Raw genomic sequence first — 245,668 nt, 5'->3', positions numbered from 1 at the left:
GCTCATTTCCTCTTCAGATTTCTGCCACAATCTTCCTCTAAGACTGCGGGATAGGAATCTTGTGGCTCTCCAGACATTCCTGGACTATAGTTCCCATGAGCCCCAGGCAGCATGGCCAATAAGAACACAAGAAGAGGCTGCTGGATCAGGCCAAGGTCTCATCTAGTCCAGCACCCTGTTCTCACACTAGCCAGCCAGAATCCTGTGGGGAGCCTTCAAACAAGACCAGAGCACAAAAGAGCTCTCTTCTTCTGCAGTTTCCAGCTACTGGTGTTCAGAAGCATTGTGGCTGGTAGTCCTAGTGGCCACTGAAAGCCTTATCATCCATGAATTTGTCCAATCCTCTTTTAAAGCCATCCCTGCCTCCTGCGAAATCGAGTTCCATAGTTTAACAATATGCCGAATGAAGAGGTGTCTTCTTTTGTCTGCCCCAAAACTTCCAACATTCAGCTGCACTGGATGCCTGTGAGTTCTAGAATTATGAGATGGGAAGGAAAACTTATTTCACTTCCACTTTCTCCATGCCATGCAAAAAATTCTACGGGTGGGAAAAACCCCCCGCTATAAAAAAGTCAGAAATTAAAACGTTAAATTAAACAAAAGGGGGGAAAAACACTATGAGAAATGGCTTAGAATTTTTTTTTTGCTCTCTGGTGCCATCTGGTGTTGCATGTTTATAATGCATTCAAAACGCTGATTCTTGACAAATGTATCTGAGTCCTATGTTTGTATGGGCAGGGCTGAAGGCAGCTGTCATCCAATGACACGGGGGGGGGGCAAAGGTAAGCAGCCCTTACTCTAACCCAAAGGTTGAAAACCTTTTTGAGTCCACAACTCCATTGACCAACTACATTCTTTCTGTGGCACCCCTGTGGGACTCAGGAGCCCAGTTATGTCACCCCTTGCCTCCAGAGCCAGAACCCTCTCACCATTTTTTGAACACCATCCCTTGTGGAGTGTTCCCTCAGCCTCCTCTCTTCTCCCCTCTCCTTGGGAGTCCGCTGGGCAGCCACAGCTGCTGCCTCTGGTCTTTGAGCTGCCTCTCCCGTCCCAAAGAGAGGTGTCTCCTCACACTGCCCCACAGGGGCCTGGGAAGCAGAGCCATCTTTCCCATTGAGCTTAGTGGCGCTCCACCAGGTTGCCAACCTCTAAGGGGTGCCCCAGCGAGTGGGGGAGCTGCGCGGTTTTGCTGGCGGCCTCCCCTTTCCCTGCGCACCCGCCAGCTGTGCCCCGCCAACTATATGGCTGGTGGGCATGCAGTTTCCCTCCCAAGTCTCCATGGGAGGAGAGCAATCCCCACAGAGGCTTGGGAAAAGGTCAAAGGTCAACAACTCTGGGAAAGGGGTGGGGGTGCCAGAGGGATCTTTGCCCCATGGCGCCAGATATGCTTAAGATGGCCCTGCTGGGAAGCACCCCCTAGCCTGCCCCAGAGGCACTATTCACCTGGGGAGCTTGTACAGTGGTACCTTGGGTTACAGATGCTTCAGGTTACAGACTCCGCTAACCCAGAAATAGTACTTCAGGTTAAGAACTTTGCTTCAGGATGAGAACAGAAATCACGAAGCGGTGGCGCAGTGGCAGCACTTAGCTAAAGTGGTGCCTCAGGTTAAGAACAGTTTCAGGTTAAGAACGGACCTCCAGAACGAATTAAGTTCTTGACCCGAGGTACCACTGTAGCCACGGCTGCTGCAACAAACAGCTGTGCAAGCCTTAAGGAGGCAGAGGTGTGAAAGGGCATCAGAGGAGGGTCGGAAGGAAAGAAAGAGTGACAGGGGCCAATATTGCCCAGGTAACCCCATCCAGTGCTCTAACCACTACATCTCACTGCCTTTCTAGCACAGAGTCTAGGTAAGGTGCAAAAAGCTGAGAAAAACATCTTGGATCTCTGGGGTTGGCTAACTTAGCTGAAGGTGATCCAGGACTGCAGGGACTCAGGAAGGGGAAGCCTGCAGGGCCAAGAGGTCGTCGCGATTGGAAAGGGAAAAAAAGTGCTGAGGACAGCTTTGAGGAGAGCCATGGGGCGGAGGAAGTGGTGGAAAGACTTTGGAGGGGGGTTAGACGAGAGACCGTCGCGCGAGAGAGAGCTGAGAAATGGGCTGCAAGAGTTAACTCCCTTCCTCCGTTCCATCCCCAGGAGGTACCCACAGAAGATGCTCCTCTATGGGGGAAGCCGGAGGAAGGGGGCTGGGTGAGGGAGGGAAGAGGGGGCTTAACAGCCTAGCCGGGATCTCTCTGGGTTTCCCTGGCTCTGTGTGCGTGGGGGGGGGGGCTTGCTCTCTTTCCTCCCCACTCTCCTCATCCCCAGCATTGCTGCAGTAACAAAGAGCCCCTCATAAATCACCCCCCCTTCCTCGGCCCGTCCCACCAGCCTCATCTCCCTCCCTCCCATTGGCGGCCCCCCTCCCTCGTCATTTGCATGCCCGGCCCCTTTCCCAGCCACCCGGACTCCGGATTGGCCCTGCCGGGCGCGTCCCTCATCTCTGCCCAGCTGTCTGTCAGAATTCTCACCCCCTTCAGTAGCTCCCTCTCTCTCCCCTCCTCCTCCCTCCTCTCTTCCCTCCACAATACACCCCCCCCTCTCATGAGATGCAGCAAGGCTGGCGGTGGGTTGAATGCGAGAGCCAGCCTGTATCTCCCTCCATCGCTGCCTGTGTCTCGCTCTCCTCCTCCTCTGCCGCCGCCTCCTCCTCCTCCTCCGGCAGCTGCTGCAGCATCGCCCCCCAGCCGGCACCCAGGACCAGCCAGAGACATGCACTGCGCACTCCTGGTCACGCTCCTCTACAGGATGGGGATGCTGTTCCTCTATCAAGGTGCTGCATTCCGGCTGCGCGGGGTGGCGGTGGCGGGGTGTGCGTGGTGGTGCTGGTGGTGGTTTGCGGGGGCTGGGCTGGGAGAACAGGAGTGCGCGGACGGAATACCCAATGCGTACCTGTGTGCGCGCCACGGGGAGACACGGCTGTGTAGCGTGCCACGGCGGTAGCGCAGTTGCACCGATGCGCTGGGAACATCTCTGTAGCACAGTTGCGCGGTGCTCTGTCCCAGGGTCTGCAGACCAACCGAGCGCCACAGATGTGCGTGGCTGTGCGCACGATTGGGGTCTTTTTTTGGGGGGGGGGCTACATTTCGCCGAGGTACCTTGGAGTTGTCCCAAGTATAAGCGTGGGGTTCCCCACCCCCAACCGCGTTGCAAATATCCGCGCGGCCCCTTAGGGATACGTCGTTCTTGGTCGCAGATGCATGCCACGGAAACCCAGATCTCTCTCCCCCCCTCCCAATGAGGTGTCACAACAACTGCATGCGTGCTTTGTGAATGCACAATTTTGGCACCTCCTTTCCAACATCCGGCTCACTCTCTCCGCCGGACCGTTCGGTCTGCGTATCTGAATGCTTACTGTACATTTCCTGCCACGGATAGCTAACGTCGGAGATGCCGGTCGTTAATTAAGTGCGCCGCTTGCCTCTTTGCACGACTTGTTTGCCACGGGGTAGTTGTGGGCAGAGAGGGAGCAAGCCGCCTAAAGATCTGCAAAGGGTTCTGGCGGGTGGAGGGAAGAGAGGGGTTCCTGGGCGCAGGGTGCAGATCTGGAGAGAAACAGGAGGGGATTTGTGTGTTCCTAATATGTTGGAGAGATGACCATACAGGAGAGAGATGGAGAGGGATGGAGACACCCTGGTCTATGAATGAACGGCTTGTATGGATGCTAATCACCAGATGGATACATTTGTGGGGGAATAAACAAAGAGCAAAAAGGGGACTTGTGTAATGCGTGTGTGAGAGAGGGAGGGAGAGAGGGAGATGGGATTGGGGAAAGGAAGAGAGGTGATGATAGGTGATGGTGGTGCTGATGATGACCAGAATATTTATAGAGGCATAGATGAACCCAGAGGATAGATGTTGGGATGGACGCTGTAGAAGGTAAGAGAAGCACACAGAGAGACCATGCCATGGTGCTCACTTTGGGACAACGAGACTGCAACACTGTGTACATACAGCACTTACTTGGGAATGGGTCCCATTGAACTCAGGGGGACTCCTTTCCAAGTAAACATGCAGAGGATCTGTCTGCTTGGGTTTCAATGCTTGCTTCTCATCCTTGGCCTGCTGTCTCCCTTTGCCGCCCTTCCAAAGCCCACCACTCCATCACCTGGTGAGAATTTGATGCCACCGATCCTGGCCTTGTGTGTAGACCTAATCTTGTCATTGGGTGGTAGTGGTGGGGTGGACAGGCGTCATTGCCACGGCTTGACCAATGGTCCTGATCTCAGCACAGATGCCAACATTGGCATTTTGGTGTGGTTGCTGGCACTGACCGTGGGGTGGTTAGGTGAGGCGTTGTAAGTGTGGTTGCTTGGAGCTGTGGCACTGCAGGTCAGGCTAATGCCAGGCTAGTGCTTTGGAACATTGTGGATGGCTGTATCATTTAAAATGGGATTGTGAGAACCCTGGTGGGTCTGCCCAAACGTCTACCTACTCCAATGTTCTGTTTCCAGTCGTGACAGGACAGCCATCTCCCAGATTCCCCCTGCACCTGGCATGCAGAGATGCACAATTCCTGAAAGAGGAGGTCCACATTCTATCCTGGGAGCCTGTCCTGGGTCTCCGCCATCAACAAATCTATCTTTCATGAATTTGCCTAATCCATCTAAAGCTAGCGGACATCATCATCATATCCTGTGGTCGTGAATGCCATAAATTAATTATATGTTACTTCTCTCTCATCTCTCCTGAATGTACTGCCAAACAATTTAACTGAGTAGTCCTGAGCCTTCATACCTTATGAGAAAGAAAGAGGAAGGTGGGGAGGGAAGGGGAAGAACTTCCTCATCCACCTTCTCCCAATTTGCAGAGGTTGGTGTGACAGGAAACACTAGTATTAACAGTAGTAAAATCAAATCAAATCACAAGGGTCATTTGGGTGATTGTGACATCTGCATCCCCTTGTTGGCAATGAGGTTCTGGTGTGGGTATTGTTAAGCTGATGGAATTGGAAGACATCTGGTCAGCATGAACAACCCAGACCAATCCCATACCACCTTAGAGACCAGCAAATCTGTAGCTGCATGACCTTCTGTGGACCACTGCATATGCATCCAATAATGGGTTTGTTCATATTCTGGTGCTGAAGGCCTCTTCTGTTATTTATGCTACAGCAAACTAACCTGGCTACCTTTCTGTGGGCTCTGAATAGTTGGATCAGCCTTTTATGGAAAGGCCTTTTCCAGCAGTGCAACTCTCTCTCTCTCTCTCTCTCTCTCTCTCTCTCTCTCTCTCTCTCTCTTTCTTTCACAGTAGTGCCCATGCTCAAGCCATGGGTCGGGTCTGTGGACAGCAGGTGCTCTGACTCTGGCCTATTTTGAGAGCAGCGTTCTCACTGGCTGCTGGAGTGACATTCATTGCCAACCAGCCACTGTTGGTTGGTGCCACACAGTGGTGGCATCACCAGAATGAGCAGTTTCATTGGCAGAGCCTGATGAAGCTCAGAGGTTTTGATGTAAATACAAGTGGGTATCTGGGGTTTGCGCCAGTGTGGCTGGTGGGATTGGGATCTGTGTGTTGGGGGCAGGATAATGGAAGGCAGTTCAGCGGGCCCACCCAGCCCAACAGGACTACTTGCTGTGACTGCAGAGGGCACTTGAGGTTCCAGGAGCTGTTCCCCTCCTCTCCATACCCATCTACTGTACCTAAAACCCTTTACAATTTAGGGAGAGAGACCATAGCTTAATCGTAGAACAGATGCTTTGAATGGGGTAAAATTCTTCGACATTTCCACTTAAGAAGAGCAGGTAACTGGCATTGTGAAAGCCCACTTCTACCCAAGATCCTAGAGGGCTGCTGCTGGTCAGAGTGGACAATATTGGACTAGATGGGCAAATAGATAGCTGTGGTATGGGACCTGTGTTCCTATTACTTCCTATAACTGAAAATATCGGACTGAACTGTGAGCATCTCATGCAAGCAAAGTGTGGCCCTATCACTGAATTCCTGATCCATACCAAATTCTAAATCTTTTCTGCCCAGTTTCAACACCATTCTGCAATAATGTTTTCTTTAAAAAAAAACAAACCTGCAGGAAAAGGCATTTTTGTACACCTTCAAATGCAAAATATATATTTCGCACACATTCCATTCTAAAAAGATGTATGTCTGCACGTTTCTGTATAGGTTTCATTCTAAAATAAGCATCCCCCCCCCCGACTTGGAACTAAAATATGCATCTAATGCACACGCTTATGTGCATGTGAGGGGTTTTATTTTAGATGAGAACTGTCTCACAAAATGCAGAAGTGCGAAAGCCAAACAGTAACTCCACCCCAATCTGTGTATCAGACTGGGAAGTGAAAGTGTAAATCAGCCTGATTGGCTTTAAGGTGCAGTGGCTTGCGCCCCCCCCCCGCCAACACCCCCCCCCCGCCCTGCTGCCAATGGTGGGAAATGCTTCAGTTGTCCCTGCGCAGGGAGCATGTCTGCTTCTCCCACTTCGAACATTAATCTGCAGCGTGTAACGTCAGGCTCAGGACACAGAAAGTACAACTCCTTGAAATTCCTGCTTATTTGCATGCATGATTGACATCTACTCCCAGCCGATATGATTGGGATTACTTTGTTCAGAAGTATTGGCAGTGGCGTGGAAGGCTGCAGAGGTTTTTCTGTTGCAGGCAGTAGTATGGCTGGGAGTGTCAGGACGAGGTTGTCTAAGTTTGTGCTATTTGCACTGGCTGTTACTGACCTTGTGCCTACTGGCTTTACGCTGTGATTTTATAGACTCATAGAACTGTAGAGTTGGAAGAGACCCCGAGGGTCATCTAGTCCAACCCCCTGCAATGCAGGAATCTCAGCTGAAGCATCCATGACAGATGGCCATACAAGCTCTGCTTAAAAACCTTCATAGAAGGAGAGTCCACCACCTCCACTGTCGAAAAGCTCTTAATGTCAGAAAGTTCTCCCTGATGTTTAGTCAAAATCTCCTTTCTTGCAACTTGAAGCCATTGGTTTGGGCCCCAGAATAGGAGAAAACAAGCATGTTCCCTCCTCCATGTGACAGCCCTTAAGATACTTGAAGCTGGCTATCATATCTCTTGTCAGTCTCCTTTTCTGGGCCAAACATACCCAACTCCCTCAACCGTTCCTCACGAAGCTTGGTTTCCAGACCCTTGATCATCTTGATTGCCCTCCTTTGCACACATTCCAGCTTCTCAATTTCCTTTGCCATTGCAAAGGATGGAGAGGAGCAACAGGAACGCCAGTGAACAAATCTAATTCTTCTTTTTTTTGTGGGGTTGGAGGGGCTGTAACTCAGTGCCTCTGCTTTGAGTATAGAAGTTCCCTGGCTCAATCCCTGGAGCATCTTTAAGCTGTGCTGGGGAAACCAGGAAAGCTGATGCCAGTGAGTGTGCACAATACTGACCTAGATGGACCATTAGTCTGACTTGTCTAAAAGCTAACGAGCAAGACATGAAAGCTACCTGGTACTCAGAGGTAGGCTATCACTGGACCTGAAGATTCCATTCAGCTGCTGTGGCTAATAGTCTGTCAGTAGCCCAATGCTTTGTGAATTTGTTGAAAAGGTCAGGTTTGCATCTTCTCCAAAAGTTCAGGAAGTAAGAAAAAGCATATCTGTGCACACCCCTGGGCAAGACCAAAGCTCCATCAGGCCTAGCATCCTGTTTCCCACACCAACCAGTCAAATGCCTTTTGGAACTCTGTGAGGTACGTTAGGCTGAAAGATTGTGACTCACCCAAGGTCAGCAAGTGAGCATCATGGTGGAGTGGGGATTTGAACTCTAGTCTCCCAGGCCCTAGTCTTACGCTCTAACCACAACACAATTCTGGCTTGTCTCCAGCACTTGGCATGTACTATCACACACCATACATTCACATTCACATGGCTTCCTGCAAAGATTTCTGGGAACTGTACCTTCTCACACAGCTACAATTCCTAGCACCTGGAGCAAACAATGGTTCCTGGGATTCTTGGGCAAGTCACGTGCTTTAAATGTATGGTGTGTGTGTGTGCAGTCGCTAAACGTGCTAATAGATCCCAGAATCATAGAGTTGCTCAGTAAAGGGAACTGGGTGGCTTTAAAAGAGGATTGGACAAATTCATGGAAGAAATAATGCTTCTGAATACCACAGGAGGGGAGAACTTTCTTGTGTCCAGGTCCTGCTCGCAGGTTTCCCACAAGCATCTGGTTGGCCACTGTGGGAACAGGATGCTGGACTAGACGGGCCATGGGCCTGATCCAGCAGGTTCTTCTTGTGTTCTTATGAATCCAGAGCTAGACCACCCTAAACAGATGGCTGCCCAGCTTCTGCCTGAAGACCTCCAGTGAGGGAGAGCTCATCTACTGCCCTAGGTAATTGGTTCCTTTATCAAACAGATTGTACCATCAATAAGTTTCTGCTAATGTTCAGCTGCTATCTGCCCTCCTGCAACTTAAGCCAGTTTGGTCTTTTCTTGCCTGCCTCGGGAGCGCAATAGCAAACCAGCCTTGTTGGAAGGATGCTATTGTGCTGCTCCTCAGTCTTCTCTTACTCAGGCTAAACATACCTGGTAGATCTACCTTAGGTGACCAAGGAAAGGCAAAAGCAGAGGAACACAGGCTTTAAGCTTTCCAGGCAGACCTCTACCATTGCACATGCGTGTGTTTGCTTGAGGGCCCTTCCGAGCTGTTTTAGTCATCTGTCTGAATCTAAGAGAACGAGGGAGATGGAAGCACATTTATCTGACTTGCACCAGAACCAGGGGTGACCCCTAAAACCAGCTAGGAAGATAGCTTGCCATAGTTTTAAGCACCTCCATGGGTGGTGAACACAGTTGCTGGCAAACTAGCATCTGTTCAGGGTGCTCAGAATCACCTGGTGACTTATTGTAACAACTTTGTGGGGAGTTGAGGCACCTATTTTTTCCTGGAAAAAAAGCACTGCGTCAGACCATTGATCCATATAGCTCAGTGCTGTCAGCACCAACTGGAAGCAGCTCTCCATGGTTTCTCCATGAGTCTCTTCCAGTGCCGCACAGAGATGCTGAGGACTGAACCTGGGAGCTTCTGCAAGCAAAGCATGTGCTCTGCCACTGAGCCACAGCACTTCCCCACATCTACAGATCTATCCAGAGTGGCATTTTGTTTGCTGCATCTCAGCCGCCTGGCCCAAGACCATGCACTGCCTTGTTGCAAATGCACCTCTGCCCCAAGTCAAGGTGCATGCTATCCAAGGCCAACTGGGTTATTTTGGCACCTGAGGCAGAAAATAAGCATCTCTCCAGCGCTCTGGCAAGAGAAATGCAGTAACTAACAATTTGCTGCCCTTTCATGACATTCAAGATCAAACCGCCTGAGGCGGGTGCCTCATACTGCCTAATGGCGGAGCCAGCCTTCTGCATGCAAAAGAGAAGCTGGGCCAAAACAAAACCTTTCCGACTCCCATGAAGCTTGAGAAAAGTAATCACCAGTTGATCCCCTCTAAATTTATCCAACTTCCCTATGTTCACAAGGGTCTTTTTGCTCAAATCGTCATTCCGGGGAGACTGCCCTATAATTTCACACCTCTTAATATAAACTGCCTTCTGATTTCCAGTCTAAATCTGTTAATGTCCAATTTGTACCTGTCGGTTTTGATGGCACGGGCTGCCAGCTACTTGCAGAGTTTCCACAACAGTGGCACTAAACCATACTGTACTTACCGAGTGGTCAGATGCTGAAGATTGCTTTGATCCTGAGTGTTGAGTACATGGCGGTGATGCAACAACATTGGCTTTGCTATAGGCTCGATATGGTTGGCACTCTCAACTTTGTCAGTGGCAGAATAGTCGGTTGTGATTTCTCCGAGTTAGCTTTGGTGGAAGCTGCACCTGGAAAACCTGTGCCTAGCAGTGAGGTTGACCTGATTGACCTGTGTGCATGTGCTATCATGGCATCCATCAGAAAGAACCCTACTGGGTCCCAGACCAAAGGCCCATCTAGTCCAGCACCTTGATCTCACGGTGGTCAATGGGGAGATCACAAGCAGGAGCTGGCCAGCCACTGGTCGTTGCCTCCGACAGTGAAGGTAGAATATAGCTAGTAGCCATTGATAGTCTGATCTTGCTATCTAAAAGCCATTCAGGGAATGGTCCCTCTCAGTAGGTTGTGGACTCTCCTTCCTTGGAGGTTTTTAAGCCATCTGCCATGCTTTAGTTGAGATTCCTTCATTGCAGCGGGGATGATTCTATGATTCTGTGATGCTAGGTTGGGGGCTATTGCAGCAGTGAGTTCCATAGTTTCACTCTGCTCTACTTGAAGAAATGCATTCCTTTGTCCATCCTGCATATTCTAACATTCAGCTTCATTGGATGTGCCTGACTTCCAGAATTTTGAAGGGTGTGTGTGTGTGTGTCACAATTTTTAAAATATTTCCCTTTGCAAAAAAAAAAAAAAAATATCCTGCAAACTAGCTCAAGGGGGAGTGGGTAAAGATCTTGAGTTATGGAGAGTTTGTTCCTTCCCTCTCCCTTGCAGAAGCATTCAAAACTGGAGCCTCAACCTTTGGACTGAAGTGGTGCAGTCCACTCGCTGCTCCTTACCTTGGGATTCCACCATCTCATTCTGCTGCATGTGTCAGCCTTAGTCAGCACCAGGCAAAGGTGTTGTTTGCTGATTGGCTAGCCGCAGGCTCTGGTGATGTCCAAATCTTGTGCCAGGAGCAGATCATCAGCGAACAGTTACGTTCTTAGTACATCAAGGGTGGTGATCTCAGGTTCAGGGACCAAATGTATCTCTTTCAGGCTTCTTTTCCTGGCACTTGGGACATTCTCCAGGCTAGCCCTGCCTTTTCTTCCAGTATAGTGGTACCTCTGGTTAAGAACTTAATTCATTCCAGAGGTCCGTGCTTAACCTGCAACCGGTCTTTCATATAACAGGTCTTTCAAGACCTGTGTTATATGGTCCCAGCTAGGGCTGGGCAATATCTGGCTTTAAACATTGTGATATATCATCAGCTAAACATCAAGATATACAGTGGTACCTCTGGTTACGTACTTAATTCATTCCAGAGGTCCCTTCTTAACCTGAAACTGTTTTTAACCTGAAGCACCACTTTAGCTAATGGGGCCTCCCACTGTCGCCGTGCTGCCGCCGCACGATTTCTGTTCTCATCCTGAGGTAAAGTTCTTAACCTGAGGTACTACTTCCGAGTTAGCGGAGTTTGTAACCTGAAGTGTTTGTAACCCAAGGTGTTTGTAACCCGAGGTACCACTGTATTTGTGAAGCAGCCTGTGATCCTTGGATGAAGGGCAGAATAATAATAATAATAATAATAATAATAATAATAATAATAATAATAATAATAATAATAATAATAATACTTTGCTTGGCTGAAAGGTATCAAACTGTAATAACACCTGTTGCCTGAATGGAGAGAGAAACCTCTGACTTTTGCATGCATGGACTGTCACCTATTAGTCAGCCTTCAGAAAGCTGTCCAATAAGAAATGTGGCCCTTGGGTGGAAAAGAATTTTCTGCTCCTGGCTTATATAATGTTGGCTAAGTTCGCATCTACACTGTACCTTTAAAGCAGCATCATGCCACTTTAGAGAGTCATGGCTTCCCACAAAGAATCCTGGGAATTGTAGTGTGTATTAAGGGCGCTAAGGGTTGTTAGGGGAGCCCTTACAGAGCAGTGATTCCCCAGCACCCTTAGCAAACTGCAGGTCCCAGGCAGGAGTGCCAACTTGGCCCTGTGGCCATGGGTGCCCGGGGTTATGGGTGCCATGCAGCATGAATGACCCTGGTACTGACATTTGTGGGTGCCCAGCCACTTCATGGGGATTTTTTGTGGCTGCTCGGACACCTAGGTCCTCAGGGAGTTGGCATCTATGGTCCCAGGAGTCTTTGGGGGGAAGTGGTGACTGTTCAAAGTGGTCTAAAAGTGCTTTAAATGTCTGGTGTGGGTGTCAGCCCTCCTACCAGTTATTTGCAGTGGCTATAGGTACTTCCTGGGATGCGGTTGGCGCTGTGGGTTAAACCACACAGCCTAGGGCTTGCTGATCAGAAGGTCGGTGGTTTGAATCCCCACGATGGCGTGAGCTCCTGTTGCTCGGTCCCTGCTCCTGCCAACCTAGCAGTTCGAAAGCACATCAAAGTGCAAGTAGATAAATAGGTACCACTCTGGCGGGAAGGTAAACGGTGTTTCCGTGCGCTGCTCTGGTTCGGCAGAAGCGGCTTGGTCATGCTGGCCACATGACCCGGAAGCTGTATGCCAGCTCCCTTGGCCAATAAAGCGAGATGAGCGCCGCAACCCCAGTGTCGGCCTAATGGTCAGGGGTCTTTTACCTTTACCTATAGGTACTTCCTGCAGAGAATCACCAGCCACTGGTGATTTCAGTGTGTGAGGACTCTGAGCAGAAGCCGCAATGATCTACATCTTTGCCTTTTCCTAATTCATTCTGTATTTCTTGGAACAGAATCTTGAAAGTTTTCATTTTTTAAATCTGTGGACTTGTGTAAGGTGCTTATTTTCTTTTATTTCTGTATTCGGATAGCTGGCTTTGGGCCACCGCAATATCCTGCTGCAAAGAAACAGTTAAAGAAAGAAGCAGGTAGGCAGGGAGACAAACTCATGGCTGGGATAAAAAGCAGCAGACAGGTTTATACGTCCGTCGGCGCAATTTGGATCATCGAGTGGAACAAATGTTCCTCCTTGCAATTAATCGGATTTACTTCTGCAAATTTCAGTCTAATTCTGGCTGCACGAATGCCAAAATTGGTCATCCTTTGTGTGACGTTTGCCTCAAAATCCGCCAAGTAGTAGGACTTACTTCTGAGAGAGGGATCCTAGACCGCTAACTGATATAAAAAGTCAGCTAAGGGTCTCATTTCTCAGTTCCTTGGGGGAAAGGACATTGGAGGAGAAAGTAAAGAGAACATCTCTCTCCCCAGAACTACAGAGCCCTAACAAGGGTTGTGAGTGCTCCAAAATAAATTTTTAAAAATTAAACCTGCCCCGTATAATTAGTAAAATATAGCCCTGCACCCATGTATACAAACTTTACACAAAGAGAAACTGAATTCTGGGGCTTGTCTAAATTATGCAAATTGAGCAATGTTGCCTGATATCTCTTCTATTGCATAATTAATTTTGTGGTCTTTACTTAAAATGTTCCATCATTTATTCTGGTTTGACTCAATACAGGGAAGGACAGTTTGCTATTCAGGAATTCTACTCCCCTTCAATGGCCACTGAGAAACCATTTTCAGCCACCTCTCTGGCAGGTATTGCCCACACTTTTTCAAGCACAACTTGGGAGTTGTTGGGGGGGGGGTTGTGGTTTTTAAAGACAACTTGCGGTCTTAGAAATGAGAGCGAGGAGTCTCAGAAAACCCCAAATTTCTCCAGCCAGTTTTGTGCATCCCCCCCTGCACATGTTAGTTGCATGCACAAAAATCTATGTGTGGCTATCCATCCATCCTGCAGGACTTCAGCATTTAGGTCGCAATGCTAAGCGCAATTGAGAACCTAAGAACAAAAAGATGTCGTGCTGGATCAGACTAATGGCTTATCTAGTTCAGCATCCTGTTTGCACATTGGCCAGACACATGACTGAGGGCAACCCTTAAGCACAAGAACATTGCCCCCCCCCCGTGTTTTCTAGCAACTGGTATTCATTCAGAAACATCACTGCCTCCAACTGTGGAAGCGTAGCAGGAATTTGTCCTTAACCAGGGAGGAATTTCTCCTTACTAGCTTGTCGTTGGCATCCGTCTGACTCAAGAGGCAATGGAGTGTGCCTCCGGGGGTGAAGTCAAGCTGCTGGAGAATCACAGCGCCTGCCGTGGCTGCAGAGGCTGGTAACTCAGAACTGCTGCCTCCTGCATTGTTTTGCTGCGTTGTCAGCACTGAAGTGACCTCGCCGGGCAGTGTGTGTGCTGGTCCTGTCCTGCCCAGACAACAAGACCCTCTTGACCTCACCGATGGGGTCCAAAGGAAAGCAGAGCCATATGTTTGGCACCAGCTTGACTGCAGGAGTTGCTGGAAGGAGACGTACAAGACGCCATCAAACCATCTTAGGGAGTCCACTCCAGATTTGTGTAGGGTTTACTCCTTAGTCTTTTCTTCTCCGGAAGATGTCCCACAAGGCAACGGATGCAGATTTTTCCTCAGGATTTCTCCCCAAAGGCTTTCTCACAAATGACTATAGCCGCAAGGCAGCAGAGGCTTCACACCAGTTTCCCTTCTCCTAGATGGGCTACCTTCCCAGGTTGACAAGCCCCATCTGTCCCTAACTTCCCTCTATAGCAGCGGTTCTCAACCTGTGGGTCCCCAGATGTTGTTGGACTACAACTCCCATCATCCCTGAACTCTGGCCTTGCTAGCTAGGGGTGATGGCAGTTGTAGTCCAACAACATCTGAGGACCCATAGGTTGAGAACTGCTACTCTGTAGCACATGCAGTAACTGCCTTCTTGACCATTGGACTCACTATTAGTCTCATCCGCTCAGTCCACCAGAGCCTGTCTTCGCATGCAGGGGAAGTCCCTAACTCACTGAGGGTTTGAGACCCATCGGCTACCCTCACAGTAGGGCAGGACTGGGGAACCTGTGGGTCTCTAGATGTTTCTGGGCCTCATCCCTGCCCATTGGCTATGCCTGTGGCTGATGAGAGTTGGAGTCTAATAACTTTTGGAGGGACTCGCGTCCCCCACCGCTGCAGTAGGAGTTATTTCCAAGTATATATGCACAGCATTGATTAATCAGTTGGATTTTTAAAAGCCTTATGATCAAGTAAAAAGGAACCCCAAATTAAAGGGGGGCAGTTTATTTTATTTTATTTTTTGGAAAAGTAAATGTAAATACTCAATTCTACTACCTTAGGTATTTTTAAATGGGAATCAGGCAGCTTCATTGTAGATAAGGCTATCAATAACTACTAATCACGGCGACTGGGTGCAGAATCAGAGGCAGCATGCAACTGATTACTATGTCCTAGAAGACTTCATAACCTCTCCCAGATGGCATCTAATTGGCCACTATGGAAAGAGTATTCTGGACCTCAATAGTCATTTTGGATGATTGAGCAGGGCGATTCTTAAACCCATGGTTGGATTCTTCATTCGTAGTGAGGTCTACCTCCTATCTTCTGACACAGGAGGGAGTGTCTTCTCTGAGATGATGATGCATGCATGCATAATCTAAAAACAAAGAAAGAGTGCCCCTCCCCCAGTGTTGTATTCATATGCAAATGTATGCAGATTTAATCAGTTGATCAATCAACTAAAACTCACAGTTAATTGATTTAAGATTTCCTTAACAGAGAGAGGGGGGGGGGGCTTTAACAGTTAAGACTCAGGCTGTGTATATTGTTTAAAGCATGTTTAAAACACACACCCCTCCACCAAAAAGAATCCTGGGAACTGTAGTTCAGCTCTCATAGGTCCACCATTCCAGCACCCTTAAACTATTGTTCCCATTATTCTTTTTCAATGTGTGTGTGTGTGCTTTAAATGTATACTGTGTACACAGCTTTGGTAAAACAGCTCTCAGTTATTATTGAAGGCATTGATTGAAATCAGAGGCTGCCTTTCCTATTGTTGTTGGGAGCGTCCTTTATTAATAATGCAAGTGGGTGGGCACCGGCCTGGACATCATTTGCAATGCCGATGTTGATTCTCGATTATCAGCACTAATGGAGAGCAGCCCCAAAGATTCCAAAGAACTTGCACAACTAGTTTGGCACACCCAAGAGAGATTTGGAGACTTGCCACATGGCAAGGGAATCCCAAATCAATTTGCGAAATGGTACTGACGGGGAGTGGAGACTGCTTTTCAAAGGAGAGGAAAAAATCCCACTGGATGTACCCGAGCCCTCAGGCATGCCTGAAGTACATCTCTGGATCCCGGCCACAGCATTCTTGCTGGTGTTGTTATAGTTACGGCAGAAATGATTTGGTTGTGAGGGTGTTACAAAAGCTGTGTTCTGGATTTCCAAGAAACTTTCACCTTAGCTCCCAGTAAAATTCCATTACGTCCCCAAACTGCTCCGTGTTCAGGGACATGTTGACGATGCCGAACAACGAATTTCTTTGTGTGCGTCTTTTAATTGAACCATGATTAATACGCATTTGTTCCAACGTTAAGAGCCGCCTTGCTGAATCAAATCAAAGGTCTGTCCAGGCCAGTCCTTGGTTTCCACTGATGGGTCATCTCAAATTACTTTCTACTCTGAGTAGACTCATTGAAATTAATGGATCTGAGTTAGTCATGTCCATTGACTTTAGTAGGACTGCTTGGAGTAGCACTAGCATTGTATACCACCTCAAGTGACCAAACAGATTCCAATAACACTTTCTGCCTAAACAGCAGAGTTTGGAATTGGGACCAGCAGGGTGAACGTGCTGAAGGCAGAGTTTTCAGTGAATTCCCTGTGCTACCAAATCTGATGAAGTTCCTGTTTGGGCATCCTTGGTGACCTCTGGAACAGATAGCTGAAAGTCAGCAACCACAAACACCTTCCCTTTTCCTGCTGTTCTTGCATGAGTTTAGAATATTTTCCCAATCCTGGCTGGTACTATCAGTTTGCTGTTGGCATAGGGGTTACTGTCGTCAGCAACTATGGCATATGTCAAATTTGAACGGATGTAGATCACCAGGCAGTGATTGCCACATTGGTCTTCTACACCTGTGCTTCCATGGGCACCTATAGTGGCTGCCCACACTGCCCACTGTGCCCACGCTGCCAACAGTTTAAATCTGAGATGTTGTTGGACTCAAAATCCCATTATCCCCAGCCAGCATGGCCAAGGGCCAAGGGAAGATGGGAGCTGTAGTCCACATGTTCCCCATCTGTGCCACTCAGCTTCTTAGGGGTAGGTTTGTGGTTGATTATTTGCGGCTATTTATTTAGCAGTTTCATATCCTGCTTTTCAGCTGCAGGCCTCTAATGCAGCTTGCAGCATTTATGGACGTCAAATGGATACACCAAGAACCACAGACTTAAAATGAAAGCAGAACATAAACATGTTGTTCCCTGCAGGGCAATTGGTGTCCAATGGCCCCCTGGTGGGAGAGGAGACAATCCAGGTGGGAAAGAACTATGGATCTACTGCTAGCTCTAGTGAGGGCAGGAGTACTTTGAGTTGCCTTTTCCATGAGCAGAAGCATCTTCCTGGATGGTGGAGCCCCTACCATCCAGCAAGTGGTAGAGCATATGCTTTGCACTCAGAAGGTCCAAAGCTCAAACCCTGGGAGAGACCTCTGCCAAAATTCACAGAGAGCAGCTGCCAATAAGTGGAGGCAATATTGAGTTAGATGGGGTAGTAGTCTATATAAGGCAGCTTTCTATGTTCCTACGGGTCAGACCAAAGGTCTACCTCAGTGTTTCCCAAACTTGGGTCTCCAGCTTTCTTTGGACTACAACTCCCATCATCCCCAGCTAGCAGGACCAGTGGTCAGGGATGGTGGGAATTGTAGTCCAAAAGCAGCTGCAGACCCAAGCTTGGAAAACATGGGTCTATCTAATCAAGCATCCTGCTTCCACAGTGGCCAAACAAATGTCTCCAGGAAACTCACATAAGATGAGCCTGCTCGATCAGGCCAATGGCCTATCTAATCCAGCACTCTGTTCTGGCAATGGCCAACCAGAAGCCAGTGGCAAGATTCTGACAATGGAGGTGGAGCATAGTCATCATGGCTAGTAGTCATTGATAGCCTTGGTTCTATGAATGGAAGAGCAGCTCATGAAGGCAACAGTCCTTGCTCAAAGTTGCTCTTCAGCAACTAGCACCTGGTGGCACCTGGAGGTTCCACATAGCAATAATGACAAATACTCACTTTAGAACCTCCTCTTTCAAAGCCATCTAAGCTGGTGGCCATCACCACATCTTCTGACTGTACTGTCTTCCCTTCCACTTTGGGTATAGGAAGATGTTGTGTTTGGAAGATGCAGTGCTGTCCTGAAATCTGTTCTGCGGTTGCTCAAACACTTTCTTCCTCTGCAAAAGAAGCTTCCAGTTTTCTGCCTCATTCTCGGGAAATTTTGTACAATTTCAGTGGGTGTGGAGCTTAACCTCAGCATGGCAAGGACACCAAAGATGATGTGCATGTTTTTTTTTTTTCCTTTCTAGACAACATATACCCACCATTCTGCAGCCTCCCTGACTGCCTGAGCTTCCTGATCTGAAAAAGGCCCATTGGAGGAGATAGCCATGCACCCTTAGAATTGAAGGGTGGGCACCCAGGAAGGCTGCAGAGCGCAGGCCACTGGAGAGATGATTTGTAGAGTGACAGAAAGGACACTCAAAGATACCACCCAGCCATCTCATATGTAAACAGTGAGCACAACAGAAAAGTTGCACCCATGAGCATTTCACTGAAATTTTCTCTCCCAGTTGATAATTTCCAAATGCATTTCTTTTCTCATTAACCAATGGAGAATAGTTTGGGTCAAGAGCATCCAAGGGAGACCTTTTCAGCACAGCACTAAGACAGAGGAAGCCGCTTAATACCATGTGAGATTAGCCCATCCTTGCTCAGTATCGTGCAAACTGACGGCAGCGGCTCTCTGGGATTGTAGACAGGACTTCCTTCCAGCCCTGTCTGGAGATGCCAGGGACCTCCAGGGACCTCCTGCATGCAAAGCAGATGCTCTACCACTGAGGTGCAGTCCTTCTGCCCTCGTTGGAGCCAGCTGGAAGAGGAAGCAGAGGTATTTCTGCCCCTGCATCCTCCTGCCCTCTATCCAGAAGGCTTTCTGCAGGGTCACAGGAGCCAAAGAAAACCATGGGCCGGATGCTGCCTGCGGGCTGCCAGTTGGCTACCCCTCATCCAAGCCACCCCTGCCAATGTCACGGAAAGTGTGAAAACAGCGTTTCCAGGACACAGTCATTTCTTTACCAGCCCCCTTTGCCAGTACAAATGCTAAACTGGTGGCTTGAGGCTCTTGGGTTATCAGTTCTGCAGACTCAAGCGGTAAAGGTTTTCTGGGTTGGGCTGCTTCAGCCAGCGAAGGGTTGCTGTGTGTGTGTTTTGGTGCTCCTGCGTGAAAGAGAGAGGGGAAAAGTACTGCGTGCAGAAAATTAGCAGGTCAGGAAAAATGACCTGCACATAATTTTTCTCCTAAACAGTCTGCCCCCCCCCTGCATCAGGCAGATGGTTCATTCCTCATGGGGGGTGAGGGGACATGCAAATAATGCCAAGCAAACAACTGAAAACCTGACAACAACACACCTAGACGGAGCGTGACATGGCACCGTCCGGGAGAAGCTATGCCGCCTGGATCCCGCCGAATGTATAAACTGCTCTTAAACCTGTCAGGGAAGCGTAGCAAGGTGCTATTGTATCCTTGAAATGGTTCACAGCTGTACTGTGTAGCAGGAAACCTTCAAGGAACATGACAAGTCAGACAAGGGTGCAGAAACCTCTACAGGAAACATTTGGCCCTCCTCCAGCCTGCCCTGTAGCAGAAGCTCATTCACTTTCCCAGATAGACTCCTCAGGGGGCCTCCGTGTGACAAGGAACAAGCTGGATCTGCATATGAATTGCAAGGAGACAATAAAGGTCATGCCGAAAGGCCTCCCCTCCCCACGTGTGCTCCATGTCAAAAATCAAAACCCAGATTCTGTAACTGGGTAGCCCAGTTTCTGTGATCTGAAATAACCCATGCAAGCAAGCCGAGTGACAAGCCGTTCTGTGCATGCGTGAAAGTGGGAGGGAAGGTGGGGAAGTCCACCGAGATGTTTCTCAATGACCATGAGATCTAGAACCTTACTTCTTGGGTCAGATCGAAGCAGAGAGCCTCCTGAAGGTGCAAACCTGTAAAGAGCACAGCTTTGAGCCTACCCAGGTTTGAGGGTGCTCCTCACTAAACAGTGCCATGCACAAAATAAGTTAGATTCATGAGAATCATTCAAATGAAACATTTTTTGCATGCACTTTGTTCATTATGCATACTTTGTTCTGCTTGCACTGGTCACGGGAAGCCCTTGAAACCTTGACCCCTCAACAGGAAGTCTAGCTCTGCCCCGCCTAAGGTTTCCAAGATTTCATGAGATAATAATAATAATAATAATAATAATAATAATAATAATAATAATAATTTATTTATACCCAGCCCATCTGGCTGGGCTTCCCCAGCTTCCTGCAGCTTCCAACAAAATATTAAAATACCGTAGTGCATCATACATTAAAAGCTTCCCTAAACAGGTCTGCCTTCAGATGTCTTCTAAAAGTTTGGTAGTTGTTCTTCTCTTTGACATCTGGTGGGAGTGTGATCCACAGGGTGGGTGCCAGTACCAAGAAGGCCCTCTCCCTGGTTCCCTGTAACTTGACTTCTCGCAGTGAGGGAACTGCCAGAAGGCCCTCGGCGCTGGACCTCAGTGTCTGGGTAGAACGATGGGGGTGGAGACGCTCCTTCAGATATCACCGAAGTGTTCTAATTTTACTGGGACATCCTGGATTGACAGAAGCCACCCTGGCTTCTAAGCCCGATCCTGGACACCCCATTTTCGCTCCTGAGCTCTGGCCGTGACAGAGCATGGGACCAAAACATGGGCGTTTTTTGGTTCTGTGCTGTCTGTGCTGTGGTGCAAGGCAGTTGGCTCTCACCAGAGCGCAGGAACAAATAATGGAAAGAAAACGTATGTTGACCCCATGTGTCACCACTCCTCTCCTTCCTTTCGCCATGGCACTTCAGGAAGGACATCTACAGTGCAGGAGGAGGAAGAGAAAGTTGGTCTGGTCTGTGTGCTATCTCCAGACCCTGTGCAGGCTGGGCCAACCTCCTACTAGGCCACGCCAGGCATTTCCCAAGGCTGCAGAGCAGGACTTGGAAGACAGCAGACAAAGGTTGGAGAGGGGGATGGGGCGAGCGAAAGGGTTGCAGTGGTGAGTGGCTGGGCAAGGAAGGGGGCAGTGGCAGGGAGGGGGCAAGCAGGCAAGTGACTGGGTCACGGGGTCAGGGGGTGCTCTGAATTAGCCTCCCAAAATGTTGCGGGGTATGCATTTTTTGACATCTGGAAACCCGAATGTTTTTTAAAAGAAGAGAGCTGAGACATGAAGGATACCAAAGCTTAACATCTGCCCTTGAATTCCATGGTTGCCCCAAGGATAGTCAACATGGACTATCTCCAACCTGTTGGACTCCATCAGCCCCAGCCAGCTTGGCCAATTGTCAGGGATGATGGGAATTGTTGTCCAGATTTAGTGGAGTGCAACTGGTTCAGTTGCATTGCGCTCAGGGGCTCGACTTGGATGGCTTTAGAAGAAGACCCTGATGGACAGCAATTCTCATCATCCTTGCCCACTGGCTATAGTGACTAGAGCTGATGGGAATTGGAGCCCAACAATGAGAATCTAGAGGACCACCAGTTTCCTTATTCCCACCCTAAGAAGCCTCTAAGCCCCAAACAGCCAGGCAGGTCACCCAATCAGTGGTGCTGCATCCTTTGCTGGTGCCCGGGGCGTGCTTGCACGTATGCATGCACCAGGCAGGACTAGGAGCAGGGCGAAGAGGGTGAACAATACCTGCTGCACCAGCCCAGCACTCACTGTCACTGGGTTCACAGGGCTGTGCTGCACCACCTGCCTGCCCGCTCATGCAGGGGGGAACCCGGCCAGCCAACATGGCCCTTGGCAGGTGCATTCCTGGTGAGGGTGCCGGGGTCGTGATGGCAAGGCAAGGCTGGGCTGTGGGGTCCAGAGATTCCTGGCGGCAGGCAGGGCGGGTGCCTGGTTTCGTGCCCACCCAATCATGCACTCAGGGATACCTTCCCCCTGGCCGCCCATGCTATGCCTACACCTAGCAATGCTCTCACCCTCTGTGGTGCTTGATGGAAGCTCCAGAGAGCTGTCAAGGACCCAGATTTAAGGCAGGGCAGCTCTGGGAATGGGCATGAGAGGCATCTGCCTTGATCGGATGTGTTATAAAGACTGAGCAGGGCTAGCATTCAGCAGAGCGATGCGGTGTCTGCTTTGTCAAAAGGGAAGGTTGCAGTGGCAGGGTATGATTTGTACCTGTTGTCTTATAGCAGGGGAGCCGAGGCTTAGACACTGCTGCTAAACCTCATCCCCTCCACCTTCCCCCAGGGGCGGGGGAAACACCCACAGCCCAGACAAATCCGATAAGCAGCCGCTGGACACCCTTTTCTGAAGGACAAGAGAACCACCGCTCTCGCGATCTGGCAGCTCAGGGAAGGGAACCGATGTCATCATCATTTCTGCAAAGGGACGGGGAGGAAGTGACAGGTTAGGTTGCCAGCGACAGCCGCGAGGAGATCAGAGGAAAGGTCGTCCAGGAAGGATCCTTGAAGGGTGTCTTGCAGACTGTAAATGAAGCGGAGAGCCAGATGGGGAAACAAGCTGACGGGGCGGTTGAGGGTTTACCTGGCCAAGAACAGCGCAGGACAAAAGGAGCCGTGCTAAGCCTCCAAAGCCTTTGTCCGGCGCCTTCCAAGCTGCAGTCCAGGGAATTCCTTGGAAGCCTGTCTGCCTGTCTGAAAAGAGAAGATCAGTCATAACGGCTCAGCTTCCCTGGAAGGCAGAAGCGCTGCTCATGACTCCAGGTGTTTGCTAAATGTGCAAAGAGGAGGGTGATAGGCTGCGCCCTCTGGGCCCCCTCCAACCAGGGTTGGCTCTGGGTTTGCAGGGGCCTGGGGCCCCTTGTGGCCTCTTTCATTGGTGCCCCTCCCCAGTTTGATGGATGGTCCTATCCCTTTTCCTCTTGTATATCTCTCTGCAGGGGTGGACCAGTTGGTGCAGCTGGCCAAGGAGAATATAGAAAGCTGCCTTATAATGAGTCACACTATTGGTCCCTCTAAATCAGTATCATTGGGTGGCAAGGGCTCTCTCCAGGGTTTCAGACAGGGAAGATTCCCAGCCTTTTCTGGAGAACCCTTCAGAGCAGATTTGGGGAGGGCACGAGGCAAGCAAGTGGGAGGAGAGCGGGCAAGGTGCTCTTACTCAAGTGGAAGTCCTCGTGCCGCTGGGACATGGTAGCTGCAGACACCCCCACCCCCACACACCCCCACACACCTGGCTGCACAGGTGTGCTTGAAAGTGTGTAGGCAATGCCTGACAAAATCCCGGCAGCCAGAATCAGGGTTCCTTCCAGGAGACTTTAAGCCTCAAGCGTTCAAAGTGTGACTGTTTAAAAAGTAAAAGCTGAGATTCGCAGTGGGGTCGAGATTTAAGCACTTGGCAATGCTCTTTGCTTTCCTTACAGCAAACAGGCTAAATTATGCAATGCAAAGCGAACCAGTTTCATTTGAAAAATTCAGACAGGTTGCGGAATTCTGCTTTCCCAGGCACAGAAACTGGGCTACTTTGATGCATCACTCAAACTGAGAGTCTGTCTATACATTTGGAAAAATCACGTTTTAATGGGTTTCTGGGCCTGCACTATATATTGGCTGAATGTTGAAAACTGCATGATTGAACACTCTCATGCTGCAGCCATTTTCACAGTGTTGGGAGATATTGATGCAAGGAGAACATTCAAGCATGCAAACTACCTTTAGTCAGAAACAGTGCGGTCCCAGAAACAGTGTACCGCATCTGAGTGTAGAGTGGCCATATGGTGGACAATATACAACTTTAAATTCCAAAAGTCCTCCCATCAACTCTTCCTGAACCCTAAAAACATACAAGACCACATGTGTATCGACTATTTCTTGTGAATATTAACTCTGTGTGACACACAGATTAGTCAACTTTCAAATGAAAATCAGCAGAGGTTGATTTGGAACCTGCATACCCTCCAACATTTCTCCAATGAAAATAGGGACATTCTTAATAATAATAATAATAATTTATAACCCATCCATCTGACGGGGTTGCCCCAGCCACTCTGGGTGGCTTCGAACATATATAAAAACATAATGAAACAGTAAATACTTTTTAAAAAACCCTTCGCATACAGGGCTGCCTTCAGATGTCTTCTAAAGATTGTATAGTTACTTATCTCCTTGGCTTGGGGGTCGCATAACTCCATACCCTCCAACATTTCTCTGATGACAATAGGAACATCCTAAGGAAAAGCGGGACATCCCGAGATCAGATCAGAAACTGGAATGGCCTCTGTAAATCTGGGACTGTCCCTGGAAAATAGGGATACTTGGAGGCCCTGTGATACCTCTTTAACTTCTCCCAAAGAATTCTGGGAACTGTAGTTTGTAGAGATCCCTGTTCCCGTCACAGAACTACAGTTTCCCAGAGTGCTCTAGGAAAAGGGATTGATTGTTATCCCACTAGGGAATTGTAGTTGTGTGAGGGAATTAGGGGCCTCCTAACAGCTCTCACCACCCTCAACAAGCAACAGTTCCCAGAATTCTTTGGGGGAAGCCATGACATTCTGGGATCAAACCAGAAACTGGAATGGCTTCTGTAAATCTGGGACTGTCCCTGGAAAATAGGGACGCTTGGAGGGTCCGAACATGTGTGTATCACAGAGGGTCCTGGTGCAGGGAGCATGCCTTTCTTCCTGATGGCACACCCAGATCTCCCCTTGAAAGATCAGAGGTTTGCAAACATACCTAGATCCAAGATAATTTCCCTCCCAATTCTAATCCCAGTCTCCCTCGCATGCGTGCCACTGCTAGAAATGTACTTCTAAAAGACCCCTGCTATGCTCGTGAAGCTGACCCAGCCCCTCATCCTCATCTTTCCCTTTCAGTCTGCAGAATTTTCAAACAGGCATCGCCTTGCCTGTAGTCTGGAGACGGAAGCGGCAGGGTTGCATCCATGTTAGGAGTTTTCCTGGAAGGGCTGCTGCCTCCTCTGTCAGCCTTTTTATGTCTCCTTGGAGAGACTCACCTCCTGCTCCGAGTGCCACGCTGATAAAAGAAGCAGCCAATCAGCCCTAGATAACAAGAAGCGCCTGCCAAAACCGGGCCGTCAAACTTTGTGCGAGTGTCAGGGCTCTTGCGAGAGTTTGCATTTAGGTATGTTTGTTTGCAGAAAAAGGAAAAGCGAGCGAGAGAGAGAAATCTGCCTATTTATATCACACCGGAATCTTGTGGCGGAGGAATATTTTATGCGTTGGAGGAATGGAGACATAATCAGGATAAACATCAGCAGCTGGGCGCATTCCCTCTCTGCAATAAGCAATACAAATAAACAAAAGCAGCAGAGAAATTGGCAGCGGTGGTGGCTCTAGGGGTGGTGGTGGTGGGTTTTTTTTGGGGGGTGTCTTTGCACATGATGTAGTTTTCTTTAACCTAGAAGAGGTGGAGAAAGCAAAACTCCCCTTGCTTTCTGATGCTCTTGGCTCCTTCAGATAGAGGGTTGCCCTCTTCAAAGCAGGACACACAGGCAGGTGCAGGGAACCTTTGGCCCGCCATATCTTTGCTGAACTACAACTCCCATCATCCCTGGACATCGGCCATGCTTGCTGGGGCTGATGGGTACTGTAGTTCAGCAACATCTGGAGGGCCAAGGGTTCCCCACATTTGCCCTAACACTAAGCCACCATACCAGGTGAGTGGCTTGGGAGGAGGGTCTGTAGCTTAGATGCAGAGATGTTTTGGGACCTGCAGGTGTGTTTTGTGCCTTCTCCCTCTCAGTAAGGATGGACAAATTTATCCATTTCAGCTTCTTGTTTTTCCAGTTGTAAGTTGATGGCACTGCCTTTCTTCGTTAGGGTGCAAATGTCTTCCTTTCTTTTTAGTGTGTCTATCTCCAGATGTACACAGTTTGCAGGCAGATTTGTCTACTACACACATTTTTTTAAATCATCAATTCTTCCACAATAGAGTACCTGTTTGTAAGTTCTTGTCTCTCACACACAAACAAATTTCCACACAATTTCTCCTGCAACATATGCATTTCTGCACGCAGTCTTTGTACGGAGAACTGCCTTGTGAAATTCCAAAACCTGCCAATTCCAAAGGACACTTGTGTTTCGTTCCACGTAACGCTGCAGGAAGTACGAATTGGGCAGCTTCGCATTACAATCAAACCGCCCTGAATCCCTCTCATCCCTCTCTGTTCAGTGTGCAGATGGCGCCCTCTGTGGGACTGGCATCATTGATCAAGTGCTGGCTGCTTCATATATACCGTATTTTTCGCCCTATAGGACGCACTTTTTCCCCTCCAAAAATGAAGGGGAAATGTGGGTGCGTCCTATGGGGCGAATGCAGGCTTTCGCTGAAGCCTGGAGAGCGAGAGGGGTTGGTGCGCTCTCCAGGCTTCAGGAGAGCCCCAGCGCCAGCCCCACAAGGTCAGGGGACAGAGGGAGGCGGAACGCCGCCATCCCGCTGTCTCCCGAAGTGGTTTGGAGGCTGACGGCGGGGAGAAGAGCGCTTCTCCCCGCTGCCTGCCCCACCACTCCGGGGACAGCAGAGAGACGCAGCGCGTCTCCAGGCTGTCCCCAGGACCTGATCTCAAGGCGGGCAGCGGGGAGATGAGCGCTTCTCCCCGCTGCCTGCCCCACAAGCTCCAGGGACAGCTGGGAGACGCAGCGCTTCTCCCCGCTGCCTGCCCCACAAGCGCCTGGGGGGGAATAATTTTTTTCTCTTTATTTCCCCCCCAAAAAAACTTGATGCGTCCTATGGGCCGGTGCGTCCTATGGGGCGAAAAATACGGTACATGTGAGCTGGGGGGCTCCTCTTCCTTCATGCTATGGTTCCCCAGGCTACTTTCTATGGGCTGTTACACCTGTCTCCTGTTTGTTTCTTTATCCCCTGCCTCTTAGGGCAAGCCTTTGCCTTCCAGTTGCTTGCATCAGTGAGCAAGGCTTACCTGGTAACCATTACCAAGGCCATACTGTGACCTGTTGTTAAGAGGATTCCTTTGTGGTGTGGTTGATCGCTCTACAGTTCCTCCCCTTTGGCCAGAGCAGGTCAGTGGAGCCCACAGACTGGAATTTCCTGCCTGACATCTCTTAGGTTCAGAGCAGCCTGGAGGCACAAGAGAACCAGTGTGGTTTAGTGGTTAGAGTGGTGCATGCTCAAGTTATCTCCTGCTTGGATTACTGCAATGCACTCTATGTGGGGCTACCTTTGAAGGTGACTCGGAAACTGCAAATAATCCAGAATGCGGCAGCTAGACTGGTGACTGGGAGTGGCCACCAAGACCACATAACACCTGTCCTGAAAGACCTACATTGGCTCCCAGTACGTTTCCGAGCACAATTCAAAGTGTTGGCGCTGACCTTTAAAGCCCTAAACGGCCTCAGCCCAGTATACCTGAAGGAGCGTCTCCACCCCCATCATTCTGCCCGGACACTGAGGTCCAGGTCCGAAGGCCTTCTGGCAGTTCCCTCACTGCGAGAAGTGAGGTTACAGGGAACCAGGCAAAGCGCCTTCTTGGTAGTAGCACCCGCCCTGTGGAATGCCCTCCCATCAGATGTCAAGGAAATAAACATCTACCTGACTTTTAGAAGACATCTGAAAGCAGCCCTGTTAAGGGAAGTTTTTAATGTTTGATCGTGTTTTTAATATTCTGTTGGGAGCTGCCCGGAGTGGCTGGGGAAACCCAGCCAGATGGGTGGGGTATAAATAATAAATTATTATTATTATTAGATGGACTAGGACCTGGGAGACCAGGGTTCAAATCCCCATTTGGCCATGAAGCTCAGTGGCTGACCTTGGGCCAGTCATTGCCTCTCAGCCTAACCTACCTCACAGGGTTGTTGTGGGGATTAAATGAGGAGGGGGAGAACCCTGTACGCTACCTTGAGCTCCTTGGACAAAATGGTGGGGTGTAAATAGGATGTATGGGGTGTTAGGGGATAGGTAGTACCTCCAACGGGCGACATGCCGTGCTCCTTCTGGGGTAGTTTGTCTGGCTTTGGTCCCCATCCTGCACTTAGCTCTCATCTATGGCTCCTAGAAACTTAGCATGTGACAGTGGCCACACCCCAGGAAATGGCTTTGACTGGCTGGCTAAACCAGGTGAGGGTAGCCGATGGGTTTCAAACCCTCAGTGAGTTAGGGACTCCACCTATATGTGAAGACAGGCACCAGTGGATTGACTGGACAAGACCAATAGTGGGTCCAACGGTCAAGAAGGCATTTTCTGCAGATGCTGAAGAGGGAATTGAGGGGCAGATTGGACTCTTCAACCTGGGAATGTAGGCCATCAAGGAGGAGGAAAACTCTGAACCATTGCTTTGTGGGATATCTTCTGGAGAAGAAAAGACTAAGGAATAAACACTACTCAACTCCGAAGTGGAGTCCCTAAGACGGTGGCATGTTGCCTTGTACACCTGCTTCTGGCAACTCCAGCAGCCAAGCTGGTGCCAAACATACTGCTCTGCTTTCCTTTCTACCACATCAGCGAGGTCAAGTGTGGGGGTCTTGTCATCTGGGCAGCCCAGGACCTCCATGCACACTGCCCAGGCTTGTGCCCTGGAGAAGTCACTTCAGTGCTGCAAATGCAGTGGTTTGATGTCACCCGTGGAGGCGCACTCCATTGTCTCTTGAGACAGACAGATGTCAACAACAATAAATGCAACAAATAAAATTAGTAAGTCCTGATGACAGCTAGAGCATCTTTTCAGCAAGTTCGCCCCCTTTTTGCCAGGGATGGGGAACCTGTGGCCCTCCAGATGTTGTTGGACTCTTGTTAGGATGGATAATGGGTTTTGTAGTCCAAAAGTATCTGGTAGCATAACTTACAGACCAGCAGTATATGGTAGTTGAAGTCCACCAGCAGATGTTTGGTCACAGCTTTCCCATCCTTGCTTTGCTCACTCTCCAACTTCACCTTCATTGACCCAAGATTTTCTTGGACCACTTCCACATCATCTTAGCCTGCATCTCTGCTGCTGTCAGACTCTTGGGTCTCTTACAACTCCCTCGCCTCATTTGACAGTCGTTGACCTTTCCCACCATCTCTGTCTCAGCCCGTCTTGTCGTTTGCAAATCCCACAGAGAAACAACCATGTCACACTTCGCTGTTGTTGTTGTTCTGCACAACAGCAAGCGCACTGGGGACAACCTGATTGCTTGTCTCCTTCCCATCCTCCAAAGCTCTTGGGTGGTATAGCCCACCTGGGACTGTAGAGAAAAGGTAAGAGGTGACATGATGAAAGTTTGTAAAATTATGCGTGGCATGGAGACGGTGAATAGAGAAAAGGATTTGTCTGGCTTTCCTAACACTAGAACTCATGGAAGATTCAGGACCAATAAAAGAAAGTATTTCTTCATGCAGTGCATAGCTAAACTTTGGAACTCTCTGCCACAGGAGGCACTGATGGTCACCAACTTGAATGGCTTTAGGATAATCTACTGTCGCCTTCCCTGGCGATGCTCTGCTTCTGAATACCAGTTGCATGCACACTTCTTCAGATACACTGAAACAGAAGTTGCCAGACCCTTATATATAGTGAGACGGTAGGTATTACTCAGAATTGCAACTTATTACCAAACTTAAAACCATGGAGGGTCTGAATAGAGACATTGGATTCTTATCTCATTATACATGATAAAGCTATTTTTAATCATCTCACTCCTTGCTTTTTCCTGTAAGACCAATTGCAGTGGTTAACAGTCGTCAACAGGTTTACCACACCTATCAGCCAATCACCCATTCCCCCCACTCTTCTGAGTAATACCCCTCCCAACCCTCTCACTATATATAGGGGTCTGGTTTCAGTTTATCTGAAGAAGTGTGCATGTACACAAAAGCTCATATCAATAACAAACTTAAAGGTAAAGGTAAAGGGACCCCTGACCATTAGGTCCAGTTGTGACCGACTCTGGGGTTGTGGCGCTCATCTCGCTTTATTGGCTGAGGGAGCCAGCGTACAGCTTCCGGGTCATGTGGCCAGCATGACAAAGCCGCTTCTGGCGAACCAGAGCAGCGCAGGGAAACGCTGTTTACCTTCCCGCCAGAGAGGTACCTATTTATCTACTTGCACTTTGACGTGCTTTCGAACTGCTAGGTTGGCAGGAGCAGGGACCGAGCAACGGGAGCTCACCCCGTCGCAGGGATTCAAACCACCGACCTTCTGATCGGCAAGTCCTAGGCTCTGTAGTTTAACCCACAGTGCCACCCGCGTCCCTAATAACAAACTTAGTTGGTCTCTAAGGTGCTGCTGGAAGGATTTTTTCTTTTTAATGTGCTTATGTATGGCTTCATAATGTGGGTAGGGAAATCACATGCATGTCTCCCCTCCCACAACAACAGCTCATTTCAAGTGGAAAGCTATCTGGATTAGACGCTGGATAGAAATAGGATTGATACATAATTTTACCCTTCTAAGATTAGGCGGAGACTGACTCATCCCAGGCTACCCAGCCAGGGAGTTTGATGGCAGCTGAGGCAGGCTTGCAAGCAAGGAAAGATTTGGGAAAGAGGATTTGGAGCAGGGATGCTGTCCCATACACATGTGTACTTAATGTGGAGGTGTCACTTGCAGAATTCACAGACTTTCTAGGAAAAGTGAGGATGGGGAGTAAGAATTTTGTACCAAGTCCAGAAATTCCATTTGCCAGCCTTGCAGTTAAATGATTACTGCTCTTTATATTTACATGGTAGAAAACACAGGTCAAAATGCGTGTCAATTGTGGTTTGCTTCTGATGGTGCTCCAAACTATGAACTCACCGCCGTAAACTCAAGTGGTTTCCTGTTAGGGTGTTAAGCCACGATGTCCCAAACGAAGGTTTGTGCTTTCCATCTGGAGCAGGACTGGAAGCACAGTCCAAACCATGGTTTCCGATTTCCACTAACCATACTTCCACTAAGCATAGTTGGACACTTTGAATGGCAAACAATGGTTAAGGCTATGCAGGAAACAGGAAGGGGAGTGCAGAAACTGTGCTCAACTCTGCAGCTCATTGGTGATGATGCACAACATGGTTTGGAGGATGAGCTGAACTGAGCCCCTGTCTGAAATTGGAAGGAGAAGGCCTGAAAGTCCAGTGTTACCTGCAGTGTTTTGCTGTGTGTGTGTGTGTGGTTTTGTCTTCCTCTGCATGCAGAACTCTCTCCTTCTGATTCATTCTGTGATTCATACAAGAGGAGGCATAAAATGCTATTCATTTAATTAGAGCTAAAGATTTCAGGCCTCGTTTGTTCCCCAGAAGCATCAGAACATGTCACAGCTTTGGACGTTCCTCCTGCCACCTGACATTGACAGAGTGGGGGAGATGCTTGGGGGAATCAATGATGCTCAGAGCATTGGCACCAAGAAGCTCAGTGTCTCTGCTCTAAGGTCTGAGTGAAAAAGGTGGAGTTGTTATGCAGGAACCCTGGGTCCAAATCACATGTCAGAGAGGCCTTGTGGTTCAAGATATGGCCCATCCACAATGGTATGACATCAGCACTTAGAGCAATTGGATTTAGACCATGGAGAACTGGGTTTAACTACTTATTCAACTACAAAGCTTACTGAGCAATCTTGGACTGCGTTCTACCTCACAGGACTGTTGTGGGAAATAGAAGTGGGAAGAGATGCATTGAGGACTCTTCCGAGGAAATGTGGGGGATAAAAAAATCATAAAGGAGTAAATAAATGGATTTTTACATCAAGCTGAAGAGATCAGACCTGTTTGCTTCAAACAACATGGTCTGTGCAAGCAATTTAAAGCTATTTTTTTAAATAAAAAAACCCACCCAAATCAAATACAAATAGCTAACCTGTTGTTTCCCCAAGTATCCTTTCTTTCTTTCCAGGATGCTTGCCATGTTTGATGCAACGTCCAAGTCTAAAACACAGCCATTCCGTTGCATCCTCATTCCATGCCATCACAACTAACGATCATTCGATGGTTTTTATTCTAAGGAAGGTGCTGCAAAAATAGCACATCAGAACAAATCAAAGCCTTGGCCTGAGCTCTTGTCTGCATCTGAAACAGAAAAGACAGCTTCCATCAAGGCTGTGCCTCAGCTTTTCATCCCCTTGTATCCCCAATGGTGAGGTTAAGCTCAGAAACCAGGATGGCAAGCTGTCCTGTAACAGGCTTAAGGCCCACCAAGCTGAGCGTGGCCTGTTAGCTAAACAAGGCTGCCTGCTCCTGAAATCAGACATTCTGGTACGTAGGTGGGGCCTGGGGGTGGAGCCCTGTAGAGTTTGGCAGGCCTGGAAGGCAGGGCTTGTGGTTTATGGCAGGCTTGGCTTCTAATCGCGCTTCTCTGAATTTTGCATTGCAGTTCTCCGGCTGAGTAATGTATATCAAAATGCAGCCAATCAGAAGCCACGGAAGCCACACCGGGTGTTCAGCTTCCAAAGAACGTTCAAAAACTGGAACAATTACTTCCGATTTCCGTTTGTTCGGGAGCTGGAATGTTCGGTTCCCAAGGCGTTTGGGAGCCGAGGTTCCACTGGATACTAGGCAAAGTTGTTCAGCTTCTTTCATTTTTGCCTAAGTTGTTGAGTTTTTGAGCTATTCTTAAGGAAGGTTAAGGACTTTCTTGAGCTATTCTTAAGGAAAGTTAAGGATGCTATTTCCGATGGACTAATCCTGGATGTGTCTGGGAAATCCCAGACGTATTGTAGTCCTAGTACATGGTTCAGAGGAATGCTTTCCCCAATACCAGCCAACCCAGGCTCTATGATCTGTGGGAGAGGCCTTACTATCACATGCCACAGGGTCTTCTGGATGGTGGCACCCCAGTTACGGAACAATATCATTTTAAAGTTCTAGATGCCAGATTGAAACATACATATTTCTGCAGGCCTTCAGAACGCAGAGGAAATGAGTTTACCTGCATAATTTGTCACTGACTGTTATATTGTCTATACACATCATTTTAAATTGTGCTCTTAATGTTGTTTTAAGTGTTATTGATAGCTGTTAGCCACCCTGGGCTCTTCATGAGAAGGCTGAGATACAGGAGAAACAAACAAATCATGAGCCCATGAGAAAAAGCAGAATAAAATTCTGAGAATACCAGTTTTGTTGTAATTGTTTTCTCCCCCCCCCCAACTAAGTTTCTGGCCCTCAGGGTTTTGTCTGGGAAGACAGAAGGTACAGATAAAATCAAAGGCCAGACAGTTTGCAATCTAATTTACCATTTCTGAATTTCTTCTCTCTCTCTCTCTCCCTCTCTCTCTCCGTGCCCCAATGGTGCCGTGTGATCCACAATTATTTTGTTACGTTTTTAATGAATGTATGGTAATGAGACCAACGTTTTGTATGATATCAGATATTGTTGATGAACGTTGTTTATTCATCTGTTGGTGGTAATTGTTCCTCTGTTTATTTATAACAGTTCATTATAGCTATCCAAATAAGAGCTGGTAGGGGGGGGGGGAGGCAGGATAGCAACCTTCCTGCCCTTCTGATTGAACAGGTGGAAGTACCACAGGGCACTCCTTTGTGCTAAATAACACATTTCACCACCCAGTCCGTAAGAGGTTTTGGCACGCTGCGATGCCAGCCTTTTGCTTTCCATTTGAGCACGTCCGTCCAAAAAGGAGATCGGTGTGTTTCGAAAACTTGCATCGTTTTCCGTTCTGCCCTGCATTGATCACACACAGTGCCGTTTCCATTCTGTTTCCGTTCATCTTCCGTCCAAATCTATGCTATCCATCTCGTTACCCAATGTGGCGAAATTATGCAAGTTACATTGCTGTTGCTCTATTCCACCCCATTCATTTCAGCACAAAGGAAACGTAATGCAAACAGGGGGGAAGGGGACTCAATTGCATATGAGTTGCAGATCAAAAGCCACAGCCTCAACAAATGCCACTCATCTTTGCTGGAGCAATTTCCATTCAAGGCATGGGACGAGTAAGCGAACATCAGCAATTTCTGATCCCATTTCTGTCTTTGTCGGAATTCTCCAACATCCCTATTGGTAGGTAGGACGTATGACGTTTTCTGCTGGGTGTGCATGTGTGTGTCGGATCGCATAGCTCTCATTCTCCTCTTTTGATTGGCAGCAGCTTGCCAGAATCCTAGACGGGTCTTTGCCATCCCTGCTATGAGATCCCTTTAAAAAAAACACCAAAGAACCCCAGTTCTATGCCCTTATCTATGCAAAATATGAGTTCTCCCTTTCAAAAGAAGGAGAGGCTGCCTTGTATACTGAGTCAGACCACACCTGGATCTAACCCAGTCTATATAAGGCTCATCACAGTCTAAGGCAAAGGTAAATGACCCCTGGACAGTTAAGTCCCGTCAAAGGCGACTATGGGGTGTGGCGCTCATCTCGCTATTATTCTGGCCAGCAACTGTTTTCTGTGGCTGGGTTGCCACGCAGCTGTAATGATACCAATCCAAGCCACTAAATTTCTGTGTTGTCCATACTGGGGGGGTCCATACTGGGAAAAACCCCAGGTAAGCTACAGATTCTGACAGAGCCCATCCAGCATGGCCCTGTGGCCATGGACTGTAGGAGGTAGAATCCAACAGCATGTCTCTCACGCTGGTCTATCTTATTGAAAGAATGATAAGCTGTTGCCATCCTACTACCAGGCCAAGTTCAGGAACATAGGAAGCTGTCTTATACTGTCAGATCATTGGTCCATCATTTGGGACACGGGTGGCGCTGTAGTCTAAACCACTGAGCCTTTTGGGCTTGCCGATCAGAAAGTCGGGGGTTCAAATCCCCAAGACGGGGTGAGATCCCGTTGCTCTGTCCCAGCTCCTGCCAACCTAGCAGCTCAAAAGCCCACCAGTGCAAGTAGATAAACAGGTACCACTGAGGCGGGAAGGTAAATGGCGTTTCCGTGCACTCTGGTTTCCGTCACGGTGTTCCATTCCACCAGAAGTGGTTTAGTTATGCTGGCCACATGGCCTGGAAAGCTGTCTGTGGACAAACGCTGGCTCCCTTGGCCTGAAAGTGAGATGAGCGCCCAACTCCAGTCACCTTTGACTGGACTTAACTGTCCAGGGGTTCTTTACCTTTACCTTTTACCTATACCCAGGAGGTCACCATGGTCTGTGGGAGAGCTTCTCCTCCAAGCACTAAAGAGTTCAGAAGCCCACTCTGCACTAATTCAGAACAGAGCTTTCAGTGTGGCTGCCCCTATTATGTGGAACAGCATCCCTTTCAAGATTCGAGAGGCGCCCACTATCTGCACATTCCAGAAACAGTTGAAGACATTTCTCTTCCGATAGCCTTTCCCAGCTGGATGGGTGAATGGATAGATCTTTGGGTGTCTAGTTGGTATTGTCTTTAAATGTATGGTGCAGATGGGGCCCCAGCAATGGGCTTGTGTAACGAAAGAACTTCTTCAGTTGATAACTCTGCTGAATGAGAGCTCCGACTCAAAAGGAATCAAGGAATAGGGCTAAAGATGTTGGCTGTGCTTAAAATTAGTTGCAGATCAGGGTTCTCCATCCACCTCCGAGTCTGGCCACTGTTCTGTCTCTGCATCCACCTCTCCTCATCTGATAACATATCATATAATTATCAACTCCACGCTTTCATATTATGTATCCGCTCTGATATTCAGACCATACCTAGGGGGTTGAAATGGATCCAGTTCTCCAATCTCTTCCGAAAGCAATGCAAGGCCTTCAGGTCTGAGCAAGTAATCCTTTGGAGGCTGGCTTTAAAAAATAAATTTTAAAACATTTAAGTGTTTCGGTTACGCTTTCCTAATGGCTTCCCCACTGAGGTACTAAAACACAACAGGATAGAATCAAAACACACACACACCCATGCTATATTATTCATCCATCCGGTCTCTTAAAGGCAGCTTTCCACATGGGCATAGGAAAAACATGTTATCTTACCACAGCAACCCTGCAGGGTATAATCAACTACTCAAAGTAAGATTGGTCCAACAAGTACCAGTACCTCAATTAGAGTGAGCCTACAGTGGCCAACCAGAGGCCTTTACAAAGTCCCCTAAGCAAGGCAATGCCACCGTTGGCTGTCACCCATTATTTATTGCTATCATTTGACATCTGATGGTATACTGCAACTAAAGATGGAAGTTCAATTTAGCTGCCAGGGCAAATAACCTTCAATAGACCCTCCCCCATGAATTTGCTGAATTACCTTTTCAAGCCATCTAAGCTAGTAGACACCTCGTGTCTTCCTCTCGTCCATCACAAATGTAATACCAACCATTTCCCTTCTGCCTTCTGTATGCTAACCATATACTCACACATCATCCCTGTCTCCCCTGACCTCTTGTTGGTATCCCTCCTCATATGATGTATCTGTTCACCCACCTCCAGATTATCTGCCTATCTGATCCAGGACTGGGCGAATTGTTCACTACAGAGCCCCACGTTGGGATCATTTCCCGAGATGGAGTGTCGCCATTAATTTGCATATCATTAACATACTTTGCATATTTTTCTTATGAATGGAGCAGATGCCAAAGTACGGCTGGGTGAACAGGTTCCATTTGTTCTACAAGATTCCCCGTTCTGAAATGGTTGCCCTCAAGTGTGAAAAACTTGTGTCAGCCCTTGAAATGCCTTGATGTACAGACCTTGAAAGCAAAATAGTTGGGGAAAAAAGCATCTGGGCTTTCCTTCCTTCCTTCCTTCCTTCCTTCCTTCCTTCCTCCCTCCCTCCCTCCCTCCCTCCCTCCCTCCCTCCCTCCCTCCCTCCCTCCCTCCTCACTGCATACTTCACTTTTTCTGATTCATATGGGTGCTTGTGTTATCAGTTCTATATGTTACCATGAGTCGCAGAAACATTTCTTTAAAAGTTTCTTTAAAAGTACTCAAGTTTCTAAAAGAACAACAGCCCACAGGTCAGCCTTATGCTAATCCATCCTTGTATTATTTGCTTATGGCTTTGGAAATATTATTACTATTATTATTAGCTGAAGGCAGTGTATGTTGTTGTTGTTGTTAGCCACCCATCTGACTGGGTTGCGCCAGTCACTCTGGTTGGCTCCACCAAAAATATTAAAAACACAATAAAACACCAGCCATTAAAAGCTTCCTTGAACATGGCTGCCTTCAGATGTCTTCATAGTTATTCTGCCATGTTTCATCCTCCCAGCAGAGGGCCTTCTCAGTAGTGGTGCCCACCCTGTGGAACACCCTCCCATCAGATGTCAAGGAAATTAACAGCTATCTGAATTTTAGTAGACATCTGAAGGCAGCACTGTTTAGGGAGGTTTTTAATGTCTGATGTTTTATTGTATTTTTAATATTTTGTTGGAAGCCGCCCAGAGTGGCTGGTGAAACCCAGCCAGATGGGTGGGGAATAAAGAAATAAATAATCTCCCGGGTTCTCTTTTTTGCAGTCCTAAGTTCTGTTCTCTAGTCATCTAGTTCAACCCCGTTCAATGCGGGAATCTTTTACCCAACGTAAGACTCAAACCCATGACCCTGATCTTTTTTTTTTTTTAAAAAAAAGAAAGTCATCCTGAAAATTCACTAGCATTTCTGCACAGATTTCTCCCAACGTTCACATTTTCAAAGCAGTTTGGGTATGTCATTTACACCACTATCTGCATTTTTATGCACGATTCCCCACAATAGATGCATTTTTTTACCCATTGCTTGGCTGGAAAACTGCTTCAGCAATGCAAAATCCAGAGAAGTGCAAATTCCGAAGGATGGCTGTGTTTCAAATTCTCGTGTTGCTTAGGTGGGTTCGCCTCTAAAGGTGAACTGAATCAAATTTCTCCCCATCCCTACTCCTAAGTAAGCAGGTGTAAGACTGTGTTCTGCATTCCCAGGAATCCCCATCGCAGGCTGGCCCTGTAGAGGTTTCCACAGCCTTCACATTTGCTTGGGGAAAGGGGGTCTGCCAAACCAAATTTCCTTCCCCTCTAAGATAAGACTCAGAGATCAGTGATTTTCATAGTGTGTGTGTGCATGCGTATGTGTACATTTCCACCTCAGCTTTTGGACATCTTCCCTAGTCCAGCTCGCTTAAAAACCAGCCAACTTGCATTGCTATCTCTGGAAAGCGCAGACCCTTCATCTCAGCGGCCCCCAGCCTCTCTGCCTCCCTCCCTCCCCCTCGTATTGATTCTCCTGCAGTCTGTTAAGGAATCCTGACTCTGCACTAACCTACTAAGCCAGCTCCGACATCCCTGGGGCTCGTGTTAAGATGGGTTTTCTTTTTCCCCCTTTTGGTCTGTCTTGCATTTAGACAGCAGCTCATCTCTGCAACTGGGCAATCCAGCATTGTAGAAGCCTCTGTGTATCTCGGATGGAGCAATAAGCTGCCTGTTCTGGGCAGTATTGGGTTGCGTCAGGATAACCTCCTTGATAATGCCACCCCTGCATAGCATGCCCTCCAACATTCACCCCCCACACACACAACTGACCCTCCTCAACCCCCCATTTTAATGTGTCTCTCACACAGAGAGCATTTCCTATCAGAAGAAGGGTGAGTACCATCCCGACTGTACCAATGGGACACAACACACATGCCCTCCATCATCCTGAGAAAACCCCTTGGCCCTGATATTATTTTATTATTCAGGTGGCGCTGTGGTGTAAACCACTGAGCCTTGGGCTTGCTGATCGGAAGGTCGGCGGTTCGAATCCCCGCGATGGGGTGAGCTCCCGTTGTTTGGTCCCAGCTCCTGCCAGCCTAGCAGTTTGAAAGCACATCAAAGTGCAAGTAGATAAACAGGTACTGCTCTGGCGGGAAGGTAAACGGCGTTTCCGTGCGCTGCTCTGGTTTCGCCAGAAGCGGCTTAGTCATGCTGGCCACATGATCCGAAAAAACTGTCTGCGGACAAACGCTGGCTCTCTCGGCCAGCAAAGCCAGATGAGCGCTGCAACCCCAGAGTCGTTCGAGACTAGACTTAACTGTCAGGGGTCCTTTACCTTTTTAGATTTACTAAAAGAAAAGCACACACCAACAAATAACTTTTAGAAAGGGGCAGGATTAGACAGAGATGCACTTAATGTGTTCTCCCACCTCATTTTTGGGAGGCTGACATGGCAAGTGTCATCAGCAGAGACTGTGCTTCCAACTTGTCCACCATTTTGTATCGTCCATAGTGCTCCAACCCTGGCATCATTATGGGGCACTGAATGCACATGTGGCGGGGGGGATAATGATAGTCATAAAAAAAATTGTAGCGTTATTCAGGCAAAGTATTTCAGCACAGTCTTCCCTTTTCTGAAGTATGTGATAATTTATGGGGGGGGCAAGGGGGGGGGGAAATGACTACTGAGAAAAAAATGGTTTAGGTAGCCGCATCTGTAAAACTCTGTCCCCTTGCCAGTTCATCAGGCATCAGCAGTGGCATCTTCCTGGAATCAGGTCAAGTCTTTTTTTCTTTTTCTTTTAAATCTCCATGGCTTTAAACGGAGCGATCTGTGTCCTCGCTGCCTTTATCTGCTGCTTTTATCTAATCTTAGTGGATCTATTTGATTTAAATTGGTGTGGGGGGGTTTTAACAGTTGCCTGCTGCCATCTTCATTTCTAATCTGTGCATGTTCCTTGTTTTCAATTGGGCATGGGTTGTTTTTGTAAGGTGTGTGTGTGTGTGTGTGTGTGTGTGTGTGTGTGTAATAGATTGTGCTTTCTTTATATATATATTAAAAAGGATCACCTGCTTTTCTATATAAATTAACCAAGCAATGCCATTGGGGCGGGGGGAATCAAAGCAGCCATGATGCAAAAGCATAGCCATGATACATTTAAAATGCGTGTTTTGAAAAATGCACCCAAGGCAAACACTGACATAAAAAAAAACAACAGTGCCAGGGCTGCATTCCTGTGCCGATTTATTCAGAAGCTAATCCCAGCATATCTGGTGGGGCTTGCTGCCAGATAATTATGTTTAGGATTCCAGCCTTAGATGCAGTTAGGCCCCACCTGTACTATGCTACTTTAAACAGTCATGGCTTCCCCCAAAGCATTATGGGAGCTATAGTTTGTTAGGGGCGCTGAGAGTTACCAGGAGGCCCCTATTCTACTCACAAAACTACAATTTGCAAAGGTTAGTCCCTCTTCCCAGGGAACTCTGAGAATTGTTGTTCTATGAGGGGAACCGGGGGTCTCCTAACAACCCCCAGCACCCTTAACAAACTACAGTTCCCAGGATTCTTTGGGGGAAAGGTACATATGACTGTTCAAAGTGGTACAATACTGCTTTAAATGTATTGTGCAGACAGGGCCTTATGTACTCTTACCTGGAAGTATGCTCCACTGAACGCTCTGGGAATATAAATAAATAGGTTAATAACAACAGCGGCAGCAAAATACTCCGTTGAATTGCCATGGCACCAGAGGCCCTCTGAAAGAAGAGGCTCTCTTGACCTTCTGCTGGTTAAAGCCCAAAGGAAGAAAGCCACAAAAACCTCCATGGGGGAAGGCTCCAGAGCTTGGGGGCAAGCAGTGAAAAGCCCTCTTCTAGCGCATAGCTGCCTGCTCCACTTCAAAGAGTGGGAAGAGCACAGAGCAGCGCCTCTGATGAGGATGACCTAAACCTCTGAGCAGCCTCACGTTGGTGGAAATAGCCCTTCAAGTACTCTGGGCCCAGGCAGTTTCGGCTGGCTTTAAAGGTCACTGCCGACACTTTAAATTGAATTAAAACAAACAAACACCGAGGGAAATGGGAAACGAGAAGCCAAGGTGCATACTAAGGGGAGGGAAGAGAGGGTTGAGGTACCCCTGTGCCTGTATGTATGAGCTATGTGGGAAGAAGGGACTGGTAGCGCAAGCCTATGTTTACTCAGAAGTGTTGGATGTAGACTGGGGAGGACTGGATTTGAATCCCCACCTGGCCCTGAAGCTGACAGGGTGACCTTGGGCCAAACACCGGTTCTCAGCCTAACTCACCTCATAGGGTTGCCATGAGGATAAACCATGCGTTCTACCTGGAGCTCCTTGGAGGAATAGTGTCATATAAATGCAGTAACATCGATTGATCAATCAATAGATAGATAGAGGACTTTTTTGAGACAGAACTCAGTTCAGGCACCTCTCAAGTGGGTACCACTGCCATTCTAAGAGAACAAGGGAGGTATTCATGGTGAGTTGTTGCGCCTCTTTTTCTAGAAAAATAGCACTGAATAGATAGATGTTGATGATAGATACAGTGGTACCTTGGGTTACATACGCTTCAGGTTACAGACGCTTCAGGTTACAGACTCCGCTAACCCAGAAATAGTACCTCGGGTTAAGAACTTTGCTTCAGGATGAGAACCGAAATCGCACGGTGGCGGCGCGGCGGCAGTGGGAGGCCCCATTAGCTAAAGTAGTGCTTCAGGTTAAGAACAATTTCAGGTTAAGAACAGACCTCTGAAACAAATTAAGTACTTAACCCAAGGTACCACTGTAGATCGATAGATAGATGATAGATAGATAGATAGATAGATAGATAGATAGATAGATAGACAGACAGACAGACAGACAGACAGATAGATAGATAGATGATAGATAGATAGATACAGATATTACTCTAAGATATGGTCACATAGGATTGCAGTATGAGGCTGCATATGTTTAAAGTATCTGCAGACCCTCCGAGTGTCCCTATTGTGCAAGGACAGCCCCAGATTTATAGAAGCTGCCCAGTTTCTGATTTGATCCCAGAATGTCCCACTTTTCCTTAGAACATACCTATTTTCATCAGAGAAATACTGGAGGGTAAGCAGTTATGTGACCCCCTGAGCCAAGGATAAAACCTTTGGAAGACATCTGAAGGCAGCCCTATATTGGAATGTTTTATTTTTAAAAATGTTTAATGTTTCATCATGTTTTTATATATGTTGAAAGCCACCCAGAGTGGCTGGGGCAACCCAATCACATAGGCAGGGTATAAATAATATTTTTTTTCTTGTTGTTGAATAGGACATCCATATTTTCATGGGATAAATGTTGGAGGGTATGCATATGCCCCCTTTCAGAAATAATCCTGGGAACTAGTTTGTTACAGGCAGGCAGACAAACTTGCATGATAAGAGAAGACATGAAATTAGGTGCTACAACGAGGGCTTAATGAGAAGTCTGTTATGGCTGTAGATCAGAAATGAGAGCCCGTGGCCCTCCAAATATTGTCAGAATCCAGCTTCTGTTCAGACCCAGCTAGCCTCCGGCCAGTGGTCAAAAATTATGGGAGTTGTAGTCCGACAACTTTTGGAGGGCCATAGGCTCCCCATTCCTGTTGTAGGTAGGTAAGAAGAAGAAGAGGAGGAGGAGTTTGGACTTGATATCCTGCCTTTCACTCCCCTTAAGGAGTCTCAAAGCAGCTAACAATCTCCTTTCCCTTCCTCCCCCACAACAAACACTCTGTGAGGTGAGTGAGGCTGAGAGACTTCAAAGAAGTGTGACTGGCCCAAGGTCACCCAGCAGCTGCATGTGGAGGAGCGGGGAAGCGAACCCGGTTCACCAGATTACGAGTCCACCACTCTTAACCACTACACCACGCTGGCTCTCAACTGTTCCATAAAGTTGCCCTCTACTGCAGTTTCTCAGGAGAGCAGGATGCTCTCCCTTGGCAGTCTTTGCTCGGCTGCAGCTCCCCACCTGTTGGCTGGCTCCCTAGACAGAGAACTACTGTTCCTCCCTGCTCTCCTCCTCCCTGAGGCAGGACAGATGGAAAACGCTTGACACTTGCACTAGTCTGGAAAGCCTCGCGATGCAGCCACGGAACGAGGTCAAAGGAGCCCCTTGCCTGTGACATGCAGAACGCAGCCCAATTTGTAACTGCACAGACTCTTGGAGCACCGAAACCATCTGGGCACTGCAGGGCCTTTCAGGATCTTTGATTTGTTATTGCGGCCTCCTTTGCCCCGGGTCAGGACAGGGCTGGTTGGTTATTGTTCCGTGTCTTGGTACTGCAGCGCAGTGACTTGAAGGTCTTGGCTGGTTATTTCAGAGGGTGTGTGTGGGGGTCTTGTGTTCTTGCCTGCTCTGCCCACAAAGCTGACGCAGGTTCTCCTGGGAGCATTGATTTGTTGTTGCGAGGCATTATTTACACTGGACGGCATTTGCAGAGTCCCTCGGCTCCAACCGTCTCGCCTCTCTCCATCTATCACGCGGCAACCTCCCGTGCCTGTCCGTCAGCCTGTGTCTCTTCTGGATCCATGCTAAGTGATTCCTCTCCCTTCCTCTCTTCTCACCCGTCTTGGGGTACCACCACCCAACTCCTATCTTGTTATTCAAACTTACCTTTGGCCTCTTTATGTATCTCCCCACCACCACCACCACCACCAGCGATTCGACCCCAGGCAGCTTCCCATAATGCCCTGCAGCAATGTTTCATTTGGGTCCGTTGTGGGAAATCCAAATGGCAGCTGCTCAGCACTGATAGAAGGAGCACCGCCACCAGGTGAGCTAGCTGCTTGTGGGTGGCTGCTGCTGGGTGGGGGACTGGCGTAAGAGGAGGGTATTATGCTGAGCATGTCCACACACACAGCTCCGGCACAATCCTGGAACTGGCTCTGACTTCAGAGGCAAAAATAGGGACATGCTTGTAATGTCTCGATTCTCCTGTCAAAAACTACTTCCTGAGCTCGCTCCTCCACTTATTGGATTGGATTTTCTGAAAATCTTTATTTCAGGCTTATCAACGTGCTTTTCTCTCTCCCCCTATTTCCAGTCTTGTTTCTTATCTTAATCTTGACAAGAAGCAAGCTCATTTCCCCCTGGTTCGTCTAAAAATATGAACGGTTCTTGCATATCCTATGCATTCTTATACACATTGCTACATGCAATAAAGTATGCAATGTTTTATGCACTGTCATATGTATGATATCACACACCTATTATTATTATTATTATTATTATTATTATTATTATTATTATTATTACACATTTGCAGTCTATGTTTCCTAAAGTAGCCAGCACATAAATGTACTGTATAGAAGAAGAAGAAGAAGAAGAAGAAGAGTTTGGTTTTGATATCCTGCTTTATCACTACAGTGGTGCCCCGCAAGACGAATGCCTCGCAAGACGAAAAACTCGCTAGACGAAAGGGTTTTCCGTTTTTGCGTTGCTTCGCTAGACAAATTTCCCTATGGGCTTGCTTCGCAAGACGAAAATGTCTTGCGCTTTTTTTAAAAAGCCGCTTGAAGAGGCGCAGTTGTGACGGACCGTGCTTCGCAAGATGAAAAACATCGCAAGATGAATAGACTCGCGGAACGAATTATTTTCGTCTTGCGAGGCACCACTGTATCCGAAGGAGTCTCAAAGTGGCTAACATTCTCCTTTCCCTTCCTCCCCCACTACAAACACTCTGTGAGGTGAGTGAGGCTGAGAGAAGTGTGACTAGGCCAAGGTCACCCAGCAGCTGCATGTGGAGGAGCGGAGATGCGAACCCGGTTCACCAGATTACGAGCCTACCACTCTTAACCACTACACCGCACTGGTATGGCACATTTGCAAAGCTAAGCACAGTCTGGTATGGTTTCAAATTGGATGGGGGACTGCATGATGGTATCACTGCATTGTAGGGGCTTGGACTAGATGACCCTTAGAGACCCTCCCAACTCTACAGCTCTATGGTTCTATATGCCTACCACAATACACATAGAATCATATAACTGGTAGGGTCAACCACTGGCATCCTTCTGTCTCAAGAGACCATGGAAGTCAAACTGCTGGAGAATCACAGTACCTGCTTTGGATTCAGGAACTTCAATTTAACTGTATAAAACATAACTGTATCTAAAAATGTATATAATTATTGTAGCCACTTATGCAGAAGCAGCTCAGACACAGAAGTTGGGACTTGATGTGAGAGATGTGGGTGAAGCTCAGCTGGGTCAGAACTGTCAAATGCCATGTATAAATCCATTTAAAAAGGATTCCTCTTCTACCCCAGTCCACCCCAAGGATGTGCAATAGCAAATCCTTTGCTGATTTAAAAGCCAGAAAGGTGTTTGTACTTGTTCAGTTTTTACATTTATACCCCACATTTTATATCGTCCAAGGAACTTGTGTTCGTGTACATGGTTCTCCTCCTCTGCGTTTTACCATTGCAACAGTCCTGCGACCTGGATGATTCAGAACGCACCTCTGCAGCTGTAATGTGTGGCATTGCAGGCTGTGGTCTTGCTGTATGTGAACACACAGATGGGCACTGCGGATTGTAAGAGCCACCTACTCCCCAACTCTTAGATTTTGCTTCTAGAGGCTTCAGAAAGGGAGCTGAGCCCTGAAAAATAATAACTTGCCCAGCTCGTCCCAAATGGTTTAACAATGCATGCCCAACAGGCAGAAAGAGGGCCTGCCTGACTTGCCCTCAGAAAACAGGGACTGTCCCTGGTGAATTGCAAGTGTTCCAAAAAAATATGAAGTGTGTTTTCATATCTGACTGTCCTTCTCTCCCTCCTTGGACTGCCTGTTTGTTATTGTTATTTTCTTACTTTGTGAGAGCTGAGGATTTCAAGTTGGAGGTCTTGCAAGGATTTGAGCAGAGTTGAGGCTCTCACAACTGGAGATGCATGGAGCAGTCAGATCTTGGGTTTTCTCGGATTCTCCTTTTCCCGATCTTAATTAAGTTCTCCACATTTCCAGAACGGTTTGTAAATATATATATATATTTAAAAAATCCTCGTGAAAATTCAGCATAAATTTGCTGTTAATTATCTCTAATAAGCAAAGCTTCCCTTTGCACTTTGGGTGGACGTAACCATTTTGCAAGCAATTCCCCCATAGACAATGCATTGTGCGTGTTAGTTTCACTACTCTGCCTTTTTAACGCACACCTTCCCCTAATATATCTGTATTTCTGTACACACGGGTTAGAGAGTTGCATCCCCAAAGTCAGAGAACTGCTAAATTAGAAGGAGAGGTGTGTTTAGGTTCACAGTTTGTCACTGAAATGCAAACAAAACCAAATCCCCCTCACCTTCCATCCCTACTCATAGCCTGTTCCAAGTTGGTCCCTTCTCTCAGTTGATCTCCTTTAAAAAGTGGGGAATGGATGCGACATGTCTGGCTTGAGCTTTGAGTCTTGTTCCCTGCCGGCTGCTATCCCACCTTCCTTTCTGCTCCCCTTCCCCAAGGCTGAAAATAACTCACCGAGAATCATTCTTGGTCAGGGGTTGATGTGGCGGCCAAAGCTCTTGGGTGCTCAGAAATGGAGGTTTTGTTTTACCAATGGGCTACTCAGATCGTGCTCTTGGCGTCCACACATTCTGCTTGTTTCCATGCACAGTCCTGGGTATTTGTTGTGTTCTGCTGTTTGCTAGCCACTTCCCCGTGTGGCATGTGCCCAGGATACCCTTCTTGCCCCTCTCCTCAGTCACTCCTCTCCCTGCCCTCCACTATCATCTTCCATTCTGAGCATGTGCACAGCTATTTCTGGACTGAGCACCTGTACATTAAAAAAAAGGAAGAATAAAGGGTGTAATAGCAAGTGTTACCTGCCATCATTTACCATGTCTAATGTTTTGCAATTGTCTGATGTTTTACAATTTGTTATATATGCTGTAAGCCACACAGAGTGGCTGGGGAAACTCAGCCAGAGGGGCAGGGTATAAATAATAAAAGTGTTGTTGTTGTTGTTGTTGTTGTTGTTGTTGTTGTTGTGTTTTGCAAGAGTTAGAATGGAGACTAGTGCTTTGGGTGGCAGCAGGGAGTTGCAGCATAACCACGCCTCTGAGCCTGGGCTTCAGAGCTGGTAGAGTCCCGCAAGCTGGGAAACAAGCAGTTTCTTGGCTCAGACCCCACATTTAGGTTAGGTTTGGATGAATTTCAGTTTCTCTCAGTTCCTTACATTTCCAAAGTACGGCTCTCCACATTCCTGGATCAGCGTTTTAGTGCACATCTCCCCCAGTATGCACATGGTTGTATGCAATTTTGCTTTGTGCCTGTTTGCAAAGCAATGTTCTCTAATAGAATGCATTTTTTGGGCGTGCTATTTTCACTGATATCTGCATGGAAACGGAGGCTGCCAATCGTTCTCCTCACTCTTGGGACTCCTTGCACCCACGGAGATGGCAGGAGAAGAGGTAGCAGTGAGAATAGCCAGTCTCCAAGCAATTTTCCCTAATGCAATGCATTTTTGTATGTTATTCGCAATCACAGACTCATAGAGTTGGAGGGAATCCCAAAGTCCAACCCTCTGCAATGCAGAAATATGCAGTTGTCCCATATGGGGATCGAACCTGCAACCTTGGCATAATCAGCACCATGCTCTAACCAAGTGAGCTACCCAGGCTGATAGGTGCATTTGATTGGTATGGGGCTGGAGGACAGCAGCGCATAATTTGGAAAAGGGCAAATTTCAAAGGACTGTTGTGTTTCGCTTTGTGTATTGCTTTCCGTTTTTGGAATAGCTGCCTTCCACCTGCAATCTGGGGATACTGCCTACTTTACAGTGTTGTTGTAAGGACTGCCAAGACGACATGTGCGAAAGTGCTTCAGAGGCTGGTGTGCTATTTGGGGGGGCTTTATTTCTTTATTTAAAAGGCTCGGAAAGCCTCCCACTCCAAAGGGGAAGGTGGCTTGCAGCAACATTCTCCGGCCATAAAAAGGCAATAACAACAAACAAACTCTCCTCAGTTTTAAAAACAGCAATGCAAGAACCAGAAAATTTCGGCAATGCTCATATAAAGCCTTATAAAGCCTCAAATTAAAAAGGCTTAACAGCCAAAAGCTTCGCTCTTCTCTCCCCCAAAAGGCAGGTTTTACATTTTCTGTGAAAAAGATGGCAAGGAGAAATGATTCTGGGTCCTCTTAGGGACATTTTACCCTTCAGTCTTGGAGGTATGTCTGGAAATACTCTGATTCTCATCGCAAGAATGGGGAGGGGGGGAGGGAGCCCAACCCACAGAAGGACCCAGATATGCATATGAGATATGCATATGGCAGCTTAAGACATATAGGTGTGAATTTCAAAATAATTAGTATAATTTAAATGGAAGAATAATTAGGACTTAAGATGGTATCACTTTGCATTCTACTCAGTATTTGCCGCCTGCAGCACTGTTTCCATTCTGCTGCAGTTCGTCTTCCAACAGAAATGTTATCCATCTTGGTGTTCGCTGTGGCAAAATTACACAACTTATGGAATTTGCATAATTACATTAGGAGTTATGTAAGCTACGTTGCCGTTGCATTATTCCACCCCATTTGTTTCAGTGCAAAGGAGAGGAAGTGCAAATGTTGGGGAGGGGCGAAACCTAATCAGTTGTGTGTCGGCTGTGGACTGAAAGCAGCAACACTAGAAAATACTGATCGTGTTTGCCAGATTGATTTCTGTTCAGGGCACGGGACGAGTAAGTGGACACTGGCAATTTCTGCTCCTGTTTCTGTTTTGGTCAAAACTCTTTGACATCCCTAGCTCTAATAAACCTCACCATAGTGAGGAAGACACCAGAACATGGGTAGGCAAACTAAGGCCCAGGGTCCGGATCCGGCCTAATCGCCTTCTCAATGTGGCTCGCGGACGATCCTGGAATCAGTATGTTTTTACATTAGTAGAATGTGTCCTTTTATTTAAAATGCATCTCTAGGTTATTTGTGGAGCATAGGAATTTCTTCATTTCCCCCCCAAAATATAGTCCGGCCCCCCACAAGGTCTGAGGGACAGTGGACCGGCCCCCTGCTGAAAAAGTTTGCTGACCTCTGCACCAGGTGATTCATGTGGTACCAGGTGATTCATATGTGATTCATATGGTCCTGCTTGGCAGAGGGTTGGACTCGATGGCCCTTGTGGTCTCTTCCAACTCTATGATTCTATGATTCTATGTGTCTACTCAATCTGCTGTCCAGGGTCCTGATCTCCCTATTTATGGTTCCTTATCTTTAAAACAGGTTTGAATTAGACAGCTCTCCAATAAAGGACAGCTTTAAACAGAGGACTACTCTCTGACATCCTTTTAAAATAGAGGATAGTCCTGTGTTGAGTAGAACACAAGACCAACCTACTGATAATCCTGCATAAATGTACTCAGTATGTACAGATTTTGGCAACAGGCATTGATTGGCCAAAGCATGTTCAGATGCATATTCCTGTTGTGCTTTTCAAGTATTGTGAATTATTACTAATTAGATATAGGGCCAAAGAAGACATGTGTCGTGGGAAGTCTGTGACTGGATCCCCAAGCATTATGGTTTTTGCTTTAGAAGCAGCCTCCAGAATAACAACAACAATTTTTTTATTAGTACCCCGTCCATCTGACTGAGTTGACCCAGCCACTCTGGACAGCTTCCAGCACATACAGAAGCATAATAAAACATCAAACATTTGTTGTTGTTGTTTAGTCATTTAGTCGTGTCCGACTCTTCGTGACCCCATGGACCAGAGCACGCCAGGCACTTCTGTCCTCCACTGCCTCCCGCAATCAAACATTTAAAAATTCCCTATTCAGGGCTGCCTTCAGGTGGTTTCTAAAGGTAGTATAGTTACTTATCTTGACATCTAATGGAAGGGCATTCCACAGGGTGTGTGCCACTACCAAGAAGGCCCTCTCTGGTTCCCTGCAACCTCACTTTTCACAGGGAGGAACTGCCAGAAGGCCCTCAGAGCTTGATCACAGAGTTAGAAGGAGGGGCGATTTTGACTGGAACTGCCACACCATTGTGGGATAACACTTTTTCTACACTTCGCTTTTCCTGACTTACATCCATTCCTTGCTTCATGGCTAATGGGGGGGGGGAGGGAGGGAGGGAGGGAGGGAGGGAGGGAGAGAGAGAGAGAGAGAGAGAGAGAGAGAGAGAGAGAGAGAGAAGGAAGGTATATTCATTGAGGACATAATAAAAATCAGGTTTCCTTAATAGGCAAAAGAAATTAACAGCACAATCCTATACATATTGTCTTGGAAGAAAGTCCCATTAAGTTGCATGAGGCTTTTTCCTAAGTAAGTTTGCACAGAGTTGCAAGGTGTCTCTAGGCTTTTCTTTCACTTGTGCCAACATAAGGGAAAGTGTGCAAGCAGGATTCTGCCCAGTGGCTCACCCAAAAAGTAATGCATTAAATAAAAAGAAATAAACCTTTCAACATATCAGGCTATCTGTATTGATGTTCTGTCTGCTCTACAATTCCTTCCCACAACCTGAGGCTGCTTCTTGCCTCCAAACACCAGCCTGCAGCTCTTGGAAATAGCAGCTTTGATGGGGGGATTTCAATCAGAAAAACACTGCAGGGAGAAAGGGTTAAAAAAAGACCCCCACCAAAGTCCTCCACAGTGTAGTGTGGCCACTTACACCCCCCCCAAAAGACAGTGAAACAGATTTGCATGAAATATGCATGTGCTTGTGTGTGTGTGTGTGTGTGTGTGTGTGTAGCTGCACTGAGAGCTTGGGACCCCCCATTTTACTTCCCCACAATTCCACATCGCTCAGGGGACTTGAGGGAAATTAAAATGGCAGCTCCTGCCGGTAAAAATGCAAAGGAGGGCCCGGGTGTGTGTGTGTCAGAGGTGGCCTCCTTTGGGGCACGGAAGTGTGCTGACTCTGGGACTGTGTTGCTGTTTTGTTTTATTCCCTGCCCTTCACCCCAAGGTCTCAGGGTGGGTCGCTGCAATTTGAAATACAACAGCTGAAAACAAATTGTAATCACAATAACAGGGTTGGGGCCTTAAAATGTACCTCTCTCGTGTCAAAGGCCAGGATAAGAGGTGCATCTTTAGCACACAATGAAAAATGTATAGTGAAAGTGCCAGACAGACCACATGGGTAGCCTGCACTTCTATATAATTTTATTCAGTTGCATTGATTTGAGTTTTAAATTGTGGTTTGTCTGTGTTCCACTTTTTTTCTCTCTCGCTGTTTTATATGGTCTTTGAGAGTGTGTGTGTGTGCGCGCGTGCGCTTGATTTTTGAGCTACCCAGAGAACTTTGTTTATAAGAGAGCTATATAAACGTAGGAAAGAAGATAAATAAATGCAAAATGTAATAAGCTGAGTAAAGCAGTTACCCCTGGAAACTGGCAAAACAAGGCACCCCAGGAAGCCATTCCTCACCCCAAATTGTGTCTATCTGTGGCCATGAATGGCTTTGCTTTGCTTTGGTTCTCTCTGTGCTTTAAGTGTGTAGCAGTGCAGCCTGCCTGTCTTCTCTCTTTGAGCCACCGTTCTGTTTGTCCCGTTGCTGCCTAGGCCCTGACCTCCTTTTCCAAACAGGCAGAGAAAGATCTTCCCTGAGACGTGGTGTAATCCCATCTCTGAGACGCTGAGCGTGAAGACTCTCTTGAATTCTGGTCTGACGTACAGGGCGTTCCGCTTCTCAGCCTGTGTGCCTGTGTGCATATGTGCATGAATGTATGTAGCCCTTTGCTTCTGAGAGGGAAAGTTTGTTCAAGTATTGTGGTTGTGTGGAGGTCCAGCATAAATGCACAGCATTCTTGGGGAACCGCTGAGGCCATCGAACATGGCCAGGACTCACCACACATCCTCCCTTTACCTATGAACTCTTTCCCCCTCAGCACTCACAGTTGAGTTTGGAAGCCGCCATTTTAGTCTTCGGCAATGGCCTTGGTGTGGAGCATTGTGGGAAATATAAACGGTGGCTCCAACACCAGTCATTCATTACTCATTAGCACCTGGTTCCTTCTTGTTGCTCGGTAAGCCCCCTAAACGCCAGTGTACGAGGGGTCCCACCATAAGGCTTTTTGCTGAGGACCCCCTCAAACCTGGGTCCGAGCCTGTGTGCAACTTGTAGGCTTCTTTGTCTTGACCGTGGTGGGAAACAGGATAGCAGACTCCTCTGATCCAACAGGGCTCTTCTTGGGTGTTTGAAGAGCAGGAGCAAAAACACACGGAAATGTTTTAATATAGAATCTTAAGTGCCTTCAGAAATGGTGAGCAGCAACTGCTACCTGAGAAGATATATTAATAATAATAATTTTATTCTTTATACCCAGCTCATCTGGCTGGGTTTCCCCAGCCACTTCTGGGCGGTTCCCAACAGAGGACTCAAAACAGAATAAAACTTCAAACATTAAAAACTTCCGTAAACAGGGCTGCCTTCAGATGTCTTTTAAAAGTCTAATAGTTGTTTATTGCCTTGACATCTGATAGGAGGGCGTTCCCCAGGGCCAGGGCCACCACCGAGAAGGCCCTCTGCCTGGTTCCCTGGAACCTCACTTCTCGCAGGGAGGGAACCACCAGAAGCCTTCGGAGCTGGACCTCAGTGTCTGGGCTGAGCTATGGAAGTGGAGACGCTCCTTCAGGTATACTGAGGCCATTTAGGGCCTGTGACACAGGAGCAGGGGGCCAACTCCAGGAGGCCAAGCATTTCCCACCCTCTCAAAATAGAGGGGTAGTCTCCCAATGTTCCCTGTCCTCAGGGGGTAGAGGAGGCCGAGCCCAGAGCCAAGCCATGGAAGACTGCCAAGTGTAAGAGAAGAGGAGCCGCTGGCCATTGCATCCGTCCGCATCCCCTGGCATCTCCTGAAACGTCACACATCGCAGGTGCAACCCGCCCCCCCCTAAATCTTTGGTGCAAGTTGGCACCTCTGCACAGGAGATGTCTTGTAAGACAGTGGGTGGTATCCAATATTAGTCACACTCAGAATGGAGCTACTTACATCAATGGGCTTAAGTAAGTCCATCCATTTCAGTGCACCTACTACTAGCACAAATCAGGCCCCATCTGCATTATGCATTTAACGCAGTAGCAAACCATTTCAAACAGTCATGGCTCCACACACCCCAAAACCCTGGGAATTGAAGCTCTGTTTGGGGGCCTCCTAACAACTCTCAATATAGCCCCTTTCAGGTGTTCAGCATTGTGCTGACAGGATCTGCTCCTGACCTACAACATAACGTGTGAGAATAAGCCGAATTATAGCACTGCTCCATCTAACTCAGCACTGGCCATGCGTTGCCAGGATTTTATGCGGGAGTCTTTCCCAACATGACCAACAGACACCAGGAATTGAACCTGGAAATATTTATCTGAAGTTCCTGCATTGCAAGGTGTTGCAGCTAGATGGTCCCTTTCAGATCTACGATTCTAGGATCTATGTTTTCCACCATTGAGCTTTGGACTAGCCCCCTTAACAATGAACAGAGTTTCTGTGGCAGATGCAAACTTCCCGGAAGTAGAAAGTTTGAAAAACTGCTGGACTGCATTAGTCAGGGCCTTTCGACGGAGACATTTCTCAGGAGAATTTCTCTTCGAGGCTTGTGCGGCTTGAAAGGAACGTTGCCGTTAAGTGCCGGGTAGCAAATGGAGAACTGCATAGTGGTCACATTTTTGATGGGGAGAGAACTGGTGTGAAGAGAGTGAGCTGTGGAGAGGGGCCAGCCCTACCATTAGGCAAAATGAGGATGTTAGAGACTAGAGAGCATCTAGCATAGCAGCAAACCTCCTAGTCATTTCTCTTGAGTCCCTCTTGGGCAGAAAGACAGAGCTGTGTGTTGCCATGCAGCCTCTCTATGGCCCCTAAGCTAGCCTGTTGCCCTCAGGTGTAGTGGAGATAGGGCTGGGGGAGAAAATGAATTCCATTTGCATTTAAAGGTGAACCCGCCAAATTTGTGTTTTCCAAAACAATTTACAAACGAAAACACAGCCCTTTGCGCTTCTCTAAATTTTGCAGAACAGTTCGTCCAACCAAGTCACAAAATAGCTCCCAGGATCCTTTGGGGGAAGCCATGTGCTTTAAATGTGCTTCAAATGTATGGTGTCAATATGATCATAGCGAAATTTAGCTGTGCTTTACAGGTGAATGCTAGTAAACATTTAGGCATTTCACTCCTCCTCCGCTGCTACTGTTGCGCTGCAGGGAAGCAAGCCATGGGTTGGCTTAATGTTATGAATGAGCCCAGGCCCGTGATTCATTTCTCTGAAACAAACCATGAGCTGTAAGCCAAGGACCATGGCTATAAGTTGTGATTTGCTTGGAGAGAAAAAGCCAACAGCCTAAGTTTGGCTGTAACACTGAGCTAAAGCAAGGCGCCTGAATTTCAGCAGCGTGCTTGAGTGTGCTGGGCTCTCGCCTTGAAACCACAGCTTTCATTTTAAACTATGGTTTAAAATGAACATCAAACTATGGTTTAATATGTTGTGCTAACAATGCCTTTGTGCTTATCTTTCATACACACACTTCTGTGGATTCATATATACACATTTGTGGAAAACCAGGAGAGGGAGGATTTATTTAATTTATTCGGATTGCAGAATCACCGAGTCCTTTCCACAGGATATGCTGGGGGTGAAAAACATGTCCTGACATCAGATCAAAGGATGTGAGAGTATGTTGGCTTCTGCATTTTAAAGTGTAATTTGGGGATGGCTTTATGCTGAGGACTGTGATGGAGGGGGCTTGATTATGTGTGTGAAAGAGAGAGGCTGAGTACAGCTCTCTCTGTGTGTATACATTGGGGAATCTCCTTCCCTCCCTCCTTCCCCCTCCCTTGCCAACACTGCAGCCCTGGCTGCTTCCTTATCCCCAGCTCTAATCCATCCCCTCACCCCCTCCATGCTTCCATCTCTCCCTTCTGCTGCTTCTGCATTTTCCACCTGGCTGCTCCCTCCTCTTTTTTCTGCATCTCAGCTGGGCGAGTAAACGCGTTGCAGTGTCCCTCCTAGGCAGATGTTCTCCCAGCTGCCCCAGAGCTGGCTGCATCTCTGCACCCACTACAACAAAAGGGAGCAATGGCTGATGCAGGTGCTCCGGTAATAACTGCAGAGGCAGCCTGGAAACTCTCACGTTCAAAGTCTGTTCTCTGTTCTCTAGGGCACATTCCCCCAAAACTGGCTTTTGGGAAGTTGATAAGGGAGTGAGATCAGAAGGATCATAAGCATTAATGGAACTAATCTCCAGAAGGGTATCCTGTTGTAGTGAAGGCAACTAAATTGGTGGTTCAGATCTAATGCCAAACCAAGGTTTGTTGTGATGTCCAAACCGACTCCATCTGATAAACCATGGTTTCTGAACAGATGTCAAATCATGTTCCGGTAATAACTGCAGAGGCAGCCTGGAAACTCTCTTGTTCGAAGTCTCTCCTCTGTTCTCTGTTCTCTAGGGCACGTCCCCCAAAACTGGCTTTTGGGAAGTTGATAAGGGAGAGAGATCAGAAGGATCATAAGCATTAATGGAGCCGGAGAGCCAGTGTGGTGTAGTGGTTAAGAGTGGTGGACTCGTAATCTGGTGAACCGGGTTCACGTCTCCGCTCCTCCCCATGCAGCTGCTGGGTGACCTTGGGCTAGTCACACTTCTTTGAAGTCTCTCAGCCTCACTCACCTCACAGAGTGTTTGTTGTGGGGGAGGAAGGGAAAGGAGGTTGTGAGCCGCTTTGAGACTCCTTAGGGTAGTGATAAAGCGGGATATCAAATCCAAACTCTTCTTGCAAAACCATGTTTTGAAGCTGCTTACCTCTGAACCAGCATACCATGGTTTGTAGCATCACTGTATCCTCAGATGCCTCTGTTCAAGTTATCAGCCAAGTATTTTCACAAAAGATCTGGGGTGGGGTAAGGAAAACTGCAAAACCATGGTTTGCCTTTATTAGTTTACAGTGCTATTGCTAGGTACTTAAAGCAGTGGCCCAAGACCATGGTTGAAGCACTATACCTCTGAATGTGATGTTCTGAGGCAGGATATCTCTGTATCCCTTGCCAAGGCACACCCAAAAAAATCACCCCAGAGTGTGTTTCTGTCCACCATACCACTGTGGTGGACTAAACGGACCTTCATTATGATCTAACAGGGCTCTTCTTATGTAGATTTGGAACACAAATCATCATTTGGCTTCTAAACTATTGCTAGCACAAAACATGGTTTGGCATTGCAACTGAACCAACCCAGAGTCCTGTGGACATTTTAAGGTTAACAACAAATGTTTTGGGACATCTACATCCAGGGTCTGAAGCTGGCCATGGGGTTACACTACAGAGGAGCAGTTTCCACTCTTCTGTGGATAAAAGTGGATCTCCTTCAATATCCACAAGGAGTGTGACTGATCAGCAGGGTGACCTGGTGAAAGAGAACACAGGGGCTCCTGCACCTTTAATAGTTGTACAAAAGGGGAAATTTCAGCAGGTACATGCCAGCTATTAAAGGTGCAGAAGCCCTGTCTTTGTTCACCTTAGAGGCTGCTCGGAGGAGGCAAATATCTTGGTGCTATCCTATCAACCACAGCTGGAAGTAAACAGCTGAACACAGCTAAGGCAGCAAATCCAGCGACCTACAGTCCTTCCCCATGCCTCTTACCATAGAACACACCAACCACTTTTTCCCTAAGCACCACAGATCTGCTTCTGTTGCCCTAATCCTTGGCCTTTGGCCATGCTTCTTGGGGCTGCTGTGGATCTGGAATCCAACAGCCCTCAGAGGGCCAACAGCTTCTCAAACTCCTTGTTTGTACTCCATGCTTTCTTCATCTCAGCAGTCTAACTTAGTGGGAAGTGGGGGGAGATTCCTATTAAGCGACTGAGATCCATGTGGATCTACTGCAATTCCCTCAGAAGATCTGCCCGTAGATCCCAGCACGCTGTGTGCCCAGCCCCTCCCCATATATCCATTGGTATGGAAAGCTCTGGCTGGCTGTGTGGTACGTCGCCTGCGAGGGCTCTTTCACCCATGCAAATTGTCTTGCGATGATTCATCACAGCAAATCATCGTTTGAGAAATCATCGCAGGCGTTGAAGACGGAATTGCCAAGTTGAAACATGCAGAATTTCTCTTTCCCTCTCAGTCTACCAATGAATGCCTACCCCTGCTCATTTCCTCCCAATTTTCTTGCCTGCCCCTTCCCCCTATCTCTTCTACACTGCACCTGCTTGCCGCAGAAGGAGGGATCAGGAATGGGGTGGGGGTGGGCAAAAACCAGGAGAGTGAAAAACAAGTAGGAGAAGCCTCAGCAGCTCAGTCCCCTGAATCATCGCCCGGCAGGAGTTAAATGTGCAGAGAGAATCACTGGGTTATAATCTGGCAGCCCTGAGGGATGAGTGTGCTTGCATGAAGACTCCTCTCAACCTGTGTCCATGTTAGAGGAGCTCCCTCTATCTCTTATGTTCAGAGGGGCGGGCTGTTGCTTTTGCATCCAAAACGGCACCATCCATGCTGGCGAATCTGTCCATTTCGGTTTCTTTCTGTTTAGATTCCTTTCTCCTGTTTTATCTTCAGTTCTCCACATTTCCACATCCATTTGCAATTATTATTATTTTTAAACGAAGTCCTCATGAAAATTCATCAGTGAAGTTTTCCTAATATACGCACGCCTGCGTGCAATTAAGTCTTTTTGCAAAACGATTCCCCTAATATAACACACCTTTGTATGTTACTTTTGCTAATAGACACGCTGCAAAGTGCACAGTTTGCCCGGCTGTCTGCGTTTTGCTCCACATTAGTTGCCTGCAGAACTGCATTGCAGAATTCGGAGAAGTGAGAATTTCAAAAAGACGACTGTGTTTCGGTATGCTTAATATTTTGGAAGGTGCTAATTAGGCAGGTTTGCCTTTAAATATGAGCTATTTTGGATTTCTCCTCTCTCCCTAATCCACCAACAAGAGGGATATAACACCCAGTAGTAGGAAAACAGAGATTTGAATAATACCAAATTTTAGAAGACATCTGAAGGCAGCCCTGTTTAGGGGAAGTTTTTAATGTTTGAAGTTTTATTCTGTTTTTGATTTTCTGTTGAAAGCAGTCCAGAGTGGCTGGGGAAACCCAGCCAGATGGGCAGGGTAGAAATAATTTATTATTATTATTATTATTAAGAAAAAAAATAAGAAGTCTTAAAAGGGGAGGACAAAAAAAAAGCTCAATAAAGACTGATCATGCTCAGAGGCCACCAGAGAAGCATAGAATAGAACCATAGAATTTTAGAGTTGGGAGGGACCATGTGGGTCATCTAGTCCAACCCCCTGCAATTTAGGGATCTTTTTGCCTGACACAGTACTCGAACCCATGACCCTGAGATTAAGAGTCTCACACTTTTACCGACTGAGCTGTTTGAAGTAGGGGTGGGGAATACCTTACTGTTGTTTTGATGGGGGGGGCAGGTCAGAAACAGAGCAGCTAGAATCGTAAACAGCAGTACCGCACACTGCAATATTTTGTTGCAGAGTACTTCCAGTGCCTCTGAATGGGCTGTGTGTGTGTGTGTGTGTGTGTGTACATGGGAATGGGAAGCAGTCCACTACCATCAGGATCTGGTGTTAACTTTCTGGGTGGATCTGTCTGGCTACTGTGTGATGCAGGATGCTGCCCTGTTGTTTGATCCATCAGGTCTGCCCTTATGTCCCCTGTCCCTCTGTCTTTTCCCTGCTTTCTAGTTTGGTATGTAAGCTCCTTGGGAGCGGGGACCCGTTCTTCTTGTAGTTCTATAAGGTGCCACGTACAGCAACAGCACCAGAAAGGGCCTTTAAATTCCCAGCTGGTGTCAAAACTGTGCTCCTTCCCTGTCTCAGACAAAGGAACTTAGGTGTCTCTTGCAAGTTAAATACAAAAACCGCCATGTAGTGAATCAGACTCTTCTTCCATCTAATTTTGTTTAGTCCTCTCTGGCAGACAGCTCTTAGGCAGAGTGGGGGTGTCTTTGCTACCCAGCCTAAAGATGCCTGGGATTGAACCTGGAATGTTCACTAATCTTGCAGAACATGCGGTTGCCCACATATATTTATATCTCCCTCTGATCCCCTCCAACGTTTATTTTTCCAATTTTGTGTGTGTGTGTGTGTGTGTGTGTGTGTATCTATATCTATACCTGTATCTATACCTGTATCTATACCTATACCTATAGCTATACCTATAGCTATACCTATAGCTATACCTATATCTATATCTATATCTATATCTATATCTATATCTATATCTATAGTGTTCCTTATAGGGATGGGTCAATTTTGGTTTTTCTCCGTTTCTCATTTCCCAGTGTTCAGTTCTCCGCATTCACACATCAAATTATTATTATTGTTTATAAAATTTTCATCCTGAAAATGATTGCCGTTTTAGTGCAAATTTCTCCCAATTACACATTTTTCTATGCAATTTCCAATATAATAATAATAATAATAATAATAATAATAATAATAATGGTTAGTCGCTTTATACAAAAATAAAAAGGTCTCAAAGTGACTTAACAAGATCATACAGTTTTGTATGTTATTTTCAATAATATATGCCCTTCTTTGCATATTTTTACCTTTCTGTATGCATTACTCGGCTGGAGAACTGCGTTGCAAAATTCGGACGAGTGTCAGTTTTGAAGGATGGGTGTGTTACAGTTTGCATATTGTTTCGGAAAGTGCACATTAGGTTAGTTTGCCTTTAAATGTGAAAGGAATTGCATCCATCCCCACCTCACCCATCCCAACTTCTTTAGTCTAGTGTCTGTTTTGCCTCCTAGTTACTTTTGGGGACTCCTATGCCTTACTGCAGAGGGTAGTTACTAGGGAAGATAGAGATGAACGAGTGTGATGGATGGGGTATAGCATATCTCCTGAACAGAACGTCAGCTTTCTGGCTACATCTTAAAACCCCTTCCCTTATTACTGGACTGGAAGGGTGTGTGTGTGTGTGTGTGTGTGTGTGTGTGTGTGTGTCCAGGGGGAGAGCCGGGTGGTGATTACTATTCAGGTTCCTACTGCATTGTGTCTCGGCGAGAATCAAGCAGATCCTTCCTTCTGCTGCCCCTCGCAGTGCACAGGGATTAACTGCAGCTGTCTTCCACCGCAATGGCCCCCCAACACAGCATCAGGAGGTGGGCAGGTGAAGTGAACCGGGAAATAGCGCCAAGGCGGTTCTGCCGCAGACTCAGTCTCCACGTTTATCAGATCAGCTCCCTCGGAAAATGCCGGCTTGGGGGAGGGGGGGAAAGGAGGGGGGGTCACATTTAGATTCCTGATTCCCTGTACGTCAAACAAAGGAACAGGGAAACAATAGGACGGGTGGTGATTACAGGGTGGCCAAATGCTACAGCTTCCAATATCTATCATCTATCTATCTATCATCTATCTATCTTTCTATCTGTCTATCTATCTATCTATCTATCTATCTATCTATCTATCTAATCTATCAGCTACTCCCAGCTTCCTCTTCTTGCCCTTGCCTCTCCATCACCTCATACGAAACCTTTGAAAAGAGGGACAATTCATCCCTTGCTGAATTCCCGCCCCCCCCCATACTTCCCCATACTTCCCATACATGCATTCCCGGCCCCCCCATACTTCCAAATAACCCTGGAATGTTAAGGAAAGAAACTCTGGGATGAGATCCGGACTTAGACTGCCGACAACCGGCTTTACCCCTGGCACTGGGAGGGAAGTGCACCCTAGTGGTTGGAATAAGAGAGGGTGGCTGGTGGGAAGGGGGCTTCTAATGCTGTGGGGCTGGATCGGAGCCGGCAGAGCACCTGCTGGAGGCAAGATGCCCTCTCCCCCCTTTTTTTTAATCCCAAAGCCCCAGGCTCCCTACACCGCCAACCTGGTCTCCATTGTAATCTGTGCCTGGAGCAAGCTTGGATTTTCCATCCGGCAGATGTGCGGCAGTTCGGGGTGACCTTCTTCCCTGGGGGATGCCGCAGGCTGTAAAAGCACTTTTCCTCCCAGTTTCTAATCACTTGGTGGCTGGGATCAGGAGATGGAAAATCCTTGAGTAATTACAGTGGCAGGAGGTTGGGTTCCCTCCTCCTTCCCACCCCCACCTTTTCTTTTCTTTTCTTTTTTGCTGCCGTCCATCAGTTCTTCGCAGGCTGCTTAGCTAGCAGAGAGCGGTGGGTCAGTGGTGGTGTTGTATAGTTTTGTGGGAAGAGGTCTTGGGCTTCTTTTGGAAAGAGGAGATTGAGGGGAACAGGCATTCGTTTCAGATTCAGACAGGCTGTAAAGGCTGTAAACTATGCAGCTAGGAGGCAGTGATGGTCCCCAACTCGAATGGCTTGAAAAGAGGATTAGACAAATTCGTGGAGGATATTGATGTCAGTGGTTGTTCTGCATCCATGATCAGAGGCGGCCGTGCTTCTGAATCCTAGAAATTGCAGGAAGGGAGAGATGTCTCATGTTCGGGTGCCCTGGGTGCCCACTCTGAAAACAGGATGCTGGACTAGGTGGGCCATTGGCCTGATCCAGCAGCCTCCTCTCATGCTCTAGGTCAGGCACTCGAGCAGATTCAGTCAAGCTTTCACCACTAGGCATTGCCCTGACCCATCAGATTCTACGAGGCTCTATCATCCTCTGCAAGGCAACAGCCACGACGCTTTGTGCCCTTCCCTGAGCCATCAGGTTCTGCAGGGATTCATCCAGATCTTGCCAAGCCCTCATCCTTGCTCGAATATACCTGTATACCTGAAAGAGCGTCTACACCCCCATCGTTCTGCCCAGACACTGAGGTCCAGTTCTGAGTGCCACAATCTAAGAAGGATATTGACAAGCTGGAATTTGTGCAGAGGAGGGCAACCAAGATGGTCAAGCCTTATGAGGAACACTTGAAGCAGTGGGGTAACTTTCTTGTAACTTGAAACCAATGGCTTCAAGTTACAAGAAAGGAGATTCCTACTAAACACCAGGAAGAACTTTCTGACAGTAGGAACTGTGTGACAGTGGAACGGACTCCTTCAGAAGGTGGTAGACTCTTGTTCACTGGAGGTTTCTAAGCAGAGGTTGGATGGCCATCTGCCATGGATGCTTTAGTTGAGATCCCTGTATTGCAGGGGGTTGGACTAGATGACCCTTGAGGTCCCTTCCAACTTTACGATTCCATGATTCCATTTCTATCTAATGCAGAGTTGGGGGACTTCAGGCTCAGGGGCTGAATGCGGACCTTCACACCTTTCTATCTGGCCCTCAGCACCCTCCATAGGCCTCATCCCCAGACTGGATCTGCTTCACACTCCCAAGTGTTGTTTTTTATTATTATTATTATTATTATTATTATTATTATTATTATTATTATTCACACTCCCGAGTATTTTTACCTGGGTGGGATGTCTCTTTGAGCTGCTCATAATGCCCCGGCTTGTCTGGATGGAGGGTGGAGAAGGGTGTGTGCAAGTGTATATAGATACAGGTCTGCTGTACAAATGCAAATTTTATATTTGTTGCTCTGCCCAGATTTGCCTCTGGCTCCACCCACCACCAGCGTGTGGTCCTTGGAAGGTTGTTCAGGAAGAAATGTGGCCCTCAGACCAGAAAATTCTCCTTACTCTTAATCTCATGCAAAAAAAGAGCACCTTGTCTTTACCTCTTCTGCTTTTTATGACTGGCCTGCCTTTGTGCTTTTCACAGCAGTCTGACTCATGACATCAGAAGCAGGTGAAGCTTTCTCCCTCACTATCTCTCTCTGTGACAGAAAAAGTTGCACCTGCTTCATTTCTTTGTGTGAAAAGGAACAGGAGCAGAAATCGGAGGTGCTGCCAGTGCCTGCCAAAGTAAAAATAAGGGACATCTTTCAGAATGGGAATGTTGACTCTCCTCCAGAGTCAATGTTTCCTTTGAAATGGCTCTGGATCAAGCATGGGCCTCCATGATGTCATCATTAGGCGACAGGGCTCAATAGCCTCAATACTCTATTACATCTTTAAATAAAGTTAAGGTGCAGCTGCCCCCCCCCCATCTACCTGTTGGTATTTCACGCCTCCGATCCTGCAGATGAGATTGGTGTAAATCACATACCTGTCTAGGAAGAGTGTGGGAACGGAAGACAGTCTTATCTCTTCCGTTGTATTAGCTCAGAGTTTGGGGGCTGCAGGGCACCCCAGGGCATTTTTCCAACACTACCTGCCTTCTTACCTACAACCAGACCACAAGGTGGCCCTGTCTGTCAGCTTTTTCATCCTCATACTCCTCACCCGTCCCAGTTAAATCAGGATATCCCATTTTGGGGCACCGTGCTCTCTCGCAAGTCACGTGACTCACGCTGGAGTACGCCTCTGAAGACGGGCATCCTGGTTTTCCACCGCAACACACTGGAGGGTGTGCTTCCTTAGTCTCAGTGTTGGCTTCATGGAATTCAACAGAGAAGAGGATGGAGACTAAATCTCCCCCTTCTGCCATTGGCTTGGGCCCGACCTACTGCTGGGCTCCTTGCCTTCCTCCCCACCAGTTCCAATGGGCACCAGCAACCCACGGTTATGGTATGGAGCTATCCCTCCTAGTCACTTCCCTGGCCCTCACTCCACCGAGAAGATGGCCAGGAGCCTGAAATAATACTATTAAGGCTGCAAGTGTCAAGGGAATCTGGACTTTATGGGAACTACATATCCCATGAGGCTGGTGGGCATAAACAGGAACACCGAAAGTCTTCCCGATGGCTGTAGCCTCCGTGACATGAAGTGGATTCTCCCAGCGTTTCCCTTATCCGTCATATTTATATGCCACCTATTCACGACGCTGCCTAGATTTATTCTGAGGACGTAATAAAGGGGGAATAATGCTGGCTGTCAGGGAAAGCTTAGAGGACATTATCAGTGTGGAAGCTAGGTAAGAACTTTATTCTCTTGTACAAGAACAGAACAGATAAAGGGAAAAACCTAACTCCACCCAGGTTCAGCTAAGTCCAGCGCCACCTAGTGACTAAGCTTTATAATCACACTATCCATGCACTTATTTATTTAATATTTACAATATATCAAAGGAATGCAGCTTTAAATCAACACTGTTGGAATGTTTGGTAGTGCATTTGTCAGTGATTTGGAAATCTCAGAGTCTTCCAAATGATTTGATGGGAGCAAGCAATGATCTGAGCGCATCACTTTCTGGAAACAATTTAAGACATGTGTTTGTTTGGGCAAGGTTTGGTAGCTGGATGAAAAAATATCTCTGCCTTAGGTGTTCATTTTGCATTGTTTTAAAGTTATTTTTAGTTGCTTGTACTGTTTTAAACACATCATTTTTAGCTTTTTTTAAATGATATATTTGTAAATAGCCTTAAGACGCATGCAAAATACACTTGATTCCTTAATATTAATAAATCATAGCCAGGGATTTAAACTGAGTGAGAAGCCTTCATGAGTAGAGGAGTCTCATCACATCAGACCTTTGCCCTCAGATGCATGGGTGGCACTAAACTGCAGCAGTGACACCAGTGGCGTAGCGTGGGGGGTGCAGGGGGGGCCGGCCGCACCGGGCACAACATCTGGGGGTTAGGGTTAGGGGGCGCAAATCCACGGGTTAGGGGGCACAAATTACTTGCCTTGCCCCGGGTGCTGACAACCCACGCTATGCCACTGAGTGACACATCATAAAGCGTGGGGCTGGGCACTGTGGCCTGGCTTCTCCTTTCATGTTTGCTTACATGCAAGGACATTGAACACCTGAAAAGGACTTCGTTCATTCTTACAAAGTGGCTGTGGCCATAGAAGACAGGAAGGGAACCTGTGGCTTTCCTGATGTTGTTGGTCTCCCATCAGCCCTAACCACATCTACCAAGTTTGTTCGATGTGATAGGATAGGATAGGATAGGATAGGATAGGATATCGGTGTTTCATTTATTCCTTATACAGTAACTGGAGTCTGCCATGTCTTTTCTCCATCAAATTTGATATAAACTCTCTCTCCCAGTTCTAAACGTGATAGTTCTTGTGCTAAATTGTACCGATTATAGAAACGTTCATAACTTCTGTTACCCTGGTAATCTGAAGAGGCAACTTGTTCCAGGTCATGCCGTGTTGGAATGAGATTCTTCTCTAGAAGTGGAAAGGGGTCTTCTTCTGATTTGCCTTTCCTTTAGCTGTTCTGCTGGGATACTTCCAGTAGCTGTCAGTGATGCTGACCTGTAGCTTAACATAGCGGTATATCATTATTCTGTTTCGAGATTTACAGCCTGTCCTGCTTTCGCTGTCTCACCATTTGCTTGAGGGTAGTGAGGGCTAGTGGTAATGTGACAAAAGTTATAAGATGTCCTCAGTGATGAATGCTGCAGGCATGAATTGGGTTGCGTTGCCGGTCACAAGTTCATCTGGAATGCCAAACAAACAAAGGTGCATTCTCCAGTTGTGCAACAACAACTGCAGCAGTTAATGTCTGGCAAGGACAGTATCTCAATATATCTTGAATATAGTCCACAGCAACCAAATAGTGTTGACCTTCTAATTCGCACAGGTCAGCTGCTAGTCTTTTCCATGGTCTGTTGGGTAAGGGACTGATGATTAAAGGTTCCTTCTGTTGCATTGATCTATTTTTTTCGCAGTAGCTATGGGATCTATTCTTTACATCACTTTCAACACCAGGCCACCACTACAGTGTCTGCTTCACTGGGGCAAGGCATTCGTGTCCTTTGTGGATAAGATTTAGGATTTCTTTCCATATAACAATATGGTTTCCTTTTGCTCTCAGGCCTTCTGAATCATTCAGTTGCCCACGGTAAGCAAAGTTATCTCTGAAGCATTATTGAGCTAGTTAGGCATTTCGATCTGATATATGTATCTGGATGTCTGTGAGTAACTGCTGGAATCTGATGAAGCCCACTTTCAGATGTTGCTAGAGAAGTACACACAACGTGAACATAAACTTTAACACCCTCCTCTAACATTTAAGTGTGTGCTTGCATTGTGGGGATTTGTGATAAAAGTGTCTTGCTGTGAACAGCCCATCCCAACCCCCGGAAAATGCTTGCCTACTGGGTTGAATTTCATCATTTGTTAAAAGACGTTAGCACTGCAGTGTTACTCTTTCCAAATATTTTCTTTCCATCTAGACCACAAAATGTTTATGGCAACCTTCCTATACCTGGTGCTCTTCAGAGAATTGGGTGGCAGAAGCATCAGATTGTCTTTGCTGCTACACCTGGGCCACGTTGTGCTCCCTATGCATGTATTCTCTCCCTCTCAGTAGGCGGAATTAATGTTTGCCATCTGGAAGCTGGCTGTGCAGTGCCACCCCACTTTCGCTGCCCCACCAACTGCTTCTGGGAACTGATAATGCTGGTTACATTTTTTTATTATTTTTTTACTGTTAACCGTCTTTCTACTTTATTCTTATTCTTGTTTGGTTCTAGTGGATGGGCAAAATCATCTATTTTGCATTGATCTTGTAAAGGGAATTGGGGGTTGCTCGTGCGTAGAGGGTGCTGATGCTCTAGGCAATGTTCCCTGGCTAAACCTTTCCCTGGCTGAACAGCCCTTTCTCCGTGGCTGTGTCAGTCGCTGGCAGAATCCGTCAGTGGGCGTTTCCTGAACTTCTTCCAACATAAAAACTCCTTGACACCAAGTCTCCCCGCCTAGACTCCCTGCGCGGAAGTCTTCTGCGCAGAGTGGGTGTGGCCAGCGGAGGTCCTGGACTCTCCCTGCTGGTCTCTGTGGAAGAGTCCTGGAGCCCTCTCTCCGAAGTCCTTCCCTGCTCCCCTTTCTCCCAGGTGTCACGCTGATTTCCTTCCCCAAAGGAAGTGTTCTCTCTCCCTCTGCTGGTCCCTTCTCCCGCATCGTTGGGGAGCCTTACCTCCACTCTTGGCTCCGATGGCAGTTGCCTGACAGATCTGCTGTCCTTTTTCTTGTTAAGCGCTTTTTTTTAAAAAAAAAGTTCATAGTTAAAACAAGAATGAATAAAGTATGGCGGAATATTAGCTGCTGGTTAGGGATGTACAGGGTTTCTTTTTATTATTGGGTTTATTATTATTATTATTATTATTATTATTATTATTATTATTTTTATTATTATTTATTGTTATTATTATTTATTGTTATTATTATTGTTGTTGTTATTATTATTATTATTATTATTTATAAACAAGAATAATGTTATACACAGTGGTACCTTGGGTTACATATGCTTCAGGTTACAGACGCTTCAGGGTACAAACTCCGCTAACACAGAAATAGTACCTCGGGTTAAGAACTTTGCTTCAGGATGAGAACAGAAATTGCATGGCGGCGCAGCAGCAGTGGGAGGCCCCATTAGCTAAGGTGGTGCTTCAGGTTAAGAACAGTTTCGGGTTAAGAACAGACCTCTGGAACGAATTAAGTATGTAACCAGAGGTACCACTGTATACCAAGTTTTCTCATGTCATTTGTATATCACAAGAATAGCATAATAAATGTGGGAAAATATCTAGAACATGTTTCATTATTAGTGGTCAATGTATAAGTTCTTGGTTTCTGAATTGGTTTAAGCAATTAGGAAGATGAAGAAAAGGGGGGAGGAGAAAAGAAAAGAAAAGAAAAGAAAAGAAAAGAAAAGAAAAGAAAAGAAAAGAAAGAGGGGAGAGAGGCGAGGGGGGTGGAGTCAGGTGGCTATGCTATTATTCTGCTTAGTGTGTTTTTCTTCTCCTTTGGTAGGAGCAGAGAAACAACTGGCATCAATGCAATTATTACTTAGTCCATGGATTTGCTTCAGTGGTGATTTTTGTGGGCTTGTTGACATCATAAACATGTAAGATTGGGTTACTGGGGATCATATCCTTTAATCTGTTTAAAGACAGTATTATGATTTGGTCCCCCAAACCAGGATATGGCGGTTTCAGTATTAATAGTTGTGCTTCTGTTGAGATGTCTTGGGAACACGGGCCGAGATAATTTAGCATTCCTAGAAAGCATCTCAGTTCTGTTAGTTTGCATTTTCAGCTCTCTGGGGGCATTAACCTCCTCTGGTCATGGCTTCCCCCCATGTTCTGTAATTATTAGTCCCAAGAACGATATTTCACTTTGACCATCCCCTCCAAAAAACAGAAAAATAAATCTCTGTTTAACTTGAGTTCTGCTTCAAAGATCTGATTCAAGATGATGCCCAGAATTGTGTCGTAGTCTTCCATTGATATGCCGTGGATTAGGACATCGCTCACGAAGAAAATATCTTTTTTTCATGTCTCTGAGGAGTTCTGTCATCTTCCTTTGAAAAATCCCAGCAGCGCTTGTGATCCCAAATGGCAAACACTGAAAACAGACATTCCCAAAGGGCTTGATTCCTGTAGTCAATTTTGAACTCTAGTAGGCCAGTTATTTGCCAGAGACCACTTGAGAGACATCTAATGTGGAAAATACTTTTGACTTCTGTCACTTTCAAGAGAAGCCCCCCTGGTGCCTTCATTAGACTTCATTAGACTTTCACAGAACTGCACAGATCTGTATTTTCACATTATTCTTGATGATATGGACAACAGAATCATGAAAGCTCAGGTGGTAGAGCATGGGACATTTGATCTTATGGTTGTGGGTTTGAGTCCCACATTGGGTGAAAGATTCCTGCATTTTTTGGGGGTGGACTAGATGATCCTGGTGTCCTTTCCAACTCTACAATTCTATGATTTTAGCTGTTGCACACCACATGGTAGATTTGGTGACTGCCTTCCTTATCCCACGTTCTTCCATCCTTTTCAACTCCATTTCCACCTTGTAAAGTAATGGAAGAGTAAAGTCACCAGGCTAGCCGTGTGCCCAGCTTAACAGAGGGCAGTCCTCTGTTTGAAGGGCTGCCTGTTGCAAGTAGGGTTTAAAGATAAAGAATCATTGAAAAAGCATAGCAAAGGCACTGGAATGCCCCATTAACAGACTCTGGCCAGAAGACTGAGCCTAGACAGTGCTGGATTTACTTATTGGCTGAGTGGGCTGTAGCCCAGAGCCCCATAATCTGGAGGGGGGGCTCACCCAATTGTAATAAAAAAAGCAGATTTTACTATCTAGTCCCAGTTGCTTAGTAACATTAAACACGTGACCTATGAGTCGATGACTGTAAACCAGTTATGCAAGTGCGTACTTACTGTTGAGTGAAGTTCTTGGAGACTTTAAAGCTACTCAGAATCAAATGATAAAGTCAGCTGTGAAGCAATTCAAGTCTTCAGATCATTGTCTGTCATTACAGTGTGCGTTCTGAGAACAAGTGGGGATTCTTTTGTATCATTGTGAATCCCAATAATATTTAATTTTGGCTTTTTTTGTGAAAATAACGAGCAAACGACACGAAAGTGGTGCTGGTAAACGAAAGCGGTGGAAATAACAGATGGAAACACTCAAACGTTCAAAGACAAATCACGTTTTGGATTGTTCCCATGTTCCATGGTTACAAGCTGTACTGGCAAAAGATCATTTTATAGGCTAAAGAATGATCTCTACGGTAAAGGATGTCCCAAGACTGGTTGTCCGAACCAAGCATTCTCTGCATAGAAAATGATAAACCACAACTTACTGATTTTAATGACATAACTGATAAGTTTGCATCCAGAGGAGCTTGAAAGAAACAGTTCTGACTTTGTATATACAGTGGTACCTCGGGTTTCATACACTTCAGGTTACATACGCTTCAGGTTACACACTCCGCTAACCCAGAAATAGTGCTTCAGGTTAAGAACTTTACTTCAGGGTAAGAACAGAAATCGGGCTCCGGCGGCGTGGCAGCAGCAGGAGGCCCCATTAGCTAAAGTGGTGCTTCAGGTTAAGAACAGTTTCAGGTTAAGAACGGACCTCTGGAACGAATTAAGTACTTAACCTGAGGTACCACTGTAGTGCAATGTTATAACATAGCTGTGATTTCGCTATGCATGTTCTGTGTGAATGCCTTCATTAATCCCATATTTCTGTAAACTTATTAAAGGTTATAAAACAGTGCTATTTTTCTAGAAAAAGAGATGCCAGAACTCACCATGAACGCCTCCCTTGTTCTCTTATAATGGAACCGGCACCCACCTGAGAGGTGCCGGAACTGAGTTCCAGTGAATTCTGTCCGAGATGAAGCCCTGGTTATAACTTTATAAACAATATTTTCATCAGTGCTAAAATTTGGGCAAAGTTCTACTTTCACTGAGTAGATAAAGAAAAGAAAGAGGTTTTGTTTCTCATGATCCGATGCTATTAAGGTTGGGCCTCCCAAGCTCTCCAAGCCCAAGGCCTCCAGTTGTTTTGATCCGCACCCAGGTCAGGCACATATAGAGATTCGGGAGGAATCTGTTGAACTTGCATCTCAAAGCAGACTCACCTGATTCATTCATAAACAGGATTGGATCATGAGCCATCTTTGGAATCTCCAATGCTGTGGATCGTTTTGCAAATTATGTACAGTTGTACCTTGGGTTAAGAACTGAATTAGTTCTGGAAGTCCGTTCATAACCTGAAACTGTTCTTAACCTGAGGTAGCACTTTAGCTAATGGGGCCTCCTGCTGCTGTGCAATTTCTGTTCTCATCCTGAAGCAAAGTTCTTAACCCGAGGTACTATATCTTGGTTAGCGGAGTCTGTAACCTGAAGCGTCTGTGTTAAGTTGTGGGTGAACATATCAGACGGCACAGCGATTCTTCAGACAGCTCTTGTTTATTCACAGGCCAGAACAGAACTGAACTGAAGGGTTCAGCCAACCTGCTTATATAGAGCTACTACAAAGCAACTACAAAGCAACAGTAACAACTTTCTGTAACTATCCAATCACTGAACGTCACTTTCAGTTCCTTATTTGCATATGCAGACCTGAGTGAAAGCTATCTACAGTATCCCCCTGCTGGCCCAGGGTGAGAACTTCAGTACATAACAGTCTATAACCTGAAGCATCCGTAACCCGAGGTACCACTGTATGTGAATATATTTGTTTATTGCATTTATGCCACACCTTTTCCTCCAAGGAATTCAAAGTGGTGTACAAGGTTCTCCCCCTCCTCATTTAATCCCCACAACAACCCTGTGAGGTAGGTTAGGCTGAGAGGCCGTAGCTGACCCACGGTAACCCTAAGCTTAATGGCCAAGTGGGGGTTTGAACCCTGCTCTCCCAGGTTCTAGTCCAACACTCTAACCGCTATACCACCACTGGGACTAAAGTGGCTGGTTCCTCGCTTGGTATTGTTCAGAGTTTACTTCTGCACTTCCTTCCTGCCCAAAAGACCCTCAAGGTGGTTCACAAAGGGCAGAGCACAAATACAAAATTCAAGGTGCCAGAAATGCAATTCACAAACAACGTCGAAACCTTAAGAATGGGGGGGAGGGGCTAAAAGTGAAATTTATTCATGCTTCTGTGCAAAGGGTAGTGCCTGCAAAAATGTCAAGTAGAGCAGGAGCAAATCCTTAGGGAACAGGTCCTCCTTATAATGTCGGCAGGCAGGGAGACGGGACAGAGCAGGCAGAAATCTTTGTCCCTTGATGGTCTGGCACAGCCTCTTCTCTGCAGCAATATCTCCCTGGCAGCAACTCCTCCTGCCCCAGGTGGGATAGGGCTTCCCTCCTGATGGTCCAGCTCCCCTCTTATCCTTATATGTCTCCCCCCCCAAAAAAAAAGATCAGCCCACTGCTTGGAGGAGCCATCGTATGGGGCTCCTTGCTGCCAGGCTGGTTGCACTGAAATACGGCAAGTCCTCCTGGGAGCAGCACGACTTGATGGTGATGTCATTGCTCTCAGGGGCAACCTGTATGAAAACAACACACGGGGGAATGGGGAAAAAACCCTGGGTGAGTTGCCACAGGGGGACTTGCTGTATTTCAGTACAAAGCACACAGCAGCTGGGGGCCCCAAATGATAGCCACTCCAGATAGCTAGAATATCTTCTTTTTAATGTAAAGGGGGGACCAGCTAGCACTGAAGACCTCAGACCACCATTGCTTTTATCTTCCTTTTTGTTTCTCAGATTATAGATATAGATATAGATATAGATATAGATATAGATATAGATATAGATATAGATATAGATATAGATATAGATATAGATATAGATATAGATATAGATATAGATATAGATATAGATATAGATATAGATATAGATTGATATAGATATTCTCTTTGTGTTTCCCTTGCAGATTTTAAAGGATTTCCCCCCTTTTTAAAAAGCCACATGAAACAGAATGAGGAAGACGAATCTGGGATGGGTGTGACTTTAAAGGTCCCGTCCATACCTGCACATAGGACACCTGGTCACAGTCTTCCCCACTAATGAGTCCCCCCCCCCATAAAGCATATACACTGCTTGACTGGGGGAAAAACAGATTAAAATGTTTACAAAACAGATAAAACAATAAGATTCTCAATCAGAAGAATGAACAATAATGGAATACTTTCTTTTTTAAAAAAGGTTTTTCAACTTAAAATTTTACAGATATATATCAAACATAAATCATAAAAACAAGATTCCAAGGAATCTCCTGGACTTCCACCTTCCCCTTTGTGGGTCCTATTATTAATCAATTCCTCCCGCATCTTTTATGATACTCCAAACCCTTTACCTCTTCCATTATATCCAGAATCAACCTTACACTACAAGTGATATTCCAATCCTACTAACGATTTTAACTGTTTACAAGGGTCTTTAAGATAGGGCATAAATTTTCCCCGTTCCTTATTAAAATTGTGGTCCTCCTGATTTCTGACTCTCCTGGTCATTTTAGCCATTTCGGCACAGTCCATTAGCTTCATCTGCCATTCTTCTCTCGTAGGAACTTTTATCTTCCTTCCATCTCTGGACCAGTAACATCTGTGCAGCCGTGGTCGCATAAATAAATAGAAAAGACTTTATAATGGAAGACTTTCAGAAAGTTAAAATAAGAATATGCTAAAAGCAGATGAAAACTCCTATCAGCTTTCTAAATATCAGGGTAGGCATGTCTAACCAAAAATGTTTTGAGCTGGCGCTGAACACAGTACAGTGAAGGCACCTGCCTGATATCAATAGGCAAGGAGTTTCAAAGTGTAGATGCTGCCACACTAAAGCACTGAGCTCTTAGAAATGTGAACTGGTGTAAGTCACTACCATCAAGCAGTGTGTTCAACACACAAGCCTGGTAGACCTTCATCTTGCTATTGGTCATTAGCATCACATTCTCCCATACCCTTTTGGAGAAGAAAGTGATTGCCATGGATGCCTTGCCAATACACTTGTCCAGCTCAGCATTGATGGAGAGGTTTCAGGTTGTGACGGTGCCCAGGTCGATAACATCATCTCAACCATGTGGTGGCCAATGCTGAGGCATAGAGTGCTGACAACATCCTGACCCAGAATACTGGCCTTTGTCAGGCTGATCCTAAGGCCAAACTCATGCAGGCTTGGGCAAAACGGTTGATGAGACTCTTGAGAGCTTCCTTGTGCAGAAGGCAGCGACCGCCAACAGCAGATGGTACCTGAGCCAGTGACAGGTGGAGGCAAGTCATCCTAGTTCTGTCCTAATCTTCCTCCCAGCTGAATTCTTAAAATGCAACACTGAGATTAAGGAAGACTGCCTCTTTCTATACGGACCTACCCGGACTCTGAGATCATCTTCTGAGGCCCTCCTTCATGTGCCTCCTCCTCAAGAGGTCCGGAGGGTGGCAACATGAGAACAGGCCTTCTCTGCAGTGGCTCCCTGACTGTGGAATGCTCTCCCCAGGGAAGTTTGCCTGGTGCCTTCATTATACAACTTTAGGCACCAGGCAAAAGCGTTCCTTTTTAACCAGTCCTTTGGTTGATCTTATTGAAATCCAACACCCTTTTAGAATGTGGCTTGGTGTGTGTGTGTGTGTGTGTGTGTGTGTGTGTGTGTGTGTGATTGGGTTATTGTTCTTATTTTGATTTTATATATTGTGATCTTTTCTGTGAACCTCCCTGAGACCCCTGGGTATAGGGTGGTATATAAATTCAATAAATGATTAAATAAGAGGAAACTGACCACAAGGGCCCCCTCCAGGACTGGGTGCAAGTAAGAAGGCATTTGGGTGGGGGCAGGTTGAGGGCAGATTGAGGTTGGTGGGGCAGTGCCCCAGGCACCCAAAAGGACCACTGTACAATTCCTTTTGAAGACATCTGAAGGCAGACCTGTATAGGGAATGTTTTTTTTAAAAAAAAATGTTTAGTGCTTTATTATGTTTTCATATATGTTGAAACCTGCCCAGAGTGGCTGGGGCAACCCAATCAGATAGATGGGGTACTATCATCATCATCATCATCATTATCATCAGGTGCAATGGGTACCAGACGTGGCCAAAACAGCCTCACTTACTATACACTTGGCAAAAATAAGGGATTTTTAAAGATATCGCTGGCTGCTATGCCCATAGCATGAAGGATTGGATTTACCTGCAGTATTCTTTCCTCTTTGTGAAGCTTTGTGGCCAGATAAAAGCAAGCAAATATTTATTTCCAGGTAGTGCTGCTGGATGATTAAAGCTGAATGCTTGTCCGCGAAGGTGACGGTGCAATTTTCTGTCTTGTTAGGAATCTGTGGTTTTAAAGCTTGACTCCTGACAGCGCATTTGCGGAAGGCTTAGGGGACACGCCATCTGGGCGAGATTTTGTATGATCTCCTAAACAAGAACAGAAGAGGAACCTCCTGATCCAGTAGCAAATAAACTATACCAAATCTACACACAGGCCTACCTCAAAGGGCTGTTGTGAGGCCTCTTCTGAAAAGTTATGCTTAGTACCAAAATGGGGACGTAGGGAAGTAGTTGTGGGACTGCATGCACCCCAGACGTTAGTCTCCCTGGGCCCATCTGTGCTTGGTAGTGGAGTTTCTTACAGATCAGTCTCACACACCCTTCCCAGGGAACTCTTATCAGTGTTCAAAACTCCCCTTGTTCTAGGCACATTTTGCGACAGGGAATTTCATTAGCTCGTGCAGTTTCTGACCTCTGGGTGCAGTACCATGCCTAAGATTTCAGATAAAAACTGCAGAGTGGAAGGAAAGGAGGACCTTTTTTCTGCCTCCCTACTTCCAGCTACTCTCTGAAGCCTGGAGAAGAGACCCTCTTAAGAATATTAGAGGGGTGGGCATGGAAAGGACTAGACTTTGTGAAAAATGGACTTACTCTTTTAGCTGCAGTTCATTCATTTTCAGCTTTGTATTCTTGTTGTTAAAAAAGTGCACCTAGACATTCCATTGTTGCGCCCATAACGTAGGTTTAAGGTGCCATTCAGCTCCTTGCTTTCATGTCTCAGTTTCTAACACGGACTCTTATGGCCTTTCAGAAACTTAGGTGCTTTTTATGCAGGTGATGTTAAACATGGTAGGCTGGGGAAGGTGCTTATCAAGACGTTGGATATGTTGGATGCATTGCAATAGATACCTCAATGGGCAGTTCTTTTCTGTTTGGTCATTAGAAGACAGTCCCGCCAATGTATCTTACAGGCAACCTGTCTCACATGGTTTGATGCAGGGGTGGGTGAACTCAGGCCCATGGGCCAAATTTTGCCCAGCATGGATCCTGGTTTTGCTCAGGAAGCCATTTCCCCCAAACGGTGACCATTTGCTGCACACTGGACATCGTTTGTGATGTCAAATGTGGGGCAGGTCAAGATCCATGGGGAACTCTACCATGGGGGATATCGAACCTGCTAAGTTGGCTGCATCGCCAACATGAATTTGGTCATGCAGCCGATTCCCGCAGAAACCAGGTCTGAAGTCACTGCCCATCACTGGTGGACAGTGGCTTTCAGCCTGCTCATCGGTGCCACTTCAAAGCACCACACAGGGCTCTTTGACGTTCCAAAGCCATTTCCGACCTGGGAGGAGAGGGGGTTGCGGGCAGAAATCCCTCCCACATCCCACGCGGGGGCTGGCCATTGCCCCCGCGAGACTAGGGAATCCCCGGGCATGTCGGCGACCCGGCCCGCAAATCGGCGGACTGGGGAGGCGGGGCCTAGCCTATTTAAGACTAGGCACGCCCGGGGACCGCCCTCTTTGCCCCTAGCCAGCTGAGCGGTTTTTTCCCAACCCACCCACCCATTAGGTTTTAGGTAGCTTTGACCTTGCTATGGACTTCAGTTGGTCGCCGCAAGGGGCCTGGTAGGAATTTTTCCAAGTTGGCACATTTTGAGCCTTTTGGTTTTTTCACCTACCTCGTAGCAAACGTCACAACTTATTCGGTGTTGGCGGTTAGGCATTGGCAGGGGTCTATTGTTATGCAAATGAAGGGGGAAGGAAACGCCATCACCTTCCCCAAAAAGAAAAGGGTAGTCTGGTAGAGGACTCCGGGGGATGTTGCCTTGTCCGAAACCTGGGGAGGTAAGGGCCTCCGGCATGCCCCAGAGCGGTGACACCCGTTGGGATCCTAGTTGGCGTACTTCAACAGGACTCCCACAGCTTGTGGACAACCCTTCCCGGTACCCATGCCGGGTAGTTGATAGGAGCCAATGCCTAAGGCCAATACCTTCCAATTCTGTAATCAATAAAGTTGTGGCCTTTTATGCCCATTAACCTTAAATACTGTGTCCAGTGTCTTCATTTCACATGGGGGAGGGGACTTGCCACGCAACGATCTTCGCCTGACATCATCGTGATGCTTGGCAGGCAGGTGGCCCTTTGTTGATGTGTGTGTTTCTGGGGTTTGGGCAACTTCTACTTTGTTTTTCACCTCCTCTTCCAAACCCTGGCTTTCAAGAATAAAAAGGTAAAGGGACCCCTGACCATTAGGTCCAGTCGTGGCCAACTCTGGGGTTGCGGCACTCATCTTGCTTTATTGGCCAAGGGAGCCGGCGTACAGCTTCCGGGTCATGTGGCCAGCATGACTAAGCCGCTTCTGGCGAACCAGAGCAGCGCACAGAAACACCGTTTACCTTCCCGCAGGAGCGGTACCTATTTATCTACTTGCACTTTGACGTGCTTTCAAACTGCTAGGTTGGCAGGAGCAGGGACCGAGCAACGGGAGCTCACTCCGTCACGGGGATTCAAACCGCCAACCTTCTGATCGGCAAGCCCTAGGCTCTGTGGTTTAACCCACAGCACCACCTGTGTCCCTTTCAAGAATAGAACACTCCAAAATTCTGGATGGAGCAGTGAAGCACGCAGCGGTGCCTGGTGCCTTCTAGCTCTGGTAGGGAGCAAAGCAGGGAGACCAACTGTAGGTGGCGCTAGAGCCAGTGGCAGGAAGAGCCAATTCATTCTTGTTTCATCTCCATCCTCCTCCCTGTTCAGTTCTATAAAGGCAAAATGGAGACATAGGAGAAGGAAGCTGACAGGCAGGGCCAGCCCTGGGCTATTTATAAGTAAGAAGGCAGGCAAGTGGGGGCTGGCCGAGGGCAAACTGTGGAGCAGTGCCCCATTCACTCTAATGGAGCAGCCTCCATCGGAAGCAGGTCTAGATCTAGGGAGTGGTGCTGTCTGTCTGTCTGTCTCTCTCCTTGGTTTAACTGCTGCCTCAGTGACAGCATGAGGCTGAACACGGCGGGCAGACCCATCTCGCTCGCTCGCCACTCCCACCCTAGTGGCCTTTTCACAATCAATAAGCTCGCGGAGAGCCACTTTCTTATTAAAATCCAGACATCTCCCCGCTTTGGCGTTCCCTGGCTCACTTTTCTTGCCTCTGCGATGATGAAGGGATGTGGTCACAGCAGACAGAGACAGCTAACCGTGAGCCCCGGGCCCAAGGAGAGACAGACTGGATTAGGTCGGCGGAGGTAGAGAGAGACAGGTGGATAAAAATTAGACAGGAAAGGAGAAGAGAGACCCAGAAAAGATGAGGTCTGGCGCTGAACTAGAAGGAGCCCTTGAGATACTGTTAAGGCATACATTTCAAATGTGCCAAATTTATCAGGGGGGTGCTCTTGTTTCCTGGCCCCTGGCAAACCGCCGTCCTTTATTCTTTTGCCTGTTGGAGATGTCTTATGGAAATGTTATTAATAATAGTTACTGGAGTTGTCACTCTTTTGGCTCCAGACCCCCTCCCCAGTCTATAGCAGTCAAGATGGGTGATGCATCTTATCTGTAGCATGAACACCTGCAACCCCATGTGCTTGGACATGAAAGCTGCATGTTACCTTAGCTGTGTAACCACGCCATGAAGTTCAGGTTCACTTGCTTGCTTGATTCATCTGGGGTGTTTTTGCCCAAACTGCCACTGCTGTGTGAGAGATCCGGGTTGCAACCCTTACATGGAGGGCAGGGGGACTGTACACCTTTCCCACTCATCATGGTCCTGATCCGTGCTTTCCTTTCAGGGAAAAAGAATGCTGGTACTGTGTACCCTTGAGTATCCTCCAGGAAAAAAGCACCAGTTCTGATCCAAATCAAGTAGTTTGTGCTGCTTGAGCAATTTGGATCGGAGGGAGAGCTCTTGTTCGCTTCGGTGAAAGTTTTTTGCTTTTGTAAATGGCAGGCCTGTTCACATTGGGCCCATCACAGTGACCAAAGGGTTAATGCCCCTCATAAGAACTGGATCAGGCCAATGGCCCATGTAGCCCAGCATCCTGTTCGTACAGGGAAAACCTTGAGCAGGAACTTAGCATAAGAGAACTTTTCCCCTCCTGTCGTTTCCAACAACTGGTATTCAGAAGCATCACTGTCTCTGACTTCAGCTTGTATCTATAAGGACTGAGGTCCCTTTGCCAACTCCTCAATAAAATATTTGAGGGCATCAGCCTCCCCCCCCCCCAAAACTTATAAGCATTGCCGTTCAAATAGTGTGTGTGTGCCATGCCTTGTGGTCGATTATGGGGGCAGGGCTTACCTGCCCCGCTCCCCAATATTTTATTCAAGTTAGCACCCCTGTTTTCTCCCCAGTTCATCAGGAGTCCACTCATATTGTGCTTTTGTAAGGTTCCATGTGCTGGGTATATAATTCAAGAGCATATTTTGCTCTGCAAAGGTAAGGTTGTTCTGTACAGTTCTGTTGATAGTTTTGGTTACCTTCTGCCAAAAATCTTTCAATATAGGACAATGAAAAAACAGACACACACATTTTGGGGGTGGGGAACCCTGCACATTAAAGCACATCTACACATTTATTGCCGTTGTTATATAAGAGATGCATTTTCATTTTGTTTCATCTGCATACAGTCATACCTCGGGTTGAAGTAGCTTCAGGATGAATATTTTCGGGTTGCGCTCCGCAGCAACCTGGAAGTAACGGAGCGAGTTATTTCCGGGTTTTGCCGCTCGCGCATGCGCAGACGCTCATAATGATGTCACGCACATGCGCGGAAGCGGTGAAATGCGATCCGCACACATGCAGGCGTGCAGTCATGTGTTACATTCACTTCAGGATGCAAACGGGGCTCCAGAATGGATCCCATTCGCATCCAGAGGTACCACTGTACATCTATAACAACTGTAAAATTGCAAAAAGGTGACATATGGTTAAAAAGAAATACTGTGAATTACAGTGTGAAACCAAACAGCAGCCAACAGGTCAGTCCAGGCATAAAAGGCTGAATCCAATGCTACTCAGAGTAAACCTATTGAAGGTAATATGCACAACTAACTGAGGTTCATGCATTCCAATGGATCTGTTTTGAGTTTGTCTCTGTTGGCTACAATCTGTTGTTAATAAATGAAACCAGCTGGTACTAATGGCCTGCAAAAGCCTGAGAACATGTTCACTTCTACACATTTTGCAATGTCGTTCTCCAGACAAGTAACGTGTAAAAAAATGCATGTACTAGGGTACACATAAGTGTGCACATAAATGCAGATTATGTGTAAAAACAGCATAGAAAGAATGCATTATATTTGGGGAAAGTGATTTGCAAAAAAAAATATGTGCGTATTAGGTAAAATTGTGTCTGTGGAGAGAGATTGTCCCTTAAATGTTGATGGATGTTCATCAAGAGAACAAAATATGAAAATATGGAGAACAGAACTGGAAACTGGAAGAATTTAGGCTGAGTCACCAATTCCCACTCCTGCCCATTCTGTTCTCACTTTAAAAAACCCCTTCTTCTTTTTTTACCTTGCTTACAAAGCAGCTGGGTGTGCTGCGGATTACAATGCCTATGAGACCTCAGCCACCCACCAGCTTAATTTGCCCAGAGGCACTTTGTATATTTATGCATATTTGTGTCATGGGCCTGTGCCCTAAATCCTTGAAGTAGCTTGCAACTCCCCTGGAAGATGGAATTGCATACAATGGGAGCTGGCAGAGTCTTTGGACTGTGTTCCCTAGGGTGAGAAGAGGGGTTTTATACGCGTGCCTGCAGCCCTTATTTTCATGGGTCCCCAGTTGTGCAAAAACAGCCTGCATTAGAAGAGATGCAACACCACAAACGAGGGCATAGAGTGAGATGAAATTTGCACGTGCTGATTTCCACATATAGATGCGAGTTTTAAAATGATGGCTGTCATTGAAATAGAAACATGACCCATGCCACCATAGTGGGGAGACTATGAGCAGGAGACCTGTTCTGTCTGCTGCGCAAACACTCAGCGCTGATGGGCAACTTCAAGGCCCCTCCTGATCTCCCTTCTTAGGCTTCCTTTTTTCTTTAAACTGGGCTTGGATTAGACTGCTTTTAAACAGAGGATTCTCACCTAAAAGTCATTCAAAATAGAGGACGGTCCTCTGCAAAGTAGGGCGCATGGTTACCTTAGCCTACGTGCAGACAAGTTGGATGTGACGTGCTGTGTCCACATAATCAAAGCACAGAGGTCGGGGCAGTGGTGGAGGAAGCAACTCAGGTGCCTGGTACAGGGTGCCCAGGTGTGGGGCACATCACCTATAGGGGCAAGGCGCACCGTGGGGCCTCTGGGGTCTGCCTGCCACCTGCCACTCAGCTGCCCTACAGCTGGGGGGGGGAAGGCAGCAGGCAGACTATTTGGGCAGAGCGGAGCCTGCGTGCGCCCAATCCACTGTGTCTCTCCCAGGAGAGACATGTGGCTCGGGCACGCTGCAGGCCCCGTGGTGAGTGCCGCCCAGCATTTTGTCACCCCCTTCAGCAGTGACACCTGGAGTGACCCGCCCCCACCACACACCCCTTCCTCCGCCACTGGGTCAGGGACCGAGAAGCGAGTCTGACCCCCTGACCCCCCAGCTTCCGCACATTCACTTAACCTGCTTTCTGAAGGTCTGAAACAGATTAAGCTGATCTGATTGGAGGCAGGGGGAGTGCCAAAAAGTGCAGGAACAGAGCAGATTAAGAGAAGAAAACTCTAAGATGGAAACATGCGTATTATCTTATTCCTGGACATTGCCCCTCCAGGATGGCAAGGTCTTCCAAACATTGGATGAGACACCAAATGAATTCGCTGCCCTGGACACCTCTAAACAGATGTCATCCGTGAGTAGCTCATTAAAGCTTCCTGCCTATTTGTCTCTTCTCCCAGCCTCCTTTGATTTCTAAGACTCTCCAGATGGAGACTTGGGGCTTCCTACCAGATTTCCCCCTCCCCCTTTAAAAAAAGATTTATTTATTAAACAAATTTATAGACTGCTTCATGATGCTGAAGGGTAAAAACGGAATAAGCACAGAAACACAAGCTGTAAGAAAAATAAAGATCTATTTAATACTCTTTAAAAAAAGAAATAACATCCATACAAATGTTAAAAATAATGAAAGCGTTTCGTCAAAGCTTTCGGAAATGGCTGGGTTTGCACTTTGGGGGAAGTGTTCCTAAACCAAATCAAGAAGTCTTCAGGAGGCAGCTAAGCACCTGTCTGGTTTCGGCCTCGACTCAGTTGCTGAGCTGGATCTGTGCTGGCGCCTAGAGAAGGAGGGCAGTGACACACTCTGCCCAGGTGAAGAGTGATTGATGGCACATCAGAGGGGTCAAGAGTTAATTGAGTAATTGGGGAATGCCAGCCATTTATTGGCAGAGATTGATTGCGGGGGCAGATCGGGAGAGGAGGAGGTGAATTCTGTGGGCTGCGCGGACGGAAGGCATGGGGAAGACGAGTCGAAAAGGAAGGGAAGAGGAACAAAAGCTTACATGCCCGGATAACGGTCTCAAGGTGTCCGATGCAATTCTCTCTTTTGAAGCTAAGCAAGCTGGGAGGTGCGGTTGCCAACTCATCAGGGAGAACAAACACCTGGCCTGCTCCTGTGCCTTTCATAGGAGCTGGAGCTGCAAATTGGCAGGTGAGGCTTTTCACAGTCCGGAGATAAGCGCAATCACCTGCGATTGGCTGCATGCCAAGCTGATGATAAAGGCATGGGAGCGGAAGGGAAAGTTGGCAATCCTGTAAGTCCCGTGCATGCTCCCCCCGCGGTCCCTTGAGAAGATGGGGGGAACAAAAACAGAGAATCAGTAAAATATGAAGCAGGGTTAACATAACGAGAGGCATGCTGGATGAGACCCAAAAGCCCACCTCATCCAGCATCTTGATCTCACACTCCCCGCTTGAAACTCCCAGCAATTAGTATCCAGAGGTGCAGTGCTTTTTCTGGGGCTATGCAGGGGTACGCATACCCCTAAACATTTTGTGAATCTATTTCAATATGAGCAGGAAAATGAGAGTACCCCTAAACATTTTTTTGGAAAATGCAGGGGTGTCGTTTATAGCCTTGATGGCTAGTAGCTGATTAGCAGCTTGCTATTTAGGCAAGTGGGACATGGGTGGTGCTGTGGGTTAAACCACAGAGCCTAGGACTTGCCGATCAGAAGGTCGGCGGTTTGAATCCCTGCGACGTGGTGAGCTCCCATTGCTCGGTCCCTGCTCCTGCCAACCTAGCAGTTCGAAAGCACATCAAAGTGCGAGTAGATAAATAGGTACCGCTCCAGCGGGAAGGTAAACGGTGTTTCCATGCGCTGCTCTGGTTTGCCAGAAGCAGCTTAGTCATGCAAGCCACATGACCTGGAAGCTGTACACCAGCTCCCTCAGCCACTAAAACGAGATGAGCGCCGCAACCCCAGAGTTGGTCACGACTGGACCTAATGGTCAGGGATCTCTTTACCTTTACCTATTTAGGCAAGTATTTCAGACCAAATGTAATTTTTCCTTCTTCCTGGCCAGCTTTCTGATTCAACATTCAGAATGGTGATAGTGTTGACCAATTAAATTTTCTAAGTTATCATGACAAAGATACTAGTTCCTTTCCAAGAGAGGAAGAAAAATGAGGGTAGCTCGTCTCTGCCCATGACACGACTGTAGTTCGGAGACCCAGGGCTCCTTCCTATGCTACACTTGATCTTAGCCAAAAGGCCGAGAAGCAATTCCTTCCTATGACCTCCTTATCAAGCATTGCTCCTTACTTGCTTGCACAAAACTTCTATGGTAGTTAGACCATGGCCACATCAGAATGATGTCAGCGGTTGCCCGTCAGCCTGCTCCACCCCGTTCCACCACCGTTCTGCCCCCTTCCAGGGCCCAAAAGTGGTGTCAGCAGCCATGCATCAATTGGACATGCACATTGCATGAAGAGGAAGAAGAAGAGTTTGGACTTGATATCCTGCTTTATCACTACCCAAAGGGGTCTCAAAGCAGCTAACATTCTCCTTTCCCTTCCTCCCCCACAACAAACACTCTGTGAGGTGAGTGGGGCTGAGAGACTTCAGAGAAGTGTGACTAGCCCAAGGTCACCTAGCAGCTGCATGTGGAGGAGCGAGGAATCGAACCCGATTCCCCGAGTCCACCGCTCTTAACCACTACACCACTCTGGCTCTCACTCTGCCAAGAGTGAGCCACGAAATGCAGATGAGAATCTTGCCTCTTCCAACCCCATGAAAGGGACCTCCATAAAAGTATAGCCCACTTTTAAAGGTCTTTTGAACCCAACCATCTCCTTGCCGCATTTCTCCCCACCCCCCGCAAACACACTGCTCAGTGGCTACTTTCCTCCTCCGCCCCTTCTATGCTACCCCTCCCCTGCTGTCACTTGAGGCGTGACAGACTTGATAAGCGGCCCCACATCTGAAATGGCGCCCATGATCTGAAACAGAGTGAGCATTCCTTATGCTGGTGCAGCGCATGAAGGATAAGAGATGGCCGTGATAAGACTGTTAAATGCTAATCAACACAGAAGACTGGCACAGAGGGGAGAGCTGGAGAGGGCAGCTTCTCTCCCCTATATTGTGCCTTCTGGGGAGAAGCCGAGCTTGTCAAAATTCTCCTTCCTGGTGCACCAGGCTTTGTTTATTTCATAGGGTTTTTTTTATTAGTGTAAAGTCAAAAGTACACACAGGAAACAGCACCATCAAAGTTACAAAACACAGGAGCAGCACAGAGCTTGTATTTTTTTAATATAATAAAGAGACTTGGAGCAAGATAATTTAGAAAAATAAAAGCAGAAAAGCACATCATGAAAGCCATATTTCATGACTTGGTGGGGGTAAAGAGTTTTGCATAACTGAGTTAGACACATAATAAATAAAATCCCACCAAATGGTATAAAAATGTTTTGGGTCTTCCTTACCCTTAGAAACATATACAGTAGTTGGTAAGTTATTTTCTCTGCAATAGCCAGGCTTCTTTTTTAAAGAATTTTTATTAAACAATTTCAGCATAACAAAATATCAATCCACATAATCAATCACATTATTTTTTCCCCTCCCCCCCACCAAGGACTTCCCTCAGTTCCCCTCCCTGATTTCTTCGCACATATTGTTCTCTGAATATTATAAAATTGTACATATCCTTGCTTTATCTATCATGTGTTCAACTAATAAATTTGTGGATGTTTATTCAAATGCAATAGCCAGACTTCTTGTTTTTCCTGTGCAAAGCTTATGCAGAAGTTCGGTTGCTTCCAGATGACCTGTTGATAAAGGACTCATCCTGATTTGTTTGCAGGGAGATTAGTCTATGCCAGCTGTTTATTGAGCATTCATTCCAATTTGTTTTCCCCCCGGGGGGGGGTTAGAGGTCGTTGTGTCTGGGGTGAAGGGGAGCCTCTCTTACACACCCTCCCTCGTCTAACTGCTACACAACAGCCCTGCAGTGTTGCCAATGAGCCTGACTCTCTGGTAGCTGCTTCTACCACCACCTTTTCTTGGTCTCCTACAGCCCCAGAAACAAAAGGGAAAGGGGAAGTAAGGATCTACAATCAATGGTTAAATCCTGGGATTCCAAACTAGTATGCCCCCAGCCTGCTCCCTTGCAATTTACGCAGTGTGAAGCCAGCTCTCCAACCCTTCCCTCTGAAAATAGGGCAAATCTCTGGCTTTACTGACTCTCGTATTGGACTTCCAATGGGGTGGAACCCAAGGCTATTCAGACATGCAGGAAAATCCCCCAAACCTGAGATTGGTGAACACGCACAAACTCCACTAGCCCAATTATGAAACTGTTATATAAGTTTTTGCCCTGAAACTTTGGGGGGCGGGGAAGAAAACCATACTCAGAGCAGGATCATGTATAACCACCCCAATAGCATCATGATGACAAATCATCCTGAATGCGCAGTTAAGAAAAGATTTCTGTAGGCAGTGACGAGGAGTGAGGCAACGGAGCATTATTTCCCACTGGCCATGTGCTCTCCCTTGGGGCAGTTTAGACCCAGAAGGAGATGAGGAGGCGGTGGGGACCACTCCACACATCTTGCCTGCCAGCCCTCCAAACCCAGGAGTGGGTGCTGCCTTTGGGCAGACCCATCTCATGTCAGAGTCTTGGAAAGAAGCATGTGGTAGGAACACAGCAGCAGCCTCGAAGTTCTCCACTGCGGTGGTTGCGGGGAGAGGAACTGACTGAGCCTCCGGATTGGATTCTTGCATTTGAAATTGCGCTCTTCATTTGAGGCCTAGTCCTGGCCTCCTGTCTCAGTTTCCCTGGCGATGGGTGGATCGGGGAAGGCTCTGAGTGGGGATTTTGTGTAAAAAAGAGATGAGAGGGAAGAAGAAGCTCCTGAGGCCGTGCCAGGAGATTTCAGTTCCTTTAAGTTTCTTTGTAGGATTATGGAGGTTTTAAGGAGGAGGGATGGTCTTAAAGGGGGGATTAGACAGGCTTAAGCAATTTTGTGTGTGTGTGTGTGTGTGTGTGTGTGTGTGTGTGTGTAAGAGAGAGAGAGAGAGAGAGAGAGAGAGAGAGAGGCCCTGTGTATCAATATTTCAAAAATATTGGAATCGGTCCCACCCTGTTGCCTTAAATGTCGCGTGGATGAGTAACTGTGTGTGCAATATCACTGGTTGTTTTGTTTTAGGGCTGTGCACCACATCGGGCTGAATCGGGAACAAAATTGGGACAGTTTGGGTGGATCTGGGCTCTGAGACAGCCCTGGGTTGCCCTGAGTTGGGTAGCCCCACTAGGAGTTATACCAGGGCCGCCCAAAGGCAACATGGCCAGTCAGCGAAGGGGAAGATGGAGAGGCAGACAGGCAAGGTTTAAGGAATAGAAGGGCTTTCAAACAGCCCCACACTTCACTTTGACTGCATGAATCTGTACCCAGCAGGGGCGCGCACGCACACAGCCAAACTGAACAGGATTGAATCCTCCATTCACCGGCTCATGCAGTACCTGCTTCTTCTCCTTCCCACTCCTGATTGTATGTTTAGTGGGATGTAATTAAACATTAGGATTGCTTCCCATAATCTATTTGATTCAGGTCAGATCAGGATTGGATGTAGACCTGGATTGGGTTGGGGGGTCATACACAGCCCTCTTTATTATTATTATTATATAGCTTCATCAGTGTGCAAGGCACATTTACAGTGCAACAAGATAGTTTCATGCTGCTAGGAGTCTACAGTTTGGATGCAGGCAGTGGGATGGCACTGCGAGGCAATGGAGGGGGAAGGATAAACAAGGGGTGAAATACAAGCAAATGCATTGCATGTAGTTATGGGCAGAAGTTAGGCCAGGAGAGGGAGAGCTTTAGAGGTAAGCAAGGCTGACTAGGCAGAATGGGGTGGTTGCCTCTTAGGGATAGGGCAGAAATTGAAATTGAATGAGATGCTACTTTAGTCACACTTTCTGAACCAATTTGCAAACAAAAACTTGGTTACCCTTTGAAATTCGCACTTTTCTGAAATTTGTGGTGCAATGTTCCAATGAAGAAATGTGTACAAAATTAAACAAAAGGCTGCATAAATGTGCATGTTTCAGTGAAAATGACATACACAAATGCATGGCATTAGGAGAAACTGCCTGGTGAAATGTAAATGTTAGTCAAAGCCACATATAATGAAAGTGCTCAGCAGGAGAAATTCACATTAAAATGCCGGTAAATTTTCATGAGGATCTAAAAATAATAATCACAGATTGCTGCAGAAATGTGGAGACCTGAATTTAAGTTCAGAAAATGCAGGCTAGGTTTTTTAGGTGCTGACATGAGCAGGAGTCTCGGCTGCTATGGGAGGGCAGGGGAGGTGCTAAAAGTGTGAGGCTTGAATTTTGCTACAGCAGAGGGGGGCCAGCTTTATATTCTGTCTTCATGTCAGCCCAAAGATTCATTTTGCTCTGACATAATGACTGTCTTTCCAGTTCCTAACACCAGAGAAATGATGGCAGAATGGAACATCCATTTGGATTTCCCCAGGAAGGGGCCGTAATGCTGCAACTCTCACAGTGTCTTGGGCCGGCCCTGAAAATTAGGATGGGACATTTGTGCTGGATGCAGAAGGGAGATGGATAGGCAAAGCTGAAACCTGAAATGTGGTCTAGCTGACATGAATGAAATTTGACGGTAGATTTCTGGATGGAGGAGAGGGGAGGGAAGCAAGAGGGAAGAAGGTTGCAGCAGGCAAGGTAGCATGGCGATGATGATGATGATGATGCTAATGATGATGATGATGAAACAATGATAATGTGCCTAATATTGCACTGGGGAGATGAGCAGAGCTGGAGCTGATGATGGGTTGCAGATCTGCATGTCACACATGGCAGCAAACAGAATAGAGAATGATCTGATGCGTCAAGTGAGTCTCTTTCCCCTCCCCGTGTTTTCTTGCAAAAGCTTCATCAAAACAGGCAGGAGATGTGGAAGAGTAATGGGAGGGGAAGGAAAGTGACCAGCCAGCAGGCATCTTACCTGTCTGTTTTGGGACTTTTGCTTTCGGCTCTGCCTTAGAATCATAGAATCATAGAATCATAGAATCATAGAGTTGGAAGAGACCACAGGGGCCATCGAGTCCAACCCCCTGCCAAGCAGGAAACACCATCAGAGCACTCCTGACATATGGTTGTCAAGCCTCTGCTTAAAGACCTCCAAAGTAGGAGACTCCACCACACTCCTTGGCAGCAAATTCCACTGTCGAACAGCTCTTACTGTCAGGAAGTTCTTCCTAATGTTTAGGTGGAATCTTCTTTCTTGTAGTTTGGATCCATTGCTCCGTGTCCGCTTCTCTGGAGCAGCAGAAAACAACCTTTCTCCCTCCTCTATGTGACATCCTTTTATATATTTGAACATGGCTATCATATCACCCCTTAACCTCCTCTTCTCCAGGCCTTGGTTATTTTTGTTGTTGTTGTTGTTGTTGTTGTTGTTGTTGTTTAATAACCCTCGAAGCTGGTGCTTTTGCACCAGAAAGGTGGGTGGAAATATTTTAATAAATTAAAAACAAATTTGGAAATCCCATGGTTTAATGACATTTCAATCAGTTGCCCTGATCTGCCAGGCTGTGCCCCATGTTAAAAAGTTAAACTAGTTCCACCCCATAGTGGCCAAACCCTCCCCTGTGTGTCTCCAGTGTGAGAGCCAGTGTGATGTAGTGGTTAAGAGGGGTAGTCTCGTAATCTGGGAAACCGGGTTCGCGTCTCCGCTCCTCCACATGCAGCTGCTGGGTGACCTTGGGCTAGTCACACTTCTCTGAAGTCTCTCAGCCCCATTCACCTCACAGAGTGTTTGTTGTGGGGGAGGAAGGGAAAGGAGAATGTTAGCCACTTTGAGACTCCTTCGGGTAGTGATAAAGCGGGATATCAAATCCAAACTCTTCTTCTTCTTCCACCCGCTGAATGGGTGTTTTTAAAATCATAGGTTGGTGGTCTTAGGAGGGATAGTCAACTTGGGCTTTCTGCCCCAGCCACCCAAATATAGTGTGTTATCCCTGCTGTGTAGTCTGGCTCATAGGCTGCATATAAAGGCTTTTTTTCTGTGTATAAGTTTAAGCTGATAGCCCTTTCACAGCTGCATGCCTGCCCATGTACAGAGTGCGGAGAGGCAAATCTTGCGGGACCATTTCTGGCCACTTCATTCAGAGCAGTTGTTCTTCACACAGAGAAGCTCTGCATAGAAAGAGTATTAAATATACTGTAAAGAGTAAAGAAGGCATGATTGCCTATTTCCCTGCAAATAAAAGTTGTTGAGCAGAGGGAAATCCAGCAGAAGCAGCTTTTCCCAGAAAGGAGAGGCAGTGATGGAGGGAGATGCAGCAGCTAATTTTTTGCCTCTTTTGCAGCTGGCAAACTCTGGACAGAACATCTGTCTGCTGGGGGGCAGGGAATACAATGACTTTTTTTCACATATCCGCCACATGTGTCTCCTGCATTGTCTTCCGTGTGTCCTACGGTCTAGGTTTAATCCCATACTTGAAAAAATAAGTTTCTAGTCCTCGTTGTTGCAGAGAAAAAAGCTGAAGTTGTAATGGACGGACAATGAAAATATGCTAGAAGGAGAAGGGCCAAGGGGCAAGAACTCATACTCCTTGTCCTTCCACTCCCTCTACTGAGTTCATTCGACCCATCAAGGCTTTTCTGTTCTCAAGAGGTTGCTGATGCAACTACTAGGCCATGGTTTTTCCCTTGCTTCCGGTAACCTTTTCATCACTGACTTGCCACCTGAGTTCTTCCTGTGCATCTGCCGTGTCTGTTGTGGAGCATTCTGGGAAATGTCTGAGGGCAAACAGTCAGTTCACCAGATCTACCTGGCAGCCCTGCTAGGAGGGAATCGTGTGGAAGCACCACAGCACAGTGTCTGCTTTCCATGCCCCAGGTTCAGTCCTCTGGGTAGGGCTGGGGGTGTCTCCTGCCTGAAACTTCAGAAAGCTTCTGCCAGTCAGTGTAGACAATACTAAGCTAGAGGGACCAATAGTCTGACTTGTTATAGGCAGCTTCCCATTTTTCCCATGTTCCTCCATGCTCTGTGAAAGTAAATGTAAGTGGACCCCTGACCATTAGGTCCAGTCGTGGATGACTCTGGGGTTGCGGCGCTCATCTTGCTTTACTGGCCGAGGGAGCCGGCGTACAGCTTCCGGGTCATGTGGCCAGCATGACTAAGCCACTTCTGGTGAACCAGAGCAGCGCACGGAAATGCCATTTACCTTCCCGCCGGAGCGGTAGTATTTATCTACTTGCACTTTGGCGTGCTTTTGAACTGCTAGGTTGGCAGGAATGTTCTGTGAAAGCACGCCTTAAATCAGGGGTGATGAACGTGTGGCCTTCAGCTCTGACCATTAGCCAATCTAGCTGGGGCTGATGGGCACTGGAGTCAAACAACATCTGGAGGGCCACAGTTTCCTCAGCCTGAGGCCTGGCCAACCCTCCTTTAAACTTCACATGGCAGGAAGCATCCACTAATGTAGCTGGCAAGTGTTCTCTCTCTCTCTCTCTTTGTGAAGTATGCCCACCATTACTGACATTTTCCACCATTGTCCCCCTGTGAGCTTTGGAGGAAATCGAGGGTTTTCCCAGAAGGCAACTGAGGAAAGAAACAACAACACCCTGAGCCCACATCCTCCTTTCCCTCCCTGCGACTTAAAGCAAAGCCTCCCAGGCCTGACTTCTCAGCACCACCACATCACCCTCTTCCCGCTGCCTCTCAAATTCACCTCACTCCAATTTACATAATTCCCAGGCACCATTAATCATTCTAATTAGCCGGAGCCAGTGAAGTGAATGCCGGAGAGGAGCAGCGTTAAGGGGGTGGCGGCGAATGGGGGAGGGGAGAGGCTTAACAGCTTGGGGGGGGAGAGAAAATGGGGGCTCCTCAAACTGCCCCATGCCCTCCCTAAGTCTATTTCTGTATCTGCAGCCGGTTCAAAATGTGGCTGTCGAAGTTTTGACCAAGTCCTCTGGAACATGACGTGAGATCTCAATTGTTCCAGCTGCATTTGGCTATCGGTCTCTTCCTTGGTTTAATGGAAGATTTTGGTTACTGCTTTCGAAGCCCTAAATCAGGGTAGCCAATGTGGATGCCTCCAGCTTCCATCAGCACCAGCCAATACAGTCAATGGTCAGGGATGATGGGAGTTGTAGTCCATTAACATCTCCAGAGTCACAGCTTCCTTACCCACAACTTAGGGTTCATGCCTGAGCTGTGGAGCAGCAGCTAGAGGTTATGATAGGGGAGAAACTTAGCTCATATTTTAATGGGAACCTGTCTGATTCACACTTATAATATATGAACTGAAGTATCTTCCAAAATTTGAACTCCTCTGAATTTTGGGGTTCAGTCATCCAACCAAGGACAAAAATCAGGGGGCATCCTCAGGTATTCTGAGCAATGAGCAGGACTAAAGGAGTTTTCCTAGAGCACTCTCCAGCTGCTTTAGACCTCATCTCCCATCAGCCCCTGCCAGCATGGCCTGTGGTCAGAGATGATAGGAACTGAAGTCCAGTGATGTCTGGAGGGCACCACATGCAAGGAGCCTGCCATAAACTTTCATGGATGTCCTAGACTGGCCTCTTCATTCGGATTGTAGTTCTGCATTCTGAATTGAACACACTCAACTCTTTTACTGCAGAGAGGAGAAAACTACAGTTGCAGGGCTTTTGATGGCTTTCCCCAGGTTGTAACGTGGGAATAAAGACATTTGTTGTGGTCTAGGGGTTCGAATGCCAGGCTAGGAACAGAAAGGCCAGTGATTAAATCTCCGCTGTAGCTACTACCCTACACACACTTACTGGGGAGTTAGCCCCATTGAACTACTCAGTGGCATTTACTTCTGAGTAAACATTTATTAGCATGCACTGTGAGACATGAGGTTCAGTGGCTAACCTTGGGCCAATCACGCGTTCTCAACCTAACCTACCTAATAGGCTTATTGTGATGCTGGAAGACTCTGCACATGGCTCTGAGTGCAGTGAAAGAAGGGTAAAGGTAAAGAGACCCCTGACCGTTAGGTCCAATCGCGGACGACTGTGGGGTTGCAGCACTCATCTCGCTTTATTGACTGAGGGAACCAGCGTACAGCTTCCGGGTCATGTGGCCAGCATGACTAAGCCGCTTCTGGCGAACCAGAGCAGCACACGGAAACGCCGTTTACCTTCCCGCCAGGGCGATACCTATTTATCTACTTGCACTTTGACGTGCTTTCTGACTGCTAGGTTGGCAGAAAGAAGGATAAGCTAGGCTAAAAAGTAAGGGGATGTATTATGGGATAGGGAAAGGGTTGCTCATCTCCTAGTCCAGTGCCTATAACAGGAGCTTGTTCTGCAGAAAAATGTACAGGCAATAATTGTATCTCAATGCCATTCCCCAGTAGGGTCATGGGTTTGAGCCCCATGTGGCCACCTGCCATGGATGCAATAGCTGAGATTCCTGCATTGCAGGGGGTTGGACTAGATGATACTTGGGGTCCCTTCCAACTTTACAATTCTATGCTTCTATGGTCCTATATATGAGTGGGCTTGGACCAGTCCATGCATCTCCACATTCTAAGAGATGCATGGAATGAAAGGAACAGGGAATGCGACAGTGTCATGGCTCCAGACCAGAACAAGGAATACCTAGCAGTGGAGGCCGGTTTATTAGGGGGAGTGGAGCACTGCTCCACCAACCTCAGCCTGACCTCAACCAGCTCCCATCTGTCTCTCTTCTGACTTACAACCAGCCCAGGAGCATGACACAGCCTATATGCTTCCTCCTCCTTAGTCTCAGTCTCAGTGATCTTCCTTACAGGAGGATGGGGAGGAAACGCTAATTAGTTGGCTCTGCTTCTCATTGGCTCTCATCCCCTGCCTACCATTGGCACTACCTCTGTCTACTTTTGAGCGCCCCACCTTCTGCTCTGCCGATCGCAATGGGCACTAGCACCATCCATGCTACAAGCACCTGCCAGTTACTCCATGACACACCTTCGTCTTGCCAATAGGATTGCTATCCATGGTCCTGAAACCCTCCTTGCCAAGAACCCTGAGTTTAGTGCCACCGCTTAGCTTGGGTCATCGCCTATTTTTGGTGGTGAGCATCCCCAGAAGGGTCACTAGAGTCTCTTTTAAATCAAGAGCCACTTCCCAACCCTTGTTGGTTTGTTTTTTGAGGGTGAGTCAGGAGTGGGGCTATGCTGTGCTGAACTGGGTCAACATTTAGTGTGCTGAAGTCACTGTGGCCCCGATGTGTTATTGGCAAGGGAGATGGACTGAGGAGGTCTTTGTCTGGCTTAATAAACCTCTTTCATGTCCAGCACCTGTGTAGAGCCTGAATTCAGTATTCAACAGGGCTCTCTCTACACAGGCCTACAGCAGGGTTTCTTTGAGTTTATTCCTTGGGAACATACCTTGTCATTCCACTTTAAATATATTATATATACCTCCAGGACATTTTTGGTGGGTTTTTAGTTTAGCTTTTTTGGTTGTTTTTTTTAAGTATGTCAAATACAGAGTTGAGGTTGGTGATTCTGCTGTTGAAAGGTTTCTTTTCTTTAAGAAGAACAGTAAGAAATCAAAAAATGGAACAAAAAATGCATTTCGTTCTATAATGAATACATTGCCTTATAAGGCATTCATGATTGTTTTATATTTGTAAGCCATTCCAGGATGGTGATGGTGGGTAATCTATGAAGCTTATAAATAAAATAAAATCTTCCAAGGAAAAATGGGGGTACAGCATGGAAGTTGGCCCTCTATGTGGGAAAATGCACCCTTAACCCATTATGCATAACACAAGGAGAGTTTTTCCATAGCTAACACCCCACTGCTAATAACCTAGGGTGAAGAGCCAAGTGCACGTCACTGGCTTGACCAGTGCAGATGTGCTCTGTCATACAACCATGTTCAGGATACAGTTTCTTCCCCTTCTGCTCCAAAAGAACTCCCTGGCTTCTCTTTAAGGCTGTAGGCTGCTGATGAGACTCTTGTGGTGACCAGTGGGTACTAGTGATGGTGCCGCAGTCTGCAATTGCCTGGTTCAGTATATGAACTTCTTCCACTCACGATGCTCATGCGCATTCTAGACTGAGGAGATGTATACATGACACCAGTGGTTCCCAGCTGGTGGCCCACAGACCACAGGGGCTCCGCGTAACCCACCCAGGGAGTCCGTGGCACCATTTGCATAACAAAAACTACCATAGATACATCAAAATTTTCCAAAATTAAGGAGCCTATGGCTTGGCTTTTGAAAAACAGGGGGTCTGCAGTACTTCGCTAATTGGAAACCACTGCATTAAACCACTGAAATACATTCAGAGCACATACCTGCCTCAAGAAATTCTGGGCACTATGGTTTGCTATGAGTTGCTGAGAATTCTCTCTCTCTCTCTCTCTTTCTCTCTGTGTGTCCGTGTGTGTGTGTGTGTGTGTGTGTGCACGCGTGCAGACTACATCACCCAGAATTCTCTGAGGGGAAAAATATGCTTTGAAATACTGAAAAAAGTAATTAATTACACAATATTTGCAGACTAAAAGAAAATAGTGGTAGCAAATGGCACTTGTATTCACTTGCATGATTTCCTGATGTTGCAGGAATTTCCACTCCTGGCTGCATTCCTGAAGGTATTCTTCAACATCTCTAGATGTGCCTGTGTCAGAACTTCCTAAATCTACTTTTAGTATCTGGATGTGTCTTGTCAATGCATCCCTGGGTTAGACATCACCACATTCCCAAACATTCTTTTTCCAGCTCAGTAACCAGCCTCTGCTGATCCATATGGAGAGCCCCAACCTTGTATTCCCCCCTCCTTGGTTAATTTCTTCCATGTCCCATTGGCACACATGGCTGCCTGTCAATATAATCATTTCTACCTGATGGAGTCAGGAAGGTCAGACCTGGGGAGACAGGGACTCGCCCCTCGCAGTGCCAGGCTCTTTTCCGCCAGTCCTTGGCAGGGCACTCTACTTATCTCACCCTTGTCAACCTCCATACTGAGCAAATGGACTTTGTTTGGAGACCCCTGGATCCCAAATACAGCACGGCAGATTTTGACACGTTATGTCCTCCCTTTTAGATGTAGCGCTTACCAAGGCAGAGGTGTACACTCTCAGTTTCAAATGAATGCCAATTCTGACTTGTGGCAAACTGAGTCAGAGTAACCTGTAGCAATTAATGGACCTAAGTTAGTCATGCTCACCCATTTCAATGGGCATTGGGTACAATTCTTCATGGTTTGCTTCAAATGGCCATTCGATAAAAAGGCAACCAGGGCCAGTCCTCCCATGAGGCAAGGTGAGATGGCCGCCTCAGGTGGCTGGATGTACAGGGGCAGTCGATGCAGCTTCCAAGGCTTGCATCTCCAGCTGCCACAGTAGCAGCAGCAGCACAGCAAATGCACTCCTTGGAGGCTGAATCTGCCACCTCCTCAGCAAACCCACCATGCCATCTCTGCCCCAGAGCTCCAACCCTTCTGTCTTCCCACTGTCCAAAGAGTTCAACGCTTCTGTGGAAAATCCCCAAACCAGTCTGGTCAGAATGTTGACTGTTGTGGGTGGAAGGAGATTAGCTACCAATTAGTTCCAGGGCCCAATTCAAAGTGCTGGTTTTGACCTATAAAGCCTTAAACAGCTCAGGACCACAATACCTCAAGGACCGCCTCTTTCCATATGAACCTACCCAGACCTTAAATCATCTTCCGAGGCCCTTCTTTATATGCCTTCTCCTCGAGAGGTCCAGAGGGTGGCAACATGAGAACGGGTCTTCTCTGCAGTGGCTCCCCATCTGTGGAATGCTCTCCCCAGGGAAGTTCTCCTGGCACCTTCATTATACACCTTTAGGCACCAGGCAAAAAGTTCCTTTTTAACCAGGCCTTTGTTGATCTGATTTACATCCTACGCCCTTTTAAAATATGGTTTGGGGGAAGCTATTGAGTTGTTGTTTTTATTTTTATTATGTATTTTGTGGTTTTATATCTTGATTTTATTCTGTGAACTTGCCCTGAGACCCCCAGGTATAAGGCGGTATATAAATTCAATAAATAATAGTATTTTTTGTATTTTTTAAAAAAGCAATAGGCGGAATTCAATGGACCATTGCTGGCCAGCTGGACTCTTGAATAGGAGCAATCTGCACTGCAAGACTTGTTGCAAGCTCCGCTTGCAAATAACAATAAACAGACCATGAGCAGGGAAGTCATAGTCACTGCTGGTTAGACCTTGCACAGTGTATTTGGCATGGCAACGTGGTCACATACTTGTCTCCCTGCTGGGCGTGGTGTCTGTGTTTTGCTTATTCCCTCTTTCTTTCAGTCCATGGCAGCTAAATTAACCCCATGCCCTGTTTCAGAATGCAAGCATTTGACCCCCCGTGGCTTGGAAATGGCCCCAATAACACTGCCGCCTTGCCCTGCCCTGCCACTTCCCAAATCTGGCCCTTCAGGGACCAGGCTGGCACCATCCCTCATCCAAACCAGCTCCTTGAATCGTGCTTGAAAGTCAGTCAGTGCAGACAGGGGAGTCCTTAGGCACCACCTCACATTGCAATAAAAACACTGCTTAACTCATTTTGTCGCTCCTTAATCTCTGGGACCAACACGGCAACAGCTGTCTATATCCCATTACTATGAAAGATACCGGAACTTGGCACCTGAAAATGGGGCATTTGCAACACGAAGATGAAGGGAAGCAAAATTAACTGTGATGCCTGCTTCTTGGGTGAGGGCAAGGAACAGAATATCATTCCCCGAGGATTTTTTTCCATCCATATTAACCTTCTGCTCTGCTTTAATATGTAACGTCACCCTCTATATACCAGGGAACCAGCGACTTTTCAGTATTGTCTGATGGAGAGAGAGTGTGTGTTCTGTTTAAGAGGAAAGCTTGCATGTTTCTTCCACCAGTGGAAATCAGATAGCAGAGAGCCAGTGCAGTGCAGCAGTTAATAGTTCTTGTACAAGGACCTGGGAGAGAAGGTTTTGAATCCCCACTCAGCCATGAAGCCCACTGAGTGGCCTTGGGCCAGTCATGGTCTCTCAGGTTAACCTACTTTACAAGTTACAGATAGGTAGCCGTGTTGGTCTGCCATAGTCAAAATAAAAAAATTCCTTCCAGTAGCACCTTAAAGACCAACTAAGTTAGTTCTTGGTATGAGCTTTCGTGTGTATCTGAAGAAGTGTGCATGCACACGAAAGCTCATACCAAGAACTAACTTAGTTGGTCTTTAAGGTGCTACTGGAAGGATTTTTTTTATTTTGACTATGGCAGACCAACACGGCTACCTATCTGTAACTGGAACCATGGAAGGCACCACATTCAGCCGCATGAAATGGAAGTCCATCAACCTCACCAAGAAACTTGCACAGTGTGTATCTGAAGAAGTGTGCATGCACACGAAAGCTCATACCAAGAACTAACTTAGTTGGTCTTTAAGGTGCTACTGGAAGGAATTTTTTTATTTTGACTACTTTACAAGGTTGTTGTGAAGATAGAATGAGGAGTCAGAGATGCCCCATTGAGCTCCTTGAAGGGAAGGAGGGATGGAATAATAATAAATAGTAAATAAAATCCAGAGGCATATAATTATCTCAGCGAAAGCATCCATGACAGATCCAACCTCTGCTTTAAAAAACCTCCAAGGAAGGAGAGTATAAGTACAACAGTTGTTGTTGTTGTTTTATTGCACATCATCTATTTTAACCTCCACACCAGACACTCCCGTAGAGCTCCACTCAGAGTAATTGATTGTTATTATTACTTTATACAGTGCCTCCCTAGACTTGGTGGCATCTGGAGTGCGTTTTTATTAAAAATGGGAATCAGGAGTATTAGAACAATGAACCTCTGATGTGATCTAGCAAGGCTGTTTTTTGTCTTTAAACTGGGGCACTCCAATCTTTATTGAGGGGGAGACGACACCACAAAACTTAGGATGCTACTTTATACTCAGTTACAGAAGACCTTTGGTCCACATAGCTCAATATTGTCTACAGGAGGGGTCAGCAATGGGTGCCTGCAGGAGAAGATGTGCCCCCACCTCTCCCCACTGCTGAATCAGGCTTGAAAGATGCATCCTGTTGTAGCCAACAGCCACTGCTCCGCCTCTGAGTTACAACCCTTCTGGAAATGTTAGCAAAACATTGCCTGGTGGAGTTCGCAATGCCGCCTTTTCTTCCTGAGCTACCAAGTTTTATAAAAACATGAATGGCATGGAGACAGGGCCGCATTTAGCTACTGAAGGTAATGGGGCTCTTTATATGTCCAGCTGTCCTTTGTCAACAACAATTGCTGCTGTTTTTTGTGTTGAATATATGCTATATAGTAATTTAGGGACACAGGTGGCACTGTGGTCTAAACCACTGAGCCTAGGGCTTGCCAATCGGACGGTCGGCGGTTCGAATCCCCGTGACGGGGTGAGCTCCCGTTGCTCAGCCCCAGCTCCTGCCAACCTAGTAGTTTGAAAGTATGTCAATGTGCAAGTAGATAAATAGGTACCACTCCAGTGGGAAGATAAACGCCGTTTCTGTGCGCTGCTCTGGTTTTGGCAGAAGCGGCTTAGTCATGCTGGACACATGACCTGGAAAAAAACTGTCTGCGGACAAACGTCAGCTCCCTCGGCTAGTAAAGCGAGATGAGCGCCACAACCCCAGAGTCATTCGTGACTGGACTTAACTGTCAGGAGTCTTTACCTTTATATGGTAACTTATGGACCTAATATGTATCTAAAGCCATTTGCACATAACAGTCCATGCAGAATGTAGGCACCCTCTATATAAAAATGAGCAAACCAGTGATATTATAGGGAGCAAGCTAGCAGGCAGGGCCCATTACTTACATCATAGGGGCCTACACAACAGAAAACACTGTTGCTGTATGTAGGTTTTATTTAATTTATTTTTTATCTTATATTTTGGAAAGAGAGTGGGGCCATAAGCTATAGCTTGTTTAGTTTATACGTAAATCCGGCACTGCATGGAGACAATCCAGAGAGTTTCCTCCTCTCCCTCTCTCATGTTAGAATTTGCCATAGCCTAATGAAATGAATAGGACTTCTTTTGACCGTGCTTCATTTCCCCTATTGATGGGTGATGCTGAGGGATGAACATGCCTCTGTGAATTAGCCCAGGTGGCGCTGTGGGATAAACCACAGAGTTTAGGGCTTGCCAGTCAGAAGATCGGCGGTTCGAATCCCCGCAATGGGGTGAGTTCCTGTTGCTCAGTCCCTGCTCCTGCCAACCTAGCAGTTCGAAAGCACATCAAAGTGCAAGTAGATAAATAGGTATCACTCCAGCGGGAAGGTAAACAGTGTTTCCGTGCGCTGCTCTGGTTCGCCAGAAGCGGCTTAGTCATGCTGGCCACATGACCCAGAAGCTGTACACCGGCTCCCTCAGCCAATAAAGCGAGATGAGTGCCGCAACCCCAGAGTCGGCCACGACTGGACCTAATGGTCAGGGGTCCCTTTACCTTTAAGGCAATGTGGTGACCCCCATAGGTGTTCTTGGATGCCAACACCCCATGATCTCCAGGCAGCATGGGGAGCATGAGAGTTGCCCTCCACAACATCTGCAAGGTCCCACGTTGACTGCCCCTCCATTTGTCTTTGATGTTAAAAGAAAAGAACTCTGCTCACGCTCAGGGGATAGCCCTTCCTCCAGACAGCCTTTTGGCACCAAGTAACAGGATCAGTGAGTATGTGTATTTCTGGTGAGGCATGATGTGTCCTAGGCGCTTCCAGGCCCTGACAATGGTGCTAAGCGCATGCATTAAGCAGACGTCCTGGTCCAGGAGGGACTGCTGGCTTAGCAGCATCTGCTGTGACCCTCAAGCTGCCTGAGTGCCACGGTGCCAGTTGCTGGATATTGACAGTCGCCACTCGTAGCCAGAGCGAGAACATGAAGTAAACACGATGTCACATCCAAGTGAGAGTCGCCAGTTAGATACCTGCCCACTGCAATCTGTCATAGGGGAGGGCTATCTGGGATGGAGAGGGATGGGGAGCTGGGCCAAAGGGAAACCTGGAGCACACAGCCTCCCCCTCTGAGGAACGTTGATAGGATTGGTGGGGCACAAGCTGTGTAGGAATGGAGAGGGGCTTGGTGGTGGCGGGGAGGAAAAGAGAGAAAGGACAGCCGGAGGCTTGCGAGGCATTGCTGAGGAGAGCTAGCGGGGCTTGCGCGGGCTGTGATTGATCTCTGTCCATGTCTCTTTCTTCCCTCGTCACCTTCTCCCTGGTTCTGCATGCAAAGCAACCGTCTGCCCCTCCGACTTGTGTCCGGCTCCATTCGTCAGCCAGACAGAATCTTAATCAAGCACTTCACCGGAGGGGCCCAGGCAGGCTTCTGCTCTCGCTCTCACTCACACACACACAGACATACACACAATGCATTGCTGATCTGTGGACAGATTTAAGAATCGGCAAGGTCAAGCAGGCTGCCTTACCTGGTCTGAGTTCCACAGGCACGCAAACAAACAAGCAAAATTAGATCACACCCTCCTAATCTGGATTTAGAAACTGGAAATATATCTATATGGATATCTGTATAGATATCTTTATCACTGTGTGTGTGTGTGTGTGTGTGTGTGTGTGTGTGTTCCACCACTCATTCCATAGGGAGTTCTACTCATTTCAGACCTGTATCCCAATTTGTAGAATGTGTCTTCTTTGTTTTTGTAGAATGTGTCTTCTTTGTTGTTTTTTTAGCCTATGGCTGGTTTCCCCAATTTTTGATCATCGTAAATAGTTGCTTTTATATTGTTTCTACTGATAATTCCATGGCTTTATTCTTTTTGTGAACTTCTCCGAGGGTGGTGGTTGCTTTTCCAGTCAAGCGGTGTGAAATTTTGAGAAACAAACCAACGATTTAAATTAATAGCCCTATGTTCATCTTGTCCATTAAGGTCAATGGGTTTGACTCGGAGTACGACTAACAGTGGATGCAACCCCTTTAATTCACAATCACTGGAATGGATTTTACCAAATATATTCTGTGTTTGGGTTGTGACTAACAAAATTTGTTAGCATGGGGATTTTTGCAGGGAATGACACTGAATGGATCCCCCCCCCCCGGCTTTCCTGACTCTTTGAGGAAAAATAAAGCACAGAACTTGGGGGTGTTATTGCACCGAAAGGCAAACCCTACCCTCCACCCCAAATCTGAGTTGTCTGACCTACACTCACAGGGTTCCCACCATGTTGGGGTATATGCAACACCTCTGTGTGCCGAGCGCTCAAAAATACACTGCGTGTTGGGAGCATGCAAACCCAGCCTGAGTGCTTGGTATATGCAGATTCTCTTTTTACTACACTGGTCCATCACAACAGCGAGTGTTTTTGCTGGTATTTGCTGAGCAGCTGCTAGTCCTTAATATTTGAAGCCTATGGACAAAAAATTAGCTATGTCAGTATGTAACAGGTAGCCCATGACTGATGGCAAATTATGAGCAGAGAGAGATTCGGATTTTTTGCAGGCCGGTATAGGGCGAGGAGAATTTGCTTGAAAATCTCTCTCTCTCTCTCTCTCTCTCTCTCTCTCTCTCTCTCTCACACACACACACACACACACACACACACACACACACACACACACTTTTTAATAGCTCTAGTGAAGAGGCATCATTAACCATGAATAGGACCAGAATGGGGCAGATGATGAATAGGGCAGATGATAGGGGGCTGACTCTGTCCAAATCCCTCCACCTCTTTCCCTGGCTCCAATCTTTGCAGCAGATGCCCCCAAATGCTGGTGACACCATTGAATGACCTGCGCTGTGCTAGGCAGTGGAAGGAAATCACTTGGAAGACATAAATAAATAAATCCATAATAAAAATGAAGCTGGTCGGGTCCCCTGCTGCATGGCTGCTGACTAAGCTTTGACCCTCGGATCTCTCCCAGATGCTGATGCCTGTCAATCACAACCTGGACTCCAGTTATGATGGAATATGGGCAGGGTGGGCGTAGTGACTGGGTATCTCAGACAGGAGCAATGCCTCAGTGCTCTAAGGCCAGGGCTGAGCTTCAGGCCTTGTTTTCAGTGCCCGGAGCTTAGGATGTGCAAAATGTCACAGGGCTGGTTGATTTCCAGTTTCCCATGGAAGGGGAGCAGCTGCAACCTGGAGTCAGCAGAGGGCTTCCCACTCTAGCAACAGCACCGGAGGGGTATCAAATTGTCTTTGTCTTGGGAAGTCAAGAAAATAGAAGCCTCCCAAAAGGGAAAGGTCCATAGCTTTGTAGCAGAGCAGGCAAGTGGGAGCCGCAACCAAATGTTGCAGCATGGAGTGCTCCTTTCTGGGTTCCCCCCAGTTTTCTAGCCCCACCTTTTTTCAAGGCCTTCCGAATCAGAGGATGTGGCTTTCTGAGCCTTGATGTACACCTCCCCCTCTATCTGGATGCTTCTAGATGAGCTGCTTATTGAACATGCATCCTGGTCATTTTATCCAGGGAGATTAAACGACGTTAGCTATTCAATGGGCATTTGGCCTGATTTGTTTGCAGGGGTGCAACATTCCCAGTCGCATTCCCAGTGAATTTTCCCATCCCTTTCCCGGTTGCAAAAAATGTCTGATCTTCTGGAGAAGCACTTATGCTGTGCAAGAGCTCCCAACTAGCCTATAACTGTGCAACTTGAATTTGCTGGTATGTGGTTGAACCCCACCCCAAAATAGCGGCAGCCTGGAAGCTCACTCCCTCTCTTTTTAGTCTCTCTGTGGGTTTTCACCTTAATTATTCATCCCTTTGAGCAGCAGTGCAGGGAGATAATTTTAGACTCTGGGCCATAGTTCCTGGGCTACTTTAGATTGGGATGTGTATTGACTTCAGTTACTTCGGCATGTGAGAAGCTAAGCCTTGCTCTGTTTTTTTTTTAGTGTGCGTTTGTGTGTTCTCCTGCTCCTTCTGTTGACTTCTGCCCCAAATTCTTGCCCTGATGACAGCACCGCCTCCTGATGGCAGCAGTCATCATATCAAGTGATGAATTGCCGTGGGCGAGCCAGACTTTGGAAATGACAAATGGTGCCGTTTATCTCTACTACTGCTGCCCAACCTTTGCATGTTTTGAAATCCTGGGCTTGCTTTCAAATCGCAAGCTCGTGATGACAAACAATCTGGGTCTGGGCATCCCGAGGGACCATTGTGCTTCAACAACAACACCTCCAGCCCCCTCAAATAAGAGTCAAGCCAGGCATCTGACTCATGACATTCCTAGCTCTGCAGCATCAGAACCTGTTAATGACCAGGTTGCACATCATGACATTCAGGATCTACAGACTTGTCTCTTGGACCCTTTCTCCAGCTATTGTCAGCCCAGCCTCTAAGCCTCCTGACCTTAGATCACTGGGAGAGGGAGAGAGAGTCAGTGGATTTTTGACAGGGAAAGAAAACGGAGGCACATTTGATGAGGCATCCCCGCTGATGAGCCCTCGGGCAATCTAGGCTATGTATGCACATGCACTTTCCACCCCAATTCAGAAGAGAAGAGAGGCTTGTACCATGAGTCAGATTGTTTCACAAATGTTCTCTTAACAGCCCTGATAGGAGGTGGCACTCCAGTGTCCTTGGTGGTTGCCATATACTCAGTCAGTGGTTGCCTCGCACAGGTGGAATCTCAGAAGTCAGATCCAGGTGAAGGTGGCTAGGAAATCCAGCAGTCACTCTGTCTAAATGGAACCTCAATGTTCAGAGGCAGAGTATGCATTCAAAGAGAAGTTGCTGGGAATTGCAGGTGGACAGAGCACTGCTGCACTCTGTTTTCTGCCTCTCTTCCTTTTGTTTTAGAGAAGCACAATGTTTGGAGAAAGGGGATCTTATGAGTCATGACCAAATGGACTTCTTCTTCTGACACTTGTCTTCATATTTACCTGTTTGTGTGTTTGGGGCCGGAGCAGGGGAAGGCATCGTCAAGGTTGTTGTTACTTTAAGCAGAAGCGTCATTGACAGTGCGGGTAAGCGATGCAATGCTTGCATCTGCTGTCAGGTAAAGAAGAAATCACACCGTGCACTTCAACACACTTAAGTGCTGTTCAGTCAATGATACCTCAAAGAGAACTACAGCAATGCTAATGAGTCATTAATACCCCAAGGAGATGTAAATGAATGGGAAAGGAGATTTACAGTTAGTTTACACAAAAAGCAGATCATGTGGCAATGCTATTCCTAGCCTGTGCCACTTCAAACTGCAGGTGAGGGGCTTGCATGGTGTGTGTGTGTGTGTGTGTGTGTGTGTGTGTGTGTGCACGCGCAATACAACCATTGCAGTGCTGAAGGGGAAAAGAGAGAGCCAAGAAAGGTTCCTTTAACTAAAAAAGGTCTCTTGACCTGCCTGTGGGTGCTATACTGTAGGCCAGGCATAGGCAAACTCTGGCCCTCCAGATGTTTGGGACTACAATTCCCATCATCCCTAGCTAACAGGACCAGTGATCAGGGATGATGGGAGTTGTAGTCCCAAACATCTGGAGGGCTGGAGTTTGCCTATGTCTGCTATAGGCAATGGTTTGAGAGAATCAGTAGGGTTACATGCTCTGTTCCTCGTCAGTGCTGACTCCAGGGTGGGACTGTGAGATTGCCATGTGAATATCCCTAGAAAGTAAACAAGCTGCAGTGTTGCTTTCTACTATTGTACCCCAAAATAGAGTGGCTAGCTCAAAGGGCGAATGGGGGAGACATTCAACTGCTTTTACATTTAAAGGTGAACTTGCCTAATTGTCACTTTCTGAAGCTGATACAAAGCCATCTTTCGAAATTTGCACAGCACTCTGAATTTTGCAGTCCAGCTACCCAGACAAGCTCTGTGTACATAAATGCATGGACGAGGGTAAAGTATGTTTAGTGCAGTGAAAATAAATACAAGAACATGTTTTGTTGTGGGAAATCACTTCGCAAAAATGTGTGTATTAGTAGAAATGTGTGCTAAAATGCTGGTGAATTTTCATGGGAACTTAAAAAAAAAAAACCACAAACTGATGTGGAAATGTGGAAAGCCAAATTTAAGATTTGAAAAAAAAACCAAGAAACTGAGAGAATTGGAAACTGATGTAGTCAACCATTCCTAGTTCAGAGCAGCTCAATATATTGACAGCCAAGTGATAATCTAATCATAAATCATTTTGTGAACATCATCCTCTGTTGATCCAGGGCTGTGTCACTTCTAGGTTATACAGAACTCTTCTTCAGGCAGAATTCTTACAGGATGATATTAAGAATGGGAAAGCTCAGAAAGCTTGCCTGTTTCTACATCGACAAGAGGTTTCGGCCTTATAACAACTTTAAAAGCCCTACTCCTAAAAGAGGTGTTGCTTGTTTTGCCATCCCTGGATCTCTCTACATGGCAATCCCTCGGCCGCACTCTAACAGCAACTTCTCTCTGTGTCTTTCACTGTGCAGGCCTGCTGGTTCGGGGTGCTGATTTTAACCAGCCAGCTGACAATTACACAGTTTGTCAAGGGGACAATGCAACACTAAGGTGAGTTTCTCCCTCTAACCAAGGAGTGTGTATTTGTCTGTCTGTGTGTGTATATACAGTGGTACCTCGGGTTAAGTACTTAATTCATTCTGGAGGTCCGTTCTTAACCTGAAACTGTTCTTAACCTGAAGTACCACTTTAGCTAATGGGGCCTCCTGCTGCTGCCGCGCTGCTGGAGCACAATTTCTGTTCTCATTCTGAAGCAAAGTTCTTAACCCGAGGTACTATTTCTGGGTTAGCGCAGTCTGTAACCTGAAGCGTATGTAACCTGAGGTACCACTGTGTGTGTGTGTGTGTGTGTGTGTGTGTGTGTGTGTGTGTATGGGTGGCTGAAAGAGTGATGAGCCCTCCCCATTAATTTCTTACCATGGACCAGACCAAAGCCTTCCACAACCTAGTGGTCTTCAGAGGTTTTGGACTTCAACTCCCATCCAACCTAACCAGGAGAGTCCTGCTAGCTGATGCTCATGGGATTTATAGTCCCAAACCTCTTCAGGTTGAGGAAGTAGTTTCTCAAGCTGTATGGACTCATATCTTCCTCCTGTTCTAAACTAACTAGAACTTCCATGTCAGCCCCCACTCAACCCCACACCTCTGTCTTTGGGAATAGGGAGCCTGTGGATTTCAAGACGTTGTTGTGCTACAGCTCCCATCCTTTTTGAACACTGGTCACACTAGCTTGGGCTGATAGGAACATAGGGAGTCAGACCCATTGGCCCACCTAGCTTCACGTTCCCTACACTGCAGTGCCCACTGCTGCTGGTAGGGCAGAAGGCAAGGAGGCCAACAGCAGGTGGCGCCAGAGTGAATAGCAGGCAGAGCCAACTAATTCCACTTTTGTCCCCATCCTCCTCCCTGCTGGAGGAGGCAACACAGAGTTTAAAAAGGAAGAAGACAGGCAGACCCATTCCACAGACTGTAAGAAGGCAGACAAGTGAGGGCTAGCTGGGGGCAGACTGAGATCAGTGGGGCAGTACCCCAGTTGCCCTCATGGTTTGGTCTCCACTGCTATGCTGACTGGCTCTCCAGGTTTCCAGGTGGGGGACATTCTCAGCAATACCTGGAGATGCCAGAGAATGAAGCTGGGACCCTCTGCAGGTGCTCTCCCAACTGAGCTGTGGCCTTTCCTCCCAGCCCAGGGGATTTGGAGCCCTGTGGGTTAAACCACAAAGCCTAGGACTTGCCGATCAGAAGGTCGGCGGTTCGAATCCTCACAACGGGGTGAGCTCCTGTTGCTCGGTCCCTGCTCCTGCCAACCTAGCAGTTCAAAAGCACCTCAAAGTGCAAGTAGATAAATAGGTTCCGCTCCGGCGGGAAGGTAAGCAGCATTTCCGTGCGCTGCTCTGGTTCTCCAGAAGCGGCTTAGTCATGCTGGCCACATGACCCAGAAGCTGTACGCCGGCTCCCTCAGCCAATAAAGCGAGATGAGCGCTGCAACCCCAGAGTCGGTCACGACTGGACCTAATGGTCAGGGGTCCCTTTACCTTAAGATTTGTGGGGGCAGCTACCTGCTGCCCACATGTTGGCTTTATTTATTCAATTGCCCTGAGGTAAAAGGAGAAATGGGGATTATCAAATGTAAGCACCTAGCGGGCCACCATACAAAGGTCTTGTGGTGGGCCTGCTGGTCCCAGGGACCACCAACCGCCACAGACCTCCCACGTAAGGGAAGAGTGGCTCCTTCCAAGCAGAGCAAAACAGAAGGACACTCTCTGGTGATGCAGCCATCTTTCATCTACAGCCTTTGCTCCAACAGAGAGTGGGACCTTTCCCTGACCCTGCTCTCCCGTTCCCCCTTCCGTTGATGTCTGAACCCAGAGCAGGTTTCGTCCCGCAGTTCAATCATTTAACTCTCCCTGCCTATTAAAGTTTCATCGCAACATCTTGACAGTATTTAAATAAAATATGCCCTCTCCCCCTCCCCCCACCTCACGGCACAACGCACAATTACCTTCTCATAACGCGTTAATAGCAGCTGGCGGTGACTTTCGGGATGGCTAATAACTCTGTCAAATGCAGCATAAATTCACCAGGCCTTGGTGCGAATACTTCTGCATTGTTTCGAAGCAAGAGGACATAGGGAAGCTGCCTTGTACTGGGTCAGTGCGAGAGACCGCCAAAAGCAGTGTTGCCTGTAACTGGCTGGCAGCAGCCCTCCAGAGTTCTCCCAGCCCTAACATTGGTGACGGAACTTGGGGCCTGCACACAGAACAGGTGCTCTGCCACTGAGTGACAACCCTTCCCATTAGGCCCCCATAGGAGAGCCTTCCTTCCCTGTATTCTGAGGGAATTCCATTACCCCCACATCAGGATCATACCCCTCAACTGTCCTGTTTAAATCGGAACATCCCATTTTGGGGGGGCCGTGCTCTTGCGAGGCAGCACGGCACCCAAAAATGTGCGGGAGAGCACATCTTGCATCTTTCAACCATATCAATAGCGCAGAATTATGTGAAATTCTGTGTTCCAAAATTAAGTGCAGTTATATAAAAACATGTGCAGGGATGCTTGGTGCCAGGGTTTTAACTGCCCTTGCTTTTACAGCAACCTAGCACGCAGAAAGGAAGCTGGAGAAGCTTCTCCCACCCCACATTGCAAAGAGATGCATTGAGATCCCCTTTCTCCCTCTCTGAGTAAGGACTGGGTTTTAAAACTGCATTCTCCACTCTGCACATGCTCAGGGGGGAGAGTGATGGTTAGTCGTGTAAGTGAGATGCTATGGGCTGCAGCCAGATTGACTAGAACTCATGCTGTCCTAGAGCATAAGAGCTGTAGTAGAGGAGGAAAGATACTCTGCACATGCTAAGGGACAGCCATTAGTGCATCTCACAGGTTGTTTGGAACACATGCCCACCTGACTTTCAAGAAGAGAACAACTGCAGCTCTCAGCGACCGCTGGCTGCCAGAGATTATGCTCTTTCATGGGGGAAGCAGCCACCAAGCCCAGGTTTCACGTGGCTGCATTATAGGGATCCGTCTGGCCCTATGATGACCTCTCGTTCCCAGCACAAAGGACCTCTGCTTGTTTCTTGCTCGTTGCTCTTTCTCTTCTTTGGTGTTCCATGCACTAATGGGTCTCAGTGGAGCAGACTCAGTGCCAGTTCCAAATGTGGCCATCATTTCTTGTGCTTTCCGGATGGTTTTTGTATTATGATCTGACCAATTAGCCCTCGAAACATAGGGAGCTGCCTTATCTTGCATCAGACCACTGGCCCCATCTAGCACAGCATTGTCCAGCACTGACCAGCAGCAGCTCTGCAAGGTATCAGGCAGGGTTCTTTCCAAGCCCTACCTGGAGCTGCCAGGGATTGAACCTGAAACCTTCTGCTTGCAACGCACATGCTCTACTACTGAGCTACAGCCCTTCACAAGTACTTTAGCACCTCCTGTTTCAGGTTGAACATTTAGGTTTGGGCAGGGTGCTCATCAGTATGTGGATGATAGCCAGCTCTACCTCTCTTTCAAATCGGAACCAGTAAAGGCGGTGAAGGTCCTGTGTGAGCGTCTGGATGCAGTTGGAGGATGGATGGCGGCTAACAGATTGAGGTTGAATCCTGACAAGACAGAAGTACTGTTTTGGGGGGACAGGGGGCAGATGGGTGTGGGGGACTCCCCGGTCCTGAATGGGGTAACTGTGCCCCTGAAGGACCAGGTGCACAGCCTGGGAGTCATTTTGGGCTCACAGCTGTCCATGGAGGCACAGGTCAATTCTGTGTCCAGGGCAGCTGTCTACCAGCTCCATCTGGTATGCAGGCTGAGACCCTACCTGTCCATGGACTGTCTTGCCAGAGTAGTGCATGCTCTAGTTATCCCCTGCTTGGACTACTGCCTCTATGTTGGGCTACCTTTGAAGGTGACCCGGAAACTACAACTAATCCACAATGTGGCAGCTAGACTGGTGACTGGGAGTGGCTGCTGAGACCACATAACACCGGTCCTGAAAGACCTACACTGGCTCCCACTATGTTTCCGAGCACAATTCAAAGTGTTGGTGCTGAGCTTTAAAGCTTTAAATGGCCTCAGCCCAGTATACCTGAAGGAGCGTCTCCACCCCCATCGTACTGCCCAGACACTGAGATCCAGCTCCAAGGACCTTCTGGCGGTTCCCTCATTGCAGGAAGTGAGGTTACAGAGATCCAGGCAGAGGGCCTTCTCAGTAGTGGCACCCACCCTGTGGAACACCCTCTCATCAGATATCAAGGAAATAAACAACTATCTGACTTTTAGAAGACATCTGAAGGCAGCCCTGTTTAGCGAAGTTTTTAATGTTTGTTGTTTTATCGTAGTTTTAATATTCTGTTGGAAACCCAGCCAGATGGGACGAGTATAAATAATAAATTATTATTATTATTATTTTGGTGTAACAATGCCATACCCACAGGCACAATAGGATCTCACTGGTATGGATAGGCTTACACTTCTTATTGCCACTTCTTCCTGCAGGCATCTCATCACCGACCACTGGCTCAGGCAAGATATTCACAACTTTCAATCCCAGAGTGGCTAATGTGGTCCTCTAAGCATTGTTGGGACTCCAGCTCCTGCCAGACCCAGCACCAGGATGTCCCATCAAAAGCCATTCTGCTGAAGCCCCGCCCCCCTCCAACCTGGAAAAGCCCAGACTGGACATGGCAGGAGCAGTTCCATGCCTTTAAAAACATTTAGATGAGGAGCAAGGGTTCCATTTTAAAATCACAAGAGAGATGCACACTAGGAGAGCAGAACCCTCCCCTCCTTTATGCTTATTTCCCCAAAATTGAGCTCAATCAGAGCTGAGCGCTAATATACCTTAAGGCAATTGACCTTGACAGGGAGAAAAGGGGAACATGATAGAAGTGTATGAAATTATGCCTGGTGTGAAATAGGGATGGATGTGCCTGTTAATTTTGGTTTCTTGTTTTCCCCATGTTGAGATCAGTTTCTCACATTTCTGCAGCCATTTGTGAGTTGTTGGTTTAACAAAGGAAGCCTCGTGAAAAATTGTCAACGTTTTAGTGCAATTTTCTACTAATATACACATGTTTGTATGACGTTTTGATGAATAATCACATTTTGCCAGAAACTTTGCCCTATATAACAGGTGTGTGTGTGTATACTAACACACATTTTCTGCATATTTTCACCAATACATGCTCTCTCTTGTTGACACATTAGATGGAGAACCACACTGGCTATGAATGACTGGCTTGCATGCTAGTTCAAAAAGTGAGAGCTTGGTAGTTTCTCGTTCCAATGCAAAGAAAATCAAATTTCCCCCCCCCCCATCACTAATGTAAAGCAAGTGGATGGCAATAAGTCTCTCTCTCTCTCTCTGTGTGTGTGTGTGTGTGTGTGTGTGTGTGTGTGTGTGTGATGGTCACCAATCTAGATGGCTTTAAAAGAGGAGTAGACAAACATATTCTCCAACTGCCCTGAAAATGCCGTGACTGTCACAAAAACCCTTAAGCCATCGCGGCTTCTTACTTGGTCACGCCAAGTCCCGAATTCCCAAGGGACCTTCCCTTGAGTGCAGTATTTCAATGTGTTACTGGAAATTCAGATTCATGCGCCCCACTAACACATTTCTTAGATCTAGGCCTCGCGCTCCATTTCCCCAACTCAATATGGCGTCACTTCCTGTTTTTAAAAAAATGAAAGCGAGATATGGGTCACTTGAATGCCCCTAAGAAAATCTTTCACCATTTCCCTGCTTCTTGGTCAGTCTCCCATAAAGAAAGCGGTGGGTTGGGGAGCGAAGAGGATGGGGCTTGTCCACAAAGCCGCTGCATCTGTGTCCCTGCTCCGGTCTCTGAGGAGGAGGAGGGTTAGCGGCGGGCTGTGGAAGGATGGCAAACTCCTGTGACCCCCTGGCACTAAGGTGGTGGAACTGCGGGAGAAAGTGGCTGTGCTGGAGGTGGAGATGGGCACAGGACAGAGCCATATGGAGCATGAGGAGAAGAAGAGCAGGAGAAGAACAAAAGATGAACATGGCAGGATCAGGCCACGGGGCCCGTCTAGGCTAGCATCCTGTTCTCATATTTGAGAACCCAAAGCCCAGGACAGCACCCCCATTTTCATCTGAGGAATGCTGGAGGGTAGGGACAGCACGATGGCTACTCTCTGGCTCCACAGCTGGAGGCATCAATGCTTCTGCTGGACACTGAGGCCCAGCGCTGAGGGCCTTCTGGCGATTCCCTCACTGCGAGAAGCCAAGTTACAGGGAACCAGGCAGAGGGCCTTCTCGGTAGTGGCACCCACCCTGTGGAACGCCCTCCCACCAGATGTCAAAGAGAACAACAACTACCAGACTTTTAGAAGACATCTGAAGGCAGCCCTCTTTAGGGTAGCTTTTAGTGTTTGATGCATTACTGTATTTTAATATTTTGTTGGAGGCCGCCCAGAGTGGCTGGGGAAGCCCAACCAGATGGGTGGGGTATAAAATTATTATTATTATTATTATTATTATTATTATTATTATTATTATTATGAATACTGGTTGCTGGAAGCAACAGGAGGACAGAGTCCTCCCTTGCTCAAATCCTGCTTGCTTGTTTCCCACGGGCATCTGGCCGGTCAATATGAGAACAGGATGCTAGCCTAGACGGGCCCCGTGGCCTGATCCTGCCATGTTCATCTTTTGTTCTTCTCCTGCTCTTTTTAAAATATAAATTGCTTTGTTCACTCAATAGACATCAAAGCAACCAGGATGCTCTTTGAGGGAACGTGGGTCTACAACATGGGGCGGGAGAGCAGGGAGAGCTCCCCTCCCCATGTACCCTCTCTGCACCCAGACCCCTCCGCACACGCCCAGCTGGAAGTTGTGAGTCAGCATGCGGAGATTGTCTCTCTGCCATTCCCCCCTTCCTCCTTCCTCCTCCCCCCACCCGCCAGCCCCCCACTCCAAACAGCCTGCAGTGTGCCGGGTTCCCACCAGCCTGAATCAGCAGAGGCTTTGACCTACTTCCCAAGACCTCTCCCTCCTGCTCTCTCTCTCTGCAGAATAGAAGGGGGAGGAGGTGGAAAGGAGCCCTCCCTCCTTCGCTCGCTGGCTGACTTGCTTGGCAGGAATACTAAGCGAGCTGCAGTACAGAGCCTACGTCTTTTGTTAGCTCCCAGGGGCAGGTCACCCCCACCCAGTACCCTGTCTCCATGGAGGAATTTTGGCAAAGCTGGAGCAGAGATCCACCTAGTCCAGCGCTCTCTCTTTCCCACAACGGCCATGGAAATGATGCCTTTCTATGCTGCCTCCTTTCCTTGGATGCTGAGATATACTGCAGCTCTGCATGGAGGTTTTAATATCCTGGCTCGTGGCTGCTAGTATGCCTATCGTCTACCACCACCTTTTAAAAAGACGGTGGTTTTAAAAGGGCAACAAGCTCACAGAGGATAACAGCCTTCAGTGGCAACTAGGCATGGAGCCTATGCAATATATTCCCTGCTGCATTAGAAGCCGAAGGCAACCCTGAGTACTGTGTGCTGGAGAGAGCATTTGAGCTCATGTCCTGCTATTAGGGTGCTGGTTTGCCACTGTGGGATTAGGGTGTTGGATCAGATGGAGCTTTGGTCTGATCCAGCAAGGCTCTTTTTGCGGTTTTAATCCTCTCTCCCCTAGCTGCCATCACAACACTTATTGTGTCAGGGACTGGACTGAGAAGGAATGGTGGGGGTGCCAGTATAGATTCAGAACAGTGGTTGGCAGAAGGGCACAGTTCAGAGGCTGCAGAGGGGAGAAGCTGGGGAATATTGGAAGAGGAACAGCAGGAAGAAGAAGCACCGGGGAGAGCCAACTGACAGACTCGGTGTCTTTTGAAAGCATTCCTGAACCACCCACCCCACCCAGGACCCGGCATGCATTGAGTGTACTAGAACAAAGATCTCAGAGGCAGAAAGCTCAGATTAGCCGACACAGGGGTGGTGTAGAATAGGAGAGGTGGAGGGGGGGGGACTTTACTCGGAGCAACGCCATTATTTAGAGAAGACTGCATTCCTTCATGTCTCCCTGTGAATATTAATAAATGACATGGTAGGAACTTTTATTGTTTTTCTGTTCCTTGGCTGCTACCGTGAGAGGTATCGGATCCCCCATAGCCTGACATATTGCAGCAGTGAGTTCCACCCATTAATCCCACCTTCTGAAAAGAAGGAACCGCTTCCTTTTTGCCAGTCCCAGAGCTAATGCCCATTGGACTTATTGGGTGATCCCAATTTCTGTTACAATAGCTTTCTGCCATTCTGTATATTTTTTACGTGGGTGGTGCTGTGGTCTAAACCAGGAGGTCAGCGGTTCTAATCCCCGCGACGGGGAGAGCTCCCGTTTCTTGGTCCCTGCTCCTGCCAACCTAGCAGTTCAAAAGCACGTCAAAGTGCAAGTAGATAAATAGGTACCGCTCCGGCGGGAAGGTGAACAGCGTTTCTGTGTGCTGCTCTGGTTCACCAGAAGCAGCTCAGTCATGCTGGCCACATGACCCGGAAGCTGTACGCCGGCTCCCTCAGCCATCATAGTGAGATGAGCACCACAACCCCAGAGTTAGTCATGATTGGACCTAATAGTCAGGGGTCCCTTTACCTTTTTACCTCCGAATGGCTGGCAGGGGGAAAGCGTTAAGCAGGCCCTACCCACCACCCACCAACCAACCAACCAACCAACCAACCAATATTTTGCTTTCCTTAAAGCTTTTTTAAAAAAAATCAGGAAAAATAACCAGGTATATTGTAGATTTGGCCCTTTCTGTCCCAGGATTCTGACTTTCTCCTGGACACTTTCATCAGGCATTGTGCACCAAGATGCCACTAGCAGATATCTCAGCTCTGGGTCCGTGGCAGAATGTGAGGGGCAGGGCAGGGTGTGTGGAGGAATAGCATCTATATAAAATATCAGGGTCAGCTGCAAATTCAAGGGGGAAACACAAAGCCCTTCCCCTCCCCACACCAGCTTTTCCCCAGTTATCTTTGGAAGACTTGTCCAATCTGTGCCTGACAGCTGTCAGGGACCAAGAAACGGGATTACTTAGCGCCCACTCGCCTTGAAGGCGAGAGAAAAAGCACTCCGATAATTAAATCTTGAGGCCGGGAGCCACAGGGCAAGGGGGGTGAGGAGAGAGAGGGGAAGGGAAAGAGAGAGGGGGGGGAGAAATGAAGTGGCAGGAACAGTAGCGAGATGCCAAGGGGGTGGGCGGGCAGATGCCAGGGCCTCAGAGAGGGTGGCTGCACAGAGAACACCCCAAGCCTATTTGCAAGGCAAGGGTTGCTTTTGAACGTGCCCGTGCAGGATTTAAATTCAGCAGCTGAGTTCACAAAGTCTGGGATATTTTAATGTCCCCCCCCCCTCCTCCCTCTCCCCAACACTCATTTTTTCTGTAAATCCACAGTTTGGAAGGTGTTCAAGTTTTTAGGGCTTGATAAAAAGAGAGAGTGTGAGAGAGAGAGCTGTAATAACATGGGCTTTTGGACTTCAAAGGGCTTGGGAGAGGGGGAAAGAGAGAGGGAGAGAACGAGAGAGCGCCAAAGGCCTTGGCAATCTGTGAGGAAAACTCATGAGTACTTTCATTCTCTCCTCCCTCCCCACCACACTTCTCCCTCACATGTTACAATGCTGCGTAATAAATTCTGCTCGGCTGTGTGCTACAGAGGCGGAAAAGGGCCCAGCTTTCCCTCAGATTACAAACCGAGCGATATACAGAGCAGGGTATTGCTCAGGTGCTGAGGTCCCTGTTCTCTCAAGGCCCCAAGATGGCGGCTGTTGCCTGGACTGGGGTCATGGAGGCAACCTAGGCCTTGAGGTTATGGGTGCTCCCTTGACAGGGCCTGAGTGCATAAATGCCAATGTAAGCAGGCCCCACTTGTGCTGTATATCTGTCCCTCTTTGAGGCAGATATATTGTGCGAATGCTGGGATTGGAAGGAAGTGGGATTCGATTAAGTTTGCACTTTCTGAAACGGTACATGAACCGAAGCATAGCCCAACCTTTGAAACTTGTGCTTCTCCGAATTTTCAAGCCAAGTTCCCTAGCCAAGTACAGTGGTACCTCAGGCTACATACACTTCAGGTTACGTACGCTTCAGGTTACAGACTCCGCTAACCCAGAAATAGTACCTCGGGTTAAGAACTTTGCTTCAGGATGAGAACAGAAGTCTCGCGGCAGCACAGCAGCAGCGGGAGGCCCCATTAGCTAAAGTGGTGCTTCAGGTTAAGAACAGTTTCAGGTTAAGAACGGACCTCCGGAACAAATTGAGTACTTAACCTGAGGTACCACTGTAATACATGTCTGAAAATACATGTGTATCAGGGTAGAGCATGCCTGAAAATGCATACATTAGTGGGAAGCATCACGCAGAAATGCATGACTGGTGATAAGCTGTTTTTAATAGTGTATTTTACATTGCTGTAACCCTCTCTGGGACCATTTTGTTGAAGGGGTGCATGATAATAAATATAACAGCAACAGCTTTGCGAAAACGTGCAAATTGCCTACAAATGTGCAACACTGGGACAAATTCACACTAAAACGTTGATGAATTTTCATGAGAACTCTTTTGTTTGTTTTTTAAATAAATAGGAAACTGATGTGGGAATGTAGAGAATCAGAGACTTAAAAAAATAAATAAAAAAATAAAACACTGAGAGGAAAGTGAATGGAGAAACTTCTCTTGTGCCTGCCTTTACCTTACTGACCTCCCTGACCCTAACCATCCAGAATATTCAAAGATTTGGAACAGACGGAATAAAGTATTTCTTCACACGGCACATAGTTAGACTTTGGAATTCGCTCCGGCGAAAACTAGGGGTGGCCACCAATTTGAAAAGTTTTTAAAGGGGATTGGAGAAGTTCATGGGGGGTTAGAATATCAGTGGATATCAGAAGTTCATGGGGGGGGGAGGCGTAAGGATAGCAGTGGGGTTCCCATAGACTTCCGGTTGGCCGCTGTGAGAACAGGATGCTGACGAGATGCAACTTTGACCTGGTCCAGATGTTCTTACGTCCACTGCTGCATCCCTCAGAATCTGATATAGGAGCCAGCCCTACCCTGCCCCTACTTCTGCTGTTGCCCCGTTTTCATTCCATCGTTCTGCTGCTCACCTTCGCTGCTTAATTCCTCTCCCTTCTCTGCAGCTGCTACATAGACCAGCAGGTGACGCGCGTGGCGTGGTTGAACCGCTCCAACATCCTGTACGCCGGCAATGACAAGTGGTCCATCGACTCACGGGTGCAGCTGCTGACCAACAGCCCCTCGGAGTTCAGCATCATGATCACCCATGTGGACGTCTACGACGAAGGGCTCTACACCTGCTCCTTCCAGACACAGGACAAGCCTCACACCTCGCAGGTGTACCTCATTGTGCACGGTATTGCTATTATGATTACTATTTTTACTATTATAATTTCATACCCACCCTCCACCAGCAGCAGCCCCAGGGTGGGTTAAAACAAATCAGAATTCAAAATCCTTTGCTGACGGTACCATTTCTCCAAATTGCCCAACTAGCAAAGGTGCTAAGGTCCTGCCAGCCTTTGCATCTGACTATGTAGGTCTAACTCCCCAGACCTCTACCCTCCGTCTCAGAGGAGAGCTGCACTTTGGCTCTAGACAACTTGGAATCTCTCTCCAGCTGTCAAAACCAAACAGAGACTCCTCTCCTCTGCTCCTCCGCTGGTTCCCAACCGCCTGCGGGATTTCTGCAGCATTGGCAAAAGCCACAACTGCAATACTAGCCTACCCCATAATTACACCCAGCCCCCCCCCTTTTCCCACGGTTGCTGGAGCTGGGAAGCCAGTACAATAGGAGCTGATTGGACCCCGGTCCGGAACGAGGCGCCTGGGCGTCAGGAAACAGCTGTTCTCAGCTCCTCCATCATTCGCCGTCGCCTACGTCACCCCAACCTATCAGGGCAGACAATGGGGATCATTAGGCCCAGTCAGGAAAAAAGCAATTTCTTTTTCGGGGGCTCTTCCGCTGGGGCAGAGAAAGCAGCTATTGGGAATTAACCCCGAAAGCACTAGCCTGAGGATTTGATGAGGAGGCACTCAAAATGCAGCTGTTTCTGGGGTGGGACAGCTATTTATAACAAAAAAAGGCAAACAAACTGGCTGACATCATGACAGGAAGACTAGTATGTATTGCAAGGACCCCTGGAGAAGGGGAGGGGGTTGCAATGATCCTTTGCTGACCCCTTGCCCAGAGTAACATTGCATTTTCTCTTGCGGAATCCCCATCTGCTGTGCCCTGGCCACTAAATGTTAGTGATGTTGGGTGGGGAAAGTATATGTGTCCCTCACTGCAGTCCCAAGTGCAGGGCTTCACATTGGTGTTAATGGCAATAATGGAATAAATTAAAGGGAGACAGCTGGGGGCATCATCAAGTCAGATATGAAGGCTAAAAAATCAAACCTTCAGTTCCCTGCATGCTGGCCGGTGTCCAATGGGACTGGTAGGGTGGAAGGCAGGGAGCTCAACAGTAGATGGCGCCAGAGCCTGCTAATTCCAGTTCTGTCCCCATCCTTCTCCCTCCTGAGTTCTACAAGGGCCACACTGAGACTAAGCAGCAGCAGGAGGAAGCTGACAGCCAGGACCACCCCTGGGACCGAGTGGAGGTAGTAAGGCAAGCAGACTGGGGTTGGCTGGGCAGTGTCCCATCCCAACGGACTAGCCTTCACTGTCTCTCTGTCTTCGTAGGTCCACCCTAGATACTTACCCTTGCTCACTCCAGGGAGCATGACAGATCATTGAATGTAATCAGTGTCAGCTCTAGGTTTTATGGGTGCCTCTATGCAAGTTGCCTTCCGGGAATGAGTCTTTCAACAGCGGGAAGAAAGAGGGCAAGACGAGCCAAGGGTATCCACAACTCCTCATTGCACTTGCCAAAACTCATGGGAGTTGGAGAGGCCAAGTGAACAAACAGTCTCAGCAAAGAAGGAAGGGGAGGAGCAGGGGCAAGGGTTATTAGAAACAGCAGAAGCAGATTCAGGACAGCACGACTGGTTCCTACACACAGGGCCCAGGGGACAAGAGGGTGTCTTCCCACATCCTTCCCAAAGCCTAGGACATGCTGGGCTTTGGGAAGGAGGTGTGAGGCTCTGAACAGGGTCCTAGACTCCTCCTTCCCCCTTCCCAAAGCCTAGTTAATGCTTTGGGAAGGAGGCAGGAGAGCTCTGAGACCCTGCCACAGCCACAAGCCTCCTTCCCAAAGTCCAGCACCTTGCTCACCTGGCATCAACTTTTGGCCTTTGCCATATTACCAAGGTCCTCCCTTGCCCCCTACTGGAAGTTGAGGCTCGGCTGGTACCCAGTGATGCTGATACCTGGCATTACCACTGAATGTAATATGTAAGAAGAGAATTTGAAGACAAGCCTGTAAATGGTTACTAGCCACGCTGTCTATGTTCTGCTTGTTGTAGGCAAAATGCCTTTGAACCCCACTTGCTGGGAATCATGACTGGGGAGAGCAGTGTTGTGTTCAAGTCCTGCTCATGGGCTTCTCATAGGCCTCTAGTTGGCCACTGTGAGAACCAAATGTTGGCTTTGGTGGGCTTTGGCTTCTTCTTATGCTCTTAAGTACAGTGGTACCCCGCAAGACGAACGCCTCGCAAGACGGAAAACCCGCTAGACGAAAGGGTTTTCCGTTTTGGAGGCGCTTCGCAAAACGAATTTCCCTATGGGCTTGCTTCGCAAGACGAAAGCCCATAGGGAAATCTCCGGGGACCTCTTTTAAATGCTAGCGGTGGGGAGCAAAGCCTTTCCCCCCCCCTCCGGCCTTCAGAAGAGGTCCAGGAAGGCTGGCGGGGGCCGAAAGGCTTTGCTCCCCAGCGCCAGCATTTTAAAAGCAGTCCGGGATAGCAGGGAAGCGCTTCCTGCTATCCCGGACGGCTTTTGAAGGCAGGAGAGTCTCCGTCAGCAGCGGCAGCGCTGCCGCTGCTGGCGGAGAGATCCGCGAAGCCTGGGCGCGCTGCGCGCAGGCTTCGACATGCCGGCAAGTCTCCGCCAGCAGCGCCAGCGCTGCCGCTGCTGGCGGAGAGGTCCGCGAAGCCTGGGCGCGCTGCGCGCAGGCTTCTGCATGCCGGCAAGTCTCCGCCAGCAGCGCCAGCGCTGCCGCTGCTGGCGGAGAGGTCCGCGAAGCCTGGGCGCGCTGCGCGCAGGCTTCTGCATGCCAGCAAGTCTCCGCCAGCAGCGGCAGCGCTGCCGCTGCTGGCGGAGAGGTCCGCGAAGCCTGGGCGCACTGCGCGCAGGCTTCGGCATGCCGGCAAGTCTCCGCCAGCAGCGGCAGCGCTGCCGCTGCTGGCGGAGAGGTCCGCGAAGCCTGGGCGCGCTGCGCGCAGGCTTCTGCATGCCGGCAAGTCTCCGCCAGCAGCGGCAGCACTGCCGCTGCTGGCGGAAAGGTCCGGGAAGCCTGGGCCGGACAGCTTTTGAAGGCAGGCGGGGGGAGCAAAGACTTTCGCCCCCGCCAGCCTTCAGAAGAGGTCCAGGACCTCTTCTGAAGGCTGGCGGGGGGCAAAAGTCTTTGTCCCCCCTGCCTGCCTTCCCAGGGGCTTTTAAATCGCCCCGACAGCGGAGAAGTCCTCCGCTGTCCCGGGGCGATTTTAAAATGCCGCCCGCCAGCATTTTAAGATCGCCCCGGACAGCGGAGAAGCCCTCCGCTGTCCCGGGGTTTTTTAAAATGCTGGGTGTGGGAAGAAAAGCCCTTGTCCCCCCCCCCCCAGCCTTCAGAAGAGGTCGGGGGACAGACTGTCCCCGGACCTGGTCTGAAGTCGGTTTCCCTAGGAACGCATTAATTGATTTTCAATGCATTCCTATGGGAAACCGTGCATCGCAAGACGAAAAACTCGCAAGAAGAAAAATCTTGCGGAACGAATTAATTTCGTCTTGTGAGGCACCACTGTAGTCAAGCGACCAGAGTGTAGCTTTGCAGTCAAACACAATCATTTGTTAATTGCTGCAGGGCAGCTGGCTGTTCAAAACCTCAGAGGCACTGTCCTTAGGGTTGTGTCAAGGAAGACAGTGCCCCCTAGTGTTGGGAGGCCAGTAGCTCCTTGATATTCACTGCCTCTCCCCTCCAAACTCTGCAGTCCCTGCTCGGATCGTGAACATTTCGTCAGCAGTGACCGTGAACGAGGGAAGCAACGTGAATCTGCTCTGCCTAGCAGTGGGGAAGCCAGAGCCGACGGTAACTTGGCGGCAGTTGAAAGGTAAGGGAGGCTGGAGAGGGGAGGAAGGCTGAGGGTAACCCCTTTGTCCCCTATTCTGGAAGAAACTTACTCACCCCTCTGAGCAACTGGTTTCCTCTGCTAATGAATGAAGGCAGGAAGAAGGAAACCTGTTTACAGATTAGAACCATATGAACCCACCCAGACCTTGAAATCGCCACCTGAGGCCCTTCTTTCTGTGCCTCCTCCATGGGAGCTTCAGAGAGTGGCAGCATGAGAAAGGGCCTTTCCTGCAGTGGCTCCCTATTTGTGAAATGCTCTCCCATGGAGGCCCGCCTAGTACCTTCACTGTTCTAGGTGCCAGGTGAAAACGCTCCTCCTCAACCAGGTTTTTGGCTGATTAGCATTGTATGCCCCTTTAACTGTGTTCTTTAAATGTGAGTGGGGGGGGGGAATGGGTTTTCTTTGTTCCGGTTATTGTTTTTATTATGTCTTTTGTGTTTCCGTTTTGTATTTTTATGCCTTGAGATCCGTGGATGAAGGGTGGTATGCAAATCTAATGAATAAAATAAATAAATAAAATCAGAGCCGGCGATTGCCTACATCTCAAAGCAGGTTTCGACCCAAATAAATGCAACTCATACCCGTTTATATCTGTTAAGCAGGTGAAATTTGGTACTGGGTACAGAAATTAGCACCTCCTCTTTCTTTCTTTTTTAAAATAAGTAAACAAACAAACAAAGTTTCCACTCCTTAAAATTGCAGAATGGGCTTGAAAGAGTATCTTCGATGGTGAGTGAAATCCCAGAATTGTGGCAGAAAAGATATTGCAGTGGCAGAGAGTGAGAATCTAATCCCCTGCTAAACATAGCCCCCTCGCTCCTCCCCATGACTTGACCAAGGCGGTGCTTAATTATTCCAGCTGCAGAATGCAGCTTTTCTTCTTTTTCTTGGTGCAGAGCTTTGATTTGTTTATCAGCACGCACAGCTCCACCTCCTAGGCAAAGTTGCTCCCCATGCTTTAGCACACATAGCTTGTGGGGTGTGTGGGATTTTCACACTTACGATACTGGGATTTTTAAGATTTGATTTTGAGTTTTGACGAGTTGCCTAAAATGTGTTCGAGGAGGGAGGAGAATCAAGCAGCAATTAAATTCTGCTGGGAAACCTAAGATACAGACTCACAGGAAGATGGAATAATTCCTCACCTGGTTTTGATGAATGAGCAGTATCGTGAGCTGCCCGGGGTGACAAACCGCTCTAAACCCTAGCTGGTGCCTAGTGTCCTCCCAGGCTTTTAAACTTTTAAAAAAGCCTTTCAATACCTTAAAGCTGATATTGATTCCTATTTTAGTCTCTAATTTGGTAGGGGTTCAGGTATTTTATCTGTACCCTTATAGAGGTGTGTGTGTGGTGTGTGTGTGTGTGTGTGTGTGTGTGTGTGTGTGTAAAAGTGTGTGTTATTTAATCTGATTTGACGTTTTAATTCATGTTGTGCATTGCCTAGAGGACTAGTTGAACAGCTGGCTAATAAATGTAAATAATAAATAAAACATATTTCATAGAATCATAGAATCATAGAGTTGGAATAGACCACAAGGGCCATCAAGTCCAACCCCCTGCCAAGGCATTCCCAAACATCTCTACAAAGGCAGGAAGATGAAAATAAAATCAGGGGCACATGGGAACATTGATTTCCCCAGGGACACAGTTCCCAGAAAATAGGCGGCAGACCTTGGAAACACAAATGGCAGCAGGACTCAGCATCCCTGAATAGAGCTCGACATTGCTGGTAGCTGCCTACCTGCCCTCCTGCTTGCTTGTCTCTCTGGGGTTGGCCACGTTAGGCAGTTTGGAAGCTGTCATATTGATGTCCCCATAAAGCCCTGGTGAGGTCCTACGTTGGAGCCTTATGCAGGTGGTGCTGTGGTGTAAACCACTGAGCCTCAGAAGGTCAGCGGTTCAAATCCCTGCAATGGGGTGAGCTCCCTTTGCTCTGTCCTAGTTCCTGCCAACCTAGCAGTTCGAAAGCACGCCAGTGCAAGTAGATAAATAGGGGAAGGTAATTGGGAAGGTAAGCGGCATTTCCGTGCGCTCTGGCTTCTGTCACAGTGTTCTGTTGCGCCAGAAGCAGTTTAATCATGCTGGCCACATGACCTGGAAAGCTGTCTGTGGACAAATGCCGGCTCCCTCAGCCTGAAAGTGAAATGAGCGCCACAGACCCCATAGTTGCCTTTGACTGGACTTAACCATCCAGGGGTCCTTTACCTCTGCCTCACCTACATTGTGGCCTGATGATGATGATGATGATGATAATAATAATAATAATAATAATAATAATAATAATAATAATAATAATAATAAATTTATTATTTGTACCCCACCCATCTGGCTGAGCTTCCCCAGCCACTCTGGGCAGCTCCCAACTGACTGTTAAAAACAATACAGCACTAAATATTAAAAACTTCCCTAAACAGGGCTGCCTTCAGATGTCTTTTAAAGATAAGATAGCGGCTTATTTCCTTCACATATGAAGGGAGGGCGTTCCACAGGGTGGCCACCACTACCGAGAAGGCCCTCTGCCTGGTTCCCTGTAACCTCACTTCTCGCAATGAGGGAACCGCCAGAAGGCCCTCGGTGCTGGATCTCAGTGTCCGGGCTGAACGATGGGGGTGGAGACGCTCCTTCAGGTATACAGGACCGAGGCCGTTTGGGGCTTTAAAGGTCAGCACCAACACTTTGAATGTCAAAATGGTCTTGCTGTTCGCCACTGGAGCCTGCTGTAATCCCAGCCGGGGTTGGGTTGTGGGGTGCTGGTGTCAGACGGGTGCACGCTGGTGGGAACTCTGAAGGTCCCCTCCTTCCTGGTGCCAGCCTTGCTATGAGAACAGGGGTGGTTGGAGCTCATCCATTTATTAAGCCCCGGGAGAGAGGCCGTCCTTAGTTGCTGGGATGTGTTTGGCTTGGTAGGTTGCAGGTTGTGCAAGCTTTCCCCCCCCCCACTTCTAACCCACAACCCCCTGTGCTGTTGTCACAGCCCCGGTGCGAGGCAGCCCCTGCGTGTCCGAGGTGTGGATAACAGTGTTGCTGTCATATGTGTTTTCTTGTGTGTAAGTCTGTGTTTGTGTCTGTCTCCCTACTGCTGGCCCTGACCCCCTCCCCGCCACCCCCCTCCTCCCTCCACAACAGATGGGTTCACCAGTGAAGGGGAGTACCTGGAAATCACGGAAATCAACAGGCAGCAGGCTGGGGAGTACGAGTGCATCACAGTGAACGGAGTCTCAACACCTGATAGCAAGCGGGTCCTCATCACTGTCAACTGTAAGTGGCCCTCATATTTGCCTCCCAGTTCTGTCCCCTTCAGCCAGATCAAGGGTTGCAATGTCTGGGGCGTGGAGCTTCAGCTATGAAGTTAGGGATGGGTGGATCTGCCTTTTTCAGTTTTCTAAGTTTCCTCCCCCATCCAATCTTATCATAACACTGGGACCCTGAGGGACATCTAGTCCAACCTCCCGCAATGCAGGGATCTCAACACGCAGTCCCACATCCAGTTTGAAACCATACCAGAGCTCGCTTAGCTTTGCAAATAAGCTATCAGTTTTATTGCTGTTTAGATGTAATCCTCTACATTTTTGCAGTAATTTTTGGTTTTATTTCTTTAAAACCCTCATGAACATTCGTCAGAATGTTTAATACAGATTTCTAATGCAAAACTTTTCATATACAATTTTTTCCTTCATTTACATTTTTTTACAAAGTGATTTCCCCCAATATAATGTGTTTTTTGCATATTATTTTCACAATTACAGTGGTACCTTGGGTTACATACGCTTCAGGTTACATACGGTTCAGGCTACAGATTCCGCTAACCCAGAAATAGTGCTTCAGGTTAAGAACTTTGCTTCAGGATGAGAACAGAAATCGTGCTCCAGCGGCGCGGTGGCAGCAGGAGGCCCCATTAGCTAAAGTGGTGCTTCAGGTTAAGAACAGTTTCAGGTTAAGTACGGACCTCCGGAACGAATTAAGTACTTAACCCGAGGTACCACTGTATATGCATTTATATGCACACTTTAGTCTTGTGCATACATGCTGTGCATATACTTGGCTGCAGTAATTTTGCAATGGAGCATATGGGGGGTTTGATGGGAAGGGTTCCCCCTTTACTCTTGTGCATCTTATTTAGTTGGAGAACTGCATCACAAAATTCGGACAAGTGTGAATTTCAAAGGCTTGCTGTGTTTTGGTTTGAGAAGTGGGTCTTAAGTGACTTCTCAGTGAAATGCAAACAGAATTGAATTTCTCCACCAACCCTAGCTGAGACCCAGCCCTTAACTGGGAATCAGGAATGCAGGAATGACTCCAAAGGTGAGCGTGGAGCTGCAAGTGTTTTCACTGCCTCTCACTTCCCCATCTCCTCCCCAGCTTTCAATCACAGGGTATTAACATCTTATGTACCATGGGACTGCCCTTTGCTCCCTTAATAATGGTCTTTTCTACTCCTCCCCTGGCTAAACTACACATTACCTGTGAGATTATTGACTGGATCTCTTGTAAGAGATCCTGGCTGGATCTACACTGATCTGTAAAAACGTTATTAAAGGCTATTTTTTTAAAAAATGTCCTATTGCTTTCAATGCAATTTCCCAATGGCAATGGATCACTGCTCTGCAGCGCCCCCTGCTATCACATTTTAATAACGTGTTTATAACATTTTAAATGATGTGTGCAGATGAGTCCCCTGATCCATATAGATATAATTCAACTGCTGGGGTTTCCAAATTAGAAGTGGAAGAGGGACGCTTAACTCTTTCCCACACTATCTTGTCCCTAATATAAATCACCTCCAGGTTTCTGTTAGCCCTGAACTGGGAAGGGGATGGAGGAGTTTAAGTATCATCCTCTTCTTTCTGAGACATCACTGGCCAATTCTCACAACGTATTTCGCAACATGGGTGCTCAGGGCTGGTTTACACACATGGCGGAATGAAGTAATAGGGAGTTGGGAGTTGTTAGGCTGGGCTATAGCACTTAAGGCTGCTGGCAGGGAGGCCCGTTTTTAAACAGTGGGGGGAAAGATGGCCTTTAAGATGTGCAGAGCCCAGATTCTCAAAGGCTTTATAAATATTGACCAGGCTCTTGGATCGAAGGCTTGAAAGGCTAAAGAACGTTGGGGCAAGTTCTGGGGCACTGGAGCCATAGGCTTAGGATCACCACTCCCCCCCCTCTCTCAGCAGAGGCCTTTATGAAAAGGCACATATTATGCAGTTGGCATTGTCCTCCCCCCCTTCCCTTCCCTTAAATCTGTGATAGTGGGAGAAGCAGCAAAACGGCATGAAGAGGAGAGGGGATTTTTTTTCTTCCTCCTCTCTATCACTCCCTTGCACAGGCAAACATTGTGCCATGGTGTAGGGGTTTATGGGAGATGTGGTTCTTCCAAAGTCATCTTCTTTTGGAGGATGATGATGATGATGATGATGATGATGATGATGATGATTATTATTAATTTTATTTATACCCCGCCCTCCCCAGCCAAGACTGGGCTCAGGGCAGCTAACACCAAATATAAAAACAATTGATTGAAATACAGCTTTAAAAAAAAACAAGATTAAAATACAACATTAAAACATTAAAATGCAACCTCATTTCAGTGGAAACTCAATCAAAAACTTTTGGGGGGATAAAAACATCAAGTCTTCACCAAGGCTAACTATCCAGACTGGTTCTACATGGGCCAGAAAAAAGCCAGGGAAGTCCCCAAATAAGAGTTCCAACACAGAAGGAGAAAGGAAAAAAGAAAGAAGGGAAGGGAATCAAATTGATTCCAAGCCAAAGGCCAGGCAGAACAACTCTGTCTTACAGGCCCTGCGGAAAGAAGTCAGATCCAGATGCCAGGGGAAGGTCTGTCGTTCTGTGGTAGAGCATCAACCAGATTCAACCCCTGGCGTCTCCGGGTAAGAAAGCCTAGAAACCTTCTGTCGGTGTTGGCAGTGCTGAACCATGTGGACAAATGATCTGACTCAGTATAAGGCAACTTCCTATAATGTTATGATAGGGGAGCAGGGAATTCTTCTCTGACTCAGATTTTTATGCAAGCCAGAGAAGAACTTTTGGAACTTGTACAGCTTTACGTTCCCCTGTTGTGTTTTCCCCAATCCTGACTTGGGCCGCGTCCATACCATACATTGACAGCGATATGCTACCACTTTCAACAGCATGGCTTCCCCCAGAGGATTCTGGGAATTGTACTTTGTTAAGAGTGCTGAGGGTTGTTAGGAGGCCTCTGTTCTCCTCACAGAGCTACAATTCCAAGAGTGCTTCAACAATCGATCTCTGTTTACAGGGAACTCTGGGCATTGCAGCTCTGGGAGGGGAACACGGGCTTCTTAAGAACCTTCCCCCTTAAGAAACTACAGTTCCCAGAATTCTTTGGGGGAGCATCTCTACCAGAGGTTGGCAACTGGAGACTATCTGTTGAGGAACAGCTAAGACACCGCATATCGTGACTAATATATGCCTCCCACATCAACTGTTGTCTCTTCCTAGACCCTCCAACCATCACAGATGTAAAGGACTCACGTATCCCGATGGGAAAGAATGCACTTCTGCGCTGTGAGGCCATGGCTGTGCCACCTGCAGAATTCCAGTGGTTCAAAGACGACAAACAGTAAGTCATTCTTCTGCCCATTTCTTGGCCCTGGCCAGAGATCCATAACATTGATATCCCTCCAATACATTTGGGAGGGGGGATCACAGCTTAGCGGCTTTGCAACAGGGAGATCCTAGGCTCAGTCACTTACATCTCCAAGTTGAAAGGATCAGTTAGCAGGGGAGGGGAAAGACCGCTGCCTCAGACCAGGCAGAGCTCCTGCTAGGGGTCCAAATAGCGTAAGCAGCTTTCTGTGTTCCTTAAGGACCTTTTGGCACAAGCCATTTCTTCTCCCCAGGGCAAAATTGGTGTGGTGTAACCACGTGGTGGAATGTGGTAATGATGTGGACTGAACTACTGCAGATGTAGGGGGTGTGCGTTTGAATGCTCCTCCATGTACAACGACAAAAAAGGCCCTTTAAAATACTTGGAGTAAAAAAGACCTAGGTACAGTGGGGAGAAAGGTTCTAACTTTGGCCTGCTCCCTTTATATGCTAGTTTTCTACTTGCAGGGATGTTTCCCCCCACTTTTTGGCAGCATTAAAACATGTCACCCCCCCTCCTGCCATCTGAAGTGGTACTGTCCATTCTGTAAACTCAGTATCGGTTGTGCTGCAGGCACAGTCCAAGCCATTGTGCTTGGTAATTCTCAGCACCCTGCAGTTCCCTGGATTCTCTGTGGGAACCAATATCTTGCAAGATAAGACCGGCATAAGCTTTCATCAGAGGTGCATTCCAATTCTCCAATCAGGGCTGGCTGCTGAGCTTCTTGATCTTGTTTCCATTTGGCAAGACAGTCATTACTCTCCAGCAGCCTTTCTCAAACTCAGGTCCCGAGATGTCATTGGACTACAAGTCCCATCACCCCTAGCTACCAGGACCAGCAGTAAGGACCCAAGTATGAGAAAGTCTGCTCCGCAGCCGTCTTTTTCTTTGCCCTCCTCCAAACTCTCCTGTTTAAGCAAATAAATAAAAAGGAAAAGAAATTACGGGACTGGCACTCGGAGGTCAGTGTGGCAGCACAGGCAATGATTGCGGAAGGCCCCGAATTCAATCTCAGCGAAAAGGATCAAGGTGGCAGGTGATCGTGACGACCCTTCTCTGCCTGAGATCCTGGGGAGTCATGGCCAATCAGAGCTCTGAGATAGGCAGGCAGATCACCTGACCTAGTAGAAGGCAGCTTCTCTTCCCCCCTCCCACCATGTAACTTCGCTGTGCGTCTCATTAGTTAGACAGCACCGCATGCTTTAACCTTCCAAATGGCAATCTTATTAAACAAACCCACGGCGCGTACTCATGGTCGCTTAACGCAGATTAATTTGTAACTCTCCAAGCAGAACACGGCCCATCAGTCACGTATAGTCCCCCGTCCCCCGGGGGGCTTGATAAACCGTGTGGTGTGGTTGCCTGCCTGGGATTGGGGGGGGGGAGAGGGGAGCTGTTGTCAAGTCCCCTGGCAGGCCCTGGCGTGTGATGAGTGGGTTGTGTTCACCTGGTACAGGTGGGAAATGGCAATTTGTATAGGTTTGTAGCAGGCGTGGCCAAATTCTGTACAGCCCACCTGGTGGTGCTGTTCCGCAAAACCTCTCATCACCCTTGACCATTGGGATGAGGGAGAGATTTGATTTAGTTCACGTTTAAAGGGGAACCCATCAAATTTGCCCTTCCTGACCTGAAACAAAAAAGCAAACCCAAATATCAAAATTCACGCTTTCCCGAATTTTGCAATGCAGTTCTGCAGTCAAGCGATGGGAACAAAGGTTAGGGGGAATGTGCACATTTGGCATAGTGGTTCCATTCCTGGGTGGCCTGGGTTGGCAGAGTGGGCATAAGCCCACTCCACCCTGTTCTGCCTCTGTTCTGTCCTCTTCTGGGCTTTGGGAAGGAGGTGCAGGGGCTCTGGCTGGTCCTAGAGCCCTCTCACCTCCTCCTAAATATGGGAAAGTGCTAACTAGGTTTTGGGAAGGAGGAGGAGGGCACTAGGACCCTGTCAAAGTTCTCATGCCTCCATCCCAAAGCCTGGAGCCTCGCTTACCAGTCTTTGAGATAGCATCCCACCCCCCCACCCCAGCTCAGCACCCAGTGCATGAGCACTGCTTGCACAGCCTTAACTTTGCCCCTGGATTTTGCTCTTTTCCATGTTTGCATTCATTTGTCAACTCAGTAGGAAGGAGTAAGTGCTGTAGGGAGAAAAAGGCTCCTGAAGGAAGAGGCGGAGGGGGGAGGGGGAATTTCTGTGCTTAGCTGAACAGCTGAGGCCTCTCTTTCGGGAGCCGAGTTCTGGTTCTGCAGGGATTGACACCTGACAAGATGATTTGCAATTATCTCCCGATCAGCCTCCCAGTTGTTTCCCTCCAGTGTTCCCGCACTAGCTTGGTGATAACAGTTCATGGTTCAAACCTCTTGTGTCTCAGGGGGGCTGTTTGTGGTTAGAACTGCTCAGCGAAAAGAAACCATGACTTTTTATCTTACTTTATTAGGAAACAATGACAGAGCTGTGGGCGCACTGAACATCAGACGCAAAAAGTCAGGGCAGAGGGTGGGAGGAAGCCACCCAGGAACACAAGGGGACACACACACACACACACACACACACACACACACACACACATATATACCCAGTGATTTGATAGCTGTCAGTAAAAGCAATGTGGAGTTTATACAAGAAAATTGTCAGAAGCCATAAAATTATGAAGTTCTGGTTGATGAACAAGCAACTGGGGTTTAATTTGAGCTGGAGCTAAGGGCCAAATAGCATATTCCATGTCCAGATTCTCTCAATATTTTTGTTTTTACTTACAAAGCAGTGACAGCATGCTCTAAATTTGATCAGAGTGGTAGCATCGGAGGGGGAGGCAGTGTTTAATCTGAAAGGCTGCCACACGGGTGAAGGCAAAGGATTGTTCTCTGCCTCCCCCAAAGGGCATGGTATTTGTTTGGTTGAACATTAAGAGAAACCTGGTGACTTTTAAGAGCAGCTTAATAATAGAACCCCATTTCCTAGGGGGGTGGTTTCTCTGTGAGTAGTGGTGGGACAACCATTTGTGAAGAATGCTCATTTTCGATAAAGCTATCAATGGCTACCACCAGGTTGGTCGGAGGTGGCAATGTTGCTAGAAGCCACAGGATGGGTGAGGATTCTTGTGCTCGGGTCTTGCTTGTGGGTTTCCCATAGGCATCTGGTTGGCCACTGCAAAGACAGGACACTTCACTAGATGGGTCATTGGCCTGATGTGCCGGAATCTTCTCTTGTTTTTATTTTTGCTCTGGAACTCACACAACAAGCAGGAGATTGGACTAGATGGTGTAGATTTTGGCCATAGCGAGATGAATCACATAGATCTTCGTGGAAGCTGAACTGTAGGGAAACGGAAGCGGCGCTGATTGAGAGAAACCAAGGAAGGGCAGAAATTGCCTCCTTCCCCCATCCCTTCTTGTAACCAATTGAGCCAATAACCAGCACACTGCAGACCAAATAAAACTCTTGCTCTTTCTGGCTGCCCAGGAGTGCAAAAACAGGGACGCCGGTCAAGCAAGGGGAGGGGAGGAAAGATAATAACATGGTTGCTGGGCTGCATTCGGTTTGGTGAGTCACGGGTTTTGCAGCTGTTCAAACCAAGCCAGGCTAGATGGCTTCATAGATTTAAAACTCGGGGGTGAGGGGAGAGAAAATAGCCTGGATAATAGGAGAGTCTGTATGTGGAATACTTTGCCTGGTAGGAGGGCTGGCGTGGGATATACCATCCTTGCTGCCACATTTAATAAAGAAGAAGCTTCCCTCTCAGGAGTGGCAAGCAACAATACGTATGTGTGCATGCACATTCACACACACACACCACCGTATCAGAGAAAAGGAGGCAGGTGAATCCAGATCTACTGCCGCTGTGGGTGTTGTGGTCCAACAGATGATGGATCGCCTGCCTGACAGGCCAGAGCAGAGATAAACAGCCACTGGGACTGTGGGAAGGTGGCATAGAGAGGTGTGGAAACTGCAAAGGGAGCCCTTGGACTGCATTGGCCTATTCAGCCTCCTGTAGCTTTTGATTTCTGGGGATGCCTTTGAAGCACTCCCTCTCCAAATGCCTCCCAGGATTCGAGGGCTTCCAAAACACCTAGCCTTGTTTCCAGAGCACCTCCAAGGATGCATGAGCAAGCTGCCCCTTTGCGATTTCTTGACTTGGTTCGGACTGATACCTATGTGCGGTTTGCCAGAAAAGTGTCCCCTTTTGCATCTCCCCTGCCCACCTCCTCTGTCCCCGCTCCTCTTCTCCTCACAAGTTACCAGCAGCGATCCAAAGTGTTTGTGCCTGGGTGAAGCCATGGTGCAGGGAAAGGGATCTAGCAACACAAATGCGCAAGAGGGTAAAGACCCCCCTTTTTGTGCACTGGGATTTTGACCACGCACAGACGTGCCAGGGCATGTGGGCAGCTTCCAAGGGTTGCAGTGGTGAGAGGTGCGAACTAATAAACAAGGGCCATCACTGGAAACTTATATCTCTTTAACAAAGGGCTAACCCTCATGCAAAGAAGCCAGGAAATAGAATGCTGATCATGGGCAAATCAGGGACCGGGCATGAGATCAGTTGCAAGCTGGTATTTTCTATAATTCCCCGTATTCTCAGAGCACAATGCTTTAACAATGTTACCCGCCCATGCTCTCCTCCCACTCCCTTTTCCTAGCAGAGTAATTGGCGGCGTGGATGGACTGCAGATCCAGAACGAGCGCACTCGTTCCATGCTGCTCTTCAGCAACGTCACCGCTCGTCATTATGGGAACTACACCTGCCTGGCTTCCAATATCTTAGGCTCCTTCAATGTCAGCTTACGGCTTATCAGTGAGTCTCTCTTCTCCTCTTCCTGCTACCACCTCCCCCATCCCTGATGGAGGTTGTGTCTTAACCTTGACTGGGCCCACTATGAAGGGCCCTTCTCCTCCCAATGGCAGGTTTGCCTGTCACCACTTGCACCCTCAGTTTGGCTCCTAGAGCCACTGGACTGGCCGGGCATATGAAAAGTAGTGTGGGTGGGAGAGAAATTGGATCCACTTTGCATCGGAAGGTGAAAACTAGAACTTCCCAGAACAATGCGCAGACCTCTTGCAAAATACACCCATCTCTGAATTTTGCAACGCAGCTCTCCAAGCAAGTAAGGCATACAAAACTGCACGCACTAGTAATGTGTGCATTAAAAAAACATGCATCGGTTAATGACAATAGTATACACAAAAGGCATAATATTAGGGGGAATTTCTTTGTAAACAGGTTAATCAAACAAAATTGCAAAAAAAGGTGTTTATTAGGAGAAAGGTGTAAGGGAGAAATGCACACTATAATGGTGGTGAATTTATAATAATAATAATAATAATAATAATAATAATAATAATAATAAGATTTTATTATTTGTACCCACTCATCTGACTGGGTTGCCCCAGCCACCTTGGGTGACTTCCAACAAATATAAAAGCACAATAAAAAATCAAACATTCAGATGGCTTCTAAAAGTCAGATAGTTGTCTATTTCCTTGACATCTGATGGGAGGGCGTTTCACAGGGAGGAAGTCACTACTGAGAAGGCCCTCTACCTGCTTCACTGTAACTTCACTTAGCTTCGCAGTGAGGGAACTACCAGAAGGCCCTCAGAGCTGGACCAAACAGTGGGGGTGGAGACGCTCCTTCAGGTATACAGGGCCAAAGCTGTTTAGGGCTTTAAAGGTCAGCACCAAAACTTGACTTATGCTCAGAAAAGTACTGGGAGCCAATGTAGATCCTTTAGGACCAGAGTTATATGATCCCAGTGGCTGCTCCTGGTCATCAGTCTAGCTGCCGCATTCTGGATTAGTTGTAGTTTCAGAGTCACCTTCACGTAGAGCGCATCGTCGTACTCCAAGCGGGAGATAACCAATTTTAAGAAAAAATATATTTGCAAAGTGATGTACAATTGTGGAGAATGGAACTTCTAAGACTGGAAAAATGAGACACTGTGGGTACTCAAAATTGACACATTTGCCTAATCCCAGTAAGGTAAAGGTAAAGGGACCCCTGACCATTAGGTCCAGTCGTGGCCGACTCTGGGGTTGCGACGCTCATCTCGCTTTATTGGCCGAGGGAGCCGGCGTACAGCTTCCAGGTCATGTGGCCAGCATGACAAAGCTGCTTCTGGCGAACCAGAGCAGTGCACAGAAACGCCGTTTACCTGCTGGAGCGGTACCTATTTATCTACTTGCACTTTGAGGTGCTTTTGAACTGCTAGGTTGGCAGGAGCAGGGACCGAGCAACAGGAGCTCACCCCATCGCGGGGATTTGAACCGCCAACCTTCTGATTGGCAAGTCCTAGGCTCTGAGGTTTAACCCACAGTGCCACCCGTGTCCCATCTATCCTAGTAGAGAGGGCCAATTTTATTTCTAACACCCTTCTTCTCCTCCTCTTAGGACCAGGTTCTCTGGACAACATGGCAGCCTCCAGCATGGAATCTCCCCTCTTCCTGGGCCTGCTGTCATCTGCCTTTGTGACTCTGCTGTTTAAGGTTTAGGGCGGCTGGGGAATTGAAGCAGAAACACGGAAGGAAACAGGTGAAAGGGAATGAATCCAAGAGAAAGAGAGAGAGGGGGAGGCATCTCTACTTTCTGGAAAAGATGAAGAGAGAGAGGGAAATGAAATTTATCAAGAACCCCATCACTGTGAGGGATAGAAGAAAACAAAACGAAACGGAAAAAAAATATGCATTTGTTTCTACAGCCATTTATCTTCACACTCCATCTCAGACACTCCCAGTTGAACTTGTTATTTAACACAACCGAAAAGACACAGGGCTCTATAGGGTTGACTGCAGACATTGCTCACCCCACCCCTCACCTCTGCGACTTAAATGGAACAGCAACATTTTCTTCCTTGGGCTGATGGGACCTTTCGTCCTTCGAATACACAGACCCCGGAATACCGATTTCACAAAGGGTTTTGTTCTTTCTGTTATTTTAACCTCCTTTTTTTTCTTTTGGTTCCTTCTTTCGCTGTTGTTTGGGAGCAAGGATTTCAGCAGCTGACAACATTTAGGAGATTCTCTTTTAATTATTATGATTTACAAGCTGGGCTGAGAACCTCCATAGGCGGTGGAATTCCTTCTGCCCCCTTCCAGATTCATTCAGACAGATTTGCAGGCCATTTGTTATTATTTTTTGCAGCCTGGGGCCAGGAAAACTATCAGCAATATTTGGAAGGCTGCTGAGCTCAGCCTAGGCAGGAAGGGAGTCCTTTGGGGCATTGCGAGAGAGGCTGACATCATATAAATGCACTCCGCGAACGCTGTCTGAGGACCAGCACCGAGAACCAAACCCGCAGCCCTTAGACACGACCGGCATGCCAGAGTCTTTGGAAGAACTGTTAAAGGTCATAGAGCCAAGTCTGCTAAGTTTTTTGAGGCATGGAATTTCCACCCTTTAAAAAGCAGGGGTAAGAATGACCTTCTCCTGACAATGTTGATTGCCAGGTAACGTTATGCGGCCTGTGGAGAGAAACCAGGAAGAGGGAATGGCTGGTTTAATTCTTTGTTTGGCCCAGGAATTTTCCTGCTTTTGACAGTGATTGGGTTGGGTTTTTGTTTTGTTTTTTTCATTCGTTGGGGGTGGGGTGTATATTTCCGCTGGAAAAAATCATTGCTTGGAACATCTGCCAGCTCTCTAAAATCAATGGTGTTCTTTTTTTGTACTTTTCACAAAATCTTTTCTCGGCAATTTCCCTTGAGCTAAGGACTCCCATCCCCCCCCCTCTACCTTTATACACACATACACATATGCACAAACCCACACCAGTATCTCTCCTCTGTATCTTTGTTGAACAAAAGCACCGTGGCACTTGAATTCTTCCTTATTTATGTCTTTATTCTATTTCCCTTCCTCTTTTCTTCTTTGCTCTTCCTAGTTCTCGAGTCATTATTGCTGATTGTATCTCGGGACCCCCCAGCCCTGACTTCAAAGGCTCCCTTTCAGACGGAATTATAATCAGGGTTTTGTGTATTCAGCACTTCTGCACATGCACCACACACACACAAAAAGTCCAACGTTTGGGATAGGATTCAGCATTCGGATATGTCATAAAAAATAAAAAAATAAAAGTTTCTAGTCCTTTTGTAAAGATAAGCTTGAGAATGTGTGGAAAATACCAGCGGGTATCTTTGTGGATGTGATGAGGCATAGCTAATCATAGATCCAGAAATGCAAGCAGCCTGGTAGAGTGGAGATTAGTCATCTTTCTGCAGCCTGTTTATTAAAAGTCTCAGTAAAGGCAGTGATGCAGATAGGTACAGTTGAACCTTGGAAGACGAACAGCTTAGTTCCCAAACGTTTTGGCTCCCGAGCGTTGCAAACCCGGAAGTGACTGTTCCAGTTTGCAAACTATTTTGGAAAGCTCAATGTCCGACGGGGCTTCTGTGGCTTCCGATCAGCTGCAGAAGCTTCCTGCAGCTAATCAGAAGCCATGCTTTGGTTTTTGAATGTTTTGGAAGTTGAACGGACTTCCAGAACAGATTCCGTTCACCTTCCAAGGTACGACTGTACTTTGGACTTTGAGGTCCTCTCTTTAGGTAGCAGTGTCTATCGCTTCACTTGCTTCACATTGCGATCTGCTGGCCCTGCTGTGACTGGGGCTGCCTCCCGCTCATTCTGCCAAGTGGGGCCTTAGACACTTGCCCTGAAGTCCTGTCTCGATGGAACCGCTGCTATGAGGCTAATAATACCTCTTGTTTTCATGCTGGCCAAGGAGGAGATTGTCTACTTCAGTGGCCAACACAGAAACACAAGAAACTGGCCCCTGAGCTGGTTAGCAAATCCCTCCTGCAGGCTAGTAGTTTTGTAGACTTATTTGCAAGGCTATGTGGGTGATCCTTCCCTGCAGATATATCCCCCATCCCCAGTACAATTGGAGGTAGCTTGAAAGAGAAGTTTCTGCTTGTGAGGTGTGCAGGTTTTTGCATGGTTTGGGCATCAAACTAAATGTTGTGGGAGATGCTGAGAACTGAAGAAATGCCACATGTGAGGCTGATAAGTGACAAGTTTATAAGGAAAGCCCAACACATTGCAGCTGGCATTTAGTCAACACAAAATTGCATCTCCTTCTAGCACACCACATGCCCATAAAGGGGTTGTGTTTCCAAATGTGTCAGGAGGAAGTCAACAGAAACACTGGGGATCACTGGTCAGATGACATCTGCACCTTATTGGCCTTGCTTCTGGCGTCTTTCCAGTTATCAGTGTGTCTCCCTGTTTTGTTTGTAGCTGCTGATGCCACTACGGAAGGAGGAAGAGGAGATGAAGGGTTGCTGTTTATGACTGCAGCCGCAGATCTCCTATAACGTCTATGTAGTCCAACCCTCAAAACTTATAAGATGTGCTTTGACTAGGTTAATAAAAATAATAATGCATTTACAGTAAGCAATGGTAATGTAGCCTCTCAATCCACTTAAATGAAACTGCTTGTTTGTAAGATATATCGTGCAAATGCATGCAAATGTGTTCAGTTTCCACTGTCCTACACAAGTTGCTAGACCTCAGCATTTCTTGACACAGAATGTAGGTTAGCAGAATAATGTTAGTTTCTTTTTAAACATGGAGTATCTACAGTCCTATGCAGCTGTGCACATGCCAAGATCCTGCAGGAGTACAGAAAACTCAGAATGTGGTAGGGGTTGGTTTCAGTTTCCTGGGAATCCCAGCTTTCTTTCTTTTGGGCGAGGGGAGAGCAAGTTCCTAGCTGTTATAGTTATGGCTGTATGCTTGCAAAACTTTTTTGTGCTATGCCTGCTGAATCTCTGAAGCCAAAGAGGTGGCTGAACAAGATCCCAAGTGGTCTTAGCTCCTTGTCCCTCTCCTTGAGTAGCAGAAGAATGATTATGTAAAAATGGGGGGGGGGGTTTTAAAAAATAGTAGGATGAATTAAACAAAACGAGGGGAAAAAATATTGAGTTCATTTGCATAGTTTATGCAGATTGCAGAACTGGGCTTTTCTTGGTGCAGAATTTACATTACCTTGCTGCAGAATTTTTCATTTGGCAGACAGTACACAGAGCCCTGGTTATAATTGAGAATCCAGAGCATGCACACACAAGCATCATCACCACCCAACAAAGGCAGAGTGGTGGGACCTTTTCTGCATCTCCAGAAGGAAGGCTCTAGTTCTCACCTTGTTAGATTCTACTCTGGTATCATGTCAGAGGCATCTCCTCCTGAATAGCATTTCCTTGTCCCTCCTACATTCTCAAGGTTATTGCTGTAGCTGGAGGTGCTCCTGACACTCAGCAGAGGTGAGAGAGCCCATGTCAGGACAGGGATGGGAAACCTGAGGTCCACCAGGTGTTCTTGGACTCCAGCTCCCATCAGCCTCAGCCAGCATGGTTGATGATCAGGGCTGATGGGAGTTGCAGTCTTAACAACTATGGGTTCCCCAGCCCTACAGTAGCAGATATTGGGGGTGGTTGGTGATGCTCAAATTGTGCCTCCAGCTGAAAGGAGGAAGCGTGGCGCTCTGGTATTGCATATGGTGCTTGGCTCACTGTAGAGACTCGCTTGTGCTTGCTTGTGTTAACATCTGATTGCTGTACATACAGAAGTGGGGAGTGAGAGAGAGGCATCTGTAATGTAGGTGAGGATGCTGGCCAAGCCAGCACAGGGTTTCCATTCGCATTAAAAACCCTGGTTGAAGCAGGAGTCTCTCTTGAAGCCTTATTTGCCCTTGCAGGAATGGCAGAATGGCTGAATACCAGTGATAACTTCTCAGAGAGCTGGAGGTGATCTTATGGAGCTTTCTCACCTTCAGTGCATGGGGTTTTGTTTGTTCTTTGTGGCCTGCTGTGGTCCCTAGCCAAAACGTTCCTTGAAAGTTCCACAGTGCTTCAAACAGTAGGAGAGGAAAGCCAAAAGGAGCTCCAGCCAGGGCACCCAGGATTGTATGAGCTGTATGTGTGTTTTGGTGTAGTGCCTCTGTTAAATTATGGTTGACGCACTTCTGTTTAAAAAAATGTACATGAGAGAGCAGGTGCGTCTCCATGCAAGCAGGAAACATGGACAGTTTCCCCTTAGGGATGAAATTGACTGGACCAGGAAATACTTATTTGGTCTAGTCAATTTCAGCACTCTTATTACCTGCTATGAGATTAAGGCTGCTATTTTAAGCATGCTTACAGGGGAGTAAGTCCCACTGGGCTCCATGTGGCTTTCTTCCGAGTAAACATGTACTGCTTGGGAAGGGCCCTTAATTAAAAAGCAAGGGAATGGAATGAGCAGACCTTCTACCCCGGGCAGTAAATCCCCTTCTGCTTCCATTATCTGTGTGTACTTCCATAGAGATAAGAGGGGAAGTTCTCCCATATGGCCAGAGAAACAACTGTCTGTACACAGTCCAGATTTCACTCACCTTTGTTGTCTTCTGTCTGTATTCTGTCTTCAGGACTTAGTCATCACATCTGTTCTCCCTTGTGCCCAGGGTTAAGGAGAGGGCATCCAGGCAGATTTGAACCCTTCCATTTTTGATAAATTAAGCACTGCTGCAGACGGAGGTCAAGAGCAGTAGGGTAATGAAGGGGGCAGCTAGGCTTCTGATATGCTCTGCAGCTGGCTGTTTTCCCCTGGAAGAAGTTGGAATTTGGCCAAGGGGTGCCTCTCTTGCTGGACAGTTCTGCAGCTCCCATTCATTTCAATCTATACAGGAAACTTTCTCAGTAGGGGTGGGGGGAGAAATGTGATTCAGTTCTCATTTAAAGGTGAATGTACCCACCCTCACCTTTCGGAACCAAACATGAACAAAAAAAAACCACAACCATCCTTCGAAAAGGGCACGTCTCCAGATTTTGCAATGCAGTTTTCCAGCCAAGTCAGCTGCAAAAAAAAACCACCCCCCAAACTGTGCATATTGTTGTAATGTGTGCATTAAAAATATGCATGTTTGTGAAAATTAGGTTAAAAATGCATTATATCTGTGGAAACTGCTTTGCAAAACATGTGTATATCAGGCAAGTCTGCATACAGAAATGTTTACACTAAGAGGAACACACACTGAAATGCTGGTTAATTTTCATGAGGACTATATATGCAAACTGTTGTGGAAATGAGGAAAACTGAACATTTTGGACTGAAAAAAAGAAAGGAAAGAAACAGAAACTGAAATGGACGGATTTACCCATCCTTACTTCCCAACTGAGCCCTACATTTCCTCTCCTGCCCTGTACTTCATGGAACTCCAATCTGCCTCAGGTGCTTCCGCATTCCCTCCATCCAGGTTGTCTTGTAGCAAAACCACCCATCATCATCATCATCATCATCATCCTCTCTATCCTCTGCTGCAACATTCCCACTTCAGTTCCATCTTCTCAGCACCTTCACCCATTCATTCATTAATTCATTCATCCATCTGCATCAGTAGTTATGGCTATTTAACAGTGTGGCGCAGGAGGGATACACAGAGCACAGGAATGGTGCATTCTTTGACCCCGAGGGCCCACAGTCTGCATGAGATGGACAAGACAAGGATGGAGAGAGGCCAGGGATGAATGAAGTGGGTTGGCAGTACAGGGTCAGGCAAAGCGAGGCAATCCTCTGTTCTGTCGCTATAAAGGGGAGAAAGTGCTCTTGCAATCTGGTCCTGCTTACCTGTTTCCCACAGGTTGGCCACTGTGAGAAGAGCATGTTGTGGACTAGATGGGCCAATGGCCTGATTCAGCAGGTTCTTCTCATGTTCTTCTAAAGGCTTCTGATAATGCAGGGATTGGGCTGTTACTGTAGGACAAGTAACCTTCTTGGAGCTGGCTGGGGTTGAGGGCACCAGGTTGGGAAAAGGTGCTGTAAGCGGTTGGACTGTTGTTCCCTAGGAAATACCGTATTTTTTGCTCTATAAGACACACTTTCCCCCTCCTAAAATATAAGGGGAAATGTGTGTGTGTCTTATGGAGCGAATGCAGGCTGCGCAGCTATCGCTGGAGCCAGAACTTCTGTTCTGGCTTCAGGGATAGCTGCGCAAAGCCTCTTCAACAACATTTGATTCAGAATATTTTTTTTCTTGTTTTCCTCCTCTAAAAACTAGGTGCGTCTTATGGTCGGGTGTGTCTTATAGAGCGAAAAATACGGTAAACCCACTGCCGAATCAATGCAGGTCCCAGTCCTGAACGGATTTGGGCAGGCATTTTGCTTTCATTTCTGGGTGTTGTCATGTTTTATTTTCAGTCACGTTAATGGTTGCATGGCACAGGCAGAAACAGGACAGGTGCAGCTTCACTTGTTGAATGCCTGCCTGTCTGCCTGGAAGCGCCTTTATTCTGCCAGGACATCAGTCTACCTAGCCCACTTGCAAGCTCTACTCAAACTCTTCTCCAGATGGCCTATATTATTGAGTATTCCTCCAGATTTGCTTGTATGGAGACTACATCTTCCCACTCATCAATCATTTATCCCACACATTTTTAGTGCATTGCCTGATCACTTAACTAACTACAAAAGAACAATTTTTAATTTTTTTAAAAAAGCAAATTTGCTGTGCCAGAGTGTTTTAATCCACTTTAATTGTGCAATCTTAAATGTGTGGCATGCAACGGAATCCCTCCTACAAAACACTGGCAACACGGAGGTGATTGGCATCTTCTCCAGCCCTGCTGCAAGAAATCTTTAACTGGGGGCAACGTGCAAGGCAGGATGGCCTTCCATGCCAAATCTCATTAAACGCACAGGAGCCCTGCCATAAAAAATATGGCAGCCCTATTCATTTCTCCAAGAGGCACTGACTGCTCTGGTCTGAGCAAATGACATGCCTAGCCTATAACTCTATGTCCTTCCTTTACATTAGGTGCGATGAACCTGTGGCCTTTCAGACGTTGCTGGACTCCAGCTCTCATCAGTCCCAGCCAGCAAGGATGGTGACCAGGGATGATGGGAGTTGTAGTCCAGAAACATCTGTAGGACGACAGGTTTCCCATCCTTGGCTGCCCATGCAGACGGCAGGCAGTTGATTTATGTATCAGGCAACCTGGCAGCTGTTATCGGAGCCCCATAAACTACAAATGGAAGGATTTATGCAAGCTCAGCTACTCTGAAGTCAGCAGTGTTAAGTGCAAAGCATTAGTCTTGGTTTGTGAATCGTGGCCGTGGATAGTAATTGCTGAACTGTTTGTTTGCGTCTCTCACAGGAGGCCAAAATGTGTTTTGGTTTTGTTTAATGCATCTGGTGGTAAGGAATATATAACGCAGGAAGTAGCCCCTTGGTGTCTCCCTGCAGCCATAATCTTCTTCTGGAATATTCTCATTGCTGAGCACATGCCTAGGCGCTCACTTGGGGCAAGTTTAACTTTACACCATTGGTTTTGTTTGTTTGTTTACAGCAAAATCTCATCACAAGATGAGGCATTGCTATAATTTCCCATGTTTGCTTGATCTCATAAGTGTGCCCACCCCCTCTCAAAAAAACCCCCCAAAAAACTGCAAAAGGGAGAAACAAACACAATTTCCCTTTGTGAAAACTTGACTGTACTTAGAAGAAAGAAACGCATCACAGCATACGTAAGCCAAAAATGTACAGGGAAATCACCCATAGGGCTTATTATTATTATTATTATTATTATTATTATTATTATTATTATTTACACAATATACCTTGAGAGACTTGGAGATTCGGTGGTGTTTGTGTGAGTGACTGTTGGTATTGCAGGACAGAAAGCACAAGCGAACTCCTTTTTTAAAACAGAGTGCACATTCAGATTTACAAATGGGAACTACAAAGAAAATGTTGCAGCAGGGAGCTCCACTTTCACTTCCTTCCAGCCATAGGGGTCTGTTTCCTCCCCAAAGCCAATCAGTATCCCATGTCCGCTGAGTATCTCCCTCTTGTGGGTGGGTGGGTGCCAATTTGGCTACAAGATGCGACTGCACTCCCAGCCTGAAAAGTTTGATAAGAGGTGACTAACTTGCAGCTGGGCTGCCAAAAGCAGTGGGACTTCACACCTGGACAAGAGGAAGAAGACTCATGGGCAAAGCTGTGGCATAGAGCCAGGCTGAAATCCCCTCTCTTGCACCACATTGTGCTCAGTGAACCAAACTATAGTGAGGAATACATAAAACGCCTTAAGCCATTTGCAGAGAACCTTTGCTCCCTCCCCAATGCTGCTGAACTTCAACTCCCATCAGCCCCAGCAAGCATGGTCACTGGCCAGGGATGATGGGATTTGTAGTTCAGCAACACCTGGAGGGCCAAAGGTTTCCCTGCCTTAGACCCGATTGAACCAGCTTAGTATTGACTGTCAGCAGATCTCCGTGGTCTCAGAGACTCTTCCCAGGCCTGCCGCCTGGAGATATTGGTGGCTGAACTTTCTGCAGACAAAGATCATGGTCTGCTATGGGGTCTGTAGTTCAGGGGAACCGCTGGCTGTCCGAATGTTGCTGGACTACAGCTCCCATCGCCTCTGCTCAGTGGCTATGCCAGAGAGTGCCGATGGGAACTGAGGTCCAGCAAAAGGGCTGCAGGTTCTCCATCCCTGTTATAGATTTGTATCACTTCCTCGTGAGCATGAAGAAAGGGAGGCCAGGAGGAACCAGCAACAGGCAGGTTGCCATCTGCAGAAAACAAAAGAATCCAATCATGTTTGCTTTAGCTCTTTAGCCCAGGTAAGGTGAGACGTGTGACCTTTGTAGCCAACCTGGACCTTTGAAATGATGAGCTGGGTAAGCCTCAGAGACATCATTAGGCTTAGGAAGTCAGGGCGAGAAATTTGCCCCCCAGTCTGTGAACCTGTGAAATCAGAATACTTGGATCAAAGGACTGCTTAGCACTTCTAGATAAATTGCTTGTGTTTTCGCAATCTCACTTTAGAGGTGATGGTGAGCTCGCATTTTCCAATGCACACATTTTTTTTAATTTAATATATAAAAGGACCCACCGAAGCCAGTTTCTTTCTTCAGAAAAAACTGTGCCACTCCTATTTTACACAGTGCCATCCATCTACGTGGCATTTTGCAACGTAAGCAAAAGGACAGCTCTCTGCCCCCCAGGAGTTTGCAATCAAACGTTTTGACAGCGCAGATAGGGCAGAGGGAGGAGAGTCGCAGAGCTGTCAAAGGCACACAGCTTCTGTTGGAATGGCAGCCCTGCTCTTGGGAGACAAGCTCTTAAACCACTTTTCCACCATCAGCAAGTGGCCAAGCATCAGTGACTGCATCTTGCCCAGCAAATATAATATGCAGGTGCAGCATTTGCACCCGGCACCCTCAGGCAGATGCCGGGCCCCCAGTTCTCTTGCAGGGTCCACCAGTACCAACCCCTGCCCCAGGCTGCCATGCTGGGCAGCCGGGGGCTACGAGCTGCCATTTTTAATGTCCCGCAATGCCACTGATCTGTGCTACATCAGAGGCACTGCAGAAAATCTTAGCCGCCTGTTGCTGTCGCCTGCACTGTGAAGAGGGAAAGCTTATAAGCAAACCAGCAAAACCAAGTTACGCTTGTTAACTTCACTGCTGCCACCAAGTGGATATCTTTATTTTTTTTACTGGTTTCCCCCACTAAACAACCATTTAACCTTCTAGACTTTGGGCAGCCCAACCTATACCCTATGTTGGATAGAGTGGTATGGCACTTAGGCATGTGAATAACAAGGCCTCATACCCCCCCCCCAAAAAAAACCCCTAACACTGCTTTTAAAGGTAAAGATTGGACAGTTAAGTCCAGTCGCAGACAACTCTGGGGTTGTGGCGCTCATCTCACTTTACAGGCCGAGGGAGCCAATGTTTGTCTGCAGACAGTTTTTGCGGGTCATGTGGCCAGCATGACTAAGCTGCTTCTGGCGCAACAGAACACTGAAACCAGAGCAGCACACAGAAACGCAGTTTACCTTCCCGCCAGAGTGGTACCTATTTATCTACTTGTACTTTCGAACTGCTAGGTTGGCAGGAGCTGGGACTGAGCAACGGGAGCTCACCCTATCATGGGGATTCGAACTGCTGACCTTCTGATCGGCAAGCCCAAGAGGCTCCGTGGTTTAGACCACAGCGCCACCCGCCTCCCTAACTATGCTTTTCCTTAAGTTTTTAGTAAGGCAATGAATTGAACTGAGAAGGAAAGCCAGTTTTACAGTTTGAGTAGTTGCTCCTAAGCTGGGGGGATCGGAGACGGGGAGAGAACAGAGATAGATACATCCAGCTAAATATATTACAGGCTGTTTCCCTAAACAAGCCAAAACTTAACAATTTGCATCTCTCAGTTTTGTGAACATCATAACATTCCTGCTGGATCAAGACAATGGCCCATGTATCCTTGCATCCGGTTCTCACCATGACCCAACCAGATGCTTATGAGCAACCTGAAAGCAAGATTCTCCCCACCTGTGATTCCCAACCATTTTTGGGTCCTCTGTGTTCCTCTCTAGCCTCCTTCCTGCCCCAGTGCCCAACCGTATTCTCCAACACTTTCCAGAGTTCCAGTTCTCTTAAAGTATTTCAACCCTTCCTCTCTCGCAGCTCGTCGACTCCATTTCTCCAAGTTTCTGACTCCACAAACTTCCAGCTACCCCATTCCCCAGCTCGACTTTCATGCAATATTTTTCACTACCCCTCCCAACCTAAGGAGGGCCTTAGCTCAGTGGTGCTGAAGGCCTAGTTCAATCCCAGGCGTCTGCAGATACCCTGAAACCCTGAAGAAGCAGTGTGACTTGGTGTAGACAACAGTGAACTAGAGGGAATAGGGGGTCTGACTTGGCTGTGGTCCTATGTACCTACCAATCAGGAGAGTCTTGGTTGTGTTTCTATTTCCCTTTCACTGGCAGGTTGCTGGGATGAGTTTCTTGTGCAAAACTTCCTGAGCAAAACAGCTATGCTGCTTGAATCTTTAAACGTCCTATGAATAGCTTCCTGTGAATTTTTGACCCTCCTATGCAGGGTAGCCTTTAAAACAAAAAGCAACGGTTTTACAACCTTGAATTTTACGGCCAAAATCCCAACACAAAGTGGCTTAAAGTCCTGTTCCTTTACAGTGAGTGTTTCCCACTGTATGGGGAATACCTTAAATCAGTTGCTCCCCCAGGAAGAGCAGGAAGTTCCCATAGCCTTGCCTTGTTCCTTACAAATACATTTACAAATACATCTGATGAAGTGGCCTTCAATCTGCGAAAGCTTATGCCATAATAAATACATCTGTTAGTATTTAAAGTGCCACAGGGCTCTGTTGTTTTTCCTGCAACGGACTAGAACAGCTACCTTCTGGAAAATCTATATATGGATTTGCACCAGGTTTTCATCCAATTATTCTCCTCATTTTCACAATAATGTATGGGTGTTCCTTTAGCAGAACCCAAAATAATAAAAATAATAATAAATTCACCTTGTAATTCCCATGCTGGTGCAATATCAAAATTTCAATCAAATGAATTTCCTGGTGTAAATGCAATGTTTCTGGACTCCCTCAGGAGGTTGTGAACTCCCTTTCACTGGAGGTCTTTATGCAGAGGTTGGATGGTCTTCTGTCTTGGATGCTTTCGTTGCAGTTCCTGCGTTGCAGGGGGTTGGACTAGATGACCCTTGGTGGTCCCTGTGATTCTATAATTTGCTTCATTGCCTGCTCCTAGAAAGACCATGAAAGGCGGACTCAGAGCCAATACCGCTTCCTGGGTTGCCTATTCTGTTTAGTGAAGATTCTAGAGCAACTTCTGGCTTGGGTGAAATCTTTTGCCCTGAACTAGCAATCTGGTCCCAATCCTTGGGCCTAAACTTGAGTGTGTTGCTGTTCAGCCATGACAGAGGAGCAAGAGGTACAGCTGGATAGCAGCAGGCAACTGCTAATCCCACAGGCCCCCAAGCGACCTGACAAAACAGTGGCTTATCAGAACCACGAAGTCACTATCCTTTAGACACCAGACAGGAAGAGAGGGAAGCAGAGCTGTGTCATGGTAGAGATTGGGGAGAAATCCGATTCCGTTTGCATTTGAAGGTTAAACTACATAATTCGTGACCTGAAACACAGCCATCCTTCAGCATTCGCATTCCTCTGAATTTTGCAAGATGCACAAAAATGCATATGCTAGGGTAAAGTGGGCACAAAAATGTGCGAATTGTTTAAAAACAAACACGCAAAACTGTATTACATTAGAGAAATTTGCAAACTGTATGGGAGAACAAAACTGCACACCAGAATATGTCCGTCTGTAGAAATTTGCACTAAAATCACGAGGGCTTTAAAAAGAAGTGTTAAAAACGCAAAATGGTGCGGAAATGCAGAGTTCTGGATTTAAAGGAATGGAAGTCGACAGATTCCCCCATACCTAGTGAAGTGAGTGACCTCCCCAAAATCTAAAAAGGCCACCAAGGCGATCGTCTGCAGTACTAAGGAACAGGACTGGCCGCTCAAATGCTGCCCAGCTCTGTACAGCTCCAACAAGCAAGGAAGGGAAATGTGTGCAGAGGCTCATAGGATCATACCTTTGGCTTATTTTGTGGAGAAGGTAGAGAAGGTCTAGGAGGTAGCAGCAATTCGGTGGGAAGGTATGTACGTCACCTTCTGCACAGAAACACAGATATCTTTGCAGCCCATGGATCCTCTTCCTGGATCCTTAGAACTGCTATCTGGGGCATGCTCACCAATTGCAGACCTCTTAACTGGCTATATAACACAATTTGCTATTGGCTTCACAAACAGAGAGCAGAGCTGCTACAGTGGTGCTGGGGGGCACAGAGACTTGAAGGAACCGGGGCTAGGAGTGCGGGTAGGGAGGAAGGTCAGGGTCCACTGAATTCCCCCTCCCCCTTGCCCTTCCTCCAAGGAGCATGCATGTATCCTGATCCTCACAAGAACCCTGCGAGGTAGGGCAGGCTGAGGAAGTGTTTGCCCAAAAAGCTTTCACAGCCAAGCGGGCTGTCACCTGCTATGCAGGTCTAGTGTACTATCCAGCACACCAGACTGACGTTCGACAGAGTGACATCAGACTAAAACGGAGAGGACTGGGGGATGAGCAACAGCGGCACTAAAAATATCGGATTAATTATCCCAGCTTCCTCCTCCCCTGCCAGCCTAGAAAAGAACAAGCTGGCCTACTTACGAGCAAAGTTTAGGCCTATGAAACGGTGCCAGTGCTGACAGTCGATTCCCTTTCTTTCTTTCTTTCTTTCTTTCTTTCTTTCTTTCTTTCTTTCTCTCTCTCTCTCTCTCTCTCTCTCTCTCTCTCTCTCTCTCCCACCCTCCATCCACCCCTCTGTGTCACTCTGCTTCTCTCCCACTAACCTCCACTTCGGGTTTGCCTTCCCCCGGCAGGAAAATAACTTTCCACAGTTTGCTGTCACACTCGAGGGATGTGAGAGAAGATTGGGCAGCAACTCTCTGTCTTAAAGGTTGCGCTGCCACTCAGGGGGACTCATCTGTGGGGTGGGAAAGAAACAAGGGCAGCAGCGAAAGACTGTGTTGCCATCTCACAGCAACGGTGGCCCCCAGTAGTGCCTGGTGCTGAGTGGGACTTGTGGGGCACCAAGCAGGGAGACCAGATGTTGGCAGGGACAGAGCTGATGCCAAAGCAGAACTGCCCCCTTACCGGTTGTAGATGAGAAGGCAGGCAGGTGTGGGTTGGCTAACAGCATAGGGAGGTTGGTTGGAAAGCACCCCATTGGCCCTCATGGATCTGCCTCCGCTGACTGGTGGCAAGGCTGGGTAGCTTCACGAGAAAGAACACCTACAGGCCAAATGCTACGATACCACTTTAAACAGATGTGGCTTCCCCCAAAGAATTCTGGGAGCTGTAGTTTGTTAAGGTACTGAGGGTGGTTGGGAGCCCACCCCGTCACTCTCCCAGAGTTACAATTCCCAGAGTTCCCTGGGACTGATAATGAAACTGAGAATTGTAGCAGGGAGGGGGGTGGCATCTGCGAACAACTCTCAGCCCCCTGAACAAGCCCAGAATCCTTTGGGAGAAGCCGTGGCTGTTTACAGTGGTATCATAGTGCTTAGACTGTGCAGTGCGAATGTGGCCTGGCTGAGCTCACCGTCCAAGCAGTGCTGTCAGCGACAATCTCAGGGGCTGCCCCACAGCTCTGGAACTCCTTTCCCTTGCGGGTGGGGACACCTTGCCCCTAGACAGGCACAAACGCTTGTCACCAGATGGCCACAGCGTCAAGCGAGGAGGACTTGCATTTCGGCAAGTGCCTCATCATCGCACAGGGGAACGCTGTCACCCCCTCAAAGCGCATTGCTTTTCAGTGGCGTCAGTTCACACATAGAGCTGCAAATGAGAAAGTGAGGGGAGGCCCAGGGAAGTGGGAAGAACCAGCCCCTAGAGACTCTCCAGAGCCTCCTCATCTTTCAGCATGGGGCTGGACTTCAGGGAAGTCGGAGGGGGGTGGGTTGACGCAGCAGAGGATCAGGCATTTTAGATATATGCAATGTTCACAGCTGTTTAATTGGATCTGAATTTGAATTTTTAACAGGATTTTATATTGGTTTTTAATCTGTTGCTGCCCACTCCGAGCCCTCGAGAGAAGGCTGGCTGAGCAGTCGAATACACACATAATGTAAACAAATCCCCCCCCCCACTGTGTGTTTGTGTGTGAGAGAGAAATCAGTGCAATAAATAAATAACCGAATTTGAACCATTCAAACCCAACTCCTGGTGCCAATGACATGGAGTCCCAAGTATTTATTGGTCTAGAAGAGTGAGTCAGCTACTGCTAGTAAAAGTAACAACACGTGGTAATCTTTTGTGCTCAAAAGTAATCATATATCCCCACCCTGTTCCCTGTAATACTGGAGGTAACTGACAGAGTACAGAGGTCAGGGATGGAACAGACAAGCTCTGTGACCTCACCGACTGTTAAATCTGCCAGTGTCCCTGGAATCACACCCCTGGTTTTCGGAACTATTTTACTATTATTATCTTAGCAAGTAGATGTAAAGTTGACAATGTTTACATGAGTTTATGATCTTGCTTTGCACACGCACTTCTTGTTCAGCCATACTGAAGATGACTTTTTTTTATAAAAAAAAAAAAATGCATTATCTGCAACCATGTGCAATTAACCGGCAGAAGCATATAGACATGTGTGAAAAGTGAGCACCTGGAATAAGTTCATGTTCAGACCAACCATATGTAGAGCAGTTCAGGATCAAGTGATGAACATGCATGTCTCTGTTCATGCATATGCCACATCCAGATAAGCAAAAGGACAATTTGTAAGCCATTAGTAAGTTGTGTGTAAAGCATGAGTACGCCGCGTGCCAGTCACGAGGAAGCCATGCTCCGTTCACGAGTGCATCATATGCAATTAGTGTCAAGCATGAGAAACCAGTGAGTAAAGCAGGTGTTAAACCATGAGTAAAGCATGTGTTAACTGTGTTTGACATGTAACTTCCTGAACAATGTGCCAATTGCAGTCTCTTCCCGGGAAAAATATCATATCTATGTCACGTGCTAAGCATGTGAATAGCAGGTGCAAACTACTCCTAAGCATATGTGTAAACCATGTGTCAACCCATGTGTACACCATGTGTAAGTCACATGAAAATCCACATGTAATACATGTCAGTGCTAATTAAAACACACACACACACACACACACACACACACACACACACACGAGCCAGTACTTGCTCATGGTGTAATTGGGACTAAGCTTATTATGATTCGTCATATTTATACCTTGGCTGGTATCTTAAATCAATAATAATAATTTAGTTGACTGGTGTTAATAAGTCAAAACAGCAGGAAATTCCCAGTCTATCTGCAAAGAACACTTTGGAAACGTGTGGAGTGTGCAAATACCATGTAAACTTGTAATGCCCATGTAAACAAAGGATCTTTGAAAATTGTTGCAAACCATGTATAAACTATATGTAAGCAAGGCATATCTTTGTGTAAAGCACTTGTAAACGCTGTGTAAAGTGCATGCCGACAAAGTGCAAACTCATTATAAAGCATATGCAAAACTCATTGTAAAGCACAGGCAGAGCAAGGTGTGAACTCCATGTAAATCATGTGGGTGGGGGTGGGGGAAGCAATTTGGGTACTCTGCAAAAAGCATGCTTAAGCAGAGTGCAGGTATTTTTCCAAAAACTCACACCGTGTAAAGTATGTGCAAAAAAAAAAAGCAAAAAAAAAAAAAAGGTTGTAAATGATTTGTGGAGCACATGTAAGCCAGATGTAAAATAGTTGTAAAGTATGTGTGTGGTGGAGAGCTCAATCTCTTTGCAAACTGGGTGTAAACAATTCATCAAGCATGTGGAAACAGTCAGAGTGTAAACTCTCTGGAAAGCGTGTGAAAAGCCGTGGTTGGCAGGGAGTAAAAAAACACTGGGCATGGCATGTGAGAGAATATGCTGATGATATTAGAATAATAACATACGAACAGTGCTGTAAACTCCATGCCAAGGATATGTGAACAGGGGTGCAATCCTCAGACCAAGGGTATGTCAGCCAGGAACAAACCAATTTTGCCAGCTGAGAATCTATTACGGGGAGGGACCTCCAGGCTTTACACAGACTTTACACCTTGTCTGCACGTGTGATTACTTGTGCTAGCCACTAATTAATATGCACCATGTCTGTATTGTAAAACTTGAGGGGGGGGAATGTTTTTTTTTCTCCCCGTCAAGGGATAAGCGTGAGTGATTTCTGATGGAGTGGGTCGTTCCAAGCTGAGGTCCGTGCACAATTCAGCGATGCAGAGGTGAGTTTTTTGGGGAGTAGTTTTCCAGATTGCTGTAAGAGAAGAGATCTAGTTTGGGGGCCCTTTTAGCTGCTCTCAGCAAAAGAGTCAATGTTTAAAACATTAGGACAGAGCAGTTGCCCTAGACATCTCCTCCTACCCAGAGTCGGTTTGCTGATTTCATTCCTGTGCATTTAATGGCTGTGTGTTCAGGCAGAGGTCTAACAGGTGCAGCTTTCCACTGCTTGGAGGCAAGAAAAATCAGCACAGTTTCTCTGCCTAAAATACAAACTCTTAAATAGACAGGAGAGCTACCAGAGAGAAAGGTGGGGGCAGCAACACATGGGAGTGTGTCTAGGCAATGGCAAGTTGATCAGGCCACATGGCAGCCCATACCAGTCCACTCAAGTAACCCAGCAGACAATTGGAATTGGAGAGCAAGCTGGACTTACTGCTGAACAGAAGCAAGGAAAAGGAGTGGAGGAATTTTCCTTGGCTGCTCTTGTGCATCAACCAAACCTGCAAGCGACGCTATTCAAAGCACATCGCCTGCTGATGTGCGCACATCAGCCTGATGTCAAAAGCACAAGAGCCCTGCTTCCCACCCCCAAAATCGTGGATCCTTCATGGGAGAGAGGGGCCCCTCATAAGGCAGGAGAAGGAGAGCAAAGATCTCTGGGAAGTAGAAAAATGAGACAGATGGAGGTAGGAAAGTGGAGTGTAACTTTTCTAATACACCAAGGCCATGGGTGGTAGAAGACACCACAGAACCGAGCACCAGGCCCCAAAGCAGGGATTGTGGCCCTCCAGACCTCTTTGCCTGGCCTTCAGAACTCTCCCTATGCCACACCTCCACCTTGAGAGCCAGTGTGGTGTAGTGGTTAAGAGCAGTGGACTCGTAATCTCGTGAACCAGGTTCGATTCCCTGTTCCTCCACATGCAGCTGCTGGGTGACCTTGGGCTAGTCACACTTCTCCGAAGTCTCTCAGCCTCACTCACCTCACAGAGTGTTTGTTGTGGGGGAGGAAGGGAAAAGGAGATTGGTGGCCACTTTGAGACTCCTTCGGGTAGTGATAAAGTGGGATATCAAATCCAAACTCTTCTTCTTCTTCTTCTTTAATATGCCCTCTCTCCTGCCTGCCTGGAATGGGTCCCTGAACTCCAGTTTGCCCTGACAGAGGGAGGTGTGAGTGTGGTTAGAAACGAATCTGCTGTCCCTAGGTGAAATTTGCATTCGTGGCTCCACCCACTTTAGCCCCTGGCCCCGCCCACCACTGGCATGAGGCCTCCCCCAGGGAGTTCTCCAGAAGGGAATGCCGGCCGGGAAGGCTGAGGAAGGCTGTCTTGCTTCAACCAGGCTGGGCTGCGGTTTCTTTCCCAGCAACTTGGCCATTCCAACTGATCACCAAAAGTTCCCTTTTGCCTGCAGGCAGCTTGCAAGACCCAGGACCGTCCAGCCGTGCTAGAGACACCGGAAAGAATGAAGGAATCAGAGCAGAGCGAAGGTAGCCAAAGGGAGGGTGGAACAGGGACCGCAGCAGGGAAAGAAGGTCAGCAGCGGGGCCAAATGGGTGCAAGCAGGAATGGGGATGCAGGATCAGAAGGGGAGGGCAAAGATCTGATCAGGGAGCAGTGGCAGGGAGAGGTGGTTGCATTATCATGTGGAACTCACAGCCACAAGACTCCATGCAATGGCGCCTGCTGGATTTAGATCAGTGGTGACTGGTGCCTCTTAGGGCTGGTAGGGCAGAAGGCAAGGAGGTTAACAGTAGGTGGCGCTGGAACCAATGAGAGGCAGAAACAACTCATTCTAATTTTGCCTAATTTTGCTGAGTTACACAAGGGACAACACCCCCTAGACTGGTTCTGAGTATGAAGGCAAGCAGATGCAGACTGTCTGGGGACAGACTGAAGATGCTGAGGGCAGGGCTCCCTCCCCATTCACTCTGATGGACCGGCCACCACTGACTTTGGAGAAGGATTTGGAAGGTTCAGGGAGGAGGAGCCAGATTCATTTAAAGGAAAACCTCCATGTTCAGTAGCAATAGGCCCCGGATCAGCCGAGGCAACTGGTAGCAGGCTTCTTATCACCCCCATGGCCTGGTGGATGGCTGCAGCTCCAAAGGCAGGAAGTGGTGGAGAAGATCCCGGCCTGATCCTGCAAAGTGTGTTGCAAGTCAGAGATGTGGAAGGGGGATGAGGAAGGGGTGAGCCAACAATCGAACGTGGAGCAGGGAAGGAGCAGGTGTGCAGGACTGCCGACCTCAGAGCCAGCCAGCTGGAGCTACCCATTTCATCAATGGTCCCATGCTCCGTTAACTGTCGCAGAGGTTAGGGGGTGGGGCAGGAGGGCAGCTGGGAAGGGGAGGGGGCATGTCGGTGGATGCTGTACCTCAACATTATAAAAAAAATGATGAAAATATTGTAAAAAAAAAACTTTATTGCAAGCAAAACAAACCACCTTGTCTTCCATCTCATGCGGCCCGTCGAGGGCCACACCCATCGCAGGGGCGTCGTGCCAATCCCGTGGAGGTGGGATTCGAACCCGCCTCCGGCAAAAGGGGCTCGAATCCACCTCCGAGAGGGGTGGGCTTTGCGGCCAAATTCCTGATTCCTTGGGTTATTTTTTTAATTTATTTATTATTTTTTGCCAAATCCATGAGGAAAAGAGAAAAAAAAATGACAAATTAAAGTACTAAAAAAAAAAAATCTTTCTTTTTCCAATAAAATCAAATAAAACCATGAAAGAGAGTTGTGTGTTCGTATGTCCAAAAAAACATGAGCTATGTTGGGAAAGGGGGCTGAGCAAAACAGGTGATGCCAATGAGTTTCGGAGCTGGTTCGATGGCACCACATATGCTTCCTGTCTCATACAAAGAGGAAATGTAATTAACATTTTTGCATGGCATCTCTCTTGCAAACTCCAGCATTTCCCCACCCACCCCCCTACCCCTTCCTTAGCTGGTCCAAGAAATCCCTGGTTGCCTTGCCTCCTTTTTCTTCCAGCCAGGCCCGGGAAGCCTGCCTTTGTGCCATACAGAGATGAAGAGGTGCCCATCAATGTGTATATTAGTGAAACTGACATACGGAAACCTGTTACGTTAAGGAAAATTGCTTTGCAAAAATGTTTACATTAGGAGACATCTGCACCAAAACGCTAATGAATTTTCATGAGGAATTAACTTCACTGATGTTGGAACCTTGTGTCTTACATACTGACCCACGTCTCACTCCAGCCCTGACACAGAGGTGCATGGGAAGTCTTCAAAATATCCAAATACACACACACACACACACACACACAGTGCCATTAAAGATTCCCAGCCATTCCTAACTTGGCTCCGTGCCTGGTCTAAGTTCAGGAATGGGGAAAACCTGTGGCCATGTAGATGCCAATTCCCATCGGGACAAGGCCAGCACAGCCAGTTACATCCAAGGAAGCTGACTGTTGGAAGAGTCATGGCAGGTAAAAGAAAGTCTTTATCTTCACACTGCACATAGATAAACTATGGAACTCACTGCCACTGGAGGAAGTGATTTGCTTGACCAACTTGGATGGCTTTAAAAGAGGTTCAGACAAATTCATGAAGGAGAAGGCTTTCAGTGGCTACTAGCCATGATGGCTATGCTCTGACTCCACAGTCAGAGGCAAAAATTCTCCAAAATACCAGTTGCTGGAAGCCACAGAATGAGAGAGTGTTCTTGCAGTCGGGTCCTGCTAGCAGGGATGTCCAGTTAACAGGGATGATGGGAGTTAGGGTCCAACAACACCAATAAAGCAGGCAGGAGAGAAGAACTACACAAGATGACACAGCTCCTAAAGTAACTTAGATTGGACCATTATTTCTCTCCTCAAACTGCTATGAATCTCTTCAAGCCAGGGATGGATGGATGAATTTCATTTTAAGCTTCTGCCAAGACCCGCATAATTGCACGATGATGGAATGGTATCACTTATCATGTGCAGAAAGGATCATTGCATTTTACACCAAAGAAGGAAATTACACACAGGAGAGGGGGCCTTTTTCTTTAAAAAAGCGTACCATTATGCCTAATGCTGATGAGAGGGCCACCCTGGGAGTAACCAATAAGTCAGATCCATTCAGCAAGTGGGTCCTTCTTGCACCTTCCAGGGAATCTAGGAGGAAGTGGTGTGAGCAGCTTATTTCTCACAGGCAGAAAAATACATAGCAAATACAAGACCTGATTGTCTGGTGGGGCCTAGTAACCCCTTATCCAGAACTGTCCTTGGGCAAGTGGACAAAGGATGGCCACCTTTCTGGCAGGTATGAATGCATGGAAGCAGCAAGTAGTAATTGTGGGAGCCTTTAAAGCACCTTAGATGTGGGTGTGTCAGATAGGTGGTTAAATAGATAGGTGGATAGATGGATAGAGGACTACAAATCCAAAGGAAAGAACTTTCTGGCTACTGGGAGAACATCAAGGGGGAGACAAACATGGCGTCTGATCAGCTGGAGAAGGAGCAGCTGATCCATCACTTCTTTTCCTTTCCTTTCCCCTCCTCATTCCCTTTTCCTTTTCTGCTGTGTCTATTAGATTGTGAGCCAGCAGTCAAGGATTGTCTTATCTTTTAAGATTATGTATAGTGCTTAGAAAGTTTTAGGTGATGGGTGGATGGATGGATGGATGGATGGATGGATGGATGGATAGATAGATAGATGATAGATAGATAGATAGATAGATAGATAGATAGATAGATAGATAAAGATAAAGGGACCCCTGACCATTAGGTCCAGTCGTGGCCGACTCTGGGGTTGCGGTGCTCATCTCGCTTTATTGGCCAAGGGAGCCAGCATACAGCTTCCGGGTCATGTGGCCAGCATGACTAAGCCGCTTCTGGCGAACCAGAGCAGCACACAGAAACGCCATTTACCTTCCCGCCAGAGCAGTACCTATTTATCTACTTGCAATTTGACGTGCTTTCAAACTGCTAGGTTGGCAGGAGCAGGGACCGAGCAACGGGAGCTCACCCCGTCACGGGGATTTGATCCGCTGACCTTCTGATCGGCAAGTCCTAGGTTCTGTGGTTTAACCCACAGCGCCACCCGTGTCCCTTAGATAGATAGATGTTATGAAATAACATTTCACTGTACTCATCAAGTGAAAGAGAGGGTGGTAGTTACTCTGGTTATGTTAGTCTGCAGTGTGATGTTTGCATGTTGCATTGGAATGACAGCTATCCTGTCCCATATATATATATATATATATAGAGAGAGAGAGAGAGAGAGAGAGAGAGAGAGAGAGAGAGAGAGAGAGAGAGAGAGAAGCTTTCAAGGCTGTTATTGTAACTTCAGCATAGTACATAAAGAGTTGGAGAGGGAGGAAGAACCGCCTTAGGGAGGGGGAGGAAAAGAGAGGAAAGGCTGAAGCAACATCAAAAGAACCACAAGATGATTTCTGTCTTCTCTCCATCAGCTCAGCTTGTCCCCTGTCAGTTTTGCTCAACAGCTGGTGCTTTCCTTTGCATGCCCGGGGCTGATGCTCTGGGGAGGGCACAACAGTCAGGCAGAAGGGGAGGGTGTGAATAGGATGGCAGGGTGTGGACACGGAGGCAAGGGAAGCAACGGCAGGAAGATGCTGTCAGATCCCATCCTGTCAAGTCTGGCTGGCTCTTGGCCTGCTTGCTTTGGCTGTCAGGACCCTGGACAGCTCCCTCCTGCCTGAAGTTGTGCATCAAGCACAGCAGCTGCCTCTGGACCAGGGACACAGCTGGCTATGAGGCTTCCAGGCTGGCTCTGTGGATGGGATTCATTCAGGGCTTCGGGAATGCTATCCGTTGCATCTGGAATGGGAGGAGTCAGGGTTGGGCTTTTGTTGCCCTAAGTACCCAATTATTTAGGGTGCCAGTGTTGTGCTGATTTCCTGGGGCAGTAGGGATGGATCCACCAGGACTTTAGAAGTTGCACGAGCTGTGAGAAGGGCTGGAGGATATCTAAGGTGGCCACACACAAAAACACATGGACACAGGGCAGCAAAGGGTGGAAGAGATGGCGAGAGGGAGGAAGCTGTCTTAAACTGAGTTAGACATCTAACACAGTATATCTGCACCAGCCTCCTTCAGCCTTGAGCCACTGGGGCAGGAGAGGCTTAGAATCATAGAATCATAGAGTTGGAAGAGACCACAAGGGCCATCGAGTCCAACCCCCTGCCAAGCAGGAAACACCATCAGAGCACTCCTGACATATGGTTGTCAAGCCTCTGCTTAAAGACCTCCAAAGAAGGAGACTCCACCACACTCCTTGGCAGCAAATTCCACTGTCGAACAGCTCTTACTGTCAGGAAGTTCTGACAGGCTTAACAGGGTCCAGCACCAACTGAACAAAAGCTGGAGCAGCAGGGTGCAGTCTTGTCACCTAGGACCTTTACAGATGGGAGAAGACCCACCTGCCCCGAGGGATCACACAATGCCAATATCCCCACAAGGCAAGAGAGTCTCGCAAGCACCATGCCTCACCTTCACAGACTCAGCAAGGGGGTGAGGACATCTTGGGACATCTCTGTTGCTTCCATCCAGTTCTGAACTTCTTGCGACTCCAGTGTCTGTTGCTAAGTCTGGATCATTACTTGCCTGAATTACGGTCTCTTTCTAACTTCCAAGTAAAGACCTCTGTCTGTCTGTGTGGGTTGGGTGGGTGTCAGGACAGGCCCTTCCCCAAGGTGTCAACTTGAGCTATGCAGTGGAAGAAATTAATGTTGGTATATAATTTATCATCAGATCTTCTTAGATTAGTAGATGAGTATCAGCCTCCCTCCCACTACTCCCACTACTCACCCACCACCACCAAAGAAAGAAAGAAAGAAGAATTGGTCAAAGATAATATATTTGCATTAACTGACAATTTGCATTGGGCAAAATAATTCCCAAAAACTGATTTCTCGTGGCGGTGCGATCGTTACAAGATTGATCCTCACCTGCAAAGTTATTTAAGAAAAATCTTTCCCCACATTAGGTTTCCAAACGATGCCTTCAGCATTCTTACACAGAAATTATGGGAAAGCTTCACAAAGTGAACATCTTTTGCATTTCTGGACAAAATGAAGTAGAAGACTTGCTGCATTATTTATGTCACTGCCCGCGATATAGACAGCTGAGAGAGAGATTTATTTATGATCTTACAACCCAATTATCAGACTTTGCAGAGACCCAGAGGATTTGCTCTCTTCCTGTGGGCACAGCCTTCTCTGTAGCAGAACCAGCTCGCGCTCCGGGACCAAACAAGATTGAACTCCAGGTACATCAGCTGATGTGCAGAGACTTCACTTCTGCTTCCCAGTTGCAGGATCCAGCTGTGTAGGGTGAGTGGGAGTGGTTTGGACGAAATGTCCCTGTGAGGCCAGGTGGGCCAAATTTGGGGTTCCCAAATGCATTTCAAATGCCATTTTGGGGATTGAAAAGCATCTGGGGGGAACATACAAATCAACTCTTCCCCCTATACTAAGTGTGGGAACCTTAGAGAGCCAGTGTGGCATAATGGTCAGCATGTTAGACTAGGATCTAGAAGACCAGGGTTCAAATCCTCACTCAGCCATGGAGCTCACTGCGTGGCCTTTGGGCCAGACACTGTTTCTCAACTCGGAAGGTGGTTGTGGGGATTTAATGAGGAGGGGGAGAACCATGAGCTCCTTGGCAGGGAAAGGGTGGAATATGAAATCAGTAGATGACAGATAGATAGATAGATAGATAGATAGATAGATAGATGATAGATAGATAGATAGATAGATAGATAGATAGATAGATAGATAGATAGATAGATAGATAGATAGATAGATAGCCTTTGACCCTCCAGGCTGAACTACAACACCCATCAGTCCCAGAAAGCATGGTCAATGGACAGGGATGGTGGGAGTTGCAGTTTAGCAATATCTGGAGCACCAGAGTTTCCCCAGTGCCAAGTCTCCCCCTCTAGGCTGTTAACCTCATATATGAAAACATATTAGGACTATATGGTGCCTTTATATGTTCCCCTTTGCAGCTAATAGCAGCTGGTGGAATGCAGCAGGGAGGGGTGGGGGACAAATTTAATTCGGTTCACATTTACATCTTTTTTCTGTTGTGAACCAACCTGGGATCTTCGGATGAAGGGTGGTATATAAACTTAATAAATAATAATAAATAAACAATTTACAGGCAAGCCTGCTTAATTTGTGCCAGCCAAAAGAATTCAGAAACCAAAACAGAAGCCATCTTTCAAAATATTGCACTTCTCCGAATTTTGGAAGGCGGTTCTCCAGACAAGCCACATGTCCAAAAATGCATGCCCTGGATTGAAATGTGCATTAAAAGACATCTGTTAGTAAAAACAGCACACAAAATGTGTTAGGATAAGGAAAATCACTCTGAAAAAATGTGGATATTCTGAGAAATTCACACTAAGGTGTTTCATGGAACGTTTAAAAACAACCCCATATATTCAGAAAGTGATTGAAAATGTGGATAAATGAGTGAAAAAAATGAGGAACGGAAAGGAAACAAGGTGACAGATCTGCCCATTGCTAGCAGGGAGACATTTGGATCAGGGCTGCAGAGAGGGAAGGAAGGCTTGAGCCACAAATACTCTGTGGTCCTGATACCTGGATGTGTGGGAATGTGGGCTGGGGTTGATGGCAGCTGGAGTCCATGGAGGGTGATAGGTTCCTCAAGGCCTGTTCTGTCATGCTGGTAATTCATAGGTGTGTATGTACAAGGATGGGGAACCTGAGGACCTTTCATCAGATGTTGGACACCACCATCTGCCCCAGCCCAGATGGCAAAAGGTCAAGGATGATGGAAGTTGTAGTCCAGCAACACCTGGAGATCCAGAGGGTCTTCTAGCCTGGTTGTAGACTGACCATCCCTGGAAGGTAAGAACTTCTCCATCTGCACAGAATAGGCACTAGCATAGGTCACATGTACCCAGATTTCATGTTAGCAGAGAGTTCCTATTTTTTGTGTGCTGGAAGTAAATTACTGTGACTTGGCTGCGGTTGTGAAAACGTCCCCCTTGCAGGTCTGTCCCCCCAGAAACACAAAGGTGCTTATCAGTCTCCTTGGGGCTCCTTCCTCAACTCATCGCCAAGCTGACTGATTTTCTCTCTTCTTCTTCTTCTTCTTCTTCTTCTTCTTCTTCTTCTTCTTCTTCTTCTTCTTCTTCTTCTTCTTCCCCTTGCCGCCCTCCCTTGGGCAGCCTCCAATCAGAGCAATTGCCCATCACGGCGCTGCTATTCATTTAGCTTTCATCACGGCTCCCATTTAAAAGCAACAAAAATGATTGACGAGCCAGGAGGGAGTCAGCCATCAAGACAGATTAGCAGGGCTAAATACCAAAAGCTCATCCCTGGGAGGCTGAGGAGAGGCAAGGGAAGGAAGTCAAACTATATAGGTGAATATTGGGGGGGGGGACGTATGGTGTTGCCCAGCCATGTGCTATTATGACAGTGGGTTCAACACACCCTCTGCTACCTGTCGCTGCCAAAGAAAGAGAATCCTTGCAAAAGAGAGCTAAGGAACAAAGGGGAACCTGCAGACTGGTGTGGGGGTGTGTTTTTGTTTGGCAGGTGTCATTGATGCAATACAAGTGCAGCCATGGTTGATTTATACTGGACCACTAGCACATCATTTCACTTTATTGGTTGTTTTGTGATGCTTCTCCAGGTTATCCCATTATTGCCATCTGGAGCCGCACCCTTGAGCTTTGTTACCTTGCATTAATAATAATACTAATAAATTTTATTTATATCCCATCCTCCCCAGCCAAGACTGGGCTCAGGGAGGCTAACACCAGGTATAAAACAATTGATTAAAATACAACTTAAAAACAAGATTAAAATACAACATTAAAATGCAGCCTCATTTCGGTAGAAACTCAAATCAAAAACTTTTTGGCGATGAAAACATCAAATCTTCACCAAGGCCAACTATCCAGACTGGTTCTACATGGGCCAGAAAAAAGCCAAGGAAGTCCCCAAATAGAAGTTCCATCACAGAAGGAGAAAGGAAAAAGGATAGAGGGGAAGGGGATCCAGTTGATTCCAAGCCAAAGGCCAGGCGGAACAACTCTGTCTTACAGGCCCTGCGGAAAGAAATCAGATCCCTCAAAAGCAGTTACAAAAGCAAGACCTCAGAAAACCAAATCCTGGAGCATTAGCTGTGATTCATTCATTACAGGGGGGTTGGACTAGATGATGACTGGGGTTCCTTCCAGCCCTGCAACAGTATGATCTGTGGGTCACATCAGTCCATGGTGAGATTTGCAGAGGTTGACTTCTCGGGCCTCTTGATTGGGGCCAGACTGGTTTCCCCCTTGCATCCTAAGAGGGATGGTGCCATGACAATCCCATGGCCCTTCATCTTATGGGTGATGGATGGAGCTCAGCGCGCACTCCCCTTCAATTCTCATTGCCAGTTCTCACTGTGCAGAAGCAAAAAATATCCAGTGGACCTGCTGCTGGTTCTCTTGTTTCCTCCTTCCCCACCTGTAAACTTGTTTCATGAGCTCTATTGCAGGCATGAAGCCAGCTGCACCAAGTCGACAAAACTTCACAGCAAAAAAAAATGCCACCATCTGGCCTTCAGAGTACCATCCTCAAAAACAAACTTAATTAGCCCATAAGTGGAAATGCTATATCTGTCCCTTTAATACCTGTTTGGGGGGCTGTCTCCTTTCCCTATCCAGATTGTGTCTCCGTCACCCCACCTTAGTAACCCTTCTGTAGAGGAAAAACTCATTAAAATCATTCCATTTTGCTGTTCAGAAACAAATAAGAACTCTCTCTAATGCCGGCACAAATGGGGTTGCATTACTAAGAAAATTAAAACTGTGTTAATATATAACGCAGTTTTAATTTTCTTACTAATGCAGCCCCCTTTGTTCTGGCCATAAGGGGAATTCTTGCTTGTTTATAGAGAGCAACAATATGAAACCTCATCAGCAAGCTTATTTGATCTGCCACTTTGGTATTACACAATGAGCTGGAGGGTTGTGGGTTTGTATTTTATGTTCTCTTATTGTGTCTGAAGTTTTTTGGTTTTTTTTAACAATGCCAATTTTCTTCCTAAACAGAATAATTCATATGAATTATTCCGTTTAGGAAGAAATTAGCATTGTTAACAATTGCAGGCCAGGAAGGGGGAGAACCTCCAAGCTCATTGTGCAAAATGAAAGTGAAGCATATGAAAAAAATCCCTCCACACCCTTCTCCGCTGCCATTATTATTATTATTATTATTATTATTATTATTATTATTATTAACATGCCACCCATTTGACTGGGTTGCCCCAGACACTCTGGGTGGCTCCCAACAAAATATTAAAAACGCAGTAAAACATCAACCATTAAAAGCTTCCCCATACAGATGACTTCTAAAAGTCAATAGTTGCTTATTTCCTTGACATCTGATGGGAGGTCTGGTTCCCTGTAACCTCACTTCTCACAGTGAAGCAACCACCAGAAGGCCCTCAGAGCTGGACCTCCGTGTCCTGGCTGAGCAATGGGGTGAAGACATTCCTTCTCCCACCCTTAATGTTTATTCAACATTCTGTGGTCACAGAGCATGCTCAGCCCCATAGAGTTGTGTCAGATGTGCACCCCATTTAGGAGGGAGGGAGCCACTACTAAGAAGGCCCTCTGCCTGCTTCACTGTAACGTCACTTAACCTCGCAGTGAGGGAACTGCCAGAAGGCCCTCGGAGCTCGAACAGGGCTGCCTTCAGATGTCTTCTAAAAGTCACATAGCTGAATTGCTCATACAGATATCAATGAATGAGCATGCGGAGTTATCATTGGCATAAATGGAACACAAAAGAATGGGAGAGGTCCATTAGACAGGAGGATGGAGATGGGAAAGAATAAAATGCCACCCCCGCTCCCCATTTCCATGCTGGGAGTACAGTACACTCACAACAGAGACCAGCATGTCCAGCACATCCCACCTTCGGATCTTCAGAAAGGCCTTTTTGAATCAGGCCAAAGGCCCACCCAGGCCAGCACCCTCATCTCACGGTGGCCGACCCAACACCTATGCGAAGTCTGCAAGCAGCACTTGAGTGCAAATGCAACTCTCCCCACTTGTGTTTCCCAGCAGCTGTTTTTCAAAGGCATATCCTGCTTCCAACAGCGAAGAACGTCGCCACCGTCGCCGGCAGCTATTTAAGGAAGGTGTTTCAGACCATATATAATTATTCCTTTAGGGAGATCCGTATTTCTGGCCAACTTACCATTCTGCCTACAGAACGGTGATCGTTATAACCAATTAAACATACTAGGAATGCATGCAGAGAAATACCAGTTCCTTCAGAAAAAAGGGAAGGAAGGAAGAGGGATAACCCACTTCAGTTGATTGCACTACTGTAGTTATTTATGAGATGCGGAAAAAAGGAAACACACAACAGATGCTTCTTGGAAAATACTGTATTCTGTAAAGTAGGACAAAAGGCCCCGCTAGGAAACCTGATGAAATAAAGCGCCATAAGAAGAGCCCTGCTGGATCTGGCCAAGGTCTCATCTAGTCTGGGATACTCTTCTTGAAGTGGCCAACCACAGATGCCTTTTGGGAAGTCTGTAAGCAGGACCTAAACACAGGAACAGTCTCTCCCAAACCCATAATGCCCAGAAACTGGTTTTCAAAGGCACATCCTGCTTTCAACAGTGGAGGGAGAACGTAGCCTTTGCTGCCAGTAGCTATTTTTATAGTTATTCATTTAGGGACATCTGCATTTCTGGCCAGCTTATTCGTGCCACATACAGAATGGGGATAGTTATCCTTCATCATTCTTTTAAAATCGTCCAGGTTGGTGGCCATCTTGTGGGAGCAGCTTCCGAGGTTCACTTTTCCAAAATAGTTCGGAATCGGAAATCCCTCTCCATACCACCCCTAGAGAAGACCAGGGCATCCCATTATCTCCCACCAGCCAATTATCGGGAAGAGCTTCTTCCGGTTTCTCAGCAGTCCCGATCAAATCAGACAGCTTCACCTTCTTCCTAAGCTTAAAAGTATCACTTTTTTCTTTTTTCAATTCTAAACTCAAGTATGAAACTCCACCAGTTTCGAATACATTCAGAACAGAAGGTCCGGGGAAGATTCCCAAAATCAGTATCAGGTGTGGCTCCAGTCATTTGATAACACAAAGAAGAACTTTGGCAAAGGCTACATTGCAGCGTGAAGATAAAAAAAAAGTATATGCACTGGTGTGGTTTTGTAAAAGGCACATTTTTACTCTGGCAACCAAGACCTTTCCTCTCCAAAGAGACAGCCCACCCTCCGTCCAATTCACACACTTCTTGTACCGCATCAGTGCTCTGGGAAGGGCTGTGGCTCAGTGGTAGAGCATCTTCTTTGCATGCAGAAAGTCCCAAGTTCAATATCCAGGTAGGGCTGAGAGAGAACCCTGCCTGAAATCCTGGACAGCTGCTGTGGGTCCATGCAGAAAATACTGGGCCAATGGTTTGACTCAATATAAGGCAGTTTCCCATATCACTCTCCTTCACACTATCATCTGCTGCAAGGATGAGCTTAGAGCTCTTGCACCATCCCTCCAGCACCTAACCCTCTGGATAGCCTTTGGATTCTTCCCAGCACCTCAAGCTGTTCTGTAACCAGCTCCATTCCAAGAGATCCCTTCTGCAGCCACAATGAAAGAATCCCAGAAATATTTCATCAGAATTCATCTACACACAATGTAACCTTCTGGGTTCCCCTTAACTGGGTTGGCTAGGTTGTTGCCTGAGAACCCTAGACCCCTCTCATCATTATGGCAGGAAACCAAAGCTCCAATCTGAAAACCTTAGATTCCATACACCCCACGGTCAAGCCCCACAAGAAGACAGCATGGCTCCATTTTCAGTGGCCTGGGTCCCATACTGAAGACCGTGCTTGGTCTGAAGCGTCCTCTTCAGCCCAAGATGGACCTTCAGAATGTCAGACTTGAGTAGCGCTGCGCACATTCCTGGTGCGAGGTTGTATAGGTTGGAAGGGAGAGCTGCTGTCCATGGTGCTGATGGGCTGGAGAGAAATGGGAGAGAGAAGAGGTCAGAAAACTGTTTAGCCTAAAGCAGGCATGTCCAAAGTCCATTTCGGGGGCCTAATCTGGTCCGCTGGTCGATTTAATCTGGTCCCTGTGGGTAAAATCCTTTAAAAAGCTCAACAAAGTTGTTTGGTCAGCCCGTCACGCATGTTCACTTCATCAAATATGGCCCTCTTTGAAAAAAATTTGGGCACCCCTGGCCTAAAGCATTGTTCACAGCAAATTTTGGGTGGGGTGGGTCCACCTTCCTTCAGAGCCACTGGGCCATTTTGAAGGGAAGCTCAAAGAGTTTTTGCAAGGCTGTCAACATTTCTCAGGGAGCTTTGGAAAATGCATAGCCAGGGTGCTCCACGACATGCAGGGTTGGAACTTGGCAATGCATTATATGTGGGGCTGCCCTTGAAAATGGCTTGGAAAGTAGCACAGAAGCCAGCAACCACATCACCTGCTGTTTGACCGTGATGGAACCATGTTTATATCAGTTCCAAAGGAACGACACTGGCTCTCTTTGTGCTACTGAGCCCAACTGAAAATGCCAGTCCCTAAATGGCTTGGGGTGTGCATGTTTCCCATGCACCTGAAGGAGTGCTTTCTCCCATACCAACATGCCTGGGCTCTGATACACTCTTAGAAGAAGGGCCGTAGCTCAGTGGCAGAGCACCTGCTTTTCATGCAGAAGGGCCTGAGATCAATCCCCAGCATCTCCAAGTAAGGCTAGAAAGCCCTCTGCCTCAATTCTGGAGAGCCACTGCCAGTCAATCTAGACAGCACTGAGCTAGAGAGATCATTGGTGTGATTCAGTACAAGGCAGCTTCCTGTGTTCCTGTGACGAAGGGAGCTGGGAGTTCTTTCCTGGCTCAGATTTTTATGCAAGCCAGAGAATAATTGGGGGTGTGGGTTGAAAAGCATCAGGATCCCCTGGAGTTATTTTCCAAGGCAGCTTCCCAAGCTCCTATGCCAGAAGAGGTCCTTTTCCCATGAACCTTCTTAGACAAAGATGTATATTATGGATGCCTCCTAAGAGAGGCCCTTCTCTGTGATGGCACCCTGCCTGTGGAATGCCTTGTTTGGGGAGGAACAATATGCCTGCTGCCAACCCTGTAATTCCAAGGGCTACCAACCAGGTACATATGGCCCCACAGAGCCATTTCTTGGCAGCTATAGGGCCCCATCTCCCCTTTCTGAAATTATTCCAAGCCATTATTCCAAGCCTAACTGTGTTGCAGAGAGCGGGGAATTGGGGGCAGGTGATATCCTGGGAGGGAAGAGTTGTGGTGCACACATGATGCCCACAACAGTTTCCCCAATTTTCAAATCTCCCCATGGGCCCAAAAAGGTTGGAGGCACCCCTGCGCCCTCTCTACCCCCCACTGCTGTGGTCCTTTCAGTGTCAGGTTAAAATCCTTTTTATTTGACCAAGCAATTTCAGATTTGTAGCATTTCCTAAAGCTGTTTGAATAGCTGTATTCCTCTTAATTTTATTGCACTGCTGGTTTTTGTTTTAATAATATGTTTTGTAATTTTAAAATCTCTTCGCATGCGGTCCTGAAATCCATTTTTGGACAAAGGGCAGCTTATAAACATATTAATAAATGCACGAATGAATAAATAAATAAAGTTGACAGGTCGAATAATCAATACAGTTTAGGACTCTTTTCCCCTTGCTGGAATCCTGATCCAGATCTGGATCCTCATTCCTGCAATTGCCACAAAGGGAGGGGGGGGAGTAAACGGGAACTTTCCCACACCTTTCAAATGGCAATCTTGAGGCCCCATGATGTGGTTTGGGACTGCAACACAGAACAAAGGGCTAACCCCTGGCACAGATCACAACACACATGCAGACATTTCTGGAAGAAAAACTGTGCTGGAGGGCAAAGACCACATGATTCACACCACGTGTTGTTCGGCCTTATCCAGCTTGCCAAAATGTTACTTTGCATCACCACCACACCTAGGCAAGTTGTTGCCCGCACCCAGGTGAGTACAGCCACCCCTGCTGCGTATCGATTGCATGCCACTATTGCTTCCATAAACATCCTGTTTCTGCTCCCTGGCTGAGAAGAGGCCACAATGCAATCTGTATTTGACCTGGAGTTTCACAACTTGTGACTCAGCCCAGCCTATGTGGAGTTTGCAAACAATGGTTCTTTGACCCTTTAAACCTCCCCAGGAGCCCAGGCTGGGCTAAACATGTGCACTCAGCTTTTGCCCTGAAGCAGTAGGACTTTGGGTAGTAGCCACTTATGCCAGTTAATCAAAAATCCATGCCAGCAGAAGGACATGAGAAGGCAACTTTGTGCAGAGAATAGGTAAATAAATAGGGGGTTGAGACTGGAAGGAGCTCTGTAGGCGAAAGCACTAGCTAATGGTTAATGCTGGTCTGATGCCCCAATAGAACACCAGGTGGCGCCGCAGAAGCAGTAGAACAGGGATGGCCTTGTTATGGTTGGCTCCATCTGCCACAGCTTAACTGTGTGTTTCCCACAGCACTTACCAAAGTTCCAGGGCCACCATATTTGCGTAAGTGTTCCTCATAGGTAATGGCATAGATGTCAGAGTCTCCTGATGACCAGCGAGGGTTGCCCCAAGAGGGGGCGTTTGACTCCCGCTTGTTGCCATTTGGGAACTGGAAAGATGGAGAGATATTGAATAGGGACACACACAGAGAGAGAAACTACTGATGATTTGTTTCAGGATTATCCAACATGGTAACCTCTGGATATTGCTGACTTATCATCCCTGACGACTGGCTATGCTAGCTGGGACTGGTGGGAGTTATAGCATGGCATTGTCTGGAAGGCATGGGGTTGGTTTATTTGTCTGCGATTTTTATTAGTCACTTGCCTACCCAGGTACAGTGTGACACATGTAAATTGCCATAACATTAAAGAATCAAAAACACTAACAACAGACAAAAAGAATCCGGTAGCAAAAATCTTTTTAAACAGCACCGATCCACCACTCCAAAAATCCAGAGTGGGAACGCAATGTATCCATAAAACAGAAAATTACCAATCATTCAAAACCTGTGCTCAGACGATAAGTTTTAAGCTGCACCTAAATGTCATTGGATCTGTTTGGGGAGGCTGTTTCAAAAAAGAGGTGCCACCACTAAGAAGACCCTTTCTCTGCCTTGCCTCACCAAGTGCCTCCCCCTCCAAGAAGCTCACCTCACCCGAGGTGGATCTCAAAAGTTGAGCAGCTGCAAGTGAGAGGAAGTGGTCCTTTAGACAGTGTTGCCATCAAAGGAGAACCTAAAAGCAGATGTTGGGGTCCCACACAGCAGAATGAACAGGAGGAAGGCCCCCCAACAGCATCAGGGATGCCTTATAACATTCTGAAGTAATACACATCAGCATCTAAAGACAATTAATTGTTCTTAGCTACAAAACACCTGTGCACATTAATGATACCACCTGGTTAGAGGTGAGTTTCGCAACTGTTCAACACAGCACACAATGGCCTCTCTCTCTTTCACACACACACACATCCCTATTATACTTGCATCTCATTTGATCTTACCTGACGTGACAGGTAGTGTTGTCGGTTCTCAGGTGGCGTTGGGGGGATTTTCTTCTCCTTTGCTGCAAGGAGTGAAAGGCTGATGTCACTACAGCTTTGCACTGATGGTGAGATTGGCTGTCTCTCAGTTCCCAAAGAAATATCCCCTGGAATGCTGAACCAGAACTGAACCCTTCTGGCTAGTTGTGATCACAGCCAGCTCCCGATTGGCCTATCCTCTTCAACTGTGACCAGCTCAGCACAAGGGCTAGAGGATTATTTTCCCCTCCTGACTTATTGGTATCACCACAAGTGGGATCTGCAACAAAATGTTGCAGCATGGAGTCTTCCTGATTGCTGTTACAGGCAGACAGCTACCCCTTCCTCCAGGACACTCCCATGCAGGCACCTTGTGGCACCTTCCAGATATTGCCGAACTACAACTCTCATAATTCTTGACCATTGGTCATGCTGGCTGCAGTTGATGACAGCTGGAGTTCAGCAATATCTGGAGGCACCACTTTGCTCCCCCTGTTCTGTTCCCTTTCTCACCCTCAAGAGACGTGTGGCATTCTGTGGCCACTGAACATGCTCAATCTTCACCAGGCTGGTTTGGGTTCCCCACCACCGCCACCCAACAAAGATGTGTTGTTCTGCAAATCTCAGGGCTCCTCGAAGTCTCCCTCTAGTGTGTGTAGGATGTTCTGCTTTAGCTGTATGAGCAAAAAACAGTCATGCCTGAACATTGGAAATAGAGGGATTGATGATGCCCGCATTTGGGCAATGAAAAGCCTTTATGCCAAATATATATCTGATGGGCAATATATCTGAAGGGCAAAGTCAGGGACATCTTACCCATAGAGGCTAGTGGCGCGGGGTGCCAGGGAAGAGGCGGAGGCTGGATGCGGTGCCTCCTGGCATCAGCTCGCCGCCCTTGCCTGCCTCCGCCTGGAGCCTCCGTCTGCTGTGGCCACCGCGGCATGAAGTGGCCAGCTGAGCCAGGAGACGCCGCAGCCAGCCTCCGCCTCTTCCCTGCCAGAGGAGCCACCCTCCAACCGCTGCCCGCCTCCTCCAGCCCTGCTGGCAGCGCCGTCCTCCCTAAAAAAAGGTGGACAACTCTGGGAAACGGGGGGGTGGGGAGAGAGAGTTTTGCACCACTGCACCGGATATGCTTAAGACAGCCCTGGGCGAAGTCAAATGCAGAAGCTGGCCCAGTGAACACAGATTTCAGTACCCTGAGAGTCTCAATTTCCATCTAAGTTTCTAGTACTTAAGAATGCATCTGATTTCCAGATTTTCAAAGAGTTGTTTGGCAGGACTAGGGAAATGAAACTGGTGGGTGGAGCATAGAAAGGGTGTGTGTCTATTTCTCTATCCTACATTTACACAATCGACTTCAAAGCAGCCATTATTATTATTATTATTATAATTTATATACCACCCTATACCTGGAGGTATAGGGCGGGCCACAGAATAAAATCCCATCTGACGTCCTCCAAACATTCTGGATTTTGAGAACTCCCATAATCCCCAAGCCTATAAGAATTGCAGTTCACAACAGCTGGAGGGCACCAGGTTGGGCAACTGTGGTTTAAAACTAACATAGTTATTCTATTTCTTGAGCCTGACTTTCCATGCTTGGTATTTAACTGGCTGAATGGAGGTCAGCTGATCACACCCATCTGCCATGTGATGCTTCCCGCCCAATCGGTAAAGATCAGCAATTCGGTTAGCTTGTGTTTCACTCGTCCATGGTTCAGCCCACCTTTCCGAAGGCAGATTGGCCAGATCAAGCAAATCAACAAGAACAGGAGAGCGAGGATCAGAAGTGCCCCGAAGATGGAGCCAATCACTATTCCAGCAATGGCGCCTGGGCTCAGACTCGAATCTGTGACACAGAGGAAGGAGGGCAAATCAGGATTAGAAACACAGGGGTCCTCAGGCTTGTCCTACCTCAACCACAGTCCACAGAGGAGCTCTTGAGCTTTACATATTTGTCTCGCAAGACTGAGGAATTTCCAAGACTCGAAAATTTTGACCCTCGCTTCTTATTTTAGATTCTATCCATCAAGGATTCTAGAGCCAGAAAAGTTTTGAAAGCCAGGAATCTGATCCTCATCAGATGGTTTCCTTGAAACTGTAAGCTCGTGGTGAGAAACCTGAACTCCAGCACCCATCATCTGCAGTCAGCGCGGACAACTGTCAGCGACGATGGGAGCTGGAGTTCAGCTGCATCTGTATATTTTTGTGTTGTGTGTTTATTACATGTTAGGATATTTCCGTTCCGCCTTAAAAGGGAGCAGGCTTTGTGCGTCAGAGTCTGCGCATGTCCTGTTCACAGGATGGTTATGTTTGCTATTGCTTTCGTTCTCTCTCTGTCGGAGACACTGACGCAGGCAGTCATGTCTTTCTTTGTTCTGATCAACGCTGAATAAAAACTTGTAAATAATGCTCTCCTGAGTGCAACTTTTGGCTGTGCATTATCTGCTGACAGAATGTGCATGAGCTCTAGAATGTGGCAAGATATTTTCTAGAAACTCATGTCGCCAATTGCTGATACTGTGTGCCTACGGGAGATCGATGGATCGTCCGGCAGACGGCTTGGGGCCATGATGGACTTTATCTCCCTGGCAGTATCCCAACATTACATACATAAACACCATCTTTTTCCCCAAGGAGCTCAAGGCAATGTACACGGTTCTTTTCCTCCCCATTTCATCCTTGCAACAACCATGTGAGGTAAGTTAGACTTAGAGGCGGTGACTTAGCCCAAGGTCACCCAGTGAGTTTCATGGCTGAGTGGGGATTCAAACCCTGGTCTCCCAGGTCCTAGTCCAACACTCCAACCATTACACCACTTGAGGGCTACAGGTTGCCCTTCCCTGTTGTGGACCATCAGAACACTCTGCTGGACATTAAAGGGAGGATAGGCACATATTACTGTAAGTGGCATGGATGGGAAACTGTTGCACCAAGAGCCACAAAGGCCACACGACCCAGGAGATGTTCTGTTGTCCAAGGAGGCAAAACTCTTCTATCAGAGGCAAAAGCATGGTGGGGCCGCAGGACCCACAAAGGGCTCGCTGTGAAGGATCAGTGCATTCGCATAACAAGTTTTTGTACTGCTACGCATAGAGTAGAATTTAACATTCATGAAAGAGTAGCTTTCTTTTGAAAAGTAGAAAGAAGAAACATGTTTCTAGACCTCATGGCAGAAGAAGAAAGACTGGAAGTGTCTCTACGACACTTCTTTCATTTGCCCCGGCTTGTTAAACAATCAAACAACAACTAAACCATGTGAAATAACACACAATGCACAGAACTATAAAGATTTCTGCAATCAGGCTTAACTCTGAACACAGACTTTGGGTTTTCTAGCACACAAGTGATGAGCTGGACCCCACTGTTCAATTTTAACAGCAGCAGCACCATCATAGATATATTGTTAAAAATAGAGATCTGGGATTGCAATATGCATCTTTGGACTAAAGAAGGGCCCCGGATCTGAAAAGGGTTAGGTTCTGAAAAGGACAAGGGGTACTGTAAATGTGATCTAGGTTTATAATAGTGTGACATTTTTCATGAAACCTTTGCATAGAAAAGCATCCCCCCAACATACAACTTTTCAGAGTTTGCTGTGAAATAATTTGAATGGATTTTTTTTTGGGGGGGTATCATTGCCCTCACTTGGAATTGGCTTTGTTTGAATGTTTGAATGGATTTGGGGAGTATCATTGCCCTCACTTGGAATTGGCTTTGTTTGAATGTTTGAATGGATTTGGGGAGTATCATTGCCCTCACTTGGAACTGGCTTTGTTTGAATGTTTGAATGGATTTGGGGAGTATCATTGCCCTCACTTGGAACTGGCTTTGTTTGACCTTAATGACATTGCCACAGAGCCAGATGTGACTGGTTATGTTGTTATGATGTCACATCATTAATTATCACAATTGCCTGGTATTGCTCATGCCACTGTTCCCAGGGAGCATCCACCTCCCTCTCAATTGGCTTAATTTGCCCTCACTGATGTCAACAAATAATAAAATTTATCTTTTCACTACAAAATCCCCAGCTGGCTGGGATCACCCATGTGACTATTCACAGAAAGGAGACCAAATATTACAGAAAAAGTCCAAAACCAGAAGCACATTGGGGAAACAATAGTAGCAAACAGGATTGGGGGAAAGGTCAGTAGTGACCATATAATTTAGGAGCATTGGGGGGGAAATATTCCTGACTCTGAAAGCAGTGCTTTTATAACCCCATGATTAAAGCAGGAGAACATTTGGTGAACCTCTGCTTTATTTTACTTTTCGTTAAAGATTTTCATTTTTAACAATTATGGCAAAGCATTTTAAATGGCTGCAAAGTGCTTTTTTAAAAGCAGTAGGTGTGAACGCTTAGTACTGGCACTAAACTATTTTAAGCCATTTAAAGCACTCTAGCCGCCTTTTGTGTCAATTCAGTCCCATAAAACCTGACTCTTTTCCTTTCCCCCTTCAAACCAGCCTCATAATGGCCATTGGCCTGGTCGCCTGTGGTGAGTGAAGAATTGCCTTCAGGCGACCAAGCCAAGGAACCTGTGCAAATCAGAAGAGAATTTCCCACTCTTGCGGGTCATGATTAAAAAGCGCATTTACTTTAATCGGAGAATGAAAACTCTCACAAAATGCACGTATGCATCAAAAAGCATGACTGTTAGGGCTGCGCAAGGCAACTCTGATTCTGCAACCCTGATCAGGCTCTGATCTGACCCAGACCGATCTCAGTCCTGAGACAAAGTGGGAGCCTTGCACTGCCCTTAATTAAAAGCTAAGGTGTTAAACTGGACCTGAATTGCCTCGATTGGGTTTGTGATTTCTCCAGACAAGATGCACAGCCCTAATGGATATCATAAGTTAAGGTTCCTGCCTTCACTCCCCTACCATGTGAGGTACAGAAACAGTGCACAGTCTGACATTTCATGCTCGCTTGACATTTCCCTTGCCCTTTTAGCCCCAATTCTCTTCCTCCACAGGTTGGGGGCCACATGGGGGTTAGTGCTATACAAACGTTCCATAAAAATGTGGCTGTTTGTTGAAATGAATGCCATGGAAGGCCCATTGGGAGGAATGGACATCGTGCAGATTTGGAAATAAATCTTACTGTCACCCTCTTTAAGTCCCTGTGAAGGAATACAACTGAGCTGCACGTAAACATCAGCAGCCTGAGAAGTTTGACTAAACTTAGAGGCCCTGTCTGCATGGTACATTTAAAGCAGGATCGTGCCACTTCAAACAGCCATGGTTTCCCCAAAGAATCCTGGAAACTGTAGCTTGTTGAGGGTGCTGAGACTAGGAGACCCCTGTCCCCTTTACTATTCCCAGAGTGGTTTAATAATCCACAAACCTGGAAGTGACTGTTCTGATTTGCGAACTATTTTTGGAAGCTGAATGTCTGATGGGGCTTCCGGTTGGCTGCAGGAGGTTCCTGCAGTGAATCAGAAGCCGCAACGTGGTTTCCAAACATTTTGGAAGTCGAACGGTGTGTGTGTGTCAGAGAGAGAGAGAGAGAGAGAGAGAGAGAGAGAGAGAGAGAGAGAAATATAGACTAGCAAATTTTGTTGTGGGCCAGTCATTTTTCTAGACTTATCTGCAATGCTATCCCCATCCTCAAACTACCCTGTTCCACGTGTCTCCTAAAATCAGGAACACACACCTGGTTGAAGGATGTAAACAACAGAGGCGTTCCCAGCTTGGGATCCCAAACGAGGCACAACCTGGAAGGAGTATGGTGTATGGGGCTCCAATCCTATAACAGTGGTGGATCGGTTGTTGGCTCCTAAGACTTGCACCGTCTTCCATTCCTCAGCAGAACGGTGCTGCTGAGGACCTTGCATCTGGATCCAGAAGCTAGTCACTGCAGATCCATTTGGAACAGTCCAGGCCAGGTAGGCAGAACCAGGATGAGGCCCGTGAGAGAGAGTCCAGTCGGCGATGGAAGGACCTGCCAAGAGAGGATAACTCATGGAGGGTGCAGTCCATCAGGTACAGTCCTGCTGCTCAGGACCAAAACAGATGCGATACGGAAGATTTGATGCAGAATGTCTGTAACTCAGTGGCTGGGAATCTGCTTTGCAGGCAGAAGGTCTCAGAGAGCTGGGAGAGGCCTCTGCCTGAAAACCTGGACAAGTGTTGACAATATTGAGCTAGAGGGGCCAATGGTCTTACTCAGTGTAAGGCAGCTTCCTATGTTCTGAAGACATGGCCCTCCAGATGTTGTTGGACTCCAACTCTCATCAGCCAGCATCACCTACCCAGCATGACGAACAGCTGAGGATGATGGGAGCTGCAGCCCAGAAGTATCTGGAGGGTCAAAGGTTCTGCATCCTTGCTATAGTCCTACTGGTGATCAGATTTCCCAGTTTTAAAATTGTATTTTAAAGTTTCTTAAGTGGCTAGTGTCTGATAATAACTGGAGAAGTACTAACGTGAATGTTCAACACATGCACACACACACACACACACACACACACACACACACAGGGGTTCATTTCCTGATACATCTCATCAAAATAAGTTCCACTCAGTTTAATGGCTCTTACTCCAGGAAACCAGGAAACTACATCAATCCCCTCTCCTCTCAGCTGCTATTGGATTTTTAAAAAATACAGTGGTGCCCCGCAAGACGAATGCCTCACAAGACGGAAAACTCGCTAGACGAAAGAGTTTTCCGTTTTGGAGGTGCTTCGCAAAACGAATTTCCTATGGGCTTGCTTCGCAAGAGACGACAATGTCTTGCGAGTTCCTGCTGGTTTTTTTCCCTTTCCCCCCCTTTTTCTAAGCCGCTAAGCCGCTTATCAGCTGATCTGATCAGCAGATAAGCCGCTAAAAGCTGCTAAAAGCCGCTAATAGCGCTAATCCGCTAATCCGTCAATGGGCTTGCTTCGCAAGACGAAAAAACCGCTAGACGAAGAGAATCACAGAACGGATTCTTTTCGTCTTGCGAGGCACCACTGTACAGATATTTGTATAATGCCTGAAGTTTCCGCCCCCAGCCCACACTCAACTTCCAGGCAGGGATGATTTAGATCAGGAAAATAATGTGGTTGGGATTAATTAATTAAGCCAAGACTAGGGTTCACCACTGTAGGAGGAGGCCCACCAGAGAGCACTTTATTTATTACTTCACACTTAGGCCTCCCTTTCCCCCCAAAGTCTGAGAGGTCAAGGAGGTGTGCATGGTTCTCTTCCTCCCCATTTTATCACTCACAACAGATGTGAGGTGGGTGAGACTGAGAGACTGTGACTGGCCCAAGGTCAGTCAGTGAGTTTCATGGCTGGGTGGGGATTTGAACCCTGGTCTCTGAGATCCTAGGTGGTGCTGTGGGTAAAACCTCAGTGCCTAGGACTTGCCGATCGTATGGTCGGCGGTTCAAATCCCCACGGCGGGGTGAGCTCCCATCGTTCGGTCCCAGCTCCTGCCCACCTAGCAGTTCGAAAGCACCCCTAAGTGCAAGTAGATAAATATGTACCGCTTTATAGCGGGAAGGTAAACGGCGTTCCGTGCGCTGCGCTGGTGCTGGCTCGCCAGAGCAGCTTCATCACGCTGGCCATGTGACCCGGAAGTGTCTTCGGACAGCGCTGGCTCCCGGCCTCTTAAGCGAGATGAGCACGCAACCCCCGAGTCGGTCACGACTGGCCCGTACAGGCAGGGGTACCTTTACCTTTACCTTTACTCTGAGATCCTAGTCCCACATTCTAACCACTACAACATACTGGCTCTACCTAAATCACTCCTCAAGGCAAAAACTGCCCTGCCACCTAATATAGCCCCTTCCTCAGTCTGGACGTGGATGGTTTAAAAAGACATATAAGAAGAGTTTGGATTTGATATTCTGCTTTATCACTACCCTAAGGTGTCTCAAAGCGGCTAACAATCTCCTTTCCCTTCCTCCCCCACAACAAACACTCTGTGAGGTGAGTGAGGTGAGAGACTTCAGAGAAGTGTGACTAGCCCAAGGTCACCCAACAGCTGCATGTGGAGGAGCGGAGATGCGAACAAGGTTCACCAGATTACAAGTCTACCGCTCTTAACCACTTCACCACACTGGCTCTCTACATATTGGTTGTTTCTCTCCCAAATCTTGCTTTGTCTTGAAAAGTGAGCATCCATGCCCTCATTCAAAATGGTGTCCCCATGCACACATTCCAGCTTCTCACACTTCACTGCCAGGAACCAAAATGGTGGCTACTACACTTGCTCTTTCCCCACCTAATGTAGCTGCCTGACTGCTATTTACAGCAGGGAGCAAAAGGCTGGTGTTAGGAATCCATGAAAAGAAATAAATATAGAAAATAGGACTTCAGTGGTGGTAGAAGGAGCTCTCACCAAGGATGGTGAGGTTCGAACGTTGGGATCCCAGCGGATTATAGCAGGTGGCACTGTAATCGCCCAGGTCATCTGGGGAAGTGAAGTTCCAGATGGTGAGCTGCGTTTGACCGGGGTTCAGGTGGTAACGGCCTCCGACAGGAATGAGAGACCCCTTATTCCGAAACCAGTCAATCTCCACAGGGTTGAAGGTGCCTTGGCAATGCAGTTCCATGGTAACGGACCCTTCAGTGCTGCTGTATGTCCGGAATGAGAGAAAAACTCCTGAGGGAGCTTCTGTGGTGGAGATTAGGGGGAGGGGAGGGAAGCCTGTTATGCTGGTAAACAAAAGTTTCTGAAAATCGAAGACGAGGCAAAGCTCAGTGGTAGGACATCTGCTCTACATGCAGAAGAACCCAGGTCCAATCCTTGACATCTCCAGGCAGAGCTGGGAGATAATCCCTTTCTGAAGAGAGACCCCTGGAGAGCTGTTACTAGTCAGCATAGACAACAGTCAGCTTGATGTACCAGCATAATGCAGCTTCATATGTTGGTCACATCATCATCAGACTATGTTGTCTTTAGAGTATCCCCAGACTGTGATGTCTTTAGGATATCTAGCTTTATTTACACATATATGCAACCGGAGTGTAGGATGGAGGTGCGCCAACAGATCTCGCTTCTCAGCTGGGTTTCCAAGGAGAGCCCCAAGCCACTGTGTCTGAAGTTTTCGGCATCAGCCAAAAACTCTCTTACACCATTGGCTTATTGTTCTACATCCTAGGATGTTGTGGCATCCAGCCCAGTGAGGTGGGAAAAGACTTATCCATTTGTCTCCATGGTAACAGGGCAACTTCTTTGGACATGTCGATGGAAGTACTTGACTACGGCCATGATCTTACAAAGAAATTGCTCTGGCTGTTTCAGCAGCTCCATCTACTAGATTCTAAGCCACCTTGATACAGAATCACGGGTGTGGAAGGAACCCGTGGATATCATCCAGACTGACCCCCCCAAACCTATAACAAGTTGGATTCGTAATGTCCATTTTGCCTAATATAGTGAGTTTGTTCTTTTCAGTTTCAGTGCCAAGTCCTAGTCCAACACTCTGACTGCTACGCCACAATACTACACCAGAACCAGAACCAATATCTTGCCTTCTGGTTCCTCCTTGTGGAGGATTCTGGTAACCAGTGTAATAGTTTAGATTTGATATCCCGCTTTATCACTCCCCGAAGGAGTCTCAAAGCGGCTAACATTCTCCTTTCCCTTCCTCCCCCACAACAAACACTCTGTGAGGTGAGTGGGGCTGAGAGACTTCAGAGAAGTGTCACCCAAGGTCACCCAACAGCTGCATGTGGAGGAGCGGAGACGCGAACCCGGTTCCCCAGATTACGAGACTACCGCTCTTAACCACTACACCGCTAGTCTCACCTGGAATCAAGCTGCAATTGCCCTGCCCAGTCATATGGCGTCCAAGACAGATGATTTTGGTGCCACTGAGCTCAGCTGGAAAGGGAGAGACCAGCAATCGCTGCAAGTTGGAGGTGCTGACCTCCTCGTGTCCCGGGAGCCCCTGGAAGGTCAATTGCGGGGTAGGGGAGCCACCAGGCCAGGAACAAATGAAACGCAAAGCGGTACCATTGTCTGCTGAGGCCACAGAGCAACGGGGGGATCCAAAGGGCCGTTCTAAGAGGGGAGAAAGAAAGAGATAAGTCAACCGTACATACAAATCAGATTGGCTGGATTCAGAGAGACAGAATATTTCACAACAAGGAAAAAGATCTTCAGACAACTTAGTTTCACGTATGCAGCTATCAGAGCCAGCTCTTGCTAAGTGGGAGATAGGGCTAGGTGAGGGAAAAGAAGTGGCCTGGTTAGGTAATTTTAGCCAGGGCTTGCCAACCTTGCTGTGCCAGTGGGCACGTTTGGAATTTTGAGGAAGTGTGTCGGGCGCCAGTCATAAAATGGCTGCCATGGGGGTGTGGGTTTCTAGGGGAGTCCAAGCCCCTAAATCAAGAAATAGGAGAAACCTTCTCAAAGCAGAATGCGTAACAAAATCAACATAACTTCATAATAATAAAAAAAAAATCTGAGATAAAAACAAACATTAAAGGGAGGAGAAAACATCAAACTGGGTCACATAGCAGGGTAAGCTTGTGTTAATAATAGCTGAGGTTAAAACAAAAACAAAAACCTAAGCATGAAAGATGCCTGCCTAAAAGGCAAAGGCAGTGAATTTAGTTCAACAGAAGCCGGATCAAAAGAGAAGGAAGATTTCATGCAGATGTAAAGCAAAGTATAAGCCCTCCAGATGTTTTAGACTTCAGCCCCAATATGGGCAATGGTCAGGGATGCTGGAAGTTGCCACAGTAGCTACTTCTGCTGTAGAGGAAAAGGCATCACTCTGCACCAGACTTCCACTGAATTAACAGTCATTCCACTTCTGGTGAAATCTGGGCTCTTTGACAAGGATGGGAAACTCTACAATGGAAACCTAGCAACTCACCAAATTATAATTCCTAGGGCTCTTTGGGGAAGGCCTTCAGAGGGAAACTAGTATCATTTACTCCTGATGGTGAAGCTCTGAGTGATGTTGCTTAGGTAGTGGTACCCACACACAAGAGCGAAGTATCAACAGGCTTGGGGAAAACCCAAGGTTTGCAGAACAACATTTAAAAAATGAATTCTAAATGGGGTTTGCACCCGACACAACTCAATGGGGCTGAGCCTGCTCTGTGACCACAGAATGTTGAATAACCATTAAGGGTGGGAGAAGGAATGTCTTCACCCCCATTGCTCAGCCCAGACACTGGACACTGAGGTCCAGCTCCGAGGACCTTCTGGTGGTTCCTTCACTGCGAGAAGTGAAGCCCCAGGGAACCAGGCAGAGGGCCTTCTTGGTAGTGGTGCCCGCCCTGTGGAATGCCCTCCCATCAGATGTCAAGGAAATAAACAACTATCTGAGTTTTAGAAGACACCTGAGGGCAGACCTTCAGACATCTGAAGGCAGTAGAAATAATAAAATTATAACGAGTATGATATTATTAGTTAATCCTGGAAGAGAAGAGTGGAGAAAGAATCACACAGATATGAAAAAAATAGAGAGAATTGTCTGGATTTCTTGGTTTACAAGAGCACAGCCACTATCCACCCCCCACTCCGCCCTGGAAAACTGGGGGTTGGGACTTGATGGGCTCCTGAAAGGGGGGGCATTCCACACTGCAACATTTTGCTGCAGCTCCCCACATGCAAACCTTTCTGGTGCAGAAATATGCTCCTGTGCCTGACTCCCTCCCTGCTGAGAGTAACGCCTCTTAGTGCAACAGGAAGACGGACGTCAAATTCAACTCACGGGCAACAGTGAGATGGTGAGTGTTTCGAACTCGGCGCTGCGTGTGCTGATTGATGGCCAAGCAGGAATACGGGCCGGCCTGATTCAGCTGCACCTTGGGGAGGTGCAGGACAGGCAAGGAAGGCACGTAGAGGTCCTGAGCATCTGCCACGTTCCAGTACATCTTGGCCGGGGGCTCAGACGGCGCCAGGCACGTTAGGTTCACGGTACTGTTCACCAGCACAAAACTCCCCGCGTCAGAGTCCCGCTCCGACGAGGAAACGGTAATCGTCGGGGTCTCTGGGCCATCTGAGAGGAATGAAAGCCACACAGCCATGTAATACAGTACCAATGAAATGTCTATTTCCTAGGGTGTTTTTTAAAAAAGACACAACAGGCAATCTATCCGTCAGGCTTAACTGCCAGGGAACCTGCCTCCTCTCCCCAGCTTCGGTTATCCAGGTTGCGACCTCGCTGACGAATGTGGCCATTCAGTGGTCATTTAGCTGCAGAAAGGTGCATTGCGGTCAGCTGTATTTGCCCAGCCACCTGGGTAAAAGGCAGCGCAGCCGTCTTAAGTAGTGTCCCTTCCGCTTGCGGCTGGGATGTTTGCCCTTTCTCCGTGAGAAGCGCAGCAAAAGGCTGGCCGAGGTCGTTGGCCACAAGCACATGCAAGGGAGGGGGGAGGGAGAGGAAGTAAGTGTGCAGGATCAGTGCATGAACTCCTGTGAATGATTCTGACTACGTGGTCTTCGCCAGCGGCTAGGAGGAGGAGGAGGAAGAAGAGGAGAGCAGCTGTCTCGAAGCAGGATGGACATGTGACTGGTCCTTAAGCCACATCTCCCTTCGAGCAGCCAATCGAACTCTGGTAAATCTTCCTTAAGGACATCTAGCCCAGTATCCTGTTTTCACAGGAGCCAACCAAATATTAAACATTAAAAAAAAACACCTCCCTATACAGGATTGCCTTCAGACGGCTCGGGGGTCGGATAACACCATACCCTCCAACCTTTCTCCAATGAAAATAGGGACGTCCTAAAGAAAAGCGGGACATTCTGGGATCAAATGAGAAACTGGGACGGTTTCTTTAAATCAGGGATATCCCTGGGGAAAAAGGACACTTGGGGTGTCTGTAATATTTAGAACTCATGCTCTACCAAATGAGCTATGCTTCATTATTCCTTTCGTTATGATGACATCATCAATAATAAGCGACAGGCGAAAACATTCCTCTTCCCCCAGGCCTTTGGCTAATTAAACAATGTAAGGCTTTTTAAACTCTGTGTTTGAGGGTCATTGTTTTGTTTGTCATTGCGTTATGTATTTCTGTGTTTTTATACTGTAAACTACTCTATGATCCTTGGATGAAGGGCAGTACAGTGGTACCTTGGTTTACAACCATAATCTGTTCCGGAGGTCCGTTTGTAAACCCAAACAGGTTGTAACCCAAGGCGCGCTTTCGCCAATGGGGCCTCAAAATTTTTTTGTTCATAATCCAAAAAAAAGGTTGCAAACTGGGACACGCACTTCTGGGTTTGACGTGTTTGTAATCCAAAATGTATGCAAACCAAGACATATGCAAACCAAGGTACTACTGTATACATTTAAAAAAAAATAAAGTGACTGGTTTTTAGCTTGAAAATCAGGTAATAAATACCCAAGGAATGAATAAGCACAGATACCAGGCTAGTCCTCAAGTACATTGTCAGCCTGCCTCTGTGATCTTTAGGAGCAGGGCTCCCTAGAAGTCTAAAAGTTATTTAGTTATGTGTTTTTGTTTGTGTGTTTTGATGCTATAAACCACCCTGTGAACTTTGGGCGGTATACAAATTCAATAAACACACAAAAAAAGTTATTATTTGCTACATTTTTATCCCACCCTTTGTCTGAGAAACTCAAGAAAGAATACCTGGTGAGTTGGACTAGGCTGAGAGCCAGCGACTGGCCCAAGGCCACCCAGGAAGATGAGTGACTTAGCAGGTATATGTAGCTGGCTGTCCGCAGTTTACGTCCAACCACAAGGGTACAATACGTCAGTATATAAAAACGGTAATCTCTAGTGTGTACTCACAATAGACAGTAAGGTTGGCGGTGCCAGTCCCGTTGCCAAAAGGGTTGGTGATAGTACAGCGATAGACGCCTGCATCAGTACGTAGAGGGTTTCTGATTTGCAAGGAACCAGCCGAGCGCAAGAATCGGGGGTTTTCTTCTAGGTTTTTCCCATCCTTGGTCCAGGAGACAGAGCCTCGGACTGGGGTGCAGTTCAGGGCCACCGAGCTGTCTCCTTCTGTCACCTCCGCAAAGGGTGGGGTCACAGAGACATTGCCCACCTCCTCTGGAAAATAAGTAAATACAGGAATGGGAAGTGGGAGATGCTCCCATACCATAGGTCTAGCCCAGAAATAACCAGCATGGACCACCCCAACCCCCAGATATTGTCAGACTCCAGCTCCCACCAGCATTGCCAATGCTCAGGGATGATGGGAGTTGTAGTCCAACAACATCTGCAGCGTGCCACATTGACTACCCCTGCTCTAGCCACTAATTCCCACTCCCTTCCCAATGGAGCTGTGAATTCAGAAGTGTTTCTTCCCAGCTCCCGTCTTTGTGCATTAGTCTCTTGTTATAGTAACAGATTCCTAAGTTTGCACCTATGCATATACTTCTAAATTTGCATTTTGTTTCATATCAGGCAAGTGCAGAATAGAGGTGGCAGCAGAGTTCCCCCAAGCTAGGTTTTGAAAAAGCAACTCTGGAGGCTTGTTCAATTAAGGCTCAAAAGGAGAGGTGAGTTTTACACTTCCTCAGAGGGAGAGGAAAACTTCACGTCCCTGTATTCTTCTCGATGTCCAATGAAAATCTGAGCCTCAGAAGAATCTCTGGCTTCCTTGACTGTGAAAGGTTTTGCATGGCAAGGAGAGAGAGCTCTCTGAGCTGAGCAAAGCCGTTGTCAGCCAGGAATCATCTAACCAGAGACTCCCTGCAGGGGACAGAGGTCTCTAGGGCTGGGACAGATTGGTAGCTGGAGGTCGCCAGCTAGAAGCAACTCGCAAGGTACTGGCTTCCCAGCAAGTAGGTCACTGTTGGTTACTGAAAGGGAGATGGGGAGGTGGCAGGGAGGTTGGTAGGGTGCAAAAGCAGCGGCAAAGCCAATCCAGCCCTCCTGCCAATGCGTTTGCACTGCGCCAACCTCCCATGCCACCTCACCCCCTCCCACTTGCTAAGCCCACCCACTGACTTTGCCACACCCATCACACACACTGACAGATCTGTCAACATACCATGATCCTCAGTTGCCAAACCCAGCCACTCCACCCTCGGGCTGTGGGGACAATAACGGAGGAAGACACGGAAAAGCATCCCCTGCAAGATATCTCTGGGACACTGGCTTGCTCTCCCTCCCTTGCAACTTACTTAATTGTCCCCTGTGCAGTGAAAGAGGGTGATGCTGCCCCATCTAGGCAGCCTAAGAGGGCAAATGAGGACATGCACACACCACTCAATACCAAGGTGATTTGCACATGCTACTTTATATGCACAGCTGCATATTTTGAAATGTTGATTTACATAGAAAGACAACGCACCTCCGCCACATCTGCGACCCAGTGACATGTGTGCCTGCACTGTCTGCAGTCTAGGAGCTAAGTATTGTTGGGCCACTCCGAGGCCATCTTTGCATTCAGATCAGACTTGGGCAGCTCATCAATACGGGACTCCTTCTAAACAGAGGACTGCTCCATCAATTCCAGTCAGCCCTAGACAGGCTCCCACCTGCCTGCCTTCCTACTTCCAACCAGTCCAAGTGGTGGCCCTGCCTATCAAGCTTCCTCTTCCTTAGTCTCAGTTATGCCCCTTGTAGAAAGCAGCAGGAGGGATGGGGAACCTAACTGGGGTTTAGTTGTCTCTTCCTGTTGTGGGCTCTGGCGCCACCTACTGCTGGGCTCCCGGCCTTCCACTCCACAAGTCCCAAAGGGCACCAGCACCACTGGGGAAGCCTCTTTTACGTGGACTTTCAGGGCTTCCTCGCTCTTGCCTTTAGTCCCTGCAGCCCAAGGCTGGACTGGCGGCTTTGGAAGCCAAGGACCTTCTATCGTTGGGCCAGGTTTTGCCACTGGGGCCTCTTCACTCTGCCTCAGTTTAATATAATAGAGTGAAATTGCTTCATTACATGGAACAGGAGAAGAATTAAGAAGTAGCCCTGGCCTCACTTGGGAGGGGGGCAGTTAAGTCAGAGTCCGTCTGTTATTTTGCTTTTGTTTGTGCTTGGCTGATTTCTGAGTTAATCCGAGATGAGCATGGGAGAGCTTGCCTGTCTCTGGTGCAGAAAACATGAAAACAAGTGTGCTGCTGGAAGAGCAGAGTCTTCGGAAAACACACAACAGCATCTGGGACGCTGATTCCTGGTATGGGAAGGGAACCTCTGCAAGCATGCCCCCATTTTCATACCATGAAACGCTGGAGGGCATGTTGAGAAAAACTCTGCTCCTATGTGCACAGCCCTAGCACACCAACGCATTGGGTGTCCCCGGTGTGCTGACATTGCAAGAGGAAGCAGGGCAACCTGCTTTCAGTGAGGTGTTGCCTTGTCGCTTGCGATGCTGCAGATATAAGAGTTACCATGGTCAGGGTTAAATAAACCTGAAGAGAGGGCAATCTGCGGGCCAGAGCAGTCAGGATCCAGAGCAACCATGCCATTAGGCAAAGGGAAGCAGCTGCCTCAGGCAGGCGATGGTGTGGGTGGCCAAAACAGCCACAAGCCATTTCTCTTTCTTTTTTATATATCTAATTTTTATTAAATTTTCTGTTTTACAGTTTAAAATACTCATTTTGCATCCTTAAGATATCAGTGACTTCCCTTCTTCTCTTTCCATGGTTCATTTTACATATCATAAATCCCCGCATATTTTACAAAAACTATACCATTCAGTATTCCACTATTGCATCCATCAAAACTTGTTTACACTGTTGAATTTATGTAAATGCTGCCAGCGTTTTCAGCTGTACACAGTTATTTCCCATCTATTCAAATAAATGTTTGCCAATCTTCTCTAAACGTATGTTCTTCTTGTTCTCTTATTCTATATGTCAAGTCTGCGAGTTGTGCATATTCTGTCAACTTAAGTTGCCATTCTTCTTTAGTTGAGACCTTGCTCGTTTTCCATTTTGGGACTAACAAAACACGGGCCACAGTTGCTGCATACATAAATAACCTTTTTTGACAACTGGGAATTTCAGTCTGAATTATCTCCAACAGAAAGGACTGGGGGGGTTGGGTTGGGAGGGGGAATAATTTTAAACATTTTTTTCAATTCATTGTGGATCATTTCCCAATACTCTTTTACCTCACAAGCCATTTCTCTTTCTTGCCACACAGCCTGTCTTGAGCTCCCTGATCTGGCCTGGCGCTTCAGGTGCAACAGAAGGTGCAATCCCCTTGCCAGTGTTGAAGGAATTTTTTTGTGGGATATCTAAAACAAGGCAGTCAAAATCAACTACTTCTGATTGCTAGAAAAGCACACACAGAGAGGAAGTTGGATCTCATAGGGCCTACAGAAAATTCTCCCCATGAGAGCCACTCCCACTGTGCCCAGCCAGGTAAAGGGGAGCAATTTATATAATTTGGTCACTTCCCCGGCCTGCTCTCTCTCTCTGCCCTCTGTTATCTGATCTCTTCTCTTCGATGCTTCATCAATGACTAGGGATGTAGGACATGCACTGAGCCCGAGTCACAGCTCAGACCCTAATTCTAATCTAAACTATAATATAAGTATTAGCACTTTTTAAACAACTTTATGGAACTGTTTAGAACTTTTACAGCTGTCTGGAACTTCTGAAAACTGTATAGGAGAATCACTGGAAGCAGGAGCCATCCATACTCCAGATACCGAGAAGTAATCAGTGCGCAGAACACGCAGTCAAAGTGATGCGGGAACTTCATAGTGCTTGCAGCAGAAACAAAGGCAAACTGCAGCTTTGATTTATTCTAAGCAATAAGAAGTGTTGTGCATTGTACAATGTACAAAACATTGTACAAGTATTAGAAAATTTGCAAGCTCTATTTTCCCCTGTATTATAATACATGCTATGCATATTACATATTATACAGTTACAAATACAAAAATTGATTTGTGGATTTAGGGGTCACGTTCCACCTCCCCCCACCCCCACCCCCCAAAAAAAAGAATTTGGAAATGACTGTTCATTTCAGCCAAAAGTTCATCTAACTAAGCTACAGGAACATGAGTTTGTAAAAAAAAAGTTATAACCCTGGTGCCTAATGTGCTGTAAAGCGCTTTGAGTGGTACAGAAATGAAATTAATAATAATAATAATCAGTGTTTTTTCTGGGGGGACACAGGGGTACGCATACGACGAAACGTTTAGTGAATCTAAGTTTGGCCTCATTGAGGGGCAGTATTTCAATATGAGTAGAAAAACGAGAGTACCCCTAACCATTTGTGAATCTAAGTTTGGCCTCATTGAGGGGCAGTATTTCAATATGAGTAGAAAAACGAGAGTACCCCTAAACATTTTTTAAGGGGAAAAATGCACTGATAATAATTTTAAGCCTGCCTTCTAATGAATCCCAGCACTTTATACAAGCTGCATTTCCCAGGGTTCTTTGGCTGTCAAAGTGGTAAGGTAAAGGTAAAGGGGCCCCTGACCATTAGGTCCAGTTGTGGCCAACTCTGGGCTTGCGGCGCTCATCTCGCTTTATTGGCCGAGGAAGCCAGCGTACAGCTTCCGGGTCATGTGGCCAGCATGACTAAGCCACTTCTGGCGAACCAGAGCAGCGCACGGAAACGCCGTTTACCTTCCCACCGGAGCGGTACCTATTTATCTATTTGCACTTTGACCTGCTTTTGAACTGCTAGGTTGGCAGGAGCAGGGACTGAGCAATGGGAGCTCACCCCGTCGCGGGGATTCGAACTGCCAACCTTCTGATCAGCAAGTCCTAGGCTCTGTGGTTTAACCTGCAGCGCCACCCGCGTCCCATCAAAGTGGTACAGTAGTGCTTTAAATATATGGTGAAGATGTGGCCAGACTTTGTGAGAGGCTAAAGCCAGAGACAGGAAAGGCACTTAAGCTACGGACTTGCCCATCCACAGTGGCAAAACACCAGTACTCACCGTACACTGTGACAGCGATGTTGCCTTTCTGTACCGCATTCCCTAATGGGGAGATCTCCACCGTGTAGATGCCAGAATCTGAGGTCGTCACGGCGGTGATACTGAGGTTTCCACTCCCAGGGAGCACGCTGAACCGAGGATGGAATCTGTCTGCTACCACAACAGTGAAGTTGGGTCTCAAGGTTCCCATTGCTATGTTGGTTGCATTTTGCCTCCAGATAATGGTGGTTTGAGAGTGAGAGGGGGGTAAGGCAAATGGGACCGGGAGAGAAACAGAGTCCCCCACTCGCACAGCCAGAGGAGATGAAGGCAGAGCAGGAAATAAGGGAACTGAAAATGAAGAGAGGGGGGAATGAGATTATTATATTTTTTTGCTAACACGCATGTGGTTCAGCGACAATAATCACTTGAAACAAGAACTCGTATCCACACACAGAATAGTTCTTCAACATCAGCCTTTCCCGGGCTGGCCTCCTCTAGATGTTTTGCATTTTAACTCCTATCAGCCTCAGACATGGGAGATAAAAGTCTTTTTCTTTTCTTTTATCCCATTGCTGGAAAAAGACAATGGCCTTTTCGAGAGATGTGAAAGTACGGCAGAGCTATCTGATTTGTTTCTTCTGCAAATGTCAAAGCCCATTGTTGCCTTTGTGAGGACTGATCCTGCTGTGAGGACCAGGGAGAAAACTCAATGTAGTTGGCATTTTAATAAGAGACCACCTAATTTGCACTTCTCATAGCAATGCAAGAACCAAAACACAACTATCCTTCGAAAATTTGCACTTGCCCAGATTTCGTGAACCAAGCAATGTGAACAAAAATGCATGGGGGGGGGGGAGAAGTGTGCATGAAAATGGATATATAGGTGGAAAGCACATCCAAAAATGTATTGTTTATTATGGGAAACAGTCTGCAGAAAGGTCCACGTTGGTCACAAGTGCATGCAAAATATGTGTTTGTTAGGAGAAATCTGTGCCAAAATACTGATGTCGCATAGACTTTTTAAAAAATCACAAACTGCTGCAGAAATTAGGAAAACTGCATTTAAGAGCTTATATACACATACGTTCTCTCTGTGCTTTCCAGAAAAGGCTTGCGTTTTCAAGCTCCATATCCAAGCACTCTGTTTTCTCTTTTTTGCTCTGGAACTTTCCCCCACTAAATCCCACTGAAATGGCAATCCACAAAGAACCTAAACAGCCTTGGCCCAGTATACCTGAAGGAGCGTCTCCACCCCCATGATTTTACCCGGACACTGAGGTCCAGCTCCAGAGCCTTCTGGCAGTTCCCTCACTGCAAGAAGCAAAGCTACAGGGAAGCAGGCAGAGGGCCTTCTTGGTAGTGGCGCCCGCCCTGTGGAACGCCCTCCCTTCAGATGTCAAAGAGATAAACAAAGAGATAAATTTAGAAGACATCTGAAGGCAGCCCTGTTCAGGGAAGTTTTTAATGGGTGACATTTTAATATATTTTTAATCTTTGTTGGAAGCCGCCCAGAGTGGCTGGGGAAACCCAGCCAGATGGGCGGGGTACAAATAATTATTATTATAACCCAAATTGCCACTTTTTGCACTTTAGCTGTGAAGAGCAGGTTTTTGCAGGGAAAGCTCTGGTGAAAAACAAAAGGAGAACCCAAAACACAGAGGTTTAAATTGCAGATCTGTGCCTGGAAAGAAGAGTCCAAGCGGTACGTGTGGATAAGTTTGCAAAAATGAGAAACAGAGAGAAACTGAAACTGATGGATTTTGTCCAGGGCTCTCTTTTATCAGCAGGAACTCACTGGAAATGAATTCCAGCACCTCTCAAGTGGACGCCATTGCCATTACAGTGGACGTTCGGGTTGTGAACGTGATCTGTCCGGGATGCACGTTCACAACCCACAGCGTTCACAACCCACGGCGGTGTGTCTGCGCACATGTGGGTTGCGATTTGACGCTTCTGCGCATGCGCGACTGCTGAAACCCAGAAGTAACCCGTTCCGGTACTTCCAGGTTTCGGCGGTTCGTAACCCATAAAAACACAACCTGAAGTGTCTGTAACCTGAGGTATGACTGTATAAGAGAAAAAGGGAGGCATTCATGGTGAGTTCCAGCACCTCTTTTTCTAGAAAAATAGCACTGAATTTGTCCATTCCTACCCTGGTGTCAGCCTTTATTTTTCACAGGTTCTGTAGGATTTGCATTTCAAAAACCTGCCAAACCTGTTTGCATGGAGACAACAACAGGACGAAAGGAACTGACGTGTACACTGTATAGAAAATTATGCTTCTCTCACAGAACCTTCAACTCACTTTCTCCGTAAAAACAACTATTGCCTACATTAAGACTCTGTTTCTAATTAGCGCTAATTAATGCTACATAGCCATGAACGACAATACTAAAGCTCAGTCCCAAAGCTTGCCGGCAGCTACTTTAAATTTGTATACATTTAAATAAATTCAAAATCCGGTTAAATAATGTAACTTTATAGGGAAGGCTTGTTGTAATGGGCCCCTTCCTGGAACGGGCGGAGACGGTGAGATATCCTGCATGTCATTCACTCAGACTGTAATAGGGACACATTTATTCATTTGTTAAAGGCATTGATACCACACCCTTTAGCCAAAAAGGCTCCAGAGCAGCTTACAAATATAAAAAATAATAGTGGCAAGAAAGACCTTGCCCTCAGGCTTACAACTAAAAAAAAAAAAAAGGTGACACAGCACATGAGGAAAAGGGAACAGGAGGGAGAAGGAAAAAAAGCAAGATCAAGACTTAAAGGGAAATCTTTTAGAACATATAATTCCTCCTGTGTGCAGATTCTGGTTTTTTTTATACGATATTTATTAAAGTTTCACAAATTATATAATCAAACACAACAATACAAACAAACACAAACAAGAAAAAACAAGTATAATTTCAAATCCTTATTTTCTTAAAACTTACTTCACCAACCTCCTCGTACCTCCCCTTTCTGCATTCCAATTTCAAATATTTAGTTCAGCAAATCCTCACCCTTAATTTTATCTAATTGTTAACCTTTCTTTTCTTTTAACTTAATCTTTACAGCTGTAATCCACTTACTTTCTAAAGCCGCATTATTTTAACACTCATTAATTTTACAATGTTTCTTAAGATAGTTCTTAAATTTCTTCCAATCTTCTTCCGCCGTCTCTTTTCCCTGGTCTCGGATTCTGCCGGTCATTTCTGCCAATCCCATATAGTCTATCACCTTCATCTGCCATTCTTCCAAGGTGGGTAGATCTTGTGTCTTCCAATACTTTGTGATGAGTATTCTTGCTGCTGTTGTAGCATACATAAAGAATGTTCTGTCTTTCTTTGGCACCAATTGGCCGACAATGCCCAGGAGAGAGGCCTCTGGTTTCTTAAGGAAGGTATATTTAAATACCTTTTTCATTTCATTATATATCATTTCCCAGAAAGCCTTAATCTTTGGGCATGTCCACCTCCTGTGTGCAGGCTGTCTTGGATAGCAGCAGTTTCCTGGGAGCCCTTCTCACCACCGACCCTGAATAGATCTGGGAGCAGAGCTGTTGACACAATCTGAACCAGGCAGGCAGGCCTGCTCCTGCCACACAGCTTCTCCCCGCCAGACAGCCGAATGGGAGGCCAGTGAATTTGCCAGCAGCTCACAAGCTCTGGCCTCGGCCTCCATCTTTCTGCACAGCTGCCCTGACAGGCGTTTATCTGCATCCAGACAAAGAGCCCTGCCTGATGCATTTAGCTTATAATCGGTGGCCTGCATGCCATGAAACCTGCGCCAATCCTGTCATTTCCCCCAATCTGCTCCGGAGGCCACGCCGAGGGAAGCACAGGGGGTCGGATCCAGAGCAGGAGCTAAAATCGGAGGACATTTCACAGTTCTGATCCCCAGCGTCGGCTCACAAACTAGCTTGGCCCTTTTTGCATTCAAGAAACAACCAGAGGGAGCGTTTCTTGGATGAGACTTAGAGAAGCACTACAAGAGCCACGGGACACGGGTGGCACTGTGGTTTAAACCACAGAGCCTAGGACTTGCCGATCAGAAGGTTGGCGGTTTGAATCCCTGCGATGGGATGAGCTCCTGTTGCTCGGTCCCTGCTCCTGCCAACCTAGCAGTTCGAAAGCACATCAAAGTGCAAGTAGATAAATAGGTACCACTCCGGCGGAAGGTAAACGGTGTTTCCGTGCGCTGCTCTGGTTCGCCAGAAGCGGCTTAGTCATGCTGGCCACATGACCCAGAAGCTGTACGCCGGCTCCCTCGGCCTGTAAAGCGAGATGAGCACCGCAACCCCAGAGTCGTCCGCGACTGGACCTAATGGTCAGGGGTCCCTTTACCTTTACCTTTACCTTTACAAGAGCCACAGAGGCACAGCACGCATGTTGTCATCATCCGGTTTTGGACTACAACTCCCATCATCCTCGACCGCTGGCTGCACTGGCTGAGAACGGTGGGAGTTGTAGTCCAAAACATCTGGTGTATGTGTGTTTGTGTTGGAAGTACAACAGCGGGGATCATCCCATTGGTAACTTACAGGTTAATTCGGTTAAGGCATGGATGATGTTGGCATCTTGACTATCCCTGCCCTCCCCACCTTAGGCTGATAATGTGGGATATGAGGCGGCAAACAAGGCCGCCTCTCGATATTCAAGCCCTTCCTCTTTTCATTTCCTTCCACAAGCCCTTTTATTGTCTGTCAACACGACCGAGATGAGAGAGAGAGAGAGGCAACGCGCTTGGATTTATTTGCCCAGTCTAATCCGGCCCCTTCCCCTCCATCTCCGGCTCTTTGAAACCATCCATATAACAAACCCCAAGCCGGCGGGGCCTGCAGGTCTGAGCCCTTGTAAATTAAAAGCCGAACAACAGCATCGGCCACATGCCAGGGGCTGCATTAGCGGGAGCTGAGTGAGGAGAGCCGGGAGGCAGCGGGGGACGACGACAGGGGAAGATGGATGAAAATTGGCTCAGTGGGAGCCCAGCAGCCACCACAAGCTGTAATGGATGGGCCGGCTCCCTGTGGGGAAAGAGAGCGGGGCATGGATGGGAGAAGGCCATAAATCTAACAGGAGGGGGTGGGTAGGGTGGGCATCGAGGTTCCTATGTGCCGGGCCGTCCTCTAAGGAGGCAGCGGGGGGCTGATGTGAAGGTAGCCATCTTTCCCCCCTTTCTTTTCCGCTTAACAACACAGAAGGACCCCTTTTCACAGCGGCATGCCAGACAGAAACCAACAGGGGAAGCTTGGCCTGGGATGAAGATGCAGCAATGAGATTTCTGCCTGTCATGGCCCCTGGCCATCTCATTTCCATCACTGAGGGCTGGTTCCTCGAGGCAGAAAGGACTGGCAGCTCCACCGCTACCACTTAATGGGTATTTGACCCCGTGCTTGTATTTCATAACCCAGGGATAGCCCTCCAGGGGTTTTGAACGACAGTTCTCATCATTCCCAGCCAACATGGCCAAGAGTCACAGAGGATGGGAGTCACAGGCCATAATATCTAGAGAACGCCACATTGGTGACCTCTGTTACCGCTGTTTTTAAAGGCTAGGCTTTGGCAGAGGAGATATGACAGTCTTCAAATATCTAAAGGGCTGTCACAAGGAGGACGGAGCAAGCTTGTTTTCTCCAGCTCTGGAGGGTAGGACTCGAACCGATGGCTGCAGTTTACATGAAAGGAGATTCTGGCTAAAAATCAGGAAGAACTTTGTGGCAGTAACAGCTGTTTGACAGTGGGAAGGTGTCCATCAGAAGGTGGCAGACTCGGAAGGTTTTTAAGCAGAGGTTGGATGGTCATCTGTCATGGATGCTCTAGCTGAGATTCCTGCATTGCAGGGGGTTGGAATAGATGACCCTTGGGGTCACCTCCAAACTCTAGGATTCCCATCAGCCTAGAAAGCACAGCTGCCAGAAACATCTGGAGGGCACTGAATCAGAGAAGGCTGGTGTACCTATGAATAGGGAAGTCCAGTGCCAACTTGTTAATACCAGTGCTGTGTGTGTGTGTGTGTGTGTGTGTGTGTCAACTTTTCCCTTTTCTTGTGAGGAATCCTATTCGGAATAAGGGAATTTCCCTTTAAAAAAGGGAAACATTTACAGCTATGGTGTGTGTGTGCTTTGATAAAAAGGGATGTGAGTGCCAGCACAAAATGGCTTCCATGAACAGCAAAAAGAGGCTATGGTGCCATCACAAAAAAGGGTGCGTGTGACAAAGATTATATTTGCTAGTTGCTTTTCTCAGTGACTTACAAAGCAACTTCCATTAAAGCCAACTGACAACAAAAACTGAAAAAGACAAATATAAAGATATTAGGGCCAGAGCCTAGGGAGAGGAAAAGAAAGTTGGTACCAAGTATGCCTCCTGGGGAGAGTATTCAACAAGTGTGGGGCTACCATTGAAAAGGCCTTCCTTGTGTGGCTGCCCTCCGAAGCTCCCATGGAGGGGGTACACGAAGAAGGGACTTAGATGATGATAGCAGGGTCTGGGTCGGTTCGTATGAGGACAGTCAGTCCTTGAGGTCTTGCAGTCCTGAACCACACAAGACTTTATAGGTCAAAACAATCTGAATTGAGCCCAGAAGCAAGTTTGTTTCGCCGTTGTGGTCATTATGACGGCCATGTGGCCAAAACAGGACTGGCACCAAATGAGAGGGAGGCATGAGTATGCTTGGGGGAAGCCCAAGGTTTGCAAAAGTCTGGGAGGGGAATCTATGGGGCAGGGCACCTAAGGGGGTTCAAAATAACAGTGCCACGAAAACTGCCAAAGCAGTCCAGTGAGAACGGAGCAGCTCCTCCCAGTGTCCCTCTTTTCCAGGGACAGTCCCGGATTCACAGAAGCCGTCCTGATTTCTGAATTGATCCCAGAATGTCCTGGTTTTCCTTAGGACGTGCCTATTTTCATCGGAGAAATATAGGAGGCCATGGAATGCTGAATATCCAAGGTTTTTGGGGGGGTGGTGTTCTTTGTTGGGTAGGGGAGACATGGAGTACAGTTGTACCTCGGGTTACATACGCTTCAGGTTACAGACTGCGCTAACCCAAAAATAGTACAGAAATCATGCTCTGGCGGCACGGTGGCAGCGGGACGCCCCATTAGCTAAAGTGGTGCTTCAGGTTAAGAACAGTTTCAGGCTAAGAACAGACCTCTGGAATGAATTAAGTACTTAATCTGAGGTACCACTGTATTATGAAAAAGGCATGGCAGGCTATCCGGAACACTGAACAGGAATAGACTTTTCAAGGCCCTTCGCTTGCATTAGCTCAGTAATCTTAGCTCCCATAGGGTTGGTCAATACAATTATGCCCCACACAACAGACAAGGTCACTGAGAGGCAAAGACCGAGACCAGCCGCTGGTTCGAGGTCACTTCACGGCTGAGGTAGATCCTGAGTGAGCAAGACACATTCCCAAGCTCACCCCTCTTGCAGCTTGATCCTCCGCATTATTCGGACGTAATATATCGATGGGTCCACAATGCGACTTACTCCCAAAGAAGGGGGATTGAATCCTTTGCCGCTTTTCTCTAAAGACGGCTTTGCTGTCTTATCCCCAAGGACAACAAAAGGTGGATCACAAAGACGTTCTTTGGGTTGCAATGGGGCATTATTCATCGGCAATTGTGCCGGAGGCTCAGGGCCGCGAACCCGGCTTCACAGCACAGAATGGGAAGGTCTGAAGGGGGCTCGTAAGTGTGATCTAGCGAGCGTGCTTACAAGCCCTCTCCAACCTCGCCACCGAAAGCAGCAAGGTTAAGTGGGGACAGGGCAGGCTCAGCACACCCAGCCTCGCACTTTCAGCATGATTACAGATTAATAATGCTCACATGGGGGGGGGGGATGGAAGCAACCTTGACATACTCCTGCAAATGTTGCCCAGGAAAGTACGAGTCATGGCCTACCGCAGGGCTAAGGAACCTGCATTCTGCAACACTCTGTGGTCCTCCAGTGCTTTTGGACCCCTAACAGCCCCACGGAGTACAGTGGTACCTCGGGTTAAGTACTTAATTCGTTCCAGAGGTCCGTTCTTAACCTGAAACTGTTCTTAACCTGAAGCACCACTTTAGCTAATGGGGCCTCCTGCTGCCGCCATGCCGCCAGAGCACGATTTCTATTCTCATCCTGAAGCAAAGTTCTTAACCCGAGGTACTATTTCTGGGTTAGCAGAGTCTGTAACCTGAAGCGTATGTAACCTGAAGCGTATGTAACCTGAGGTACCACTGTATGGCCAATCCTGAGGGAAGGAGAAGAGTTGTGTTCCAGCAGCATCTCAAGGGAGGAAGTTTTCTACTCTGAAAGGCCTTCTGCCCTAGCATTCCCTCAGATCACTTTGCAGGAACGTCAAGGAAGGTGTGCTGTTGTCGTCTTGAAAGTACAGTGGACACTTGGGTTGCGAATGTGATCTGTGCAGGATGCACCTTAGCAACCCGCAGCATTCGCAACCCGCGTCTGCACACGCGCGGATTGCGATTCGGCACTTTGCGCATGCGCAAAGCGTGATTTAGCACTTCTGCACATGAGTGACGGGAAGTAACCCGTTCCGGTACTTCCAGGTTTCGGTGGTCCACAACCCAAAAAAATGCAACCTGAAGTGTCTATAACCTGAGGTATGACTGCATTTCCACTTAATGTTATCCATATGGCCCAAATAACCAAACAGACCTTCATGAGGCAAACGCAAAGAAATGGAACTGAACTGAACCAAGGTTAGCCTGGGATGTTACCAGTGTTTAGAGGTACTCTCATTTTCCTACTCATATTGAAATACTGCCGCTCAATGAGGCCAAACTTAGATTCACAAAATATTTAGGGGCATGCATCGTCGTCGTCCCCCCCCCCCCCGAAAAAAGCACTGGATGTTACAGTCACGAGAAGGCTGGTTATCCAGATATTTGCAGTAAAATAGAAGAGGTGTTTCGCACATGACTCACAAGATACGCAGAAATATCTGAAACCATCAGAGACGCAAGGAGTGCCAAAAATATAGAGGTCCTACATTACATCAAGAATTTTTGTTTGTTTTGGTTTGGGGTTTTTTAAAAAAATGATTAGAGGTTAACTTATCCCAAATTTATTGAGGGACTTGTGGAAGGGGCAAATGTAGCTTTTCTTTTCTTTTAATGCATTCTATAAAATGCCACTAAACGGAGACAAAAGAGGTTAACTTTGCTTTTGCTTGCCAAGAACAGGTGTGTGTCTTTCTCAGCAAGGGAGTCATAAGCAGCGCAAAGCGGTTTCTGGAGAGGCCTGAGACCTTTTCAGCCCAATTTCAAACACAGTGACCTTTTCTCAACAAGAGCAGACACCCCAAACCTGGTCTAAATGATCCGAGTTTTGCCAGCAACTCTAAAGCTTCTTTCCACCCCCCACAAAAAATACACTATCACTGTGGCCTAGAGATGTGAGAGGGTAGGAAGAAAAAAAAGATAGGGGGTGTGTGTTGGCATTGTTTGGAGTCCAATGGAAAAACATGGATGAACACTCCTCAATGGCATTTGTTGGTGACACCTGCAGCTTAAATGTGAAGCAGGAATATACCTAGTTGGGGGGTTTTGGGTTAAACAAAACAAAACCCTGAGGTGCCGGTACTCATATATTGATGAGTGTTGTGAGTGCCAGCAGAAAGAAAGAAAGAAAGAAAGAAAGAAAGAAAGAAAGAAAGAAAGAAAGAAAGAAAGAAAGAAAGAAAGAAAGAAAGAAGAGGTGCTGTAACTCCAATGAGCAGCCTTGCAAAAAAAAGCTCATACCACCAAAAAGCATATTGGGAACTGTAGTTCGTTAAGGATGCTAAGACTTGTTATGAGACCCCACTGAGCTGAAACTCCCAGAGTTCCCTGAGAAGAGGGATTGTTACACCACTCTTAGAATAGGGCTCTTCTAACAGCCCCCACCAACTTTCCCAGACTACAGTTCCCAAGATTCTTTGGTGCAAACAGGGTCTTAGCCAGGGCCAAGTGTGATGCAATAGCTTGGAGGTGGACTAGGGAGACCTAGGATCAAAGGCCCTCCCATTAAGTTCACCGGCTGGGCCATGAGGCAATTCGCTCCTGCTCTCTGCCACCAACTCCATCAGTTGGTTGCTGGCAGGATAAAATTGGCGTAACCCTCAAAGAGGAAGAATGGGAGGCAAACGTGATATGCACAATTATTTGTCCACCCAGTTTTGCATAGCATTTGAAACCAGAGTGACTGCAGGGGGCAGCCCGCTATTTGAAGGACAGTCCTCTGTTTTCTGAGGGAGCGCCCATTACAAGAACAGTTTATAAAAGCAAAAGAAGCCGAAGAAACAAGTTGCCCACCTACTTTTTAATGTTTGACATTTTATTATGTCTTTTTTAATGGGAAGCCACCCAGAGTGGTTGGGGTAATAATAATAATAATAATAATAATAATAATAATAATAATAATAATAATAATAATAATACTGAGCACCTGGACCCAGTAAGTGCACAGGTCATCTGTTCACAGAATCTCCCCCACCATGGCAAGATCTATTTCGATTCAAATCCTAGTAATTATTTGCTGATTGGCATATCTCCAAACATATTCACATATGCAAATCGGTGTCCTATTTAGTCTTTGTTCTCTCTCTCTCTCTCTTTTGGCAACACGTTTCCTCTTTCCTGGTAATGTACGAAGCGGGCCTCCCCATTTGAGACGGCAGCTAAAGGGTTCGGATGGCCGTCGCGCAAACAGTTGCAAGCAGAAATCTTTTAAACTCCGGCATTTCTTAATTAGGGGAAAACATTAGAGATACAATTACGAATCCTGAAAAGTCAGCAAGGTTTTTCATTTTCCCTAAACTCGGTTTCTTCCTCAAGGCAGGTTATTATTAGGCTGCGTGTTCAAGGCTGCTGGCAAGAGAGCTTGGGGGCAGCCATCTCCCTTTCTGATTGCAACTGTTAATACAGGCCCGGAAGCATCGCCTGTAATAGGAGGGACTACAACCGAGGGGCAGGGGAAGGGAGGGGGCAGACAAGGTCTTTTTTTTCATTACCACAGGCCTGCATGGCCCATCAAGTTCAATGCAGCCCACCAGGACATGCTAAGGCTCTGGTTTTCGCTGTTTAACAGAGACTGCAAAAGAAGGTTGGGATGGGAGGCTAATATCAGGTCCAAGTTTGGGCTGATGTCCATTGCAGCTGGTAGGGCAGAAAGCAGGGGGTGGGGTTGGGGGGGTAGAGGCTAGGCAGAACCAGAGCCAAGGACAGGAAGAGTCAGTTAATTCTAGCATTGCCCCCAACCAGCGGCGTAGCGTGGGTTGTCAGCACCCGGGGCAAGGCAAGTAATTTGCGCCCCCTAACCCCTAACTTGCCGCCGCTGCCAGCTTCTTCTTGCTGCTGCCTGGTCTGGTCTGGTGTGGTTTTCTCCCGCGCTCAGCGCTGCGCTGGGCGGCCGCTGCACTGTCCCTCCCCCAAATAGTCCCCGCTCTCTCTCCGCACCGCACGCCTGGCACCCCCCCCTCCACAGTGGGCGGCGACCCAGCGGCTCGGATCGGATTCACACAGCCAGCACTGCAGTGAGAGAGAGTGAGTGAGCCAGGTAGGGGCAGAGAGCTGCGAGTGCAAGCGCACCCCCCCCCAGATGTTGCGCCCGGTGCGGCCGGCCCCCCCTGCACCCCCCACGCTACGCCACTGCCCCCAACTCCTTCCTTGACTAATACCACAAAGGCAACACGGAGACTAAGGCTGCATTCACAGTAGACATTTAAAGAACTGTAACGCCACTTTGAAAATAGTTCTGGGAGTTGTAGTTTGTTCAGGGTGCTGAGAGATGCCTATTTCCTTCTCAGAGCTACAGTTCTTAGAATGGTTTAACAATTAATTCCGTTTTTTGGAGGGAACTCTGGGAATTGTAGCTCCAGGAGGGGGACAGAGGGTCACTTGACAACTCGCAGCTCCCTAAACAAACTGCAGCTCCCATGTTTCTTGGGGGGGGGGGCGGCGGAATCCACTAATGTTTAAAGTGGTATCGTCATGTTTTAAATGTACAGTGGTACCTCGGGCTACAGATGCTTCAGGTTACAGACTCCGCTAATCCAGAAATAGTACCTCGGGTTAAGAACTTTGCTTCAGGATGAGCACAGAAATTGCGTGGTGGTGGCATGGCGGCAGCAGGAGGCCCCATTAGCTAAAGTGGTACCTCAGGTTAAGAACAGTTTCAGGTTAAGAATGGACCTCCAGAACGAATTAAGTTCTTAACCTAAGGTACCACTGTATGGTACAAATGCAGCCTTGGGGGGCAGGGAAGATGCCACAGCCTGCAGGTGACATGGTGGGGTGGCTTGCCGAAGGGAGAAACTGTGTGCCCCTGCTTGCCCTCGGCTACAATCTGAAAGGCCACATTTGGCTTGGTGGACCCAGCGAAAGGTGCACAGGGCAGGTTTAATGGACACACAGCACGGAAGCCTTTCAAGCCAATTCTCCTCCTGCAGTGCTGCCACAAGAGAGCAGAAGTCGGGCTTGGGAGAATGCTTCCTTTCCCTGCAAACATTCAAAAGAGCAACAACGGCAGAGGCTCGCTGTGAGTGGAACGTGTCAGCATTCTCTTTTATGATGTGGACTGCGAGGAAGGAGGAACTACACCTTTGGATATTCAGCCAGTTCCCCCACCCCTTCCCTAATACAGCTCAAATTCTCCCAGGTATCGATAAGATCAAACTTGGAAGGAGGAAATAAACCCCGGAGCAAATTGACTCACCTAGGAGCGAGAGAAGCCAGCCGGTCAAGGTAGGAGAGAGACAGGTGCCATGCCAGGGAGCCATGCCAGGGCAAGGCAGAGGCACAAGGTGGGACACTCCGATCTACAAAAGACTCTCTCTCCCCCCTGAGAGCCAGAGGCAAGGGGAGGGCCTTATGGCGTTGGCCGGAAGGCAGGTGTCACCAGGTAGAGCGGAAGGAGGCGGCAAGGCCCAGGAAGAGACCTGATCCTCCCCTGCCCTCAGGGGAGGGATGACAAAAGCATCTCAGATATTCAGGGAAACCTGTTGAGCTGTCGCATGTGGGGAGGAGCGCTGCGTGCCAAAGAATCGCACAGCCGAGTTGCCAGGAGGTTCGCAAGCGAGGTTTGGAGTGGTTTGGAGCAGGCACAGGCTGGGGGAGTTATGTGGGGAATGTCTCTGCCAAGGAGCAAACTCCTTGCTCTCCAAATCATGCGATGCTCTTGCCAAATTAAAAATGAAGGCACATTGCACAATGCAAAAAAACCCTGAACCCCGGGGGGGGGGGGGAGAATACAAGAGGAGCCCGCTCTCAGCATTTCTGCAAAGGTTACCACTTGTTTTCGGATGTGCAGGCACGGCAATCGAACTATCTCTCATCACATCTGACCCAGGAGTGCAAGAGAATTATCCATGTCGGGCAATAGCTTCAGGGGAACGGAGACAGGGCAGAACAGGGACTCATTCAGAGACACAGCAGCCAGGTTGAATGCAGGGCCTGAAATGTAAGGTGCAACTACAACAGCTCTTGAAGGTGACCTTCCAGCGTCTGCTTAAAGACCTCCGGCAAAGGAAAGAGCAAGGCAGACTCTTCTGTCGTCAAACAGCTCTTACCGTTAAAATGTTAACCAAAATCTACATCCCTCAAATTCCTGCTTCATCTTCTGTGCGAAAAGCCCTCCAAGTATTTGAAGACGGCCATCACGTCTCCACTGAGTTTTCCCTTTGCCATTTGATCATTTCCTTTGACCAGGATTTCAGCTTTAAAGCACACCTGTAGTAGCTTCAAGCAAAGAGCCCTCCCTCCAAAACACAAGCTTGGACCCCCTCCGCTGATGCCATGCATCGCCTGCAGAACCAGTTATTCACATCAGGCTCCACCCAGCTATTAGCGAGCAGCATGTATATTAAACAGGGTTACACACAACTCTGTGGCCCAGTTCTGCAAAACAGGCCTGAGGCAAGTTTTCTCTCTTCGGCCAAAAAATGGGTTAGGAGGAGTTTGGAGACTGGGCTGCAGTGAAGGGAACAACACAGAACTGCTTTGACTGTGGCAGAACCCAACCCAGAAGGCCAGGGACGCCATTTGATTCTTGGAGGCACCAGGGTCAGGTTATCTTCCAAAGCAGAGAAGCTGTTTGGGTCCAGAGTTCATGTAGGAACTGATGTTCACTGGCAAGTATGAAAGGAAAAGTTCTTGCATTAAACTGTCCACGCCCAAATTTTCTTGCAAAATTTATCAGAGCAGCTGCTAAGACAGTGTTACTAAAACTAGGGAGGGACATAACCTGCTCCTACCCCCAAAAGCACACACATGAACACGGCTGGTCTTCTGTTTGATGCTCTCGTTCCTAAAAAGCAGAAACTGGTTCTTCAAGATAGACATCCAAGAATAGCCAGGGCTGAGCTGTTCATCAGGCACTGGGAAGAGAAAAATGCTGGGTTTGGGGGGGGGGGGTGGAGAGAGGGAGAGAGAGAAGAAAAGGAGCATAGCTGATGGAAAATAAAAAGTGGAGGCACGGTATACTACGATTCTGTGGGAGCACAGAAAAATTGAAAATGTGGTACTGTGGCCCAAAAATCTTGGAGCAGTGTCTTTTGGACAGCTGCCCGTTCTGTGGAATAGCATTCTAGCTGATGGCAGGCACACCCTATCTGCACTTGCCGGAAGTAGTTGAATATTTTTGTTTGGACGGGCTTTCCCAGCTGTATAAATGGGACTTGTATATTTATCTTTTTGGAGTCTTTCACTGTTTTCGATTCTCTTGTGTGTAAATCACCTTGAGGCAGTGGCTTAGAAGGCAACATGAAAACGAACAATAGAATCTACTCTAACATTTTAGGAAAAGAAGAGTTTCTAGTCCATATGACTGTGAATATGTCCCGGAAAACCCATAGGCAATGCCTGCTGAAACCACAGAAGGGGCAACTGGGTGAACTTTCCAGGAGTAGGGCACAGGCCTCCCTGCCTGGCCCCCTCTCTACCCCATGCCTAGCAAATTCAAACTATGCAAAACTGGAAGCATGCCAAATTATCAACTCTTACAAATTTGCATTATTTATATGGGATTAAATAATAATGATAAATAGAAGAGTTTATGTAGTCCTGGCAGTGACTTGCTTCGTGGGGTTATTGGGTGAACCAAAATCTCTCTTTGTAATTGAACTCGTCTTTTGATCCAGGACTCATCCCACAGCAGCTTATGTTAAATACTATAAAAATTGAGGCTCTTTGATCCCCTACAACTAGTAGCATTGGTCTTGGTGCAGCCTCTGCCGCTGCTGCTCCCAACCTGTCTCAGCCCCTGGCAACTACTGGCAGTTGCCTGGTTGCCTGCTTTAGACTCTGTCCCCAACCTGCTACTCATCGCTGGAAAGGGAGGCAAGCATAGGGAGGACTGGCTACTGGCTCATTAGAATAAAGGACCGTCATTCACCATCAAGGAGCAATTCTCCTAAGACACACCCTAGTGTGTTCCTTCCAGTGCAAGGCAGATTAACAAGCATGAAAGACGGAGTTTTGCTACCTCTTAAGACTTGCCAAAAATCCTCTGTGAGAAGGGGAATGACTGGCAGGATTCTGGGACCTGGCGGTGCTTGCAGAACAAGGAAAAAAAGACCACTCGAGAGGGAGCCAACCCACATAGCTACGCAGAACATAGTTTTGAGGTTTTTCCTAGAATCAAGCTGCATATCAATTTTATGAAATAAAATAATTATGTAGTTAAACTACGGCGCTCACTCCCACGGGAGGCAATAATGGCTACCAACTTAGATGGCTTAACAAAATAATTAGACAAATTCATGAAGGATAAGGCTATCAGTGGGAACAGTTCTAGCCTAGACTTTTCCAACATGCTTGTTTCATTCGTGCAGGGAATTCATGCCTCGCCCCATGGGAAAACCATGCGCTTCCCTCCCTCCAATCTGAAAAAGTAGGCTCACAGAAGTGTTTTTGCACCCCTTTGGCTAGTAGCATGAACCAGGCCTTCTTCAGAGCAGCAGAAGTGGAAGCAGCTTCCAGACACCAAATGCACTAGGACAGCTATGTCAGTCTCAGGTTATCATTATTTAACAGCCGAGTCGAGTAGCACCTTTGAGACTCGTTTTAGAAGAACATAAAACTTTGCAGAGGCTGTAACTTCCTTCTTCAGATGCCAGAATTGCTGGAGGCAAACAACGGAGGCAGTTAACAGAGCGTCCTCTGATTCCAGAGGTATCCTCGTGGATAGACTAGGACAGCTCGGTTGGCAGAGAAGGAGACTCTGAATCCCAAAGCCGTGGGTTTGATCCCGTTGGGTGAAAGATCCCTGCTTTGCAGGGGGTTGGACTAGATGGCCTGCGTGGTCCCTTCTAACTTGACGATTCTATGAATGCAAGTGGAGAGGGATTCTCTGTGAGCTCCCCCAGCTAAGGGCCAAAAGTAACCAGATGCTGGGGCCCAGCCATATAAATGCCCGTGAATCCTATGGCAATTTAACAGGGCAAAGTTAGCCTCCAGCTACGATGTGCAGGAGAACTATTCAGACACCACTTTGGCAAAGCGCATGCCACTGGAAGCACAACTATACCACTCCGTGCCCAGGGCAGACCACTTACAGCAAAGTAAGCAATTGGGAACGCAATCCCGCCACCCCACTCCAAAATAATAACCACGGCAGTGACGTGACGCTTGCTCAGAGCACCTCCGAAAATCACAGGACATTTATTGCAATCTGACCAATCATTAATACAGAAAATAGAGTCTCATTCAGCTTTCATCAGTGGCCAGCTGAGCTGGAAGGCAGCATGGTTAGGAAGTCGGAGGGACCCAGTGAGGTGGGAAGATGCGCCCCCTTCCCCGAGGGCCACACCCACCTCGACAGCAGCAGCAGCGGCGGCTCCAGGCAAAGCTGAAAGGGAGAAAGGACGGGTCGATTATGCCTTCTTATCCTAAAAGCAGAAGCCAGAGTTGCATTTCAAATGATTCCCGAGCACTTGCGGCTTTATTTTTAATCTCTGTCAAAGCATCGAGTGATTACAGGCGCTCTGTTAAAAAGTACGCAGGGCTGCATTTCAGGGAGTCAGACCATTAAAAAATATGAACTCTGTTCCAATTGGGGTTCAAGAAAAGCTATGCGGCTCTCTTGGTTCAGCTGCACTGTGCTAATTGTAACCACCTCACGTCATGACCTTCTAATTTTTTTCTTTTCAAGCATACTATTTGCATGCACTAATACTGCACCCTCCAGAACACTCGTTAAGGTATATTTGACCACAGATCAAATCAAATGAATTTCTGCTTTCATGTGTTCTTGCAGAATTGATTTGTGCAGCTGGGAAGAACCCATAGATTTAGCTTCCTGTGTGTGTGTGTGTGTGTGTGTGTGTGTGTACACACACACAAATATAAACACCCATTTTATATACACACATACCTACCTCTCTGGCGAAGAACGGCAACTATAAAGGCACATTTCAATCTATGGTGCAATCACACTTGGAATAGTCTGCACAGTTCTTGTTACCCAGCAGGAAGACCCTATGGAGTGTGGGAGTTAAGTTCCACTAAATACAGTGAGGGACTTCCAAGGGCACATGAATAGTGCTGGGCTACACAATGGCTTGGAGCATTTTCCTGTGAGGAACACGCACACACCTAAAGGGGGTAAATGACACATGCACCTATGCAATTATGAATGGCTAGAGAGAGACAGAGAGAGTGGGCATTTTGTTCCCTCTCATACAAATACCAGCAGTTGGGTACTGCCAGTTGTGGGAGGTAAGTTCAAGAGAGACTATAAATGTTTCCCCGCCAGGAGATCACTTAAAACCACAGGTTGCAATCAATGTTAGTTGTACTCAAAGCAGACCCACTGAAATTAATGGGCATACCTAACCTAAGTCCATCGATTTCAATGGGCTGTGCACAACATTCTCTGTCTGCTAGTGCAATGGCTCTTGGGCCAGAGGATGGGGGGATTTCAGCACTGTGCAACAGCGGGATACAATGCAACAGATGTGCTAGCAGAAATTCAGTGTGTAACAGACTGAGCAATCTATTGCACAACCGAGTTACCAGAAACCTGCTCACGCTACCACTTGCACAAAAGTGTTCCGCTGCCGTGATCTCCTTCGCCAGTGCAACAAGTATGACTTACTCAGTGACTTACCCTATGGAACCACAAGACATGATGGGCGCTTGCACCAATGGCTTTTAAGAAGAAATGGGGGGAATCAACAGGTATGAATAACAAGGGGTGAGGTGGAACCTTCATGTTCAGAGGCAATTTAACTCTGAACACTAGATGCAGGGAACGGAAAACAGGTGGCAGCTATTGCCTTCACTCTCTGCTCAAGCACTTCCAAGGGGCAAACTACCTCGATGCTGCAGGAAACAATGCTAGACTTGACGGATGTCAGTCTCCAGCAAGGCAGTTCTCACATTCTCTATTTTCACTTTTAAGTGAGATGAGGCTCAGTGATAAAAAGAATCCAAGGAGGGACCAAGAAGCGTGTGGGTCTCGCTGCTGAACAAATGGCCTCTTCTTGCTTGGAATTCTCAAAGTCAAAAAGATTATCTTCTGCACTAACTGAACACTTCTTACTGAAAAAAGCAAGCCTCACTTGGTTTAGATAGAAGGCCTTAGACACTCCAGAATGAGTCCACGCTTCCATATAATTAGCTTTACAGGTCCCCATCCAGGAGAAAATGCACCTGGGATGAAGGGAAAATAGCTTTCTTGCTCCTCTTTGGGGATGAAGACAGGAGACAATCTTTTTCAGCATCACCAGATGGATTCTTCCTGATCTTCTGACAACTGACTCACTCCTTTTGAAAAGGTTACTCTTTTCTGCAACAGATTTCAGGTTTGGTTTCAGTTCCATCCTTTACTATTGGATATGCTGGGCAGGAGCTGCTGGGAGCTGGAGCCCATTAACAACAACTGTAGTTAACATGCATATTCTCCTTACCAGAACCACTTGAAGATTCAGATCCGCCCACTCTCTTTGAGCTTAGCAACCAGATCTTCTACCGTCTCCACCTTGACTCCTGCCTGACGCTGCGGAGGGTCCTCCACACTGACAATCTTCACCCGTGGGGTAAGTTCTACACCAAGGTCAGACGGCTTCACTACCTCAATCTTCTTCTTTTTGGCTTTCTGGGTTGGGGTGGGAATAAAAACAAGGCGCACTTAAACAACCCACCCTTGTTTGCTCCCCTGCCCATTTTATCATCAGCTGCTGCTGAAATGCTGAATGTGAAAATCAATGGGGAAAGTCAAGGGCTCTGCACAAATCGTCAATTACTATTTTGTCACTGGGGCCCTTTGCTTCTCGTCCTCATGTCCTCCGGACCCAAATGGATACAAAATGGGGAGAGTGTGTGTGTCATTTATCTCCAGAACAAGGCTCTGCTTAAGGGTTTGCTGTGCCAAGTACGGAATACCCATGAAAAGTTGTCAGGCCCATACCATGATGTTAGGCAGGGTGGCATAGCGTGGCTCGTTCAGCCGCAGGTCAGCAGTCACCACGGCTGGCAACTTCAGACGCACCGTCTCCAGACCCCCGTCAACTTCCCGCTCAACCTTCAGCCAGTCCCCGTCCAGAGTCACTTGTGAAGCAAATGTTCCCTGCAATGGGGAGAGAAGGGCTGCTGGATTAAAGGCAGGGCAAGTAACACATTACATGAATTTCTACAAGTACACATCCTCAGAAGAGTTTTGCCAGTTGCTATACCAACTGCACATGCTTGAAGCACTCACCAGCTTTTTAAAAAATGACAAAAGCTAAGCGAATAATGAAATCATTTAGGGGTTTTTCAGACTTCTTACCCTGCCAATCACCCACATGCCCAGGGTGGCACATTAAACCACAATGGAGAATCGCAACAACCTGCCTCCTTAGGCGACTGAGCCCAGACAAACCCTCAGGCATACCTCAGAATAAGCCGAGGCTGCCATGACTGGTTGATGCCGTCACAAGCTCAAGCCCAGGGCACGGCGTTCATCTCTATTATGAGCCACTGGCATCCACGGCAGAAGAGGCAGGGATGCACAACCCGAGGGCCTAGGCAGAGAGCCATTAAATCGTTTGAAGACTGCATGCTTAATATATTCTTGGAACCGCATCATGAAGGAGCCTGGGATGTGCATGGCTCTCTGGGGGCAACTGGGCAACTTTGTGTTCAGAAGAGTTCAGTCAGTCATTCGCCTCCCAGCTAGTCCAGCGTTTCACTGGCACGTTAATTAGGTCACTAGATTAGGGTGGGGTGTTGAATCAAATCAAACAAAAATAGGTGACTGGTGACTGGCCTGGTTGTTATAAACCTATATATCGGCAGCCCGTTTACACGCGGTCAATACGTGCGCGACCCTGTATATGCACATTGTGCTGAACCTGGAAGTGACCCAGAAACGACATAAATATGTCACTGAAAAAAAGAGTGGAACGGGGGCTCATGGGGAGCAGAACAGGGTGTTTGCAGGCTTTTTCAATTATATGTGATTTCACCAAAGAGTGCGGTACCTTGGAACGTAATCCCCGTGTAAACGGGGGAGGGGGCTGCCTGTATGCCGAACGACTCCCTCCTTTTATTTTATCTGTATTTATTATTGCACTTGTATCACACCTTTTCCTCCAAGGTGGCATACATGGTTCTCTTCCTCCTCAGCACAACAACCCTGTGAGGTAGGTTAGGCTGAGAGGCCAGGGCTGGCCCAAGGTCACCCTGTGGGATTCCTGGTTCAGCGAGGATTTGAACCCTGGTCTCCCACATCCTAGTCAAGACACTCTCACTGCTACGTCACGCTGGTTCTCAAAGCAGGGTGGTCACACAGCTGCCCTCAAGGCCAGAAAGGAAAGGAAAAGGAAAAACAGGGGAAAGGAAAATGGCAAACAGGAAGGAAAGAAGGGGTGCCCACCCACTCTTGGCTCTGCCCCAACCACTGCCGGCAAACCCCAGTCCTTCATACCACCACTGTAGCCTATTGGATGGGCTCCCTTCTTCAAGCTGTGCCTCCTCGAGTATGGAAAACAAATGCGTCTTCCTTAATAGGCCACCTGCTCTCTGCCTGCCAGCCCTGCTGCTCACTTCCATCTATTCCACATAACACGCCCCCTCCCCACCAAATAGTACCTGAGGCCAGTCAAGAAACGCTGCGGTCATCTGCCCTGTCTGGTTGCAGTCATCGTCAATGGCCTGGAAAAAACAAGCAAGGGGTGAAAAAGGATTGGAAAGAGGAGGTGTCACACAAAGGACAAGGAAGCGCAGCTGTTTTTCAGGGCAAAGAGCCTTTCCCCTTCAGGGGACAGAGCAGCCCAAACGCATCCCTGTGGGCACCTCTCCTAGGACTCTGCAGCAATTGCATCCGGCCCCAAAATGCCAGGGTCTCCAGCCATCGTAAGTGGTGAAAAGTTGTAACATGGGATGTACTGGTTGCACTCTCTTTGGGAGGCTCAAGTCAGGGCAGGTCTCCCAACAGGAATGTGGTCACCTGAGCATTTCAGCAGTGACAAAATGTTCCCCTCGAGCCAGATAAATTACCAGCCACGTGAAATGAGAAGGACCATCCTTCTGACAAGTAACAGCCCCTGCAAAATGAGACCTTGCATCCTTCGGGTGCAGAAGCAGAGTTCTCGGCACGGGGGGTGGGAACTTCAGGCCAAGTGTGGTTATCAAGGCCTTGGGACCTGGCCCTCGGGACTCTCCAGGAAGACTCCCTCTTCCCAGGCCACATCCCCCACTTCTGATGCCCAGCAGCCTCAAGTCATGTGCTTTTGCCTGGCTGAAATGTCTTCTTGAAGCATTGTCTCTGGCTTGTCTAGATGGAAGCGTGTTTTGTGTGTGTGTGTGTGTGTGTGTGTGTGTGTGTGTGTGTATATGTAGGAAGTTCAGGCTCCTGCGTGTCTGGAATGCAGCCAGCTGTACAAAGGTAAGATCCACAACTACTGCTCTGCCTTCTTTTGACTCTGGCCTAGGGAGGCAAAGGTTCCCCATCTGTGCCTTAACAGGTGATGCTGTGGAAGCAGCACCTCCCCTGCTGTTTTCTGCTTCCTTTTCCCAAGTCCCAAGTCTCAGATCTGCTTTCCAATCATCTCGGAGATCACTTCATAAATCTCCATGGATCAGCTTCAGTCCAGATATACTGTTGGAAACCTGCAACTGGCAACCCAGATGTCTGCTCCTTTCAGCCCTCGGGCCTGTTAGGTTCAGCCTCTTTTAACTCTGCCCCTATTCCTGCCAGTTCATTTTCCTCTTATGTCCACTAGGTAATAATAGGCCGTATTAACGTCCCCGTTCTGAAGAAGGGCCATAGCTCAGCAGCAGACCATCTGCTTGCACGCTGGAGGTCCCGGGTTCAAACCCTCGGCATCTCCAGGTAGGGCTGAGAGAGAAAGCCACTGGAAAGCAAGGCAGGTAAGATTCCTCTGGGTGAACCAGTAACCTGACTCAGTATAAGGCAGGTTCCCATGTTCCTATGGAAATGTTGCCTCGGCCATGGTGGCACGCCCATGCAGAAAGCTGTCTTTTGGACTGACTGCTGGCATGAGAAGGCAAGGGATGAGATCAGGATTTAACAGGTGTCAGCTTGCTAGGTGCACTGGCCCTTCTCCAGAAGCTTGATGACTAGAAACTTGATCCCCGGAGGTTCGTAAGGAGAGCAACATGGTGGGCGCACATTCACTTCCATGCTGCACCATTTACCTGTGCAAGAGCTCATCCCTTCTTTCAAACGCACTTGCATCTCTATTACCTGCTTCCCCAGCAGCAGAAGGTTGACGCCTTCTTTTTTGGCAAGAGCAGCCAGGATCTTTGAAACCTGGAAGGGGCTGAGGCTCTCGTACTCCTTGGCAGGGACCTCCACGTGCAGCCCTCGATCGGCCCCCATCGCGAGGGCCGTGCGGATCGTCTCCTGGAGGGAGGAGGAAAAGGAACAATAAAGAAGGAAGCCTTGAACTTGACACACACATCTGCTTTCCTCAGAATTTTAAGGTATTAATTCTTGTCCTAGAAAGGTCCCTCGGGAAGGCCTGGAAGAAGAGCGCTCTCGGGGAAAACAATACATCTGTGATGTTAGCTCTCCTCTCAGGCCTATTTGCTTGTTTAGCAATCAAACATACCTTACCCCAGGGGCCTGCCAGGCACCGTGGGACTACATCTCCCATCACCCCCAATAATTGGCCATGCTGTCTAGAGCTGATAGGACTTTGGGAGCCCAACAACACTGGGAAGCCCCATAGGTCGCCCAACACAGCCTCTCACTAAGGAAAGACTGCGGTGATTAAGAAGAATACAGGTCGAGAATCAATGCAGTCATCTTGAGAAAGAAACCAGTATTGGGTGGCAGTCTTGGAAGATTTATGCTGCCCTGAGCGGGACCGGTAATATAAAGAAAATTGGATGCTGTGCTTTCAAGATACACAGTCCTGGCATGAAGAAATCCGAGTTCTCTCTTCCAGCTTTGTTAATGACAATGATAATAGCCTCTATAGGGAAGGGGGATGCCTGCCCCACTGGGAACAGAGCCAAGGCACTACCCCCCCCCAACAGATGCAGCTGCTGAGTTTGCAATAGTAAACCCATCACTGCGCCAGCCAGCCCTTTACACAACCGCAGGCAGAAATCAGAAGCAGGAGGGCAGAGAGAAGATGGCCTTGGGAGAGAAAGAAAAGCCCTGTATTTGTTCCCAATCTCAGAGACTGAGGAACGTCAGCTTGGCTGCTGCTGCTGCAGGGGGAAGGGAAGGGCTGCTTTTAAAAAAAAAAAAAACGGGGGGATTGTGAGAGCAGCGCAGCAAGTGAAGGTCACTGGGAAGCGGGGGCAGCAGTGCAGAAAATAGCTGGCGACGGTGGGGCTGTCAGGAAGCCGCAGCTGAGAGAAAAGAGAGCAGAGCCAGGTCTGGGGAGAGGCAGGGGGAGGCAAGAGAGGCATGTCCAAACCGGTTACTTTCACCGGCTGGAGCTGCGCACTGACACACGCCGTGTGGGATCTCAAGAGCAAAGTGGGGAGCGTCTGCCTTCTAGTGCCTCCCTCCCATGGCCCTTCTTGGGAGCTGTCCGAGGGCGGAACAGTACGCTGGGTTTTGGCTGCGGGAGGGCCGTGCTCAAGGCTGTGCAGGCGGCGATCCTGTGCGCTTACCTGGTAGCCAACCCCTCTTGAAGACAGTGGGATTTACGTGTGAGTAAATGTGCACAGGGCTGCAATGTCAGCACCTTTAAGGGGGACCTGCTGCCTCAGCCTCCCCCCCCTCTCTATCTAACAGAGGGAATTCCAGCAGGTGATGCAGATTCTCATCTCTTGTGTTATGACTAACTGTGTCCACTGAAAATTCTGTTGGCGGTTCCCATCCTGCATTTGGGCTCCCCTTAGATGGGGGCAAAGGGAAGGTACATTGGGATTGGTTTGTAGGTTGCTGGATGATTTTCAGTCAGCTGGAAAAGGTTCCTAATTATAGCAACAAAAAAGCTGCCCCCATCACAACCCCCCACCCCAATATAGAATTGTCAGAATTCCTGCTTAGGTACAAATTAACTCAGATGCAATTTTTTTACTTGCATATATGCAAGTTATCCTGGGTGTAGGAGTCAATTACTTCTGCTGCTTAAGTCATCATTTGGATCTAGTCTTACTCGCAAGTCACTGTTTGGCCCCCAGCTCCAAATGATGGTTAAAAAAAGAAAAGGAAAAGGAAAGAAAGGTAAATTTGGAAAGCTTGAAGTCTGTCTGTGTCTGCCCTAGACTCACAGGCCTTGATAGCTCAGGCAGTAGAGCATGAGACTCTTAATCAGGGTTGTAGGTTCACGCCCCAGGTTGGGCAAAAAAATTCCTGGATTGCAGGGGCTTGGACTAGATCAACCATGTGGTCCCTTCTAACTCTTATGATGCTCTCTAAATAGAGCCCCTTTTCTTAACAACCCAGTGAGGTGCTTAGATGATGGTGGTCCTGCACCTTTAACAGTGTGCCCTGCTGAAACCCCCTCATCTACACAACTAGTAAAGCTACGGGAACCTCATTTTCATTTGTCAAACTCCTAATTCTCTCTCTGCTGCTCATCGGACAAGAAAACCACCCTTAATGTTCACACAGGCGATGCGCTAGCCCAGACAACTACACTCCGCACACCTCAATAGGCTGCGAAAGGCAGGCTTCTGCATTGCTTCAGGTGTGTTAAGTCTGTCAAAGGTTGGTACCCAGTACTTGGAGAAGAAAGGGTTTTGGCTCCAGCATCTCCAACATGCTGCTCTCAGCATATCTACAGAGCTCTCTCTTGTGTGACGCTGGTACCACCTGGTGGCCACCAGCCTAACTAACACCAGTTAGTCCAGCCCCCATCCCTCATCTCTTTGCACTCAGCCCCCTGAGCTGTAAAAAACTCTCGATTTAGAATTAATTATTTTGATCACAAGCCACTCAGCAAGTTGGCAGATAGACAGAAAGGAGCCTGAGCACCAATTTCCCAACAGAAAATTGGAGAAAGGAATTTGGGACAAGCAATTAGGGGCGCCTGAGCACCAATTTCAAATGGAGGATGGAGAAAAGAATTTAGGACAAGCAGTTCTAGTCACCAGGCAAGGAGCAAGAAAGCTGTCCCCCAGCGTCACACTGGACCTTCCCTGAGGAGTCCACTCTGTTCCACCTGTCCAGGCAACACAGACCAAAGCTGTACAAACAGAGGGTATTTATGAGAGAAAGCTGCTCCCACAACAATCAGATTCCTCAAAAGCAGACCACTAGCATAAGAACATACTAAACTACCCCATGTTGAGTCACACTGGGGCCATCTTTGCACTCACCATGGGCCCTTGCACCCCTCAATTTTTATTTTTATTATTTAAATTGAGAGGAGAAAGTTGGCGCTCTCTCTCTCTCTTTTTGGTTGGGCAGAGAGAGTTGCCTGTCGTTTATCTGTCTGTGATTTAGGGTGCATGCAGGTGTTTTACCTCCTTTTTTAAGGGGTGTGTGTCTGAGCACTGTCCACTTTTCTTCTGTGAAATGGGTGCATTGCGCTGCCTGCAGCAATTTCATAGATAATGTGCCTCCCGGGGACCCAAAAAGATTGGGAACCCCTGATCTACACTGACTGGCAAGGAGCCAGTGCTGCATTCAACGTTCGCCACACTCGCAGTACACTCAGTGAAGTTAATGAACATGACTAACAGGTCTATCAACTTCATAGGTCTGCTCTGAGCACAACTTAGTTGGGATACAACCCTCAAACAATAGTCTTTTCCAGTCCTACTCTGAGATGCCAGAGATTGCATCCAATACCTTCTGCCGGCAAATCATGGGCTCTATGACTCAGCTAATGACCCTTAATTTGATCATAGGCTGTCAGCAGGGATTTCGGGGGGGGGGTGTTCTTAGAAGAATAGGGTTGTATTCAACTAACATTTACTAAAGCAGACCCACTGAAATTAACAGCAGTGATGAACTTAGGTTTATCAATTCCAGTGCGCCTACTCTGAGTCATTTAAATATTGCCTTTCTTGCAAGGAATGAAATACTAAATATACATTGCAAAAATATAGTTTACTCAGGCTGGTTAATGGTCCTTTCAAGAGCTAATGGCACAAACTCCCTGGCCTGCTATTAGGAACATATGAATCTGCCCAATACTGAATCAGATCATTGGTCTGTGTAGTATTTTCTCCTTCAGGGATTCAGACATGAGATGCTGGGGATTGAATCTGAGACCTTCTACATGCAAAGCAGATGCTCTACCGCTGAGCTACGGGCCTTCTTCACTTCTGTCCTCCCTCAGGCTGCACAAGTCAAGCAGACTTAGGGAAGGTAGGAGGGGAGCTGTGCCCCAACAGGTATGCTGATGCCACCAGTTCCCTGGTCTGCTGGTGACCTTTGTTGCTTTAGAACGTACAGGATGCCTACTGCATCTTGAGCCACCCCACAAATAAGAGGAAGACAGGTTTTTAAAAATCACTTGCCAATATTGGTGGCAGGAAAGATTCCTTCCTGATCCCAAATTATAGCAGAAAAGTACCATGGGTAGTGGTATTTGTAGTGTTAGTTCTTTTGCTTTTTTTCTCTCCCCCGTCTTTCTGTATTTGTATATGTATGTTGAATCTTTATACTTTTAAAATAAAAAATTAAAAAGATAAGGTAAAGAAAAGTACCAGGGGCAAAACTCACCGAGCAAGCTTCCTACCCAAGGAGAACTGCAGAGGATGAAAACTGTAAACCACAGCTGAGCTAGGCCTTCTCTTGCTACATTGCCCTCCTGCAAGGACAACAACTTGCCCGCTTTCATTCAGAACCAGGCTCACGAGAAACCAGCAACCTCATTTTAGCCAGGGGTCCAAAGTTGGAGGACTTCAACAGGGCTCCCTGCAAAGCATCGTCTATGCCAGGCTTTTCTTATTTTACATCTCCAGTTTTACTCAACCCAGTAGGAGCAGCTATGGTAATCTGTAGCCTACTGTACAAAGGTACGAGTTACCTCCTCTGCCAATCCACCACAGGCATGAGGCCCCTGAAGGGTGGCCCCTGGTCTGTACAAGCTCTTCCAGTCTTGCTTTAGTCTTAAAGGGTCCCGTGTGATACAAAGGGCAAACAAATTCATTACAGCATAGGCATTCATGGACTACAGTCTATTTTAATCAGATGCATCATGTGGTCAGACAAGTACAGTGGAGGAGAGAGAGTATACCATCATAAATCTGCAAGGCTTTAAAGTTCCACAAGATTCTCACTGTTTCTACTCAGCCTCAGTACTTAGGATGCCTTCTGGTTACGTCCATCCCCCACCCCAAAAGGACACATCTGGAAAAGATGTATTTTAAAGGCAAAGTAGAGGCGCTTCAAGAGATGACTGGACCTAAGAACCATCTTTCTATCTCTCTGCAGGACTACATTTGCATAATCAAACCACAGCTTAATAAGTCGAGAAGCGTGCAAGCTTCATGTACCCACATGCAACCCCTTTGCTTCTGCTTTGCTCTTCCTCTTCTGCGAATGAGCCAAAAACAAGCCAAGAAGTCATGGTTAATCATAGCTTGCTGTTATGTCCAGACAAGGAACTCGCATGAAGGGAAGAACAAAGTGGCTGCAGGCAGGTCCCTGAAGCTCACATGTATCTCAGGTTCTTAAGCCAAAATATGATTGTGCAACTGCCACCTGTTTGTCAGAGACCACTCTTAAGAATACAAGTACTGCCCTGTTGGCTCAGACCAACAGCCCATCAAGTCCAGGATTCTGTTTGGAGTTACAGCCAGGCAGGTGCTCACATGCAGGGTATGAAGGCACCGGCTGCCCCCTGCAACAGGCTGGCATTAGGTGCACCTCTAGGCAGGAACTAGATCATTTGTACACCTGCACAGCACTTAGCCAGAATTGGCAGCAGCAAGGGAAGAGACATGTGTAACCAGGAACTGAAGTCTCCTTGATATGCTCACATTTTCAGCCCATGTGTGCTTCTATATGTAGCTCAACTGAATTACAGGTCTACTTACTTATTAGACCTGAGGTCTTCTAATATGATCACCACCCCCTCAAGTGCAAACTATAAGGTCTTCAGTTAAGGAAGTGCAGTTAATGCATCTTACAAAGCAAGACTTTGCCAAGGTGACTGAGAAACTACCTAGGAGCCTGTTTTACTTCCTCTAAAGCGCTCCAAGGGACAAAATTACTGGGTCTTTTTGCTTTCCTTGAAAAAACAACAGGCTGGTCATTGCCGAACAAGTTAATGGATTTGTTAAATGACACAGTAAAGGAAAGCAATTTCAAGAGTTGTCCACTTTGTTGTTATAGCAGCTAAACTTAGATAAAACATCATCTGCAGGAATTTAGCAGACTACAGAGGCAATAGTTTGAATCTCCTTCCATCACCACCCAAGTTCTTCTTTTCACTTTTGAGCCAACCTGCCATTTTTGAAAGTCATGTATATTCTATTATACTGCGAAGGTTTAATTGCTTACAGTGCGTAAGCAACCAATGCACAGCTTGGCAAATATAACAGCTAGACATTAGACTTTCTTAAAGTATTTCCAGGAAGTCAATTCTACACCAGATACCAAATGTCACATAAACAAAATTTTGACATGAATTAAAGGCTGAGGAGAGAAGGGGGTAAAAGCAAAAATGAGGAGAAAGTCTGGGGTGGGAGAGAACAGCAGCAGTTTGGGATAAAGCAGAAGTGACCGACTCAGCCATCTGGGAATAGAACTCGGGTTTGAGATACCATTGATGGAGTGGGGTCCTATATAGAGGCCAGTGGAGGATGGCAATTAGGGCAGATGGGACAGGGTCCCACCAACCTCTTATCTGTCCTCATTCAGCTCCCACCTGCCCCAACCAGTCAGGTGGCTCTGCTTGCCATTGGCCCTGGCTCCACCTATTGTTGGTTTCCCTGCCTTCTGCTCAACAGTTCTAATGGACACCATCCACTGCTGTCAAAGCCCACAGCCAGTACTGGATACTCAGCTGTGGGTTCTGGTTACACAATGATTTCCTTCCCTTGCCCTCTATTTGCCTTGCCTCCTGCTTTTGGAGAATGCCTCCTCACCTGGCATTGCTGTGGACCACAGCTCACAACTACCACCTCCGAGACGAGCTTCTTTTCCTTGAGGCGCACGGCTTCCTCCACGGCGATCTCGCAGAAGGGGTTCATGGAGTGCTTGACTCCATCTGTCACTACGCCTGTTTTGTCTGGTTTCACCCGCACCTGCAAGAGGAGCAAAGTTGTCATGGAGGCAGCTAAGGAAGATCTGGAACTAGGCAAGAAGGCTCTTGGGGACCATTTCCACTCCTCTTTGGGGAGTGAGGATCCAGAAGCTGAATGCAGGACACAGGGCATCATCAGCCACAGATAGGGTAGCAAATATTAGCAAAGTTTTCAAATAGTTTAGAGTTGTATTAATGAATGCTTGCTGTAAGAGCTTGCTCTCTTTTAATTGAGATAAGGACCTAAGATGAGCCCATCTAGATTAGGCCAAACACAGAGGATTAGACAAATGCAAGAAGGCTACGGCTAAGGTAAAAGACCGGTTAAGTCCAGTCAAAGGCGACTATGGGGTTGAAGCGCTCATCTCGCTTTCAGGCCGAGGGAGCCGGCGTTTGTCCACAGACAGCTTTCCAGGTCATGTGGGTCATGACTAAACCGCTTCTGGCGCAAGAGAACACTGTGATGAGAGCCAAAGCACACCGAAACGCTGTTTACCTTCCTGCCATAGCGTACTTGTTTATCTGCTTGCACTGGTATACTTTCGAACTGCTAGGTTGGCAGGAGCTAGGATAGAGCAACAGGAGCTCACCCCGTCGCACGGATTCGAACCGCCAACCTTCCGACTGGCAACTCAAGAGGCTCAGCGGTTTAGACCACAGCACCACCCGCTCCCTTTATAAGGCTCTGCTCTACCTGGACTAGATGGGCCACTGGTATGACCTGGCTGAGCCCTTCTCCTGCTAGTGGGAAACCAACAAGCAACACCTGAAACCAAACCTCTCAGCCAAGACTATATCTATATCTTTGCCATCCACTAATTTTGCCACAAACATAAGGCTGCAATTTATTCCTTATGCACAGCCTTCTGTGGGGGATGTTTGCTTGTTTATTTTTAGCCTGCCTTTCAATCATCTTGGATTCCCGAAGCGAGGAACAATTAAAAGATTTTGACAAAACAAATGAAAACAAAGATGACACAAATGGCTGGGGGGTGGCAGTGGCTGCAATCAACCTCATCCCATTCCCTCCAGCCATTCTCTGCTCTCCAATTCATGTGGTCATTTTCAATTATGATTTTTCTCCACTTGATTATCTCTGGTCATGCATGGGAATGAAATTACACAGAGAAAGCTCTGACATGACCCATCGGTACATGGATATGCTCAGCTGCGATTTCAGCAATTGGGGTTTGCTCCAAAAAGGGCTGCCAAGATTGCAGAAGTTGAAGCACATCCACAGACTGTCAGTTTCACAAAATGCTAATCTCTACACTGCAACTTTTCTGGGAACAGTCCTGGTGAAGGAAGATGGGGACAGGAGGTAGAAGACCAAAAAAGAGAGAACAAAACTATTCACTTAGGAGCCACTCACCCCTTCTCTATGCCTTGGGCTGGTTAATCTTGGGGTGCTCAAGTTGATTGGTTTGGTTCTACTCTTTCCTCATCCTCTCATCCCTACAGTTTATGAAGGCAATGAGCTGGTCTGCATATATTGCTTAAGATAAACTATGGCTTAGTGCAAATGCATGAATGTGCTGGGGAGCAGATTGCAGCCACTTTGCTCTTCCTCTCTGATCCTGTTGCAAGCTAACGTGTTAACACGTTATTCAAACCAGAGCTCATTATTTTCTCCTCCAGATAAGCCACAAGCCTGCATTCAGATGGCATGTTTAGCCAAACCAGGGCTTGCTCAAAGCAGCCACAATCTCCTCTCTGGGAACTCTCACGCTTGTGCATTTGCGTTAAACCATGGCTTGGCTTAGCATAACATGTGAACCAGTTGAATGCAGAAATATCTTTGGTTGAGAGAAGAAATTCTAGTAACACATTCATACACAAATACCGCAGCCTTAACCATGTTTACCCAGAAATAGGTTCTACTGAATTCAAAGGGACTTACTCCCAAGGAGAATTGTATCCACAGTACAATACAAAAGCACACAAGGAATTACAGAAAACACACAGCTGAAGTCCAAGGCACTCTCAAATAAGTTCCCTCAACTCTTTGAGAGAAAGAAATGGAGCATTAAAACCTAGGAACAACAGGAATACTCATTGTATGCCTCCTCAATGTTTATGGGTTTAAGTGTTTTGGAAGAAGCTTCTGTTTGCATAAGGAAGGCCCAAGATCAAACAGCCTGCTCCTGCACAGAGATCCAGTAAACACAGACTTAAAATCAGAAAAAGAAGGCGGCTGTTTGCACACATGTCTTTGCGCAATCAGCAATTGAGGATTGTGCTCACACGCAGCTGCAAGGCACCCATTCAAACCTTCCAGCATTATTCTGCAGACTTTCTCCACACATTAGCCAGGCTTCCTCAACTTCGGCCCTCCAGATGTTTTTGGCCTACAACTCCCAGGATCCCTAGCTAGCAGGACCAGTGGTCAGGGATGATGGGAATCGTAGTCTTAAAACATCTGGAGGGCCAACCTGAATTACGCTGACCAGCACCACAGATTTTTCAGATGTTAAGACCTTCTGATACCCAAACTATCACTGAACAGAAAACATGAGACTGGTGCATGTAGATTCTCAGATGCAATTATCACCTGGGGAAACCCAGGTGGGGTATAAGTAATAAAATTATTATTATTATTATTATTATTATTATTATTATTATTATTATTATTATTGCATTCACAACTTATCCATGCTACAGGGCAATTTCCCAGTATGCATGCATTCAGTAGGAGACACACATACGAGTGCCTCACACAAGTGTTAACCTGCACACAGCTTCCCTACATGGAAGTGCCTTTCATATAAGAAAATCAGAAGGTCTTTAAGAAGCCCTCAAAGTCTTTGATTCCATGGAGAAGTAGCTGGGTAACTCAGGGTCATATCCTAAAACATGACACTCACTGGCTAGCCTCAAGCCAGTAATCCCATGAGAATACAAGCTAGCAAACTCTGTGGAAGAAACACAGGATATAAGCATGAAACCTGACAACAGGTCACTGTTATTCCCATTTACCTGAGAATGAGACACCGAAGTTGCCCAAAGGCACACCCGCTGAGTATGGAAATTTAGCCCTGATCTCTCAGGCAGTGTTAGAAACTGAAATAGGAAAGCTAGGAGCTAAATGGCACCTTAAACACAGGTTATGGGCGCAACAACGGAATGTCTAGGCACACTTTTTAAATAACAAGAATACAAAGCTGAAAATGAATGAACTGCAGCGAAAGTATTATGTTCATTTTTCACACCGTCTAGTCCTTCCCCTGCCCACCTCTCCTAATATTCTTAAGAGGGTCTCTTTTCCAGTCTTCAGAGGGTAGCTGGAAGTGGGGAGGCAGAAAAAGGTCCTCCTTTCCTTCCACTCTGCAGTTTTAATCTCAACTCTTAGGCTCAGTACTGCTCCCAAGGCTCAAAAACTGCTCACGCTTAATAAAATTCCCTGTTGCAAAATGTGTTTAGAACATTGGGAGTTTCAAACACTGCTCTCAGGTCCAAGGTCCAGCTAAGATTCTTTAATCAGAAACAAATATTAACGAAGGGATTGAGGGATACAAGTACAGAATAAAACCAGGCAGGGTTTAATGCAACATGATGGCAAGAAAGGCTTCCTTCAACAACTCTGCTCTCTCCCAGTACACCTCCATGATGTCACCGCTCCTCCCTCCCTCAAATCTCTTCCTTTTAATACAATACTCTATTGCAAAAAAGTTTTTTTTCTTTTCTTTTACAGTACTCTATGGTGAAAAACTTAAACATAACTAACTATACAGTCTCTGAAAAAGGAGATTTCGTTTTGCTAACACAGCTGCTGACAGCCTCTGGCAGCTTTCTCCTCCACCAAGGCAAGAGGTGACCTTGGGCCAGGCACTGTCTCTCAGCCTGACCTACCTCGCAGGGCCGTTGTGAAAATAAAATGTGGAGGTGGGGAAGGGGAGAACGATACACGCCACCTTGAATTCTTTGGAGGAAAGGCAGAATACAAACGCAATAAAATAATAAATGAGTAAAACCCACTGCCTGTGTTTCCTTTTCTTTCTCCCTCTTAATACCCCTTTTTTTCCTCCTGTGCCATGCATTTCAGATGCTAAACATAAGGAGGAAGGCCTTCTAGTCATACGGATTGCTATAAGCTTTTCTCGACTGAAACTGCTTCAGAAGCACATAACTGAAAAAGATAATAACAATCAGCCAAGGACAGCGAGAAAAGAAGCCGGCAGCACCAGGCAAATGCCTCTGGGAAACCGTTTTGAGAAGAAAAAAAGGCCGCCCTCCAACATCTGATATTCTGAGGCAGAGAGCGCGTAAACACGGAAGTTCAGACACACGTGACAATGTGAACGTGTGAGCGCCACACGCTCAGCGTCGTGTTAACATGCGGGTTTGCGCTAAGGGGGGACCTCCGGAGAAGCGCTCCCTCTCTTGGGACCCAGGCGTTCGAGGGGCTCCCTCCCCGCGCGATGCCCTCCCCTGCCTCGCCGCGCGCACCTTCACAGCGTAATCAATGACCCTCTTCACTCCCACCATCGCCCTCAGCCCGGCCGCCGCCATCTTGCCCCGCTCTCAGTTGTCCTATCAGCAGTCGCCCAGCTTCCTCCTCACCACGCCCACCGGGTTCTTCCAGCCAATCGGGAAGATGATCAGGCGGTCCAATCCGTGCGCATGTAGGAAGGGGAGGAGGGAATCACGTGAGTGTGTCTTCAAAGCTCCACAAGAAGGTCAGGTGTGTAGTTGTCCGTGGTGCCCAATCGGGAGTTTCTTTCGGGTTTCCGCAAGCCAATCGAGGAACTCGGTAGGAGGGCATAATGGGAGGGCGAGAGGGGAGGGAACGAAGGCAAAGCGACTGCTTTTTCAAATTGGATGAGTGATGTGCCGTTTTCACCAATCACAGCATTGGAATAGGGGGTGGAGCTCGAGGGTTCCGGAGATTATGCCATCTGTCCAGGCCAATCAACCAGCGGCATTTACGTGACGCGCACCCCGCCACACTCCGCCTCCGAAACGAAAGGAGGCCAATCAGAGCGGCGTCTGAGTTACTGTTGAAGAGGGAGAGGCTTGCGGAGGGAGGCTGCGCGCGCGCGCTGGAGGAAACTGGGTGAAAGGTCGTAACGCGTGTCTTTTGTTGTTCACGCAGTTACGGATCCGGCTGTAACGTGCGAATTGTTGCGCGCAGGGCTGGCCTGCTCGCGGGAACAGCGCGCCGTCTGTGGTGTCGGTTCGGATTTAACTGCACCCGGCCGACCTCCGTGTCCTCCTACCTTCGAGTCGGCAATGTAACGTCTGAAATGGGGAGCCAAAGAAGATCGCAACGACAACTTCCACGATTAGAAATAATTTCCTCTGCTCACGGAGGTTCCTTCTCCGATCTCCCGTGGCACGTGTCTCCTCTAAAGAGGAACAACGGAACAACAACAGAAAAAACCCCTCAACAGCTTGCAGTTGCGAAACTGGCATTGTTGCTGCCAGCCAGGGCTTCCTGTCCGACCCCCCTGCAAAACCTGGAAAACGGGGGAGGAACTGACCCCTGTTTTTCTAGGAGTCGCCCCCCAAAAATATTTTCCATGTTCCTTTTTTCCCAGGCCTCCACTGCTCAAGGCTAGATCCTGCATCCATGGCCTTGGTTTGCACTTTAACACTCTCCATAGGTTGCTGAATCTGCAAATTGCAGTTGGCCCTTGCTCTCCAAACTTAACACACTTCATTTAAAGTACTAAGGAAAGAAGAGAGCGAAGAGCTCTGCAGAAGATTTCCGCAAGACACCACAACAGGTATCTTGTAGGAACATAGTTTGACTTGGACTGAGTCAAACCATTGGCCATCAGACAGAGTATTATCAACCAGGGTCTCAGGCAGAGGATATTTCCATACCCACCTGGAAAGGCCAGGGGTCTGAACCTGGCGCCTTCTGCATACAAAACATTTTCTATGCCTGTTTCCCATTACAAAAGAATAATTGTATTACAGTGATACCTCGAGTTAAGAACTTAATTCGTTCAGGAGGTCCGTTCTTAGACTGAAACTGTTCTTAACCTGAAGCACCACTTTAGCTAATGGGGCCTCCTGCTGCCACCGGAGCACGATTTCTGTTCTCATCCTGAAGCAAAGTTCTTAACCCGAGGTACTATTTCTGGGTTAGCAGAGTCTGTAACCTGAAGCGTCTGTAACCTGAAGCATAAGTAACCCGAGATACCACTGTATTTGTACCCTGCACGTCTGCCTGGGTTCTCTACTTAAGATAACTGTATAGAGTTGGAAGGGGCACCAGTGTTGGCCACCCACCTGCAAGGGAGGAATCGCAGCTAAAGCATCCCTGACAGGTGGCTATCTGCTTAAAAACCTCCAATTTTGCTTGATTGGCCACTGCGTTAGACTCTAATGCAGGGATGGGGAACTTAGGGCCCTCCAGGTGTTGGATTCTTAACTTTCACACCAGCCAGTGTTGGCCCACAGTCAGGGATGCAGGGATTTCAGTCCTGCAACATAAGGAAATCCAGCGGTTCCCCACTCCTGCTATAGCACCTGTCAAGAGGTGATTCTAGAAGAACAGTCATAGGATGAAGCATATTAAAGGAGTTTATTCAGGAAGGATATAAAGCAAAGAAATAGCATTTTAAAAAAAGTTCAGAAGCATGATGTGAAGTGTCACTGCAGTGCCCCTTGATGCCGACATCCATCATTTGTAGCTTAGAGGCAACTGAATGTGTCATGATGATGCTTGATGCTTGCTGGGAATCTGCTGCAGAAAGTAACCCCTTGCCAAGGTGTCTTCTCACCCTAATTCCCACAGCTCAGATGCCATCAGGTGCATGGTTGCCCTCACGCAACCAGGGCACCCTACCTGCCCAAACTTGATGCCACTTGTATATCTCGCAGCGTTGAGTTCACAGAATCGTCACAGATTTTGATGTGCCCCCCCTCGGCCTCCCTCGGAGGGCACCCTGAGAGGCAGGGTTTTCCAACAAGTCCTCTTTCAGCGTCTTTATAGTCATGCCTGTGAAAAGCTCTGTGGTATCTTCATCCTTCTCCCATTTCTTCGCCACCAAGTGACAAACACCTGTAAGCCAAAAGGAGCCCATTTCACTTGCTGGGTGCAAGTTGTCCTCGTGCCTCCCTGTCCACCTAACTTCATGGCTTTTGGCCACTTGACTGTATTCTTGTAACGTATAGTGTTGGTGGCTTTGCCTGCTATGTTGCTTTGGCCCCACCCACTTTTGTCAGGCGGCCCCTGGAAAGTTTGCCATGAGGCAATGTGGCCCTTGCGTGTAAGTAAGAAAGCAGGCGGGGTGAGGCTGGGTAAAGGCAGGTTGAAGCTTGTGGGGCAGTGCCCCATTTGCCCCATCAGACCAGCCACCGCTTATTTCTTGCTGCATCCCAGGGTGCTAAATCCAGTGTTTCAGAGAGCCAGATTTTACAACTGCGGTTGCAATTAATTTGCCTAGTGTGCACTGAGCCCTTCTCTGCTTGCATCCAGGAAGTCTTCCCCACCTAAGTCCTGCCATCTTTCCATAACCCCCCAGGGCTTTGAATAGCTCATACCTGCCATGGTTGCCAGAATGACAGAGAACCACCCTGGTGCTAGGGACCACGAAAGGAAAGTGTTGGTCATCTCTGTGGCTGCCCTCATGTAATTGAAGAGGCCCATCGCTCCATTGAAGCCTGGAAGGTGGGAGCCAACGAGATAGCAAAGAATGGGAAGGTCAAGCACTTGAGTTCTTCAGCACTCCAGTCTTTAAACAGCCATAGCTTCCCCTAAAGAATTCTGGGAACTGTAGTTAAGGATGCTGGGAGTTGTTAGGAGACCCCCTATTCCCCTTCCAGAGCTACAATTTGCAGTGTAGCTTAACAAATGCTTCTTCGTTGGGAACGCTGGGAATTGTAGCTCTAGGAGGGAATAGGGGTTACCGAACAATTCTCAGGACCCTTACAAACTACAGTGTGTGAGTACATAATTATAACTAGTTTGTGAACTGCTTGGCATTTCTTCTCAAAATAAAAGCTGATATTCTTCTTATTTAGCAATCCAACACAAAACATTTGAAAGGACCACAGTGGAGTAATCATATTGTTTTAGGTCTGTTGTGGGGGGTCGTAAATGCCTGGGTATGTTAACTAGCTAACTGGTATGTACAGGATGTCAGACCGTATGGTTCTGTCTTAAGATAGATCCATGCATGTATTAGGTCATGTGTGAAAACAGCTTCAAACCCCCTGGAAGTGGCATGTGTGAAGTGTTAATTAACTTAGGCAAACTTGCTAATTTGTGTATAAGCCACCCCTTTAATGTTACTCAATCCACATGTGTAAAAGCTAATTAGCACAACAAGGCATCAAAAAACTAGGTATGATAATTCAGATGAGTGGGGCTTCTCTCTGTGTGTGTTACAAAAGGCCAGGGTTTAGGTTAGCAAGATTAGAACAGGTGAGATGTGACAATTCTTGGGAAAAGGCAAACTGTCAGGGCAAGGATGCTGCTGTGCCTATAAGAGGAGCAACCTCTTGTGGCAGGAATGCTGTGGTCTCCATTGTCGGCTTCAGGTTATAGACATGTGTAAATAAACCATATACCATAAAGACACCACAGTCTCTGCTGTGCCTTATTGTCCCACTAGAAACTCAGACCCTGGGGTTACAGAGCATCTGGCATCCCTGGAACCTCACACTGCTTAGAGATTGGGGGGGGGGGTTTGTCATGTAACACTGCTGAATTTCCAGAAACCATCTCACCAGTCTGTTTATTTGGCCTCAGCAACCCATTCTTGTGACTGGTCATAAGAACATAAAAAGCGCCTGCTGATTGAGGCCAATGCCTCATATATCCCAGCATCTTGTTCTCAGAGTAGCCAACCAGATGCCAGTGGGGAACACTCTCTCCTGTGGTTTCCAGTAACTCCTATTCAGAAGCATTACTCCCTCCGATCAGGGAGGCAGAACATCATGGCTGAAAGCTATTGGTAACCTTTTCCCCCATGAAATTGCCCAGTCCTCTTTTAAAGCCATCAGATTTTATTATTTTTGCATTTTATTTATTTATCTATACTTTTCAAAGTTTATACATTCCACTAGTATTATACATTTCACTAATTTTACATTCATTTTGACATTTCAAAACTCGGCTCCCACCCCCCTCTTTCTGTGGTTCCTTAAATTTGTTTTTAGTATCTTCTGCATATCCAAATTAACTTAATTTACTCATTTATTCATCATCTTTAAGTATATACTCTTCTAAAACCGCAGGTTGTTACAATAATCCTGCCAGTGTTTTTATCTGTTTATAATTTATCGGCAAATATTCAATAAACCATTTCCATTCTTTTATATACCGGTATATAAAAAAATGTTATCTTGATTTTTTATTCTTCCGGTAAGTTTCACCATTTCTGCTTATTCCATAAGTATCCATTATTCCTTTACCTCAGTGGTGGCCAAACTTGGCCCTCCAGCTATTTTTGGACTACAACTCTCATCATCCCTAGCTAACAGGACCAGTGGTCAGGGATGATGGGAATTGTAGTCCCAAAACAGCTGGAGGGCCAAGTTTGGCCACCACTGCTTTACTGGGACTTCTGCTTCTTTCCATTTTGGGGCAAGTAACATTTTTGCCACTAGTGGCATACATGAATAAGTTTCTATACATTTTAGGTATCTAAATTAGTGGCCATCACTGCCTCCTGTGGGAACGAGTACCATAGTTTAACTATGCACCGCATGGAGATGTGCTTTCTTTTATCTATCCCAGATCTTTCAAATTTGTTGGTTGTTCCCTACTTCTAGTGTTATGAGAGAGGGAGGAGAACTTTCCTCGTTCTGCTTTCTCCATGCCACGCATAATTGTACACACTTTTATCAAGTCATCCTTCCTTTCCCTTTAAACTAGTGTTTCCCAAACGTGGGTCTCCAGCTGATTTTTTTTTCTGCTACAGTTCCCATAATTCCTGCTAGCTAGGGATGATGGGGGTTGCAGTCCCAAAACAGTTGGAGACCCAACTTTGGGAAACACGGCTCTAAACTAAAAAGTCCTAAATGCTGCAACCTTTCCTCCATCCCTATTGCTCATTTTGGTTGCTCTTCCCTGCACATTTCCTGGACAGTCGGGTGCTAACTGCACGGAGTCCTTTTGGGGAATGAAAAGGGGAGGTGGTGGGGTAAATAAGAGTCAGAAGATGGCTCCTCTTACCCGAGACAAAACAGAGGCCGATGGTTAGCGTGGGCCACGTTGTCGTCCACCACTTTGGCGGTTGGATGGGTGTGAGGCAAAGTGTCCCAGTGACCACAGACCCATAGGAAGTCGCAGCAGAGAGCAGCATAAAAAATCTAGATATGTAAATATAGTCTAGGAGAGAAGAAAGAAAGAAACTTTATCCTAGTGGCCCTCTGTTCGTTGCCCCGTTCCCTAATCTCAGACCTCGGCTCCTCCACTACCACCGCAGTCCCATCTCTGAATTGCTCCGCAAGAAGAAGAGTTTGGATTTAATATCCCGCTTTATCACTACCCGAAGGAGTCTCAAAGCGGCTAGCATTCTCCTTTCCCTTCCTCCCACACAACAAACACTCTGTGAGGTGAGTGGGGCTCAGAGACTTCAGAGAAGTGTGACTAGCCCAAGGTCACCCAGCAGCTGCATGTGGAGGAGCAGAGACACAAACCCGGTTCCCCAGATTACAAGTCTGTCGCTCTTAACCACTACACCACACTGGCAAGAGGGAGGCTCACAGCCCAAGCGCCATTCTAGCAGGAGGAGCAATTCTCTTAAGGAGGTGTGGCCACCCAATGGGCTACCACAGTTCTGAAACACCTCCTGGTTGTTCCTGAGGCAGGACAGTCCCACCACAGTCCTTACTGGAACTTCTGGAATTGAAACTAAATCGGTTGGCTGTTTTTAACAGCCGATGCAGTCACTGAAAGAAAGGTGCCTGGGCAGAGTGACACCATTATAATTCTAAAAGTATTTCTTAAACCGCCTAACATTTCAAAAATTGTCTTAAGTGGTGCACAGTTGTACAAATCAACATTCAACTGCTGCATCAGTATGTTTAAATAACAGACAGAAGTACAATGATATATTTATCTGTGGCCATGAAGAGGAATGGCCAAGACTGGCTTAGATACTGTGTGACTCCAGTCTTGTGTTTTCTTTATGGTTGGTCCAGGAGACCAGGTTTTGACCTGTGCCCTCCTGGAATCCGCACAGTTCCCCAGCCCTGCCTTGCCAGGGCTGAGGAGATGATCGCTTGAACCTCTGCTGCTGTGAATGCCAAGGATGAGGAACCTGTGACCCTCCAAACCAGCCTTGCTCAACCTTGGGTCCCTAGATGTTGTTGGACTCCAACTCCCATCCTTCCAAGCCAACATGACCTGTGGTCAGGGATGATGGGAGCTGTAGTTATTTATTGAATTTATATACTGCCCTATACCCAGAGGTCTCAGGGCATTTAACAGAATAAAATCAAAATATAAAACCACAAAATACATAGCGTAGATTCCGGCGTATTAGGCGACTGGGCGTAGTAGTCAACCTCCCCAATTGGCAGCTGCAATTTGGGGGTTCGTCTTATAAGCCCAGTCGCCTAATACGCTGGGCAGCTCCATGCCGGGAGAAAGCCGTCTGACGTGGAACTGAGCCTGCTGCTTCGGAGCCGCCACAGCAACAGCGGGCGGCGGGCTCCGCGCCGCCCATACCCATAATATATAAGACGACCCCCGACTTTTTAACCTCTTTTCCGGGGTTAAAAAGTCGTCTTATATGCCGGAATCTACGGTAATCAAAATAAAAACAACAACCCAATAACCCCTCTCCAGGGGTTGGGGGTTGGTTGAGAGCAAGCTGAGGTCGGTGGGGCAGTGCCCCATTCATCACAATGGACCAACCTTCACTGGTGTTGGATGGCAGAGATGGCAACTGACTTGCATTGTTTTTTAAAAATTCACGAAGGATAAGGCTATCATTGACTTCGAACTCTGATGGCTATGTTCTGCCTCTCAGAGGCAGATGCTTCTGAATACCAGTTTCTGGAAACCACAGGAGAGGAGAGTGGAGGTGAGCTTAGGCCTGCTTTTGGGCTTCCCATAAATAAGCATCTGGCTGGCTGCCGTAAAATCAGTCTGATGGACCAGATGGGCTGCTGGTTTGATCCAGCAGGCTCTTCTTATGTGCTTATGACTAGGATTCCACTCACCTTCCCAATATCCTGTTCCTTTCCTGCCTATTCTCAGCACCCGTGAGGTCATGGATGGTGTACCATTCACATACTTGGTTCAGGCTCCCCAGAATAATTTGTTTGCCCAGTGTGGGCAATGGGATGCTGGACTAGATAGATGAACATTTGGTCTAATCCAGCTGGACTCCTCCTATATTCCTTTTGGCACAACACTAACCAAGTTGCCTCTGTACTTGATTCTGCCTGCTGTTTGTTTTGCATGGCAAAACCCACCGGGAAAGGTGGCACCCAGCTCTGATCAAACTAGGGTTGTTTGTTTTTTAAATTGGGCTTCAAATTCAAGGTGTTCCTGGGGACCATGATTTCCCTTTCCCAGAAAGGGGACTAAAGCTGGATTCACAGGTGCCTGTGTAAGGACGTTGCAGGAACTGATTGGCTAGTGCCTGTACAGTTACTGGAACTGACACATGATCCTCAAATCTCAGAGCATCTTTGCAACTTTTTGAAACATATATGTTTATTGTTTAACGATGCATGCATATGGACATAAATGCATCTCTTGCTCTTTGGGGTAGCGGAATCGTTCCCTTGCAGAAAAGCCATGCCATTTCAGGGTGACATTAACATATGCTGATGTTGGGGGGGGGGGTTAAGTACTGTATACCTGCCCTGGATTCTCTGATCAGTGCCAGACTTGTGGTTTAGGGGAACCCCTATTTTAAATCCCCAATTGAGTATCCTACCAGGGCACTGTGGCAAATTTACTGGAGGTTAGAAAGCATGGAGCATGGGTAGGCAAACTAAGGCCCGGGGGCCGGATCTGCCCCAATTTCCTTCTAAATGCAGCCTGCGAACGACCAGGAATCAGCATGTTTTTTTCATGAGTAGAATGTGCTCTTTTCTTTAAATGCATCTCTGGGTTATTTGTGGGGCATAGGAATTCGTTCATTCTCCTCCCCCCCCAAATATAGTCTGGCCCCACACAAGGTCTGAGGGGCAGTGGACCAGCCCTACTGAAAAAGTTTGCTGACCCCTGGCATGGAGCAACACTACACAGGGAGCATTGTGGGAAATCAAAATGGTGGCTCTCTGCAATGATTGCCCTTCTGCTTTCCTTCATTGTTGCCAGGAAGTGCCCCACAATTTTGGGAGAGAGTTTACAAAAAGGCGCTTTGATAAGTGTCCACTCAGAATTGAAGCTGGCCTGGCCAGCAATGCATGACAGCATGGTTGAGGGTGCACACTCTCAGTTCACAGTGTTGCTCTGTGTGCAGCCTCTGCATGCGTGGAAATCCCACAAGGCACACAGGTTCTGTGACTCATGCCCAGGGATTCCTCAGCAGAAAGGTCCATGTGGAAGGTATTCCGCATAGGTAGAAACTTTAAAAACCCATTAGATGGGGCCACTGGCAAAAGTCTCTTTTCTGAAGTTTCTTTCCTGAAGTGTTATGAGCTAGCCAGCAGATGGAACAAAAGGCTCATACAACATTGGGTAAGAACATGGAACTCTTGTGTACTAGAAATGTCCAAAGCCCGATGCTGCTTTTAGGATGAACGGAGACTCTTTAGAGCAATCTTGTGGGGTTTCCACTCCGTGATGTGAGCCCTCTTTGCACTTGAATTGCAAGTGTACATACCCGCCAGCAAGCTGAACAGCCTCTGCCACACTCTGTTTTTTCTACACAAAGGAGGGCTAAATTGCCTTGTCCTTCCTTTTAAAATAGTTGCAAAACTGTTCCAGGGATCTGCGGGGCAAGGTGTGTTGATAATAACTCAGGCACTAGCCAATAGGTGCTTCCACAGCTGGCTTCTATCCCCATTCAAGTACTTTGAAAACCTGCAGAAGCAAACCCCGCTCCCTCAAGGAGAGGCAATAAGAATTAAGTATTTCCTTTGTATACAAAGAAGGAGAGGAGCTATCAAGTTGCCTGTTCCACTGTTTAAATGCTTCGATCACTGGCAGGAAATATTGAGTGATCTCTAGTTCAAAATTCTGAGCATTATGTCGCCCTTACTTGGTGTGTCGGCCAGATAGACACAATTCCCCAAAGAGCATTCCTGCCACAATCCCTGGAACACGAAGATTCCCCGAACAAACCGCTTGACCCAGGATACTGTCGAGATCACTACCACAAGCAGAATGGTTTCCAGGCAAGAGATAGCGATGCCACCTATCCGCAGCTTCTCAATATTCGTTAGCTTCTTGAACCATGTAAGCAAGGGCCATTTGGAAGTGGTAGCAGCACCAGGATCCTCAGCTTGGGGTTGACGGAGGCAATTAAGGCAAGCACCCATCTTCTAGCCTCAGGGCTCATTTCCCTTGGAAAAGAACTGCATTCAGCACCCCCAATTCCCCAACCTTTCGGGTGTCTGAGCTCCAGCCAAAGGTTCTACTGATGAAGCTTGGAAGACCATTGCTCCCATAGTAACTCCAGTGTTCTGGAACCTCTCCAGATTCCTGGATGGTTCTTCCACATGAAGAGAAGGAGGTCCCATCAGTATTTCCTTCTGCCAACTCAGGACGTGAGCAAGCCACCAACCACCCAGCCAGATTTCCCCTATAGTCAGTTAGGATACGGCCAAGATTTGAGTGATTTTGGACAAGGCTTTGCATGCAGTCCAAAGCATACCCCAGCACATTCATTGATCCAAGTTCGAGACCGCTGTATCGAGTGCTTTTCACCCTGGTACTTTTCAGAATGGAATCTCTAACAATCAGAGGCAGCATAAGCATTTTTAAATTCCCGTGAACCGAATCAGAGTTGTTTCTGGGTAAATGGGCCAGTCAGTAAATAGAACAGAAAACCTGATTGTGGAAAAATGAAATTTAAAAAAGCTTAAAATTCAGAAAGTCAGTTTTGAAACCTGAAAACAACCCCTCCCCAAACAGGATTTCTGAGTCTGCACAAAATTTCTTTCTGCTTGAGCCCTAGAAAGAAAGCTTTAGTTAAAGCTATGGTTTTCCCAGTAGAGATGTATGGAAGTGAGAGCTGGACCATAAAGAAGGCTGACTGCTGAAGAATTGATGCTTTTGAAGGAGGTACTGGAGGTACTGGAGGAGACTCTTGAGAGTCCTATGGTTTGCAAAAAGATCAAACCTATCCATTCTGAAGGAAATCAGCCCTGGAAGGACAGATCCGGAAGCTGAGGCTCCAATACTTTGGCCACCTCATAAGAAGAGAAGACTCCCTGGAAAAGACCCTGATGCTGGGAAAGATGGAGGGCACAAGGAGAAAGGGACGACAGAGGATGAGATGGCTGGACAGTGTTCTCGAAGCTACCAGCATGAGTTTGACCAAACAGCAGGAGGCAGTGGAAGACAGGAGTGCCTGGCGTGCTCTGGTCCATTGGGTCACAAAGAGTTGGACACAACTAAACAACTAAACAACAACAAAGTTAAGGCCTTGTTATGTACTGAGTTGAATAGGATCCAAAAGGCAGCAGTCTGACTGGTCCTAAAACAACAGGATTCAGAATGCAGCAGTCTGCCTAAAACAACAGGATTCAGAATGCAGCAGTCTGATTGGTCCTAGAACAAGAGGGTCCAGAATGCAGCATTCTGATTGGTCCTAGAACAATGCAGCAGTATGATTGGTCCGCAGGAGCCACCCAATCCAGCTCCAGGTAGACGTGAATCCGCAACCTGATTGGCCTACAGGAGAATCCCAGAATTAGCCAATCAATGCAGCCCATTGTTTAAATAATGGATATAAAGCAGATATTTTGGGGGAACTTTCATTCCTCACTACTATGAGCTGAATAAAGAGCATGAAATCCACACTCGACTCCGAGTATATTTCAGGCCTCATTCATACTATGCATTTAAAGTGCCATGGTAACATTTTAAACCGTCATGGCTTCCCCCAAAGAATTCTGAGAGCTGTAGTTTGCTTAAGGTGCTGAGAGCTGTCAGGAGATCCCTATTCCCCTCCCAGAGCTACCATTCCTAGGGAGCTAAAATCCCTCTTCCCAGGGAACTCCTTTCAAGCCTTTCCCAATGCAAGAGCATAAAAAAACCCACAAAATAGCCCAGCTGGATCAGGCCAGTGGCTCATCTAATCTAGCCTCCTTTTCTGACAGTGGCCCACCAGATGTCTATGGGAAGCCCCCAAAAGAGCACTCTTCCCACTAGTGTCCCCAGTAACTTATATCTGGAAGAATACTGCCTCCACCAGTGGAGTCCAAAGCATATCATAGTCATTGTGGGTAAGAACTAGAGACCCTTCCTGAACCTGTCTCACCCTCTGTTAAAGCTACCCAGGTTGGTGGCCATCACAAGTTTTTGCAGGAGCAGGTTCCATATCTACACTGTGTGAAGAAGTCCTGGTGTTTTTTGGGGGGGTTGTTGCCTGCCCTGAATTTTCTAAGTTTTGCCATGGTTAGAAATTAAAGAGGAGGCAAAGGCAAGGATGGGAGAATCTGTTTTATTTTTCCAGCCTTACATTTAGTTCTCCACATTTCTACATCAGTTTACGGTTTGGTCAGTTGCCAACACCCCCCCCCCCCCGCGAAACATCTTTTGTTTGCAATCAGTGATTCCATGGCAGATGCTCAACCTGTAGGCAAGGCAATGCAGAAAACGCTCCCTGAAGACAAGGCAGCTTGGATGCCCTACAGGGGGTTGCTGTGAATGGATTGGGGATGAAAGCACTATTGGGACAGTTGTGAAGGGGATTTCACTGGCATGGGAAGGATAGGGGGCAGGCTTCCTTTGTGTGTTGTGTGTCGACTGCATCGCAAGGTTGCCTTTGCTTCTTAGGAACCAGGTCCTCACACATTCTCATAGCCAGGCCTCGAAGGGCACAAGTGAGCAACAAGGCTGAAGATGCCTGCAATGAGAGAGGGAGAGAGCAAGAAATAAATTCCAAGTGGAATGGCCTCAGGAAGCCAGAGCCAGCCTCACATGGCATTGACACCTTCTGTTTATCAACCTTCTGACTCTCACTGGAGGCTGGGTGCCTCTGAACAAGTGCAGAGTTCATTTCTATCCAAGGGAAAGCATTTGTTTTTAAAGAGACCTATGGACAAAGTGCTAATGAGCATGTGCGAAGGCCTTCCTTTTGTGCAAAGCGAATGTTTCCTTACTTATCCAGAGACTGCCTATAGGCTGGTGGTTGTGCAATGCAGAACCCAGAACCTCAGGTAGCTTGCTGAAGGTCCATTGACAGTGCATGTCACACATGTGAGGTGCTGCTATAGAGCTACCTACTTTGCAGAGCTCTTTGTGGTGGCAGAAGGGCATTGGAATGAGCATTCACACTGCCTACACAATGCTAGGGGTGTAGGTGAGTCTGTCCATTTTGGTTGCTCATTTTCGCAATCTTAAATTCAGTTCTCTCCAGTTCTGAGAGTTTGTGGAGTTCTCCAGTTTGTGGGGTTGTTTTTTATTTCACCGGCATGTTAGTGCAATTTTCTCCTTAAAATATACATGCTTGTGTGCAGTTTTCCCTCACGCACACATCGTTGCAAAGCAATTTCCTTTGACACAATGCATTCTTGCATGTTATTTTCACTAATACAGTGGACGCTTGGGTTGCAAACGTGATCCGTCCGGGAGGCACATTCGCAACCCGCAGCGTTCGCAACCCACAGTGCCGCATCTGCGCACGTGCGGGTTGCAATTCACCATTTCTGCGCATGTGCAAAGCACGATTTAGCACTTCTGTGCATGTGTGAGCACCAAAACCCAGAAGTAACTGTCGGGATTCAAGCCATTATCAGGAGAAACTGGTTACTCTCCAGGCACCCGGCTTGATCTCCGGTTGACCTCCCTGTCTGCATTTCCCGGCAGGATCCAGGCAAGGTCGCGATCGGCGATCCTCCTCAACGTGAGAAGAACACACCACTCTTTCCTGCCCCTCCCAGGGAGGGGCAACAGATAGACAGAAACGTATTTACATGTCTTTATTTCTGTCTTTTGCAGCGTTACAGAAAACACGTCTGCTCTCTTCAAACTCCAACAGCAGAGAGACTAACTCCTCCTGTACTTCCTGTACAGCTCATATTACACTCTGAGCTAATTCCGGTGCTCAGCACTGTGAATAGACTGTCCCTTTGTTTCCCACGGAACAGCCCCAACATTCACATTTATGTTTTGCTTTCAAGCCAGCAGCTCGCTGCCGCATTGCTTCTATATCGTAACAGTAACCTGTTCTGATACTTTCAGGTTCAGTGCAGTGCACAACCTGAAAATGTGCAACCTGAATCATCTGTAACCCGAGGTATGACTTTACACGCATCTTTATGTACATTTCACCTTAGTCAGTACACATTTTTGTACGCATTGCATTGCCGGAGAAATGCATTGCAAAATTTAGAGGAGTGCAAATGTGAAAGGCTGCTTCTGTTTCACCTTGCGTATTGTTTCAGAAAGCGCAAATGGGGTAGGTTTGCCTTTAAATGCGAACTCCCTTCCTCACCCTCCCTACTCACCAGTCAGGAATAGCATGGGAAATGCTACCCAGGCAAGATAGAAGGACCATTCATAGGTGAGCTGGATTTGAGGGTCCCTGTTCTTCCCCCAGGATTCAGTGGTGAATACGACTACACCAACCAGAGTGAAGAGTGCTACAAAAGAGCAGAGGTGTCAGGGCAGCCAACATAGCACTGATTCACACAGGCAATCTCACCACTCCATTATCAAGGGCTGGCTGGTATGTATGTTGCAGATCTAACCCTACTGCCTGGTGTCCATTGATGCTGATAGGACAGAAGGTAGGGAAACGAACAGTAGGTGGTGGCACCAGAGGCAGTGATGGGAGAGAATCAACTAATTCTGGTTTTGGCCCCTTCTTCCTCCCTGCTTAATTCTACAAAAGAAACACTGAGGCTATGGAGGAGGAAGCCAGCCCCTAGACTGGTCATAAGCCAGAAGGCAGGCAGGTGAGGGCTGCCTGGGGGCAGACAGATTGGCGGGGCAGTGTGCCCCATTGGCTCTAATGGAGCAGCCTCTACTGGATCTAACACCATGGAGAGAATTTTTGTACCTCCTCAATCACAACACAATTTTTGGTGCCCCCGTGTTCTTTTATCATCATTGCCATCTAAAAAGGTCACGGCACTCAGTTCACGCATCCAAGTGCAGACTGTAGGTTACTGCACTAAGGGTGCATGGGTCCTACTACATCTGATGGGTTTCCCCTTTGCTTTCGTTACAAGCATAGGGGTGGTTGGTTTAAATCAGGATTGCAATGTGAGGCTTATCTTATCCTTTCCCAACTATGAAGCTGATGCATAGGCTCTGTCTCATAGGGTAGGGTTGCCATATTCCAAGAAGTAAAAATCCAGACACAAAAAGTTGTTGAGCTTTTTTAGTGGTGATTTCAAAAATCTGGACATTTGGATGATTTCCCGAAGTTCCCCCTAGACCAGTGGTTCTCAATCTGTGGGTCCTCAGATGTTGTTGGACTACAACTCCCATCATCCCTGAGCTCTGGCCTTGCTAGCTAGGGGTGATGGGAGTTGTAGTTCAACAACATCTGGGAACCCACAGGTTGAGAAAGGCTGACCTAGACGCTAAGTACGTCTTTGGAATCCCGGAGGTATAGCAACCCTACCATAGGGGTGAAGGCAGAGGCAGATTTAGAGCAGCGCAACCGATTCTGCCACACTGGGCGCCTAGCTTAGGGGCCCCCGTGGGGCGTTGCAAACTGTGACATAGCAAACTGAGCAGAATGGAAAGTGAGGGGCAGGCGACAGGGCGCTCTGGATTTTGGCCTTCCACAGGGAGCTGCTGAAATTTGAAAAACCAAAGTCCGCCCCTGCTGAGGGCCCTTGCTTTCCTTCCTGCTGGTGTGGAAGCGCCCTCAAAGGGCTTTGAAATGTTTTAAGCTCGGCCTTAGAGGACGAAAACACCCCTCCCCTTTCTATGCTCCAGCAGTCCTTTCCCCCTTACAAGATCCTCTTTCTCAATTCTAGAGCCATGCCTGATCTCTTTGCAGGATAATAATGGAAGAAAAGTCCCACAGCATCAGCTGAAAAGCCCATCTAGTTCAGCGTCCATTTCTCCCAGGGGAAAACCAGGTGCTTATGGGAAGCCCAAAAGCAGGCCCAGAACACAGCCGCCACCTCCTCACTTGCAATTCCCACCAACTGGTTTTGAGGGGCATACTGTCTCCGATAGAGGAGGTAGACCATAGCCATTGTGGCTAGTGGAAGCTGACAGCATGTGGGGCATAGCCATGAGGCTATTTAGCACCTGCGACCATGAGCAGGTTCTTCCTCATAATCTTTGGCACACCTACCACCTGTGAAGGCAACGATGGACGTGACGAAGACTCCGCCAAGGAAGCCGCAGTCACAAGGCATGAAGGAGGCGGTAAGAGAAATGACCGAGGCCAAAGCTGCCAGGGAGCCCAAGATCAGGAATGCACGTGTGGCAAGGATGTATTCTGCAAATGAAAGCATTGAGGGGAAAGAGTTAGTTGAGCGTGTCTTCATTCCTTGTACCCAGAACCTTCTAGAAGCCTAAAAAAAGAGAGAAGAGGTTAGTTATGCCCATTGAGTAGACCCATGGAAGGCAATAGACTTGTGTTACTTGCCATAATTGATCTTAATGGGCATAACCAAGGTTGGATATCACCCATGATATGTTGAAGGTTTAGTTATTAAAGTGTAACTTACCAGTTTAAACTGCAAAGGCTTCAATTTCAAAGTGAAAGAGGACCAAGTGTGAGAAAGAGGATATTTGCCTAAGGTTACAAAATGTAACCTTGGCTTGAGGTGAATATAGTTCCCCCATCTGTTGTTGTTATCATTGTTACCATTGTTGTTGTTGTTGTTGTTGTTATATCAAAAAGTACACACAGGTCCCGCTACCTAAACGTTCATTATACAAAAATTCACTTATCCAAACAGGTAGCACCCAGACCTCTCTATACTCACCACAGATTCAGATATCCAAACTGCAGTACTGTAAACAAATAAGCAGCCTTAAACAAACCTCATTTTTGTGTTTTTCTGGCCTGTAGTAGCCATTCGTCAGAAACCATGGTGGGTGGGAGGGAGACTGGACAAATAAGAGAGCTCCCCCCCTTCCTTGTTTGCCTTTTGCAAGGTTTCAAAGGGTTTTCCTGGGTGTTTTCATCATTACAGGGTCAAAATTCTGCGGTCAGGAATGCATTAGAAAGTTTCCCATAGAAATCAATGGAAATTGTCAACTCATTGTGCAAACACTAACCTAACGAGTGATTTCCTGAGAATGCATTGTGTTCTGATAACTAGTCCTGCGTGTACCACATGCATGGTGGATTTTCTGAGGGGATTTTTTAACCAAGACTTTTTGAGAGTGTCACAGTGGGTGCCACCAGGCACACTGGTGCCCCCTGAGCACCTTGTTGATGACCCCCCTTCAACCCATAACCTTTGTGTATTGGGGGGGGGTGTCCCTTGGCAGCTGCCACCATTCTCCTTACCATTAGCCTTGGTTGGGGTCCAGCAGTTCCCATCCATGCACTCCTGCCAGAGGCCACTGTGGGCGATGCCAGCCGGTCCGTAAGCCACCAGCCAGTAATCGGTGGTCAGGGCGATGAACAAAGCAATGATGCTTATGGAAGCCACCGGTATGCTTAAGATTCTGCAGAGCAGCATCCTCACGATTGTATGGAAGAGCCTTGGCAAAATTAACCCCCGTAGGCTGCTTTCTTGCCTGGAAGGACCCTGAGGGCACAATCAAGAGAATGGGATTTAACGCAGAAGCAGAAAGCATGGAAACAACATTGGGTAACAAGGTGCCAAAGGCAAACAGCCTGCCACCAAACAAAGAAGCAATCTTGGTGGTGTAATTTGGAGCACAAGGTGAGGGATCAGTTCACAGACATTCGTGCCACGGGTAGCACAGTGAAGGGACCACTAACCAGGTGGAGTAAACTGTATTTTACTAACATTTATTTTAGTATTTACTGCCTTGGATGGAAAAAAAAAGTGGGATTGTAGCCAACTAAATTTTCCTCAGTGTAGACCCATTGAAATTAATGGACCAAACTTTGGCATGTTCACTTATTTCAATGGGTCTACGCTGAGGATGATGCTGTGTAACTTGAAAGACTTATAACAGCATGAATTTCACACATTAAACATTAAACTACCCATGCGTAATTAATAAAACTAAAAAAATACCTAGTGCTTAATAGTTTTAGTAATCCCTTGTGGTAAGTTTGATTATTGGCAAAACATCTTCAAGTGTATGCAGTTATAATGATTTTAGCTCATATTTACTGTTAATTGCATTAATGTGTTTTTTACTAGAGCCTCAGTTTAATTAGATTGAACTATGGATGAAATTCAAAGACTATTTAGTTAAATATGTTAAGATAACTTAATTGGAAAAATTTGCAAATATCAGATGGGCTTAGTATTTATATATGTATTGTTAGAGAATAACATGTTTAAAGTTAAAATGAAAAGAAAGAAAGATGTTAAGTGATTAAGTTAATTTTATGAGAAAATTGGTTTTGGAAAACTGTTACAATGATATACACTGAAATTCAGCCAGGGGGATTTGAGGAAGTCACTTAACAATGTTACTAAGATTGGATTAAGTACAATTAAGATGTATGTATGTATGTATGTATGTTTGTTTGAAAATTTTGGAAAACCAATAATTTTTTTTTTGGAAAACAATAATAATTAGATTGAACTAACTCGTCTTCATAAAGCCATAGTCTGGTATTTGTGACTTTTCTTATTGAATTCTAAATCCAAATCTGTGGTTCTGATTTAAATAAACAGCAATAGCAATAGATAGCAACATGATTCAGGGGAGGGGGAGTACAATAGATTCCTTGAGATCCAAGTCCTTAGACCCTTGGAGCCAGTGTGGTGTAGTGGTTAAGAGCGGTAGTCTCGTAATCTAGGGAACCAGGTTCGTGTCTCCGCTCCTCCACATGCAGCTGCTGGGTGACCTTGGGCTAGTCACACTTCTCTGAAGTCTCTCAGCCCCACTCACCTCAAAGAGTGTTTGTTGTGGGGGAGGAAGGGAAAGGAGATTGTTAGCTGCTTTGAGACTCCTTTGGGTAGTGATAAAGCGGGATATCAAATCCAAACTCTTCTTCCCTTCTTCTTCTGTGAGTACACACTGGAAGGTGACATTTCTACAGGTATGGTGTCAGTGTGTATCATTCTTGGGCAATATGCAGAGTTTGCAGCTTGGGCCAGCAATAAGATTTCACAGGCTGCCTTGGAGAAACCTGCTGCTGTTACATGCGGCTGGCTGTGGGGCTCTCCAAATAGTGTTTTGCTGCAGGACCCCTCCACCTCAGGGATGGTCCTCCACGGGGTCCCCCAGAACAAAGTTTGAAAGCCACTGGCTGGAGAGGCGAGAGTGAAATGTGCTCAGTAAATAAAACTGTTTCTTTCTGGAGGGACATGATGAGGGGGGTTGAATTCAGTGGTTATGATGACAGCTCACAGAGTCAGGTTCAAATTTAACCTTAAGCCACTTCCTGGAGCCTTCACACTTTGAGTGTTGATAACATCAAAGGAACTTTGCTTCTGAGTCCTGGTCTCTGCATGCAGCGGGACGAGGTGGTAGAATAGACTGCTCCGTTTCAGACCTCAGAAGTGTGTGGGGGGGCATATTTAATATATCTGTTGCAGTCAAAAGTCCCTGCAAACAGAAACCCAGCATGGCAGGCAAAGGGCTGGCCTTGAACGTTTCCTATTGAAGTGTTGCCACTTCAGTTTTCAAAGAAATAACTGTGTGCTAGCATTCAGAATGCGGGTGGCTCTGTGGGTTAAACTACAGAACCTAGAGCTTGCAGATCAGAAGGTCAGCGGTTCGAATCCCCACGACGGGATGAGCTCCCGTTGTTCGGTTCCAGCTCCTGCCCACCTAGCAGTTCAAAAGCACGCCAGTGCAAGTAGATAAATAGGTACCGCTCTGGCGGGAAGAAAAACAGCGTTTCCGTGCACTGCTCTGGTTCGCCAGAAGTGGCTTAGTTATGCTGGCCACATGACCCGGAAGCTGTACGCCGGCTCCCTCGGCCAATAAAGCGAGATGAGCACTGCAACCCCAGAGTCGGTCACGACTGGACCTAATGGTCAGGGGTCCCTTTACCTTTACCTAGCATTCAGAAGCTAGCATTCAGAAGTTATTTTTCAATGGGATGGTACACATATCAATCCAGTAGTTTTCCCCTCCTGAACTACATTTCCCACCAACCTTAACAAAAGAGTTTCCAGGATTCTTTGCAGGAAGTCATGTGCATTAACTGTGGCTTTAAGTGTATGTTGTGTATGCAGCCTCAATCAAATTCAGGTCAAAGAACAGATAACCTCAGATATTCTGCAACCTTTCAGTGGACCACCAGTGGTCCATGGGTTACATCTGAAGCCCTCTGGTCTACAGTGGCTCTCCAGAATTCCAGTCTGTCTTTCCTAGGCCAACCCTGAGATGAATCTGGCTCAGTATTGTCTACAGTACACTGTTGGAAATGAGCTGTCCAGGTTTTTAGACAGGCCGTGTACCCACTCGTGTCTGGAGATGCTGGGGATCAAACCTGGGACTTGCTTCTCTTCCACTGAGCTCAGGGGTGCCAACTTGAATAAAATACTGTGGGGGCCCAGGTAAGCCCCGCCCTGCATAATCAGTCCCATGATGCAGTGCACACACACCATTTGATTGGGAATGCCCACCAGCTTTGTAGGGATCCGGCCTCTTCAAATATTTTATTGTGGGGGCTAAAGCCCCCATGGCCCCTAGGAGTTGGCTCCTATGACTGAGCTACAATTCTTCCCCTTTAATTCAGCCCATTTATATTTATTTATTAACTGTATACAGCCTGCCCTTTCTCTCTGAAGGGTTTCCTGGGCGGCAGCAGGCAATATACAATCCAATAACTGAAACAACAGCTCTATGTGCCTTAAATGTGCCTTGAATGTATGGTGTGAATTCAGCCTTATGCCAACTTTTACTCATGCCATGATCTACAGAAATAACCCATAGATAAAAGTTCAAATCAGCACACACACCATTGCAAAACACAGCAGTGGGCAATCCTATGGCATTTTTATCCACAGTGTAAGAAGAACGAATTTTGCAAATGCCAAAATCTCGCCACTGCAGGAGCAAAGGAAGCCGTTCCTATCGGAATCTTTATCTCAGCACAACTGTTAGGGATGTCCTCTTCGCCTCTCCTGCAGCAATAGGGACTTTTGCACCCCAAGGAGGCTGAAGGAGGGATGGGGCTTTGTGAACTGGGCAGAAATATTTGTTGATAATCACGATGCAGAAAGCATATAAGGATGACACCCAAGAGGATCGCTTGTGCAGGTCAATTCTCTATCCTGGGCAGCTGTCTCCCAGCTTCATCTGGTATGCAGCTGAGACCCCACCTACCCGTGGACTGTCTTGCCAGAGTAGAGCATGGTCTGGCTATCTCCCGCTTGGACTACTGCTATGCGCTCTATGAGAGGCTACCTTTGAAGGTAACTCAGAAACTACAACTAATACAGAATATGGCAGCTAGACTGGTGACTGGGAGTGGCTGCCAAGACCATATAACACCAGTCCTGAAAGACCTACATTGGCTCCCAGTATATTTCTGAGCACAATTCAAAGCGTTGGTGCTGATCTTTAAAGTCCTAAATGGCCTCAGCCCAGTATACCTGAAGGAGCATCTCCACCCCCATTGTTCTGCCCGGACACTGAGGTCCAGCTCCGAGGGCCTTCCAGTGGTTCCCTCACTGCGAGAATTGAAGTTACAGAGAACAAGGGAGAGGACCTTCTCGGCAGTGGTGCCCTCCCTGTGGAACATCCTCCCACCAGATGTCAAGGAGATAAAGAACTACAAAGCTTTTAGAAGATATCTAAACGCAGCCCTGTATCGGGAAGTTTTTAATGTTTGACGTCTTACTTTGTTTTTATATTTTGCTGGAAGATGCTCTTGGAATTTCCCTAAACCTTACTCCAGACCATACTGGCTGGGGGCACTGGTGGAAACTGTCTCTTCAAAGCATTTGAAGGGGCACCAGGTTGGGGAACAGCCTGCCTTATTTTTTCTAAAAAGGGTTAGAGAGGAGCAGAACTGTTGCCATCCTTACCTGTTTCTCTTTGCGGAAAGAACAAGTGTTGGTCAGATAGCGATGCTGAGGACTCCAGAGCAGGAAAACGTGTGTCAGGAGCTGCTGGCTTGAAGTTTTGTAGGAGGAAAGGCTGGTCCTTGTCAGCGTGGGATCAGGACAGAGCTGTGGTTGCAAAGCATGGAGCCTTATTGGTCTTCTTCTATAGTCTGTCTCAGCTCTGCTTTCCCCGTTTCTCTCCTCCCTGTGTATTTGACCCCCTCCTCCTTTCGCCACGTCATCCCCAAATTCTACTGCAGCTCTTTCTTTCTTTCTTTTTTAGCACCTATCGTCCTCTGTGCCCCCCATCCTGGGGAAGTGGTGCTTGTGGGGGAGACTAAAGTGTCTGTGGTTTATGTGGGGAGATGCTGCAATGTTCTCAGGGTGGGCCTAAGATTGATCACTTCCTGAGGCCCCGGGCAGCACAGCGCACCCCACCTCTCCCCTGATTCCACAAAGAGGAGCTGACCAGGCTGGCAATTTTCTTCTTCTTTTAATTCAACATAACAGTCCGATGCAAACATTGTGGAAACTGTCACAGCTCTCACATCCCTCCCCCAACAGCATCCCAAACCAACATCCCAAATCCAAAGGGGGATTGTTCAGTGAACACAAGGCCGTCCATGCATGCTAGTGTCTGGAATCTCTCCCATGGGATCTCTGGGAGTCGGGGGTCAGAGTTCACCTGGATTCGAGGCAAATATATGAAATGAAAGGCAATATGGAGTAAGCATATCTGTATGTAATGAATGATGCTTTGCAGGGTTAAAGAAAGAGAAAAATGGTGTGAAATGTATAAAGATAGAGGTAATCTACATTAGACACAACAACTTAGAAAGAGTAAAAATTTTGAGGTCTTAGAACAAAGGAAGGAAGTCAATATGTGTATATGTATGTAATGAGTAGATTAGAATGATGATATGGTTTTATTTGTAGATGTGTGGTTTTTTGTTTCTGGGGGTTTTTTTGTTCTTTTTTCTCTTGCATTTTTTTCTTGTTTGTACTGTTTTATTTTGCATTCAATGTTTGTAATTTTTGTTGTAATGTTGCATTGAAAATATTTTTTTTTTAAGAAAGAAAAGAAAGAAAAGAAAGGCAATTAGTCTCCACACAGCTGACTATGGGGTTGCAGTGCTCATCTCGCTTTATTGGCCGAGGGAGCCGGCGTACAGTTTCTGGGTCATGTGGCCAGCATGACTAAGCCGCTTCTGGCAAACCAGAGCAGCGCACGCCAGAGTGGTACCTATTTATCTACTTGCACTGGTGTGATTTCGAACTGCTAGGTTGGCAGGAGCTGTGACAGAGCAACGGGAGCTCACCTCGTCATGGGGATTTGAACAGCTGACCTTCTGATTGGCAAGTCCTCTGTGGATTAAACCACAGAGCCACCCGTTTCCCTCCACACAGCTTAGGTCCAGGCTATCTCCCTATGTGAGCTTGCCTGGGCTTTGTGATCTTCTGGGGGAGGCCTGTATCTCGGCTCCACCCCCTGCACAGGCCTGCTCAGTGAGGACAAAAGAGAGGGCCTATGGAACTCCCTTCCACAGGAGGCTAGGCTGTCTGCTTCTCTGCTTTCCTTTCATCAGCAGGCAAATACTTTTTTTTGTTCCCACAGGTTTTAGGCCACTAACTGGCCTTTGTGGTGAGGTCTTCTGATGATGGGTGTTCTACTTCATTTTTGTGTGCTTTTAAATGGTTTGAAGTGTTTTCACTTCTGTTTTTAATAGGGTTATTTATTTGTCACACAAAGACACACACATTTCTATGCATGGCACACCCAGTTACAAGAGTTGTCACTTTCCTCCTCCCTCCTAATAGGGCTGCTCTGCCTCTTAGAAAGTTAGCAGCTGACAGTTTCACTATTATTACACATCCACCATGCTGGAATATTTAATCTACAGTGGTACCTCGGGTTACATACACTTCAGGTTACATACGCTTCAGGTTACAGACTCTGCTAACCCAGAAATAGTGCTTCAGGTTAAGAAGTTTGCTTCAGGATGAGCAATCGTGCTCCGGCGGTGCGGCAGCAGCAGGAGGCCCCATTAGCTAAAGTGGTGCTTCAGGTTAAGAACAGTTTCAGATTAAGAACAGACCTCCGGAACGAATTAAGTATTTAACCCGAGGTACCACTGTATCACAATTTTCCATATGCTGTGCTGATGCCACCCATTTTTTCAGAACGTCAGAGAAACACCGCATCGTACTCGGGAGCACAGTCAGGGGGAAACCCGTTTAGAGCGATGAATTATAATTTTTAAAGCACTCCAAGGCTCCATCTGCACTACACATTTGAAGCAGCCCCATGCCACTTTTAAGCAGCCATGGCATTCCCCCAAAGAATCCTGGGAACTGTAGTTTGTTAAGGGTGCTGAGAGTTGTTAGGGGACCCTAAAAGTTCCTGGTGAAATGGACAGCTCTCTTTGGTTTTACTTACCTAAAAGGAGGGGGAAGGTGGGGAAGAGAGAAGAAACTGTTACAGACCAGGCATTGAAAATGCAAAACAACTTTATTACAAGATTTAGGTGTTGGCTTTTTTTAAAAAAATCAGACATTGGAATATTTAAAAAAAACAACAACAAGAGAAAGCAGTAGGATGGATAATTTTTTTTAATAGGCAATGCGGATTCAAAATAAAATAAAATAAAAAATAGCATGGGAGGGAAATGAGAAACTATCAGGTTGAAGAGTTTAGATTATGGTGGAATTAAGACAGAGGGGTGGGCTTGGGAGGGGGCTTCTTGCAGGTGGAGCAGCCAGGCCCTGACCTTGGAGAACTGACAGCCCCATAGCTGTGTGGTCCCCAGCCTCAGGTTGCTGCATGCTGCCTTCCAAGAGGATTGTGTTGAAATGTTGTTCGCTGCCGGATTGTGTGGTCAGCAAATGTGTCATCAAGCTAAAGAAACCTGCGGGGAGAAAAGAAGGACCATGTTCCTTTTCTGTTTTTTGTTGTTTTTTTTAAGTTGAACTGAATTGATTGGTTGCCGTTTTGTCCCACCCTTCCTCCTAGGAGCTCAGCGTAACAGGCACTTCCCAATTACTCACCCAACTCCTCGCAGTGCATAACAGTAATAATGCAAGCCTCACTGAAAGCATTTTGGTCCCCAGGTTTTAAATGGGGAACACACTGAGAGCTGTTAAATTATGGGGATCAAGGAAGCTCTCCTGCATAAGCCAAACTGGAAAGAACATGAGCTCTGCAAAATGGCCTGTGTGGTTCCTGTTCATTTCAACAGGGCAGGGGTCACCAATGTGGTGCCCATGGGCACAGCGATGCCCCTGTGATTTTCCCCTGCTGTCCATGAAGCCTCCTTGGTTATGAGATGGTGAGGATGGTTAGCTTTTTCGTTCTCAAAAAGTTCATAGAGTAGAAGGAAGGAGTTGGTAGAGTGGCGCTCTTCCCAACTTCCTTCTTTCAGCTCTATGTCCTGTTCAAGGCAAGGCTCTGATTAATTCCACTGGATCTGACTTTGACCCTCATACCCTGGGAAACCTAAACTTTAGCTCTCTTTCTGTCCCCCAGGGGGGGCGGCTGACCTGTAGGAGAAGGGAGAGAATTGACCAGAGGGGGTAGTGCCTCGGCACTCATTCAAAACTCCCAAGAAGGTCACAGGGCTAAGGTGACTGACCATCCCTGCCATAGGGCTTACATGAGAGAACGTCCTGGTGGACTGTGCCCTATGGCTCCG

At 47.3% G+C, this 245,668-nt stretch overlaps 6 protein-coding genes across 10 annotated transcripts in view; 1 reads left to right on the top strand and 5 right to left on the bottom strand.

Annotated features, from left to right (window-relative positions):
* Positions 1-2,416: 2,416 nt before the first annotated feature.
* IGLON5 (IgLON family member 5) lies at positions 2,417-138,221 on the top strand (the record flags this gene model as incomplete). Of its 2 annotated transcripts, none has more annotated exons than XM_083515396.1 (8): positions 2,417-2,810; positions 104,432-104,510; positions 115,600-115,832; positions 119,549-119,668; positions 122,816-122,947; positions 126,170-126,290; positions 130,953-131,107; positions 132,701-136,960. In XM_083515396.1, 8 exons carry the CDS (start codon positions 2,417-2,419, stop codon positions 132,799-132,801), a joined length of 1,335 nt encoding a protein of 444 aa, XP_083371522.1. In that variant the 3' UTR covers positions 132,802-136,960. The 2 variants fall into 2 exon arrangements, with proteins under 2 accessions (XP_083371522.1, XP_083371523.1); XM_083515397.1 differs by having other exon boundaries at positions 2,514-2,810; positions 130,956-131,107; positions 132,701-138,221.
* A 24,075-nt stretch (positions 138,222-162,296) lies between these two features.
* On the bottom strand, positions 162,297-200,444 carry VSIG10L (V-set and immunoglobulin domain containing 10 like). Of its 2 annotated transcripts, XM_083515350.1 has the most exons (11): positions 198,911-200,444; positions 186,242-186,571; positions 181,184-181,447; positions 179,134-179,421; positions 177,213-177,467; positions 175,800-176,075; positions 173,127-173,414; positions 169,194-169,316; positions 167,450-167,511; positions 166,422-166,553; positions 162,297-163,902 (listed from the first exon to the last, which is right to left on the bottom strand). In XM_083515350.1, the coding sequence occupies exons 1-11, from the start codon at positions 198,972-198,974 to the stop codon at positions 163,819-163,821; spliced, it is 2,166 nt and encodes a 721-aa protein (XP_083371476.1). In that variant the 5' UTR covers positions 198,975-200,444; the 3' UTR covers positions 162,297-163,818. The 2 variants fall into 2 exon arrangements, with proteins under 2 accessions (XP_083371476.1, XP_083371477.1); XM_083515351.1 differs by lacking the exon at positions 186,242-186,571 and having other exon boundaries at positions 198,911-200,443.
* Positions 200,445-202,825: 2,381 nt separating this feature from the next.
* ETFB (electron transfer flavoprotein subunit beta) lies at positions 202,826-220,409 on the bottom strand. The gene is made up of 7 exons (XM_083515453.1): positions 220,257-220,409; positions 215,653-215,811; positions 208,886-209,044; positions 207,268-207,330; positions 205,604-205,762; positions 205,104-205,291; positions 202,826-203,041 (listed from the first exon to the last, which is right to left on the bottom strand). Exons 1-6 carry the CDS (start codon positions 220,317-220,319, stop codon positions 205,121-205,123), a joined length of 774 nt encoding a protein of 257 aa, XP_083371579.1. The 5' UTR covers positions 220,320-220,409; the 3' UTR covers positions 202,826-203,041; positions 205,104-205,120.
* A 1,914-nt stretch (positions 220,410-222,323) lies between these two features.
* On the bottom strand, positions 222,324-230,328 carry LOC310712417 (lens fiber membrane intrinsic protein-like). 3 transcript variants are annotated; one of them, XM_083515460.1, is made up of 4 exons: positions 229,937-230,328; positions 225,943-226,098; positions 223,305-223,424; positions 222,324-222,822 (listed from the first exon to the last, which is right to left on the bottom strand). In XM_083515460.1, the coding sequence occupies exons 1-4, from the start codon at positions 230,214-230,216 to the stop codon at positions 222,650-222,652; spliced, it is 729 nt and encodes a 242-aa protein (XP_083371586.1). In that variant the 5' UTR covers positions 230,217-230,328; the 3' UTR covers positions 222,324-222,649. The 3 variants fall into 3 exon arrangements, 2 of the variants coding, with proteins under 2 accessions (XP_083371586.1, XP_083371587.1); XM_083515461.1 differs by having other exon boundaries at positions 230,168-230,328; XR_014528876.1 differs by lacking the exon at positions 225,943-226,098 and having other exon boundaries at positions 229,937-230,327.
* Positions 230,329-232,331: 2,003 nt separating this feature from the next.
* NKG7 (natural killer cell granule protein 7) lies at positions 232,332-242,195 on the bottom strand. Its single transcript, XM_083515470.1, has 5 exons — positions 241,962-242,195; positions 237,335-237,578; positions 236,165-236,311; positions 234,354-234,488; positions 232,332-232,750 (listed from the first exon to the last, which is right to left on the bottom strand). Exons 2-5 carry the CDS (start codon positions 237,507-237,509, stop codon positions 232,692-232,694), a joined length of 516 nt encoding a protein of 171 aa, XP_083371596.1. The 5' UTR covers positions 237,510-237,578; positions 241,962-242,195; the 3' UTR covers positions 232,332-232,691.
* Positions 242,196-244,571: 2,376 nt separating this feature from the next.
* Positions 244,572-245,668, bottom strand: part of LOC310712419 (uncharacterized protein) — a 10,426-nt gene continuing 9,329 nt past the window's right edge. The window contains exon 4 of the mRNA XM_083515464.1: positions 244,572-244,885. Coding sequence (XP_083371590.1) covers positions 244,671-244,885 — 215 coding nt within the window. The 3' untranslated portion in view covers positions 244,572-244,670. The remainder of the gene's footprint in view (positions 244,886-245,668) is intronic.

The sequence above is a fragment of the Podarcis liolepis genome (genome assembly GCF_965112155.1).
Source record: "Podarcis liolepis genome assembly, chromosome: 7".
NCBI classification, from domain to species: domain Eukaryota; kingdom Metazoa; phylum Chordata; class Lepidosauria; order Squamata; family Lacertidae; genus Podarcis; species Podarcis liolepis.
Note: the sequence above shows the minus strand (reverse complement) of the source record. Positions and strands in the feature narration are given on the sequence as shown.

What these genes read in the sequence shown, in the direction of transcription:
- NKG7 (XM_083515470.1), bottom strand. Translation starts at nt 237,509, where the DNA reads ATGCTGCTCTGCAGAATCTTAAGCATACCGGTGGCTTCCATAAGCATC. An exon ending in CATCGTTGCCTTCACAGGTG is followed by an intron (nt 234,489 to 236,164) that starts GTAGGTGTGCCA and finishes GCTCTTTTGTAG; the next exon opens with CACTCTTCACTCTGGTTGGT. An exon ending in TCCCATGCTATTCCTGACTG is followed by an intron (nt 232,751 to 234,353) that starts GTGAGTAGGGAG and finishes CTCTCATTGCAG; the next exon opens with GCATCTTCAGCCTTGTTGCT.
- ETFB (XM_083515453.1), bottom strand. Translation starts at nt 220,319, where the DNA reads ATGGCGGCGGCCGGGCTGAGGGCGATGGTGGGAGTGAAGAGGGTCATT. An exon ending in CGTTTCTTGACTGGCCTCAG is followed by an intron (nt 205,763 to 207,267) that starts GTACTATTTGGT and finishes TCCCCATTGCAG; the next exon opens with GGAACATTTGCTTCACAAGT. An exon ending in CCACCCTGCCTAACATCATG is followed by an intron (nt 205,292 to 205,603) that starts GTATGGGCCTGA and finishes ACCCCAACCCAG; the next exon opens with AAAGCCAAAAAGAAGAAGAT.
- VSIG10L (XM_083515350.1), bottom strand. Translation starts at nt 198,974, where the DNA reads ATGGCTCCCTGGCATGGCACCTGTCTCTCTCCTACCTTGACCGGCTGG. An exon ending in CGCCAACCTTACTGTCTATT is followed by an intron (nt 179,422 to 181,183) that starts GTGAGTACACAC and finishes CATTCCTCTCAG; the next exon opens with ATGGCCCAGAGACCCCGACG. An exon ending in AACACTACCTGTCACGTCAG is followed by an intron (nt 166,554 to 167,449) that starts GTAAGATCAAAT and finishes CCATCTTTCCAG; the next exon opens with TTCCCAAATGGCAACAAGCG.
- LOC310712417 (XM_083515460.1), bottom strand. Translation starts at nt 230,216, where the DNA reads ATGGGTGCTTGCCTTAATTGCCTCCGTCAACCCCAAGCTGAGGATCCT. An exon ending in CGGCCTCTGTTTTGTCTCGG is followed by an intron (nt 223,425 to 225,942) that starts GTAAGAGGAGCC and finishes CCCACCTTCCAG; the next exon opens with GCTTCAATGGAGCGATGGGC. An exon ending in CATTCTGGCAACCATGGCAG is followed by an intron (nt 222,823 to 223,304) that starts GTATGAGCTATT and finishes TTTGGCTTACAG; the next exon opens with GTGTTTGTCACTTGGTGGCG.